Source organism: Taudactylus pleione, unplaced genomic scaffold (assembly GCF_031769625.1).
Source record: "Taudactylus pleione unplaced genomic scaffold, aTauple2 ptg001431l, whole genome shotgun sequence".
NCBI classification, from domain to species: Eukaryota; Metazoa; Chordata; class Amphibia; order Anura; family Myobatrachidae; genus Taudactylus; species Taudactylus pleione.
Genome location: NW_028285830.1, coordinates 834,192 through 1,122,549, shown reverse-complemented (window position 1 = coordinate 1,122,549; position 288,358 = coordinate 834,192). Strand labels below are relative to the sequence as shown.

The 288,358-nt window shown below is 51.7% G+C and overlaps 1 protein-coding gene across 1 annotated transcript; it reads left to right on the top strand.

Moving 5' to 3' along the window:
- Positions 1-63,157: 63,157 nt before the first annotated feature.
- On the top strand, positions 63,158-250,179 carry DDAH1 (dimethylarginine dimethylaminohydrolase 1). The gene is made up of 6 exons (XM_088463705.1): positions 63,158-63,753; positions 157,659-157,758; positions 179,197-179,270; positions 185,356-185,475; positions 246,788-246,931; positions 249,024-250,179. The coding sequence occupies exons 1-6, from the start codon at positions 63,448-63,450 to the stop codon at positions 249,138-249,140; spliced, it is 861 nt and encodes a 286-aa protein (XP_088319831.1). The 5' UTR covers positions 63,158-63,447; the 3' UTR covers positions 249,141-250,179.
- The last annotated feature ends 38,179 nt before the right edge of the window (positions 250,180-288,358 follow it).

Here is a 288,358-nt window from a genome sequence, read left to right as displayed (position 1 = left end):
GGGTGGATGTGAGTGGTTGCTGGGGGCACTGGGTGGATGTGGGTGGTTGCTGGGAGCACTGGGTGGTTGCTGGGAGGACTAGGTGGATGTGGGTGGTTGCTGGGAGCACTGGGTGGATGTGGGTGGTTGCTGGGAGCACTGGGTGAATGTGAATGGTTGCTGGGAGCACTGGGTGGATGTGAGTGGTTGCTGGGGGCAGTGGGTGGATGTGGGTGATTGCTGGGAGCACTGGGTGGTTGCTGGGAGGACTGGGTGGATGTGGGTGGTTGCTGGGAGCACTGGGTGGATGTGAGTGGTTGCTGGGGGCACTGGGTGGATGTGGGTGGTTGCTGGGAGCACTGGGTGGTTGCTGGGAGGACTGGGTGGATGTGGGTGGTTGCTGGGAGCACTGGGTGGATGTGGGTGGTTGCTGGGAGCACTGGGTGAATGTGGATGGTTGCTGGGAGCACTGGGTGGATGTGAGTGGTTGCTGGGGGCACTGGGTGGATGTGGGTGGTTGCTGGGAGCACTGGGTGGTTGCTGGGAGGACTAGGTGGATGTGGGTGGTTGCTGGGAGCACTGGGTGGATGTGGATGGTTGCTGGGAGCACTGGGTGTATGTGAGTGGTTGCTGGGGGCACTGGGTGGATGTGGGTGGTTTCTGGGAGCACTGGGTGGATGTGGATGGTTGCTGGGAGCACTGGGTGGATGTGGATGGTTGCTGGGAGCACTGGGTGGATGTGAGTGGTTGCTGGGGGCACTGGGTGGATGTGGGTGGTTGCTGGGAGCACTGGGTGGTTGCTGGGAGGACTGGGTGGATGTGGGGGGTTGCTGGGAGCACTGGGTGGATGTGGGTGGTTGCTGGGAGCACTGGGTGAATGTGAATGGTTGCTGGGAGCACTGGGTGGATGTGAGTGGTTGCTGGGGGCACTGGGTGGATGTGGGTGGTTGCTGGGAGCACTGGGTGGTTGCTGGGAGGACTAGGTGGATGTGGGTGGTTGCTGGGAGCACTGGGTGGATGTGGATGGTTGCTGGGAGCACTGGGTGTATGTGAGTGGTTGCTGGGGGCACTGGGTGGATGTGGGTGGTTTCTGGGAGCACTGGGTGGATGTGGATGGTTGCTGGGAGCACTGGGTGGATGTGGATGGTTGCTGGGAGCACAGGGTGGATGTGAGTGGTTGCTGGGGGCACTGGGTGGATGTGGGTGGTTGCTGGGAGCACTGGGTGGTTGCTGGGAGGACTGGGTGGATGTGGGTGGTTGCTGGGAGCACTGGTTGGATGTGGGTGGTTGCTGGGAGCACTGGGTGAATGTGGATGGTTGCTGGGAGCACTGGGTGGATGTGAGTGGTTGCTGGGGGCACTGGGTGGATGTGGGTGGTTGCTGGGAGCACTGGGAGGTTGCTGGGAGGACTAGGTGGATGTGGGTGGTTGCTGGGAGCACTGGGTGGATGTGGATGGTTGCTGGGAGCACTGGGTTGATGTGAGTGGTTGCTGGGGGCACTGGGTGGATGTGGGTGGTTTCTGGGAGCACTGGGTGGATGTGGATGGTTGCTGGGAGCACTGGGTGGATGTGAGTGGTTGCTGGGGGCACTGGGTGGATGTGGGTGATTGCTGGGAGCACTGGGTGGTTCCTGGGAGGACTGGGTGGATGTGGGTGGTTGCTGGGAGCACTGGGTGGATGTGAGTGGTTGCTGGGGGCACTGGGTGGATGTGGGTGGTTGCTGGGAGCACTGGGTGGTTGCTGGGAGGACTGGGTGGATGTGGGTGGTTGCTGGGAGCACTGGGTGGATGTGGGTGGTTGCTGGGAGCACTGGGTGAATGTGGATGGTTGCTGGGAGCACTGGGTGGATGTGAGTGGTTGCTGGGGGCACTGGGTGGATGTGGGAGGTTGCTGGGAGCACTTGGTGGTTGCTGGGAGGACTAGGTGGATGTGGGTGGTTGCTGGGAGCACAGGGTGGATGTGGATGGTTGCTGGGAGCAATGGGTGTATGTGAGTGGTTGCTGGGGGCACTGGGTGGATGTGGGTGGTTTCAGGGAGCACTGGGTGGATGTGGATGGTTGCTGGGAGCACTGGGTGGATGTGGATGGTTGCTGGGAGTACTGGGTGGATGTGAGTGGTTGCTGGGGGCACTGGGTGGATGTGGGTGGTTGCTGGGATAACTGGGTGGTTGCTGGGAGGACTGGGTGGATGTGGGTGGTTGCTGGTAGCACTGGGTGGATGTGGGTGGTTTCTGGGAGCACTGGGTGAATGTGGATGGTTGCTGGGAGCACTGGGTGGATGTGAGTCGTTGCTGGGGGCACTGGGTGGATGTGGGTGGTTGCTGGGAGCACTGGGTGGTTGCTGGGAGGACTAGGTGGATGTGGGTGGTTGCTGGGAGCACTGGGTGGATGTGGATGGTTGCTGGGAGCACTGGGTGGATGTGAGTGGTTGCTGGGGGCACTGGGTGGATGTGGGTGGTTTCTGGGAGCACTGGCTGGATGTGGATGGTTGCTGGGAGCACTGGGTGGATGTGAGTGGTTGCTGGGGGCACTGGGTGGATGTGGGTGATTGCTGGGAGCACTGGGTGGTTGCTGGGAGGACTGGGTGGATGTGGGTGGTTGCTGGGAGCACTGGGTGGATGTGAGTGGTTGCTGGGGGCACTGGGTGGATGTGGGTGGTTGCTGGGAGCACTTGGTGGTTGCTGGGAGGACTGGGTGGATGTGGGTGGTTGCTGGGAGCACTGGGTGGATGTGGGTGGTTGCTGGGAGCACTGGGTGAATGTGAATGGTTGCTGGGAGCACTGGGTGGATGTGAGTGGTTGCTGGGGGCACTGGGTGGATGTGGGTGGTTGCTGGGAGCACTGGGTGGTTGCTGGGAGGACTAGGTGGATGTGGGTGGTTGCTGGGAGCACTGGGTGGATGTGGATGGTTGCTGGGAGCACTGGGTGTATGTGAGTGGTTGCTGGGGGCACTGGGTGGATGTGGGTGGTTTCTGGGAGCACTGGGTGGATGTGGATGGTTGCTGGGAGCACTGGGTGGATGTGGATGGTTGCTGGGAGCACAGGGTGGATGTGAGTGGTTGCTGGGGGCACTGGGTGGATGTGGGTGGTTGCTGGGAGCACTGGGTGGCTGCTGGGAGGACTGGGTGGATGTGGGTGGTTGCTGGGAGCACTGGTTGGATGTGGGTGGTTGCTGGGAGCACTGGGTGAATGTGGATGGTTGCTGGGAGCACTGGGTGGATGTGAGTGGTTGCTGGGGGCACTGGGTGGATGTGGGTGGTTGCTGGGAGCACTGGGTGGTTGCTGGGAGGACTAGGTGGATGTGGGTGGTTGCTGGGAGCACTGGGTGGATGTGGATGGTTGCTGGGAGCACTGGGTTGATGTGAGTGGTTGCTGGGGGCACTGGGTGGATGTGGGTGGTTTCTGGGAGCACTGGGTGGATGTGGATGGTTGCTGGGAGCACTGGGTGGATGTGAGTGGTTGCTGGGGGCACTGGGTGGATGTGGGTGATTGCTGGGAGCACTGGGTGGTTGCTGGGAGGACTGGGTGGATGTGGGTGGTTGCTGGGAGCACTGGGTGGATGTGGGTGGTTGCTGGGAGCACTGGGTGAATGTGGATGGTTGCTGGGAGCACTGGGTGGATGTGAGTGGTTGCTGGGGGCACTGGGTGGATGTGGGTGGTTGCTGGGAGCACTTGGTGGTTGCTGGGAGGACTAGGTGGATGTGGGTGGTTGCTGGGAGCACAGGGTGGATGTGGATGGTTGCTGGGAGCAATGGGTGTATGTGAGTGGTTGCTGGGGGCACTGGGTGGATGTGGGTGGTTTCAGGGAGCACTGGGTGGATGTGGATGGTTGCTGGGAGCACTGGGTGGATGTGGATGGTTGCTGGGAGTACTGGGTGGATGTGAGTGGTTGCTGGGGGCACTGGGTGGATGTGGGTGGTTGCTGGGAGAACTGGGTGGTTGCTGGGAGGACTGGGTGGATGTGGGTGGTTGCTGGTAGCACTGGGTGGATGTGGGTGGTTTCTGGGAGCACTGGGTGAATGTGGATGGTTGCTGGGAGCACTGGGTGGATGTGAGTCGTTGCTGGGGGCACTGGGTGGATGTGGGTGGTTGCTGGGAGCACTGGGTGGTTGCTGGGAGGACTAGGTGGATGTGGGTGGTTGCTGGGAGCACTGGGTGGATGTGGATGGTTGCTGGGAGCACTGGGTGGATGTGAGTGGTTGCTGGGGGCACTGGGTGGATGTGGGTGGTTTCTGGGAGCACTGGGTGGATGTGGATGGTTGCTGGGAGCACTGGGTGGATGTGAGTGGTTGCTGGGGGCACTGGGTGGATGTGGGTGATTGCTGGGAGCACTGGGTGGTTGCTGGGAGGACTGGGTGGATGTGGGTGGTTGCTGGGAGCACTGGGTGGATGTGAGTGGTTGCTGGGGGCACTGGGTGGATGTGGGTGGTTGCTGGGAGCACTTGGTGGTTGCTGGGAGGACTGGGTGGATGTGGGTGGTTGCTGGGAGCACTGGGTGGATGTGGGTGGTTGCTGGGAGCACTGGGTAAATGTGAATGGTTGCTGGGAGCACTGGGTGGATGTGAGTGGTTGCTGGGGGCACTGGGTGGATGTGGGTGGTTGCTGGGAGCACTGGGTGGTTGCTGGGAGGACTAGGTGGATGTGGGTGGTTGCTGGGAGCACTGGGTGGATGTGGATGGTTGCTGGGAGCACTGGGTGTATGTGAGTGGTTGCTGGGGGCACTGGGTGGATGTGGGTGGTTTCTGGGAGCACTGGGTGGATGTGGATGGTTGCTGGGAGCACTGGGTGGATGTGGATGGTTGCTGGGAGCACAGGGTGGATGTGAGTGGTTGCTGGGGGCACTGGGTGGATGTGGGTGGTTGCTGGGAGCACTGGGTGGTTGCTGGGAGGACTGGGTGGATGTGGGTGGTTGCTGGGAGCACTGGTTGGATGTGGGTGGTTGCTGGGAGCACTGGGTGAATGTGGATGGTTGCTGGGAGCACTGGGTGGATGTGAGTGGTTGCTGGGGGCACTGGGTGGATGTGGGTGGTTGCTGGGAGCACTGGGTGGTTGCTGGGAGGACTAGGTGGATGTGGGTGGTTGCTGGGAGCACTGGGTGGATGTGGATGGTTGCTGGGAGCACTGGGTTGATGTGAGTGGTTGCTGGGGGCACTGGGTGGATGTGGGTGGTTTCTGGGAGCACTGGGTGGATGTGGATGGTTGCTGGGAGCACTGGGTGGATGTGAGTGGTTGCTGGGGGCACTGGGTGGATGTGGGTGATTGCTGGGAGCACTGGGTGGTTGCTGGGAGGACTGGGTGGATGTGGGTGGTTGCGGTGAGCACTGGGTGGATGTGAGTGGTTGCTGGGGGCACTGGGTGGATGTGGGTGGTTGCTGGGAGCACTGGGTGGTTGCTGGGAGGACTGGGTGGATGTGGGTGGTTGCTGGGAGCACTGGGTGGATGTGGGTGGTTGCTGGGAGCACTGGGTGAATGTGGATGGTTGCTGGGAGCACTGGGTGGATGTGAGTGGTTGCTGGGGGCACTGGGTGGATGTGGGTGGTTGCTGGGAGCACTGGGTGGTTGCTGAGAGGACTAGGTGGATGTGGGTGGTTGCTGGGAGCACTGGGTGGATGTGGATGGTTGCTGGGAGCACTGGGTGTATGTGAGTGGTTGCTGGGGGCACTGGGTGGATGTGGTGGTTTCTGGGAGCACTGGGTGGATGTGGATGGTTGCTGGGAGCACTGGGTGGATGTGGATGGTTGCTGGGAGCACTGGGTGGATGTGAGTGGTTGCTGGGGGCACTGAGGGGATGTGGGTGGTTGCTGGGAGCACTGGGTGGTTGCTGGGAGGACTGGGTGGATGTGGGTGGTTGCTGGGAGAACTGGGTGGATGTGGGTGGTTGCTTGGAGCACTGGGTGAATGTGGATGGTTGCTGGGAGCACTGGGTGGATGTGAGTGGTTGCTGGGGAAAGTGGGTGGATGTGGGTGGTTGCTGGGAGCACTGGGTGGTTGCTGGGAGGACTAGGTGGATGTGGGTGGTTGCTGGGAGCACTGGGTGGATGTGGATGGTTGCTGGGAGCACTGGGTGTATGTGAGTGGTTGCTGGGGGCACTGGGTGGATGTGGATGGTTGCTGGGAGCACTGGGTGGATGTGGATGGTTGCTGGGAGCACTGGGTGGATGTGGATGGTTGCTGGGAGCACTGGGTGGATGTGAGTGGTTGCTGGGGGCACTGGGTGGATGTGGGTGGTTGCTGGGAGCACTGGGTGGTTGCTGGGAGGACTGGGTGGATGTGGGTGGTTGCTGGGAGCACAGGGTGGATGTGGGTGGTTGCTGGGAGCACTGGGTGAATGTGGATGGTTGCTGGGAGCACTGGGTGGATGTGAGTGGTTGCTGGGGGCACTGGGTGGATGTGGGTGGTTGCTGGGAGCACTGGGTGGTTGCTGGTAGGACTAGGTGGATGTGGGTGGTTGCTGGGAGCACTGAGTGGATGTGGATGGTTGCTGGGAGCACTGGGTGTATGTGAGTGGTTGCTGGGGGCACTGGGTGGATGTGGGTGGTTTCTGGGAGCACTGGGTGGATGTGGATGGTTGCTGGGAGCACTGGGTGGATGTGAATGGTTGCTGGGAGCACTGGGTGGATGTGTGTGGTTGCTGGGGGCACTGGGTGGATGTGGGTGGTTGCTGGGAGCACTGGGTGGTTGCTGGGAGGACTGGGTGGATGTGGGTGGTTGCTGGGAGCACTGGGTGGATGTGGGTGGTTGCTGGGAGCACTGGTTGAATGTGGATGGTTGCTGGGAGCACTGGGTTGATGTGAGTGGTTGCTGGGGCACTGGGTGGATGTGGGTGGTTGCTGGGAGCACTGGGAGATTGCTGGGAGGACTAGGTGGATGTGGGTGGTTGCTGGGAGCACTGGGTGGATGTGGATGGTTGCTGGGAGCACTGGGTGTATGTGAGTGGTTGCTGGGGGCACTGGGTGGATGTGGGTGGTTGCTGGGAGCACTGGGTGGTTGCTGGGAGGACTGGGTGGATGTGTGTGGTTGCTGGGAGCACTGGGTGGATGTGGGTGGTTGCTGGGAGCACTGGGTGAATGTGGATGGTTGCTGGGAGCACTGGGTGGATGTGAGTGGTTGCTGGGGGCACTGGGTGGATGTGGGTGGTTGCTGGGAGCACTGGGTGGTTGCTGGGAGGACTAGGTGGATGTGGGTGGTTGCTGGGAGCACTGGGTGGATGTGGATGGTTGCTGGGAGCACTGGGTGTATGTGAGTGGTTGCTGGGGGCACTGGGTGGATGTGGGTGGTTTCTGGGAGCACTGGGTGGATGTGGATGGTTGCTGGGAGCACTGGGTGGATGTGGATGGTTGCTGGGAGCACTGGGTGGATGTGACTGGTTGCTGGGGGCACTGGGTGGATGTGGGTGGTTGCTGGGAGCACTGGGTGGATGCTGGGAGGACTGGGTGGATGTGGGTGGTTGCTGGGAGCACTGGGTGGATGTGGGTGGTTGCTGGGAGCACTGGGTGAATGTGGATGGTTGCTGGGAGCACTGGGTGGATGTGAGTGGTTGCTGGGGGCACTGGGTGGATGTGGGTGGTTGCTGGGAGCACTGGGTGGTTGCTGGGAGGACTAGGTGGATGTGGGTGGTTGCTGGGAGCACTGGGTGGATGTGGATGGTTGCTGGGAGCACTGGGTGGATGTGAGTGGTTGCTGGGGGCACTGGGTGGATGTGGGTGGTTTCTGGGAGCACTGGTTGGATGTGGATGGTTGCTGGGAGCACTGGGTGGATGTGAGTGGTTGCTGGGGGCACTGGGTGGATGTGGGTGATTGCTGGGAGCACTGGGTGGTTGCTGGGAGGACTGGGTGGATGTGGGTGGTTGCTGGGAGCACTGGGTGGATGTGAGTGGTTGCTGGGGGCACTGGGTGGATGTGGGTGGTTGCTGGGAGCACTGGGTGGTTGCTGGGAGGACTGGGTGGATGTGGGTGGTTGCTGGGAGCACTGGGTGGATGTGGGTGGTTGCTGGGAGCACTGGGTGAATGTGGATGGTTGCTGGGAGCACTGGGTGGATGTGAGTGGTTGCTGGGGGCACTGGGTGGATGTGGGTGGTTGCTGGGAGCACTGGGTGGTTGCTGGGAGGACTAGGTGGATGTGGGTGGTTGCTGGGAGCACTGGGTGGATGTGGATGGTTGCTGGGAGCACTGGGTGTATGTGAGTGGTTGCTGGGGGCACTGGGTGGATGTGGGTGGTTTCTGGGAGCACTGGGTGGATGTGGATGGTTGCTGGGAGCACTGGGTGGATGTGGATGGTTGCTGGGAGCACTGGGTGGATGTGAGTGGTTGCTGGGGGCACTGGGTGGATGTGGGTGGTTGCTGGGAGCACTGGGTGGTTGCTGGGAGGACTGGGTGGATGTGGGGGGTTGCTGGGAGCACTGGGTGGATGTGGGTGGTTGCTGGGAGCACTGGGTGAATGTGAATGGTTGCTGGGAGCACTGGGTGGATGTGAGTGGTTGCTGGGGGCACTGGGTGGATGTGGGTGGTTGCTGGGAGCACTGGGTGGTTGCTGGGAGGACTAGGTGGATGTGGGTGGTTGCTGGGAGCACTGGGTGGATGTGGATGGTTGCTGGGAGCACTGGGTGTATGTGAGTGGTTGCTGGGGGGACTGGGTGGATGTGGGTGGTTTCTGGGAGCACTGGGTGGATGTGGATGGTTGCTGGGAGCACTGGGTGGATGTGGATGGTTGCTGGGAGCACAGGGTGGATGTGAGTGGTTGCTGGGGGCACTGGGTGGATGTGGGTGGTTGCTGGGAGCACTGGGTGGTTGCTGGGAGGACTGGGTGGATGTGGGTGGTTGCTGGGAGCACTGGTTGGATGTGGGTGGTTGCTGGGAGCACTGGGTGAATGTGGATGGTTGCTGGGAGCACTGGGTGGATGTGAGTGGTTGCTGGGGGCACTGGGTGGATGTGGGTGGTTGCTGGGAGCACTGGGTGGTTGCTGGGAGGACTAGGTGGATGTGGGTGGTTGCTGGGAGCACTGGGTGGATGTGGATGGTTGCTGGGAGCACTGGGTTGATGTGAGTGGTTGCTGGGGGCACTGGGTGGATGTGGGTGGTTTCTGGGAGCACTGGGTGGATGTGGATGGTTGCTGGGAGCACTGGGTGGATGTGGGTGATTGCTGGGAGCACTGGGTGGTTGCTGGGAGGACTGGGTGGATGTGGGTGGTTGCTGGGAGCACTGGGTGGATGTGAGTGGTTGCTGGGGGCACTGGGTGGATGTGGGTGGTTGCTGGGAGCACTGGGTGGTTGCTGGGAGGACTGGGTGGATGTGGGTGGTTGCTGGGAGCACTGGGTGGATGTGGGTGGTTGCTGGGAGCACTGGGTGAATGTGGATGGTTGCTGGGAGCACTGGGTGGATGTGAGTGGTTGCTGGGGGCACTGGGTGGATGTGGGTGGTTGCTGGGAGCACTTGGTGGTTGCTGGGAGGACTAGGTGGATGTGGGTGGTTGCTGGGAGCACAGGGTGGATGTGGATGGTTGCTGGGAGCAATGGGTGTATGTGAGTGGTTGCTGGGGGCACTGGGTGGATGTGGGTGGTTTCAGGGAGCACTGGGTGGATGTGAATGGTTGCTGGGAGCACTGGGTGGATGTGGATGGTTGCTGGGAGTACTGGGTGGATGTGAGTGGTTGCTGGGGGCACTGGGTGGATGTGGGTGGTTGCTGGGAGCACTGGGTGGTTGCTGGGAGGACTGGGTGGATGTGGGTGGTTGCTGGTAGTACTGGGTGGATGTGGGTGGTTTCTGGGAGCACTGGGTGAATGTGGATGGTTGCTGGGAGCACTGGGTGGATGTGAGTCGTTGCTGGGGGCACTGGGTGGATGTGGGTGGTTGCTGGGAGCACTGGGTGGTTGCTGGGAGGACTAGGTGGATGTGGGTGGTTGCTGGGAGCACTGGGTGGATGTGGATGGTTGCTGGGAGCACTGGGTGGATGTGAGTGGTTGCTGGGGGCACTGGGTGGATGTGGGTGGTTTCTGGGAGCACTGGGTGGATGTGGATGGTTGCTGGGAGCACTGGGTGGATGTGAGTGGTTGCTGGGGGCACTGGGTGGATGTGGGTGATTGCTGGGAGCACTGGGTGGTTGCTGGGAGGACTGGGTGGATGTGGGTGGTTGCTGGGAGCACTGGGTGGATGTGAGTGGTTGCTGGGGGCACTGGGTGGATGTGGGTGGTTGCTGGGAGCACTTGGTGGTTGCTGGGAGGACTGGGTGGATGTGGGTGGTTGCTGGGAGCACTGGGTGGATGTGGGTGGTTGCTGGGAGCACTGGGTGAATGTGGATGGTTGCTGGGAGCACTGGGTGGATGTGAGTGGTTGCTGGGGGCACTGGGTGGATGTGGGTGGTTGCTGGGAGCACTGGGTGGTTGCTGGGAGGACTAGGTGGATGTGGGTGGTTGCTGGGAGCACTGGGTGGATGTGGATGGTTGCTGGGAGCACTGGGTGGATGTGAGTGGTTGCTGGGGGCACTGGGTGGATGTGGATGGTTGCTGGGAGCACTGGGTGGATGTGAGTGGTTGCTGGGGGCACTGGGTGGATGTGGGTGATTGCTGGGAGCACTGGGTGGTTGCTGGGAGGACTGGGTGGATGTGGGTGGTTGCTGGGAGCACTGGGTGGATGTGAGTGGTTGCTGGGGGCACTGGGTGGAGTCGGGTGGTTGCTGGGAGGACTTGGTGGTTGCTGGGAGGACTGGGTGGATGTGGGTGGTTGCTGGGAGCAATGGGAGGATGTGGGTGGTTGCTGGGAGCACTGGGTGAATGTGGATGGTTGCTGGGAGCACTGGGTGGATGTGAGTGGTTGCTGGGGGCACTGGGTGGATGTGGGTGGTTGCTGGGAGCACTGGGTGGTTGCTGGGAGGACTAGGTGGATGTGGGTGGTTGCTGGGAGCACTGGGTGATTGTGGATGGTTGCTGGGAGCACTGGGTGTATGTGAGTGGTTGCTGGGGGCACTGGGTGGATGTGGGTGGTTTCTGGGAGCACTGGGTGGATGTGGATGGTTGCTGGGAGCACTGGGAGGATGTGGATGGTTGCTGGGAGCACTGGGTGGATGTGAGTGGTTGCTGGGGGCACTGGGTGGATGTGGGTGGTTGCTGGGAGCACTGGGTGGTTGCTGGGAGGACTGGGTGGATGTGGGTGGTTGCTGGGAGCACTGGGTGGATGTGGGTGGTTGCTGGGAGCACTGGGTGAATGTGGATGGTTGCTGGGAGCACTGGGTGGATGTGAGTGGTTGCTGGGGGCACTGGGTGGATGTGGGTGGTTGCTGGGAGCACTGGGTGGTTGCTGGGAGGACTAGGTGGATGTGGGTGGTTGCTGGGAGCACTGGGTGGATGTGGATGGTTGCTGGGAGCACTGGGTGTATGTGAGTGGTTGCTGGGGGCAATGGGTGGATGTGGGTGGTTTCTGGGAGCACTGGGTGGATGTGGATGGTTGCTGGGAGCACTGGGTGGATGTGGATGGTTGCTGGGAGCACTGGGTGGATGTGAGTGGTTGCTGGGGGCACTGTGTGGATGTGGGTGGTTGCTGGGAGGACTGGGTGGATGTGGATGGTTGCTGGGAGCACTGGGTGGATGTGGGTGGTTGCTGGGAGCACTGGGTGAATGTGGATGGTTGCTGGGAGCACTGGGTGGATGTGAGTGGTTGCTGGGGGCACTGGGTGGATGTGGGTTGTTGCTGGGAGCACTGGGTGGTTGCTGGGAGGACTAGGTGGATGTGGGTGGTTGCTTGGAGCACTGGGTGGATGTGGATGGTTGCTGGGAGCACTGGGTGGATGTGAGTGGTTGCTGGGGGCACTGGGTTGATGTGGGTGGTTTCTGGGAGCACTGGGTGGATGTGGATGGTTGCTGGGAGCACTGGGTGGATGTGAGTGGTTGCTGGGGGCACTGGGTGGATGTGGTTGATTGCTGGGAGCACTGGGTGGTTGCTGGGAGGACTGGGTGGATGTGGGTGGTTGCTGGGAGCACTGGGTGGATGTGAGTGGTTGCTGGGGGCACTGGGTGGATGTGGGTGGTTGCTGGGAGCACTGGGTGGTTGCTGGGAGGACTGGGTGGATGTGGGTGGTTGCTGGGAGCACTGGGTGGATGTGGGTGGTTGCTGGTGGCACTGGGTGAATGTGGATGGTTGCTGGGAGCACTGGGTGGATGTGAGTGGTTGCTGGGGGCACTGGATGGATGTGGGTGGTTGCTGGGAGCACTGGGTGGTTGCTGGGAGGACTAGGTGGATGTGGGTGGTTGCTGGGAGCACTGGGTGGATGTGGATGGTTGCTGGGAGCACTGGGTGGATGTGAGTGGTTGCTGGGGGCACTGGGTGGATGTGGGTGGTTTCTGGGAGCACTGGGTGGATGTGGATGGTTGCTGGGAGTACTGGGTTAATGTGAGTGGTTGCTGGGGGCACTGGGTGGATGTGGGTGGTTGCTGGGAGCACTGGGTGGTTGCTGGGAGGACTGGTTGGATGTGGGTGGTTGCTGGGAGCACTGGGTGGATGTGGGTGGTTGCTGGGAGCACTGGGTGAATGTGGATGGTTGCTGGGAGCACTGGGTGGATGTGAGTGGTTGCTGGGGCACTGGGTGGATGTAGGTGGTTGCTGGGAGCACTGGGTGGTTGCTGGGAGGACTGGGTGGATGTGGGTGGTTGCTGGGAGCACTGGGTGGATGTGGGTGGTTGCTGGGAGCACTGGGTGAATGTGGATGGTTGCTGGGAGCACTGGGTGGATGTGAGTGGTTGCTGGGGGCACTGGGTGGATGTGGGTGGTTGCTGGGAGCACTGGGTGGTTGCTGGGAGGACTAGGTGGATGTGGGTGGTTGCTGGGAGCACTGGGTGGATGTGGATGGTTGCTGGGAGCACTGGGTGGATGTGAGTGGTTGCAGGGGGCACTGGGTGGATGTGGGTGGTTTCTGGGAGCACTGGGTGGATGTGGATGGTTGCTGGGAGCACTGGGTGGATGTGAGTGGTTGCTGGGGGCACTGGGTGGATGTGGGTGGTTGCTGGGAGCACTGGGTGGTTGCTGGGAGGACTAGGTGGATGTGGGTGGTTGCTTGGAGCACTGGGTGGATGTGGATGGTTGCTGGGAGCACTGGGTGGATGTGAGTGGTTGCTGGGGGCACTGGGTGGATGTGGGTGGTTTCTGGGAGCACTGGGTGGATGTGGATGGTTGCTGGGAGCACTAGGTGGATGTGAGTGGTTGCTGGGGGCACTGGGTGGATGTGGGTGATTGCTGGGAGCACTGGGTGGTTGCTGGGAGGACTGGGTGGATGTGGGTGGTTGCTGGGAGCACTGGGTGGATGTGAGTGGTTGCTGGGGGCACTGGGTGGATGTGGGTGGTTGCTGGGAGCACTGGGTGGTTGCTGGGAGGACTGGGTGGATGTGGGTGGTTGCTGGGAGCACTGGGTGAATGTGGATGGTTGCTGGGAGCACTGGGTGGATGTGAGTGGTTGCTGGGGGCACTGGGTGGATGTGGGTGGTTGCTGGGAGCACTGGGTGGTTGCTGGGAGGACTAGGTGGATGTGGGTGGTTGCTGGGAGCACTGGGTGGATGTGGATGGTTGCTGGGAGCACTGGGTGGATGTGGGTGGTTTCTGGGAGCACTGGGTGGATGTGGATGGTTGCTGGGAGCACTGGGTGGATGTGAGTGGTTTCTGGGGGCACTGGGTGGATGTGGGTGATTGCTGGGAGCACTGGGTGGTTGCTGGGAGGACTGGGTGGATGTGGGTGGTTGCTGGGAGCACTGGGTGGATGTGAGTGGTTGCTGGGGGCACTGGGTGGATGTGGGTGGTTGCTGGGAGCACTGGGTGGTTGCTGGGAGGACTGGGTGGATGTGGGTGGTTGCTGGGAGCACTGGGTGGATGTGGGTGGTTGCTGGGAGCACTGGGTGAATGTGGATGGTTGCTGGGAGCACTGGGTGGATGTGAGTGGTTGCTGGGGGCACTGGGTGGATGTGGGTGGTTGCTGGGAGCACTGGGTGAATGTGGATGGTTGCTGGGAGCACTGGGTGGATGTGAGTGGTTGCTGGGGGCACTGTGTGGATGTGGGTGGTTGCTGGGAGCACTGGGTGGTTGCTGGGAGGACTGGGTGGATGTGGATGGTTGCTGGGAGCACTGGGTGGATGTGGGTGGTTGCTGGGAGCACTGGGTGAATGTGGATGGTTGCTGGGAGCACTGGGTGGATGTGAGTGGTTGCTGGGGGCACTGGGTGGATGTGGGTTGTTGCTGGGAGCACTGGGTGGTTGCTGGGAGGACTAGGTGGATGTGGGTGGTTGCTTGGAGCACTGGGTGGATGTGGATGGTTGCTGGGAGCACTGGGTGGATGTGAGTGGTTGCTGGGGGCACTGGGTGGATGTGGGTGGTTTCTGGGAGCACTGGGTGGATGTGGATGGTTGCTGGGAGCACTGGGTGGATGTGAGTGGTTGCTGGGGGCACTGGGTGGATGTGGGTGATTGCTGGGAGCACTGGGTGGTTGCTGGGAGGACTGGGTGGATGTGGGTGGTTGCTGGGAGCACTGGGTGGATGTGAGTGGTTGCTGGGGGCACTGGGTGGATGTGGGTGGTTGCTGGGAGCACTGGGTGGTTGCTGGGAGGACTGGGTGGATGTGGGTGGTTGCTGGGAGCACTGGGTGGATGTGGGTGGTTGCTGGGAGCACTGGGTGAATGTGGATGGTTGCTGGGAGCACTGGGTGGATGTTAGTGGTTGCTGGGGGCACTGGGTGGATGTGGGTGGTTGCTGGGATCACTGGGTGGTTGCTGGGAGGACTAGGTGGATGTGGGTGGTTGCTGGGAGCACTGGGTGGATGTGGATGGTTGCTGGGAGCACTGGGTGGATGTGAGTGGTTGCTGGGGGCACTGGGTGGATGTGGGTGGTTTCTGGGAGCACTGGGTGGATGTGGATGGTTGCTGGGAGTACTGGGTTAATGTGAGTGGTTGCTGGGGGCACTGGGTGGATGTGGGTGGTTGCTGGGAGCACTGGGTGGTTGCTGGGAGGACTGGTTGGATGTGGGTGGTTGCTGGGAGCACTGGGTGGATGTGGGTGGTTGCTGGGAGCACTGGGTGAATGTTGATGGTTGCTGGGAGCACTGGGTGGATGTGAGTGGTTGCTGGGGCACTGGGTGGATGTGGGTGGTTGCTGGGAGCACTGGGTGGTTGCTGGGAGGACTAGGTGGATGTGGGTGGTTGCTGGGAGCACTGGGTGGATGTGGATGGTTGCTGGGAGCACTGGGTGGATGTGAGTGGTTGCTGGGGGCACTGGGTGGATGTGGGTGGTTTCTGGGAGCACTGGGTGGATGTGGATGGTTGCTGGGAGCACTGGGTGGATGTGAGTGGTCGCTGGGGGCACTGGGTGGATGTGGGTGATTGCTGGGAGCACTGGGTGGTTGCTGGGAGGACTGGGTGGATGTGGGTGGTTGCTGGGAGCACTGGGTGGATGTGAGTGGTTGCTGGGGGCACTGGGTGGATGTGGGTGGTTGCTGGGAGCACTGGGTGGTTGCTGGGAGGACTGGGTGGATGTGGGTGGTTGCTGGGAGCACTGGGTGGATGTGGGTGGTTGCTGGGAGCACTGGGTGAATGTGGATGGTTGCTGGGAGCACTGGGTGGATGTGAGTGGTTGCTGGGGCACTGGGTGGATGTGGGTGGTTGCTGGGAGCACTGGGTGGTTGCTGGGAGGACTAGGTGGATGTGGGTGGTTGCTGGGAGCACTGGGTGGATGTGGATGGTTGCTGGGAGCACTGGGTGGATGTGAGTGGTTGCTGGGGGCACTGGGTGGATGTGGGTGGTTTCTGGGAGCACTGGGTGGATGTGGATGGTTGCTGGGAGCACTGGGTGGATGTGAGTGGTCGCTGGGGGCACTGGGTGGATGTGGGTGATTGCTGGGAGCACTGGGTGGTTGCTGGGAGGACTGGGTGGATGTGGGTGGTTGCTGGGAGCACTGGGTGGATGTGAGTGGTTGCTGGGGGCACTGGGTGGATGTGGGTGGTTGCTGGGAGCACTGGGTGGTTGCTGGGAGGACTGGGTGGATGTGGGTGGTTGCTGGGAGCACTGGGTGGATGTGGGTGGTTGCTGGGAGCACTGGGTGAATGTGGATGGTTGCTGGGAGCACTGGGTGGATGTGAGTGGTTGCTGGGGGCACTGGGTGGATGTGGGTGGTTGCTGGGAGCACTGGGTGGTTGCTGGGAGGACTAGGTGGATGTGGGTGGTTGCTGGGAGCACTGGGTGGATGTGGATGGTTGCTGGGAGCACTGGGTGGATGTGAGTGGTTGCTGGGGGCACTGGGTGGATGTGGGTGGTTTCTGGGAGCACTTGGTGGATGTGGATGGTTGCTGAGAGCACTGGGTGGATGTGAGTGGTTGCTGGGGGCACTGGGTGGATGTGGGTGGTTGCTGGGAGCACTGGGTGGTTGCTGGGAGGACTAGGTGGATGTGGGTGGTTGCTGGGAGCACTGGGTGGATGTGGATGGTTGCTGGGAGCACTGGGTGGATGTGAGTGGTTGCTGGGGGCACTGGGTGGATGTGGGTGGTTTCTGGGAGCACTGGGTGGATGTGGATGGTTGCTGGGTGCACTGGGTGGATGTGAGTGGTTGCTGGGGGCACTGGGTGGATGTGGGTGATTGCTGGGAGCACTGGGTGGTTGCTGGGAGGACTGGGTGGATGTGGGTGGTTGCTGGGAGCACTGGGTGGATGTGAGTGGTTGCTGGGGGCACTGGGTGGATGTGGGTGGTTGCTGGGGGCACTGGGTGGATGTGGGTGGTTTCTGGGAGCACTTGGTGGATGTGGATGGTTGCTGAGAGCACTGGGTGGATGTGAGTGGTTGCTGGGGGCACTGGGTGGATGTGGGTGGTTGCTGGGAGCACTGGGTGGTTGCTGGGAGGACTAGGTGGATGTGGGTGGTTGCTGGGAGCACTGGGTGGATGTGGATGGTTGCTGGGAGCACTGGGTGGATGTGAGTGGTTGCTGGGGGCACTGGGTGGATGTGGGTGGTTTCTGGGAGCACTGGGTGGATGTGGATGGTTGCTGGGTGCACTGGGTGGATGTGAGTGGTTGCTGGGGGCACTGGGTGGATGTGGGTGATTGCTGGGAGCACTGGGTGGTTGCTGGGAGGACTGGGTGGATGTGGGTGGTTGCTGGGAGCACTGGGTGGATGTGAGTGGTTGCTGGGGGCACTGGGTGGATGTGGGTGGTTGCTGGGAGCACTGGGTGGTTGCTGGGAGGACTGGGTGGATGTGGGTGGTTGCTGGGAGCACTGGGTGAATGTGGGTGGTTGCTGGGAGCACTGGGTGGATGTGAGTGGTTGCTGGGGGCACTGGGTGGATGTGGGTGGTTGCTGGGAGCACTGGGTGGTTGCTGGGAGGACTAGGTGGATGTGGGTGGTTGCTGGGAGCACTGGGTGGATGTGGATGGTTGCTGGGAGCACTGGGTGGATGTGGGTGGTTTCTGGGAGCACTGGGTGGATGTGGATGGTTGCTGGGAGCACTGGGTGGATGTGAGTGGTTGCTGGGGGCACTGGGTGGATGTGGGTGATTGCTGGGAGCACTGGGTGGTTGCTGGGAGGACTGGGTGGATGTGGGTGGTTGCTGGGAGCACTGGGTGGATGTGAGTGGTTGCTGGGAGCACTGGGTGGATGTGAGTGGTTGCTGGGGGCACTGGGTGGATGTGGGTGGTTTCTGGGAGCACTGGGTGGATGTGGGTGGTTTCTGGGAGCACTGGGTGGATGTGGATGGTTGCTGGGAGCACTGGGTGGATGTGAGTGGTTGCTGGGGGCACTGGGTGGATGTGGGTGGTTGCTGGGAGCACTGGGTGGTTGCTGGGAGGACTAGGTGGATGTGGGTGGTTGCTGGGAGCACTGGGTGGATGTGGATGGTTGCTGGGAGCACTGGGTGGATGTGAGTGGTTGCTGGGGGAACTGGGTGGATGTGGGTGGTTTCTGGGAGCACTGGGTGGATGTGTATGGTTGCTGGTAGCACTGGGGTGATGTGAGTGGTTGCTGGGGGCACTGGGTGGATGTGGGTGATTGCTGGGAGCACTGGGTGGTTGCTGGGAGGACTGGGTGGATGTGGGTGGTTGCTGGGAGCACTGGGTGGATGTGAGTGGTTGCTGGGGGCACTGGGTGGATGTGGGTGGTTGCTGGGAGCACTGGGTGGTTGCTGGGAGGACTGGGTGGATGTGGGTGGTTGCTGGGAGCACTGGGTGAATGTGGATGGTTGCTGGGAGCACTGGGTGGATGTGAGTGGTTGCTGGGGGCACTGGGTGGATGTGGGTGGTTGCTGGGAGCACTGGGTGGTTGCTGGGAGGACTAGGTGGATGTGGGTGGTTGCTGGGAGCACTGGGTGGATGTGGATGGTTGCTGGGAGCACTGGGTGGATGTGGGTGGTTTCTGGGAGCACTGGGTGGATGTGGATGGTTGCTGGGAGCACTGGGTGGATGTGAGTGGTTGCTGGGGGCACTGGGTGGATGTGGGTGATTGCTGGGAGCACTGGGTGGTTGCTGGGAGGACTGGGTGGATGTGGGTGGTTGCTGGGAGCACTGGGTGGATGTGAGTGGTTGCTGGGGGCACTGGGTGGATGTGGGTGGTTGCTGGGAGCACTGGGTGGTTGCTGGGAGGACTGGGTGGATGTGGGTGGTTGCTGGGAGCACTGGGTGGATGTGGGTGGTTGCTGGGAGCACTGGGTGAATGTGGATGGTTGCTGGGAGCACTGGGTGGATGTGAGTGGTTGCTGGGGGCACTGGGTGGATGTGGGTGGTTGCTGGGAGCACTGGGTGGTTGCTGGGAGGACTAGGTGGATGTGGTGGTTGCTGGGAGCACTGGGTGGATGTGGATGGTTGCTGGGAGCACTGGGTGTATGTGAGTGGTTGCTGGGGGCACTGGGTGGATGTGGGTGGTTTCTGGGAGCACTGGGTGGATGTGAGAGGTTGCTGGGGGCACTGGGTGGATGTGGGTGATTGCTGGGAGCACTGGGTGGTTGCTGGGAGGACTTGGTGGATGTGGGTGGTTGCTGGGAGCACTGGGTGGATGTGAGTGGTTGCTGGGGGCACTGGGTGGATGTGGGTGGTTGCTGGGAGCACTGGGTGGTTGCTGGGAGGACTGGGTGGATGTGGGTGGTTGCTGGGAGCACTGGGTGGATGTGGGTGGTTGCTGGGAGCACTGGGTGAATGTGGATGGTTGCTGGGAGCACTGGGTGGATGTGAGTGGTTGCTGGGGGCACTGAGTGGATGTGGGTGGTTGCTGGGAGCACTGGGTGGTTGCTGGGAGGACTAGGTGGATGTTGGTGGTTGCTGGGAGCACTGGGTGGATGTGGATGGTTGCTGGGAGCACTGGGTGGATGTGAGTGGTTGCTGGGGGCACTGGGTGGATGTGGGTGGTTTCTGGGAGCACTGGGTGGATGTGGATGGTTGCTGGGAGCACTGGGTGGATGTGAGTGGTTGCTGGGGGCACTGGGTGGATGTGGGTGATTGCTGGGAGCACTGGGTGGTAGCTGGGAGGACTGGGTGGATGTGGGTGGTTGCTGGGAGCACTGGGTGGATGTGAGTGGTTGCTGGGGGCACTGGGTGGATGTGGGTGGTTGCTGGGAGCACTGGGTGGTTGCTGGGAGGACTGGGTGGATGTGGGTGGTTGCTGGGAGCACTGGGTGGATGTGGGTGGTTGCTGGGAGCACTGGGTGAATGTGGATGGTTGCTGGGAGCACTGGGTGGATGTGAGTGGTTGCTGGGGGCACTGGGTGGATGTGGGTGGTTGCTGGGAGCACTGGGTGGTTGCTGGGAGGACTAGGTGGATGTGGGTGGTTGCTGGGAGCACTGGGTGGATGTGGATGGTTGCTGGGAGCACTGGGTGGATGTGAGTGGTTGCTGGGGGCACTGGGTGGATGTGGGTGGTTTCTGTGAGCACTGGGTGGATGTGGATGGTTGCTGGGAGCACTGGGTGGATGTGAGTGGTTGCTGGGGGCACTGGGTATATGTGGGTGATTGCTGGGAGCACTGGGTGGTTGCTGGGAGGACTGGGTGGATGTGGGTGGTTGCTGGGAGCACTGGGTGGATGTGAGTGGTTGCTGGGGGCACTGGGTGGATGTGGGTGGTTGCTGGGAGCACTGGGTGGTTGCTGGGAGGACTGGGTGGATGTGGGTGGTTGCTGGGAGCACTGGGTGGATGTGGGTGGTTGCTGGGAGCACTGGGTGAATGTGGATGGTTGCTGGGAGCACTGGGTGGATGTGAGTGGTTGCTGGGGGCACTGGGTGGATGTGGGTGGTTGCTGGGAGCACTGGGTGGTTGCTGGGAGGACTAGGTGGATGTGGGTGGTTGCTGGGAGCACTGGGTGGATGTGGATGGTTGCTGGGAGCACTGGGTGTATGTGAGTGGTTGCTGGGGGCACTGGGTGGATGTGGGTGGTTTCTGGGAGCACTGGGTGGATGTGGATGGTTGCTGGGAGCACTGGGTGGATGTGGATGGTTGCTGGGAGTACTGGGTGGATGTGAGTGGTTGCTGGGGGCACTGGGTGGATGTGGGTGGTTGCTGGGAGCACTGGGTGGTTGCTGGGAGGACTGGGTGGATGTGGGTGGTTGCTGGGAGCACTGGGTGGATGTGGGTGGTTGCTGGGAGCACTGGGTGAATGTGGATGGTTGCTGGGAGCACTGGGTGAATGTGAGTGGTTGCTGGGGGCACTGGGTGGATGTGGGTGGTTGCTGGGAGCACTGGGTGGTTGCTGGGAGGACTAGGTGGATGTGGGTGGTTGCTGGGAGCACTGGGTGAATGTGGATGGTTGCTGGGAGCACTGGGTGGATGTGAGTGGTTGCTGGGGGCACTGGGTGGATGTGGGTGGTTTCTGGGAGCACTGGGTGGATGTGGATGGTTGCTGGGAGCACTGGGTGGATGTGAGTGGTTGCTGGGGCACTGGGTGGATGTGGGTGATTGCTGGGAGCACTGGGTGGTTGCTGGGAGGACTGGGTGGATGTGGGTGGTTGCTGGGAGCACTGGGTGGATGTGAGTGGTTGCTGGGGGCACTGGGTGGATGTGGGTGGTTGCTGGGAGCAGTGGGTGGTTGCTGGGAGGACTGGGTGGATGTGGGTGGTTGCTGGGAGCACTGGGTGGATGTGGGTGGTTGCTGGGAGCACTGGGTGATTGTGGATGGTTGCTGGGAGCACTGGGTGGATGTGAGTGGTTGCTGGGGGCACTGGGTGGATGTGGGTGGTTGCTGGGAGCACTGGGTGGTTGCTGGGAGGACTAGGTGGATGTGGGTGGTTGCTGGGAGCACTGGGTGGATGTGGATGGTTGCTGGGAGCACTGGGTGGATGTGAGTGGTTGCTGGGGGCACTGGGTGGATGTGGGTGGTTTCTGGGAGCACTGGGAGGATGTGGATGGTTGCTGGGAGTACTGGGTGGACGTGAGTGGTTGCTGGGGGCACTCGGTGGATGTGGGTGATTGCTGGGAGCACTGGGTGGTTGCTGGGAGGACTGGGTGGATGTGGGTGGTTGCTGGGAGCACTGGGTGGATGTGAGTGGTTGCTGGGGGCACTGGGTGGATGTGGGTGGTTGCTGGGAGCACTGGGTGGTTGCTGGGAGGACTGGGTGGATGTGGGTGGTTGCTGGGAGCACTGGGTGGATGTGGGTGGTTGCTGGGAGCACTGGGTGAATGTGGATGGTTGCTGGGAGCACTGGGTGGATGTGAGTGGTTGCTGGGGGCACTGGGTGGATGTGGGTGGTTGCTGGGAGCACTGGGTGGTTGCTGGGAGGACTAGGTGGATGTGGGTGGTTTCTGGGAGCACTGGGTGGATGTGGATGGTTGCTGGGAGCACTGGGTGGATGTGAGTGGTTGCTGGGGGCACTGGGTGGATGTGGGTGGTTTCTGGGAGCACTGGGTGGATGTGGATGGTTGCTGGGAGCACTGGGTGGATGTGAGTGGTCGCTGGGGGCACTGGGTGGATGTGGGTGATTGCTGGGAGCACTGGGTGGTTGCTGGGAGGACTGGGTGGATGTGGGTGGTTGCTGGGAGCACTGGGTGGATGTGAGTGGTTGCTGGGGGCACTGGGTGGATGTGGGTGGTTGCTGGGAGCACTGGGTGGTTGCTGGGAGGACTGGGTGGATGTGGGTGGTTGCTGGGAGCACTGGGTGGATGTGGGTGGTTGCTGGGAGCACTGGGTGAATGTGGATGGTTGCTGGGAGCACTGGGTGGATGTGAGTGGTTGCTGGGGGCACTGGGTGGATGTGGGTGGTTGCTGGGAGCACTGGGTGGTTGCTGGGAGGACTAGGTGGATGTGGGTGGTTGCTGGGAGCACTGGGTGGATGTGGATGGTTGCTGGGAGCACTGGGTGGATGTGAGTGGTTGCTGGGGGCACTGGGTGGATGTGGGTGGTTTCTGGGAGCACTTGGTGGATGTGGATGGTTGCTGAGAGCACTGGGTGGATGTGAGTGGTTGCTGGGGGCACTGGGTGGATGTGGGTGGTTGCTGGGAGCACTGGGTGGTTGCTGGGAGGACTAGGTGGATGTGGGTGGTTGCTGGGAGCACTGGGTGGATGTGGATGGTTGCTGGGAGCACTGGGTGGATGTGAGTGGTTGCTGGGGGCACTGGGTGGATGTGGGTGGTTTCTGGGAGCACTGGGTGGATGTGGATGGTTGCTGGGAGCACTGGGTGGATGTGAGTGGTTGCTGGGGGCACTGGGTGGATGTGGGTGATTGCTGGGAGCACTGGGTGGTTGCTGGGAGGACTGGGTGGATGTGGGTGGTTGCTGGGAGCACTGGGTGGATGTGAGTGGTTGCTGGGGGCACTGGGTGGATGTGGGTGGTTGCTGGGAGCACTGGGTGGTTGCTGGGAGGACTGGGTGGATGTGGGTGGTTGCTGGGAGCACTGGGTGAATGTGGATGGTTGCTGGGAGCACTGGGTGGATGTGAGTGGTTGCTGGGGGCACTGGGTGGATGTGGGTGGTTGCTGGGAGCACTGGGTGGTTGCTGGGAGGACTAGGTGGATGTGGGTGGTTGCTGGGAGCACTGGGTGGATGTGGATGGTTGCTGGGAGCACTGGGTGGATGTGGGTGGTTTCTGGGAGCACTGGGTGGATGTGGATGGTTGCTGGGAGCACTGGGTGGATGTGAGTGGTTGCTGGGGGCACTGGGTGGATGTGGGTGATTGCTGGGAGCACTGGGTGGTTGCTGGGAGGACTGGGTGGATGTGGGTGGTTGCTGGGAGCACTGGGTGGATGTGAGTGGTTGCTGGGAGCACTGGGTGGATGTGAGTGGTTGCTGGGGGCACTGGGTGGATGTGGGTGGTTTCTGGGAGCACTGGGTGGATGTGGGTGGTTTCTGGGAGCACTGGGTGGATGTGGATGGTTGCTGGGAGCACTGGGTGGATGTGAGTGGTTGCTGGGGGCACTGGGTGGATGTGGGTGGTTGCTGGGAGCACTGGGTGGTTGCTGGGAGGACTAGGTGGATGTGGGTGGTTGCTGGGAGCACTGGGTGGATGTGGATGGTTGCTGGGAGCACTGGGTGGATGTGAGTGGTTGCTGGGGGCACTGGGTGGATGTGGGTGGTTTCTGGGAGCACTGGGTGGATGTGGATGGTTGCTGGGAGCACTGGGGTGATGTGAGTGGTTGCTGGGGGCACTGGGTGGATGTGGGTGATTGCTGGGAGCACTGGGTGGTTGCTGGGAGGACTGGGTGGATGTGGGTGGTTGCTGGGAGCACTGGGTGGATGTGAGTGGTTGCTGGGGGCACTGGGTGGATGTGGGTGGTTGCTGGGAGCACTGGGTGGTTGCTGGGAGGACTGGGTGGATGTGGGTGGTTGCTGGGAGCACTGGGTGAATGTGGATGGTTGCTGGGAGCACTGGGTGGATGTGAGTGGTTGCTGGGGGCACTGGGTGGATGTGGGTGGTTGCTGGGAGCACTGGGTGGTTGCTGGGAGGACTAGGTGGATGTGGGTGGTTGCTGGGAGCACTGGGTGGATGTGGATGGTTGCTGGGAGAACTGGGTGGATGTGGGTGGTTTCTGGGAGCACTGGGTGGATGTGGATGGTTGCTGGGAGCACTGGGTGGATGTGAGTGGTTGCTGGGGGCACTGGGTGGATGTGGGTGATTGCTGGGAGCACTGGGTGGTTGCTGGGAGGACTGGGTGGATGTGGGTGGTTGCTGGGAGCACTGGGTGGATGTGAGTGGTTGCTGGGGGCACTGGGTGGATGTGGGTGGTTGCTGGGAGCACTGGGTGGTTGCTGGGAGGACTGGGTGGATGTGGGTGGTTGCTGGGAGCACTGGGTGGATGTGGGTGGTTGCTGGGAGCACTGGGTGAATGTGGATGGTTGCTGGGAGCACTGGGTGGATGTGAGTGGTTGCTGGGGGCACTGGGTGGATGTGGGTGGTTGCTGGGAGCACTGGGTGGTTGCTGGGAGGACTAGGTGGATGTGGGTGGTTGCTGGGAGCACTGGGTGGATGTGGATGGTTGCTGGGAGCACTGGGTGTATGTGAGTGGTTGCTGGGGGCACTGGGTGGATGTGGGTGGTTTCTGGGAGCACTGGGTGTATGTGAGAGGTTGCTGGGGGCACTGGGTGGATGTGGGTGATTGCTGGGAGCACTGGGTGGTTGCTGGGAGGACTTGGTGGATGTGGGTGGTTGCTGGGAGCACTGGGTGGATGTGAGTGGTTGCTGGGGGCACTGGGTGGATGTGGGTGGTTGCTGGGAGAACTGGGTGGTTGCTGGGAGGACTGGGTGGATGTGGGTGGTTGCTGGGAGCACTGGGTGGATGTGGGTGGTTGCTGGGAGCACTGGGTGAATGTGGATGGTTGCTGGGAGCACTGGGTGGATGTGAGTGGTTGCTGGGGGCACTGGGTGGATGTGGGTGGTTGCTGGGAGCACTGGGTGGTTGCTGGGAGGACTAGGTGGATGTTGGTGGTTGCTGGGAGCACTGGGTGGATGTGGATGGTTGCTGGGAGCACTGGGTGGATGTGAGTGGTTGCTGGGGGCACTGGGTGGATGTGGGTGGTTTCTGGGAGCACTGGGTGGATGTGGATGGTTGCTGGGAGCACTGGGTGGATGTGAGTGGTTGCTGGGGGCACTGGGTGGATGTGGGTGATTGCTGGGAGCACTGGGTGGTAGCTGGGAGGACTGGGTGGATGTGGGTGGTTGCTGGGAGCACTGGGTGGATGTGAGTGGTTGCTGGGGGCACTGGGTGGATGTGGGTGGTTGCTGGGAGCACTGGGTGGTTGCTGGGAGGACTGGGTGGATGTGGGTGGTTGCTGGGAGCACTGGGTGGATGTGGGTGGTTGCTGGGAGCACTGGGTGAATGTGGATGGTTGCTGGGAGCACTGGGTGGATGTGAGTGGTTGCTGGGGGCACTGGGTGGATGTGGGTGGTTGCTGGGAGCACTGGGTGGTTGCTGGGAGGACTAGGTGGATGTGGGTGGTTGCTGGGAGCACTGGGTGGATGTGGATGGTTGCTGGGAGCACTGGGTGGATGTGAGTGGTTGCTGGGGGCACTGGGTGGATGTGGGTGGTTTCTGCGAGCACTGGGTGGATGTGGATGGTTGCTGGGAGCACTGGGTGGATGTGAGTGGTTGCTGGGGGCACTGGGTATATGTGGGTGATTGCTGGGAGCACTGGGTGGTTGCTGGGAGGACTGGGTGGATGTGGGTGGTTGCTGGGAGCACTGGGTGGATGTGAGTGGTTGCTGGGGGCACTGGGTGGATGTGGGTGGTTGCTGGGAGCACTGGGTGGTTGCTGGGAGGACTGGGTGGATGTGGGTGGTTGCTGGGAGCACTGGGTGGATGTGGGTGGTTGCTGGGAGCACTGGGTGAATGTGGATGGTTGCTGGGAGCACTGGGTGGATGTGAGTGGTTGCTGGGGGCACTGGGTGGATGTGGGTGGTTGCTGGGAGCACTGGGTGGTTGCTGGGAGGACTAGGTGGATGTGGGTGGTTGCTGGGAGCACTGGGTGGATGTGGATGGTTGCTGGGAGCACTGGGTGTATGTGAGTGGTTGCTGGGGGCACTGGGTGGATGTGGGTGGTTTCTGGGAGCACTGGGTGGATGTGGATGGTTGCTGGGAGCACTGGGTGGATTTGGATGGTTGCTGGGAGTACTGGGTGGATGTGAGTGGTTGCTGGGGGCACTGGGTGGATGTGGGTGGTTGCTGGGAGCACTGGGTGGTTGCTGGGAGGACTGGGTGGATGTGGGTGGTTGCTGGGAGCACTGGGTGGATGTGGGTGGTTGCTGGGAGCACTGGGTGAATGTGGATGGTTGCTGGGAGCACTGGGTGAATGTGAGTGGTTGCTGGGGGCACTGGGTGGATGTGGGTGGTTGCTGGGAGCACTGGGTGGTTGCTGGGAGGACTAGGTGGATGTGGGTGGTTGCTGGGAGCACTGGGTGGATGTGGGTGGTTGCTGGGAGCACTGGGTGAATGTGGATGGTTGCTGGGAGCACTGGGTGGATGTGAGTGGTTGCTGGGGGCACTGGGTGGATGTGGGTGGTTGCTGGGAGCACTGGGTGGTTGCTGGGAGGACTAGGTGGATGTGGGTGGTTGCTGGGAGCACTGGGTGGATGTGGATGGTTGCTGGGAGCACTGGGTGTATGTGAGTGGTTGCTGGGGGCATGGGGTGGATGTGGGAGGTTTCTGGGAGCACTGGGTGGATGTGGATGGTTGCTGGGAGCACTGGGTGGATGTGGATGGTTGCTGGGAGTACTGGGTGGATGTGAGTGGTTGCTGGGGGCACTGGGTGGATGTGGGTGGTTGCTGGGAGCACTGGGTGGTTGCTGGGAGGACTGGGTGGATGTGGGTGGTTGCTGGGAGCACTGGGTGGATGTGGGTGGTTGCTGGGAGCACTGGGTGAATGCGGATGGTTGCTGGGAGCACTGGGTGGATGTGAGTGGTTGCTGGGGGCACTGGGTGGATGTGGGAGGTTGCTGGGAGCACTGGGTGGTTGCTGGGAGGACTAGGTGGATGTGGGTGGTTTCTGGGAGCACTGGGTGGATGTGGATGCTTGCTGGGAGCACTGGGTGGATGTGAGTGGTTGCTGGGGGCACTGGGTGGATGTGGGTGATTGCTGGGAGCACTGGGTGGTTGCTGGGAGGACTGGGTGGATCTGGGTGGTTGCTGGGAGCACTGGGTGGATGTGAGTGGTTGCTGGGGGCACTGGGTGGATGTGGGTGGTTGCTGGGAGCACTGGGTGGTTGCTGGGATGACTGGGTGGATGTGGGTGGTTGCTGGGGGCACTGGGTGGATGTGGGTGGTTGCTGGGAGCACTGGGTGGTTGCTGGGAGGACTGGGTGGATGTGGGTGGTTGCTGGGAGCACTGGGTGGATGTGGGTGGTTGCTGGGAGCACTGGGTGATTGTGGATGGTTGCTGGGAGCACTGGGTGGATGTGAGTGGTTGCTGGGGGCACTGGGTGGATGTGGGTGGTTGCTGGGAGCACTGGGTGGTTGCTGGGAGGACTAGGTGGATGTGGGTGGTTGCTGGGTGCACTGGGTGGATGTGGATGGTTGCTGGGAGCACTGGGTGGATGTGAGTGGTTGCTGGGGGCACTGGGTGGATGTGGGTGGTTTCTGGGAGCACTGGGTGGATGTGGAAGGTTGCTGGGAGCACTGGGTGGATGTGAGTGGTTGCTGGGGGCACTGGGTGGATGTGGGTGATTGCTGGGAGCACTGGGTGGTTGCTGGGAGGACTGGGTGGATGTGGGTGGTTGCTGGGAGCACTGGGTGGATGTGAGTGGTTGCTGGGGGCACTGGGTGGATGTGGGTGGTTGCTGGGAGCACTGGGTGGTTGCTGGGAGGACTGGGTGGATGTGGGTGGTTGCTGGGAGCACTGGGTGGTTGCTGGGAGGACTAGGTGGATGTGGGTGGTTGCTGGGAGCACTGGGTGGATGTGGGTGGTTGCTGGGAGCACTGGGTGAATGTGGATGGTTGCTGGGAGCACTGGGTGGATGTGAGTGGTTGCTGGGGGCACTGGGTGGATGTGGGTGGTTGCTGGGAGCACTGGGTGGTTGCTGGGAGGACTAGGTGGATGTGGGTGGTTGCTGGGAGCACTGGGTGGATGTGGATGGTTGCTGGGAGCACTGGGTGTATGTGAGTGGTTGCTGGGGGCATGGGGTGGATGTGGGAGGTTTCTGGGAGCACTGGGTGGATGTGGATGGTTGCTGGGAGCACTGGGTGGATGTGGATGGTTGCTGGGAGTACTGGGTGGATGTGAGTGGTTGCTGGGGGCACTGGGTGGATGTGGGTGGTTGCTGGGAGCACTGGGTGGTTGCTGGGAGGACTGGGTGGATGTGGGTGGTTGCTGGGAGCACTGGGTGGATGTGGGTGGTTGCTGGGAGCACTGGGTGAATGCGGATGGTTGCTGGGAGCACTGGGTGGATGTGAGTGGTTGCTGGGGGCACTGGGTGGATGTGGGAGGTTGCTGGGAGCACTGGGTGGTTGCTGGGAGGACTAGGTGGATGTGGGTGGTTTCTGGGAGCACTGGGTGGATGTGGATGCTTGCTGGGAGCACTGGGTGGATGTGAGTGGTTGCTGGGGGCACTGGGTGGATGTGGGTGATTGCTGGGAGCACTGGGTGGTTGCTGGGAGGACTGGGTGGATCTGGGTGGTTGCTGGGAGCACTGGGTGGATGTGAGTGGTTGCTGGGGGCACTGGGTGGATGTGGGTGGTTGCTGGGAGCACTGGGTGGTTGCTGGGATGACTGGGTGGATGTGGGTGGTTGCTGGGGGCACTGGGTGGATGTGGGTGGTTGCTGGGAGCACTGGGTGGTTGCTGGGAGGACTGGGTGGATGTGGGTGGTTGCTGGGAGCACTGGGTGGATGTGGGTGGTTGCTGGGAGCACTGGGTGATTGTGGATGGTTGCTGGGAGCACTGGGTGAATGTGAGTGGTTGCTGGGGGCACTGGGTGGATGTGGGTGGTTGCTGGGAGCACTGGGTGGTTGCTGGGAGGACTAGGTGGATGTGGGTGGTTGCTGGGAGCACTGGGTGGATGTGGATGGTTGCTGGGAGCACTGGGTGGATGTGAGTGGTTGCTGGGGGCACTGGGTGGATGTGGGTGGTTTCTGGGAGGACTGGGTGGATGTGGATGGTTGCTGGGAGCACTGGGTGGATGTGAGTGGTTGCTGGGGGCACTGGGTGGATGTGGGTGATTGCTGGGAGCACTGGGTGGTTGCTGGGAGGACTGGGTGGATGTGGGTGGTTGCTGGGAGCACTGGGTGGATGTGAGTGGTTTCTGGGGGCACTGGGTGGATGTGGGTGGTTGCTGGGAGCACTGGGTGGTTGCTGGGAGCACTGGGTGGATGTGAGTGGTTGCTGGGGGCACTGGGTGGATGTGGGTGGTTTCTGGGAGCACTGGGTTGATGTGGATGGTTGCTGGGAGCACTGGGTGGATGTGAGTGGTTGCTGGGGGCACTGGGTGGATGTGGGTGATTGCTGGGAGCACTGGGTGGTTGCTGGGAGGACTGGGTGGATGTGGGTGGTTGCTGGGAGCACTGGGTGGATGTGAGTGGTTGCTGGGGGCACTGGGTGGATGTGGGTGGTTGCTGGGAGCACTGGGTGGTTGCTGGGAGGACTGGGTGGATGTGGGTGGTTGCTGGGAGCACTGGGTGGATGTGAGTGGTTGCTGGGGGCACTGGGTGGATGTGGGTGGTTGCTGGGAGCACTGGGTGGTTGCTGGGAGGACTGGGTGGATGTGGGTGGTTGCTGGGAGCACTGGGTGGATGTGGGTGGTTGCTGGGAGCACTGGGTGATTGTGGATGGTTGCTGGGAGCACTGGGTGGATGTGAGTGGTTGCTGGGGGCACTGGGTGGATGTGGGTGGTTGCTGGGAGCACTGGGTGGTTGCTGGGAGGACTAGGTGGATGTGGGTGGTTGCTGGGAGCACTGGGTGGTTGCTGGGAGGACTGGGTGGATGTGGGTGGTTGCTGGGAGCACTGGGTGGATGTGGGTGGTTGCTGGGAGCACTGGGTGAATGTGGATGGTTGCTGGGAGCACTGGGTGAATGTGAGTGGTCGCTGGGGGCACTGGGTGGATGTGGGTGGTTGCTGGGAGCACTGGGTGGTTGCTGGGAGGACTGGGTGGATGTGGGTGGTTTCTGGGAGCACTGGGTGGATGTGGATGGTTGCTGTGAGCACTGGGTGGATGTGAGTGGTTGCTGGGGGCACTGGGTGGATGTGGGTGGTTTCTGGGAGGACTGGGTGGATGTGGATGGTTGCTGGGAGCACTGGGTGGATGTGAGTGGTTGCTGGGGGCACTGGGTGGATGTGGGTGATTGCTGGGAGCACTGGGTGGTTGCTGGGAGGACTGGGTGGATGTGGGTGGTTGCTGGGAGCACTGGGTGGATGTGAGTGGTTTCTGGGGGCACTGGGTGGATGTGGGTGGTTGCTGGGAGCACTGGGTGGTTGCTGGGAGCACTGGGTGGATGTGAGTGGTTGCTGGGGGCACTGGGTGGATGTGGGTGGTTTCTGGGAGCACTGGGTTGATGTGGATGGTTGCTGGGAGCACTGGGTGGATGTGAGTGGTTGCTGGGGGCACTGGGTGGATGTGGGTGATTGCTGGGAGCACTGGGTGGTTGCTGGGAGGACTGGGTGGATGTGGGTGGTTGCTGGGAGCACTGGGTGGATGTGAGTGGTTGCTGGGGGCACTGGGTGGATGTGGGTGGTTGCTGGGAGCACTGGGTGGTTGCTGGGAGGACTGGGTGGATGTGGGTGGTTGCTGGGAGCACTGGGTGGATGTGAGTGGTTGCTGGGGGCACTGGGTGGATGTGGGTGGTTGCTGGGAGCACTGGGTGGTTGCTGGGAGGACTGGGTGGATGTGGGTGGTTGCTGGGAGCACTGGGTGGATGTGGGTGGTTGCTGGGAGCACTGGGTGATTGTGGATGGTTGCTGGGAGCACTGGGTGGATGTGAGTGGTTGCTGGGGGCACTGGGTGGATGTGGGTGGTTGCTGGGAGCACTGGGTGGTTGCTGGGAGGACTAGGTGGATGTGGGTGGTTGCTGGGAGCACTGGGTGGTTGCTGGGAGGACTGGGTGGATGTGGGTGGTTGCTGGGAGCACTGGGTGGATGTGGGTGGTTGCTGGGAGCACTGGGTGAATGTGGATGGTTGCTGGGAGCACTGGGTGAATGTGAGTGGTCGCTGGGGGCACTGGGTGGATGTGGGTGGTTGCTGGGAGCACTGGGTGGTTGCTGGGAGGACTGGGTGGATGTGGGTGGTTTCTGGGAGCACTGGGTGGATGTGGATGGTTGCTGGGAGCACTGGGTGGATGTGAGTGGTTGCTGGGGGCACTGGGTGGATGTGGGTGGTTTCTGGGAGCACTGGGTGGATGTGGATGGTTGCTGGGAGCACTGGGTGGATGTGAGTGGTTGCTGGGGGCACTGGGTGGATGTGGGTGATTGCTGGGAGCACTGGGTGGTTGCTGGGAGGACTGGGTGGATGTGGGTGGTTGCTGGGAGCACTGGGTGGATGTGAGTGGTTTCTGGGGGCACTGGGTGGATGTGGGTGGTTGCTGGGAGCACTGGGTGGTTGCTGGGAGCACTGGGTGGATGTGAGTGGTTGCTGGGGGCACTGGGTGGATGTGGGTGGTTTCTGGGAGCACTGGGTTGATGTGGATGGTTGCTGGGAGCACTGGGTGGATGTGAGTGGTTGCTGGGGGCACTGGGTGGATGTGGGTGATTGCTGGGAGCACTGGGTGGTTGCTGGGAGGACTGGGTGGATGTGGGTGGTTGCTGGGAGCACTGGGTGGATGTGAGTGGTTGCTGGGGGCACTGGGTGGATGTGGGTGGTTGCTGGGAGCACTGGGTGGTTGCTGGGAGGACTGGGTGGATGTGGGTGGTTGCTGGGAGCACTGGGTGGATGTGAGTGGTTGCTGGGGGCACTGGGTGGATGTGGGTGGTTGCTGGGAGCACTGGGTGGTTGCTGGGAGGACTGGGTGGATGTGGGTGGTTGCTGGGAGCACTGGGTGGATGTGGGTGGTTGCTGGGAGCACTGGGTGATTGTGGATGGTTGCTGGGAGCACTGGGTGGATGTGAGTGGTTGCTGGGGGCACTGGGTGGATGTGGGTGGTTGCTGGGAGCACTGGGTGGTTGCTGGGAGGACTAGGTGGATGTGGGTGGTTGCTGGGAGCACTGGGTGGTTGCTGGGAGGACTGGGTGGATGTGGGTGGTTGCTGGGAGCACTGGGTGGATGTGGGTGGTTGCTGGGAGCACTGGGTGAATGTGGATGGTTGCTGGGAGCACTGGGTGAATGTGAGTGGTCGCTGGGGGCACTGGGTGGATGTGGGTGGTTGCTGGGAGCACTGGGTGGTTGCTGGGAGGACTGGGTGGATGTGGGTGGTTTCTGGGAGCACTGGGTGGATGTGGATGGTTGCTGGGAGCACTGGGTGGATGTGAGTGGTTGCTGGGGGCACTGGGTGGATGTGGGTGGTTTCTGGGAGCACTGGGTGGATGTGGATGGTTGCTGGGAGCACTGGGTGGATGTGAGTGGTTGCTGGGGGCACTGGGTGGATGTGGGTGATTGCTGGGAGCACTGGGTGGTTGCTGGGAGGACTGGGTGGATGTGGGTGGTTGCTGGGAGCACTGGGTGGATGTGAGTGGTTTCTGGGGGCACTGGGTGGATGTGGGTGGTTGCTGGGAGCACTGGGTGGTTGCTGGGAGGACTGGGTGGATGTGGTTGGTTGCTGGGAGCACTGGGTGGATGTGGGTGGTTGCTGGGAGCACTGGGTGAATGTGGATGGTTGCTGGGAGCACTGGGTGGATGTGAGTGGTTGCTGGGGGCACTGGGTGGATGTGGGTGGTTGCTGGGAGCACTGGGTGGTTGCTGGGAGGACTAGGTGGATGTGGGTGGTTGCTGGGAGCACTGGGTGGATGTGGATGGTTGCTGGGAGCACTGGGTGGATGTGAGTGGTTGCTGGGGGCACTGGGTGGATGTGGGTGGTTTCTGGGAGCACTGGGTTGATGTGGATGGTTGCTGGGAGCACTGGGTGGATGTGAGTGGTTGCTGGGGGCAGTGGGTGGATGTGGGTGATTGCTGGGAGCACTGGGTGGTTGCTGGGATGACTGGGTGGATGTGGGTGGTTGCTGGGAGCACTGGGTGGATGTGAGTGGTTGCTGGGGGCACTGGGTGGATGTGGGTGGTTGCTGGGAGCACTGGGTGGTTGCTGGGAGGACTGGGTGGATGTGGGTGGTTGCTGGGAGCACTGGGTGGATGTGGGTGGTTGCTGGGAGCACTGGGTGAATGTGGATGGTTGCTGGGAGCACTGGATGATTGTGAGTGGTTGCTGGGAGCACTGGGTGGATGTGGGTGGTTGCTGGGAGCACTGGGTGGATGTGGATGGTTGCTGGGAGCACTGGGTGGATGTGAGTGGTTGCTGGGGGCACTGGGTGGATGTGGGTGATTGCTGGGAGCACTGGGTGGTTGCTGGGAGGACTGTGTGGATGTGGGTGGTTGCTGGGAGCACTGGGTGGATGTGAGTGGTTGCTGGGGGCACTGGGTGGATGTGGGTGGTTGCTGGGAGCACTGGGTGGTTGCTGGGAGGACTGGGTGGATGTGGGTGGTTGCTGGGAGCCCTGGGTGGATGTGGGTGGTTGCTGGGAGCACTGGGTGAATGTGGATGGTTGCTGGGAGCACTGGGTGGATGTGAGTGGTTGCTGGGGGCACTGGGTGGATGTGGGTGGTTGCTGGGAGCACTGGGTGGTTGCTGGGAGGACTAGGTGGATGTGGGTGGTTGCTGGGAGCACTGGGTGGATGTGGATGGTTGCTGGGAGCACTGGGTGTATGTGAGTGGTTGCTGGGGGCACTGGGTGGATGTGGGTGGTTTCTGGGAGCACTGGGTGGATGTGGATGGTTGCTGGGAGCACTGGGTGGATGTGGATGGTTGCTGGGAGTACTGGGTGGATGTGAGTGGTTGCTGGGGGCACTGGGTGGATGTGGGTGATTGCTGGGAGCACTGGGTGGTTGCTGGGAGGACTGGGTGGATGTGGGTGGTTGCTGGGAGCACTGGGTGGATGTGAGTGGTTGCTGGGGGCACTGGGTGGATGTGGGTGGTTGCTGGGAGCACTGGGTGGTTGCTGGGAGGACTGGGTGGATGTGGGTGGTTGCTGGGAGCACTGGGTGGATGTGGGTGGTTGCTGGGAGCACTGGGTGAATGTGGATGGTTGCTGGGAGCACTGGATGATTGTGAGTGGTTGCTGGGAGCACTGGGTGGATGTGGGTGGTTGCTGGGAGCACTGGGTGGATGTGGATGGTTGCTGGGAGCACTGGGTGGATGTGAGTGGTTGCTGGGGGCACTGGGTGGATGTGGGTGATTGCTGGGAGCACTGGGTGGTTGCTGGGAGGACTGGGTGGATGTGGGTGGTTGCTGGGAGCACTGGGTGGATGTGAGTGGTTGCTGGGGGCACTGGGTGGATGTGGGTGGTTGCTGGGAGCACTGGGTGGTTGCTGGGAGGACTGGGTGGATGTGGGTGGTTGCTGGGAGCCCTGGGTGGATGTGGGTGGTTGCTGGGAGCACTGGGTGAATGTGGATGGTTGCTGGGAGCACTGGGTGGATGTGAGTGGTTGCTGGGGGCACTGGGTGGATGTGGGTGGTTGCTGGGAGCACTGGGTGGTTGCTGGGAGGACTAGGTGGATGTGGGTGGTTGCTGGGAGCACTGGGTGGATGTGGATGGTTGCTGGGAGCACTGGGTGTATGTGAGTGGTTGCTGGGGGCACTGGGTGGATGTGGGTGGTTTCTGGGAGCACTGGGTGGATGTGGATGGTTGCTGGGAGCACTGGGTGGATGTGGATGGTTGCTGGGAGTACTGGGTGGATGTGAGTGGTTGCTGGGGGCACTGGGTGGATGTGGGTGGTTGCTGGGAGCACTGGGTGGTTTCTGGGAGGATTGGGTGGATGTGGGTGGTTGCTGGGAGCACTGGGTGGATGTGGGTGGTTGCTGGGAGCACTGGGTGAATGTGGATGGTTTCTGGGAGCACTGGGTGGATGTGAGTGGTTGCTGGGGGCACTGGGTGGATGTGGGTGGTTGCTGGGAGCACTGGGTGGTTGCTGGGAGGACTAGGTGGATGTGGGTGGTTGCTGGTAGCACTGGGTGGATGTGGATGGTTGCTGGGAGCACTGGGTGGATGTGAGTGGTTGCTGGGGGCACTGGGTGGATGTGGGTGGTTTCTGGGAGCACTGGGTGGATGTGGATGGTTGCTGGGAGCACTGGGTGGATGTGAGTGGTTGCTGGGGGCACTGGGTGGATGTGGGTGATTGCTGGGAGCACTGGGTGGTTGCTGGGAGGACTGGGTGGATGTGGGTGGTTGCTGGGAGCACTGGGTGGATGTGAGTGGTTGCTGGGGGCACTGGGTGGATGTGGGTGGTTGCTGGGAGCACTGGGTGGTTGCTGGGAGGACTGGGTGGATGTGGGTGGTTGCTGGGAGCACTGGGTGGATGTGGGTGGTTGCTGGGAGCAGTGGGTGATTGTGGATGGTTTCTGGGAGCACTGGGTGGATGTGAGTGGTTGCTGGGAGCACTGGGTGGATGTGAGTGGTTGCTGGGGGCACTGGGTGGATGTGGGTGGTTGCTGGGAGCACTGGGTGGTTGCTGGGAGGACTAGGTGGATGTGGGTGGTTGCTGGGAGCACTGGGTGGATGTGGATGGTTGCTGGGAGCACTGGGTGGATGTGAGTGGTTGCTGGGGGCACTGGGTGGATGTGGGTGGTTGCTGGGAGCAATGGGTGGTTGCTGGGAGGACTGGGTGGATATGGGTGGTTGCTGGGAGCACTGGGTGGATGTGGGTGGTTGCTGGGAGCACTGGGTGAATGTGGATGGTTGCTGGGAGCACTGGGTGGATGTGAGTGGTTGCTGGAGGCACTGGGTGGATGTGGGTGGTTGCTGGGAGCACTGGGTGGTTGCTGGGAGGACTAGGTGGATGTGGGTGGTTGCTGGGAGCACTGGGTGGATGTGGATGGTTGCTGGGAGCACTGGGTGGATGTGAGTGGTTGCTGGGGGCACTGGGTGGATGTGGGTGGTTTCTGGGAGCACTGGGTGGATGTGGATGGTTGCTGGGAGCACTGGGTGGATGTGAGTGGTTGCTGGGGGCACTGGGTGGATGTGGGTGATTGCTGGGAGCACTGGGTGGTTGCTGGGAGGACTGGGTGGTTGTGGGTGGTTGCTGGGAGCACTGGGTGGATGTGAGTGGTTGCTGGGAGCACTGGGTGAATGTGGATGGTTGCTGGGAGCACAGGGTGGATGTGAGTGGTTGCTGGGGGCACTGGGTGGATGTGGGTGGTTGCTGGGAGCACTGGGTGGTTGCTGGGAGGACTAGGTGGATGTGGGTGGTTGCTGGGAGCACTGGGTGGATGTGGATGGTTGCTGGGAGCACTGGGTGGATGTGAGTGGTTGCTGGGGGCACTGGGTGGATGTGGGTGGTTTCTGGGAGCACTGGGTGGATGTGGATGGTTGCTGGGAGCACTGGGTGGATGTGAGTGGTTGCTGGGGGCACTGGGTGGATGTGGGTGATTGCTGGGAGCACTGGGTGGTTGCTGGAGGACTGGGTGGATGTGGGTGGTTGCTGGGAGCACTGGGTGGATGTGAGTGGTTGCTGGGGGCACTGGGTGGATGTGGGTGGTTGCTGGGAGCACTGGGTGGTTGCTGGGAGGACTGGGTGGATGTGGGTGGTTGCTGGGAGCACTGGGTGGATATGGGTGGTTGCTGGGAGCACTGGGTGAATGTGGATGGTTGCTGGGAGCACTGGGTGGATGTGAGTGGTTGCTGGGGGCACTGGGTGGATGTGGGTGGTTGCTGGGAGGACTAGGTGGATGTGGGTGGTTGCTGGGAGCACTGGGTGGATGTGGATGGTTGCTGGGAGCACTGGGTGGATGTGAGTGGTTGCTGGGGGCACTGGGTGGATGTGGGTGGATTCTGGGAGCACTCGGTTGATGTGGATGGTTGCTGGGAGCACTGGGTGGATGTGAGTGTTTGCTGGGGGCACTGGGTGGATGTGGGTGATTGCTGGGAGCACTGGGTGGTTGCTGGGAGGACTGGGTGGATGTGGGTGGTTGCTGGGAGCACTGGGTGGATGTGAGTGGTTGCTGGGGGCACTGGGTGGATGTGGGTGGTTGCTGGGAGCACTGGGTGGTTGCTGGGAGGACTGGGTGGATGTGGGTGGTTGCTGGGAGCACTGGGTGGATGTGGGTGGTTTCTGGGAGCACTGGGTGATTGTGGATGGTTGCTGGGAGCACTGGGTGGATGTGAGTGGTTGCTGGGGGCACTGGGTGGATGTGGGTGGTTGCTGGGAGCACTGGGTGGTTGCTGGGAGGACTAGGTGGATGTGGGTGGTTGCTGGGAGCACTGGGTGGTTGCTGGGAGGACTGGGTGGATGTGGGTGGTTGCTGGGAGCACTGGGTGGATGTGGGTGGTTGCTGGGAGCACTGGGTGAATGTGGATGGTTGCTGGGAGCACTGGGTGAATGTGAGTGGTCGCTGGGGGCACTGGGTGGATGTGGGTGGTTGCTGGGAGCACTGGGTGGTTGCTTGGAGGACTAGGTGGATGTGGGTGGTTGCTGGGAGCACTGGGTGGATGTGGATGGTTGCTGGGAGCACTGGGTGGATGTGAGTGGTTGCTGGGGGCACTGGGTGGATGTGGGTGGTTTCTGGGAGCACTGGGTGGATGTGGATGGTTGCTGGGAGCACTGGGTGGATGTGAGTGGTTGCTGGGGGCACTGGGTGGATGTGGGTGATTGCTGGGAGCACTGGGTGGTTGCTGGGAGGACTGGGCGGATGTGGGTGGTTGCTGGGAGCACTGGGTGGATGTGAGTGGTTTCTGGGGGCACTGGGTGGATGTGGGTGGTTGCTGGGAGCACTGGGTGGTTGCTGGGAGGACTGGGTGGATGTGGTTGGTTGCTGGGAGCACTGGGTGGATGTGGGTGGTTGCTGGGAGCACTGGGTGAATGTGGATGGTTGCTGGGAGCACTGGGTGGATGTGAGTGGTTGCTGGGGGCACTGGGTGGATGTGGGTGGTTGCTGGGAGCACTGGGTGGTTGCTGGGAGGACTAGGTGGATGTGGGTGGTTGCTGGGAGCACTGGGTGGATGTGGATGGTTGCTGGGAGCACTGGGTGGATGTGAGTGGTTGCTGGGGGCACTGGGTGGATGTGGGTGGTTTCTGGGAGCACTGGGTTGATGTGGATGGTTGCTGGGAGCACTGGGTGGATGTGAGTGGTTGCTGGGGGCACTGGGTGGATGTGGGTGATTGCTGGGAGCACTGGGTGGTTGCTGGGAGGACTGGGTGGATGTGGGTGGTTGCTGGGAGCACTGGGTGGATGTGAGTGGTTGCTGGGGGCACTGGGTGGATGTGGGTGGTTGCTGGGAGCACTGGGTGGGTGCTGGGAGGACTGGGTGGATGTGGGTGGTTGCTGGGAGCACTGGGTGGATGTGGGTTGTTGCTGGGAGCACTGGGTGAATGTGGATGGTTGCTGGGAGCACTGGATGATTGTGAGTGGTTGCTGGGAGCACTGGGTGGATGTGGGTGGTTGCTGGGAGCACTGGGTGGATGTGGATGGTTGCTGGGAGCACTGGGTGGATGTGAGTGGTTGCTGGGGGCACTGGGTGGATGTGGGTGATTGCTGGGAGCACTGGGTGGTTGCTGGGAGGACTAGGTGGATGTGGGTGGTTGCTGGGAGCACTGGGTGGATGTGAGTGGTTGCTGGGGGCACTGGGTGGATGTGGGTGGTTGCTGGGAGCACTGGGTGGTTGCTGGGAGGACTGGGTGGATGTGGGTGGTTGCTGGGAGCCCTGGGTGGATGTGGGTGGTTGCTGGGAGCACTGGGTGAATGTGGATGGTTGCTGGGAGCACTGGGTGGATGTGAGTGGTTGCTGGGGGCACTGGGTGGATGTGGGTGGTTGCTGGGAGCACTGGGTGGTTGCTGGGAGGACTAGGTGGATGTGGGTGGTTGCTGGGAGCACTGGGTGGATGTGGATGGTTGCTGGGAGCACTGGGTGTATGTGAGTGGTTGCTGGGGGCACTGGGTGGATGTGGGTGGTTTCTGGGAGCACTGGGTGGATGTGGATGGTTGCTGGGAGCACTGGGTGGATGTGGATGGTTGCTGGGAGTACTGGGTGGATGTGAGTGGTTGCTGGGGGCACTGGGTGGATGTGGGTGGTTGCTGGGAGCACTGGGTGGTTTCTGGGAGGATTGGGTGGATGTGGGTGGTTGCTGGGAGCACTGGGTGGATGTGGATGGTTGCTGGGAGCACTGGGTGGATGTGAGTGGTTGCTGGGGGCACTGGGTGGATGTGAGTGGTTGCTGGGGGCACTGGGTGGATGTGGGTGATTGCTGGGAGCACTGGGTGGTTGCTGGGAGGACTGGGTGGATGTGGGTGGTTGCTGGGAGCACTGGGTGGATGTGAGTGGTTGCTGGGGGCACTGGGTGGATGTGGGTGGTTGCTGGGAGCAATGGGTGGTTGCTGGGAGGACTGGGTGGATATGGGTGGTTGCTGGGAGCACTGGGTGGATGTGGGTGGTTGCTGGGAGCACTGGGTGAATGTGGATGGTTGCTGGGAGCACTGGGTGGATGTGAGTGGTTGCTGGGGGCACTGGGTGGATGTGGGTGGTTGCTGGGAGCACTGAGTGGTTGCTGGGAGGACTAGGTGGATGTGGGTGGTTGCTGGGAGCACTGGGTGGATGTGGATGGTTGCTGGGAGCACTGGGTGGATGTGAGTGGTTGCTGGGGGCACTGGGTGGATGTGGGTGGTTTCTGGGAGCACTGGGTGGATGTGGATGGTTGCTGGGAGCACTGGGTGGATGTGAGTGGTTGCTGGGGGCACTGGGTGGATGTGGGTGATTGCTGGGAGCACTGGGTGGTTGCTGGGAGGACTGGGTGGATGTGGGTGGTTGCTGGGAGCACTGGGTGGATGTGAGTGGTTGCTGGGGGCACTGGGTGGATGTGGGTGGTTGCTGGGAGCACTGGGTGGTTGCTGGGAGGACTGGGTGGATGTGGGTGGTTGCTTTGAGCACTGGGTGGATGTGGGTGGTTGCTGGGAGCACTGGGTGAATGTGGATGGTTGCTGGGAGCACTGGGTGGATGTGAGTGGTTGCTGGGGGCACTGGGTGGATGTGGGTGGTTGCTGGGAGCACTGGGTGGTTGCTGGGAGGACTAGGTGGATGTGGGTGGTTGCTGGGAGCACTGGGTGGATGTGGATGGTTGCTGGGAGCACTGGGTGGATGTGAGTGGTTGCTGGGGGCACTGGGTGGATGTGGGTGGTTTCTGGGAGCACTGGGTGGATGTGGATGGTTGCTGGGAGCACTGGGTGGATGTGAGTGGTTGCTGGGGGCACTGGGTGGATGTGGGTGATTGCTGGGAGCACTGGGTGGTTGCTGGGAGGACTGGGTGGATGTGGGTGGTTGCTGGGAGCACTGGGTGGATGTGAGTGGTTGCTGGGGGCACTGGGTGGATGTGGGTGGTTGCTGGGAGCACTGGGTGGTTGCTGGGAGGACTGGGTGGATGTGGGTGGTTGCTGGGAGCACTGGGTGGATATGGGTGGTTGCTGGGAGCACTGGGTGAATGTGGATGGTTGCTGGGAGCACTGGGTGGATGTGAGTGGTTGCTGGGGGCACTGGGTGGATGTGGGTGGTTGCTGGGAGGACTAGGTGGATGTGGGTGGTTGCTGGGAGCACTGGGTGGATGTGGATGGTTGCTGGGAGCACTGGGTGGATGTGAGTGGTTGCTGGGGGCACTGGGTGGATGTGGGTGGTTTCTGGGAGCACTCGGTTGATGTGGATGGTTGCTGGGAGCACTGGGTGGATGTGAGTGGTTGCTGGGGCCACTGGGTGGATGTGGGTGATTGCTGGGAGCACTGGGTGGTTGCTGGGAGGACTGGGTGGATGTGGGTGGTTGCTGGGAGCACTGGGTGGATGTGAGTGGTTGCTGGGGGCACTGGGTGGATGTGGGTGGTTGCTGGGAGCACTGGGTGGTTGCTGGGAGGACTGGGTGGATGTGGGTGGTTGCTGGGAGCACTGGGTGGATGTGGGTGGTTGCTGGGAGCACTGGGTGATTGTGGATGGTTGCTGGGAGCACTGGGTGGATGTGAGTGGTTGCTGGGGGCACTGGGTGGATGTGGGTGGTTGCTGGGAGCACTGGGTGGTTGCTGGGAGGACTAGGTGGATGTGGGTGGTTGCTGGGAGCACTGGGTGGATGTGGATGGTTGCTGGGAGCACTGGGTGGATGTGAGTGGTTGCTGGGGGCACTGGGTGGATGTGGGTGGTTTCTGGGAGCACTGGGTGGATGTGGATGGTTGCTGGGAGCACTGGGTGGATGTGAGTGGTTGCTGGGGGCACTGGGTGGATGTGGGTGATTGCTGGGAGCACTGGGTGGTTGCTGGGAGGACTGGGAGGATGTGGGTGGTTGCTGGGAGCACTGGGTGGATGTGAGTGGTTGCTGGGGGCACTGGGTGGATGTGGGTGGTTGCTGGGAGCACTGGGTGGTTGCTGGGAGGACTAGGTGGATGTGGGTGGTTGCTGGGAGCACTGGGTGGATGTGGATGGTTGCTGGGAGCACTGGGTGTATGTGAGTGGTTGCTGGGGGCACTGGGTGGATGTGGGTGGTTTCTGGGAGCACTGGGTGGATGTGGATGGTTGCTGGGAGCACTGGGTGGATGTGGATGGTTGCTGGGAGTACTGGGTGGATGTGAGTGGTTGCTGGGGGCACTGGGTGGATGTGGGTGGTTGCTGGGAGCACTGGGTGGATGTGAGTGGTTGCTGGGGGCACTGGGTGGATGTGGGTGGTTGCTGGGAGCACTGGGTGGTTGCTGGGAGGACTGGGTGGATGTGGGTGGTTGCTGGGAGCCCTGGGTGGATGTGGGTGGTTGCTGGGAGCACTGGGTGAATGTGGATGGTTGCTGGGAGCACTGGGTGGATGTGAGTGGTTGCTGGGGGCACTGGGTGGTTGCTGGGAGCACTGGGTGGTTGCTGGGAGGACTAGGAGGATGTGGGTGGTTGCTGGGAGCACTGGGTGGATGTGGATGGTTGCTGGGAGCACTGGGTGTATGTGAGTGGTTGCTGGGGGCACTGGGTGGATGTGGGTGGTTTATGGGAGCACTGGGTGGATGTGGATGGTTGCTGGGAGCACTGGGTGGATGTGGATGGTTGCTGGGAGTACTGGGTGGATGTGAGTGGTTGCTGGGGGCACTGGGTAGATGTGGGTGGTTGCTGGGAGCACTGGGTGGTTTCTGGGAGGATTGGGTGGATGTGGGTGGTTGCTGGGAGCACTGGGTGGATGTGGGTGGTTTCTGGGAGCACTGGGTGGATGTGGATGGTTGCTGGGAGCACTGGGTGGATGTGGATGGTTGCTGGGAGTACTGGGTGGATGTGAGTGGTTGCTGGGGGCACTGGGTGGATGTGGGTGGTTGCTGGGAGCACTGGGTGGTTTCTGGGAGGATTGGGTGGATGTGGGTGGTTGCTGGGAGCACTGGGTGGATGTGGGTGGTTGCTGGGAGCACTGGGTGAATGTGGATGGTTTCTGGGAGCACTGGGTGGATGTGAGTGGTTGCTGGGGGCACTGGGTGGATGTGGGTGGTTGCTGGGAGCACTGGGTGGTTGCTGGGAGGACTAGGTGGATGTGGGTGGTTGCTGGGAGCACTGGGTGGATGTGGGTGATTGCTGGGAGCACTGGGTGGATGTGAGTGGTTGCTGGGGGCACTGGGTGGATGTGGGTGTTTTCTGGGAGCACTGGGTGGATGTGGATGGTTGCTGGGAGCACTGGGTGGATGTGAGTGGTTGCTGGGGGCACTGGGTGGATGTGGGTGATTGCTGGGAGCACTGGGTGGTTGCTGGGAGGACTGGGTGGATGTGGGTGGTTGCTGGGAGCACTGGGTGGATGTGAGTGGTTGCTGGGGGCACTGGGTGGATGTGGGTGGTTGCTGGGAGCACTGGGTGGTTGCTGGGAGGACTGGGTGGATGTGGGTGGTTGCTGGGAGCACTGGGTGGATGTGGGTGGTTGCTGGGAGCACTGGGTGGTTGCTGGGAGGACTAGGTGGATGTGGGTGGTTGCTGGGAGCACTGGGTGGATGTGGATGGTTGCTGGGAGCACTGGGTGGATGTGAGTGGTTGCTGGGGGCACTGGGTGGATGTGAGTGGTTGCTGGGGGCACTGGGTGGATGTGGGTGATTGCTGGGAGCACTGGGTGGTTGCTGGGAGGACTGGGTGGATGTGGGTGGTTGCTGGGAGCACTGGGTGGATGTGAGTGGTTGCTGGGGGCACTGGGTGGATGTGGGTGGTTGCTGGGAGCAATGGGTGGTTGCTGGGAGGACTGGGTGGATATGGGTGGTTGCTGGGAGCACTGGGTGGATGTGGGTGGTTGCTGGGAGCACTGGGTGAATGTGGATGGTTGCTGGGAGCACTGGGTGGATGTGAGTGGTTGCTGGGGGCACTGGGTGGATGTGGGTGGTTGCTGGGAGCACTGGGTGGTTGCTGGGAGGACTAGGTGGATGTGGGTGGTTGCTGGGAGCACTGGGTGGATGTGGATGGTTGCTGGGAGCACTGGGTGGATGTGAGTGGTTGCTGGGGGCACTGGGTGGATGTGGGTGATTGCTGGGAGCACTGGGTGGTTGCTGGGAGGACTGGGTGGATGTGGGTGGTTGCTGGGAGCACTGGGTGGATGTGAGTGGTTGCTGGGGGCACTGGGTGGATGTGGGTGGTTGCTGGAACACTGGGTGGTTGCTAGGAGGACTGGGTGGATGTGGGTGGTTGCTGGGAGCACTGGGTGGATGTGGGTGGTTGCTGGGAGCACTGGGTGAATGTGGATGGTTGCTGGGAGCACTGGGTGGATGTGAGTGGTTGCTGGGGGCACTGGGTGGATGTGGGTGGTTGCTGGGAGCACTGGGTGGTTGCTGGGAGGACTAGGTGGATGTGGGTGGTTGCTGGGAGCACTGGGTGGATGTGGATGGTTGCTGGGAGCACTGGGTGGATGTGAATGGTTGCTGGGGGCACTGGGTGGATGTGGGTGGTTTCTGGGAGCACTGGGTGGATGTGGATGGTTGCTGGGAGCACTGGGTGGATGTGAGTGGTTGCTGGGGGCACTGGGTGGATGTGGGTGATTGCTGGGAGCACTGGGTGGTTGCTGGGAGGACTGGGTGGATGTGGGTGGTTGCTGGGAGCACTGGGTGGATGTGAGTGGTTGCTGGGGGCACTGGGTGGATGTGGGTGGTTGCTGGGAGCACTGGGTGGTTGCTGGGAGGACTGGGTGGATGTGGGTGGTTGCTGGGAGCACTGGGTGGATATGGGTGGTTGCTGGGAGCACTGGGTGAATGTGGATGGTTGCTGGGAGCACTGGGTGGATGTGAGTGGTTGCTGGGGGCACTGGGTGGATGTGGGTGGTTGCTGGGAGGACTAGGTGGATGTGGGTGGTTGCTGGGGGCACTGGGTGGATGTGGGTGGTTTCTGGGAGCACTCGGTTGATGTGGATGGTTGCTGGGAGCACTGGGTGGATGTGAGTGGTTGCTGGGGGCACTGGGTGGATGTGGGTGATTGCTGGGAGCACTGGGTGGTTGCTGGGAGGACTGGGTGGATGTGGGTTGTTGCTGGGAGCACTGGGTGGATGTGAGTGGTTGCTGGGGGCACTGGGTGGATGTGGGTGGTTGCTGGGAGCACTGGGTGGTTGCTGGGAGGACTGGGTGGATGTGGGTGGTTGCTGGGAGCACTGGGTGGATGTGGGTGGTTGCTGGGAGCACTGGGTGATTGTGGATGGTTGCTGGGAGCACTGGGTGGATGTGAGTGGTTGCTGGGGGCACTGGGTGGATGTGGGTGGTTGCTGGGAGCACTGGGTGGTTGCTGGGAGGACTAGGTGGATGTGGGTGGTTGCTGGGAGCACTGGGTGGATGTGGATGGTTGCTGGGAGCACTGGGTGGATGTGAGTGGTTGCTGGGGGCACTGGGTGGATGTGGGTGGTTTCTGGGAGCACTGGGTGGATGTGGATGGTTGCTGGGAGCACTGGGTGGATGTGAGTGGTTGCTGGGGGCACTGGGTGGATGTGGGTGATTGCTGGGAGCACTGGGTGGTTGCTGGGAGGACTGGGAGGATGTGGGTGGTTGCTGGGAGCACTGGGTGGATGTGAGTGGTTGCTGGGGGCACTGGGTGGATGTGGGTGGTTGCTGGGAGCACTGGGTGGTTGCTGGGAGGACTAGGTGGATGTGGGTGGTTGCTGGGAGCACTGGGTGGATGTGGATGGTTGCTGGGAGCACTGGGTGTATGTGAGTGGTTGCTGGGGGCACTGGGTGGATGTGGGTGGTTTCTGGGAGCACTGGGTGGATGTGGATGGTTGCTGGGAGCACTGGGTGGATGTGGATGGTTGCTGGGAGTACTGGGTGGATGTGAGTGGTTGCTGGGGGCACTGGGTGGATGTGGGTGGTTGCTGGGAGCACTGGGTGGATGTGAGTGGTTGCTGGGGGCACTGGGTGGATGTGGGTGGTTGCTGGGAGCACTGGGTGGTTGCTGGGAGGACTGGGTGGATGTGGGTGGTTGCTGGGAGCCCTGGGTGGATGTGGGTGGTTGCTGGGAGCACTGGGTGAATGTGGATGGTTGCTGGGAGCACTGGGTGGATGTGAGTGGTTGCTGGGGGCACTGGGTGGATGTGGGTGGTTGCTGGGAGCACTGGGTGGTTGCTGGGAGGACTAGGAGGATGTGGGTGGTTGCTGGGAGCACTGGGTGGATGTGGATGGTTGCTGGGAGCACTGGGTGTATGTGAGTGGTTGCTGGGGGCACTGGGTGGATGTGGGTGGTTTCTGGGAGCACTGGGTGGATGTGGATGGTTGCTGGGAGCACTGGGTGGATGTGGATGGTTGCTGGGAGTACTGGGTGGATGTGAGTGGTTGCTGGGGGCACTGGGTAGATGTGGGTGGTTGCTGGGAGCACTGGGTGGTTTCTGGGAGGATTGGGTGGATGTGGGTGGTTGCTGGGAGCACTGGGTGGATGTGGGTGGTTGCTGGGAGCACTGGGTGAATGTGGATGGTTTCTGGGAGCACTGGGTGGATGTGGGTGGTTGCTGGGAGGATTGGGTGGATGTGGGTGGTTGCTGGGGGCACTGGGTGGATGTGGGTGGTTGCTGGGAGCACTGGGTGGTTGCTGGGAGGACTAGGTGGATGTGGGTGGTTGCTGGGAGCACTGGGTGGATGTGGATGGTTGCTGGGAGCACTGGGTGGATGTGAGTGGTTGCTGGGGGCACTGGGTGGATGTGAGTGGTTGCTGGGGGCACTGGGTGGATGTGGGTGATTGCTGGGAGCACTGGGTGGTTGCTGGGAGGACTGGGTGGATGTGGGTGGTTGCTGGGAGAACTGGGTGGATGTGAGTGGTTGCTGGGGGCACTGGGTGGATGTGGGTGGTTGCTGGGAGCAATGGGTGGTTGCTGGGAGGACTGGGTGGATATGGGTGGTTGCTGGGAGCACTGGGTGAATGTGGGTGGTTGCTGGGAGCACTGGGTGAATGTGGATGGTTGCTGGGAGCACTGGGTGGATGTGAGTGGTTGCTGGGGGCACTGGGTGGATGTGGGTGGTTGCTGGGAGCACTGGGTGGTTGCTGGGAGGACTAGGTGGATGTGGGTGGTTGCTGGGAGCACTGGGTGGATGTGGATGGTTGCTGGGAGCACTGGGTGGATGTGAGTGGTTGCTGGGGGCACTGGGTGGATGTGGGTGGTTTCTGGGAGCACTGGGTGGATGTGGATGGTTGCTGGGAGCACTGGGTGGATGTGAGTGGTTGCTGGGGGCACTGGGTGGATGTGGGTGATTGCTGGGAGCACTGGGTGGTTGCTGGGAGGACTGGGTGGATGTGGGTGGTTGCTGGGAGCACTGGGTGGATGTGAGTGGTTGCTGGGGGCACTGGGTGGATGTGGGTGGTTGCTGGGAGCACTGGGTGGTTGCTGGGAGGACTGGGTGGATGTGGGTGGTTGCTGGGAGCACTGGGTGGATGTGGGTGGTTGCTGGGAGCACTGGGTGAATGTGGATGGTTGCTGGGAGCACTGGGTGGATGTGAGTGGTTGCTGGGGGCACTGGGTGGATGTGGGTGGTTGCTGGGAGCACTGGGTGGTTGCTGGGAGGACTAGGTGGATGTGGGTGGTTGCTGGGAGCACTGGGTGGATGTGGATGGTTGCTGGGAGCACTGGGTGGATGTGAGTGGTTGCTGGGGGCACTGGGTGGATGTGGGTGGTTTCTGGGAGCACTGGGTGGATGTGGATGGTTGCTGGGAGCACTGGGTGGATGTGAGTGGTTGCTGGGGGCACTGGGTGGATGTGGGTGATTGCTGGGAGCACTGGGTGGTTGCTGGGAGCACTGGGTGGATATGGGTGGTTGCTGGGAGCACTGGGTGAATGTGGATGGTTGCTGGGAGCACTGGGTGGATGTGAGTGGTTGCTGGGGGCACTGGGTGGATGTGGGTGGTTGCTGGGAGGACTAGGTGGATGTGGGTGGTTGCTGGGAGCACTGGGTGGATGTGGATGGTTGCTGGGAGCACTGGGTGGATGTGAGTGGTTGCTGGGGGCACTGGGTGGATGTGGGTGGTTTCTGGGAGCACTGGGTTGATGTGGATGGTTGCTGCGAGCACTGGGTGGATGTGAGTGGTTGCTGGGGGCACTGGGTGGATGTGGGTGATTGCTGGGAGCACTGGGTGGTTGCTGGGAGGACTGGGTGGATGTGGGTGGTTGCTGGGAGCACTGGGTGGATGTGAGTGGTTGCTGGGGGCACTGGGTGGATGTGGGTGGTTGCTGGGAGCACTGGGTGGTTGGTGGGAGGACTGGGTGGATGTGGGTGGTTGCTGGGAGCACTGGGTGGATGTGAGTGGTTGCTGGGGGCACTGGGTGGATGTGGGTGGTTGCTGGGAGCACTGGGTGGTTGCTGGGAGGACTGGGTGGATGTGGGTGGTTGCTGGGAGCACTGGGTGGATATGGGTGGTTGCTGGGAGCACTGGGTGAATGTGGATGGTTGCTGGGAGCACTGGGTGGATGTGAGTGGTTGCTGGGGGCACTGGGTGGATGTGGGTGGTTGCTGGGAGGACTAGGTGAATGTGGGTGGTTGCTGGGAGCACTGGGTGGATGTGGATGGTTGCTGGGAGCACTGGGTGGATGTGAGTGGTTGCTGGGGGCACTGGGTGGATGTGGGTGGTTTCTGTGAGCACTGGGTTGATGTGGATGGTTGCTGCGAGCACTGGGTGGATGTGAGTGGTTGCTGGGGGCACTGGGTGGATGTGGGTGATTGCTGGGAGCACTGGGTGGTTGCTGGGAGGACTGGGTGGATGTGGGTGGTTGCTGGGAGCACTGGGTGGATGTGAGTGGTTGCTGGGGGCACTGGGTGGATGTGGGTGGTTGCTGGGAGCACTGGGTGGTTGCTGGGAGGACTGGGTGGATGTGGGTGGTTGCTGGGAGCACTGGGTGGATGTGGGTGGTTGCTGGGAGCACTGGGTGATTGTGGATGGTTGCTGGGAGCACTGGGTGGATGTGAGTGGTTGCTGGGGGCACTGGGTGGATGTGGATGGTTGCTGGGAGCACTGGGTGGTTGCTGGGAGGACTAGGTGGATGTGGGTGGTTGCTGGGAGCACTGGGTGGATGTGGATGGTTGCTGGGAGCACTGGGTGGATGTGAGTGGTTGCTGGGGGCACTGGGTGGATGTGGGTGGTTTCTGGGAGCACTGGGTGGATGTGGATGGTTGCTGGGAGCACTGGGTGGATGTGAGTGGTTGCTGGGGGCACTGGGTGGATGTGGGTGATTGCTGGGAGCACTGGGTGGTTGCTGGGAGGACTGGGAGGATGTGGGTGGTTGCTGGGAGCACTGGGTGGATGTGAGTGGTTGCTGGGGGCACTGGGTGGATGTGGGTGGTTGCTGGGAGCACTGGGTGGTTGCTGGGAGGACTGGGTGGATGTGGGTGGTTGCTGGGAGCACTGGGTGGATGTGGGTGGTTGCTGGGAGCACTGGGTGAATGTGGATGGTTGCTGGGAGCACTGGGTGGATGTGAGTGGTCGCTGGGGGCACTGGGTGGATGTGGGTGGTTGCTGGGAACACTGGGTGGTTGCTGGGAGGACTAGGTGGATGTGGGTGGTTGCTGGGAGCACTGGGTGGATGTGGATGGTTGCTGGGAGCACTGGGTGGATCTGAGTGGTTGCTGGGGGCACTGGGTGGATGTGGGTGGTTTCTGGGAGCACTGGGTGGATGTGGATGGTTGCTGGGAGCACTGGGTGGATGTGAGTGGTTGCTGGGGGCACTGGGTGGATGTGGGTGATTGCTGGGAGCACTGGGTGGTTGCTGGGAGGACTGGGTGGATGTGGGTGGTTGCTGGGAGCACTGGATGGATGTGAGTGGTTTCTGGGGGCACTGGGTGGATGTGGGTGGTTGCTGGGAGCACTGGGTGGTTGCTGGGAGGACTGGGTGGATGTGGGTGGTTCCTGGGAGCACTGGGTGGATGTGGGTGGTTGCTGGGAGCACTGGGTGAATGTGGATGGTTGCTGGGAGCACTGGGTGGATGTGAGTGGTTGCTGGGGGCACTGGGAGGATGTGGGTGGTTGCTGGGAGCACTGGGTAGTTGCTGGGAGGACTAGGTGGATGTGGGTGGTTGCTGGGAGCACTGGGTGGATGTGGATGGTTGCTGGGAGCACTGGGTGGATGTGAGTGGTTGCTGGGGGCACTGGGTGGATGTGGGTGGTTTCTGGGAGCACTGGGTTGATGTGGATGGTTGCTGGGAGCACTGGGTGGATGTGAGTGGTTGCTGGGGGCACTGGGTGGATGTGGGTGATTGCTGGGAGCACTGGGTGGTTGCTGGGAGGAATGGGTGGATGTGGGTGGTTGCTGGGAGCACTGGGTGGATGTGAGTGGTTGCTGGGGGCACTGGGTGGATGTGGGTGGTTGCTGGGAGCACTGGGTGGTTGCTGGGAGGACTGGGTGGATGTGGGTGGTTGCTGGGAGCACTGGGTGGATGTGGGTGGTTGCTGGGAGCACTGGGTGAATGTGGATGGTTGCTGGGAGCACTGGATGGATGTGAGTGGTTGCTGGGAGCACTGGGTGGATGTGGGTGGTTGCTGGGAGCACTGGGTGGATGTGGATGGTTGCTGGGAGCACTGGGTGGATGTGAGTGGTTGCTGGGGGCACTGGGTGGATGTGGGTGATTGCTGGGAGCACTGGGTGGTTGCTGGGAGGACTGGGTGGATGTGGGTGGTTGCTGGGAGCACTGGGTGGATGTGAGTGGTTGCTGGGGGCACTGGGTGGATGTGGGTGGTTGCTGGGAGCACTGGGTGGTTGCTGGGAGGACTGGGTGGATGCGGGTGGTTGCTGGGAGCACTGGGTGGATGTGGGTGGTTGCTGGGAGCACTGGGTGAATGTGGATGGTTGCTGGGAGCACTGGGTGGATGTGAGTGGTTGCTGGGGGCACTGGGTGGATGTGGGTGGTTGCTGGGAGCACTGGGTGGTTGCTGGGAGGACTAGGTGGATGTGGGTGGTTGCTGGGAGCACTGGGTGGATGTGGATTGTTGCTGGGAACACTGGGTGTATGTGAGTGGTTGCTGGGGGCACTGGGTGGATGTGGGTGGTTTCTGGGAGCACTGGGTGGATGTGGATGGTTGCTGGGAGCACTGGGTGGATGTGGATGGTTGCTGGGAGTACTGGGTGGATGTGAGTGGTTGCTGGGGGCACTGGGTGGATGTGGGTGGTTGCTGGGAGCACTGGGTGGTTGCTGGGAGGATTGGGTGGATGTGGGTGGTTGCTGGGAGCACTGGGTGGTTGCTGGGAGCACTGGGTGAATGTGGATGGTTTCTGGGAGCACTGGGTGGATGTGAGTGGTTGCTGGGGGCACTGGGTGGATGTGGGTGGTTGCTGGGAGCACTGGGTGGTTGCTGGGAGGACTAGGTGGATGTGGGTGGTTGCTGGGAGCACTGGGTGGATGTGGATGGTTGCTGGGAGCACTGGGTGGATGTGAGTGGTTGCTGGGGGCACTGGGTGGATGTGGGTGGTTTCTGGGAGCACTGGGTGGATGTGGATGGTTGCTGGAGCACTGGGTGGATGTGAGTGGTTGCTGGGGGCACTGGGTGGATGTGGGTGATTGCTGGGAGCACTGGGTGGTTGCTGGGAGGACTGGGTGGATGTGGGTGGTTGCTGGGAGCACTGGGTGGATGTGAGTGGTTGCTGGGGGCACTGGGTGGATGTGGGTGGTTGCTGGGAGCAGTGGGTGGTTGCTGGGAGGACTGGGTTGATGTGGGTGGTTGCTGGGAGCACTGGGTGGATGTGGGTGGTTGCTGGGAGCACTGGGTGATTGTGGATGGTTGCTGGGAGCACTGGGTGGATGTGAGTGGTTGCTGGGGGCACTGGGTGGATGTGGGTGGTTGCTGGGAGCACTGGGTGGTTGCTGGGAGGACTAGGTGGATGTGGGTGGTTGCTGGGAGCACTGGGTGGATGTGGATGGTTGCTGGGAGCACTGGGTGGATGTGAGTGGTTGCTGGGGGCACTGGGTGGATGTGGGTGGTTTCTGGGAGCACTGGGTGGATGTGGATGGTTGCTGGGAGCACTGGGTGGATGTGAGTGGTTGCTGGGGGCACTGGGTGGATGTGGGTGATTGCTGGGAGCACTGGGTGGTTGCTGGGAGGACTGGGAGGATGTGGGTGGTTGCTGGGAGCACTGGGTGGATGTGAGTGGTTGCTGGGGGCACTGGGTGGATGTGGGTGGTTGCTGGGAGCACTGGGTGGTTGCTGGGAGGACTGGGTGGATGTGGGTGGTTGCTGGGAGCACTGGGTGGATGTGGGTGGTTGCTGGGAGCACTGGGTGAATGTGGATGGTTGCTGGGAGCACTGGGTGGATGTGAGTGGTCGCTGGGGGCACTGGGTGGATGTGGGTGGTTGCTGGGAACACTGGGTGGTTGCTGGGAGGACTAGGTGGATGTGGGTGGTTGCTGGGAGCACTGGGTGGATGTGGATGGTTGCTGGGAGCACTGGGTGGATCTGAGTGGTTGCTGGGGGCACTGGGTGGATATGGGTGGTTTCTGGGAGCACTGGGTGGATGTGGATGGTTGCTGGGAGCACTGGGTGGATGTGAGTGGTTGCTGGGGGCACTGGGTGGATGTGGGTGATTGCTGGGAGCACTGGGTGGTTGCTGGGAGGACTGGGTGGATGTGGGTGGTTGCTGGGAGCACTGGATGGATGTGAGTGGTTTCTGGGGGCACTGGGTGGATGTGGGTGGTTGCTGGGAGCACTGGGTGGTTGCTGGGAGGACTGGGTGGATGTGGGTGGTTCCTGGGAGCACTGGGTGGATGTGGGTGGTTGCTGGGAGCACTGGGTGAATGTGGATGGTTGCTGGGAGCACTGGGTGGATGTGAGTGGTTGCTGGGGGCACTGGGAGGATGTGGGTGGTTGCTGGGAGCACTGGGTAGTTGCTGGGAGGACTAGGTGGATGTGGGTGGTTGCTGGGAGCACTGGGTGGATGTGGATGGTTGCTGGGAGCACTGGGTGGATGTGAGTGGTTGCTGGGGGCACTGGGTGGATGTGGGTGGTTTCTGGGAGCACTGGGTTGATGTGGATGGTTGCTGGGAGCACTGGGTGGATGTGAGAGGTTGCTGGGGGCACTGGGTGGATGTGGGTGATTGCTGGGAGCACTGGGTGGTTGCTGGGAGGAATGGGTGGATGTGGGTGGTTGCTGGGAGCACTGGGTGGATGTGAGTGGTTGCTGGGGGCACTGGGTGGATGTGGGTGGTTGCTGGGAGCACTGGGTGGTTGCTGGGAGGACTGGGTGGATGTGGGTGGTTGCTGGGAGCACTGGGTGGATGTGGGTGGTTGCTGGGAGCACTGGGTGAATGTGGATGGTTGCTGGGAGCACTGGATGGATGTGAGTGGTTGCTGGGAGCACTGGGTGGATGTGGGTGGTTGCTGGGAGCACTGGGTGGATGTGGATGGTTGCTGGGAGCACTGGGTGGATGTGAGTGGTTGCTGGGGGCACTGGGTGGATGTGGGTGATTGCTGGGAGCACTGGGTGGTTGCTGGGAGGACTGGGTGGATGTGGCTGGTTGCTGGGAGCACCGGGTGGATGTGAGTGGTTGCTGGGGGCACTGGGTGGATGTGGGTGGTTGCTGGGAGCACTGGGTGGTTGCTGGGAGGACTGGGTGGATGCGGGTGGTTGCTGGGAGCACTGGGTGGATGTGGGTGGTTGCTGGGAGCACTGGGTGAATGTGGATGGTTGCTGGGAGCACTGGGTGGATGTGAGTGGTTGCTGGGGGCACTGGGTGGATGTGGGTGGTTGCTGGGAGCACTGGGTGGTTGCTGGGAGGACTAGGTGGATGTGGGTGGTTGCTGGGAGCACTGGGTGGATGTGGATTGTTGCTGGGAACACTGGGTGTATGTGAGTGGTTGCTGGGGGCACTGGGTGGATGTGGGTGGTTTCTGGGAGCACTGGGTGGATGTGGATGGTTGCTGGGAGCACTGGGTGGATGTGGATGGTTGCTGGGAGTACTGGGTGGATGTGAGTGGTTGCTGGGGGCACTGGGTGGATGTGGGTGGTTGCTGGGAGCACTGGGTGGTTGCTGGGAGGATTGGGTGGATGTGGGTGGTTGCTGGGAGCACTGGGTGGTTGCTGGGAGCACTGGGTGAATGTGGATGGTTTCTGGGAGCACTGGGTGGATGTGAGTGGTTGCTGGGGGCACTGGGTGGATGTGGGTGGATGCTGGGAGCACTGGGTGGTTGCTGGGAGGACTAGGTGGATGTGGGTGGTTGCTGGGAGCACTGGATGGATGTGGATGGTTGCTGGGAGCACTGGGTGGATGTGAGTGGTTGCTGGGGGCACTGGGTGGATGTGGGTGGTTTCTGGGAGCACTGGGTGGATGTGGATGGTTGCTGGGAGCACTGGGTGGATGTGAGTGGTTGCTGGGGGCACTGGGTGGATGTGGGTGATTGCTGGGAGCACTGGGTGGTTGCTGGGAGGACTGGGTGGATGTGGGTGGTTGCTGGGAGCACTGGGTGGATGTGAGTGGTTTCTGGGGGCACTGGGTGGATGTGGGTGGTTGCTGGGAGCACTGGGTGGTTGCTGGGAGGACTGGGTGGATGTGGGTGGTTGCTGGGAGCACTGGGTGGATATGGGTGGTTGCTGGGAGCACTGGGTGAATGTGGATGGTTGCTGGGAGCACTGGGTGGATGTGAGTGGTTGCTGGGGGCACTGGGTGGATGTGGGTGGTTGCTGGGTGGACTAGGTGGATGTGGGTGGTTGCTGGGAGCACTGGGTGGATGTGGATGGTTGCTGGGAGCACTGGGTGTATGTGAGTGGTTGCTGAGGGCACTGGGTGGATGTGGGTGGTTTCTGGGAGCACTGGGTGGATGTGGATGGTTGCTGGGAGCACTGGGTGGATGTGGATGGTTGCTGGGAGTACTGGGTGGATGTGAGTGGTTGCTGGGGGCACTGGGTGGATGTGGGTGGTTGCTGGGAGCACTGGGTGGTTGCTGGGAGGATTGGGTGGATGTGGGTGGTTGCTAGGAGCACTGGGTGGATGTGGGTGGTTGCTGGGAGCACTGGGTGATTGTGGATGGTTGCTGGGAGCACTGGGTGGACGTGAGTGGTTGCTGGGGGCACTGGGTGGATGTGGGTGGTTGCTGGGAGCACTGGGTGGTTGCTGGGAGGACTAGGTGGATGTGGGTGGTTGCTGGGAGCACTGGGTGGATGTGGATGGTTGCTGGGAGCACTGGGTGGATGTGAGTGGTTGCTGGGGGCACTGGGTGGATGTGGGTGGTTTCTGGGAGCACTGGGTGGATGTGGATGGTTGCTGGGAGCACTGGGTGGATGTGAGTGGTTGCTGGGGGCACTGGGTGGATGTGGGTGATTGCTGGGAGCACTGGGTGGTTGCTGGGAGGACTGGGAGGATGTGGGTGGTTGCTGGGAGCACTGGGTGGATGTGAGTGGTTGCTGGGGGCACTGGGTGGATGTGGGTGGTTGCTGGGAGCACTGGGTGGTTGCTGGGAGGACTGGGTGGATGTGGGTGGTTGCTGGGAGCACTGGGTGGATGTGGGTGGTTGCTGGGAGCACTGGGTGAATGTGGATGGTTGCTGGGAGCACTGGGTGGATGTGAGAGGTTGCTGGGGGCACTGGGCGGATGTGGGTGGTTGCTGGGAGCACTGGGTGGTTGCTGGGAGGACTAGGTGGATGTGGGTGGTTGCTGGGAGCACTGGGTGGATGTGGATTGTTGCTGGGAGCACTGGGTGTATGTGAGTGGTGGCTGGGGGCACTGGGTGGATGTAGGTGGTTTCTGGGAGCACTGGGTGGATGTGGATGGTTGCTGGGAGCACTGGGTGGATGTGGATGGTTGCTGGGAGTACTGGGTGGATGTGAGTGGTTGCTGGGGGCACTGGGTGGATGTGGGTGATTGCTGGGAGCACTGGGTGGTTGCTGGGAGGACTGGGTGGATGTGGGTGGTTGCTGGGAGCACTGGGTGGATGTGAGTGGTTGCTGGGGGCACTGGGTGGATGTGGGTGGTTGCTGGGAGCACTGGGTGGTTGCTGGGAGGACTGGGTGGATGTGGGTGGTTGCTGGGAGCACTGGGTGGATGTGGGTGGTTGCTGGGAGCACTTGGTGAATGTGGATGGTTGCTGGGAGCACTGGGTGGATGTGAGTGGTTGCTGGGGGCACTGGGTGGATGTGGGTGGTTGCTGGGAGCACTGGGTGGTTGCTGGGAGGACTAGGTGGATGTGGGTCGTTGCTGGGAGCACTGGGTGGATGTGGATGGTTGCTGGGAGCACTGGGTGGATGTGAGTGGTTGCTGGGGGCACTGGGTGGATGTGGGTGGTTTCTGGGAGCACTGGGTGGATGTGGATGGTTGCTGGGAGCACTGGGTGGATGTGAGTGGTTGCTGGGGGCACTGGATGGATGTGGGTGATTGCTGGGAGCACTGGGTGGTTGCTGGGAGGACTGGGTGGATGTGGGTGGTTGCTGGGAGCACTGGGTGGATGTGAGTGGTTGCTGGGGGCACTGGGTGGATGTGGGTGGTTGCTGGGAGCACTGGGTGGTTGCTGGGAGGACTGGGTGGATGTGGGTGGTTGCTGGGAGCACTGGGTGGATGTGGGTGGTTGCTGGGAGCACTGGGTGAATGTGGATGGTTGCTGGGAGCACTGGGTGGATGTGAGTGGTTGCTGGGGGCACTGGGTGGATGTGGGTGGTTGCTGGGAGCACTGGGTGGTTGCTGGGAGCACTGGGTGGATGTGAGTGGTTGCTGGGGGCACTGGGTGGATGTGGGTGGTTGCTGGGAGCACTGGGTGGTTGCTGGGAGGACTGGGTGGATGTGGGTGGTTGCTGGGAGCACTGGGTGGATGTGGGTGGTTGCTGGGAGCACTGGGTGAATGTGGATGGTTGCTGGGAGCACTGGGTGGATGTGAGAGGTTGCTGGGGGCACTGGGCGGATGTGGGTGGTTGCTGGGAGCACTGGGTGGTTGCTGGGAGGACTAGGTGGATGTGGGTGGTTGCTGGGAGCACTGGGTGGATGTGGATTGTTGCTGGGAGCACTGGGTGTATGTGAGTGGTTGCTGGGGGCACTGGGTGGATGTAGGTGGTTTCTGGGAGCACTGGGTGGATGTGGATGGTTGCTGGGAGCACTGGGTGGATGTGGATGGTTGCTGGGAGTACTGGGTGGATGTGAGTGGTTGCTGGGGGCACTGGGTGGATGTGGGTGATTGCTGGGAGCACTGGGTGGTTGCTGGGAGGACTGGGTGGATGTGGGTGGTTGCTGGGAGCACTGGGTGGATGTGAGTGGTTGCTGGGGGCACTGGGTGGATGTGGGTGGTTGCTGGGAGCACTGGGTGGTTGCTGGGAGGACTGGGTGGATGTGGGTGGTTGCTGGGAGCACTGGGTGGATGTGGGTGGTTGCTGGGAGCACTTGGTGAATGTGGATGGTTGCTGGGAGCACTGGGTGGATGTGAGTGGTTGCTGGGGGCACTGGGTGGATGTGGGTGGTTGCTGGGAGCACTGGGTGGTTGCTGGGAGGACTAGGTGGATGTGGGTGGTTGCTGGGAGCACTGGGTGGATATGGGTGGTTGCTGGGAGCACTGGGTGAATGTGGATGGTTGCTGGGAGCACTGGGTGGATGTGAGTGGTTGCTGGGGGCACTGGGTGGATGTGGGTGATTGCTGGGAGCACTGGGTGGTTGCTGGGAGGACTGGGTGGATGTGGGTGGTTGCTGGGAGCACTGGGTGGATGTGAGTGGTTGCTGGGGGCACTGGGTGGATGTGGGTGGTTGCTGGGAGCACTGGGTGGTTGCTGGGAGGACTGGGTGGATGTGGGTGGTTGCTGGGAGCACTGGGTGGATATGGGTGGTTGCTGGGAGCACTGGGTGAATGTGGATGGTTGCTGGGAGCACTGGGTGGATGTGAGTGGTTGCTGGGGGCACTGGGTGGATGTGGGTGGTTGCTGGGAGGACTAGGTGGATGTGGGTGGTTGCTGGGAGCACTGGGTGGATGAGGATGGTTGCTGGGAGCACTGGGTGTATGTGAGTGGTTGCTGGGGGCACTGGGTGGATGTGGGTGGTTTCTGGGAGCACTGGGTGGATGTGGATGGTTGCTGGGAGCACTGGGTGGATGTGCATGGTTGCTGGGAGTACTGGGTGGATGTGAGTGGTTGCTGGGGGCACTGGGTGGATGTGGGTGGTTGCTGGGAGCACTGGGTGGTTGCTGGGAGGACTGGGTGGATGTGGGTGGTTGCTGGGAGCACTGGGTGGATGTGGGTGGTTGCTGGGAGCACTGGGTGAATGTGGATGGTTGCTGGGAGCACTGGGTGGATGTGAGTGGTTGCTGGGGGCACTGGGTGGATGTGGGTGGTTGCTGGGAGCACTGGGTGGTTGCTGGGAGGACTAGGTGGATGTGGGTGGTTGCTGGGAGCACTGGGTGGATGTGGATTGTTGCTGGGAGCACTGGGTGTATGTGAGTGGTTGCTGGGGGCACTGGGTGGATGTGGGTGGTTTCTGGGAGCACTGGGTGGATGTGGATGGTTGCTGGGAGCACTGGGTGGATGTGGATGGTTGCTGGGAGTACTGGGTGGATGTGAGTGGTTGCTGGGGGCACTGGGTGGATGTGGGTGGTTGCTGGGAGCACTGGGTGGTTGCTGGGAGGATTGGGTGGATGTGGGTGGTTGCTGGGAGCACTGGGTGGATGTGGGTGGTTGCTGGGAGCACTGGGTGAATGTGGATGGTTTCTGGGAGCACTGGGTGGATGTGAGTGGTTGCTGGGGGCACTGGGTGGATGTGGGTGGTTGCTGGGAGCACTGGGTGGTTGCTGGGAGGACTAGGTGGATGTGGGTGGTTGCTGGGAGCACTGGGTGGATGTGGATGGTTGCTGGGAGCACTGGGTGGATGTGAGTGGTTGCTGGGGGCACTGGGTGGATGTGGGTGGTTTCTGGGAGCACTGGGTGGATGTGGATGGTTGCTGGGAGCACTGGGTGGATGTACGTGGTTGCTGGGGGCACTGGGTGGATGTGGGTGATTGCTGGGAGCACTGGGTGGTTGCTGGGAGGACTGGGTGGATGTGGGTGGTTGCTGGGAGCACTGGGTGGATGTGAGTGGTTGCTGGGGGCACTGGGTGGATGTGGGTGGTTGCTGGGAGGACTGGGTTGATGTGGGTGGTTGCTGGGAGCACTGGGTGATTGTGGATGGTTGCTGGGAGCACTGGGTGGATGTGAGTGGTTGCTGGGGGCACTGGGTGGATGTGGGTGGTTGCTGGGAGCACTGGGTGGTTGCTGGGAGGACTAGGTGGATGTGGGTGGTTGCTGGGAGCACTGGGTGGATGTGGATGGTTGCTGGGAGCACTGGGTGGATGTGAGTGGTTGCTGGGGGCACTGGGTGGATGTGGGTGGTTTCTGGGAGCACTGGGTGGATGTGGATGGTTGCTGGGAGCACTGGGTGGATGTGAGTGGTTGCTGGGGGCACTGGGTGGATGTGGGTGATTGCTGGGAGCACTGGGTGGTTGCTGGGAGGACTGGGTGGATGTGGGTGGTTGCTGGGAGCACTGGGTGGATGTGAGTGGTTGCTGGGGGCACTGGGTGGATGTGGGTGGTTGCTGGGAGCACTGGGTGGTTGCTGGGAGGACTGGGTGGATGTGGGTGGTTGCTGGGAGCACTGGGTGGATGTGGGTGGTTGCTGGGAGCACTTGGTGAATGTGGATGGTTGCTGGGAGCACTGGGTGGATGAGAGTGGTTGCTGGGGGCACTGGGTGGATGTGGGTGGTTGCTGGGAGCACTGGGTGGTTGCTGGGAGGACTAGGTGGATGTGGGTCGTTGCTGGGAGCACTGGGTGGATGTGGATGGTTGCTGGGAGCACTGGGTGGATGTGAATGGTTGCTGGGGGCACTGGGTGGATGTGGGTGGTTTCTGGGAGCACTGGGTGGATGTGGATGGTTGCTGGGAGCACTGGCTGGATGTGAGTGGTTGCTGGGGGCACTGGATGGATGTGGGTGATTGCTGGGAGCACTGGGTGGTTGCTGGGAGGACTGGGTGGATGTGGGTGGTTGCTGGGAGCACTGGGTGGATGTGAGTGGTTGCTGGGGGCACTGGGTGGATGTGGGTGGTTGCTGGGAGCACTGGGTGGTTGCTGGGAGGACTGGGTGGATGTGGGTGGTTGCTGGGAGCACTGGGTGGATGTGGGTGGTTGCTGGGAGCACTTGGTGAATGTGGATGGTTGCTGGGAGCACTGGGTGGATGTGAGTGGTTGCTGGGGGCACTGGGTGGATGTGGGTGGTTGCTGGGAGCACTGGGTGGTTGCTGGGAGGACTAGGTGGATGTGGGTCGTTGCTGGGAGCACTGGGTGGATGTGGATGGTTGCTGGGAGCACTGGGTGGATGTGAGTGGTTGCTGGGGGCACTGGGTGGATGTGGGTGGTTTCTGGGAGCACTGGGTGGATGTGGATGGTTGCTGGGAGCACTGGGTGGATGTGAGTGGTTGCTGGGGGCACTGGATGGATGTGGGTGATTGCTGGGAGCACTGGGTGGTTGCTGGGAGGACTGGGTGGATGTGGGTGGTTGCTGGGAGCACTGGGTGGATGTGAGTGGTTGCTGGGGGCACTGGGTGGATGTGGGTGGTTGCTGGGAGGACTGGGTGGATGTGGGTGGTTGCTGGGAGCACTGGGTGGATGTGGGTGGTTGCTGGGAGCACTGGGTGAATGTGGATGGTTGCTGGGAGCACTGGGTGGATGTGAGTGGTTGCTGGGGGCACTGGGTGGATGTGGGTGGTTGCTGGGAGCACTGGGTGGTTGCTGGGAGGACTAGGTGGATGTGGGTGGTTGCTGGGAGCACTGGGTGGATGTGGATGGTTGCTGGGAGCACTGGGTGGATGTGAGTGGTTGCTGGGGGCACTGGGTGGATGTGGGTGGTTTCTGGGAGCACTGGGTGGATGTGGATGGTTGCTGGGAGCACTGGGTGGATGTGAGTGGTTGCTGGGGGCACTGGGTGGATGTGGGTGATTGCTGGGAGCACTGGGTGGTTGCTGGGAGGACTGGGTGGATGTGGGTGGTTGCTGGGAGCACTGGGTGGATGTGAGTGGTTGCTGGGGGCACTGGGTGGATGTGGGTGGTTGCTGGGAGCACTGGGTGGTTGCTGGGAGGACTGGGTGGATGTGGGTGGTTGCTGGGAGCACTGGGTGGATATGGGTGGTTGCTGGGAGCACTGGGTGAATGTGGATGGTTGCTGGGAGCACTGGGTGGATGTGAGTGGTTGCTGGGGGCACTGGGTGGATGTGGGTGGTTGCTGGGAGGACTAGGTGGATGTGGGTGGTTGCTGGGAGCACTGGGTGGATGTGGATGGTTGCTGGGAGCACTGGGTGTATGTGAGTGGTTGCTGGGGGCACTGGGTGGATGTGGGTGGTTTCTGGGAGCACTGGGTGGATGTGGATGGTTGCTGGGAGCACTGGGTGGATGTGGATGGTTGCTGGGAGTACTGGGTGGATGTGAGTGGTTGCTGGGGGCACTGGGTGGATGTGGGTGGTTGCTGGGAGCACTGGGTGGTTGCTGGGAGGACTGGGTGGATGTGGGTGGTTGCTGGGAGCACTGGGTGGATGTGGGTGGTTGCTGGGAGCACTGGGTGAATGTGGATGGTTGCTGGGAGCACTGGGTGGATGTGAGTGGTTGCTGGGGGCACTGGGTGGATGTGGGTGGTTGCTGGGAGCACTGGGTGGTTGCTGGGAGGACTAGGTGGATGTGGGTGGTTGCTGGGAGCACTGGGTGGATGTGGATTGTTGCTGGGAGCACTGGGTGTATGTGAGTGGTTGCTGGGGGCACTGGGTGGATGTGGGTGGTTTCTGGGAGCACTGGGTGGATGTGGATGGTTGCTGGGAGCACTGGGTGGATGTGGATGGTTGCTGGGAGTACTGGGTGGATGTGAGTGGTTGCTGGGGGCACTGGGTGTATGTGGGTGGTTTCTGGGAGCACTGGGTGGATGTGGATGGTTGCTGGGAGCACTGGGTGGATGTGAGTGGTTGCTGGGGGCACTGGGTGGATGTGGGTGATTGCTGGGAGCACTGGGTGGTTGCTGGGAGGACTGGGTGGATGTGGGTGGTTGCTGGGAGCACTGGGTGTATGTGAGTGGTTGCTGGGGGCACTGGGTGGATGTGGGTGATTGCTGGGAGCACTGGGTGGTTGCTGGGAGGACTGGGTGGATGTGGGTGGTTGCTGGGAGCACTGGGTGTATGTGAGTGGTTGCTGGGGGCACTGGGTGGATGTGGGTGGTTGCTGGGAGCACTGGGTGGATGTGGGTGGTTGCTGGGGGCACTGGGTGGATGTGGGTGGTTTCTGGGAGCACTGGGTGGATGTGGATGGTTGCTGGGAGCACTGGGTGGTTGCTGGGAGGACTGGGTGGATGTGGGTGGTTGCTGGGAGCACTGGGTGGATGTGGGTGGTTGCTGGGAGCACTGGGTGAATGTGGATGGTTGCTGGGAGCACTGGGTGGATGTGAGTGGTTGCTGGGGGCACTGGGTGGATGTGGGTGGTTGCTGGGAGCACTGGGTGGTTGCTGGGAGGACTAGGTGGATGTGGGTGGTTGCTGGGAGCACTGGGTGGATGTGGATTGTTGCTGGGAGCACTGGGTGTATGTGAGTGGTTGCTGGGGGCACTGGGTGGATGTGGGTGGTTTCTGGGAGCACTGGGTGGATGTGGATGGTTGCTGGGAGCACTGGGTGGATGTGGATGGTTGCTGGGAGCACTGGGTGGATGTGAGTGGTTGCTGGGGGCACTGGGTGTATGTGGGTGGTTTCTGGGAGCACTGGGTGGATGTGGATGGTTGCTGGGAGCACTGGGTGTATGTGAGTGGTTGCTGGGGGCACTGGGTGGATGTGGGTGATTGCTGGGAGCACTGGGTGGTTGCTGGGAGGACTGGGTGGATGTGGGTGGTTGCTGGGAGCACTGGGTGTATGTGAGTGGTTGCTGGGGGCACTGGGTGGATGTGGGTGGTTGCTGGGAGCACTGGGTGGATGTGGGTGGTTGCTGGGGGCACTGGGTGGATGTGGGTGGTTTCTGGGAGCACTGGGTGGATGTGGATGGTTGCTGGGAGCACTGGGTGGTTGCTGGGAGGACTGGGTGGATGTGGGTGGTTGCTGGGAGCACTGGGTGGATGTGGGTGGTTGCTGGGAGCACTGGGTGAATGTGGATGGTTGCTGGGAGCACTGGGTGGATGTGAGTGGTTGCTGGGGGCACTGGGTGGATGTGGGTGGTTGCTGGGAGCACTGGGTGGTTGCTGGGAGGACTAGGTGGATGTGGGTGGTTGCTGGGAGCACTGGGTGGATGTGGATTGTTGCTGGGAGCACTGGGTGTATGTGAGTGGTTGCTGGGGGCACTGGGTGGATGTGGGTGGTTTCTGGGAGCACTGGGTGGATGTGGATGGTTGCTGGGAGCACTGGGTGGATGTGGATGGTTGCTGGGAGCACTGGGTGGATGTGAGTGGTTGCTGGGGGCACTGGGTGTATGTGGGTGGTTTCTGGGAGCACTGGGTGGATGTGGATGGTTGCTGGGAGCACTGGGTGGATGTGAGTGGTTGCTGGGGGCACTGGGTGGATGTGGGTGATTGCTGGGAGCACTGGGTGGTTGCTGGGAGGACTGGGTGGATGTGGGTGGTTGCTGGGAGCACTGGGTGTATGTGAGTGGTTGCTGGGGGCACTGGGTGGATGTGGGTGGTTGCTGGGAGCACTGGGTGGATGTGGGTGGTTGCTGGGGGCACTGGGTGGATGTGGGTGGTTTCTGGGAGCACTGGGTGGATGTGGATGGTTGCTGGGAGCACTGGGTGGGAAGCTGTACAATGCACCTGACTCAGCACCAGGCTGGGAGCATCTGTCATTACACAGCGCTGTGCAGGATCCATCCAATCAGCAGCCGGTGATAAATGACCAATTGCACCGAGTATTACATCCTCTGTCAGGCAGCGCTCTGCATCCAGCTCACCCCATCTCCCAGGCTCTGCATCCAGCTCTCCCCATCTCCCAGGCTCTGCATCCGGTGCACCCCATCTCCCAGGCTCTGCATCCAGCTCTCCCCATCTCCCAGGCTCTGCATCCGGTGCACCCCATCTCCCAGGCTCTGCATCCAGCTCTCCCCATCTCCCAGGCTCTGCATTCTCCCGTTGCCGCCGGCAGCGCTGTCGCCCCCATCATGTCGGCGGTGCCGGACCCCCCCAGCAGCCTGGGGCGCTGTACACACGCCATCGTGCGCTCCATCCCCGACTCCTTCAGCCAGCAGGCTCAGCGCACACAGGAGGCCGGGGAGGTGGACACTGCCCGGGCCAGGAGGGAGCTGGAGCTCTACACCCGGGTTCTGCGGGACAAGCTGGGGCTGCAGCTCATCGAGCTAGAGGCGGACAACAGTATCCCGGACGCCGCCTTTGTGGAGGACATCGCGGTGGTGCTGGATGAGACGGCTCTGGTGACCCGGCCGGGGGCTCCCAGCAGGAGGAAGGAGGCAAGTACTACTGCCCCTACCTACCCCCAGCACTGCTGCCCCTACCTACCCCCAGCACTGCTGCCCCTACCCTAACCTACCCCCAGCACTGCTGCCCCTACCTACCCCCAGCACTGCTGCCCCTACCTACCCCCAGCACTGCTGCCCCTACCTACCCCCAGCACTGCTGCCCCTTCCCCCAGCACTGCTGCCCCTACCTACCCCCAGCACTGCTGCCCCTACCCTAACCTACCCCCAGCACTGCTGCCCCTACCCTAACCTACCCCCAGCACTGCTGCCCCTACCTACCCCCAGCACTGCTGCCCCTACCTACCCCCAGCACTGCTGCCCCTACCTACCCCCAGCACTGCTGCCCCTACCTACCCCCAGCACTGCTGCCCCTTCCCCCTGCACTGCTGCCCCTACCTACCCCCAGCACTGCTGCCCCTACCTACCCCCAGCACTGCTGCCCCTTCCCCCAGCACTGCTGCCCCTACCTACCCCCAGCACTGCTGCCCCTACCTACCCCCAGCACTGCTGCCCCTACCTACCCCCAGCACTGCTGCCCTTACATACTCCCTACTCCCAGTACGGCCCCAACTCCTCCCTACCCCCAGCACTGCTGCCCCTACCCTAACCTACCCCCAGCACTGCTTTCCCTCCCCCAGCACTGCTGCCCCTACCTACCCCCAGCACTGCTGCCCATACCCTAACCTACCCCCAGCACTGCTGCCCCTACCCTAACCTACCCCCAGCACTGCTGTCCCTCCCCCCAGCACTGCTGTCCCTCCCCCAGCACTGCTGCCCCTACCTACCCCCAGCACTGCTGCCCATACCCTAACCTACCCCCAGCACTGCTGCCCCTACCTACCCCCAGCACTGCTGCCCCTAACCCCCAGTACTGCTGCCCTTACATCCTCCCTACCCCCCAGTACTGCCCCAACTCCTCCCTACCCCCCAGTACTGCCCCAACTCCTCCCTACCCCCCAGTACTGCCCCAACTCCTCCCTACCCCCCAGTACTGCCCCAACTCCTCCCTACCCCCAGTACGGCCCCAACTCCTCCCTACCCCCCAGTACTGCCCCAACTCCTCCCTACCCCCCCAGTACGGCCCCAACTCCTCCCTACCCCCCAGTACGGCCCCAACTCCTCCCTACCCCCCAGTACGGCCCCAACTCCTCCCTACCCCCCAGTACGGCCCCAACTGCTGCCTGCCCTTAACCCCTTTGCTCCCAGTGCTGCCCACCTGATATCTTACCTTACCCACGCCTTGTCCAAACTGCCGCATGCTCTTACCTCCCCCCCACTCCAACTACTGTCTGCCCCCAGCACTGCCCCAATCGCTGCCTGTCCTTACTCCCCCTCTCCCCACAGCACCCAGCACTGCACCTGTTGGCTCTGTGAGACCAAAGCAATGTGTTCATAAGTACTATCAGAGCTATGAGTGTAACTTGCCATAGTGCGTGTGTGTGTAATATATATATATACTTTCCCTCTGCACAAGGTGTGGCTGCATACAGAATGCCAGTGTACTCGGCGGCCATGCCCACAGCACCGTCTGCTCCCTGTTGCTGCTAATAGTTTGCTATGTCTGCGATTTGACCACCTTGTCTCTGTCACTTCTAGTGACGTCCTAGGATATGAATGACAATCTCTGGAGGGTCCTCGATCTCCGTCTCCTGACAATGTAATTGTTGCAATGTAATAACAAGCCTGGCAGGATTATTGTTACGCTGGTGTTTTGGAATATAAATGATTCATTGATTCATAAAACGCTCAGGTTGTATTCTGCTGCATAGAACATATTATAGAGAACATATTATAGAGAACATTATGTGCATGATGAGGGAGGTGATAGATGATCGATCTCATGAGCTTTCCAGGGTTCTGGGAATATAACTGAATCCTAAATAAGTATCATTCACTGCTCCCAAATACTAATGTTTTATATGTTGATACATAGCAGGGCGTAGGGTGTGGTGTATGAGAGAGACAGAAAAAAGGTTGACAGTGTCTAGATAGACACCAGATGTTAAGGTGCGTATCCCCTAGGCGACTGAAGATACGATTACAAGATTCTAATCGCACAGAGGGTCTCATTCAGACCCGCTCGCGAGCGCAGGACGCTCGCAAGCGGGTTGATGTTACCCAAATGCACATGCGCACGACGGAGGCTGCTCCGTCGTGCACATGCGCGAGACCCGGCGAGCGACAGGGAAGCCGTCGCTCGGGGTCTCGCACCAAAGGGGGGCGTACTGTCGATGGTGAGTGACAGCACGCCCCCTTTGGTGGACGTGCCAGGGCGGGGCTGCCCAGACAGGCGTTCCCATGGGAACGCCTACCGTCTGGGTCCGGGCCCCACTGACATCACTAGTTGATGTCAGTGGGAGTGATTTTGGATCTGATAGAGCCGAAAGCACTCCAGGGCTTGCGGCAGCGAGACCCTACCGCAGGGTCTCGTCGCAAGCCCATGGTCGCGATGGTCTTGACCATCGCAACCATCATTTTGGCCACTCCATTTTTAGGTAGGAGGCCCTGATTCAGAGCGAGCGCTCTGGTCAGAGCGTCCGGCTCTGAATCAGGCCCAGTGGTTCCTCATCCTGTATAGTGCCTACACTGAGCGATAGGTCATTCAGTGCAGACACCCTCCCTCATCCCCGAACATGCACAGTCTGTCGTTATCGGCAGATTGACCGGCATGTTCAGATTGATGTAGAAAACGTCCAGCGGGGAGGGCGCATCACTGGTCTTTTTCAACATTTTAATTCCCGATTTGTGAACGATTAATGAGCGATGGAACGACGTTATCGTTCAGTAGCTCATTTTAAACGCCTAGTGGATACGCCGGCATTAGATCGACAGGGAAAAAGGTCGACATGTAAGAAGGTCTACTGGGTCAAAAGGACAACACAAAATGGTCAACACAAAAAAAATGGTGCCTAACTCTAACCATCATGGTAGTTGTTGACTTTAACCCTCCGGTAAGTGCCTAACCCTACAAAAAAAATAAAAATGTGTTGTCCATGTTTGTGTCGACCTTTTGTCCCTGTCGACCTGTTGACTGTCTAAGATGTGGTGTCTATCTATACATTGTCTATAGTCTGGAAGCCCATGGTGTGAGAAGACACAACAGGTCAGGGTGTCACAACACAGTGTAACTAATTATCCTTACTCAGTGATTCGCGACCTCCGCATATAGTGGCGCCTCATTATGGCGCCAGCATGGCTGCGTCTCAGGTCTCGCCTATGGTATGTCAGAACGTTTTGGCGCATTTGGTAACATCAACAATTAGAAATGAATCTGCAATAATATTTTATTGTAATTGTACGCCTATCCTGAGGTGATTGAGGTTCCCCAGCATGTGGAATGATGGGACGCATTGTGCTGTGCTGGGTAAATTAGGACATCGGCTGTACGTTGTCCGGTACGGCCAGCTTGCCGCGCTCTGAGATGCCACACCCCTGCTCCATCTTTGTTCTGCTCACGTCATGCCTTGTGCTTGGCAGAGCTGCCCGACGCTATGTACTGACAGAGGGAGGGGGCAGCCAGCCGGGAACAGGTTCCAAGTGACAGGGAGGGGTCTGCAGACGGAGGTGGTCCTGATAAAGTCACACCGCGAGAAGTGGCATGGAATGTGGGATGGGTGACACACGGGCACAGTATGGAGCATGGAAACAAGACCTATTCGTAAAAAAATATTACACTGTAGAGCCAACAGCGCTGATATACCGCAACGTATACGAATCACTGCCATTACCGAAAGTGGCAAAACATCACCGCAATCGTAGCAGCCAATCGGATGTTGGTTTCATTGCTAATGTACTAATGCACACAGACGCTCTGCTCCATTACTTTTCTCTATAGCAGAATGTGATGTAATATTTAGTTATTACACACAAATGAATACAAAATGCACATAGATAGGGCCGTGGTGGGAGTCAAACCCAGGACCTCAGTGCTGTGAGGCAGTCACGTTAACCATTACACCATCCGTATTACCTATACATGACAGCTCGGTGCGAAAGTGGTGCCGACTGGCCTCTCCCACTGGCGGGTGCGTGGGGGATTTTGACGCATGGAGACGGGGTGAGTGTGGAGCCCACTCCGCATGGTAAGGATCCATTACGTTACCGCAGCTCCGATACGTCTTCTCCAGCCGTGAAGAGGGAAATACGGACAAAAGAGAGAACAATTATTATTATTATTAGTATTATAATTTACTTCTAATAATGTATATTTATCACTGCTGGGCACAGAGCAGGACCCTTCTTCCCCGTGTGTCACCAAGGAAGCTACAGAGACGGCAGCAGGAATGGGCCCAGCGCACGTCCTGAGAAGCCTGCGCACGCCCTGTTCTGCGTTGTCCTCCGTCATTTTCCTAATACGTACAGCAGACCCCCACATGCCAAGTACCTGCCTTCATTTTACTGCAGGTTTGCAGGTTGCACAATGTTAGTAAATAGCACTAATGGCCTGATTCAAAGTCGCTCGCTATGCGATATTCGCGTACGCTGATGATGCTTTCTCTTATGCGCCTGGGTCACACCGCGCATGCGTCCCAGTTTTGTTCATACAGAGTCGCTTCTCATATTTAGACGGTGACTGTGAGGTGATGGGGGTGGGTAACAAGACGCTCGGAGATGTTGCGTCTTATGGGAGTGTCGCGGTGTCTCGCTGAAAGCTGTCACATACCAAAAAGCCGAACCGACGGACAAACTACCTGCCGTAGCGCTGGTGCAAGTTTTGATGGTGTCTATAGACGCTGGTAGTGGGCGTCTCAGTCCTGGCACATTCGGATGTATGAATGTATACCAGGGAAGTATTTTGTAGTGGCATTAGCATAAAGACAGGACTGCGGCGAGGGACGTAGCAGCAATAGACGCGTCCCACTCACAATCAGCAATAAGTGTCGTTTTCATGGCAAAGTGCACGACCTGCCTCCTCCTCCTGTGTAGCGTTGCGCTGGGCGGGAACTGCAGTGCGCAAGACTTTAGTCATGTGATGGAATGACATCGGCTGCGCCAGTATTCCCCAAACCCAGGCCTCATGGCCCGCTCACAGTGCAGGCATTAGGGATATCCCAGGTGAGTGACTGAGGTTATAATTAGCCACCTGTGCTCATGCATGAATATCCTTACCAGAGCCGTAACAAGCCCCGCCCACCGAGCACGCAGCAAGGGCCGGGGGAGGTGGTGGTTCTGTGAGACGACACAGGTCGCCCATAGCGCCCATGTCTAGTAACGGGACTGCGAGGAGGCCATAAGGACAGAGGGCCTGATTCAGACCCGCTCGCTAGATGCGGCCGCTTGCTCCCAGCGTATGGAAATTCAGCTAAGTGATGTCAAGGCAGCCGCTCGCTCGGCAAGGCATAAGCACGCCCACTATGTCTTGGCGAGCGATCACTTTGTGTTTATAGACGCCCACCAGCCTGTCTTTAGCCGCCCACTTGCGTACGTCATCTCCAGGAAGTATATACAACCATCGGTACATCGGTAACCATCGGATCTGACCGCAGCGCTTGCGGTTGTCTGTACTCTACCGCAAGCACTTCAGTGTACAAATCAACCACGTGACGTGTACTTTGACGCTGCCGGTTAATTATACAAGCCCCAGAAACGGCGTGGAAACACTCAGGCACGCCTGCGTCCGCAACTCCAGTCCCCCGTTACTACAGCCCTGCCCCTGTTACCACCCACAAACGGCCTCTCCTGTCACTCACTCCACTGGGCTGTCTTTGCAGGGCAATCGAGCGCATTCCGACCGCTCGTACTAGTTTGCGCACGCGCGCTATGAACTACACGCATGCGCACATTGGCAAACATCGCCAGCAACAAGCAATCGCTTGCTAGCGAGCAGGTCTGAATCAGGTCCAGAGTTTGGGCTATATGACAGTGTGTCTGGCTGTATATTAGGTTCTCCTTTGTGGCTGGAGAATAATGACGTTACAATGCAAACCTACAGCAGCTTTCAGATAAGAGGCAATGCGCCACAAATACGTCCTACGCTGCTACGTGCCATTTATACACCTTTGTTTCTGTGCTGTTCGGAGCACTTATACGCCCAATTCCCATCCAACTCAGCATCTGACTGTTTACGCCCAATTTAGAGGGAGAATAAGCCCCATGCTTAAACTAAAGCAGATTTCTTAATATTTTATTTTTCCTGTAAAGAACAGTGAAATCTGTGGACACTGGGCCTGAATCAGACCCGGTCGCTGTGCGCTCACAACCAGGTCGATAGTGGGCCAGTGCGCATGCGCGAGACCCGGATAGCGATAGGCAATGCGTCAATCCGGGTCTCGCAACAAAGGGGGCTAGCTGTCGATGTTGAGTGTGGGGGTGGCAGCCCAGACGGAGGCGTCCCCATGAGAACGCCTCCGTCTGGGGCCGGCCCCACTGACATCATGAGTGATGTCTGCGGGAGAGATTTCGGCTCTGTTAGAGCCGAAATCTCTCTGGGGCTTGAGGCTACAAGACCCTACCACAAGGGTCTCGTCGCAAGCCCGATGGTCGCGATGGTCTTGACCATCACGACCATCATCCTGGCCGCTCGCATTAGCTGTGGGAGGCCACTCCATAAAAAAAAAAAAGACGCCCTGATTCAGAGCGAGCGCTAATGCAATGGCAGCTGCGATTTCTTTTTTCATGGAACGCAGCCGCGAAAATATGCTAATGCCTGCAAAAGTGCAGCCGCCATAATGACGCCCACTGCTGCCTTCTCACATGAGTACGACGTTACTTTACTGCGTAATCATCGTTACCATCGATGCACATCGGCCAGTCATGCAGCATGTACACCATGTCTCACCTGCCGCAGACACCGCGAGGTCTCCCCGCACACAGTGGGCTCAGCTGCATATGCAATCGCAGTGGCTAATTTATGCACAACCAAGCAACGGCGTTCAAACAGGCACTCCCCCTGTCACCACCCCCCAACGCTCATAGACTGTCACTCATAGTGCGATCGCAGCACATTCACGAAGTGCGGCTTATACGCATGCGCATTGACTAACAATCGCTTGATCTGCGTACGAAGCTGCATTAGCGATCGCCGCTGGATCAGGCCCTCGCTCTTCAGAGACCAACGTAAAATTCAGCATAGTTTATTTAGGAATGTTTTCCATAAAGACTGTTTAGGAAAAGGGATAATCGTTTACGTATCAAACGTATGACCCAAACTATCTGGCCTCCTGCGCCGGTGATCTGGTGGCCGGAGGGATTCTGGGCGTTCTTTTGCCACGGGGATGTGACTTGGCGGCACACTGTAAAATAACGTGGGATTGTGAAATAGAAGAGGAAGCCATGAACCTTCTCTGTCAGTGAATAGGTTTCCCGAGCTCGGCAGGTTATGCTGGAACGCGGAGGAAATCGCTTCAGCCAATATGTAATCAGTCACCATTGTGACTGTGTTCTTACAGTGCAGCTGTGTATCTACACCCAGTGACGTGGTCAATGACGCTGCTGTATTAATTATGCACACCCATAAAACGCCCGTTTTGACCTTTAAGCACGCCTGCGTTCGGATCTCCACTCCCCGTTTTCAAGCACCTTCCCCTGTTACCACCCACATACGCCTCATTCTGTCACTCAAAATAGCAGGCATTCGCTATTTAGCGAACAAACGATTTTCGGCCGCACTGACTGGTTCGCGCATGCGTATTACGATCCGTACACAGCGGAATCACTGAGAGACACATAATGATGTAATTAGTGGCAAAGTGCGCCGCGCTGCAGGAGAGGAGGTGCTAACGCGACATCTCCAGCCATCTTGTAGGGTCTAAGAATGTATACGCACTTACCGCTAAATAGTGTGATGCTCACAGTGTAATCTTCCCCATGTGTTATATATGAACTAGCACAAGATTACGGGGGGGCGGAGGCCCAGAAATGTAATGGCCATCTGCGGAAATAATAGAGGCCATCCTGGATCGCAATGTGATAGCAGCCACTTACCGAGGCCATTTCCGTGGCATTTCTGGGCCCCTCCCCCATACCTGTAATGTTCTGATGAATTCCTTGGTATTTCCGGGTTTCTCTTGTGGAGCGATGATATAATGAAGTCACTGGATTTAGGCCCTGATTCAGAGCCGGACGCAAGTGGCTGCTCGTTCGCTCCGAGCGATGTTTGCCCAACTGCGCATGCGTACGGATCGTTATACGCATGCGCAAACCACTCAGTGCGGCCAAAATTCATGTGTTCGCAAAATAGCGAATGCCTGATAATTTGAGTGACAGGAGGAGGCGTATGTGGGTGGTAACAGGGGAAGGTGCTTGAAAACAGGGAGTGGAGATCCGATCGCAGGCGTGCTTAAAGGTCAAAACGGGCGTTTTATGGGTGTGCATAATTAATACAGCAGCGTCATTGACCACGTCAGTGGTTTATTTTATAGTCAGAACTGCTCACAAGATTGTGGTAGCAAAAACCAACCACAAGAATAGCGAGCTGTTCATACGCTGGTCGATGTACTCGATTAATCTAATAAATAGCGGACATGACGTATGGTGCGAGCGGCCAGGGGGCGTATTTTTCCAAAAAACGAACGCAAGTTTTGTTCGCTCGTTCAGACCTAGAGGCGTGAACAGACCGCAAACAGCGAACGGTTCATTTGAATAGCCACCCCTTGTTTTAGAACGAACGACCGCAAATAGCGAGTGGCTCTGAATGAGGGCCTTAGTCTATGGTGTCTCAGGTGTGTGTGTGACTGTGGCAGGGACATAGGGGCTTATTGATTACGTTTCATGTTTTGCTCTGCGCATGCTGAGTACTGCGCGGTGTGCGCGCACTTATTTGCGACTTCTCACCAGTTACGATCATGTCTGGAGGCTTCTGTCCTAATGAGCGGCACGGGATGGGGGCGGTCTGTGGTACGCAATGTACAGTAAGAGTGTGCTCGCACAAATGCGCCCGGAACCGATGGACTTAGCAAGTTGCCTGCGATTGTCCTCGTGTGTACACACCCTGCGCACTGACTGGTGCTACCTTCGTCTCCCAGGCGCAGAATAACCTACTGCGAGCGTTTATTTTCTTCTTGCTATAGGAGAGGTTTTTAGCATTTAACACGTAGCCATGAATGTGAATCATTTGTTACAGATAAAGGAAATGATGTGAGATGTGAGCGCATGTCGGTTATAAGGGTCTGTGCCGTCTTCCTGTCATAAAGTCACGTTTATACCCCGGCAGGGAGGGTCGCACTCTGGTGGCGGCTGCAGTTCAGCACTTGGTGAAAATACGCTTTGCCTTTAGGTGTAACACTCGTCTGTTTTGCAGCTCACCCACCATCGGCTTTATATTATATAATCCTATTATATAAACTGCCCACCAGCCTCCTCACCGGTGTACAGGGCAATATTCCTAATCATTTATAACTGATCCATGCTGAAAAAATATTTAGGGAATAAATAGTTTTAGTAGTGATTTCCTCTGTTCACACCGTCCTGAGATTACCACGGTCAGGGGCGGCATTTCCATTACTTATACATAGATGGCGGCCTTTGGCATCAATGGTTATAGGGCACCTGGACTGCGTAAGTGGCATACTATAAGTCCTCCAGTGTTTATTGCCCCCACGTGGAGCAGCAGCCGCTGACATGAAGGATAAGCAGCCTGTCGCTTCCATGTGGTACTGCTGGGCCTCCATGTTACTCTGTGAGTCTGGCGCTTAGTTATGATGTCACAGCCAAGCCAGTGGTAACCCCCTTAATATACAGGACGAAGCGAAAAAGCCCCATCAGCAAAAATAAAAAATGAATTTTTAGAAGTAAGCGCCATCTTATTACAGGACTGTGGAATATATTGTCCCAGAGTAAAAAACTGTCTGATAATAATAATAATAATTGAACTGTTTGTACAACCAATAACCATATCATTTATTGGGAAGTGAGAAATGCTGGAGCCAGTGTCACATTAGCTCGGAGATCAGCTACCAGAGGTCGGGTGTAATAAATGGGGTTTTGGCAAATATACTCCGATACGGATTACCTGTGATTTTACCGTGAGATTTATAGCAATGATTTGGGGGTTTTGCCTGTAATAAGAATGTGCTCTTTAATTCCCTCTGCAAGATCAATGAAATTGTGACACCTTGGCCACATCGCACCCTGTTACATATGTCCGCAAGCGTCATCCATAGCCTGGAAATAAAAAGATGAGACAAAATGGAGTCTGGCGACCAGAACACCGTTGTGCTCATTGGAACCAAACATATTATTTTTTTTATTGCAATTTTTTTTACCTCAAATTGAGGGCACAACAAGGGTGGATATATGGCCGGGTTGGGGTATACAGGGCATGACCTTTGTGTGGGTCATGTTACATTACACGGCAGATGAGCTATACATTGGGATTATTGTAATGTACTAAATGTCATGGCAGGAGCTATGGGCCTCATTCACAGATGTACGCAAACACAATGGTCTTCATACATCTCCAATGGTGAAAGAACTGCGCAGGACTCATACTGCACATATCTCGTTCTGCGAGATCGCTCGCAGTGCCCCCCAAGCCGCAGCATGATTGACATGTTGGGGGGCATTTTATGAAATGAGGGCATCTTGCCCCCATTTTGTAGGCGTACTGTGGCCAGGGTCTGTGTCTTCTGACGGCGATTTCCTGGCCCCGGCAACTTGAAAACACCGCCCGTCCTGCGTTACCCAAGACTCAGATGTACGATGTTTCTGCAGATTATCCCATCCTACATCCTCTGTCGCAGCAGCGGATCACAGAAGCCGGCAGGAGGCGCCTATTTACACAAGACACCTCCTGCGGCATTAGCATACGTATGCACAGTCGCTGCGTTCAAAGGTGCACCTGCTGTGTGTACTGCGTCCATTTCTGAATGAGGCCCAATGTACGGTATTACTATTCCTAGAAGATAGAGGGGAGCATTTGTGGATTATAAGGGGTTACGTTTGGCAGGTGAGCGACGCGTACGGTACATTTCATCGCTGTTGTCATCGTTAGTAGCTGTTTTGTGGAGCTGCTGATGAACCTGTTGGGAGTGCATCGGCCGGGCTAATTATTTTACCATATTATGAAAGACGCAGCAGCCCCGGGTCTTGTGCCTATTGGTGATTATCGTCGTGCCTATTGGTGATTATCATCGTGCCTATTGGTGATTATCATCGTGCCTATTGGTGATTATCATCGTGCCTATTGGTGATTATCGTCGTGCTTTGCAAATAAGAATTTTATTGGTGTTGCATTTGTTCCAGCAATATTACAAGTGATACAAGTTTCTACCCCATCTGTGTCACCCCTGTTTGTTTGCCCATCCCCTTTAGAATGTAAGCTCTCACGAGCAGGGCCCTCTTTCCTCTTGTGCTTATCCTTTCTTTACTTATATTATCTGCTCTATACTCAAAAGCACCTAACCCGTGACTTTTGCCATCCTGCTTCTGTTGCAGCAGTGTTTATATACCATGTACTTGTCTTGTAGTGTCTTAAACTGTATGACACTGTTTTCTTGTTCTGCTCAACTGTTTATGTACTATGTTTGTGCACTATGTAAGGCGCTGCGGAACCCTTGTGGCGCCATATAAATAAAGGATAATAATAATACTAATAATACATTGGGAATGGATGATCCCTATCATTAAGCCATTTGCTGTAGTGACCACATATATATATATTGTGTTTTTTAGCTGTATTTTGTCACATGCAGCATTATCAGGCAGCTGTATTTTGTCACATGCAGCATTATCAGGTAGCTGTATTTTGTCACATGCAGCATTATCAGGCAGCTGTATTTTGTCACGTGCAGCATTATCAGGCAGCTGTATTTTGTCACGTGCAGCATTATCAGGCAGCTGTATTTTGTCACGTGCAGCATTATCAGGTAGCTGTATTTTGTCACGTGCAGCATTATCAGGTAGCTGTATTTTGTCACGTGCAGCATTATCAGGTAGCTGTGTTTTGTCACATGCAGCATTATCAGGTAGCTGTATTTTGTCACATGCAGCATTATAAGGTAGCTGTGTTTTGTCACATGCAGCATTATCAGGTAGCTGTGTGTAAATAAATTCCTTCCCCGCTATTTCCTCTTCATTATCTTCAATTTTTAAGAAGAACTCTTTATACACAGTATATACAGTAGATGTATCCTGCATTTGGCACCTGGAGAGGGGAGAAGGGCATTGTACCAGTGCCTTATAGAACATATAGTTATCTTTATGATATGATATAGATGTCTATAAGGCACCGTTAGAACGCCCTTCTCCAGGTGCCAGATTGCGTAAGAATTTGTGCCTATGAGATATTACATGCAGGATACACTACGTAGAATTGCAGTAATTCTACTATGCGCAAGGTACATGATAATAGGATTAAGATCTCCAAAATCTTCAATAATATTACAGGTGACTGTCAGAACGGGATGCAGTCAGGATACCGGCAGGCGCTATTACGCCCGCCGTTATCCCGACACTTACATCCCAACATGGGACTAAAGATAGGCGTCGAAATCCCCACGGAATCCCGACACCCGGCATACCGAACGAAGGTATGCCGGTATCTTAGCGTCTAGGGTGTAGGTTTAGGGACCCCCGGGGGGGACTTAGGAGCTCATTCAGACCCACTCGCAAGATGCGTTTGCTCGCAGGCAAAAAGGGGCCGAATTTTTTAATTAAGCGCTTGCACTGCATCGCGTAAGTACGCCCTCTATGTCTCAGCGAGTTACGGCAATGAGCGCTCGCTAGTTTTTAAAGACGCCCCTTTCCACTCGCAACACCCGTCATCTCCGGGAATTGTAGGATTAATCGGTAACATCGAGAGCCATCGGAGCTGCTCGCAGCCCTTGAGGTTGCCTTTCCCTGCCGCAAGCACTGCGATCAGTGCTGGCTGAAATACATGCAGGTGACGTGTACAATTACGCTACTTTGCTAATTATGCACGCCCTTTAAACTGCGTTTTGGCGGCCTGACACGCCTGCGTTCGCACATCCACTCCCCCATTCACAAGCACCTTCCCCTGTTACCACCCACAAACGGCGCTATGTGTCACTCAGAGCAGCGACCTGATAGTGGCTTACGAGCTACCAAATACAGATCGCAAAGACTGGCATGCGCACGCGCACTGCGAATTATACGCATGCGCAGGTGGGCGAAAAATGCTGAGAGCGAGCGTAACTTAGCGACCGGGTCTGAATCATGTCCTAAGAGTTAGGCATCCCCCAGGTGGGTTAGGGTAGGGGAAGGGGGGGTTAGGCTGAAGCCCCATTAGGGGGGGGTTAGGGTTAGGCACAGGTCAGCACATCCCTGTCCCCAACCACATAACTGACCCTAAGGGTGACAGGTCAGCACATCCACCACATAACAGACCCTAAGGATGACAGGTCAGCACATCCCTGTCCCCACCACATAACTGACCCTAAGGATGACAGGTCAGCACATCCCTGTCCCCACCACATAACTGACCCTAAGGATGACAGGTCAGCACATCCCTGTCCCCACCACATAACTGACCCTAAGGATGACAGGTCAGCACATCCCTGTCCCTCACCACATAACTGACCCTAAGGATGACAGGTCAGCACATCCCTGTCCCTATCACATAACTGACCCTAAGGGTGACAGGTCAGCACATCCACCACATAACAGACCCTAAGGGTGACAGGTCAGCACATCCCTGTCCTCACCACATAACTGACCCTAAGGATGACAGGTCAGCACATCCCTGTCCTCACCACATAACTGACCCTAAGGATGACAGGTCAGCACATCCCCGTCCTCCTCCATATAACTGACCCTAAGGGTGACAGGTCAGCACATCCCTGTCCTCACCACATAACTGACCCTAAGGATGACAGAAAAGCTGATACTGATTGAACAAAGTCGTTCCTCTCTATAATGTACATTATGCTGCTTCCTAGTCACAAAATGGCGCCGTGCGCTGGAGATGAAGGCAGCTTCCATCATTAGAATTCCCCATTTTGCGATGCACAGGTTACTAGGTCCGTCTCCAATGCATGTTCCATGTAACTGAATATAACTGAATACCCCGATGGCCGTCCGGGATATAGTATACGCCATGGCCCACAGTTAGGGGTCACGTGTCAGTTTAGTTGACATGTAATATGGGGAACAGCAGGTGGTCAGAGGTGCAGACAACATATCAGAAAACAAAGCGGTCCTGTGCGCGGTACATTGGGGGCATTGTTCCGTCTGCGCTGCCAGCATTCCTTTGTCAGTTCTATAACAAACTGTTAGTTCTGTGATAGTAAAAGTTAAGAACAATGTATCACATTCTGTCCCGCTGCCAGGGGGATGTCTGCATTGGGCATGTGCCATGGAAGTAGCAGCGTCCTCTGGCCTGGTTGCCTGTATACTGGCCTGTGCCACAATGTGCTCTTATGGTTCTGACGCTGGGATTGTGCCCATGTCCCTTGTCCCCCCGCTCTGCTCGCTGTCATTATATCAGCACCTTGCAGGCTACTATCACCTCTTACCCAATACTTTCCAGTCCTGTGATTACCCGACTTAGTGCAAACTCCAACTGTTTCTACACAACACTACCACCATGCAGTCCTTCAGCCGTGCCTAGCCGACCTGCGCAGAGTCCTTCAGCCGTGCCTAGCCGACCTGCGCAGAGTCCTTCAGCCGTGCCTAGCCGACCTGCGCAGAGTCCTTCAGCCGTGCCTAGCCGACCTGCGCAGAGTCCTTCAGCCGTGCCTAGCCGACCTGCGCAGAGTCCTTCAGCCGTGCCTAGCCGACCTGCGCAGAGTCCTTCAGCCGTGCCTAGCCGACCTGCGCAGAGTCCTTCAGCCGTGCCTAGCCGAACTGCGCAGAGTCCTTCAGCCGTGCCTAGCCGACCTGCGCAGAGTCCTTCAGCCGTGCCTAGCCGACCTGCGCAGAGTCCTTCAGCCGTGCCTAGCCGACCTGCGCAGAGTCCTTCAGCCGTGCCTAGCCGACCTGCGCAGAGTCCTTCAGCCGTGCCTAGCCGACCTGCGCAGAGTCCTTCAGCCGTGCCTAGCCGACCTGCGCAGAGTCCTTCAGCCGTGCCTAGCCGACCTGCGCAGAGTCCTTCAGCCGTGCCTAGCCGACCTGCGCAGAGTCCTTCAGCCGTGCCTAGCCGACCTGCGCAGAGTCCTTCAGCCGTGCCTAGCCGACCTGCGCAGAGTCCTTCAGCCGTGCCTAGCCGACCTGCGCAGAGTCCTTCAGCCGTGCCTAGCCGACCTGCGCAGAGTCCTTCAGCCGTGCCTAGCCGACCTGCGCAGAGTCCTTCAGCCGTGCCTAGCCGACCTGCGCAGAGTCCTTCAGCCGTGCCTAGCCGACCTGCGCAGAGTCCTTCAGCCGTGCCTAGCCGACCTGCGCAGAGTCCTTCAGCCGTGCCTAGCCGACCTGCGCAGAGTCCTTCAGCCGTGCCTAGCCGACCTGCGCAGAGTCCTTCAGCCGTGCCTAGCCGACCTGCGCAGAGTCCTTCAGCCGTGCCTAGCCGACCTGCGCAGAGTCCTTCAGCCGTGCCTAGCCGACCTGCGCAGAGTCCTTCAGCCGTGCCTAGCCGACCTGCGCAGAGTCCTTCAGCCGTGCCTAGCCGACCTGCGCAGAGTCCTTCAGCCGTGCCTAGCCGACCTGCGCAGAGTCCTTCAGCCGTGCCTAGCCGACCTGCGCAGAGTCCTTCAGCCGTGCCTAGCCGACCTGCGCAGAGTCCTTCAGCCGTGCCTAGCCGACCTGCGCAGAGTCCTTCAGCCGTGCCTAGCCGACCTGCGCAGAGTCCTTCAGCCGTGCCTAGCCGACCTGCGCAGAGTCCTTCAGCCGTGCCTAGCCGACCTGCGCAGAGTCCTTCAGCCGTGCCTAGCCGACCTGCGCAGAGTCCTTCAGCCGTGCCTAGCCGACCTGCGCAGAGTCCTTCAGCCGTGCCTAGCCGAGTTGCGCAGAGTCCTTCAGCCGTGCCTAGCCGACCTGCGCAGAGTCCTTCAGCCGTGCCTAGCCGACCTGCGCAGAGTCCTTCAGCCGTGCCTAGCCGACCTGCGCAGAGTCCTTCAGCCGTGCCTAGCCGACCTGCGCAGAGTCCTTCAGCCGTGCCTAGCCGACCTGCGCAGAGTCCTTCAGCCGTGCCTAGCCGACCTGCGCAGAGTCCTTCAGCCGTGCCTAGCCGACCTGCGCAGAGTCCTTCAGCCGTGCCTAGCCGACCTGCGCAGAGTCCTTCAGCCGTGCCTAGCCGACCTGCGCAGAGTCCTTCAGCCGTGCCTAGCCGACCTGCGCAGAGTCCTTCAGCCGTGCCTAGCCGACCTGCGCAGAGTCCTTCAGCCGTGCCTAGCCGACCTGCGCAGAGTCCTTCAGCCGTGCCTAGCCGACCTGCGCAGAGTCCTTCAGCCGTGCCTAGCCGACCTGCGCAGAGTCCTTCAGCCGTGCCTAGCCGACCTGCGCAGAGTCCTTCAGCCGTGCCTAGCCGACCTGCGCAGAGTCCTTCAGCCGTGCCTAGCCGACCTGCGCAGAGTCCTTCAGCCGTGCCTAGCCGACCTGCGCAGAGTCCTTCAGCCGTGCCTAGCCGACCTGCGCAGAGTCCTTCAGCCGTGCCTAGCCGACCTGCGCAGAGTCCTTCAGCCGTGCCTAGCCGACCTGCGCAGAGTCCTTCAGCCGTGCCTAGCCGACCTGCGCAGAGTCCTTCAGCCGTGCCTAGCCGACCTGCGCAGAGTCCTTCAGCCGTGCCTAGCCGACCTGCGCAGAGTCCTTCAGCCGTGCCTAGCCGACCTGCGCAGAGTCCTTCAGCCGTGCCTAGCCGACCTGCGCAGAGTCCTTCAGCCGTGCCTAGCCGACCTGCGCAGAGTCCTTCAGCCGTGCCTAGCCGACCTGCGCAGAGTCCTTCAGCCGTGCCTAGCCGACCTGCGCAGAGTCCTTCAGCCGTGCCTAGCCGACCTGCGCAGAGTCCTTCAGCCGTGCCTAGCCGACCTGCGCAGAGTCCTTCAGCCGTGCCTAGCCGACCTGCGCAGAGTCCTTCAGCCGTGCCTAGCCGACCTGCGCAGAGTCCTTCAGCCGTGCCTAGCCGACCTGCGCAGAGTCCTTCAGCCGTGCCTAGCCGACCTGCGCAGAGTCCTTCAGCCGTGCCTAGCCGACCTGCGCAGAGTCCTTCAGCCGTGCCTAGCCGACCTGCGCAGAGTCCGTCAGCCGTGCCTAGCCGACCTGCGCAGAGTCCGTCAGCCGTGCCTAGCCGACCTGCGCAGAGTCCGTCAGCCGTGCCTAGCCGACCTGCGCAGAGTCCGTCAGCCGTGCCTAGCCGACCTGCGCAGAGTCCGTCAGCCGTGCCTAGCCGGCCTGCGCAGAGTCCGTCAGCCGTGCCTAGCCGGCCTGCGCAGAGTCCTTCAGCCGTGCCTAGCCGGCCTGCGCAGAGTCCGTCAGCCGTGCCTAGCCGGCCTGCGCAGAGTCCTTCAGCCGTGCCTACCCGGCCTGCGCAGAGTCCTTCAGCCGTGCCTAGCCGACCTGCGCAGAGTCCTTCAGCCGTGCCTACCCGGCCTGCGCAGAGTCCGTCAGCCGTGCCTAGCCGGCCTGCGCAGAGTCCGTCAGCCGTGCCTAGCCGACCTGCGCAGAGTCCTTCAGCCGTGCCTAGCCGACCTGCGCAGAGTCCTTCAGCCGTGCCTAGCCGACCTGCGCAGAGTCCTTCAGCCGTGCCTAGCCGACCTGCGCAGAGTCCTTCAGCCGTGCCTAGCCGACCTGCGCAGAGTCCTTCAGCCGTGCCTAGCCGACCTGCGCAGAGTCCTTCAGCCGTGCCTAGCCGACCTGCGCAGAGTCCTTCAGCCGTGCCTAGCCGACCTGCGCAGAGTCCTTCAGCCGTGCCTAGCCGACCTGCGCAGAGTCCTTCAGCCGTGCCTAGCCGACCTGCGCAGAGTCCTTCAGCCGTGCCTAGCCGACCTGCGCAGAGTCCTTCAGCCGTGCCTAGCCGACCTGCGCAGAGTCCTTCAGCCGTGCCTAGCCGACCTGCGCAGAGTCCTTCAGCCGTGCCTAGCCGACCTGCGCAGAGTCCTTCAGCCGTGCCTAGCCGACCTGCGCAGAGTCCTTCAGCCGTGCCTAGCCGACCTGCGCAGAGTCCTTCAGCCGTGCCTAGCCGACCTGCGCAGAGTCCTTCAGCCGTGCCTAGCCGACCTGCGCAGAGTCCTTCAGCCGTGCCTAGCCGACCTGCGCAGAGTCCTTCAGCCGTGCCTAGCCGACCTGCGCAGAGTCCTTCAGCCGTGCCTAGCCGACCTGCGCAGAGTCCTTCAGCCGTGCCTAGCCGACCTGCGCAGAGTCCTTCAGCCGTGCCTACCTGACCTGCGCAGAGTCCTTCAGCTGTGCCTACCCGACCTCCGCACAGCGATTCATTTGTATCTACTTAATCGTTCCACAGTTCTTCAGCTGTATCCAACCAACCTCCACACAGCAAACTATTATCTCTTCGCTTTGGAAGGAGTTCTCTGTATAAGGAAGGACGGGCACTTATACCAATATGACAAGCTGTCTGCATGTTGCGCTATGTGTTCTTTTAAGCATTTTATGAATCAGGCCCAAAATGTGCGTCGCTGAACATAAACAAAACCCCCTGTAACAATAGAGATGATTGCTCATACACCTGTCTATGTGGCGCCACTTAGAAGTATTTAATTTACTAATAGTGCACTAAGGGCCTGATACAGAGATGGGGGCAATGCCGATGTGCCGATGTTTACACAGTTGAGCAATTATTGGTGATTCGCGATGCGTCAAGTTAAATTTTTCATTGACGCTGGCAGTGAGGACTTATTCGCAAAGTGATGAACTGTTTGTGGGCGGCAATGGGGGAGGTGACTCAAACGGAGGCGTGTCTCAACCTGCGACTCCCGTACACAGTAAAAATGGCTCCGACATGTCAGTTCTGGCGGCCATTCTGCACGACCATATGGTTACTCAGCCGCTGCGGTGGCATTCGCGCACATCTCTGACTCAGAAGCTAATAATACTGTGTTGCTAATACTGTGCCTCTAATACTAATACTGTGCCTCTAATACTGTGCTTCTAATACTAATACTGTGCCTCTAACACTGTGCCACTAATACTGTGCCACTAATACTAACACTGTGCCTCTAACACTGTGCCACTAATACTGTGCCACTAATACTGTGCCTCTAATACTAATATTGTGCCTCTAATACGAATACTGTGCCACTAATACTGTGCCTCTAATACTGTGCCTCTAATACTAATACTGTGCCTCTAATACTAATACTGTGCCACTAATACTGTGCCTCTAATACTAATACTGTGCCACTAATACTGTGCCTCTAATACTAATACTGTGCCACTAATACTAATACTGTGCCTCTAATACTGTGCCTCTAATACTAATACTGTGCCACTAATATTGTGCCTCTAATACTAATACTGTGCCTCTAATACTGTGCCTCTAATACTGTGCTGCTAATACTGTGCCACTAATATTGTGCCTCTAATACTAATACTGTGCCGCTAACACTGTGCTGCTAATACTATGCCTCTAATACTAATACTGTGCCTCTAATACCAATACTGTGCCTCTAATACTGTGCCACTAATACTGTGCCTCTAATACTAATACTGTGCCGCTAATACTGTGCCTCTAATACTAATACTGTGCCTCTAATACTGTGCCTCTAATACTAATATTGTGCTTCTAATACTGTGCCTCTAATACTAATACTGTGCCTCTAATACTAATACTGTGCCTCTAACACTGTGCCACTAATACTGTGCCACTAATACTAACACTGTGCCACTAATACTGTGCCACTAATACTGTGCCTCTAATACTAATACTGTGCCGCTAATACTGTGCCTCTAATACTAATACTGTGCCTCTAATGCTGTGCCTCTAATACTAAAACTGTGCCGCTAATACTGTGCTGCTAATACTGTGCCTCTAATACTAATACTGTGCCGCTAATACTAATACTGTGCTACTAATACTAATACTGTGCTCTAATACTGCTAATACTGTGCTGCTAATACTAATACTGTGCTACTAATACTAATACTGCGCCGCTAATACAGTGCCTCTAATACAAATACTGTGCCGCTAATACTAATACTGTGCTGCTAATACTGTGCCTCTAATACTAATACTGTGCCTGTAATACTGTGCCGCTAATACTGCGCCGCTGCTACAATGCTTCTAATACTGTGCCACTAATACTGTGCCACTAATACTAATGCTGTGCTGCTATTACTGTGCTGCTAATACTGTACTAATACTGTGCCTCTAATACTATACTAATAATATGCTTCTGATACTGTGCTTCTAATACTAATACTGTGCTGCTAATACTAATACTGTGTAATACTAATTGCCTGTAATACTGTGCTGCTAATACTGTGCCTCTAATACTAAGCCTCTAATACTTTGCCGCTAATACTGTGCCGCTACTACAATGCTTCTAATACTGTGCCACTAATACTAATACTGTGCCTGTAATACTGTGCTTCTAATACTGTGCCACTAATACTGTGCCTCTAATGCTAATTCTGTGCCTCTAATACTGTGCCGCAAATACTAATACTGTGCTGCTATTACTGTGCTGCTAATACTGTGCCTCTAATAATATGCTTCTAATACTGTGCCGCTAATACTATACTAATATGCTTTTAATACTGTGCCACTAATACTGTGCCGCTGCTCCTGTGCCTCTAATGCTAATACTGTGCCTCTAATACTGTGCCTCTAATACTATACTAATAATATGCTTCTAATACTGTGCCGCTAATACTGTGCTTCTAATAATGTGCTACTAATACTGTGCTTCTAATACTATGCCACTAATACTGTGCCTCTAATACTATACTAATACTGTGCTACTAATACTGTGCCGCTAATACTGTGCCACTAATACTAATACTGTGCTTCTAATACTGTGCCACTAATACTGCTAATACTGTGCTACTAATAGTAATACTGTGCTACTAATACTGCTAATACTGTGCTACTAATACTAATACTGTGCTACTAATACTGTGCTTCTAATACTGTGCCACTAATACTACTAATACTGTGCTGCAAATACTAATACTGTGCTACTAATAGTAATACTGTGCTACTAATACTGTGCTACTAATACTAATACTGTGCTTCTAATACTGTGCCACTAATACTGCTAATACTGTGCTGCAAATACTAATACTGTGCTACTAATAGTAATACTGTGCTTCTAATACTGTGCCACTAATACTGCTAATACTGTGCTGCAAATACTAATACTGTGCTACTAATACTAATACTGTGCTTCTAATACTGTGCTACTAATACTAATACTGTGCCGCTAATACTGTGCCACTAATACTAATACTGTGCTTCTAATACTGTGCTACTAATACTAATACTGTGCCGCTAATACTGTGCCACTAATACTAATACTGTGCTTCTAATACTGTGCCACTAATACTGCTAATACTGTGCTACTAATAGTAATACTGTGCTTCTAATACTAATACTGTGCTACTAATACTAATACTGTGCTTCTAATACTGTGCCACTAATACTGTGCCACTAATACCGCTAATACTGTGCTGCAAATACTAATACTGTGCTACTAATAGTAATGCTGTGCTACTAATACTGCTAATACTGTGCTACTAATACTGTGCTACTAATACTAATACTGTGCTTCTAATACTGTGCCACTAATACTGCTAATACTGTGCTGCATATACTAATACTGTGTTGCATATACTAATACTGTGCTACTAATACTGTGCTACTAATACTGTGCCGCTAATACTGTGCCACTAATACTAATACTGTGCTTCTAATACTGTGCCACTAATACTGCTAATACTGTGCTACTAATAGTAATACTGTGCTACTAATACTGCTAATACTGTGCTACTAATACTAATACTGTGCTACTTATACTAATACTGTATTTCTAATACTGTGCCACTAATACTTCTAATACTGTGCTGCAAATACTAATACTGTGCTACTAATAGTAATACTGTGTCACTAATACTGTGCCACTAATACTGTGCCACTAATACTACTAATACTGTGCTACTAATAGTAATACTGTGCTACTAATAGTAATACTGTGCTACTAATACTGCTAATACTGTGCTACTAATACTAATACTGTGCTTCTAATACTAATACTGTGCTTCTAATACTGTGCCACTAATACTGCTAATACTGTGCTACTAATACTAATACTGTGCTACTACTAATACTGTGCTACTAATACTAATACTGTGCTACTAATACTAATACTGTGCTACTAATACTGTGCTACTAATACTGTGCTTCTAATACTGTGCTACTAATACTAATACTGTGCTACTAATACTGTGCTACTAATACTAATACTGTGCCACTAATACTGTGCGTTTCACAAAACGGGGGCGTGTCGCCGGGGCAGATTTCCTGGCCTCGGCAGACGCATTTCGGCCTCCATTCTGAGTAAGCTTAGGCCAATGGTAATCCGATGCTACATCTTGGGACCGGTAATGCCAGCATTGATATGTGACCCTGATAGTGCATGGGAACTGTTATACGTCACACGTCTCACAGCTTATCCAGGATTCATCCCTCGCTGCCACCCAGTGGATCGTTTGTAAACTGCTCCAATGATGCAACAGTACAGCTGTGTGTCAGCTGTGTGTCAGCATAGAGCAGTGTGTCAGCATAGAGCTGTGTTTCAGCAGTGTGTCAGCATAGAGCAGTGTGTCAGCATAGAGCTGTGTTTCAGCTGTGTGTCAGCATAGAGCAGTGTGGCAGCATAGAGCTGTGTTTCAGCTGTGTGTCAGCATAGAGCTCTGTGTCAGTTGTGTCAGCATAGCCCTGTGTGTCAGCATAGAGCTGTGTGTTAGCCGTGTGTCAGCAATAGAGCTGTGTCAGCTGTGTGTCAGCATAGAGCTGTGTTTCAGCTGTGTGTCAGCATAGAGCTGTGTTTCAGCTGTGTGTCAGCATAGAGCTGTGTGTCAGGCTTTATACAGCTCAGCTTTGAGATTCTTGCGTAGTTTAACGCAAATCCATTTTCAGCGCATATTTTGGGTGTTTCCAGTCTTCTCATGCTCAGGAACAGAGGGCCTGATTCAGACCCGCTCGCGAGCGCTGAGCGCTCGCAAGCGGGTCGATGGTGCCCTAGTGCGCATGCGCACAACGGAGGGAGCTCCGTCGTGCGCATGCGCGAGACCCGGGGAGCGACGGGGAAGCCGTCGCTCCAGGTCTCGCACCAAAGGGGACCTTTGGTGCGATGGCAGTCTTGACCATCGCGACCATCATCATGGACGCTTGCATAAGCTGTGTGTGGTAACCCACAGCTATGCGAGCGTCCAAGAGGCCGCTCCAAGTTTAGGTAGGAGGGCCCTGATTCAGAGCGAGCGCTCTGGTCAGAGCGTCCGGCTCTGAATCAGGCCCAGAGCGTATACAGCTGAATTACACGCAAACCGAAGACGTCTATACTTGTGACTAAAGGGGCATACCTGGGCTGTACTGGGCCTTCTCTTGCAGGCAAAGGTCAGTGGGGGGGGGGCTTTGGATTGCGGGTGGTGCTGTAGAATTATACTGACGCATTGTTGGGCCTGTTTTTCAATGTATCTTTTGCACACAGTACGGTTGGTGTCAGTCTGGCCGCAGAGCCGCGCACAACACTACATACGGGCAAATACATGCATATAGGTGAATATAGGTCATTTGTTTTCCTGCGCAATTGTGGCCGACTTGCATTCTGCATCTTCTTATACTACAGCTCATGTTGCAGAGTAGGATGAGCCCCTGACCAAGCGCCTGCACCGCCGTCGTCTGCTGTAATTTGCTGCTGTTCTATGGAGTGTAAGCTCTTTGTAATTCGCTACATAAGATTGTCTCAGTAGTTAGGTGTCGCCTATTGACACTCCGCGGACGCATAAGTTAATTTGAGGTTTGGAACGTGGCATGACAGACCCCAGAGGCCACTCTTGCGCTCTAGTCCCAGCCAGGAGCGGAATTTACATTATTTCAAGACTTTATGTGGATTTTTGGGACATTATATTATATGTTTGCAGTACTAATCGGCTAAGGCCATGTGAACAGAGATGAAATAAGGGCATACAGAATATAATGGGAGCATAATAAATATATCTGACCTCTTTGGATTGTGTTACAGTAAGTTGTGTTACCCAGCGTAAAGCATGGACAGCATCAGACTGTCATTTATCAGCTGGGAGAGTAATTATATCCGTGCCTGCTCCGTGTCTCCTCCCCCTCATTTGCATAATATGCCAGTGGCATTCGATAACAATGGATGCAATATGTGACTCCCCAGAGGTTGCAGAAGATGCCTAACATGCTAATGATAGATTATTGCTATTCAGCATGCAGAACTACACCTCCCAGCATGCCCTGCCACTGATTTGGGCCACTTGTTGAATACCCCTGTGATAGATGATATAGATGGTAGGAGATTCCCCGTATATCATAGCTCTTATCTATATGACGCCACAAGGGCTCTGCAGCGCCTTATATAGTATCTACAGCCATGGCCAAAAGGTTTGAGAATGACACAAGTGTTGGTTGTCACAAAGTCTGCTGCTTCAGGTTTTATGATGGCAATTTGCAAATAATCCAGAATGTCATGAAGAGTAATCAGATGAATTGCAATTAATTACAAAGTCTCTCTTTGCCATGACAATGAACTTAGGGCCTGAGCGCTCACAACCGAGTCGATGGTGGCCCACAGCGCATGCGCACGACGGAGCTGGCTCCGTCGTGCATGCGTGAGACCCGGCTAGTGACGGGCAATCCGTCGCTCCGGGTCTTGCACCAAAGGGGGCGAGCTGTCGATGTTGAGTGACAGCTCGCCCCCTTTGGTGGGCGGGCAGGGGGGGTGGCTGCCCAAACGGAGGCGTTCCCATGAGAACGCCTGCCATTTGGGGGCGGCCCCACTGACATCACGAGTGATGTCAGTGGAGAGATTCCGGCTCTGTTAGAGCCGAAATCTCTCTGGGGCTTGCGGCCACGAGACCCTACCACAAGGGTCTCGTCACAAGCCCGATAGTCACGATGGTCTTGACCATCGCGACCATCATCATGGCCACTCGCAATAGCTGTGGATGGTCACCCACAGCTATGCGAGCGGCCAAGAGGCCGATCCAAAAAAAAGAAAAGCCCGGCCCTGATTCAGAGCGAGTGGCTCTGAATCAGGCCCATAATCCCATAAACAACATTTTCCACTGCATTTCAGCCCTGCCACAAAAGAACCAGCTGACATCATGTCAGTGATTCGAGAGTGTTGGCGAGGACAAGGCTGGCGATCACTCTGTCATGCTGATTGAATTAGAATAACAGACTAGAAGCTTTAAAAGGAGGATGGAGCTTGAAATCATTGTTCTTCCTCTGTTAACCATGGTTACCTGCAAGGAAACACGTGCAGTCATCAGTCATCATTGCTTTGCACAAAAAGGACTTCACAGGCAAGGATATTGCTGCTAGCAAGGTTGTATTTAAATCAACCATTTATTGGATCTTCAAGAACTTCAAGGAGAGAGGTTCAATAGTTGTGAAGAAGGCTTCAGGGCGCCCAAGAACGTCCAGCAAGCGCCAGGACCGTCTCCTAAAGTTGATTCAGCTTCTGGGAGGGCATGCATGGGCGTAGTTATTCCCCATCTGTGATACCAGCGTCCTGGCCTGTGGCTGGGAGGGCATGGGCGTAGTTATTCCTCATCTGTGATACCAGCGTCCTGGCCTGTGGCTGGGAGGGCATGCATGGGCGTAGTTATTCCCCATCTGTGATACCAGCGTCCTGGCCTGTGGCTGGGAGGGCATGCATGGGCGTAGTTATTCCCCATCTGTGATACCAGCGTCCTGGCCTGTGGCTGGGAGGGCATGCATGGGCGTAGTTATTCCCCATCTGTGATACCAGCGTCCTGGCCTGTGGCTGGGAGGGCATGCATGGGCGTAGTTATTCCCCATCTGTGATACCAGCATCCTGGCCTGTGGCTGGGAGGGCATGCATGGGCGTAGTTATTCCCTATCTGTGATACCAGCGTCCTGGCCTGTGGCTGGGAGGGCATGGGCGTAGTTATTCCCCATCTGTGATACCAGCGTCCTGGCCTGTGGCTGGGAGGGCATGCATGGGCGTAGTTATTCCCCATCTGTGATACCAGCGTCCTGGCCAGTGGCTGGGAGGGCATGCATGGGCGTAGTTATTCCCCATCTGTGATACCAGCGTCCTGGCCAGTGGCTGGGAGGGCATGGGCGTAGTTATTCCCCATCTGTGATACCAGCATCCTGGCCTGTGGCTGGGAGGGCATGCATGGGCGTAGTTATTCCCCATCTGTGATACCAGCGTCCTGGCCTGTGGCTGGGAGGGCATGCATGGGCGTAGTTATTCCCCATCTGTGATACCAGCGTCCTGACCTGTGGCTGGGAGGGCATGCATGGGCGTAGTTATTCCCCATCTGTGATACCAGCATCCTGGCCTGTGGCTGGGAGGGCATGCATGGGCGTAGTTATTCCCCATCTGTGATACCAGCGTCCTGGCCTGTGGCTGGGAGGGCATGCATGGGCGTAGTTATTCCCTATCTGTGATACCAGCGTCCTGGCCTGTGGCTGGGAGGGCATGCATGGGCGTAGTTATTCCCCATCTGTGATACCAGCATCCTGGCCTGTGGCTGGGAGGGCATGCATGGGCGTAGTTATTCCCCATCTGTGATACCAGCGTCCTGGCCTGTGGCTGGGAGGGCATGCATGGGCGTAGTTATTCCCCATCTGTGATAGCAGCGTCCTGGCCTGTGGCTGGGAGGGCATGCATGGGCGTAGTTATTCCCCATCTGTGATACCAGCGTCCTGGCCTGTGGCTGGGAGGGCATGCATGGGCGTAGTTATTCCCCATCTGTGATACCAGCGTCCTGGCCTGTGGCTGGGAGGGCATGCATGGGCGTAGTTATTCCCCATCTGTGATACCAGAGTCCTGGCCAGTGGCTGGGAGGGCATGCATGGGCGTAGTTATTCCCCATCTGTGATACCAGCGTCCTGGCCAGTGGCTGGGAGGGCATGCATGGGCGTAGTTATTCCCCTTCTGTGATACCAGCGTCCTGGCCTGTGGCTGGGAGGGCATGCATGGGCGTAGTTATTCCCCATCTGTGATACCAGCGTCCTGGCCTGTGGCTGGGAGGGCATGCATGGGCGTAGTTATTCCCCATCTGTGATACCAGAGTCCTGGCCAGTGGCTGGGAGGGCATGCATGGGCGTAGTTATTCCCCATCTGTGATGCCAGCGTCCTGACCTGTGGCTGGGAGGGCATGCATGGGCGTAGTTATTCCCCATCTGTGATACCAGCATCCTGGCCTGTGGCTGGGAGGGCATGCATGGGCGTAGTTATTCCCCATCTGTGATACCAGCGTCCTGGCCTGTGGCTGGGAGGGCATGCATGGGCGTAGTTATTCCCTATCTGTGATACCAGCGTCCTGGCCTGTGGCTGGGAGGGCATGCATGGGCGTAGTTATTCCCCATCTGTGATACCAGCATCCTGGCCTGTGGCTGGGAGGGCATGCATGGGCGTAGTTATTCCCCATCTGTGATACCAGCGTCCTGGCCTGTGGCTGGGAGGGCATGCATGGGCGTAGTTATTCCCCATCTGTGATAGCAGCGTCCTGGCCTGTGGCTGGGAGGGCATGCATGGGCGTAGTTATTCCCCATCTGTGATACCAGCGTCCTGGCCTGTGGCTGGGAGAGCATGCATGGGCGTAGTTATTCCCCATCTGTGATACCAGCGTCCTGGCCTGTGGCTGGGAGGGCATGCATGGGCGTAGTTATTCCCCATCTGTGATACCAGAGTCCTGGCCAGTGGCTGGGAGGGCATGCATGGGCGTAGTTATTCCCCATCTGTGATACCAGCGTCCTGGCCAGTGGCTGGGAGGGCATGCATGGGCGTAGTTATTCCCCTTCTGTGATACCAGCGTCCTGGCCTGTGGCTGGGAGGGCATGCATGGGCGTAGTTATTCCCCATCTGTGATACCAGCGTCCTGGCCTGTGGCTGGGAGGGCATGCATGGGCGTAGTTATTCCCCATCTGTGATACCAGAGTCCTGGCCAGTGGCTGGGAGGGCATGCATGGGCGTAGTTATTCCCCATCTGTGATGCCACAAGGCGTTAAACGAGCTGAGATTGTTGAGTTTTCCCCCATTTTTAAAAAAAAACAACCAAATTCCGATTTAAAGTAACGTTCTCTTGAAAACTGTCCAAAATAACCGTCTGGAAGGTATTTCTGTCCTGTCCTCTGACTGGAAATGAGTTCCTGCCAGATAGTTGTTCTGTGAGGCCGCACTTGTCCGGTAATTGGCTGTGTGAGACAAGCGACGGCCTTTTCCCATTTATTTTAATTTTTTTTACTTTAAAGAGCGAGTGGCAAACACGGGGAATCCAAGATAAATATTGGGAGGACAAATTGCCTTTCATTCCACCCCTTTCCCCCACCCCCTATCTGCTAAAGCAAAATGGCTGAGATGACTGGGCCTAGTGTACATCTGAGCTGCTCCTGTCTGTGGCTTCCTTGGCTAGGAGTGAGCAGAACGCACTGTGTAACAATCCTGACGGCCTCTGTGCTGCTCCCATGCCGGCCCGTACATTCCACGATGCTTCCCAGGTCACCGGCTACCTCCCTATAAAGCCCTTTCATGGCCCGTGCGTTTGTGCATCACACGGAGCGTTGATGGATGATTGAGCGCGACGTGTGGCAACTCTGTGTGGGCTGGAGACGCAGGGCGTTACAGGTGGGATGAGGATGATGTTTCAGGGGGGGCTCTGCTTACAATGCGGCCTTTTGTGTATGTGAATTCTTCCCATCGCGTCACAAAGGCCGTTGGTCCGGGCAGTACTAGATTTCACTTGTGATACGTTACGTAAAGTGCTGTTTTTATTTGACTGTGCAGATATCTAGCTGATCTATATCTGCTTATTATTAGGGCGTTACATAACGTGACTCTTCCACGCTGCCTCGCCTGGGCGGATTGTACAGATTATATGTAAATGTCAGCCGTAGTAAGCGATCTGTTACTATGGATGTTCCCGCGGTGTGTCACCCTGCCTTGTGCCACCCTGCCTTGTGCCCACGTTAAGGTGAAGTTAGCGCTGTGACCTGAGCTGTTAATGGTTTAGAGCAGGGGTTCCCAACCACCGTCCTCAAGGCACACTAACAGTCCAGGTTTTAAGGATAACCATCCTTGAGCATTAATTAGTACCTGTTATTTTGATTTAATCATCTGGATATCACGAAAACCTGGACTGTTAGTGTGCCTTGAGGACCGAGGTTGGGAAACACTGGTTTAGACAAACGCCGTAAACAAATCTTCTGTTCATGGTGCTGGGTAGGAGCGACCCGTTACTGTGTTAGTCTTACCGATCTGACTGACTGATCAGGAATGCCCGATAGTCCAGTCAGCAAATGGCATTGCGTGTGGTCAGTGCCCTCCAGATGCTCAGCTATTTGCACTGAGAAGTCGGATTGGGCCTTGCGTGAACGCCAAGCTGGTAAAGGAACCCGATGCCTGGGAAGAAGCTTCATCCAGCATGTGATATTCACATGTGGTATTAATGTGTCTCGTGATTCTGTGAGGAGAGGCCGCAACTACAGCACCCAGCATGCACTGCCAGACTGCATGGTTTATAATTAATCAAAATGTCTAAAGTCGCATGTAATTTATGTCTTTATATGTTAATGTTTCTATACCGCTGACACCACTATTAATATCGATGGCTTAGCCATTGTAAGAACTTGTAAATTCTCCAGGAACTCTGTATACACAATGGGTGATCTGGAAAATGAGGCGCGCTAGTGCGCCTACCTACCCTACCCAACACCTCCATCAGCCTGTGCGACCCCTGCTATCTCGCCATGTGAATCTAAAGCTGGGTACACACCTAAGCGATATATCTGCAAAAAATGGTCGTCCATACACACTGACCAACCATCATCTGCATGTTGCAGCCGGTGCGGGTCGGGGGCGTGTCTGTCCCCCTCCCCGCGACTGCCGCGGCGTGTGTGCGGGCGGACTGCAGACCGATATGTGCAGCACAGCCTATCCAATATGTCTGTGAACGACGTCGTTCACAGACATATCGCGGGTACACACTGGCCGATGTGTGCCTGATCAATTGATTGGCCAATATATCTGTCAGTGTGTACCCAGCATTCGTGTCAATGGCAGAACTGTTGGTGCACTTGTGCATAATGAGACGCACTGCGCGGTCCAAAGCTGAGTTTGCACTGCACAGCGGAAGTTTTGCGCTTGGTAAATGACCCCTTGTTCTCTTTCCGTCTGTCCTGTTTATTTCAATCCGACATCGTTATCGTTACTCTGTAGTTGTAGAATGGCAGAGTTATATTTGCAGAGATCTGGAACATTCTGTTCCCTAATGGCGTGCAGTTTATGATAGCAGTACCACAGCCGAAGTATGTGAACACAAGGAATGTACCACGCTGCCCAAATAACACGTAAAGGGTGATTTTTTTCCTTTTCTTCCTCTGCAGTGATTCTATAAAATAAAATACAAATCTAGCCCACAGCATTCTTGCTGTATGATTAATCTAAACAAAACTATCTTGACCCCCCAGAGAACATAATCCATATAAACCAAACGTTTGCACGAATCAGACACATCACTCGGCTCTTGTTCAGATAGAACCAAGATATAAATCTGTTGGTAGAGAGTTGTGACACCTACAGATGTGTCCTCATACACCCAACCTCGAGACGCCTGGCACAAGAAGGCCGCGCCGAGAATCTTTCAACCAAAAATGCGTCTAAAGGCCCCCATACGTCAGCAATCGATTGTGGCAATTCTGCAATTTGCAATCGATTGTGTATAAAAATCTGCAATGTACTATATGGGCTTTACAGATCGCAGATTGCAACCAAAAAGTGATTGGAATTGTTAAATCAGATTGTCCAACATATCAATTGGGGCTGTAGATTGCTAGTGTATGGACATGATCAGCAGATTTGCAGACCGTTACTAGTAAAGGCCCCATACATCAGAGATTGATTGCAGCAATCGTGCAATTTGCAATCAATTGTGTATAAAAGTCTTTCCCTTTTTCAATCGATAGTGGCAATTCTGCAATCTGCAATCGATTGAAAAAGATTAAGATTTTATACACAATCAATCTCTGATGTATGGGGGCCTTTAGTGATTTGCAGATCGATAGCAGCAAACACAGATCTGCCAATCTTGAACGGCCCCATCATTTCAAGGCTCCCATACATCAGAGATTGATTGCAGCAATCGTGCAATTTGCAAAAGATTGTGTATAAAAATGTTCCCTTTTTTAATCGATTGCAGAATTGCCACTATCGATTGAAAAAGGGAAAGATTTTTATACACAATCGATTGCAAATTGCACAATTGGTGCAATCAATCTCTGATGTATGGGGGCCTTTAGAAAGATCTGTAATGTATGGGCACAGATTGCTAGATTGGGAAATCTTAAGATCGAGCAATAAATCTTCAAATTGTTCAATTGTGGTTTTCATATTGCTGATGTATAGGGGCCTTTAAGGCCCCCATACAACAGAGATTGATTGCAGCAATCGTGCAATTTGCAATCGATTGTGTATAAAAATCTTTCCCTTTTTCAATCGATTGCAGAATTGCACAATCTCAATCAATCTCTGATGCATGGGGGCCTTACATCGCAATGTGAAATGACAAAAACATGTCATTAGACTGAACTGAGTAATGTAATATGTGACACCTGTATATCTGTGTGCTCCTGAGTCTGTATATAGGAGACTGCGCTGTGTAATGTGATATGTGACACCTGTATATCTGTGTGCTCCTGAGTCTATATATGGGAGACTGCGCTGAGTAATGTGATATGTGACACCTGTATATCTGTGTGCTCCTGAGTCTGTATATAGGAGACTGTGCTGAGTAATGTGATATGTGACACCTGTATATCTGTGTGCTCCTGAGTCTGTATATGGGAGACTGCGCTGAGTAATGTGATATGTGACACCTGTATATCTGTGTGCTCCTGAGTCTGTATATGGGAGACTGCGCAGAGTAATGAGATATGTGACACCTGTATATCTGTGCGCTCCTGAGTCTGTATATGGGAGACTGCGCAGAGTAATGTGATATGTGACACCTGTATATCTGTGTGCTCCTGAGTCTGTATATGGGAGACTGCGCAGAGTAATGTGATATGTGACACCTGTATATCTGTGTGCTCCTGAGTCTGTATATAGGAGACTGCGCTGAGTAATGTGATATGTGACACCTGTATATCTGTGTGCTCCTGAGTCTGTATATGGGAGACTGCGCTGAGTAATGTGATATGTGACACCTGTATGTCTGTGTGCTCCTGAGTCTGTATATAGGAGACTGCGCTGAGTAATGTGATATGTGACACCTGTATATCTGTGTGCTCCTGAGTCTGTATATGGGAGACTGCGCTGAGTAATGTGATATGTGACACCTGTATATCTGTGTGCTCCTGAGTCTGTATATGGGAGACTGCGCTGAGTAATGTGATATGTGACACCTGTATATCTGTGTGCTCCTGAGTCTGTATATGGGAGACTGCGCTGAGTAATGTGATATGTGACACCTGTATATCTGTGTGCTCCTGAGTCTGTATATGGAGACTGCGCTGAGTAATGTGATATGTGACACCTGTATATCTGTGTGCTCCTGAGTCTGTATATGGGAGACTGCGCTGAGTAATGTGATATGTGACACCTGTATATCTGTGTGCCCCTGAGTCTGTATATGGGAGACTGCGCTGAGTAATGTGATATGTGACACCTGTATATCTGTGTGCTCCTGAGTCTGTATATAGGAGACTGCGCTGAGTAATGTGATATGTGACACCTGTATATCTGTGTGCTCCTGAGTCTGTATATGGAGACTGCGCTGAGTAATGTGATATGTGACACCTGTATATCTGTGTGCTCCTGAGTCTGTATATAGGAGACTGCGCTGAGTAATGTGATATGTGACACCTGTATATCTGTGTGCTCCTGAGTCTGTATATAGGAGACTGCGCTGAGTAATGTGATATGTGACACCTGTATATCTGTGTGCTCCTGAGTCTGTATATAGGAGACTGCGCTGAGTAATGTGATATGTGACACCTGTATATCTGTGTGCTCCTGAGTCTGTATATAGGAGACTATGCTGAGTAATGTGATATGTGACCCCTGTATATCTGTGTGCTCCTGAGTCTGTATATATGGAGACTGCGCTGAGTAATGTGATATGTGACACCTGTATATCTGTGTGCTCCTGAGTCTGTATATAGGAGACTATGCTGAGTAATGTGATATGTGACCCCTGTATATCTGTGTGCTCCTGAGTCTGTATATGGAGACTGCGCTGAGTAATGTGATATGTGACCCCTGTATATCTGTGTGCTCCTGAGTCTGTATATGGGAGACTGCGCTGAGTAATGTGATATGTGACACCTGTATATCTGTGTGCTCCTGAGTCTGTATATGGGAGACTATGCTGAGTAATGTGATATGTGACACCTGTATATCTGTGTGCTCCTGAGTCTGTATATGGAGACTGCGCTGAGTAATGTGATATGTGACACCTGTATATCTGTGTGCTCCTGAGTCTGTATATGGGAGACTGCGCTGAGTAATGTGATATGTGACACCTGTATATCTGTGTGCTCCTGAGTCTGTATATGGGAGACTGCGCTGAGTAATGGGATATGTGACACCTGTATATCTGTGTGGTCCTGAGTCTGTAAGAAACTTGCCGTGGGACAAAGTTGCGGCCGCTGCAACGTAGCACGTTGTATACAGAATCAGACTTAGTCGCACACTGATATAAATTTGTTGCATATCATATTAATCAGCCCAGTCTTCTGGTACTTTTTCTAGCGATAAAAAAAGCAGACATAAGCCGAGTGGCATGGCACATAGAGAAGGGCTGTTTGGTGTGACTGCAGTAGTAGTGTATGAGGTCACATCTTTTTCCATGTTCTGTAACTAATGCAAATTTTCAGAGTATTTGTATAAATCTTGTTTTCGCTGTTGCCCTTTTTATCCTCCAATATCTCAGTTATTAATTTGAATTAATACTCTTACAATACAATGGTGTGGGGGTGTGGCTTATGGACAGAGGGTTCTAAGTACGTGATCTCCTGCCCTGCTGGATACTCCAGAATTTTGGGTGCTCTCTTGGACATCCTGGTGAAATGGGTGATCTGGGGCTTGATGACGCGTTTCACTGTGAATTGCGTCATTGTGGTCCCACCCCTGCTGCTCCCTGGCGCAAATTGGACTTCCCGTCTGAATACCCCCAGATTGGAAAATGATAATGTGGGCAAATATGCGTCTGACATAACTGTGCCATGGTCTTTGTGGATGGCGCAGGTCTGGAGGGTCTACAAATACATAATGGGCAAAATGGAAGTAGTCCTCGAGTTTCCAATTTGGCTAATAGGGATCAGAAACTCTACTCGTGGTCTCTCTGTTGTGGCTTCCCAAATTTCACTTTTACATCAGGTTTGTGTTTCTGACCACAGAGCTGAGACCTGGACTGCTGGCTGACCACACAGCTGAGACCTGTACTGCTGGCTGACCACACAGCTGAGACCTGGACGGCTGGCTGACCGCAAAGCTGAGACCTGGACGGCAGGCTGACCGCAAAGCTGAGACCTGGACGGCAGGCTCATCTCCAGAGACCAGGCTCATCTCCACGTGTGACAGATCTGCCGGTGTCTGTGTGTCCCAGAGACCAGGCTCCTCTCCACGTGTGACAGATCTGCCGGTGTCTGTGTGTCCCAGAGACCAGGCTCCTCTCCACGTGTGACAGATCTTCCGGTGTCTGTGTATATAGACAATATTAAAACAATTACTATTGAAAGTGACATACATATCTCTCTGCTCACTCCGTTTCACAGTATTGTGATTAAAAGTGGATACTGGCAATCTACACATTTTCTCTAGGGATTGTTACTATTTTACATCCATTGGTGAACTTCCTCTATATGATCCACTCAGCCGGACGCAGCTAATTGCATGAATATCCACAGTGTCTTAAATGTTCCTAGCCAGAGCATTTTTTAAATCTATCCCAAGGGAATTTTTTCTGCAATTTCAATACAAAGAATGTTTAGCAATCAGCTGATATCACATAATTGGATGGGGATTTAATTGTAACATTTTTGTTTGTGATACTGTATTAGTATATGTTTTCTATGTTTATATTTTTATTAAACCTAATTTTTTATATTCATAGTCACACGGTGCTGCTGTTTTATACCAGTAAGAGCGCGGTTATCAGTTTTTCTTTTTTTCTTAAAACTCGGGAGAGAGATCTCCTTTGCTACAGGAAAATACTGGAGAGTGAGCAAACTCTCTTCACTTCACCATCGGCAAAACTCCAGAACCTTTTCACTGGTGAAGATAGGATTCTGGAATTACCAAGCAGAGAATTTCTAAACTCTGAGATGGGAAAACTCTCCTGTAAAAACTCGTGAGATAAATACATCTGCCTGTGATCTGAGAGTTTGGCAGAAACATACACAGATTGCTGTGATCCATGTATGTTTCTGCCTGTAAGTATAGAAAAAAAATTGTAAATATCCGAAAACAAAATGACATAGGATCCCCCTCCCTAAAGCTTAACCAGCCCCAGGCTTGCTGTCCTGTTACCTGTCCTGGTTTCTAAAATTACGGGGAACAAAATGTGTAGGGTTCCCCCGTAATTTAGAAACCAACACCAGGCTGCAGGGCCAGTCCTGGTTTTAAATATAACCAGCCGACGTCGTTCACAGACATATCGCAGGTACATCTTCCCGATGGCCAATACAGTCAGGTGCATAAATGTTGGGACACTGAAAGAATTTTCATATTTTGGCCTCTATTCACCACCACAATGGCTTTAAATGAAACAAACAAGATGAGCTTTACCTGCAGACTTTCAGATTTAATTTGAGGGTAATTACATCCAAATCAGATGAACGGTGTAGGAATTACAACGGTTTCTAGATGTGCCTCCCACTTTTTAAGGGGCCAAAAGTAATGGGACAAACTAAACAATCCTAAATCTAACTTTCACTTTTTAATACTTTGTTGCAAATCCTTTGCAGGCAATTACAGCCTGAAGTCTGGAACGCATAGACATCACCAGACGCTGGGTTTCATCCCTGGTGATGTTCTGCCAGGCCTCTACTGCAAATGTCTTCAGTTCCTGCTTGTTCTTGGGGCATTTTCCCTTCAGTTTTGTCTTCATCAAGTGAAATGCATGCTCAATCGGATTCAGGTCAGGGGATTGACTTGGCTTGTGCATAACATTCCACTTTTTAGCCTTAAAAAACTCTTTGGTTGCTTTTGCAGTATACTTTGGGTCATTGTCCATCTGCACTGTGAAGCACCGTCCAATGAGTTTTGGAGCATTTGACTGAATATGAGCATATAATATTGCCCGAAACACTTCAGAATTCATTCTGTTGTTTTTGTCAGCAGTCACATTATCAATAAATACAAAGGAACCAGTTCCATTGGCAGCCATACATGCCCAAACCATGACACTACCACCTCCATGCTTCACTGATGAGGTGGCATGTTTTGGATCATGAGCAGTTCCTTTCCTTCTCCGTACTCTTCTCTTCCCATCACTCTGGTACAAGTTGATCTTTGTCTCATCTGTCCATAGGATGTTGTTCCAGAACTGTAATGGCTTTTTTAGATGATGTTTGGCAAACTCTAATCTGGTCTTCCTGTTTTTGTGGCTCACCAATGGTTTACATCTTGTGGTGAACCCTCTATATCCACTCTTGTGAAGTCTTCTCTTGATTGTTGACTTTGGCACATATACATCTACCTCCTGGAGAGTGTTCTTGATTTGGCCAACTGTTGTGAAGGGGTTTTTCTTCACCAGGGAAATAATTCTTCTGTCATCCACCACAGTTGTTTTCCGTGGTCTTCCGGGTCTTTTGGTGTTGCTGAGCTCTCCGGTGCGTTCTTTCTTTTTAAGAATGTTCCAAACAGTTGATTTGGCCACACCTAATGTATTTGCTATCTCTCTGGGTTTGTTTTGATTTTTCAGCCTAATGATGGCTTGCTCCACTGATAGTGACAGCTCTTTGGATCTCATATTGAGAGTTGACAGCAACTGATTCCAAATGCAAATGTCACACCTAGAATCAACTTCAGAACTTTTACCTGCTTAATTGATAATGAAATAATGAGGGAATAGCCCACACCTGTCCATGAAAGAGCTTTTGAGTTGATAGTCCCATTACTTTTGGCCCCTTAAAAAGTGGGAGGCACATATAGAAACCGTTGTAATTCCTACACCGTTCACCTGATTTGGATGTAATTACCCTCAAATTAAATCTGAAAGTCTGCAGGTAAATCACATCTTGTTTGTTTCATTTCAAAACCATTGTGGTGGTGACTAGAGGCCAAAATATGAGAATTCTGTCAATGTCCCAATATTTATGCACCTGACTGTATGTCTGTCAGTGTGTACCCAGCTTCAGTCAGGCGGATGTGATGGAGGCGGGTTACCCTCGCCATGAGCCAGACTCTGATACAACTCTGTAACTTACATGATCATTTTTCGCCTCTTGCCTGATAACCACCATTTTATGTAGCAGCGTCTGTCCGGCAAGATGGGAGCTGCCGAAGAACCACTGCGCTCCTTCTGTCATGTTAGAATCGGGTGTAAAAATGCAAATGATAAAAATCTAAGTGACCTTTCTAGTACGATTGGGCTTTTGGTCTTTACGAAGTGGGAGGAATCCGGAATCGCCAGCGCATTTCACCCTGTCCTCCCATATTTAATTTCTGATTGGCCCTGATGAAAGGACCAAGTTTTCATTTTTACTTTTAAAAAGAGAAAAGAATTTCTGTTTTTCGGAGCCCTCCATCCCCGCAGATATTTTATTTCCAGATGTTGGCGTGCTGTTTTTTCGGAAGCCTTGTTAGGCAGCCAGCAGTGCAGATTATTAAAGGGTTTTCCAAGCCCAGCTGATTATCACAACACTCAGGAATCTGAAGTTTCAAAGCCACTTTCTGGCGGCTGATCACTGTAACAGCTGCACAAAATCTGTGCGGAGAAAGGCTTTTTCCGATCCCCAGCGTTTGCCCTTATACGGTAATAGTGAGAGTACATTCTTCTGGCCTTGGTGTCATTGGGACACTCGGCTCAGCCAGTCTCACACGTACCAATACCGATACCAGATCATTCAAGCCAAAAACGCGCGATAAGTTTTTTTTTTTTTTATAACCTATTCCTCTGGCGTCCTCGCTGGTAACATCCCAACGGTTGGGTGGTGCCAGCTTCTGCTTCTGTTGTCACATGTAATAGGTTGTTTGCTCAATTCATAAGTTCCGTGGGTGCCTGAGACCGTAAAACATTCATAGGAATCTTATTACAAGTTACCAAGTTACTACATGAGTATGATGAATCTTTTTCCTAGGAAATGTTGATGAACTGAGCAATTCTGTAGCCATTGGTTGGTGTTAGAACTGTGGGCCTGATTCAGACCCGATCGCAAAGCTTGTGCGAGCGGCCTGGAGTCCGTCGCGATTATCGCGACCATCGGGCTTGCGACGAGACCCCCCCCTCCCCGCCTACAAAACAGGGCGAGCTGTCACTCACCATCGACAGCCGGCCCGTCTTGTAACGAGACCCGTAGCGACGGAGCTGCCGTCGCTGGACGGGTCTCGCGCATGCACACGCCGGAGGTGGCGCATGCGCAGTGGGGGACCATCGACCCGCTTGCGAGCGGGTCTGAATTAGGCCCTGTGTTAGACAGGGATGCAGTCAGGAAGCCGACGGTCGAAATGCCGACCGCCGGCTTCCCGACTGTGCAATCCCGACAGGGGATTAATGACAGGCATCGAAATCCCGACGCCTGTCATTATATCTACGCCGGGAGCCCGACGCCTGGCATACCGAACGAGGGTAAGCCGGGCGCCGGATGCGGACAGCCGCAGAGGGGGGGAGGGTTAGGTTAAGGACTCCTGGGGGGTGACTTAGGGTTAGGCACCCCCCAGGGAGACTTGGGTTTAGGCTGCGTGGAAGGGGAGTTAGGTTTAGGCACTTACAGGGGGGGTTAGGTACTTGGGGAGGAGGTTAGGGTTAGGCACCCCTAATGGAAGGTTAAGGTTAGGGGGGACAATAGGGTTATTAATACTTAAACTCTCTTCCTGAGGTGTCACTCTCTGCTCTGGTGCATCTAGCACACTCAGGTCTGTATCTCAGTAGTTTGTCGCATCATCTGATTGTGCTAGAAGCACCAGAGCAGAGAGTGACACCACAAAAGAGGAAGTGCATGGGGTGTGACAGGTGCTAGAATGAAGGGCTGCCATCAGAAATTGTGGGGTCCAGGACTGACAAAGCAGGCAGCCCCCCCCCCTATATGTCTCTGTCGGTATGCAGTTATGAGACTGGCGGACGCATCCCCGCCGGTCTCAATACCGACAACATAATCCCGGCAAGAAATCTAAATTAGGCGTCGAAAAACCGAGGCATATGTTAATCCCGACGCCGGGACCCCAACAGGACGCCAGACCAATCGTCCAACGCCAGGGAAAAGTATGTATGTAGCCGGGGATGGGGGGGTTAGGTTTAGGGCACCCCGGGGGGGACTTAGGGTTAGGCACCCCCCGGGGAGGGTTAGGCTAGAGGAAGGGGGGTTAGGGTTAGGCACTTGGGGAGGTTAGGGTTAGGCACCCCTAAAGGAGAGTTGGGGGGGGGGGGGAGAGGGTTAGGGATACTTAACTTACCTCCGCCGTCGGGATCTTGTGCTGCCGGACTTCTGGGTGTTCAACCGGGAAGTCCCTCTGCCCGGCAGCATCGCAGAGGGCAGCTCTTATCAGGAGGGATCTTATTGGGAGAGCTGTCCTTTGCGAAATCCTTAGTACGTACCGCGGTAATGAACCGCGGTATGTACGTGAAGTCAGGGATGGATGTACTGCATCGCGAAAGCGATGCTTAGTACATCTCCCCCATAGATTTTTTTTTAAATAAATACATTTTATTTATTTTTAAGCTTTTTGTTGTCTGTACACTATTAAAAATGTGGAACCGCAATACCAAGATTGGTATATATTGACATATACAGCTCCAGCGCGCGTATGCGGCAAAGCTGTCATATTTTTAAATCTTTTTAAATTGCGGCAATAACGGGGTAAGGACAACAAGTAATAGACTTACCGCTGTGATTGGGGTTCTAATGATAAATCGAACCCTAAATCTGCTATTGTAATTGACAGTCTGCCAGCTGGTGCGAGCCCTCATTTCTTGCATTCCTCATCGTCATAGATTATTTTTCCATGTACTCAGTCCTGCGGCCGCCTGAGGCCTCTTAGTGCTGAGCTATTTATGTTGCAGGACGAGGTCTGGACCCCTTGCAGTAGTTTCTCTTAAAAGAAAAGACATTTTAATGTATAGCGAGCATGGGACGTGGTTTAGGCATTACAGAATGGAAAAACTATTACAGCAAGGGAGAGGGCGCAACATGGAAGGTTGTGAGCGCATGGTGTAAGGCATTCCGCACTCCCCGGTGGCTCTGCGAATGTTCTCATGCGTTCTGTCTGGTTTTGCCATCAGCCCCGTATGATTTGGACCAGTGCAGAAGGAATGTGCGGAGACGGATTCTGCTGTCAGACAGGTGGATCGTTTTCCTGGAAAATCACTGGGAAGGAATATGGCGGAAATGTCTCTGTGTAACGGCGGTGACTCTGGGGAGACACGCGGGGTGTCCAGGTCTGTACTTTCCCCAAATCTCCCTCACAGTCTGAGAAAGAAATCAAAACCTAGCCACAATGTTGTAAGTAGGACGCTAATATACTTCTGTATCTGGATAAACAGTGACTTCTGATGTCATTGCTTACAGTCGCTGACTTCTGATGTCATTGCTTACAGTCGCTGACTTCTGATGTCATCGCTTACAGTCGCTGAGTTCTGATGTCATCATTTACAGTCGCTGAGTTCTGATGTCATCTCTTACAGTCGCTGAGTTCTGATGTCATTGCTTACAGTCTGTGAGTTGTGATGTCATCTCTTACAGTCCCTGAGTTCTGATGTCATCGTTTACAGTTGCTGAGTTCTGATGTCATCTATTTAGGCTTAGTGACTGCGCTAACTTCATTCGGCCAGTCAGAGAATGCAGTTTACCACGAATAAACACCCGGCTTAAGGCGCGGTAACCTGCATCTCACGATTTAAGCGCAGAGCATGATGGGGACAATTGAATAGCTCCAGGAACTCGTGTGTGTGTGTGTGTATATATATATATATATATATATATATATATATATATATATATATGACAAAAAGGTGGAGAGAGAGCGCCTCCTAGTGCAATATTGTTATATAATGGTAACCTCCACCAGATATGGTCACCCTTAATGTGAATGGGGGTGTACCTTATAGAGTGGAATACACCACTTTCAAGTTCACAATAATCGGCCCCAGTACTTCTGGTTCTAGTTCCTGGTCACGGCTCTGTGTACAATTATTTTCTCATAGCCCTGGGTTATTCCTGACCTGATATATATATTTATATCTCGCACTGGATTGAATCGCCCCCTAAGTTTGTACATGTCTGACCTGGCGTCACTGGAGGGTTCCAGACTATAGATAGACAGTACTTAGACAATGTCTAGATAGACACCAGATGTCAGACAGTCAATAGTTAGGGAGAAAAGTCATACACACTAAAGCTTGACATGTAAGAAGGTCGACCGGTACAGTAGAAAACATGACAATGGTCGACACAAAAATGGTCGACAAATTTCTTTTTTTTTTTTGTTAGGCACTTACTGGAGGGTTAGGTTTAAGCACTTAGCTCCAGGGTTAGGGTTAGGCACTTACCCAGACGATTAGGGTTAGGCACCAGCAGGAGGGAGGGTTAGGCACCAGCAGGAGGGAGGGTTAGGCACCAAGGGTTAGGGCTATAAATTAACAAAAAAAATTGTCGACCATTTTTGTGTTGACCATTTTCATGTCTCGCACCAAAGGCGGCGTGCTGTCGATGGTGAGTGACGGCACGCCCCCTTTGGTGGGCGTGCTGGGGGCGTGGCTGCCCAGACGGAGGCGTTCCCATTGGAACGCCTACCGTCTGGGTCCGGCCCCACTGACATCACTAGTGATGTCAGTGGGAGTGATTTTGGCTCTGATAGAGCCAAAATCACTCCAGGGCTTGCGGCAGCAAGACCCTACCGCAGGGTCTCGTCGCAAGCCGATGGTCGCGATGGTATTGAGCATCGCAACCATCTTTTTGGCCGCTTGCATAAGCTGTGGGTGATCATCCACAGCTATGCGAGCGGCCAGGATCTGAATCAGGCCCTCAGTCGCTCACAAATATACAAGTGACGCCTACTAATGATCAGCGCGCAAGTTCATCAGGTGCGCCAGGTCCTGCACGACTCTATCGGTAAGAGCTGTCCTTTGCACTCTCGGTAAGAGCTGTCCTTTGCTCTCTCGGTGAGAGCTGTCCTCTGCTCTCTCGGTGAGAGCTGTCCTCTGCTCTCTCGGTGAGAGCTGTCCTCTGCTCTCTCGGTGAGAGCTGTCCTCTGCTCTCTCGGTAAGAGCTGTCCTCTGCTCTCTCGGTAAGAGCTGTCCTTTGCACTCTCGGTAAGAGCTGTCCTTTGCACTCTCGGTAAGAGCTGTCCTTTGCACTCTCGGTAAGAGCTGTCCTTTGCACTCTCTGTGAGAGCTGTCCTTTGCACTCTCGGTGAGAGCTGTCCTTTGCACTCTCGGTAAGAGCTGTCCTTTGCTCTCTCGGTGAGAGCTGTCCTTTGCTCTCTCGGTGAGAGCTGTCCTTTGCTCTCTCGGTGAGAGCTGTCCTTTGCACTCTCGTAAGAGCTGTCCTTTGCACTCTCGTAAGAGCTGTCCTTTGCACTCTCGGTAAGAGCTGTCCTTTGCACTGTCGGTGAGAGCTGTCCTTTGTTCTCTCGTGTCCTTTGCACTCTCGGTAAGAGCTGTCCTTTGCACTCTCGGTAAGAGCTGTCCTTTGCACTCTCGGTGAGAGCTGTCCTTTGCACTCTCGTAAGAGCTGTCCTTTGCACTCTCGGTAAGAGCTGTCCTTTGCACTGTCGGTGAGAGCTGTCCTTTGTTCTCTCGTGTCCTTTGCACTCTCGGTAAGAGCTGTCCTTTGCACTCTCGGTAAGAGCTGTCCTTTGCACTGTCGGTGAGAGCTGTCCTTTGCTCTCTCGTGTCCTTTGCACTCTCGGTAAGAGCTCTCCTTTGACGCACACGGGCTGGATCCGATGGGATCCCTCACAGCACTCTCCTGATAGAAGCCCATTGTCTTCTATAGGGCAATGCCATCAGGAAGATGGTGTTACCCAATGCATCCAAGCCCCTCAGTGCATGGCATTCCGGCACTTGGTGCATATGAGAAATGCTGTCACACCCACATTTTGGGGGTCTGACGGCATTTCCCCTGTGCTGTATCCCACCCATAGACATTTGTGTTGGCTGTAGTGGAGGCCTTGTGGCTCCTAAGACATGATTTGTCATACAGTGACGGATAGTAAGAAGTGACGCTGCGATGATGTCTCGTGTCTGTCAGGAGGAGAGATGAGCCCTGACAGGAGAATCTGCGGAACCACCCTGGGGATGAGCTCAATGTGGGCAATGATTAATCTCTGTGATTGCTGGGAGTTGGGGAAGTAACCCGCAATGACTGGGGGCTGGTGCTGCTGCCAGGACTGGTTATATAACTGTGTCTGAGGAGATATAATGTTCCGTCCGTACCACAGTCCACACTGCGACGGCAGCGGCATAATGCAGGACCAGTCATCACTGACGTTCTTTGCTCATTCCTCATAAAGGTATATTAGTAATTTGCTTACGCTGTGAGGTTTATTTATTAAGTTATTTACACAGCGCACACACATTACACAGCGCTTTACAGAGAGTATTTGGTCAGTCACATCAATCTTTGCCCCAGAGGAGCTTACAATCTATATTCCCTATCACATGCACGCACGCACACTAGGGTTATGTTTTTGTGTTGGGAACCAGTGAACCTATCAGTATATTTTTAGAGTGTGGGAGGAAGTACCTGGAGGAAACCCGCACTAGCCATAGAACATACAAACTCCACACAGATAGGATCTTGGTGGGAATCGAGTGCAACTCCTCAGTGCTGTGAGGCAGTAATGCTAACCACTACACCAACCGGTCTGCCCAATTAAATATTACTAAATATAAAACCAGCACACACTTGTGACCTAACGATTGCTCACGACGTATAAGCCACCTCTTTTTGGTGACAGATAATGTAAAACAGGTATAGAAGCCTATTCAAGATTGTCCTTTATATTTGGATTTATCTGTAATTTAAATTATGGCCAAATAAGTACTGAATACTTTGAACATTTTGGTTGGGACAAGTGGGTGCACAAATGTCTTAAATCCCACAGCACAGGGTAATATGACATCAAAATATGATTCCAAAGTTGGGGTTTCTGCATAAAGTCTATACCTGTAAGTGGAATGACTTTGGGGTACGCACCATGACATGTTGGCTGAAGAGTCTGATGTTAAAAACACCTTACACTGCTCCACAACACTGGCATATTTTGCTAATGTCCTCTGGTTGCCATCAGGAGATTTGGGGGTCCTGATAACTGTAGTGACCCATTCCAGCATGAAGGGTAATGGCTGACAAAATGGCCGATTGCATCGCAGGCCTATGTCCTTCTGAGTCTACCTCCGCTGCTCTGAGCTTTGTCCCTTCCGGTGTGAAGTAAAACTGTTCTATTTTAGTATTATATTTAGTCATTCAGCATAAACAGACCGTCCGTAAATAGGTGAGAGCTGGCGTGCTGAGGGAATATCCCCGTTGATAAATAACCAGCTATCTCGGTGGCATGCAGGAATGGCCCTATGCAAATAATGAATCTGGTAAATAAATCAGACGCTATTCTATATTAGACAGGCCGGGCATTATCCGTGGCGGAGTTGTGTCTGCTGTAGTTTATGGAAACCCTGTGCATCTTTTCCCCTCGCAGCGTTTGTCCCTTTGCCAATTCTCCCGTGCAGGACAGCTGGGGGAACACTGAATGTTTTGTTTGCAAGGACCTGATCTTGCCAAGATCTCCACTCCGTAGGAGAAATGTTCAGATTTCATTCACAATGTACTAAGCTCCTCTCCCTCTGCAGGGTCCTTACAGCAGGCCCCTCTCCGCACAGGTTTCTTTGCAGTACATTGTTGTAGCATTTGGTCATCCCGGAAGTAGACCCCTTGTCCATTTTTGGACCTTGCATCCTGTTGCTCTTTTCCTCTCATTTCCATGTAAAGACATCTCTAGCAAATTCGCCTATGTCATCTTGTTCCACGCGAAACATGACTGGGGCGTAAGAGTGAGGAAGGGTCCACTGAGATCATACATGTAAGTGTGACTCAGCGGCCAAGGTTACCAAACAAATGTGTGCAGTAGGCTACAGCTCCTTCATACCGTGCAGACTATTTGCTTTTACCCATGTATAACTACCTCAGTGCTCCAGCAGCTTCCATCTTGTCCTCAGATGTCCCCTCACCATCGTTACCGGTGTTTGGTTCTTGTTATAGCCGTGCTGGGATTCAAACCCACAGCTCCGACATATGAGGCAGCAGTTTGGATTGACCATGGCTTCTCTTTACACAGCTGCGTCATACAATGCACAAAACCCCTTCTAGCTGCCTGAATAACGGGTACAGGTGTATTCCCCCATGTCTGACATCACTATTATACCTGTGCCGTGAAATGTGCCACAGTCATTGTCAAATGCAGGCAATGGTGGGTGACCCGTGGGAACTGCAATAAAGGGCTGAATGGGGGGCACTAGTTTTTCGATGTGGGCCTAACCTTGAACATGTAAAATAAAGTATAGACTGCATCATATATCTTTTTGAACAATCCTGATCCTTAAATATATTTTTGGTAACTGATCTGTCTGGTGATAGGTATAGTGACTGGTGGCAGGTGCTGTGCCTGGTGATGGGTATAGTGACTGGTGGCAGATGCTGTGCCTGGTGATGGGAATAGTGACTGGTGGCAGGTGCTGTGACTGGTGATGGGTATAGTGACTGGTGGCAGGTGCTGTGCCTGGTGATGGGTATAGTGTCTGGTGGCAGGTGCTGTGCCTGGTGATGGGTATAGTGTCTGGTGGCAGGTGCTGTGCCTGGTGATGGGTATAGTGACTGGTGGCAGGTGCTGTGACTGGTGATGGGTATAGTGACTGGTGGCAGGTGCTGTGCCTGGTGATGGGTATAGTGACTAGTGGCAGGTGCTGTGCCTGGTGATGGGAATAGTGACTGGTGGCAGGTGCTGTGACTGGTGATGGGTATAGTGACTGGTGGCAGGTGCTGTGCCTGGTGATGGGTATAGTGTCTGGTGGCAGGTGCTGTGCCTGGTGATGGGTATAGTGTCTGGTGGCAGGTGCTGTGCCTGGTGATGGGTATAGTGACTGGTGGCAGGTGCTGTGACTGGTGATGGGTATAGTGACTGGTGACAGGTGCCGTGCCTGGTGATGGGTATAGTGTCTGGTGGCAGGTGCCATGACTGGTGATGGGTATAGTGTCTGGTGGCAGATGCTGTGCCTGGTGATGGGTATAGTGACTGGTGGCAGGTGCTGTGCCTGGTGATGGGTATAGTGACTGGTGACAGTTGCTGTGCCTGGTGATGGGTATAGTGACTGGTGGCAGGTGCTGTGCCTGGTGATAGGTATAGTGTCTGGTGGCAGGTGCTGTGCCTGGTGATGGGTATAGTGACTGGTGGCAGGTGCTGTGACTGGTGATAGGTATAGTGTGTGGTGGCAGGTGCTGTGCCTGGTGATGGGTATAGTGACTAGTGGCAGGTGCTGTGCCTGGTGATGGGAATAGTGACTGGTGGCAGGTGCTGTGACTGGTGATGGGTATAGTGACTGGTGGCAGGTGCTGTGCCTGGTGATGGGTATAGTGTCTGGTGGCAGGTGCTGTGCCTGGTGATGGGTATAGTGTCTGGTGGCAGGTGCTGTGCCTGGTGATGGGTATAGTGACTGGTGGCAGGTGCTGTGCCTGGTGATGGGTATAGTGACTGGTGGCAGGTGCTGTGCCTGGTGATGGGTATAGTGACTGGTGGCAGGTGCTGTGCCTGGTGATGGGTATAGTGACTGGTGGCAGGTGCTGTGCCTGGTGATGGGTATAGTGACTGGTGGCAGGTGCTGTGCCTGGTGATGGGTTTAGTGACTGGTGGCAGGTGCTGTGCCTGGTGATGGTATAGTGACTGGTGGCAGGTGCTGTGCCTGGTGATGGGTATAGTGACTGGTGGCAGGTGCTGTGCCTGGTGATGGGTATAGTGACTGGTGGCAGGTGCTGTGCCTGGTGATGGGTATAGTGACTGGTGGCAGGTGCTGTGCCTGGTGATGGGTTTAGTGACTGGTGGCAGGTGCTGTGCCTGGTGATGGTATAGTGACTGGTGGCAGGTGCTGTGCCTGGTGATGGGTATACCATACCTCTCAACATAACCCTCTCCAGGAGGGACACAATACTCTGGTCCAGGACTTCCCTGGTAAGAGGTGGGGCTGCAGTACAGTCCAAAATGCAAATAGGGGAGTCACACCAACTGACAGTGAGTCCCAGCCAGTGATGTTTGGCAGTGTGTGAAATGACAGTTGGTGTGACTCCCCTATTTGAATTATGAACTGTACTGCAGCCCAACCTCTTACCAGGGAAGTCCAGGACCAGAGCATTGTGTCCCTCCTGGAGAGGGTTATGTTGGGAGGTATGGTATAGTGACTGGTGGCAGGTGCTGTGACTGGTGATAGGTATAGTGACAGGTGCTGTGACTGGTGATGGGTATAGTGACTGGTGGCAGGTGCTGTGACTGGTGATAGGTATAGTGACTAGTGGCAGGTGCTGTGCCTGGTGATGGGTATAGTGACTGGTGGCAGGTGCTGTGACTGGTGATGGGTATAGTGACTGGTGGCAGGTGCTGTGCCTGGTGATGGGTATAGTGACTGGTGGCATGTGCTGTGACTGATGATAGGTATAGTGTGTGGTGGCAGGTGCTGTGCCTGGTGATGGGTATAGTGACTAGTGGCAGGTGCTGTGCCTGGTGATGGGTATAGTGACTGGTGGCAGGTGCTGTGCCTGGTGATGGGTATAGTGACTGGTGGCAGGTGCTGTGACTGGTGATGGGTATAGTGACTGGTGGCAGGTGCTGTGCCTGGTGATGGGTATAGTGTCTGGTGGCAGGTGCTGTGCCTGGTGATGGGTATAGTGTCTGGTGGCAGGTGCTGTGCCTGGTGATGGGTATAGTGACTGGTGGCAGGTGCTGTGCCTGGTGATGGGTATAGTGACTGGTGGCAGGTGCTGTGCCTGGTGATGGGTATAGTGACTGGTGGCAGGTGCTGTGACTGGTGATGGGTATAGTGACTGGTGGCAGGTGCTGTGCCTGGTGATGGGTATAGAGTCTGGTGGCAGGTGCTGTGCCTGGTGATGGGTATAGTGGCTGGTGCTGTGCCTGGTGATGGGTATAGTGTCTGGGGGCTGGTGCTGTGTCTGGTGATGGGTATAGTGACTGGTGGCTGGTGCTGTGCCTGGTGATGGGTATAGTGACTGGTGGCAGGTGCTGTGCCTGGTGGCAGGTGCTGTGACTGGTGATGGGTATAGTGGCTGGTGCTGTGCCTGGTGATGGGTATAGTGTCTGGGGGCTGGTGCTGTGTCTGGTGATGGGTATAGTGACTGGTGGCTGGTGCTGTGCCTGGTGATGGGTATAGTGACTGGTGGCAGGTGCTGTGCCTGGTGGCAGGTGCTGTGACTGGTGATGGGTATACTGACTGGTGGCAGGTGCTGTGCCTGGTGATGGGTATAGTGACTGCTGGCAGGTGCTGTGCCTGGTGATGGGTATAGTGACTGGTGGCAGGTGCTGTGACTGGTGATGGGTATAGTAACTGGTGGCAGGTGCTGTGCCTGGTGATGGGTTTAGTGACTGGTGGCAGGCGCTGTGCCTGGTGATGGGTATAGTGACTGGTGGCTGGTGCTGTGCCTGGTGATGGGTATAGTGACTGGTGGCAGGTGCTGTGCCTGGTGGCAGGTGCTGTGACTGGTGATGGGTATACTGACTGGTGGCAGGTGCTGTGCCTGGTGATGGATATAGTGACTGGTGGCAGGTGCTGTGCCTGGTGATGGGTATAGTGACTGGTGGCAGGTGCTGTGACTGGTGATGGGTATAGTAACTGGTGGCAGGTGCTGTGCCTGGTGATGGGTTTAGTGACTGGTGGCAGGTGCTGTGCCTTGTGATGGGTATAGTGACTGGTGATGGGTATAGTGACTGGTGGCAGGTGCTGTGACTGGTGATGGGTATAGTAACTGGTGGCAGGTGCTGTGCCTGGTGATGGGTTTAGTGACTGGTGGCAGGTGCTGTGCCTTGTGATGGGTATAGTGACTGGTGATGGGTATAGTGACTGGTGGCAGGTGCTGTGCCTGGTGATGGGTATAGTGACTGGTGGCAGGTGCTGTGACTGGTGATGGGTATAGTGACTGGTGGCAGGTGCTGTGCCTGGTGAAGGGTATAGAGTCTGGTGGCAGGTGCTGTGCCTGGTGATGGGTATAGTGGCTGGTGCTGTGCCTGGTGATGGGTATAGTGTCTGGGGACTGGTGCTGTGACTGGTGATGGGTATAGTGACTGGTGGCAGGTGCTGTGACTGGTGATAGGTATAGTGTGTGGTGGCAGGTGCTGTGCCTGGTGATGGGTATAGTGACTAGTGGCAGGTGCTGTGCCTGGTGATGGGTATAGTGACTGGTGGCAGGTGCTGTGACTGGTGATAGGTATAGTGTGTGGTGGCAGGTGCTGTGCCTGGTGATGGGTATAGTGACTAGTGGCAGGTGCTGTGCCTGGTGATGGGTATAGTGACTGGTGGCAGGTGCTGTGACTGGTGATGGGTATAGTGACTGGTGGCAGGTGCTGTGCCTGGTGATGGGTATAGTGACTGGTGGCAGGTGCTGTGACTGGTGATAGGTATAGTGTGTGGTGGCAGGTGCTGTGCCTGGTGATGGGTATAGTGACTAGTGGCAGGTGCTGTGCCTGGTGATGGGAATAGTGACTGGTGGCAGGTGCTGTGACTGGTGATGGGTATAGTGACTGGTGGCAGGTGCTGTGCCTGGTGATGGGTATAGTGTCTGGTGGCAGGTGCTGTGCCTGGTGATGGGTATAGTGTCTGGTGGCAGGTGCTGTGCCTGGTGATGGGTATAGTGACTGGTGGCAGGTGCTGTGCCTGGTGATGGGTATAGTGACTGGTGGCAGGTGCTGTGCCTGGTGATGGGTATAGTGACTGGTGGCAGGTGCTGTGACTGGTGATGGGTATAGTGACTGGTGGCAGGTGCTGTGCCTGGTGATGGGTATAGAGTCTAGTGGCAGGTGCTGTGCCTGGTGATGGGTATAGTGGCTGGTGCTGTGCCTGGTGATGGGTATAGTGTCTGGGGGCTGGTGCTGTGTCTGGTGATGGGTATAGTGTGTGGTGGCAGGTGCTGTGCCTGGTGATGGGTATAGTGACTGGTGACAGGTGCTGTGCCTGGTGATGGGTATAGTGACTGGTGGCAGGTGCCGTGCCTGGTGATGGGTATAGTGACTGGTGGCAGGTGCCATGACTTGTGATGGGTATAGTGTCTGGTGGCAGATGCTGTGCCTGGTGATGGGTATAGTGACTGGTGGCAGGTGCTGTGCCTGGTGATGGGTATAGTGACTGGTGACAGTTGCTGTGCCTGGTGATGGGTATAGTGACTGGTGGCAGGTGCTGTGCCTGGTGATAGGTATAGTGTCTGGTGGCAGGTGCTGTGCCTGGTGATGGGTATACTGTGTTGCTGCAGGTGCTGTGCCTGGTGATGGGTATAGTGTGTGGTGGCAGGTGCTGTGCCTGGTGATGGGTATAGTGACTGGTGGCAGGTGCTGTGCCTGGTGATAGGTATAGTGTCTGGTGGTAGGTGCTGTGCCTGGTGATGGGTATAGTGACTGGTGGCAGGTGCTGTGCCTGGTGATGGGTATAGTGACTGGTGGCAGGTTCTGTGCCTGGTGATGGGTATAGTGACTGGTGGCAGGTGCTGTGACTGGTGATGGGTGTAGTGACTGGTGGCTGGTGCTGTGCTTGGTGATGGGTATAGTGACTGGTGGCTGGTGCTGTGCCTGGTGATGGGTATAGTGACTGGTGGCAGGTGCTGTGCCTGGTGGCAGGTGCTGTGACTGGTGATGGGTATACTGACTGGTGGCAGGTGCTGTGCCTGGTGATGGGTATAGTGACTGGTGGCAGGTGCTGTGCCTGGTGATGGGTATAGTGACTGGTGGCAGGTGCTGTGCCTGGTGGCAGGTGCTGTGACTGGTGATGGGTATAGTAACTGGTGGCAGGTGCTGTGCCTGGTGATGGGTTTAGTGACTGGTGGCAGGTGCTGTGCCTGGTGATGGGTATAGTGACTGGTGGCTGGTGCTGTGCCTGGTGATGGGTATAGTGACTGGTGGCAGGTGCTGTGCCTGGTGGCAGGTGCTGTGACTGGTGATGGGTATACTGACTGGTGGCAGGTGCTGTGCCTGGTGATGGATATAGTGACTGGTGGCAGGTGCTGTGCCTGGTGATGGGTATAGTGACTGGTGGCAGGTGCTGTGCCTGGTGGCAGGTGCTGTGACTGATGATGGGTATAGTAACTGGTGGCAGGTGCTGTGCCTGGTGATGGGTTTAGTGACTGGTGGCAGGTGCTGTGCCTTGTGATGGGTATAGTGACTGGTGGCAGGTGCTGTGCCTGGTGATGGGTATAGTGACTGGTGGCAGGTGCTGTGCCTGGTGATGGGTATAGTGACTGGTGGCAGGTGCTGTGCCTGGTGATGGGTATAGTGACTGGTGGCAGGTGCTGTGCCTGGTGATGGGTATAGTGACTGGTGGCAGGTGCTGTGCCTGGTGATGGGTTTAGTGACTGGTGGCAGGTGCTGTGCCTGGTGATGGTATAGTGACTGGTGGCAGGTGCTGTGCCTGGTGATGGGTATAGTGACTGGTGGCAGGTGCTGTGCCTGGTGATGGGTATAGTGACTGGTGGCAGGTGCTGTGCCTGGTGATGGGTATAGTGACTGGTGGCAGGTGCTGTGCCTGGTGATGGGTTTAGTGACTGGTGGCAGGTGCTGTGCCTGGTGATGGTATAGTGACTGGTGGCAGGTGCTGTGCCTGGTGATGGGTATACCATACCTCTCAACATAACCCTCTCCAGGAGGGACACAATACTCTGGTCCAGGACTTCCCTGGTAAGAGGTGGGGCTGCAGTACAGTCCAAAATGCAAATAGGGGAGTCACACCAACTGACAGTGAGTCCCAGCCAGTGATGTTTGGCAGTGTGTGAAATGACAGTTGGTGTGACTCCCCTATTTGAATTATGAACTGTACTGCAGCCCAACCTCTTACCAGGGAAGTCCAGGACCAGAGCATTGTGTCCCTCCTGGAGAGGGTTATGTTGGGAGGTATGGTATAGTGACTGGTGGCAGGTGCTGTGACTGGTGATAGGTATAGTGACAGGTGCTGTGACTGGTGATGGGTATAGTGACTGGTGGCAGGTGCTGTGACTGGTGATAGGTATAGTGACTAGTGGCAGGTGCTGTGCCTGGTGATGGGTATAGTGACTGGTGGCAGGTGCTGTGACTGGTGATGGGTATAGTGACTGGTGGCTGGTGCTGTGCCTGGTGATGGGTATAGTGACTGGTGGCAGGTGCTGTGCCTGGTGATGGGTATAGTGACTGGTGGCAGGTGCTGTGCCTGGTGATGGGTATAGTGTGTGGTGGCAGGTGCTGTGCCTTGTGATGGGTATAGTGACAGGTGGCAGGTGCTGTGCCTGGTGATGGTATAGTGACTGGTGGCAGGTGCTGTGCCTGGTGATGGGTATAGTGTGTGGTGGCAGGTGCTGTGCCTGGTGATGGGTATAGTGTCTGGTGGCAGGTGCTGTGCCTGGTGATGGGTATAGTGCCTGGTGATGGGTATAGTGTGTGGTGGCAGGTGCTGTGCCTGGTGATGGGTATAGTGACTGGTGGCAGGTGCTGTGCCTGGTGATGGGTATAGTGACTGGTGGCAGGTGCTGTGCCTGGTGATGGGTATAGTGACTAGTGGCAGGTGCTGTGCCTGGTGATGGGTATAGTGACTGGTGGCAGGTGCTGTGCCTGGTGATGGGTATAGTGACTGGTGGCAGGTGCTGTGCCTGGTGATGGGTATAGTGACTGGTGGCAGGTGCTGTGACTGGTGATGGGTATAGTGACTGGTGGCAGGTGCTGTGCCTGGTGATGGGTATAGTGTCTGGTGGCAGGTGCTGTGCCTGGTGATGGGTATAGTGACTGGTGATGGGTATAGTGTCTGGTGGCTGGTGCTGTGCCTGGTGATGGGTATAGTTACTGGTGGCAGGTGCTGTGCCTGGTGATGGGTATAGTGTGTGGTGGCAGGTGCTGTGCCTGGTGATGGGTATAGTGTCTGGTGGCAGGTGCTGTGCCTGGTGATGGTATAGTGACTGGTGGCAGGTGCTGTGCCTGGTGATGGGTATAGTGCCTGGTGATGGGTATAGTGTGTGGTGGCAGGTGCTGTGCCTGGTGATGGGTATAGTGACTGGTGGCAGGTGCTGTGCCTGGTGATAGGTATAGTGACTTGTGGCAGGTGCTGTGCCTGGTGATGGGTATAGTGACTGGTGGCTGGTGCTGTGCCTGGTGATGGGTATAGTGACTGGTGGCAGGTGCTGTGCCTGGTGATGGGTATAGTGACTGGTGACAGGTGCTGTGCCTGGTGATGGGTATAGTGACTGGTGACAGGTGCTGTGCCTGGTGATGGGTATAGTGACTGGTGACAGGTGCTTTGCCTGGTGATGGGTATAGTGACTGGTGGCAGGTGCTGTGACTGGTGATTGGTATAGTGACTGGTGGCAGGTGCTGTGCCTGGTGGCAGGTGCTGTGACTGGTGATGGGTATAGTGACTGGTGGCAGGTGCTGTGCCTGGTGATGGTATAGTGACTGGTGGCAGGTGCTGTGCCTGGTGATGGGTATAGTGGCATGTGCTGTGCCTGGAGATGGGTATAGTGACAGGTGGCAGGTGCTGTGCCTGGTGATGGGTATAGTGACTGGTGGCAGGTGCTTTGACTGGTGATGGGTATAGTGGCTGGTGCTGTGCCTGGTGATGGGTATAGTGACTGGTGGCAGGTGCTGTGCCTGGTGATGGGTATAGTGACTGGTGGCAGGTGCTGTGCCTGGTGATGGGTATAGTGTGTGGTGGCAGGTGCTGTGCCTGGTGATGGGTATAGTGAGTGGTTGCAGGTGCTGTGCCTGGTGATAGGTATAGTGACTGGTGGCAGGTGCTGTGCCTGGTGATGGGTATAGTGTGTGGTGGCAGGTGCTGTGCCTGGTGATGGATATACTGACTGGTGGCAGGTGCTGTGCCTGGTGGCAGGTGCTGTGACTGGTGATGGGTATAGTAACTGGTGGCAGGTGCTGTGCCTGGTGATGGGTATAGTGACTGGTGACAGTTGCTGTGCCTGGTGATGGGTATAGTGACTGGTGGCAGGTGCTGTGCCTGGTGATGGGTATACTGTGTGGCTGCAGGTGCTGTGCCTGGTGATGGGTATAGTGTGTGGTGGCAGGTGCTGTGCCTGGTGATGGGTATAGTGACTGGTGGCAGGTGCTGTGCCTGGTGATAGGTATAGTGTCTGGTGGCAGGTGCTGTGCCTGGTGATGGGTATAGTGACTGGTGGCAGGTGCTGTGCCTGGTGATGGGTTTAGTGACTGGTGGCAGGTGCTGTGCCTGGTGATGGGTATAGTGACTGGTGGCTGGTGCTGTGCCTGGTGATGGGTATAGTGACTGGTGGCAGGTGCTGTGCCTGGTGGCAGGTGCTGTGACTGGTGATGGGTATACTGACTGGTGGCAGGTGCTGTGCCTGGTGATGGGTATAGTGACTGGTGGCAGGTGCTGTGCCTGGTGATGGGTATAGTGACTGGTGGCAGGTGCTGTGCCTGGTGGCAGGTGCTGTGACTGGTGATGGGTATAGTAACTGGTGGCAGGTGCTGTGCCTGGTGATGGGTTTAGTGACTGGTGGCAGGTGCTGTGCCTGGTGATGGGTATAGTGACTGGTGGCAGGTTCTGTGCCTGGTGATGGGTATAGTGACTGGTGGCAGGTGCTGTGACTGGTGATGGGTGTAGTGACTGGTGGCAGGTGCTGTGCCTGGTGATGGGTATAGTGACTGGTGGCTGGTGCTGTGCCTGGTGATGGGTATAGTGACTGGTGGCAGGTGCTGTGACTGGTGATGGGTATACTGACTGGTGGCAGGTGCTGTGCCTGGTGATGGGTATAGTGACTGGTGGCAGGTGCTGTGCCTGGTGATGGGTATAGTGACTGGTGGCAGGTGCTGTGACTGGTGATGGGTATAGTAACTGGTGGCAGGTGCTGTGCCTGGTGATGGGTTTAGTGACTGGTGGCAGGTGCTGTGCCTGGTGATGGGTATAGTGACTGGTGGCTGGTGCTGTGCCTGGTGATGGGTATAGTGACTGGTGGCAGGTGCTGTGCCTGGTGGCAGGTGCTGTGACTGGTGATGGGTATAGTGCCTGGTGATGGGTATAGTGTGTGGTGGCAGGTGCTGTGCCTGGTGATGGGTATAGTGACTGGTGGCAGGTGCTGTGACTGGTGATGGGTATAGTAACTGGTGGCAGGTGCTGTGCCTGGTGATGGGTTTAGTGACTGGTGGCAGGTGCTGTGCCTGGTGATGGGTATAGTGACTGGTGGCAGGTGCTGTGACTGGTGATGGGTGTAGTGACTGGTGGCAGGTGCTGTGCCTGGTGATGGGTATAGTGACTGGTGGCTGGTGCTGTGCCTGGTGATGGGTATAGTGACTGGTGGCAGGTGCTGTGCCTGGTGGCAGGTGCTGTGACTGGTGATGGGTATACTGACTGGTGGCAGGTGCTGTGCCTGGTGATGGGTATAGTGACTGGTGGCAGGTGCTGTGCCTGGTGATGGGTATAGTGACTGGTGGCAGGTGCTGTGACTGGTGATGGGTATAGTAACTGGTGGCAGGTGCTGTGCCTGGTGATGGGTTTAGTGACTGGTGGCAGGTGCTGTGCCTGGTGATGGGTATAGTGACTGGTGGCTGGTGCTGTGCCTGGTGATGGGTATAGTGACTGGTGGCAGGTGCTGTGCCTGGTGGCAGGTGCTGTGACTGGTGATGGGTATACTGACTGGTGGCAGGTGCTGTGCCTGGTGATGGGTATAGTGACTGGTGGCAGGTGCTGTGCCTGGTGATGGGTATAGTGACTGGTGGCAGGTGCTGTGCCTGGTGGCAGGTGCTGTGACTGGTGATGGGTATAGTAACTGGTGGCAGGTGCTGTGCCTGGTGATGGGTTTAGTGACTGGTGGCAGGTGCTGTGCCTTGTGATGGGTATAGTGACTGGTGGCAGGTGCTGTGACTGGTGATGGGTATAGTGACTGGTGGCAGGTGCTGTGCCTGGTGATGGGTATAGTGACTGGTGGCAGGTGCTGTGCCTGGTGATGGGTATAGTGACTGGTGACAGGTGCTGTGCCTGGTGATGGGTATAGTGACTGGTGATGGGTATAGTGACTGGTGGCAGGTGCTGTGACTGGTGATGGGTGTAGTGACTGGTGGCAGGTGCTGTGCCTGGTGATGGGTATAGTGACTGGTGGCTGGTGCTGTGCCTGGTGATGGGTATAGTGACTGGTGGCAGGTGCTGTGCCTGGTGGCAGGTGCTGTGACTGGTGATGGGTATACTGACTGGTGGCAGGTGCTGTGCCTGGTGATGGGTATAGTGACTGGTGGCAGGTGCTGTGCCTGGTGATGGGTATAGTGACTGGTGGCAGGTGCTGTGACTGGTGATGGGTATAGTAACTGGTGGCAGGTGCTGTGCCTGGTGATGGGTTTAGTGACTGGTGGCAGGTGCTGTGCCTGGTGATGGGTATAGTGACTGGTGGCTGGTGCTGTGCCTGGTGATGGGTATAGTGACTGGTGGCAGGTGCTGTGCCTGGTGGCAGGTGCTGTGACTGGTGATGGGTATACTGACTGGTGGCAGGTGCTGTGCCTGGTGGCAGGTGCTGTGACTGGTGATGGGTATAGTAACTGGTGGCAGGTGCTGTGCCTGGTGATGGGTATAGTGACTGGTGACAGTTGCTGTGCCTGGTGATGGGTATAGTGACTGGTGGCAGGTGCTGTGCCTGGTGATGGGTATACTGTGTGGCTGCAGGTGCTGTGCCTGGTGATGGGTATAGTGTGTGGTGGCAGGTGCTGTGCCTGGTGATGGGTATAGTGACTGGTGGCAGGTGCTGTGCCTGGTGATGGGTATAGTGACTGGTGACAGTTGCTGTGCCTGGTGATGGGTATAGTGACTGGTGGCAGGTGCTGTGCCTGGTGATGGGTATACTGTGTGGCTGCAGGTGCTGTGCCTGGTGATGGGTATAGTGTGTGGTGGCAGGTGCTGTGCCTGGTGATGGGTATAGTGACTGGTGGCAGGTGCTGTGCCTGGTGATAGGTATAGTGTCTGGTGGCAGGTGCTGTGCCTGGTGATGGGTATAGTGACTGGTGGCAGGTGCTGTGCCTGGTGATGGGTATAGTGACTGGTGGCAGGTTCTGTGCCTGGTGATGGGTATAGTGACTGGTGGCAGGTGCTGTGACTGGTGATGGGTGTAGTGACTGGTGGCAGGTGCTGTGCCTGGTGATGGGTATAGTGACTGGTGGCTGGTGCTGTGCCTGGTGATCGGTATAGTGACTGGTGGCAGGTGCTGTGCCTGGTGGCAGGTGCTGTGACTGGTGATGGGTATACTGACTGGTGGCAGGTGCTGTGCCTGGTGATGGGTATAGTGACTGGTGGCAGGTGCTGTGCCTGGTGATGGGTATAGTGACTGGTGGCAGGTGCTGTGACTGGTGATGGGTATAGTAACTGGTGGCAGGTGCTGTGCCTGGTGATGGGTTTAGTGACTGGTGGCAGGTGCTGTGCCTGGTGATGGGTATAGTGACTGGTGGCTGGTGCTGTGCCTGGTGATGGGTATAGTGACTGGTGGCAGGTGCTGTGACTGGTGATGGATATACTGACTGGTGGCAGGTGCTGTGCCTGGTGGCAGGTGCTGTGACTGGTGATGGGTATAGTAACTGGTGGCAGGTGCTGTGCCTGGTGATGGGTATAGTGACTGGTGACAGTTGCTGTGCCTGGTGATGGGTATAGTGACTGGTGGCAGGTGCTGTGCCTGGTGATGGGTATACTGTGTGGCTGCAGGTGCTGTGCCTGGTGATGGGTATAGTGTGTGGTGGCAGGTGCTGTGCCTGGTGATGGGTATAGTGACTGGTGGCAGGTGCTGTGCCTGGTGATAGGTATAGTGTCTGGTGGCAGGTGCTGTGCCTGGTGATGGGTATAGTGACTGGTGGCAGGTGCTGTGCCTGGTGATGGGTATAGTGACTGGTGGCAGGTTCTGTGCCTGGTGATGGGTATAGTGACTGGTGGCAGGTGCTGTGACTGGTGATGGGTGTAGTGACTGGTGGCAGGTGCTGTGCCTGGTGATGGGTATAGTGACTGGTGGCTGGTGCTGTGCCTGGTGATGGGTATAGTGACTGGTGGCAGGTGCTGTGACTGGTGATGGGTATACTGACTGGTGGCAGGTGCTGTGCCTGGTGATGGGTATAGTGACTGGTGGCAGGTGCTGTGCCTGGTGATGGGTATAGTGACTGGTGGCAGGTGCTGTGACTGGTGATGGGTATAGTAACTGGTGGCAGGTGCTGTGCCTGGTGATGGGTTTAGTGACTGGTGGCAGGTGCTGTGCCTGGTGATGGGTATAGTGACTGGTGGCTGGTGCTGTGCCTGGTGATGGGTATAGTGACTGGTGGCAGGTGCTGTGCCTGGTGGCAGGTGCTGTGACTGGTGATGGGTATAGTGCCTGGTGATGGGTATAGTGTGTGGTGGCAGGTGCTGTGCCTGGTGATGGGTATAGTGACTGGTGGCAGGTGCTGTGCCTGGTGGCAGGTGCTGTGACTGGTGATGGGTATAGTAACTGGTGGCAGGTGCTGTGCCTGGTGATGGGTTTAGTGACTGGTGGCAGGTGCTGTGCCTGGTGATGGGTATAGTGACTGGTGGCAGGTGCTGTGACTGGTGATGGGTGTAGTGACTGGTGGCAGGTGCTGTTCCTGGTGATGGGTATAGTAACTGGTGGCAGGTGCTGTGCCTGGTGATGGGTATAGTGACTGGTGGCAGGTGCTGTGCCTGGTGATGGGTTTAGTGACTGGTGGCAGGTGCTGTGCCTGGTGATGGTATAGTGACTGGTGGCAGGTGCTGTGCCTGGTGATGGGTATACCATACCTCTCAACATAACCCTCTCCAGGAGGGACACAATACTCTGGTCCAGGACTTCCCTGGTAAGAGGTGGGGCTGCAGTACAGTCCAAAATGCAAATAGGGGAGTCACACCAACTGACAGTGAGTCCCAGCCAGTGATGTTTGGCAGTGTGTGAAATGACAGTTGGTGTGACTCCCCTATTTGAATTATGAACTGTACTGCAGCCCAACCTCTTACCAGGGAAGTCCAGGACCAGAGCATTGTGTCCCTCCTGGAGAGGGTTATGTTGGGAGGTATGGTATAGTGACTGGTGGCAGGTGCTGTGACTGGTGATAGGTATAGTGACAGGTGCTGTGACTGGTGATGGGTATAGTGACTGGTGGCAGGTGCTGTGACTGGTGATAGGTATAGTGACTAGTGGCAGGTGCTGTGCCTGGTGATGGGTATAGTGACTGGTGGCAGGTGCTGTGACTGGTGATGGGTATAGTGACTGGTGGCTGGTGCTGTGCCTGGTGATGGGTATAGTGACTGGTGGCAGGTGCTGTGCCTGGTGATGGGTATAGTGACTGGTGGCAGGTGCTGTGCCTGGTGATGGGTATAGTGTGTGGTGGCAGGTGCTGTGCCTTGTGATGGGTATAGTGACTGGTGGCAGGTGCTGTGCCTGGTGATGGTATAGTGACTGGTGGCAGGTGCTGTGCCTGGTGATGGGTATAGTGTGTGGTGGCAGGTGCTGTGCCTGGTGATGGGTATAGTGTCTGGTGGCAGGTGCTGTGCCTGGTGATGGGTATAGTGCCTGGTGATGGGTATAGTGTGTGGTGGCAGGTGCTGTGCCTGGTGATGGGTATAGTGACTGGTGGCAGGTGCTGTGCCTGGTGATGGGTATAGTGACTGGTGGCAGGTGCTGTGCCTGGTGATGGGTATAGTGACTAGTGGCAGGTGCTGTGCCTGGTGATGGGTATAGTGACTGGTGGCAGGTGCTGTGCCTGGTGATGGGTATAGTGACTGGTGGCAGGTGCTGTGCCTGGTGATGGGTATAGTGACTGGTGGCAGGTGCTGTGACTGGTGATGGGTATAGTGACTGGTGGCAGGTGCTGTGCCTGGTGATGGGTATAGTGTCTGGTGGCAGGTGCTGTGCCTGGTGATGGGTATAGTGACTGGTGATGGGTATAGTGTCTGGTGGCTGGTGCTGTGCCTGGTGATGGGTATAGTTACTGGTGGCAGGTGCTGTGCCTGGTGATGGGTATAGTGTGTGGTGGCAGGTGCTGTGCCTGGTGATGGGTATAGTGTCTGGTGGCAGGTGCTGTGCCTGGTGATGGTATAGTGACTGGTGGCAGGTGCTGTGCCTGGTGATGGGTATAGTGCCTGGTGATGGGTATAGTGTGTGGTGGCAGGTGCTGTGCCTGGTGATGGGTATAGTGACTGGTGGCAGGTGCTGTGCCTGGTGATAGGTATAGTGACTTGTGGCAGGTGCTGTGCCTGGTGATGGGTATAGTGACTGGTGGCTGGTGCTGTGCCTGGTGATGGGTATAGTGACTGGTGGCAGGTGCTGTGCCTGGTGATGGGTATAGTGACTGGTGACAGGTGCTGTGCCTGGTGATGGGTATAGTGACTGGTGACAGGTGCTGTGCCTGGTGATGGGTATAGTGACTGGTGACAGGTGCTTTGCCTGGTGATGGGTATAGTGACTGGTGGCAGGTGCTGTGACTGGTGATTGGTATAGTGACTGGTGGCAGGTGCTGTGCCTGGTGGCAGGTGCTGTGACTGGTGATGGGTATAGTGACTGGTGGCAGGTGCTGTGCCTGGTGATGGTATAGTGACTGGTGGCAGGTGCTGTGCCTGGTGATGGGTATAGTGGCATGTGCTGTGCCTGGAGATGGGTATAGTGACAGGTGGCAGGTGCTGTGCCTGGTGATGGGTATAGTGACTGGTGGCAGGTGCTTTGACTGGTGATGGGTATAGTGGCTGGTGCTGTGCCTGGTGATGGGTATAGTGACTGGTGGCAGGTGCTGTGCCTGGTGATGGGTATAGTGACTGGTGGCAGGTGCTGTGCCTGGTGATGGGTATAGTGTGTGGTGGCAGGTGCTGTGCCTGGTGATGGGTATAGTGAGTGGTTGCAGGTGCTGTGCCTGGTGATAGGTATAGTGACTGGTGGCAGGTGCTGTGCCTGGTGATGGGTATAGTGTGTGGTGGCAGGTGCTGTGCCTGGTGATGGATATACTGACTGGTGGCAGGTGCTGTGCCTGGTGGCAGGTGCTGTGACTGGTGATGGGTATAGTAACTGGTGGCAGGTGCTGTGCCTGGTGATGGGTATAGTGACTGGTGACAGTTGCTGTGCCTGGTGATGGGTATAGTGACTGGTGGCAGGTGCTGTGCCTGGTGATGGGTATACTGTGTGGCTGCAGGTGCTGTGCCTGGTGATGGGTATAGTGTGTGGTGGCAGGTGCTGTGCCTGGTGATGGGTATAGTGACTGGTGGCAGGTGCTGTGCCTGGTGATAGGTATAGTGTCTGGTGGCAGGTGCTGTGCCTGGTGATGGGTATAGTGACTGGTGGCAGGTGCTGTGCCTGGTGATGGGTTTAGTGACTGGTGGCAGGTGCTGTGCCTGGTGATGGGTATAGTGACTGGTGGCAGGTGCTGTGCCTGGTGATGGGTATAGTGACTGGTGGCAGGTGCTGTGCCTGGTGATGGGTTTAGTGACTGGTGGCAGGTGCTGTGCCTGGTGATGGTATAGTGACTGGTGGCAGGTGCTGTGCCTGGTGATGGGTATACCATACCTCTCAACATAACCCTCTCCAGGAGGGACACAATACTCTGGTCCAGGACTTCCCTGGTAAGAGGTGGGGCTGCAGTACAGTCCAAAATGCAAATAGGGGAGTCACACCAACTGACAGTGAGTCCCAGCCAGTGATGTTTGGCAGTGTGTGAAATGACAGTTGGTGTGACTCCCCTATTTGAATTATGAACTGTACTGCAGCCCAACCTCTTACCAGGGAAGTCCAGGACCAGAGCATTGTGTCCCTCCTGGAGAGGGTTATGTTGGGAGGTATGGTATAGTGACTGGTGGCAGGTGCTGTGACTGGTGATAGGTATAGTGACAGGTGCTGTGACTGGTGATGGGTATAGTGACTGGTGGCAGGTGCTGTGACTGGTGATAGGTATAGTGACTAGTGGCAGGTGCTGTGCCTGGTGATGGGTATAGTGACTGGTGGCAGGTGCTGTGACTGGTGATGGGTATAGTGACTGGTGGCTGGTGCTGTGCCTGGTGATGGGTATAGTGACTGGTGGCAGGTGCTGTGCCTGGTGATGGGTATAGTGACTGGTGGCAGGTGCTGTGCCTGGTGATGGGTATAGTGTGTGGTGGCAGGTGCTGTGCCTTGTGATGGGTATAGTGACTGGTGGCAGGTGCTGTGCCTGGTGATGGTATAGTGACTGGTGGCAGGTGCTGTGCCTGGTGATGGGTATAGTGTGTGGTGGCAGGTGCTGTGCCTGGTGATGGGTATAGTGTCTGGTGGCAGGTGCTGTGCCTGGTGATGGGTATAGTGCCTGGTGATGGGTATAGTGTGTGGTGGCAGGTGCTGTGCCTGGTGATGGGTATAGTGACTGGTGGCAGGTGCTGTGCCTGGTGATGGGTATAGTGACTGGTGGCAGGTGCTGTGCCTGGTGATGGGTATAGTGACTAGTGGCAGGTGCTGTGCCTGGTGATGGGTATAGTGACTGGTGGCAGGTGCTGTGCCTGGTGATGGGTATAGTGACTGGTGGCAGGTGCTGTGCCTGGTGATGGGTATAGTGACTGGTGGCAGGTGCTGTGACTGGTGATGGGTATAGTGACTGGTGGCAGGTGCTGTGCCTGGTGATGGGTATAGTGTCTGGTGGCAGGTGCTGTGCCTGGTGATGGGTATAGTGACTGGTGATGGGTATAGTGTCTGGTGGCTGGTGCTGTGCCTGGTGATGGGTATAGTTACTGGTGGCAGGTGCTGTGCCTGGTGATGGGTATAGTGTGTGGTGGCAGGTGCTGTGCCTGGTGATGGGTATAGTGTCTGGTGGCAGGTGCTGTGCCTGGTGATGGTATAGTGACTGGTGGCAGGTGCTGTGCCTGGTGATGGGTATAGTGCCTGGTGATGGGTATAGTGTGTGGTGGCAGGTGCTGTGCCTGGTGATGGGTATAGTGACTGGTGGCAGGTGCTGTGCCTGGTGATAGGTATAGTGACTTGTGGCAGGTGCTGTGCCTGGTGATGGGTATAGTGACTGGTGGCTGGTGCTGTGCCTGGTGATGGGTATAGTGACTGGTGGCAGGTGCTGTGCCTGGTGATGGGTATAGTGACTGGTGACAGGTGCTGTGCCTGGTGATGGGTATAGTGACTGGTGACAGGTGCTGTGCCTGGTGATGGGTATAGTGACTGGTGACAGGTGCTTTGCCTGGTGATGGGTATAGTGACTGGTGGCAGGTGCTGTGACTGGTGATTGGTATAGTGACTGGTGGCAGGTGCTGTGCCTGGTGGCAGGTGCTGTGACTGGTGATGGGTATAGTGACTGGTGGCAGGTGCTGTGCCTGGTGATGGTATAGTGACTGGTGGCAGGTGCTGTGCCTGGTGATGGGTATAGTGGCATGTGCTGTGCCTGGAGATGGGTATAGTGACAGGTGGCAGGTGCTGTGCCTGGTGATGGGTATAGTGACTGGTGGCAGGTGCTTTGACTGGTGATGGGTATAGTGGCTGGTGCTGTGCCTGGTGATGGGTATAGTGACTGGTGGCAGGTGCTGTGCCTGGTGATGGGTATAGTGACTGGTGGCAGGTGCTGTGCCTGGTGATGGGTATAGTGTGTGGTGGCAGGTGCTGTGCCTGGTGATGGGTATAGTGAGTGGTTGCAGGTGCTGTGCCTGGTGATAGGTATAGTGACTGGTGGCAGGTGCTGTGCCTGGTGATGGGTATAGTGTGTGGTGGCAGGTGCTGTGCCTGGTGATGGATATACTGACTGGTGGCAGGTGCTGTGCCTGGTGGCAGGTGCTGTGACTGGTGATGGGTATAGTAACTGGTGGCAGGTGCTGTGCCTGGTGATGGGTATAGTGACTGGTGACAGTTGCTGTGCCTGGTGATGGGTATAGTGACTGGTGGCAGGTGCTGTGCCTGGTGATGGGTATACTGTGTGGCTGCAGGTGCTGTGCCTGGTGATGGGTATAGTGTGTGGTGGCAGGTGCTGTGCCTGGTGATGGGTATAGTGACTGGTGGCAGGTGCTGTGCCTGGTGATAGGTATAGTGTCTGGTGGCAGGTGCTGTGCCTGGTGATGGGTATAGTGACTGGTGGCAGGTGCTGTGCCTGGTGATGGGTTTAGTGACTGGTGGCAGGTGCTGTGCCTGGTGATGGGTATAGTGTGTGGTGGCAGGTGCTGTGCCTGGTGATGGATATACTGACTGGTGGCAGGTGCTGTGCCTGGTGGCAGGTGCTGTGACTGGTGATGGGTATAGTAACTGGTGGCAGGTGCTGTGCCTGGTGATGGGTATAGTGACTGGTGACAGTTGCTGTGCCTGGTGATGGGTATAGTGACTGGTGGCAGGTGCTGTGCCTGGTGATGGGTATACTGTGTGGCTGCAGGTGCTGTGCCTGGTGATGGGTATAGTGTGTGGTGGCAGGTGCTGTGCCTGGTGATGGGTATAGTGACTGGTGGCAGGTGCTGTGCCTGGTGATAGGTATAGTGTCTGGTGGCAGGTGCTGTGCCTGGTGATGGGTATAGTGACTGGTGGCAGGTGCTGTGCCTGGTGATGGGTTTAGTGACTGGTGGCAGGTGCTGTGCCTGGTGATGGGTATAGTGACTGGTGGCAGGTGCTGTGCCTGGTGATGGGTTTAGTGACTGGTGGCAGGTGCTGTGCCTGGTGATGGTATAGTGACTGGTGGCAGGTGCTGTGCCTGGTGATGGGTATACCATACCTCTCAACATAACCCTCTCCAGGAGGGACACAATACTCTGGTCCAGGACTTCCCTGGTAAGAGGTGGGGCTGCAGTACAGTCCAAAATGCAAATAGGGGAGTCACACCAACTGACAGTGAGTCCCAGCCAGTGATGTTTGGCAGTGTGTGAAATGACAGTTGGTGTGACTCCCCTATTTGAATTATGAACTGTACTGCAGCCCAACCTCTTACCAGGGAAGTCCAGGACCAGAGCATTGTGTCCCTCCTGGAGAGGGTTATGTTGGGAGGTATGGTATAGTGACTGGTGGCAGGTGCTGTGACTGGTGATAGGTATAGTGACAGGTGCTGTGACTGGTGATGGGTATAGTGACTGGTGGCAGGTGCTGTGACTGGTGATAGGTATAGTGACTAGTGGCAGGTGCTGTGCCTGGTGATGGGTATAGTGACTGGTGGCAGGTGCTGTGACTGGTGATGGGTATAGTAACTGGTGGCTGGTGCTGTGCCTGGTGATGGGTATAGTGACTGGTGGCAGGTGCTGTGCCTGGTGATGGGTATAGTGACTGGTGGCAGGTGCTGTGCCTGGTGATGGGTATAGTGTGTGGTGGCAGGTGCTGTGCCTTGTGATGGGTATAGTGACTGGTGGCAGGTGCTGTGCCTGGTGATGGTATAGTGACTGGTGGCAGGTGCTGTGCCTGGTGATGGGTATAGTGTGTGGTGGCAGGTGCTGTGCCTGGTGATGGGTATAGTGTCTGGTGGCAGGTGCTGTGCCTGGTGATGGGTATAGTGCCTGGTGATGGGTATAGTGTGTGGTGGCAGGTGCTGTGCCTGGTGATGGGTATAGTGACTGGTGGCAGGTGCTGTGCCTGGTGATGGGTATAGTGACTGGTGGCAGGTGCTGTGCCTGGTGATGGGTATAGTGTCTGGTGGCAGGTGCTGTGCCTGGTGATGGGTATAGTGCCTGGTGATGGGTATAGTGTGTGGTGGCAGGTGCTGTGCCTGGTGATGGGTATAGTGACTGGTGGCAGGTGCTGTGCCTGGTGATGGGTATAGTGACTGGTGGCAGGTGCTGTGCCTGGTGATGGTATAGTGACTGGTGGCAGGTGCTGTGCCTGGTGATGGGTATAGTGTGTGGTGGCAGGTGCTGTGCCTGGTGATGGGTATAGTGTCTGGTGGCAGGTGCTGTGCCTGGTGATGGGTATAGTGCCTGGTGATGGGTATAGTGTGTGGTGGCAGGTGCTGTGCCTGGTGATGGGTATAGTGACTGGTGGCAGGTGCTGTGCCTGGTGATGGGTATAGTGACTGGTGGCAGGTGCTGTGCCTGGTGATGGGTATAGTGACTAGTGGCAGGTGCTGTGCCTGGTGATGGGTATAGTGACTGGTGGCAGGTGCTGTGCCTGGTGATGGGTATAGTGACTGGTGGCAGGTGCTGTGCCTGGTGATGGGTATAGTGACTGGTGGCAGGTGCTGTGACTGGTGATGGGTATAGTGACTGGTGGCAGGTGCTGTGCCTGGTGATGGGTATAGTGTCTGGTGGCAGGTGCTGTGCCTGGTGATGGGTATAGTGACTGGTGATGGGTATAGTGTCTGGTGGCTGGTGCTGTGCCTGGTGATGGGTATAGTGACTGGTGGCAGGTGCTGTGCCTGGTGATGGGTATAGTGACTGGTGGCAGGTGCTGTGCCTGGTGATGGGTATAGTGACTGGTGGCAGGTGCTGTGCCTGGTGATGGGTATAGTGACTGGTGGCAGGTGCTGTGCCTGGTGATGGGTTTAGTGACTGGTGGCAGGTGCTGTGCCTGGTGATGGTATAGTGACTGGTGGCAGGTGCTGTGCCTGGTGATGGGTATAGTGACTGGTGGCAGGTGCTGTGCCTGGTGATGGGTATAGTGACTGGTGGCAGGTGCTGTGCCTGGTGATGGGTATAGTGACTGGTGGCAGGTGCTGTGCCTGGTGATGGGTTTAGTGACTGGTGGCAGGTGCTGTGCCTGGTGATGGTATAGTGACTGGTGGCAGGTGCTGTGCCTGGTGATGGGTATACCATACCTCTCAACATAACCCTCTCCAGGAGGGACACAATACTCTGGTCCAGGACTTCCCTGGTAAGAGGTGGGGCTGCAGTACAGTCCAAAATGCAAATAGGGGAGTCACACCAACTGACAGTGAGTCCCAGCCAGTGATGTTTGGCAGTGTGTGAAATGACAGTTGGTGTGACTCCCCTATTTGAATTATGAACTGTACTGCAGCCCAACCTCTTACCAGGGAAGTCCAGGACCAGAGCATTGTGTCCCTCCTGGAGAGGGTTATGTTGGGAGGTATGGTATAGTGACTGGTGGCAGGTGCTGTGACTGGTGATAGGTATAGTGACAGGTGCTGTGACTGGTGATGGGTATAGTGACTGGTGGCAGGTGCTGTGCCTGGTGATGGGTATAGTGACTGGTGGCAGGTGCTGTGCCTGGTGATGGGTATAGTGTGTGGTGGCAGGTGCTGTGCCTTGTGATGGGTATAGTGACTGGTGGCAGGTGCTGTGCCTGGTGATGGTATAGTGACTGGTGGCAGGTGCTGTGCCTGGTGATGGGTATAGTGACTGGTGGCAGGTGCTGTGCCTGGTGATGGGTATAGTGACTGGTGGCAGGTGCTGTGCCTGGTGATGGGTTTAGTGACTGGTGGCAGGTGCTGTGCCTGGTGGCAGGTGCTGTGACTGGTGATGGGTATACTGACTGGTGGCAGGTGCTGTGCCTGGTGATGGATATAGTGACTGGTGGCAGGTGCTGTGCCTGGTGATGGGTATAGTGACTGGTGGCAGGTGCTGTGCCTGGTGGCAGGTGCTGTGACTGATGATGGGTATAGTAACTGGTGGCAGGTGCTGTGCCTGGTGATGGGTTTAGTGACTGGTGGCAGGTGCTGTGCCTTGTGATGGGTATAGTGACTGGTGGCAGGTGCTGTGCCTGGTGATGGGTATAGTGACTGGTGGCAGGTGCTGTGCCTGGTGATGGGTATAGTGACTGGTGGCAGGTGCTGTGCCTGGTGATGGGTATAGTGACTGGTGGCAGGTGCTGTGCCTGGTGATGGGTATAGTGACTGGTGGCAGGTGCTGTGCCTGGTGATGGGTTTAGTGACTGGTGGCAGGTGCTGTGCCTGGTGATGGTATAGTGACTGGTGGCAGGTGCTGTGCCTGGTGATGGGTATAGTGACTGGTGGCAGGTGCTGTGCCTGGTGATGGGTATAGTGACTGGTGGCAGGTGCTGTGCCTGGTGATGGGTATAGTGACTGGTGGCAGGTGCTGTGCCTGGTGATGGGTTTAGTGACTGGTGGCAGGTGCTGTGCCTGGTGATGGTATAGTGACTGGTGGCAGGTGCTGTGCCTGGTGATGGGTATACCATACCTCTCAACATAACCCTCTCCAGGAGGGACACAATACTCTGGTCCAGGACTTCCCTGGTAAGAGGTGGGGCTGCAGTACAGTCCAAAATGCAAATAGGGGAGTCACACCAACTGACAGTGAGTCCCAGCCAGTGATGTTTGGCAGTGTGTGAAATGACAGTTGGTGTGACTCCCCTATTTGAATTATGAACTGTACTGCAGCCCAACCTCTTACCAGGGAAGTCCAGGACCAGAGCATTGTGTCCCTCCTGGAGAGGGTTATGTTGGGAGGTATGGTATAGTGACTGGTGGCAGGTGCTGTGACTGGTGATAGGTATAGTGACAGGTGCTGTGACTGGTGATGGGTATAGTGACTGGTGGCAGGTGCTGTGACTGGTGATAGGTATAGTGACTAGTGGCAGGTGCTGTGCCTGGTGATGGGTATAGTGACTGGTGGCAGGTGCTGTGACTGGTGATGGGTATAGTGACTGGTGGCTGGTGCTGTGCCTGGTGATGGGTATAGTGACTGGTGGCAGGTGCTGTGCCTGGTGATGGGTATAGTGACTGGTGGCAGGTGCTGTGCCTGGTGATGGGTATAGTGTGTGGTGGCAGGTGCTGTGCCTTGTGATGGGTATAGTGACTGGTGGCAGGTGCTGTGCCTGGTGATGGTATAGTGACTGGTGGCAGGTGCTGTGCCTGGTGATGGGTATAGTGTGTGGTGGCAGGTGCTGTGCCTGGTGATGGGTATAGTGTCTGGTGGCAGGTGCTGTGCCTGGTGATGGGTATAGTGCCTGGTGATGGGTATAGTGTGTGGTGGCAGGTGCTGTGCCTGGTGATGGGTATAGTGACTGGTGGCAGGTGCTGTGCCTGGTGATGGGTATAGTGACTGGTGGCAGGTGCTGTGCCTGGTGATGGGTATAGTGACTAGTGGCAGGTGCTGTGCCTGGTGATGGGTATAGTGACTGGTGGCAGGTGCTGTGCCTGGTGATGGGTATAGTGACTGGTGGCAGGTGCTGTGCCTGGTGATGGGTATAGTGACTGGTGGCAGGTGCTGTGACTGGTGATGGGTATAGTGACTGGTGGCAGGTGCTGTGCCTGGTGATGGGTATAGTGTCTGGTGGCAGGTGCTGTGCCTGGTGATGGGTATAGTGACTGGTGATGGGTATAGTGTCTGGTGGCTGGTGCTGTGCCTGGTGATGGGTATAGTTACTGGTGGCAGGTGCTGTGCCTGGTGATGGGTATAGTGTGTGGTGGCAGGTGCTGTGCCTGGTGATGGGTATAGTGTCTGGTGGCAGGTGCTGTGCCTGGTGATGGTATAGTGACTGGTGGCAGGTGCTGTGCCTGGTGATGGGTATAGTGCCTGGTGATGGGTATAGTGTGTGGTGGCAGGTGCTGTGCCTGGTGATGGGTATAGTGACTGGTGGCAGGTGCTGTGCCTGGTGATAGGTATAGTGACTTGTGGCAGGTGCTGTGCCTGGTGATGGGTATAGTGACTGGTGGCTGGTGCTGTGCCTGGTGATGGGTATAGTGACTGGTGGCAGGTGCTGTGCCTGGTGATGGGTATAGTGACTGGTGACAGGTGCTGTGCCTGGTGATGGGTATAGTGACTGGTGACAGGTGCTGTGCCTGGTGATGGGTATAGTGACTGGTGACAGGTGCTTTGCCTGGTGATGGGTATAGTGACTGGTGGCAGGTGCTGTGACTGGTGATTGGTATAGTGACTGGTGGCAGGTGCTGTGCCTGGTGGCAGGTGCTGTGACTGGTGATGGGTATAGTGACTGGTGGCAGGTGCTGTGCCTGGTGATGGTATAGTGACTGGTGGCAGGTGCTGTGCCTGGTGATGGGTATAGTGGCATGTGCTGTGCCTGGAGATGGGTATAGTGACAGGTGGCAGGTGCTGTGCCTGGTGATGGGTATAGTGACTGGTGGCAGGTGCTTTGACTGGTGATGGGTATAGTGGCTGGTGCTGTGCCTGGTGATGGGTATAGTGACTGGTGGCAGGTGCTGTGCCTGGTGATGGGTATAGTGACTGGTGGCAGGTGCTGTGCCTGGTGATGGGTATAGTGTGTGGTGGCAGGTGCTGTGCCTGGTGATGGGTATAGTGAGTGGTTGCAGGTGCTGTGCCTGGTGATAGGTATAGTGACTGGTGGCAGGTGCTGTGCCTGGTGATGGGTATAGTGTGTGGTGGCAGGTGCTGTGCCTGGTGATGGATATACTGACTGGTGGCAGGTGCTGTGCCTGGTGGCAGGTGCTGTGACTGGTGATGGGTATAGTAACTGGTGGCAGGTGCTGTGCCTGGTGATGGGTATAGTGACTGGTGACAGTTGCTGTGCCTGGTGATGGGTATAGTGACTGGTGGCAGGTGCTGTGCCTGGTGATGGGTATACTGTGTGGCTGCAGGTGCTGTGCCTGGTGATGGGTATAGTGTGTGGTGGCAGGTGCTGTGCCTGGTGATGGGTATAGTGACTGGTGGCAGGTGCTGTGCCTGGTGATAGGTATAGTGTCTGGTGGCAGGTGCTGTGCCTGGTGATGGGTATAGTGACTGGTGGCAGGTGCTGTGCCTGGTGATGGGTTTAGTGACTGGTGGCAGGTGCTGTGCCTGGTGATGGGTATAGTGACTGGTGGCTGGTGCTGTGCCTGGTGATGGGTATAGTGACTGGTGGCAGGTGCTGTGCCTGGTGGCAGGTGCTGTGACTGGTGATGGGTATACTGACTGGTGGCAGGTGCTGTGCCTGGTGATGGGTATAGTGACTGGTGGCAGGTGCTGTGCCTGGTGATGGGTATAGTGACTGGTGGCAGGTGCTGTGCCTGGTGGCAGGTGCTGTGACTGGTGATGGGTATAGTAACTGGTGGCAGGTGCTGTGCCTGGTGATGGGTTTAGTGACTGGTGGCAGGTGCTGTGCCTGGTGATGGGTATAGTGACTGGTGGCAGGTTCTGTGCCTGGTGATGGGTATAGTGACTGGTGGCAGGTGCTGTGACTGGTGATGGGTGTAGTGACTGGTGGCAGGTGCTGTGCCTGGTGATGGGTATAGTGACTGGTGGCTGGTGCTGTGCCTGGTGATGGGTATAGTGACTGGTGGCAGGTGCTGTGACTGGTGATGGGTATACTGACTGGTGGCAGGTGCTGTGCCTGGTGATGGGTATAGTGACTGGTGGCAGGTGCTGTGCCTGGTGATGGGTATAGTGACTGGTGGCAGGTGCTGTGACTGGTGATGGGTATAGTAACTGGTGGCAGGTGCTGTGCCTGGTGATGGGTTTAGTGACTGGTGGCAGGTGCTGTGCCTGGTGATGGGTATAGTGACTGGTGGCTGGTGCTGTGCCTGGTGATGGGTATAGTGACTGGTGGCAGGTGCTGTGCCTGGTGGCAGGTGCTGTGACTGGTGATGGGTATAGTGCCTGGTGATGGGTATAGTGTGTGGTGGCAGGTGCTGTGCCTGGTGATGGGTATAGTGACTGGTGGCAGGTGCTGTGACTGGTGATGGGTATAGTAACTGGTGGCAGGTGCTGTGCCTGGTGATGGGTTTAGTGACTGGTGGCAGGTGCTGTGCCTGGTGATGGGTATAGTGACTGGTGGCAGGTGCTGTGACTGGTGATGGGTGTAGTGACTGGTGGCAGGTGCTGTGCCTGGTGATGGGTATAGTGACTGGTGGCTGGTGCTGTGCCTGGTGATGGGTATAGTGACTGGTGGCAGGTGCTGTGCCTGGTGGCAGGTGCTGTGACTGGTGATGGGTATACTGACTGGTGGCAGGTGCTGTGCCTGGTGATGGGTATAGTGACTGGTGGCAGGTGCTGTGCCTGGTGATGGGTATAGTGACTGGTGGCAGGTGCTGTGACTGGTGATGGGTATAGTAACTGGTGGCAGGTGCTGTGCCTGGTGATGGGTTTAGTGACTGGTGGCAGGTGCTGTGCCTGGTGATGGGTATAGTGACTGGTGGCTGGTGCTGTGCCTGGTGATGGGTATAGTGACTGGTGGCAGGTGCTGTGCCTGGTGGCAGGTGCTGTGACTGGTGATGGGTATACTGACTGGTGGCAGGTGCTGTGCCTGGTGATGGGTATAGTGACTGGTGGCAGGTGCTGTGCCTGGTGATGGGTATAGTGACTGGTGGCAGGTGCTGTGCCTGGTGGCAGGTGCTGTGACTGGTGATGGGTATAGTAACTGGTGGCAGGTGCTGTGCCTGGTGATGGGTTTAGTGACTGGTGGCAGGTGCTGTGCCTTGTGATGGGTATAGTGACTGGTGGCAGGTGCTGTGACTGGTGATGGGTATAGTGACTGGTGGCAGGTGCTGTGCCTGGTGATGGGTATAGTGACTGGTGGCAGGTGCTGTGCCTGGTGATGGGTATAGTGACTGGTGACAGGTGCTGTGCCTGGTGATGGGTATAGTGACTGGTGATGGGTATAGTGACTGGTGATGGGTATAGTGACTGGTGGCAGGTGCTGTGACTGGTGATGGGTGTAGTGACTGGTGGCAGGTGCTGTGCCTGGTGATGGGTATAGTGACTGGTGGCTGGTGCTGTGCCTGGTGATGGGTATAGTGACTGGTGGCAGGTGCTGTGCCTGGTGGCAGGTGCTGTGACTGGTGATGGGTATACTGACTGGTGGCAGGTGCTGTGCCTGGTGATGGGTATAGTGACTGGTGGCAGGTGCTGTGCCTGGTGATGGGTATAGTGACTGGTGGCAGGTGCTGTGACTGGTGATGGGTATAGTAACTGGTGGCAGGTGCTGTGCCTGGTGATGGGTTTAGTGACTGGTGGCAGGTGCTGTGCCTGGTGATGGGTATAGTGACTGGTGGCTGGTGCTGTGCCTGGTGATGGGTATAGTGACTGGTGGCAGGTGCTGTGCCTGGTGGCAGGTGCTGTGACTGGTGATGGGTATACTGACTGGTGGCAGGTGCTGTGCCTGGTGGCAGGTGCTGTGACTGGTGATGGGTATAGTAACTGGTGGCAGGTGCTGTGCCTGGTGATGGGTATAGTGACTGGTGACAGTTGCTGTGCCTGGTGATGGGTATAGTGACTGGTGGCAGGTGCTGTGCCTGGTGATGGGTATACTGTGTGGCTGCAGGTGCTGTGCCTGGTGATGGGTATAGTGTGTGGTGGCAGGTGCTGTGCCTGGTGATGGGTATAGTGACTGGTGGCAGGTGCTGTGCCTGGTGATGGGTATAGTGACTGGTGACAGTTGCTGTGCCTGGTGATGGGTATAGTGACTGGTGGCAGGTGCTGTGCCTGGTGATGGGTATACTGTGTGGCTGCAGGTGCTGTGCCTGGTGATGGGTATAGTGTGTGGTGGCAGGTGCTGTGCCTGGTGATGGGTATAGTGACTGGTGGCAGGTGCTGTGCCTGGTGATAGGTATAGTGTCTGGTGGCAGGTGCTGTGCCTGGTGATGGGTATAGTGACTGGTGGCAGGTGCTGTGCCTGGTGATGGGTATAGTGACTGGTGGCAGGTTCTGTGCCTGGTGATGGGTATAGTGACTGGTGGCAGGTGCTGTGACTGGTGATGGGTGTAGTGACTGGTGGCAGGTGCTGTGCCTGGTGATGGGTATAGTGACTGGTGGCTGGTGCTGTGCCTGGTGATCGGTATAGTGACTGGTGGCAGGTGCTGTGCCTGGTGGCAGGTGCTGTGACTGGTGATGGGTATACTGACTGGTGGCAGGTGCTGTGCCTGGTGATGGGTATAGTGACTGGTGGCAGGTGCTGTGCCTGGTGATGGGTATAGTGACTGGTGGCAGGTGCTGTGACTGGTGATGGGTATAGTAACTGGTGGCAGGTGCTGTGCCTGGTGATGGGTTTAGTGACTGGTGGCAGGTGCTGTGCCTGGTGATGGGTATAGTGACTGGTGGCTGGTGCTGTGCCTGGTGATGGGTATAGTGACTGGTGGCAGGTGCTGTGACTGGTGATGGATATACTGACTGGTGGCAGGTGCTGTGCCTGGTGGCAGGTGCTGTGACTGGTGATGGGTATAGTAACTGGTGGCAGGTGCTGTGCCTGGTGATGGGTATAGTGACTGGTGACAGTTGCTGTGCCTGGTGATGGGTATAGTGACTGGTGGCAGGTGCTGTGCCTGGTGATGGGTATACTGTGTGGCTGCAGGTGCTGTGCCTGGTGATGGGTATAGTGTGTGGTGGCAGGTGCTGTGCCTGGTGATGGGTATAGTGACTGGTGGCAGGTGCTGTGCCTGGTGATAGGTATAGTGTCTGGTGGCAGGTGCTGTGCCTGGTGATGGGTATAGTGACTGGTGGCAGGTGCTGTGCCTGGTGATGGGTATAGTGACTGGTGGCAGGTTCTGTGCCTGGTGATGGGTATAGTGACTGGTGGCAGGTGCTGTGACTGGTGATGGGTGTAGTGACTGGTGGCAGGTGCTGTGCCTGGTGATGGGTATAGTGACTGGTGGCTGGTGCTGTGCCTGGTGATGGGTATAGTGACTGGTGGCAGGTGCTGTGACTGGTGATGGGTATACTGACTGGTGGCAGGTGCTGTGCCTGGTGATGGGTATAGTGACTGGTGGCAGGTGCTGTGCCTGGTGATGGGTATAGTGACTGGTGGCAGGTGCTGTGACTGGTGATGGGTATAGTAACTGGTGGCAGGTGCTGTGCCTGGTGATGGGTTTAGTGACTGGTGGCAGGTGCTGTGCCTGGTGATGGGTATAGTGACTGGTGGCTGGTGCTGTGCCTGGTGATGGGTATAGTGACTGGTGGCAGGTGCTGTGCCTGGTGGCAGGTGCTGTGACTGGTGATGGGTATAGTGCCTGGTGATGGGTATAGTGTGTGGTGGCAGGTGCTGTGCCTGGTGATGGGTATAGTGACTGGTGGCAGGTGCTGTGCCTGGTGGCAGGTGCTGTGACTGGTGATGGGTATAGTAACTGGTGGCAGGTGCTGTGCCTGGTGATGGGTTTAGTGACTGGTGGCAGGTGCTGTGCCTGGTGATGGGTATAGTGACTGGTGGCAGGTGCTGTGACTGGTGATGGGTGTAGTGACTGGTGGCAGGTGCTGTTCCTGGTGATGGGTATAGTGACTGGTGGCTGGTGCTGTGCCTGGTGATGGGTATAGTGACTGGTGGCAGGTGCTGTGCCTGGTGGCAGGTGCTGTGACTGGTGATGGGTATACTGACTGGTGGCAGGTGCTGTGCCTGGTGATGGGTATAGTGACTGGTGGCAGGTGCTGTGCCTGGTGATGGGTATAGTGACTGGTGGCAGGTGCTGTGACTGGTGATGGGTATAGTAACTGGTGGCAGGTGCTGTGCCTGGTGATGGGTTTAGTGACTGGTGGCAGGTGCTGTGCCTGGTGATGGGTATAGTGACTGGTGGCTGGTGCTGTGCCTGGTGATGGGTATAGTGACTGGTGGCAGGTGCTGTGCCTGGTGGCAGGTGCTGTGACTGGTGATGGGTATACTGACTGGTGGCAGGTGCTGTGCCTGGTGATGGGTATAGTGACTGGTGGCAGGTGCTGTGCCTGGTGATGGGTATAGTGACTGGTGGCAGGTGCTGTGCCTGGTGGCAGGTGCTGTGACTGGTGATGGGTATAGTAACTGGTGGCAGGTGCTGTGCCTGGTGATGGGTTTAGTGACTGGTGGCAGGTGCTGTGCCTTGTGATGGGTATAGTGACTGGTGGCAGGTGCTGTGACTGGTGATGGGTATAGTGACTGGTGGCAGGTGCTGTGCCTGGTGATGGGTATAGTGACTGGTGGCAGGTGCTGTGCCTGGTGATGGGTATAGTGACTGGTGACAGGTGCTGTGCCTGGTGATGGGTATAGTGACTGGTGATGGGTATAGTGACTGGTGATGGGTATAGTGACTGGTGGCAGGTGCTGTGACTGGTGATGGGTGTAGTGACTGGTGGCAGGTGCTGTGCCTGGTGATGGGTATAGTGACTGGTGGCTGGTGCTGTGCCTGGTGATCGGTATAGTGACTGGTGGCAGGTGCTGTGCCTGGTGGCAGGTGCTGTGACTGGTGATGGGTATACTGACTGGTGGCAGGTGCTGTGCCTGGTGATGGGTATAGTGACTGGTGGCAGGTGCTGTGCCTGGTGATGGGTATAGTGACTGGTGGCAGGTGCTGTGACTGGTGATGGGTATAGTAACTGGTGGCAGGTGCTGTGCCTGGTGATGGGTTTAGTGACTGGTGGCAGGTGCTGTGCCTGGTGATGGGTATAGTGACTGGTGGCTGGTGCTGTGCCTGGTGATGGGTATAGTGACTGGTGGCAGGTGCTGTGCCTGGTGGCAGGTGCTGTGACTGGTGATGGGTATACTGACTGGTGGCAGGTGCTGTGCCTGGTGGCAGGTGCTGTGACTGGTGATGGGTATAGTAACTGGTGGCAGGTGCTGTGCCTGGTGATGGGTATAGTGACTGGTGACAGTTGCTGTGCCTGGTGATGGGTATAGTGACTGGTGGCAGGTGCTGTGCCTGGTGATGGGTATACTGTGTGGCTGCAGGTGCTGTGCCTGGTGATGGGTATAGTGTGTGGTGGCAGGTGCTGTGCCTGGTCATGGGTATAGTGACTGGTGGCAGGTGCTGTGCCTGGTGATAGGTATAGTGTCTGGTGGCAGGTGCTGTGCCTGGTGATGGGTATAGTGACTGGTGGCAGGTGCTGTGCCTGGTGATGGGTATAGTGACTGGTGGCAGGTTCTGTGCCTGGTGATGGGTATATTGACTGGTGGCAGGTGCTGTGACTGTTGATGGGTGTAGTGACTGGTGGCAGGTGCTGTGCCTGGTGATGGGTATAGTGACTGGTGGCTGGTGCTGTGCCTGGTGATGGGTATAGTGACTGGTGGCAGGTGCTGTGACTGGTGATGGGTATACTGACTGGTGGCAGGTGCTGTGCCTGGTGATGGGTATAGTGACTGGTGGCAGGTGCTGTGCCTGGTGATGGGTATAGTGACTGGTGGCAGGTGCTGTGCCTGGTGTCAGGTGCTGTGACTGGTGATGGGTATAGTAACTGGTGGCAGGTGCTGTGCCTGGTGATGGGTTTAGTGACTGGTGGCAGGTGCTGTGCCTGGTGATGGGTATAGTGACTGGTGGCTGGTGCTGTGCCTAGTGATGGGTATAGTGACTGGTGGCAGGTGCTGTGCCTGGTGGCAGGTGCTGTGACTGGTGATGGGTATAGTGCCTGGTGATGGGTATAGTGTGTGGTGGCAGGTGCTGTGCCTGGTGATGGGTATAGTGACTGGTGGCAGGTGCTGTGACTGGTGATGGGTATAGTAACTGGTGGCAGGTGCTGTGCCTGGTGATGGGTTTAGTGACTGGTGGCAGGTGCTGTGCCTGGTGATGGGTATAGTGACTGGTGGCAGGTGCTGTGACTGGTGATGGGTGTAGTGACTGGTGGCAGGTGCTGTGCCTGGTGATGGGTATAGTGACTGGTGGCTGGTGCTGTGCCTGGTGATGGGTATAGTGACTGGTGGCAGGTGCTGTGCCTGGTGGCAGGTGCTGTGACTGGTGATGGGTATACTGACTGGTGGCAGGTGCTGTGCCTGGTGATGGGTATAGTGACTGGTGGCAGGTGCTGTGCCTGGTGATGGGTATAGTGACTGGTGGCAGGTGCTGTGCCTGGTGGCAGGTGCTGTGACTGGTGATGGGTATAGTAACTGGTGGCAGGTGCTGTGCCTGGTGATGGGTTTAGTGACTGGTGGCAGGTGCTGTGCCTGGTGATGGGTATAGTGACTGGTGGCTGGTGCTGTGCCTGGTGATGGGTATAGTGACTGGTGGCAGGTGCTGTGCCTGGTGGCAGGTGCTGTGACTGGTGATGGGTATACTGACTGGTGGCAGGTGCTGTGCCTGGTGATGGGTATAGTGACTGGTGGCAGGTGCTGTGCCTGGTGATGGGTATAGTGACTGGTGGCAGGTGCTGTGCCTGGTGGCAGGTGCTGTGACTGGTGATGGGTATAGTAACTGGTGGCAGGTGCTGTGCCTGGTGATGGGTTTAGTGACTGGTGGCAGGTGCTGTGCCTTGTGATGGGTATAGTGACTGGTGGCAGGTGCTGTGACTGGTGATGGGTATAGTGACTGGTGGCAGGTGCTGTGCCTGGTGATGGGTATAGTGACTGGTGGCAGGTGCTGTGCCTGGTGGCAGGTGCTGTGACTGGTGATGGGTATACTGACTGGTGGCAGGTGCTGTGCCTGGTGATGGGTATAGTGACTGGTGATGGGTATAGTGACTGGTGGCTGGTGCTGTGACTGGTGATGGGTATAGTGACTGGTGGCAGGTGCTGTGCCTGGTGATGGGTATAGTGACTGGTGGCAGGTGCTGTGCCTGGTGATAGGTATAGTGACTGGTGGCAGGTGCTGTGCCTGGTGATAGGTATAGTGACTGGTGGCAGGTGCTGTGCCTGGTGATGGGTATAGTGTGTGGTGGCAGGTGCTGTGCCTGGTGATGGGTATAGTGTATGGTGGCAGGAGACTACACCTCTTCAGGATATACAGGTGGATTATACGTACGCTTCAAATTAGCGTGAAGTCCATGTTTCCTAAATAACATTATACTGTTTACATCTTTGGAAATCATTTCAGCGTTACCCCTTGTTTAAAACCCGGAGGTAGAATCAAGGGGATATTAGGACTCTCACTAGTGGACTTTGATCGGGTGAGAACTGTCAGGTCAAGATTGGTCACATTATATATGAAATATACAATTTTTATATATATATTTTTTATGTTTTTTGCTTCCTTTAGTAAACTTGCCAGTTATGCAGGTTTTTATTTGGAACTAAGAAGTTCCATGGTAATGCATGATAGTCTGTATAGACTGTTACAATATTAAGGTGATAGTTATATGTCATTTGTATACCACTATTGACATGCTTATTGTGTGTTTATTAAATATATGTTAGATTTATTTGGTGTCTTGATTTAATTCCTGCCACGTTAAGTATTTATTTGTAATTACAAGTACAATTAGCGCAACACCACCAGTGTAATATTTCTATTAGCTGGTGACATATTACCTAATCCAGGCTCCACTCCCATACAGCTGATTCACAACTGCATATAAATACAGCTAACTGCCTAAACATCACGCTCTAAATCACATAAATGTGCCTTATGGAATGCACGTTCTGTCTGTAACAAATTAACATCCATCCATGACCATTTATCTCAAACAACCTCAACCCTCTGGTAATAACAGAAACATGGGGCCTCATTCAGAGCCGCTCGTAAGCGGCCGCTCGTTCGTTCTGAGCAATGTTTGCACAACTGCGCATGCGTACGGATCGTAATACGCATGCGCGAACCAGTCAGTGCGACTGAAAATCGTTTGTTCGCTAAATAGCGAATGCCTGCTATTTTGAGTGACAGGAGGAGGCGTATGTGGGTGGTAACAGGGGAAGGTGCTTGAAAACGGGGAATTGAGATCCGAACGCAGGCGTGCTTCAAGGTCAAAACGGGCGTTTTATGGGTGTGCATAATTAATACAGCAGCGTCATTGACCACGTCACTGGGTTATTTTATAGTCAGAACTGCTCGCAAGATTGCGGTAGGAAAAACCAACCACAAGAATAGCGAGCAGTTCATACGCTGGTCGATGTACTCGATTAATCTAATAAATAGCGGACATGACGTAGGATGCGAGCGGCCAGGGGGTGTAGTTTTCCAAAAAACGACCGCATGTTTTGTACGCTCGTTCAGACCTAGAGGCGTAAACTGACCGCAAAGAGCGAACGGTTCATTTGAATAGCCACCCCTTTTTTCTGAACGAGCGAGCGCAAATAGCGTCTGGCTCCGAATCAGGCCCATGGCTCACACAATGAGACATTGACTCCTCTGTAGCACTTTCACATGCTGGTCTCCACTTCACACACTCCTCCAGGTCTGGAAACAGTAAAGGAGATGGGGTTGGAATATTACTGTCCCAATATTGTACACTTCTACTAACATCGCCCACCTGGGCCACACCAACAATTTTTTGAACATTTTGCTGCTCCTTCACTTGTTATCCTCTGACACCTCCACCAAAACCAATGGGTGATTTTTATATCTTTGATAGTAGTTTTTCTTCTTGTGCCTCCAAACTACTCTGTTTGACCTCTCTCTGCCTCTCCCAGTGAACTGACTTTTCTACTCATCAGGATGGCCACTGCCTTGATCTTGTATTCACCAGACTATGCTCAGTTTATGATTGCACTAACACTCCTTTCCCTCTCTCAGATTACAACCTTATCATTTGCACCCTCTCCTCCATCACTTCATGCTCCGTGTCACTGAAGGCTACAAAGCCTCTTCTAACCCACAGAAATATTAACGCTATTAATTTCCAACAACTGTACACCTCTCTGCAACAACTGATCTCTCCGATGTCTACATTCACCACTTATGTATCACACCTCATACAAACTCTAGAAATAGCCCTCGATGAAGTGGCTCCTGCTCCCCATCTCACCTCACGTAGACCTAGATGTCAACCATGGTAATTCTAAAGTAACAAGACACTTACAAAAAATCTCGAGTAGAAGGTCAGTGGCGTAAATCTCGTACTCCAGTTGCCTTCCTCACATATTACTCTTACCGTAAGGCTCTGGACACTGCCAAACAAACATATTTCCAATCTCTCATTGCTGCCAAGTTTCTAACTCTAAACAAATTTTTTATATATTTCAATCACTTCTTACCCCTCCGTCACCCAACCCACCCGCTACTATCAGTGCACAAGATCTTGCTTCCTATTTCAAGGACAAGATTTATAATATCCTAAATGAAATGGGTACGCTCTTCCTTAGCCAGGGACCTGCTCAATTTCCCTGCCTGAACCTGGTGGTACGTTCTCTTCATTTGACCCCACAAATGAAGAAGTATCTACACTCTTCTCATCCTCCTACTCTATTACCTCTCCTCTTCATCCTATACCCTCACAAATCAGTAAAGCTCTGTCTCTTGTGCTCATCCCAACCCTAACTAAAATCTGTAATGTCGCTCTCTCTACTGATATCTTTCCATCACTGTTCAAGCATGCAGTAATTACACCTATTCTGCAAAAACAGAATTCTGACCCTAACTCTCTCTAATTACCGTCCTATCTCCCAGCTCCCTTGCCCCTCCAAGCTACCTGAGAGACTTGCCTACACCCGCCTCACACACTTTCTTCACTCCCACAAATTGTTGGACCCACGTCAGTCCAGCTTTCGTTCCCAACACTCCAAAGAGACAGCACTGACTAGAGGTGCCTACACACTTAGCGATTTTTTACACGATCTGCCTGATTCCGACGCATCGGAACGACAGATCGTGTAAAACATGTCCTGATTGTGAGTCACCACTCACGATGCCGATGCGCGTCCCCGCTGGTCGTACATTGCATCTTAAGATCTGCCGTGCTGTAGGGCAGATTTGCCATCCTGGGACACGATGCGCTGGAGAAAGAAGGAGGCACGATAGATCGTTTGTCACATTGGACACATTTTTACACCAAGTCGTGTGCAGGACTGCCGAGTTGCTGCCAGGTAGAAGATCAAGGGAAATCGTACACGATGTCTGATCATGAGCACATCGCCAAGTGTGTAGGCACCTTAAGGTAGTAAATGATCTGGTCACTGCCAAGGCTAAAGGCCATTACTCACTCCTAATTCTTCTAGATCTCTCTGCTGCTTTTGAAACTGTTGACCACTCTCTTCTCATACAGACATTACAATCCCCAGGTCTTCAGGACACGGCCCTTTCTTGGTTCCCATCCTACCTATCTAATCGCTCTTTCACTGTTTGCTTTTCTGATTCTGCTTCCTCTTCGCTACCTCTATCAGTTGTCACTGAATGTCTCTCTGCTATTTCATTTTGGATGTCAACCCAAATGTAACATTTCCAAAACAGAATTAATTATATTTCCACCGGCCAATAGTAGTTACCAGCCTGATATCTCTATCACTGTTGATAACTCAACAATCCACCCCACCCCACAAGCTCGCTGCCTAGGTGTCATCCTTGACTCTGAACTGTCCTTTGTTCCCCATATTCAATCTGTTTCCAACTCATGTTACATACAGTACATCTTAAAATCATATCCGGAATACGCTTATACGAGACACTACAAATACTCTAATCCATGCACTCATTATCTCCTGCATTAATTATTGCTATAGGCTCCTTACTGCTCTTCCCCTAATTACACTGTCACCACTTGTTTCAAATTGCGTCACTGTGGTGTTCCTAGAAGTCGCTCCCCGCGGCACCAGCCGGCGCACTGGCATATACCTACAACCTCTACAGTTAACTTTTAGGAACACACTATCACACATATTATAGCACGTCTCTAGCTGCCCCCACAATTAGTCATGGTCAGGGCCAAGAGCCTGGTGTCCTTTCTTGAGTCTGACTTTGGGCCTCACCCATTCTCAGTCCCTCAAATCTGTTGTTGTCCCTCACGCACGGCTGTGGTATTCAGCATTGTCAAAGCCAAGCCAGGGGTCTTCGCCATTGTTTGGAAACAAAGCAAGCCTTGGATACCGTCTTCTGGGCGTTGTGCTATGGACACTTTAACTTTATCCCAAGTGTAACATTTGTCTAAGGCTTATAAATGGTGGCGTCTAGTTTGATATATATATTTTTTTTTAACACAAACAACACAGCTGGAAAACAGCCCTAATGGTGACATCCAACCTGGGAATTCCTGGTGATTGACACAGACTTTATCTCCAAGTGGCTTTTATTTGCTGTTTAATGACCTATCTCGTATTCAGGAGCAATAATGGCCTCCGCCAAAGCTCCTGTTCCCCCCTCTTTCCCATACACTCTGGAATGATCACAATGCGACAGTTCAGCTTTCAACAAGACTCATGAATTTTTAAAACTTTTCAGCTAGAAAATAGGGCGCATGGCGTGTGGTCAGGGGCGGACAGGCAGCTGGCAGGCACTCGGGTAGTTTTGGATATATTTGGTGCCTAAAAGATAAAGAATTCTTGGCCCACGGAGCATGTCCAGACAGAGCGGGGTATGTTCCTCTGCCCAGTGCTTAACAATTGATCATTTTGTAATTGTGAAGAGAAGTATTCAGAAATGTACTTTCTCAGCAAGCTTGTACAAGATTCACATTTCATGTCATCATCGTTATCGGAGGGAATCTGCGCTGGTATTTCTGAGCCGACTCTGCGCACCAGTAAAGCTCTTATATAACTTTGCTTCCCCCGACCTAAATACATTCCTGGGCTTTCAAAACAAAGTCTGTGCGCGGCCGGCCGCATTGCTCTGGGAAATCCACACATACTTCTGCACTGTCTGTGCACATTGCCAGGCGGAGGGACTCCTTAAGGCAATATAGAGGGAGGGGAGGGGGGGTAAAGGGGTAGATATTGTCCATTTTACTCCAGTCCTGACCCGATCTCTCCGTATAGCGGGATGCAATCAGATTGTCAGCAGTTATGATGTTGACGCATCTGAAATGCCGACATTCTGCAGGATGCTGACATTAGGGTTAGGCTGTAGGGGAAGGGTGAGGGATAGGGGTTAATTTACCGGAACTCTGCGTCACCTGACACTGTTGGACCCTTTAGGACACCGCTGGAGCTGAACGTAGGTAAATGATCACCACACTCCCAGGACCCAGTGTTTCGTCGATGTTCTGTGCACGTGGACTTTTGTGATGCTAAATACACTACGTGCTGCACTTCAACATTAGGACTTTGGGCCTGATTCAGAGCCGCTCGTAAGTGGCCGCTCGTTCGCTCTGAGCGATGTTCGCACAACTGCGCATGCGTATGGGTCATAATGTGCATGCGCAAAACAGTCATTACGGTCGGAAATCGTGCGCTCGTAAAACAGCGAGGGGATGCTAATTAGAGTGACAGGATGAGGCGTTTGTGGGTGGTAACAGGGGAAGGTGCTTGAAAACGAGGGAGTGGAGATCCGAACGCAGGCGTGCCTAACGGAAAAAAGGGTGTGTATAATTAGTAAAGGTGCGTCATCGACCACGTCACTTGGTTGTCTTTTAGCCTGAACTGCTCGCAGTGATAGCGGGAAGAAAAACCTACCACAAGCACTGCGAGCAGTTCAGATGCCTTTCGATGTTCCCGATTAATCTAATAAATACCGGAGATGACGTGTGATGCGAACGGCAAAGGGGCGTCTTTACAAAATAGCGAGCGCATTTTTCGTTCGCTCGCTCAGACATAGAGGCGTCAACAAACCGCAAAGAGCGAGCGCTCAATTTAAATAGCCGGCCCCTTTTTTAGAACGATCGTCCGCAAATAGCGTCCGGCTCTGAATCAGGCCCTTTGTCCGTACTATGAATGCTGACAGAACATACCGAGCCCCTGTATAACACCCCCTCCCCATGTACCAGCGGCACAGGATGTCACAGAGTACATACATATGGCGCACATGGCGCATACACCCTCCTTGCTGCATGAAGCTATAGGTGGTGGGACTGTGGGTCTGCATCTATCTTCAGCTCCCAGTATTTGTAACGACCATGGAAATCTTGTGGTAAATCTGCTCGGGAAGGTGCGTCAGATAACTCAGAGGTCTTTTAGAGGAGGGCTCGGGGAAGCAGGCTAGTGCTTCATAAGCCCCCTTTGGTAGGGACTCGAGTCCGCCCACTGCCACACTCTGTAATGTGGTGTCTAAGGGGTCTATTTACTAAGCTGTGTTAGGAGATAAAGTGAACGGCGATAAGGTACCAGCCAATCCGCTCCTAACTGCCATGTCACAGGCTGTGTTTGAAAAATGGCAGTTAGGAGCTGATTGGCTGGTACCTTATCACCATTGACTTTATCTCCTAACACAGCTTAGTAAATAGACCCCTAAATCTGCAAAATACAATATGATGGAGGAGACGTTTATGAAAGAGATTAAAGACAAGCGCAGGTTACATGTAACTCACAGAATCCCACATCGGGCTGTACCGGGGGCATAGTTATCATATCTGATGGGGCACATATTATATCTATCTACTGTATATAACCCAAAGGAGTTACCCTGCCAGTAATATGGGTTGTCAGGCTTTCACTGACATAGCTTCCGCTTGTAATGAGCAGGATGGCTGCAACAGAAGAAAATGTCATTATTCATCGCTAAACATATATTTCAACAAATATTATTATTTATTTTTATTAGTATACGTCTGGCGCCTCAGTACCACTGCGCAAGTGCACACAGCCTGGCCGCTCTCGCACGCACATATCATACACTGCTCCAGCCAAGCAGTAAGGTAACCCTTACCTCTCCGTTACTCACTGAGCTGCCTCCGTGAGATTTTATTCATACATTTTATTAAGAATGACGAAACGAGGCACGAGCACGGATGGTGGATATCGACAATTGCCCGTAAATGCAGGCTGACCTGGTGGATATCGTTGATCGAGGGTCGTTATAGTAGTTGGGGGTTGGTGCATGTGCTGGATGTTCAATATCTGATCGCAGTCTGATCTGACCGTGTGTACGGTCCATTACCCGCCATTTGTACCCGCCATTGTAACAGTTCCAGCATCTCTGACCAGCCAGAGATAAGATGAAACATAACAACGTGACTGGTTGATGATTTTTATCACATTCACAAAGTTGCTGGAAAGACTCTTTATTAATTTGTTATGCCCCTGCCGCCATCTTCCTCTGTGCCCCTGCCGCCATCTTCCTCTGTGCCCCTGCCGCCATCTTTCTCTGTGCCCCTGCCGCCATCTTTCTCTGTGCCCCTGCCGCCATCTTCCTCTGTGCCCCAGCCACCATCTTTCTCTGTACCCCTGCCGTCATCTTTCTCTGTGCCCCTGCCGCCATCTTTCTCTGTGCCCCTGCCGCCATCTTTCTCTGTGCCCCTGCCGCCATCTTTCTCTGTGCCCCTGCCGCCATCTATCTCTGTGCCCCTGCCGCCATCTTTCTCTGTGCCCCTGCCGCCATCTTTCTCTGTGCCCCTGCCGTCATCTTTCTCTGTGCCCCTGCCGTCATCTTTCTCTGTGCCCCTGCCGCCATCTTTCTCTGTGCCCCTGCCGCCATCTTTCTCTGTGCCCCTGCCGCCATCTTTCTCTGTGCCCCTGCCGCCATCTTCCTCTGTGCCCCTGCCGCCATCTTTCTCTGTGCCCCTGCCGCCATCTTTCTCTGTGCCCCTGCCGCCATCTTTCTCTGTGCCCCTGCCGCCATCTTTCTCTGTGTCCCTGCCGCCATCTTTCTCTGTGTCCCTGCCGCCATCTTTCTCTGTGCCCCTGCCGCCATCTTTCTCTATGTCCTGCACATCTTTCTCTGTGCCCCTGCCACCTTCTTTCTCTGTGCCCCTGCCACCATCTTTCTCTGTGCCCCTGCCGCCATCTTTCTCTGTGCCCCTACCGCCATCTTCCTCTGTGCCCCTGCCGCCATCTTCCTCTGTGCCCCTGCCGCCATCTTCCTCTGTGCCCCTGCCGCCATCTTTCTCTGTGCCCCTGCCACCATCTTTCTCTGTGCCCCTACCACCATCTTTCTCTATGTCCTGCACATCTTTCTCTGTGCCCCTGCCACCATCTTTCTCTGTGCCCCTGCCACCATCTTTCTCTGTGCCCCTGCCACCATCTTTCTCTATGTCCTGCACATCTTTCTCTGTGCCCCTGCCACCATCTTTCTCTGTGCCCCTGCCGCCATCTTTCTCTGTGCCCCTGCCGCCATCTTTCTCTGTGCCCCTGCCGCCATCTTTCTCTATGCCCCTGCCGTCATCTTTCTCTGTGCCCCTACCGCCATCTTTCTCTGTGCCCCTGCCGCCATCTTTCTCTGTGCCCCTGCCGCCATCTTTCTCTATGCCCAGCACATCTTTCTCTATGCCCGCACATCTTTCTCTGTGCCCCCTCCGCCATCTTTCTCTGTGCCCCTGCCGCCGTCTTTCTCTGTGCCCCTGTCTGTAAGATAATAACATTGCACAATGAATAAACAGGGGATATCCTTTAGCCCTGGCCAGTGGTGACTGCTGTGTGTTGCCGCCTGTACAATGGGCTGTGTGAGGTATGTACAGCGGCAGGACCTCATACCTTCCTCAGTGACAGCTGTCTGCCGTGTGGAAACTATTTGCCCGGGGTCAGAGCGTGTGATGTAATCATGTAAAGCCGCGCTGACTGATGCTACATAATTGTTACATTTGTACAGGAGCAGATCTCACGTGCGTGTAAGTCCTGGATTTCTTGTCCTCCCCTCACCTTTTGTTTAGAGAAGCGGCAGACAGTGCGTGCAACACTCTCTCCTGGGGTACGTGCGCACTCGCGTTCTGGCAATGCCCTTTAAACGCACAGTAAAACATAACAACAACTTCTAGGAAACCAAATTGCTGTTGTATGCGCCCGAAGTGCATTTACAATCGCTAATAATTAAAAACAAACGCACCACAACCCAAATTAGACACGCAATGTGCGCTGGGTCGTTTGGTGCAGAGGCGTTTTTTCTGTTTGCGTGCACAGAACTTGCATTGGAATGAATGGTAAATGCAGAATTGTATCTGGTTTGTACATAGCCTGAGTGACAGGATAATGTCAGTGCGACAGGGAACGATCAACTGCGCGGGAAATATTGTGACGCTCTGAGGACCTCATTCAGAGGCGATCGCAAGAAGCGAACGCTCTCTCTGAATGAGGACGGGCGCTTCTTGTTTTTTGGTGCGGCCTCCTGGTCGCAAGCTAAGCTGTGGGTTACCACCCACAGCTTAGGTAGCGACCAGGGTGATGGTCGCGATGGTGATCACCATCATGACCATCGGGGCTTGTGACCAGACCCTAAGGTTGGGTCTGGGCACTCGCAAGCCCCAGGGAGCTTCCTGCTCTGATGGAGCAGGAAGATCCCCACTGACATCACTGATGATGTCAGTGCGGCCACCCACAAAATGGTAGGCATTCCTTAACGAACGCCTCCGTTTTGGAAACCACCCCTCCGGCCCGCCTACAAAAAGGGGCGAGCTGTCGATCAACATCGACAGCCGCCCCTTTTGTAGAGAGCTCCGGAGCGAGAGAGTTTCTCTCTCACTCCGGGGCTTGCGCACACACAGTGCGGCCGCTGCACGTGTGCAGGGCTAACTATCGACACGGTTGCGAGCACATCGGTGCTTGCGATCGGGTCTGAATGACCCCCTGAGTCCGGTGCTCGATGTGATCAGCTGGCCGGGTGAATGAACCCCTGAGTCCGGTGCTCGATGTGATCAGCTGGCCGGGTGAATGACCCCCTATGTCCGGTGCTCGATGTTATCAGCTGGCCGGGTGAATGACCCCCTATGTCCGGTGCTCGATGTGATCAGCTGGCCGGGTGAATGACCCCCTGAGTCCGGTGCTCAATGTGATCAGCTGGCTGGGTGAATGACCCCCTGAGTCCGGTGCTCGATTGATCAGCTGGCCGGGTGAATGACCCCCTGAGTCCGGTGCTCGATGTGATCAGCTGGCTGGGTGAATGACCCCCTGAGTCCGGTGCTCGATGTGATCAGCTGGCCGGGTGAATGACCCCCTGAGTCCGGTGCTCGATGTGATCAGCTGGCCGGGTGAATGACCCCCTGAGTCCGGTGCTCGAGGAGATCAGCTGGCCGGGTGAATGACCCCCTGAGTCCGGTGCTCGATGTGATCAGCTGGCCGGGTGAATGACGTCACCCACTAATGCTCAGACTGCGGCTTTCATTTTGCAAATATTAGTTGTTCTTCTCCAGCTCTCACCAACGCGTTTCATACCCTGCTGGTTACAATTGCAGTTATGTGTTGGAAGCAGGAAAATGGAGAAGTGTAAGGATCTGAGCAACTTTCACAAGGGCCAAATTGTTATGGCTAGGGGACTGGGTTTGGGCATCTCCAAAATGGTAGGTCTTTTGGGGTGTTCCCGCTATGCAGTGGTTAATACCTACTAAAAATGGTCCAAGGAAGGACAACCGGTGAACTAGCGAGAGTGTCATGGATGCCCAAGGCTCACTGATGCGCGTGGGGAGTGTAGACTAGCCCGTCTGGTCCTATCCCACAGAAGAGCTACTGTAGCACAAATTACTGACAAAGCTAATGCTGGCTGTGATAGAAAGATGTCAGGAGACACAGAGCATCGCAGATTGCTGCGTATGGGCCTGCATAGCCGCAGACTGGTCTGAGTGCCCATGCTGACATTTGTCCACTGCCGAAAACGCCTACAATGGGCATGTGAGCGTCAGCACTGGACCATGGAGCAATGGAAGAATGCGGCCTGGTCTGATGAATCACATACTCATTTACATCATGGGGACGGCTGGGTGCGTGCGTCATTTACCTGGGGAAGAGATGGCGCCAGGATGCACTATGGGAAGAAGGCAGCCAGCTCTGGGCAATGTTCTGCTGGGAAACCTTGGGTTCATATGGATGTTACTGTGACACGTACCACCTACCTAACCATTGCTGCAGACCAAGTACATCCCATCATGGCAACAGTATATCTCCCTGATGGCAGTGCCCTCTCTCAGCGGCATAATGCACCCGGCTGCCACACTGCAAATATTGCTCAGGAATTGTTTGAGGAACATGATGGAGATCAAGGTGATGGCTTGGCTTCCAAATACCCCAGATCTCATTCTGATCCAGCATCTGTGGGATGTGCTGGAAAATTAAGCCTGAGCCATGGAGGCAGCACCTCACACCTTACAGGACTTACAGGTCTTGGTGCCAGATACGACAGGACACCTTCAGAGGTCTTGAGGAGTCCGACGGGTTAGAGCTGTTTTGGCGGCACCTTTCCTAATTGATCTCTCTGTGTAACTACCCATTATATTCCTCCCACCTTAAGGCAAGAAGGCCTTACATAAAATGAAGGTCCACCTAAGACAGTTGTAGCCAACCTCGGTCCTCGAGAGCTACTAACAGTTCACGTTTTCCAGACCACCTAGCTGGTGCACATGTGTATTCATTACTCACTAAAAGATCCACAGGTGGAGCTAATTTCACTGGTGATTCTGTGAGGAGACCTGGAAAACATGCACTGTTGGCAGCTCTCGAGAACCAGGGTTGGCTACCCCTGACCTAAGAGTTGCCTTGCTACTGATCTAGACGAAGTCCTGACCATTAGAAATAGGTGGGGTGGTAGCGGACTCCAGATAAGTGCGTTGTGGCACTACCCGGTGCGTTGTCCCTGAGACCGTTACCCTGCCTGCACCTCCCTAAAAATGGATCCATTAAATGTGTCTCAGTGGAGTTTTCCTGTGCAGTCTGATAGACGCATGAAAAGCGTTCTGGAGGGCTGAAGCGCTGGATACACGTGGAACCGCTTTCATATGCAACAGGCTGGATATTACTGCGAGCTGGATAACAGGAAATTCTTAGAAATGTCATTAACACACATTTATTGCTTCTTTCCCAGAAATAGCGGAGCACTGGCAGACTGTCCACGCCGCTCATCTACATTCATAGACATTTTATAACTCAGGAATGTGTCTGCTTCCAAACCTCAGGATCTCTCTCTATTCTGTTGGTTACAAGCTGCAAATAAGCATTAAACCCTTTTCATTCTTAGTATTAAAGCTTGAACCATGGACAGGAATGTGGATATAGGCTGCACTAACTCTTTATGAGATGAGCAGAGACATACGTAGCAAGCTTATACGGGGCCCCTGGGCAATGCAATATATTTGTGCCCCCCTCATGTAAATGATCTTATGCAACACTCCCAGTTATCCTGCACAGTTGCAATTCTAAGATATCTGCTGGAGATGGGTGTGACCGAGAAAAGCCAATCAGGAGCTGCAAGTACCCAGGGGTCATACACTGCTTACCATCAGCTACTTCCTCTGTTATTATTATCCCAGATCATCAGCCACCAGTCCTAAGAGCCCCCCCCCTCTCTCTCTCACCCCCACCTGCCATAGGAGAACTTGCGGCCTTGGTCGGTGTAGCTATATACCCATTCACAGCAGTGTCATGCAGAAGATGTATCTACTATATACCCAGTCACAGCAGTGTCATGCAGAAGATGTATCTACTATATACCCAGTCACAGCAGTGTCATGCAGAAGATGTATCTATATACCAAGTCACAGCAGTGTCATGCATAAGGTGTATCTATATACCCAGTCACAGCAGTGTCATGCAGAGGATGTATCTATATACTCAGTCACAGCAGTGTCATGCAGAAGATGTATCTATATACCCAGTCACAGCAGTGTCATGCAGAAGATGTATCTATATATCCAGTCACAGCAGTGTCATGCAGAAGATGTATCTATATACCCAGTCACATCTTCTGCATGACACTGCTGTGACTGGGTATATAGATACATCTTCTGCATGACACTGCTGTGACTGAGTATATAGATACATCCTCTGCATGACACTGCTGTGACTGGGTATATAGATACATCTTCTGCATGACACTGCTGTATCTATATACCCAGTCACAGCAGTGTCATGCAGAAGATGTATCTATATACCTAGTCACAGCAGTGTCATGCAGAAGATGTATCTATATACCAAGCCACAGCAGTGTCATGCAGAAGATGTATCTATATACCCAGTCACAGCAGTGTCATGCAGAAGATGTATCTATATACCCAGTCACAGCAGTGTCATGCAGAAGATGTATCTACATAGCTCAGGTTTTCAGGATTTCTTTAATCGTGACTTAGGCCCTATTTATTTCAATCCGCATTTGAAAAGCGGGTTGTGCATTGCGAATTTAGGCAATATCACAGGGATTTTTGAAATACACCCCTGCAGGGATAGAGCTTACGATAAAGCAAAAAATACAGTGAGAGGGTGCCCGCGCATGCGCCGACCGGCTCGCCATACAAACCACCGCCTTTTTCACTGTAGTTTAGTAAAAATAATGTTAATAAATAGGCCCCTTAGTCTTTTTGGCCGGGTCAGTCATTATCCTACCTGTTTCCACAGACCATAATCCTGAAAACCTGAGCTGTTAGAGGTGCAGATTTGAGAAACGCTGGGTTAGGCATACACGTACCTGTATCACCCGTTAATCTGGCATGTTAGAAGACTGTGTTCTCGCATGAAGCTGTATATAATACTACATCCGGTGAGGATCTCTCAGATGCCAGACATTGTAAATCGGCAGGGCTACAGTCAGATGAGATGTTATTGGTGGGGAGGGGTTGAGGGGTACTTTGTGGGGCAGGAAGGTACCAGAAATGGGATGACTAGCATTTGTCAGACCTTGCAATGAACCTATGAGGCCCTGACAGTTCCCAGGTAATCTCTGCCTCCTCTCCAGCAAAACCTCGTTACTCGCTGCATCTTTCTGCTTTCAGAGTCCTGTAAAACCTTTTGCGTTCCGGATTATGGTAAGTGATGTAACACAATCGCTTGGCCAGAATTCTTCTACAAATATTCTGCAAGGTTTCAATATCTATCAAATGTCAGCCTCATATTTCTGTCACAATTGAAAGGTGCAGAGGAGATATACTGCGGTGTTTACAGCATTACATATTTCATTATACTATGTGACATTTGCCATCCACTGCCCGGGGGAAGAGGAACAGACATTACACAGTCTCATATTTCTCTACAATTGTGGGATAGCCACGATATTAATTGTCTGTAGAAATAAACAGCCACGGACGTCATTACCTGTTCTAATTGTAGAAGTATGAGGAAGCCAGCGAGTGCCAGCTCCTGGTCCCAGCGCTCGGAGACATTGTGTAATGACAATTTAAAGTACTCAAATATTTTATTATTAATCCTATTAAGAGGAAAACATATTTCAGTGTCCTCTGAGCAGTTGAGGCAACAAAGGAAATATTTTATAATAACATTGCACCAGCGAAGTGGAGAAAAAACATTTTCAAAAAATGTGTCAATGTGAAGTGGTTTCAGGTTAGTAATTGTACCAGGTTGTTACAGTAGCTTTGTTCTAGGTATGTTCCAGGGCACTGGATGCTGGCGCACTACTTAGGTAACTGTTTGCAGACTCCGTCTGCTCTGCGTTAGACGGACACCGGTATTAGTGATATTTCTGATCACATCACCGGCTGTGGAGGGGCTGTGAGTGGGAGGGCCAATAGGCAGCCACCATCTCTGTGATGGCAGTTTCTTACTGGTCCATGTAGTCACATGCACTCTCTGCATCGTCACGCGGCATCCAAAGAAATCCGCCATAGGATCACGGAGGAAGCAGCCCTCTAAGAATGTGTCAGAGGAACCCCAAAATCAAATTTTGGGCCCCGAGATTGCTGTGGAGAAGTCTTATCGATTCAAATATCACAACTGAAACTGTTCGGCTGCCATTTCTGGCATTTTTTTTCCCATATCAGGATACGCATATTGTGTACTAGTTGTACTGTATGGTATATGTGTATAGCGTACAGCGAGCGTTGTAAATCCTCTGACTAATTCAGCCCTTGTCCCTGTGGTGGGTAATCCTCAGCCCTGTGTGTGTGTGAGGTCATTCTCTCATTCCATTAATAGGTTCAGGTGACGTCACATGTACCCTGGCTGTTCCGCCACAGGGACCCTAATGGCTGCGTAAGGCCCAGTGTGGACACGTACTGTGAGACCACGGGGCATGATCACGTGTGTGTGTGTGTATGTGTCTGTACGCTGTGTATGTTCATTGCAGGTAAAACACACAAGCCAGAACACACGTAGAAGGAGCAGATGTTAGATAGATTATGTTTCTGTAGAATAAAATGTCCTTTATTAATGCTGCTCTCTGTCCCGGCTGCAGGTGGACGCTGTGAGGAAAGCATTGCAGGACCTGCAGCTGAATGTGGTGGACATGACGGATGAAACTGCCACTCTAGATGGCGGAGATGTTTTGTTTACAGGTAATATATAAAGTTACGGGTTTTTTTACATATCTGCCTTGTAACATATGATATATTTACTGTGTTATCACCTGAGGTGACATCTGTGTTACTTCCACTTAGAAACTGCAGGGGGTGTGCAAAACGTCCTATTTAAAGCTGCTCGCTTGATACAGATGTGTTCTCATACATCATTGCTGCAGTCACGCCAAACAGCCGCTCTCAGTGCGAAAGCTCCCGTGCAACTCTGCTAGTGCTGGGCGTCTTTTTCCCCAAAAACATGATATAGTCACGATGCAAATAGGATTCACCAAGAGACTGCACTGTGACCCCTGTATATCTGTGTGCTCCTGAGTCTGTATATAGGAGACTGCGCTGAGTAATGTGACACCTGTATATCTGTGTGCTCCTGAATCTGTATATGGGAAACTGTGCTGAGTAATGTGATATGTGACACCTGTATATCTGTGTGCTCCTGAGTCTGTATATAGGAGACTGCGATGAGTAATGTGATATGTGACACTTGTATATCTGTGTGCTCCTGAGTCTGTATATAGGAGACTGCGCTGAGTAATGTGATATGTGACACCTGTATTTCTGTGTGCTCCTGAGTCTGTATATAGGAGACTGCGCTGAGTAATGTGATATGTGACACCTGTATATCTGTGTGCTCCTGAGTCTGTATATGGAGACTGCGCTGAGTAATGTGATATGTGACACCTGTATATCTGTGTGCTCCTGAGTCTGTATATGGGAGACTGTGCTGAGTAATGTCATATGTGACACCTGTATATATGTGTGCTCCTGAGTCTGTATATAGGAGACTGCGCTGAGTAATGTGATACCTGTATATCTGTGTGCTCCTGAATCTGTATATGGGAAACTGTGCTGAGTAATGTGATATGTGACACCTGTATATCTGTGTGCTCCTGAGTCTGTATATGGGAGACTGCGCTGAGTAATGCGATATGTGACACCTGTATATCTGTGTGCTCCTGAGTCTGTATATGGGAGACTGCGCTGAGTAATGTGATATGTGACACCTGTATATCTGTGTGCTCCTGAGTCTGTATATGGGAGACTGCGCTGAGTAATGAGATATGTGACACCTGTATATCTGTGTGCTCCTGAGTCTGTATATAGGAGACTGCGATGAGTAATGTGATATGTGACACTTGTATATCTGTGTGCTCCTGAGTCTGTATATAGGAGACTGCGCTGAGTAATGTGATATGTGACACTTGTATATCTGTGTGCTCCTGAGTCTGTATATGGAGACTGCGCTGAGTAATGTGATAGGAGCACACAGATATACAGGTGTCACATATCACATTACTCAGCGCAGTCTCCTATATACAGACTCAGGAGCACACAGATATACAGGTGTCACATATCACATTACTCAGCACAGTCTCCTATATACAGACTCAGGAGCACACATATATACAGGTGTCACATATCACATTACTCAGCACAGTCTCCCATATACAGACTCAGGAGCACACAGATATACAGGTGTCACATATCACATTACTCAGCGCAGTCTCCCATATACAGACTCAGGAGCACACAGATATACAGGTGTCACATGAGTCTGTATATGGGAGACTGTGCTGAGTAATGTCATATGTGACACCTGTATATCTGTGTGCTCCTGAGTCTGTATATAGGAGACTGCGCTGAGTAATGTGATATGTGACACCTGTATATCTGTGTGCTCCTGAGTCTGTATATGGGAGACTGCGCTGAGTAATGTGATATGTGACACCTGTATATCTGTGTGCTCCTGAGTCTGTATATAGGAGACTGCGCTGAGTAATGTGATACCTGTATATCTGTGTGCTCCTGAATCTGTATATGGGAGACTGTGCTGAGTAATGTGATATGTGACACCTGTATATCTGTGTGCTCCTGAGTCTGTATATAGGAGACTGCGCTGAGTAATGTGATATGTGACACCTGTATATCTGTGTGCTCCTGAGTCTGTATATGGGAGACTGCGCTGAGTAATGTGATATGTGACACCTGTATATCTGTGTGCTCCTGAGTCTGTATATGGGAGACTGCGCTGAGTAATGTGATATGTGACACCTGTATATCTGTGTGCTCCTGAGTCTGTATATGGGAGACTGTGCTGAGTAATGTGACACCTGTATATCTGTGTGCTCCTGAGTGTGTATATGGGAGACTGCGCTGAGTAATGTGATATGTGACACCTGTATATCTGTGTGCTCCTGAGTCTGTATATGAGAGACTGCGCTGAGTAATGTGATATGTGACACCTGTATATCTGTGTGCTCCTGAGTCTGTATATAGGAGACTGCACTGAGTAATGTGATATGTGACACCTGTATATCTGTGTGCTCCTGAGTCTGTATATGGGAGACTGCGCTGAGTAATGTGATATGTGACACCTGTATATCTGTGTGCTCCTGAGTCTGTATATGAGAGACTGCACTGAGTAATGTGATGTGTGACACCTGTATATCTGTGTGCTCCTGAGTCTGTATATAGGAAACTGCGCTGAGTAATGTGATATGTAACACCTGTATATCTGTGTGCTCCTGAGTCTGTATATAGGAGACTGCGCTGAGTAATGTGATAAGTGACACCTGTATATCTGTGTGCTCCTGAGTCTGTATATAGGAGACTGTGCTGAGTAATGTGACACCTGTATATCTGTGTGCTCCTGAGTCTGTATATGGGAGACTGCGCTGAGTAATGTGATATGTGACACCTGTATATCTGTGTGCTCCTGAGTCTGTATATAGGAGACTGCTCTGAGTAATGTGATATGTGACCCCTTTATATCCGTGTGCTCCTGAGTCTGTATATGGGAGACTGCGCTGAGTAATGTGATATGTGACACCTGTATATCTGTGTGCTCCTGAGTCTGTATATGGAGACTGCGCTGAGTAATGTGATAAGTGACACCTGTATATCTGTGTGCTCCTGAGTCTGTATATGGGAGACTGCGCTGAGTAATGTGATATGTGACACCTGTATATCTGTGTGCTCCTGAGTCTGTATATGGGAGACTGTGCTGAGTAATGTGATATGTGACACCTGTATATATGTGTGCTCCTGAGTCTGTATATAGGAGACTGCGCTGAGTAATGTGATACCTGTATATCTGTGTGCTCCTGAATCTGTATATGGGAGACTGTGCTGAGTAATGTGATATGTGACACCTGTATATATGTGTGCTCCTGAGTCTGTATATAGGAGACTGCGCTGAGTAATGTAATACCTGTATATCTGTGTGCTCCTTAATCTGTATATGGGAGACTGTGCTGAGTAATGTGATATTTGACACCTGTATATCTGTGTGCTCCTGAGTCTGTATATAGGAGACTGCGCTGAGTAATGTGATATGTGACACCTGTATATCTGTGTGCTCCTGAGTCTGTATATGGGAGACTGCGCTGAGTAATGTGATATGTGACACCTGTATATCTGTGTGCTCCTGAGTCTGTATATAGGAGACTGCGCTGAGTAATGTGATATGTGACACCTGTATATCTGTGTGCTCCTGAGTCTGTATATGGGAGACTGCGCTGTGTAATGTGATATGTGACACCTGTATATCTGTGTGCTCCTGAGTCTGTATATGGGAGACTGTGCTGAGTAATGTGATACCTGTATATCTGTGTGTTCCTGAGTCTGTATATGAGAGACTGCGCTGAGTAATGTGATATGTGACACCAGTATATCTGTGTGCTCCTGAATCTGTTGATAGGAGACTGCGCTGAGTAATGTGATATGTGACACCTGTATATCTGTGTGCTCCTGAGTCTGTATATAGGAGACTGCGCTGAGTAATGTGATAAGTGACACCTGTATATCTGTGTGCTCCTGAGTCTGTATATGGGAGACTGCGCTGAGTAATGTGATATGTGACCCCTGTATATCTGTGTGCTCCTGAGTCTGTATATGGGAGACTGCGCTGAGTAATGTGCTATGTGACACCTGTATATCTGTGTGCTCCTGAGTCTGTATATAGGAGACTGTGCTGAGTAATGTCATATGTGACACCTGTATATATGTGTGCTCCTGAGTCTGTATATAGGAGACTGCGCTGAGTAATGTGATACCTGTATATCTGTGTGCTCCTGAATCTGTATATGGGAGACTGTGCTGAGTAATGTGATATGTGACACCTGTATATCTGTGTGCTCCTGAGTCTGTATATGGGAGACTGCGCTGAGTAATGCGATATGTGACACTTGTATATCTGTGTGCTCCTGAGTCTGTATATGGGAGACTGCGCTGAGTAATGCGATATGTAACACCTGTATATCTGTGTGCTCCTGAGTCTGTATATAGGAGACTGCGCTGAGTAATGTGATATGTGACATCTGTATATCTGTGTACTCCTGAGTCTGTATATGGGAGACTGCTCTGAGTAATGTGATATGTGACACCTGTATATCTGTGTGCTCCTGAGTCTGTATATGGGAGACTGCGCTGAGTAATGAGATATGTGACACCTGTATATCTGTGTGCTCCTGAGTCTGTATATAGGAGACTGCGATGAGTAATGTGATATGTGACACTTGTATATCTGTGTGCTCCTGAGTCTGTATATAGGAGACTGCGCTGAGTAATGTGATATGTGACACTTGTATATCTGTGTGCTCCTGAGTCTGTATATGGAGACTGCGCTGAGTAATGTGATAGGAGCACACAGATATACAGGTGTCACATATCACATTACTCAGCACAGTCTCCTATATACAGACTCAGGAGCACACATATATACAGGTGTCACATATCACATTACTCAGCACAGTCTCCCATATACAGACTCAGGAGCACACAGATATACAGGTGTCACATATCACATTACTCAGCACAGTCTCCTATATACAGACTCAGGAGCACACAGATATACAGGTGTCACATGAGTCTGTATATGGGAGACTGTGCTGAGTAATGTCATATGTGACACCTGTATATCTGTGTGCTCCTGAGTCTGTATATGGGAGACTGCGCTGAGTAATGTGATATGTGACACCTGTATATCTGTGTGCTCCTGAGTCTGTATATGGGAGACTGCGCTGAGTAATGTGATATGTGACACCTGTATATCTGTGTGCTCCTGAGTCTGTATATAGGAGACTGCGCTGAGTAATGTGATACCTGTATATCTGTGTGCTCCTGAATCTGTATATGGGAGACTGTGCTGAGTAATGTGATATGTGACACCTGTATATCTGTGTGCTCCTGAGTCTGTATATAGGAGACTGCGCTGAGTAATGTGATATGTGACACCTGTATATCTGTGTGCTCCTGAGTCTGTATATGGGAGACTGCGCTGAGTAATGTGATATGTGACACCTGTATATCTGTGTGCTCCTGAGTCTGTATATGGGAGACTGTGCTGAGTAATGTGATACCTGTATATCTGTGTGCTCCTGAGTCTGTATATGGGAGACTGCGCTGAGTAATGTGATATGTGACACCTGTATATCTGTGTGCTCCTGAGTCTGTATATATCAGACTGTGCTGAGTAATGTGACACCTGTATATCTGTGTGCTCCTGAGTGTGTATATGGGAGACTGCGCTGAGTAATGTGATATGTGACACCTGTATATCTGTGTGCTCCTGAGTCTGTATATGAGAGACTGCGCTGAGTAATGTGATATGTGACACCTGTATATCTGTGTGCTCCTGAGTCTGTATATAGGAGACTGCACTGAGTAATGTGATATGTGACACCTGTATATCTGTGTGCTCCTGAGTCTGTATATGGGAGACTGCGCTGAGTAATGTGATATGTGACACCTGTATATCTGTGTGCTCCTGAGTCTGTATATGAGAGACTGCACTGAGTAATGTGATGTGTGACACCTGTATATCTGTGTGCTCCTGAGTCTGTATATAGGAAACTGCGCTGAGTAATGTGATATGTAACACCTGTATATCTGTGTGCTCCTGAGTCTGTATATAGGAGACTGCGCTGAGTAATGTGATAAGTGACACCTGTATATCTGTGTGCTCCTGAGTCTGTATATAGGAGACTGTGCTGAGTAATGTGACACCTGTATATCTGTGTGCTCCTGAGTCTGTATATGGGAGACTGCGCTGAGTAATGTGATATGTGACACCTGTATATCTGTGTGCTCCTGAGTCTGTATATAGGAGACTGCTCTGAGTAATGTGATATGTGACCCCTTTATATCCGTGTGCTCCTGAGTCTGTATATGGGAGACTGCGCTGAGTAATGTGATATGTGACACCTGTATATCTGTGTGCTCCTGAGTCTGTATATGGAGACTGCGCTGAGTAATGTGATAAGTGACACCTGTATATCTGTGTGCTCCTGAGTCTGTATATGGGAGACTGCGCTGAGTAATGTGATATGTGACACCTGTATATCTGTGTGCTCCTGAGTCTGTATATGGGAGACTGTGCTGAGTAATGTGATATGTGACACCTGTATATATGTGTGCTCCTGAGTCTGTATATAGGAGACTGCGCTGAGTAATGTGATACCTGTATATCTGTGTGCTCCTGAATCTGTATATGGGAGACTGTGCTGAGTAATGTGATATGTGACACCTGTATATATGTGTGCTCCTGAGTCTGTATATAGGAGACTGCGCTGAGTAATGTAATACCTGTATATCTGTGTGCTCCTTAATCTGTATATGGGAGACTGTGCTGAGTAATGTGATATGTGACACCTGTATATCTGTGTGCTCCTGAGTCTGTATATAGGAGACTGCGCTGAGTAATGTGATATGTGACACCTGTATATCTGTGTGCTCCTGAGTCTGTATATGGGAGACTGCGCTGAGTAATGTGATATGTGACACCTGTATATCTGTGTGCTCCTGAGTCTGTATATAGGAGACTGCGCTGAGTAATGTGATATGTGACACCTGTATATCTGTGTGCTCCTGAGTCTGTATATGGGAGACTGCGCTGTGTAATGTGATATGTGACACCTGTATATCTGTGTGCTCCTGAGTCTGTATATGGGAGACTGTGCTGAGTAATGTGATACCTGTATATCTGTGTGTTCCTGAGTCTGTATATGAGAGACTGCGCTGAGTAATGTGATATGTGACACCAGTATATCTGTGTGCTCCTGAATCTGTTGATAGGAGACTGCGCTGAGTAATGTGATATGTGACACCTGTATATCTGTGTGCTCCTGAGTCTGTATATAGGAGACTGCGCTGAGTAATGTGATAAGTGACACCTGTATATCTGTGTGCTCCTGAGTCTGTATATGGGAGACTGCGCTGAGTAATGTGATATGTGACCCCTGTATATCTGTGTGCTCCTGAGTCTGTATATGGGAGACTGCGCTGAGTAATGTGCTATGTGACACCTGTATATCTGTGTGCTCCTGAGTCTGTATATGGGAGACTGCGCTGAGTAATGTGATATGTGACACCTGTATATCTGTGTGCTCCTCAGTCTGTATATAGGAGACTGCGCTGAGTAATGTGACACCTGTATATCTGTGTGCTCCTGAGTCTGTATATGGGAGACTGCGCTGAGTAATGTGATATGTGACCCCTGTATATCTGTGTGCTCCTGAGTCTGTATATGGGAGACTGCGCTGAGTAATGTGCTATGTGACACCTGTATATCTGTGTGCTCCTGAGTCTGTATATGGGAGACTGCGCTGAGTAATGTGATATGTGACACCTGTATATCTGTGTGCTCCTCAGTCTGTATATAGGAGACTGCGCTGAGTAATGTGATATGTGACACCTGTATATCTGTGTGCTCCTGAGTCTGTATATGGAGACTGCGCTGAGTAATGTGATAAGTGACACCTGTATATCTGTGTGCTCCTGAGTCTGTATATGGAGACTGCGCTGAGTAATGTGATATGTGACACCTGTATATCTGTGTGCTCCTGAGTCTGTATATGGAGACTGCGCTGAGTAATGTGATATGTGACACCTGTATATCTGTGTGCTCCTGAGTCTGTATATGGGAGACTGCCCTGAGTAATGTGATATGTGACACCTGTATATCTGTGTGCTCCTGAGTCTGTATATAGGAGACTGCGCTGAGTAATGTGATATGTGACACCTGTATATCTGTGTGCTCCTGGGTCTGTATATGGGAGACTGCGCTGAGTAATGTGATATGTGACACCTGTATATATGTGTGCTCCTGAGTCTGTATATGGGAGACTGCGCTGAGTAATGTGATATGTGACACCTGTATATCGGTGTGCTCCTGAGTCTGTATATAGGAGACTGTGCTGAGTAATGTGATAAGTGACACCTGTATATATGTGTGCTCCTGAGTCTGTATATAGGAGACTGCGCTGAGTAATGTGATACCTGTATATCTGTGTACTCCTGAGTCTGTATATAGGAGACTGCGCTGAGTAATGTGATGTGTGACACCTGTATATCTGTGTGCTCCTGAGTCTGTATATAGGAGACTGCGCTGAGTAATGTGATATGTGACACCTGTATATCTGTGTGCTCCTGAGTCTGTATATGGGAGACTGCGCTGAGTAATGTGATATGTGACACCTGTATATCGGTGTCACATGAGTCTGTATATAGGAGACTGTGCTGAGTAATGTGATAAGTGACACCTGTATATATGTGTGCTCCTGAGTCTGTATATAGGAGACTGTGCTGAGTAATTTGACACCTGTATATATGTGTGCTCCTGAGTCTGTATATAGGAGACTGTGCTGAGTAATGTGATATGTGACACCTGTATATCTGTGTGCTCCTGAATCTGTTTATAGGAGACTGCGCTGAGTAATGTGACACCTGTATATATGTGTGCTCCTGAGTCTGTATATGGGAGACTGTGCTGAGTAATGTGATATGTGACACCTGTATATCTGTGTGCTCCTGAGTCTGTATATGGGAGACTGCGCTGAGTAATGTGATATGTGACACCTGTATATCTGTGTGCTCCTGAGTCTGTATATAGGAGACTGCGCTGAGTAATGTGATATGTGACACCTGTATATCTGTGTGCTCCTGAGTCTGTATATGGGAGACTGCGCTGAGTAATGTGATATGTGACACCTGTATATCTGTGTGCTCCTGAGTCTGTATATAGGAGACTGCTCTGATTAATGTGATATGTGACCCCTTTATATCTGTGTGCTCCTGAGTCTGTATATGGGAGACTGCGCTGAGTAATGTGATATGTGACCCCTGTATATCTGTGTGCTCCTGAGTCTGTATATGGGAGACTGCGCTGAGTAATGTGCTATGTGACACCTGTATATCTGTGTGCTCCTGAGTCTGTATATGGGAGACTGCGCTGAGTAATGTGATATGTGACACCTGTATATCTGTGTGCTCCTCAGTCTGTATATGGGAGACTGCGCTGAGTAATGTGATATGTGACACCTGTATATCTGTGTGCTCCTGATTCTGTATATAGGAGACTGCGCTGAGTAATGTGATATGTGACACCTGTATATCTGTGTGCTCCTCAGTCTGTATATAGGAGACTGCGCTGAGTAATGTGATATGTGACACCTGTATATCTGTGTGCTCCTGAGTCTGTATATGGAGACTGCGCTGAGTAATGTGATAAGTGACACCTGTATATCTGTGTGCTCCTCAGTCTGTATATAGGAGACTGCGCTGAGTAATGTGATATGTGACACCTGTATATCTGTGTGCTCCTGAATCTGTATATGGGAGACTGTGCTGAGTAATGTGATATGTGACACCTGTATATCTGTGTGCTCCTGAGTCTGTATATGGGAGACTGCGCTGAGTAATGTGATATGTGACACCTGTATATCTGTGTGCTCCTGAGTCTGTATATGGGAGACTGCGCTGAGTAATGTGATATGTGAAAACCTGTATATCTGTGTGCTCCTGAGTCTGTATATGGGAGACTGCGCTGAGTAATGTGATATGTGACACCTGTATATCTGTGTGCTCCTGAGTCTGTATATAGGAGACAGCGCTGAGTAATGTGATATGTGACACCTGTATATCTGTGTGCTCCTGAGTCTGTATATAGGAGACTGTGCTGAGTAATGTGATAAGTGACACCTGTATATATGTGTGCTCCTGAGTCTGTATATAGGAGACTGTGCTGAGTAATGTGACACCTGTATATCTGTGTGCTCCTGAGTCTGTATATAGGAGACTGTGCTGAGTAATGTGATATGTGACACCTGTATATCTGTGTGCTCCTGAGTCTGTATATAGGAGACTGCGCTGAGTAATGTGATAAGTGACACCTGTATATCTGTGTGCTCCTGAGTCTGTATATAGGAGACTGCGCTGAGTAATGTGATATGTGACACCTGTATATCTGTGTGCTCCTGAGTCTGTATATAGGAGACTGCGCTGAGTAATGTGATGTGTGACACCTGTATATCTGTGTGCTCCTGAGTCTGTATATTGGAGACTGCGCTGAGTAATGTGATATGTGACAACCTGTATATCTGTGTGTTCCTGAGTCTGTATATGAGAGACTGCGCTGAGTAATGTGATATGTGACACCAGTATATCTGTGTGCTCCTGAATCTGTTGATAGGAGACTGCGCTGAGTAATGTGATATGTGACCCCTGTATATCTGTGTGCTCCTGAGTCTGTATATGGGAGACTGGCTGAGTAATGTGATATGTGACACCTGTATATCTGTGTGCTCCTGAGTCTGTATATGGGAGACTGCGCTGAGTAATGTGATATGTGACACCTGTATATCTGTGTGCTCCTGAGTCTGTATATTGGAGACTGCGCTGAGTAATGTGACACCTGTATATCTGTGTGCTCCTGAGTCTGTATATAGGAGACTGCGCTGAGTAATGTGATATGTGACACCTGTATATCTGTGTGCTCCTGAGTCTGTATATAGGAGACTGCGCTGAGTAATGTGATATGTGACACCTGTATATCTGTGTGCTCCTGAGTCTGTATATGGGAGACTGCGCTGAGTAATGTGATATGTGACACCTGTATATCTGTGTGCTCCTGAGTCTGTATATGAGAGACTGCACTGAGTAATGTGATGTGTGACACCTGTATATCTGTGTGCTCCTGAGTCTGTATATAGGAAACTGCGCTGAGTAATGTGATATGTGACACCTGTATATATGTGCGCTCCTGAGTCTGTATATGGGAGACTGCGCTGAGTAATGTGATATGTGACACCTGTATATCTGTGTGCTCCTGAGTCTGTATATGGGAGACTGTGCTGAGTAATGTGATACCTGTATATCTGTGTGCTCCTGAGTCTGTATATGGGAGACTGCGCTGAGTAATGTGATATGTGACACCTGTATATCTGTGTGCTCCTGAGTCTGTATATGGGAGACTGTGCTGAGTAATGTGACACCTGTATATCTGTGTGCTCCTGAGTGTGTATATGGGAGACTGCGCTGAGTAATGTGATATGTGACACCTGTATATCTGTGTGCTCCTGAGTCTGTATATGAGAGACTGCGCTGAGTAATGTGATATGTGACACCTGTATATCTGTGTGTTCCTGAGTCTGTATATGAGAGACTGCGCTGAGTAATGTGATATGTGACACCAGTATATCTGTGTGCTCCTGAATCTGTTGATAGGAGACTGCGCTGAGTAATGTGATATGTGACACCTGTATATCTGTGTGCTCCTGAGTTTGTATATGGGAGATTGCGCTGAGTAATGTGATATGTGAAAACCTGTATATCTGTGTGCTCCTGAGTCTGTATATGGGAGACTGCGCTGAGTAATGTGATATGTGACACCTGTATATCTGTGTACTCCTGAGTCTGTATATGGGAGACTGCGCTGAGTAATGTGATGTGTGACACCTGTATATCTGTGTGCTCCTGAGTCTGTATATGGGAGACTGCGCTGAGTAATGTGATATGTGACACCTGTATATCTGTGTACTCCTGAGTCTGTATATGGGAGACTGCGCTGAGCAATGTGATATGTGACACCTGTATATCTGTGTGCTCCTGAGTCTGTATATAGGAGACTGCGCTGAGTAATGTGATAAGTGACACCTGTATATCTGTGTGCTCCTGAGTCTGTATATAGGAGACTGTGCTGAGTAATGTGACACCTGTATATATGTGTGCTCCTGAGTCTGTATATAGGAGACTGTGCTGAGTAATGTGATATGTGACACCTGTATATCTGTGTGCTCCTGGGTCTGTATATGTGAGACTGCGCTGAGTAATGTGATATGTGACACCTGTATATCTGTGTGCTCCTGAGTCTGTATATGGGAGACTGCGCTGAGTAATGTAATATGTGACACCTGTATATCTGTGTGCTCCTGAGTCTGTATATAGGAGACTGCTCTGAGTAATGTGATATGTGACCCCTTTATATCCGTGTGCTCCTGAGTCTGTATATGGGAGACTGCGCTGAGTAATGTGATATGTGACCCCTGTATATCTGTGTGCTCCTGAGTCTGTATATAGGAGACTGCGCTGAGTAATGTGCTATGTGACACCTGTATATCTGTGTGCTCCTGAGTCTGTATATGGGAGACTGCGCTGAGTAATGTGATATGTGATACCTGTATATCTGTGTACTCCTGAGTCTGTATATAGGAGACTGCGCTGAGTAATGTGATATGTGACACCTGTATATCTGTGTGCTCCTGAGTCTGTATATGGAGACTGCGCTGAGTAATGTGATAAGTGACACCTGTATATCTGTGTGCTCCTGAGTCTGTATATAGGAGACTGCGCTGAGTAATGTGATACCTGTATATCGGTGTGCTCCTGAATCTGTATATGGGAGACTGTGCTGAGTAATGTGATATGTGACACCTGTATATATGTGTGCTCCTGAGTCTGTATATAGGAGACTGCGCTGAGTAATGTAATACCTGTATATCTGTGTGCTCCTTAATCTGTATATGGGAGACTGTGCTGAGTAATGTGATATGTGACACCTGTATATCTGTGTGCTCCTGAGTCTGTATATAGGAGACTGCGCTGAGTAATGTGATATGTGACACCTGTATATCTGTGTGCTCCTGAGTCTGTATATGGGAGACTGCGCTGAGTAATGTGATATGTGACACCTGTATATCTGTGTGCTCCTGAGTCTGTATATGGGAGACTGCGCTGTGTAATGTGATATGTGACACCTGTATATCTGTGTGCTCCTGGGTCTGTATATGGGAGACTGCGCTGAGTAATGTGATATGTGAAAACCTGTATATCTGTGTGCTCCTGAGTCTGTATATAGGAGACTGCTCTGATTAATGTGATATGTGACCCCTTTATATCTGTGTGCTCCTGAGTCTGTATATGGGAGACTGCGCTGAGTAATGTGATATGTGACCCCTGTATATCTGTGTGCTCCTGAGTCTGTATATGGGAGACTGCGCTGAGTAATGTGCTATGTGACACCTGTATATCTGTGTGCTCCTGAGTCTGTATATGGGAGACTGCGCTGAGTAATGTGATATGTGACACCTGTATATCTGTGTGCTCCTCAGTCTGTATATAGGAGACTGCGCTGAGTAATGTGATATGTGACACCTGTATATCTGTGTGCTCCTGAGTCTGTATATAGGAGACTGCGCTGAGTAATGTGATATGTGACACCTGTATAACTGTGTGCTCCTGAGTCTGTATATGGGAGACTGCGCTGAGTAATGTGATATGTGACACCTGTATATCTGTGTGCTCCTGAGTCTGTATATGGGAGACTGCGCTGAGTAATGTGATATGTGAAAACCTGTATATCTGTGTGCTCCTGAGTCTGTATATGGGAGACTGCGCTGAGTAATGTGATATGTGACACCTGTATATCTGTGTGCTCCTGAGTCTGTATATAGGAGACAGCGCTGAGTAATGTGATATGTGACACCTGTATATCTGTGTGCTCCTGAGTCTGTATATAGGAGACTGTGCTGAGTAATGTGATAAGTGACACCTGTATATATGTGTGCTCCTGAGTCTGTATATAGGAGACTGTGCTGAGTAATGTGACACCTGTATATATGTGTGCTCCTGAGTCTGTATATAGGAGACTGTGCTGAGTAATGTGATATGTGACACCTGTATATCTGTGTGCTCCTGAATCTGTTTATAGGAGACTGCGCTGAGTAATGTGACACCTGTATATATGTGTGCTCCTGAGTCTGTATATAGGAGACTGCGTTGAGTAATGTGATAAGTGACACCTGTATATCTGTGTGCTCCTGAGTCTGTATATAGGAGACTGCGCTGAGTAATGTGATAAGTGACACCTGTATATCTGTGTGCTCCTGAGTCTGTATATAGGAGACTGCGCTGAGTAATGTGATATGTGACACCTGTATATCTTTGTGCTCCTGAGTCTGTATATAAGAGACTGCGCTGAGTAATGTGATATGTGACACCTGTATATCTGTGTGCTCCTGAGTCTGTATATAGGAAACTGCGCTGAGTAATGTGATATGTGACACCTGTATATATGTGCGCTCCTGAGTCTGTATATGGGAGACTGCGCTGAGTAATGTGATATGTGACACCTGTATATCTGTGTGCTCCTGAGTCTGTATATGGGAGACTGTGCTGAGTAATGTGATACCTGTATATCTGTGTGCTCCTGAGTCTGTATATGGGAGACTGCGCTGAGTAATGTGATATGTGACACCTGTATATCTGTGTGCTCCTGAGTCTGTATATGGGAGACTGTGCTGAGTAATGTGACACCTGTATATCTGTGTGCTCCTGAGTGTGTATATGGGAGACTGCGCTGAGTAATGTGATATGTGACACCTGTATATCTGTGTGCTCCTGAGTCTGTATATGAGAGACTGCGCTGAGTAATGTGATATGTGACACCTGTATATCTGTGTGCTCCTGAGTCTGTATATAGGAGACTGCACTGAGTAATGTGATATGTGACACCTGTATATCTGTGTGCTCCTGAGTCTGTATATGGGAGACTGCGCTGAGTAATGTGATATGTGACACCTGTATATCTGTGTGCTCCTGAGTCTGTATATAGGAGACTGCGCTGAGTAATGTGATAAGTGACACCTGTATATCTGTGTGCTCCTGAGTCTGTATATAGGAGACTGCGCTGAGTAATGTGATATGTGACACCTGTATATCTGTGTGCTCCTGAGTCTGTATATGGAGACTGCGCTGAGTAATGTGATAAGTGACACCTGTATATCTGTGTGCTCCTGAGTCTGTATATGGGAGACTGCGCTGAGTAATGTGATATGTGACACCTGTATATCTGTGTGCTCCTGAGTCTGTATATGGGAGACTGTGCTGAGTAATGTGATATGTGACACCTGTATATATGTGTGCTCCTGAGTCTGTATATAGGAGACTGCGCTGAGTAATGTAATACCTGTATATCTGTGTGCTCCTGAATCTGTATATGGGAGACTGTGCTGAGTAATGTGATATGTGACACCTGTATATATGTGTGCTCCTGAGTCTGTATATAGGAGACTGTGCTGAGTAATGTGATAAGTGACACCTGTATATATGTGTGCTCCTGAGTCTGTATATAGGAGACTGTGCTGAGTAATGTGACACCTGTATATATGTGTGCTCCTGAGTCTGTATATAGGAGACTGTGCTGAGTAATGTGATATGTGACACCTGTATATCTGTGTGCTCCTGAATCTGTTTATAGGAGACTGCGCTGAGTAATGTGACACCTGTATATATGTGTGCTCCTGAGTCTGTATATAGGAGACTGCGCTGAGTAATGTGATATGTGACACCTGTATATCTGTGTGTTCCTGAGTCTGTATATGAGAGACTGCGCTGAGTAATGTGATATGTGACACCAGTATATCTGTGTGCTCCTGAATCTGTTGATAGGAGACTGCGCTGAGTAATGTGATATGTGACCCCTGTATATCTGTGTGCTCCTGAGTCTGTATATGGGAGACTGGCTGAGTAATGTGATATGTGACACCTGTATATCTGTGTGCTCCTGAGTCTGTATATTGGAGACTGCGCTGAGTAATGTGACACCTGTATATCTGTGTGCTCCTGAGTCTGTATATAGGAGACTGCGCTGAGTAATGTGATATGTGACACCTGTATATCTGTGTGCTCCTGAGCCTGTATATAGGAGACTGTGCTGAGTAATGTGACACCTGTATATATGTGTGCTCCTGAGCCTGTATATAGGAGACTGTGCTGAGTAATGTGACACTTGTATATCTGTGTGCTCCTGAGTCTGTATATAGGAGACTGCGCTGAGTAATGTGATAAGTGACACCTGTATATCTGTGTGCTCCTGAGTCTGTATATAGGAGACTGCGCTGAGTAATGTGATAGGTGACACCTGTATATCTGTGTGCTCCTGAGTCTGTATATAGGAGACTGCGCTGAGTAATGTGATATGTGACACCTGTATATCTGTGTGCTCCTCAGTCTCTATATGGGAGACTGCGCTGAGTAATGTGCTATGTGACACCTGTATATCTGTGTGCTCCTGAGTCTGTATATAGGAGACTGCGCTGAGTAATGTGATGTGTGACACCTGTATATCTGTGTGCTCCTGAGTCTGTATATTGGAGACTGCGCTGAGTAATGTGATATGTGACACCTGTATATCTGTGTGTTCCTGAGTCTGTATATGAGAGACTGCGCTGAGTAATGTGATATGTGACACCAGTATATCTGTGTGCTCCTGAATCTGTTGATAGGAGACTGCGCTGAGTAATGTGATATGTGACCCCTGTATATCTGTGTGCTCCTGAGTCTGTATATGGGAGACTGGCTGAGTAATGTGATGTGTGACACCTGTATATCTGTGTGCTCCTGAGTCTGTATATAGGAGACTGCGCTGAGTAATGTGATATGTGACACCTGTATATCTGTGTGCTCTTGAGCCTGTATATAGGAGACTGTGCTGAGTAATGTGACACCTGTATATATGTGTGCTCCTGAGCCTGTATATAGGAGACTGTGCTGAGTAATGTGACACCTGTATATGTGTGTGCTCCTGAGTCTGTATATAGGAGACTGCGCTGAGTAATGTGATAAGTGACACCTGTATATCTGTGTGCTCCTGAGTCTGTATATAGGAGACTGCGCTGAGTAATGTGAAAAGTGACACCTGTATATCTGTGTGCTCCTGAGTCTGTATATGGGAGACTGCGCTGAGTAATGTGATATGTGACACCTGTATATCTGTGTGCTCCTGAGTCTGTATATGGGAGACTGCGCTGAGTAATGTGATATGTGACACCTGTATATCTGTGTGCTCCTGAGTCTGTATATGGGAGACTGCGCTGAGTAATGTGATATGTGACACCTGTATATCTGTGTGCTCCTGAGTCTGTATATAGGAGACTGCGCTGAGTAATGTGATATGTGACACCTGTATATCTGTGTGCTCCTGAGTCTGTATATGGGAGACAGCGCTGAGTAATGTGATATGTGACACCTGTATATCTGTGTGCTCCTGAGTCTGTATATAGGAGACTGCGCTGAGTAATGTGATATGTGACACCTGTATATCTGTGTGCTCCTGAGTCTGTATATAGGAGACTGCGCTGAGTAATGTGATATGTGACACCTGTATATCTGTGTGCTCCTGAGACTGTATATTGGAGACTGTGCTGAGTAATGTGATATGTGACACCTGTATATCTGTGTGCTCCTGAGTCTGTATATGGGAGACTGCGCTGAGCAATGTGATATTTGACACCTGTATATCTGTGTGCTCCTGAGTCTGTATATGGGAGACTGTGCTGAGTAATGTGATATGTGACACCTGTATTTCTGTGTGCTCCTGAGTCTGTATATGGGAGACTGTGCTGAGTAATGTGATATGTGACACCTGTATATCTGTGTGCTCCTGAGTCTGTATATAGGAGACTGTGCTGAGTAATGTGATATGTGACACCTGTATATCTGTGTGCTCCTGAGTCTGTATATAGGAGACTGCGCTGAGTAATGTGAAAAGTGACACCTGTATATCTGTGTGCTCCTGAGTCTGTATATGGGAGACTGTGCTGAGTAATGTGATATGTGACCCCTGTATATCTGTGTGCTCCTGAGTCTGTATATGGGAGACTGTGCTGAGTAATGTGATATGTGACACCTTTCTATCTGTGTGCTCCTGAGTCTGTATATAGGAGACTGTGCTGAGTAATGTGATATGTGACACCTGTATATCTGTGTGCTCCTGAGTCTGTATATAGGAGACTGCGCTGAGTAATGTGATATGTGACACCTGTATATCTGTGTGCTCCTGAGTCTGTATATAGGAGACTGTGCTGAGTAATGTGATATGTGACACCTGTATATCTGTGTGCTCCTGAGTCTGTATATAGGAGACTGCGCTGAGTAATGTGATATGTGACACCTGTATATCTGTGTGCTCCTGAGTCTGTATATGGGAGACTGCGCTGAGTAATGTGATATGTGACACCTTTCTATCTGTGTGCTCCTGAGTCTGTATATAGGAGACTGCGCTGAGTAATGTGATATGTGACACCTGTATATCTGTGTGCTCCTGAGTCTGTATATGGGAGACTGTGCTGAGTAATGTGATATGTGACACCTTTCTATCTGTGTGCTCCTGAGTCTGTATATAGGAGACTGCGCTGAGTAATGTGATAAGTGACACCTGTATATCTGTGTGCTCCTGAGTCTGTATATAGGAGACTGCGCTGAGTAATGTGAAAAGTGACACCTGTATATCTGTGTGCTCCTGAGTCTGTATATAGGAGACTGTGCTGAGTAATGTGATATGTGACACATGTATATCTGTGTGCTCCTGATTCTGTAAGTGGGAGACTGTATACAGTTAATATACAGTATTGCAGTATACAGTCCTACATTACCTGGTAACAGTGTGTGTGCAGTACACACTCCTACATTACCTGGTAACAGTGTGTGTGCAGTACACACTCCTACATTACCTGGTAACAGTGTGTGTGTGCAGTATACAGTCCTACATTTCCTGGTAACAGTGTGTGCAGTATACAGTCCTACATTACCTGGTAACAGTGTGTGCAGTATACAGTCCTACATTACCTGGTAACAGTGTGTGCAGTATACAGTCCTACATTACCTGGTAACAGTATGTGCAGTATACAGTCCTACATTACCTGGTAACAGTGTGTGCAGTATACAGTCCTACATTACCTGGTAACAGTGTGTGCAGTATACAGTCCTACATTACCTGGTAACAGTGTGTGCAGTATACAGTCCTACATTACCTGGTAACAGTATGTGCAGTATACAGTCCTACATTACCTGGTAACAGTGTGTGCAGTATACAGTCCTACATTACCTGGTAACAGTGTGTGCAGTACACAGTCCTACATTACCTGGTAACAATGTTTGCAGTATACAGTCCTACATTACCTGGTAACAGTGTGTGCAGTATACAGTCCTACATTACCTGGTAACAGTGTGTGCAGTATACAGTCCTACATTACCTGGTAACAGTGTGTGCAGTACACAGTCCTACATTACCTGGTAACAGTGTGTGCAGTACACAGTCCTACATTACCTGGTAACAGTGTGTGCAGTACACAGTCCTACATTACCTGGTAACAGTGTGTGCTTTACCTGGTAACAGTGTGTGCAGTATGCAGTCCTACATTACCTGGTAACAGTGTGTGCAGTATGCAGTCCTACATTACCTGGTAGCAGTGTGTGCAGTATACAGTCCTACATTACCTGGTAACAGTGTGTGCAGTATACAGTCCTACATTACCTGGTAACAGTGTGTGCAGTATACAGTCCTACATTACCTGGTAACAGTGTGTGCAGTATACAGTCCTACATTACCTGGTAGCAGTGTGTGCAGTATACAGTCCTACATTACCTGGTAACAGTCTGTGCAGTATACAGTGCTTCATTACCTGGTAAGTGTGTGTGCAGTATACAGTCCTACATTACCTGGTAACAGTGTGTGCAGTATACAGTCCTACATTACCTGGTAACAGTGTGTGCAGTATACAGTCCTACATTCCCCTTTAACAGTGTGTGCAGTATGCAGTCCTACATTACCTGGTAACAGTGTGTGCAGTATGCAGTCCTACATTACCTGGTAACAGTGTGTGCAGTATACAGTCCTACATTACCTGGTAACAGTGTGTGCAGTACACAGTCCTACATTACCTGGTAACAGTGTGTGCTTTACCTGGTAACAGTGTGTGCAGTATGCAGTCCTACATTACCTGGTAACAGTGTGTGCAGTATGCAGTCCTACATTACCTGGTAGCAGTGTGTGCAGTATACAGTCCTACATTACCTGGTAACAGTGTGTGCAGTATGCAGTCCTACATTACCTGGTAACAGTGTGTGCAGTATGCAGTCCTACATTACCTGGTAACAGTGTGTGCAGTATACAGTCCTACATTACCTGGTAACAGTGTGTGCAGTACACAGTCCTACATTACCTGGTAACAGTGTGTGCTTTACCTGGTAACAGTGTGTGCAGTATACAGTCCTACATTACCTGGTAACAGTGTGTGCAGTATACAGTCCTACATTACCTGGTAACAGTGTGTGCAGTATACAGTCCTACATTACCTGGTAACAGTGTGTGCAGTATACAGTGCTTCATTACCTGGTAAGTGTGTGTGCAGTATACAGTCCTACATTACCTGGTAACAGTGTGTGCAGTATACAGTCCTACATTACCTGGTAACAGTGTGTGCAGTATACAGTCCTACATTACCTGGTAACAGTGTGTGCAGTATGCAGTCCTACATTACCTGGTAACAGTGTGTGCAGTATACAGTCCTACATTACCTGGTAACAGTGTGTGCAGTATACAGTCCTACATTACCTGGTAACAGTGTGTGCAGTATACAGTCCTACATTACCTGGTAACAGTGTGTGCAGTATACAGTCCTACATTACCTGGTAACAGTGTGTGCATTATACAGTCCTACATTACCTGGTAACAGTGTGTGTGTGCAGTATACAGTCCTACATTACCTGGTAACAGTGTGTGCAGTATGCAGTCCTACATTACCTGGTAACAGTGTGTGCAGTATGCAGTCCTACATTACCTGGTAACAGTGTGTGCATTATACAGTCCTACATTACCTGGTAACAGTGTGTGCAGTACACAGTCCTACATTACCTAGCAGCAGTTTCTCAATAGTTTAAACATAAAATAACTTTGGGAATCAGTGCTGCTGAAAATCTTGTGCAAACGAATGAGTTTGCATCCATCCTCTGTACTGGCCTTAGCGCTCACTTTTTGCACAAGCGCTGATGGCTCTGACAAACAGGCGATACCACTGAAATAGGTGAAACTTTGACGTGATAAGTGGTATTTTAGTCTTCAAAAAGGTCATTTTTCTCATTATATTGATTATGCCCCATTGGTCCAAGAGAAGCTTTTTTTTATTTAAGACATCAATGCATGATAAACATATAATCTTCCACCAGGTGGCGCCACCGAGTGTATAGGACTCTAACAGAGCGAGCGCTATAAATGAATGTAAGCATGAAGAGTGTTATCTGGACATTATCATGCAGTGAGAATATTTGTTAATAATACAGTGAATTTTCTCTTTGCTCATTTTTCAGGACGAGAGTTCTTTGTGGGTTTATCAAAAAGAACTAACCAGCGGGGTGCAGAGATTTTAGCTGACACTTTTAAGGTTTGTAATATGAGACATTTTTTATTTTGGATGTGGAAAGATACAATACAGGACGTTTTCTAGAGGGCTGACTTCCTGTGCTGCGGAGGGCTGACTTCCTGTGCTGCAGAGGGCTGACTTCCTGTGCTGCGGAGGGCTGACTTCCTGTGCTGCGGAGGGCAGTATGACTTCCTGTGCTGCGGAGGGCAGTATGACTTCCTGTGCTGCGGAGGGCAGTATGACTTCCTGTGCTGCGGAGGGCAGTATGACTCCCTGTGCTGCGGAGGGCAGTATGACTCCCTGTGCTGCAGAGGGCAGTATGACTCCCTGTGCTGCAGAGGGCAGTATGACTCCCTGTGCTGCAGAGGGCTGACTCCCTGTGCTGCGGAGGGCTGACTTCCTGTGCTGCGGAGGGCTGACTTCCTGTGCTGCGGAGGGCTGACTTCCTGTGCTGCGGAGGGCTGACTTCCTGTGCTGCGGAGGGCTGACTTCCTGTGCTGCGGAGGGCTGACTTCCTGTGCTATGGATGTCAGTCTGACTTCCTGGGCTGTGGAGGGCTGACTTCCTGTGCTGTGGAGGGCTGACTTCCTGTGCTGTGGAGGGCTGACTTCCTGTGCTGCGGAGGGCTGACTTCCTGTGCTGCGGAGGGCTGACTTCCTGTGGTATGGATGTCAGTCTGACTTCCTGTGTTGTGCAGGGCTGACTTCCTGTGCTGCGGAGGGCTGACTTCCTGTGCTGCGGAGGGCTGACTTCCTGTGCTGCGGAGGGCTGACTTCCTGTGCTGCGGAGGGCTGACTTCCTGTGCTGCGGAGGGCAGTATGACTTCCTGTGCTGCGGAGGGCAGTATGACTCCCTGTGCTGCAGAGGGCAGTATGACTCCCTGTGCTGCGGAGGGCTGACTCCCTGTGCTGCGGAGGGCTGACTCCCTGTGCTGCGGAGGGCTGACTTCCTGTGCTGCGGAGGGCTGACTTCCTGTGGTATGGATGTCAGTCTGACTTCCTGTGTTGTGCAGGGCTGACTTCCTGTGCTGCGGAGGGCTGACTTCCTGTGCTGCGGAGGGCTGACTTCCTGTGCTGCGGAGGGCTGACTTCCTGTGCTGCGGAGGGCAGTATGACTTCCTGTGCTGCGGAGGGCAGTATGACTTCCTGTGCTGCGGAGGGCAGTATGACTCCCTGTGCTGCGGAGGGCAGTATGACTCCCTGTGCTGCAGAGGGCAGTATGACTCCCTGTGCTGCGGAGGGCTGACTTCCTGTGCTGCGGAGGGCTGACTTCCTGTGCTGCGGAGGGCTGACTTCCTGTGCTGCGGAGGGCTGACTTCCTGTGCTGCGGAGGGCTGACTTCCTGTGCTGCGGAGGGCTGACTTCCTGTGCTGCGGAGGGCTGACTTCCTGTGCTGCGGAGGGCTGACTTCCTGTGCTATGGATGTCAGTCTGACTTCCTGGGCTGTGGAGGGCTGACTTCCTGTGCTGTGGAGGGCTGACTTCCTGTGCTGTGGAGGGCTGACTTCCTGTGCTGCGGAGGGCTGACTTCCTGTGGTATGGATGTCAGTCTGACTTCCTGTGTTGTGCAGGGCTGACTTCCTGTGCTGCGGAGGGCTGACTTCCTGTGCTGCGGAGGGCTGACTTCCTGTGCTGCGGAGGGCTGACTTCCTGTGCTGCGGAGGGCTGACTTCCTGTGCTGCGGAGGGCTGACTTCCTGTGCTGCGGAGGGCAGTATGACTTCCTGTGCTGCGGAGGGCAGTATGACTTCCTGTGCTGCGGAGGGCAGTATGACTTCCTGTGCTGCGGAGGGCAGTATGACTCCCTGTGCTGCAGAGGGCAGTATGACTCCCTGTGCTGCAGAGGGCAGTATGACTCCCTGTGCTGCAGAGGGCAGTATGACTCCCTGTGCTGCAGAGGGCAGTATGACTCCCTGTGCTGCAGAGGGCAGTATGACTCCCTGTGCTGCAGAGGGCAGTATGACTCCCTGTGCTGCAGAGGGCAGTATGACTCCCTGTGCTGCAGAGGGCAGTATGACTCCCTGTTCTGCAGAGGGCAGTATGACTCCCTGTGCTGCGGAGGGCTGACTTCCTGTGGTATGGATGTCAGTCTGACTTCCTGTGTTGTGCAGGGCTGACTTCCTGTGCTGCGGAGGGCTGACTTCCTGTGCTGCGGAGGGCTGACTTCCTGTGCTGCGGAGGGCAGTATGACTTCCTGTGCTGCGGAGGGCAGTATGACTCCCTGTGCTGCAGAGGGCAGTATGACTCCCTGTGCTGCGGAGGGCTGACTCCCTGTGCTGCGGAGGGCTGACTTCCTGTGCTGCGGAGGGCTGACTTCCTGTGGTATGGATGTCAGTCTGACTTCCTGTGTTGTGCAGGGCTGACTTCCTGTGCTGCGGAGGGCTGACTTCCTGTGCTGCGGAGGGCTGACTTCCTGTGCTGCGGAGGGCTGACTTCCTGTGCTGCGGAGGGCTGACTTCCTGTGCTGCGGAGGGCTGACTTCCTGTGCTGCGGAGGGCAGTATGACTTCCTGTGCTGCGGAGGGCAGTATGACTCCCTGTGCTGCAGAGGGCAGTATGACTCCCTGTGCTGCGGAGGGCTGACTCCCTGTGCTGCGGAGGGCTGACTTCCTGTGCTGCGGAGGGCAGTATGACTCCCTGTGCTGCAGAGGGCAGTATGACTCCCTGTGCTGCAGAGGGCAGTATGACTCCCTGTGCTGCAGAGGGCAGTATGACTCCCTGTGCTGCAGAGGGCAGTATGACTCCCTGTGCTGCAGAGGGCAGTATGACTCCCTGTGCTGCAGAGGGCAGTATGACTCCCTGTGCTGCAGAGGGCAGTATGACTCCCTGTGCTGCAGAGGGCAGTATGACTCCCTGTGCTGCAGAGGGCAGTATGACTCCCTGTGCTGCGGAGGGCTGACTTCCTGTGGTATGGATGTCAGTCTGACTTCCTGTGTTGTGCAGGGCTGACTTCCTGTGCTGCGGAGGGCTGACTTCCTGTGCTGCGGAGGGCTGACTTCCTGTGCTGCGGAGGGCTGACTTCCTGTGCTGCGGAGGGCAGTATGACTTCCTGTGCTGCGGAGGGCAGTATGACTCCTTGTGCTGCAGAGGGCAGTATGACTCCCTGTGCTGCGGAGGGCTGACTCCCTGTGCTGCGGAGGGCTGACTTCCTGTGCTGCGGAGGGCTGACTTCCTGTGGTATGGATGTCAGTCTGACTTCCTGTGTTGTGCAGGGCTGACTTCCTGTGCTGCAGAGGGCTGACTTCCTGTGCTGCGGAGGGCTGACTTCCTGTGCTGCGGAGGGCTGACTTCCTGTGCTGCGGAGGGCTGACTTCCTGTGCTGCGGAGGGCAGTATGACTTCCTGTGCTGCGGAGGGCAGTATGACTCCCTGTGCTGCAGAGGGCAGTATGACTCCCTGTGCTGCGGAGGGCTGACTCCCTGTGCTGCGGAGGGCTGACTTCCTGTGCTGCGGAGGGCTGACTTCCTGTGCTGCGGAGGGCTGACTTCCTGTGCTGCGGAGGGCTGACTTCCTGTGCTGCGGAGGGCTGACTTCCTGTGCTGCGGAGGGCTGACTTCCTGTGCTGCGGAGGGCTGACTTCCTGTGCTATGGATGTCAGTCTGACTTCCTGGGCTGTGGAGGGCTGACTTCCTGTGCTGTGGAGGGCTGACTTCCTGTGCTGTGGAGGGCTGACTTCCTGTGCTGCGGAGGGCTGACTTCCTGTGGTATGGATGTCAGTCTGACTTCCTGTGTTGTGCAGGGCTGATTTCCTGTGCTGCGGAGGGCTGACTTCCTGTGCTGCGGAGGGCTGACTTCCTGTGCTGCGGAGGGCTGACTTCCTGTGCTGCGGAGGGCTGACTTCCTGTGCTGCGGAGGGCAGTATGACTCCCTGTGCTGCGGAGGGCAGTATGACTCCCTGTGCTGCAGAGGGCAGTATGACTCCCTGTGCTGCAGAGGGCAGTATGACTCCCTGTGCTGCAGAGGGCAGTATGACTCCCTGTGCTGCAGAGGGCAGTATGACTCCCTGTGCTGCAGAGGGCAGTATGACTCCCTGTGCTGCAGAGGGCAGTATGACTCCCTGTGCTGCAGAGGGCAGTATGACTCCCTGTGCTGCAGAGGGCAGTATGACTCCCTGTGCTGCAGAGGGCTGACTTCCTGTGGTATGGATGTCAGTCTGACTTCCTGTGTTGTGCAGGGCTGACTTCCTGTGCTGCGGAGGGCTGACTTCCTGTGCTGCGGAGGGCTGACTTCCTGTGCTGCGGAGGGCTGACTTCCTGTGCTGCGGAGGGCAGTATGACTTCCTGTGCTGCGGAGGGCAGTATGACTCCCTGTGCTGCAGAGGGCTGACTTCCTGTGCTGCGGAGGGCTGACTTCCTGTGGTATGGATGTCAGTCTGACTTCCTGTGTTGTGCAGGGCTGACTTCCTGTGCTGCAGAGGGCTGACTTCCTGTGCTGCGGAGGGCTGACTTCCTGTGCTGCGGAGGGCTGACTTCCTGTGCTGCGGAGGGCTGACTTCCTGTGCTGCGGAGGGCAGTATGACTTCCTGTGCTGCGGAGGGCAGTATGACTCCCTGTGCTGCAGAGGGCAGTATGACTCCCTGTGCTGCGGAGGGCTGACTCCCTGTGCTGCGGAGGGCTGACTTCCTGTGCTGCGGAGGGCTGACTTCCTGTGCTGCGGAGGGCTGACTTCCTGTGCTGCGGAGGGCTGACTTCCTGTGCTGCGGAGGGCTGACTTCCTGTGCTGCGGAGGGCTGACTTCCTGTGCTATGGATGTCAGTCTGACTTCCTGGGCTGTGGAGGGCTGACTTCCTGTGCTGTGGAGGGCTGACTTCCTGTGCTGTGGAGGGCTGACTTCCTGTGCTGCGGAGGGCTGACTTCCTGTGGTATGGATGTCAGTCTGACTTCCTGTGTTGTGCAGGGCTGACTTCCTGTGCTGCGGAGGGCTGACTTCCTGTGCTGCGGAGGGCTGACTTCCTGTGCTGCGGAGGGCTGACTTCCTGTGCTGCGGAGGGCTGACTTCCTGTGCTGCGGAGGGCAGTATGACTCCCTGTGCTGCGGAGGGCAGTATGACTCCCTGTGCTGCAGAGGGCAGTATGACTCCCTGTGCTGCAGAGGGCAGTATGACTCCCTGTGCTGCAGAGGGCAGTATGACTCCCTGTGCTGCAGAGGGCAGTATGACTCCCTGTGCTGCAGAGGGCAGTATGACTCCCTGTGCTGCAGAGGGCAGTATGACTCCCTGTGCTGCAGAGGGCAGTATGACTCCCTGTGCTGCAGAGGGCAGTATGACTCCCTGTGCTGCAGAGGGCTGACTTCCTGTGCTGCGGAGGGCTGACTTCCTGTGCTGCGGAGGGCTGACTTCCTGTGCTGCGGAGGGCTGACTTCCTGTGCTGCGGAGGGCTGACTTCCTGTGCTGCGGAGGGCTGACTTCCTGTGCTATGGATATCAGTATGACTTCCTGTGCTGCGGAGGGCTGACTTCCTGTGCTATGGATGCCAGTCTGAGACAGCTCTCCCTTTCCCCACTCATGCCATCTGCCTCCCCCCTCCCATCAGCAGCACTTTATATCTTATGTCTGTATTGTTAAGGTGATTTTTACACGATTTGCCCGATTCCGACGCATCGTGTCGACAAATCATGTAAAATATACCCAAATCGTGAGTGTCCACTCACGATGCCAATGCGCGTCCCCACAGGTCGTACATCGCATCTTCAGATCTGCTGTGCTGTAGGGCAGATCTGACAATCTCAGTCACGATGCACTGCAATAGTTAGGAGGCACGATGCACTACAATAGTTAGGAGGCACGATGCACTGCAATAGTTAGGAGGCACGAGGCACTGGAATAGTTAGGAGGCACGAGGCACTGGAATAGTTAGGAGGCACGAGGCACTGGAATAGTTAGGAGCCACGATAGATCGTTTGTCACATTGGACAGTTTTTACACAAAATCGTGCCCACGACTGCCGGGGAGCTGCTGGGGAGAGTTCAAGGGGAAATCGGACACAATGTCGGATGGTGAGCACATCGCCCAGTGTGTAGGCACCTTTAGTGTCATATAAATATAGGAAATAATAATAAAGGGCTACAAAGTGACAACTGAATAGTAAGTGCTGTTTTGTTGCTTTACCTGCAGGATTACGCCGTTTCCACTGTCCCTGTATATGACTATTTACATCTGAAGAGTTTCTGCAGTATGGCCGGACCGAACCTCATTGTCATTGGCTCAAGTGAGGCAGCTCAGAAAGCCCTGAAGGTATTGATGGGTTTCACTACAATCAAGGGCGCCGAGAGGGGTGGGGGTGGGTACTAATTGCCCGGGCTTGCTGGAGGGTGGGGGCCTGGGTCCGGCACCGCTCCCCCCTCCCTCTTATATCACAGCTGCTCCTATGCCTGTTGGGGGAGCGATCACACTGATCACGCCACCCACTGGTTATTTTTATTATTGTTTTTACCTAAGGGGGCGTGGCCACGCTTCCTGCGATTAGGCCACGGCTTATTTTACCTGGGTCCCAGGTCTTAACGGGCCTGACTACAATACCCGAAAATCTGACCAAATATTCAATCAACTGGGGACTATTATGAGTATGTATCGGCTAGTGGATTGTTAGGATAAATGTAGGGACTAGTGGATTGTTAGGATAAATGTAGGGACTAGTGGATTGTTAGGATAAATGTAGGGACTAGTGGATTGTTAGGATAAATGTAGGGACTAGTGGATTGTTAGGATAAATGTAGGGACTAGTGGATTGTTAGGATAAATGTAGGGACTAGTGGATTGTTAGGATAAATGTAGGGACTAGTGGATTGTTAGGATAAATGTAGGGCCTAGTGGATTGTTAGGATAAATGTAGGGCCTAGTGCAGTGGTTCTCAAACTCTGTCCTCAGGACCCCAAACAGTGCATGTTTTCCAGGTCTCCTCACAGAATCACAAGTGAAATAATTAGCTCCACCTGTGGAACTTTTAAAATGTGTCAGTGAGTAATGAATACACCTGTGCATCTGCTGGGTGACCTGCAGAACGTGACCTGTGTGGGGTCCTGAGGACCGAGTTTGAGATCCTATGGCCTAGTGGATTGTTAGGATAAATGTAGGGCCTAGTGGATTGTTAGGATGAATGTAGGGCCAAGGGAATTTATGGGATAAATATAGGGACTAGTGGATTGTTAGGATAAATGTAGGACCTAGTGGATTGTTAGGATAAATGTAGGGACTAGTGGATTGTTAGGATAAATGTAGGGCCTAGGGGATTTATAGGATAAATGTAGGGCCTAGGGGATTTATAGGATAAATGTAGGGCCTAGGGGATTGTTAGGATAAATGTAGGGCCTAGTGGATTGTTAGGATAAATGTAGGGCCAAGGGAATTTATGGGATAAATGTAGGGGCTAGTGGATTGCTAGGATAAATGTAGGGCCTAGGGGATTTATGGGATAAATGTAGGGACTAGTGGATTGTTAGGATAAATGTAGGACCTAGTGGATTGTTAGTATAAATGTAGCGACTAGTGGATTGTTAGGATAAATGTAGGGCCTAGGGGATTTATGGGGTGAATGTAGGGCCTAGTGGATTGTTAGGATAAATGTAGGGCCTAGGGGATTTATGGTGTGAATGTAGGGCCTAGTGGATTGTTAGGATAAATGTAGGGACTAGTGGATTGTTAGGATAAATGTAGGGCCTAGGGGATTTATGGGGTGAATGTAGGGCCTAGTGGATTGTTAGGATAAATGTAGGGCCTAGGGGATTTATGGGATAAATGTAGGGCCTAGTGGATTGTTAGGATAAATGTAGGGCCTAGTGGATTGTTAGGATCAATGTAGGGACTAGTGGATTGTTAGGATCAATGTAGGGACTAGTGGATTGTTAGGATCAATGTAGGGCCTAGTGGATTTTTAGGATAAATGTAGGTCATAGTGGATTTTTAGGATAAATGAAGGGCCAATGGAATTTATGGGATAAATGTAGGGGCTAGTGGATTGTTAGGATAAATGTAGGGCCTAGGGGATTTATGGGATAAATGTAGGGCCTAGTGGATTGTTAGGATAAATGTAGGGCCTAGTGGATTGTTAGGATAAATGTAGGGCCTAGTGGATTGTTAGGATAAATGTAGGGACTAGTGGATTGTTAGGATAAATGTATTGCCTAGGGGATTTATGGGGTGAATGTAGGGCCTAGGGAATTGTTAGGATAAATGTAGGGCCTAGGGTATTGTTAGGATAAATGTAGGGCCTAGGGGATTTATGGGGTGAATGTAGGGCCTAGTGGATTGTTAGGATAAATTTAGGGCCTAGGGGATTGTTAGGATAAATGTAGGGCCTAGATATTTTATGGGGTGAATATAGGGCCTAGTTGATTCATGGGGTGAATATAGGGCCTACTGAACTGATATATACTCAATACTGATGAAAAAGGCTCACTTTAATACTTTTAATAATGCAACAATAATAAAAGATTGTTTCTCCACACATTTGTTTATTGTTCTGTATCTGGAATTACATACTATCGGATTCGGTTACACTATGCCAGGTTTTATATTTACCGTGTAATGATTCCCTTGGCTCACTAAGTAATTATAGGTGGGTCACAGGCGGCTGCAGCATAAAATTCATAGACTAAACCACTTAGCATTATTATATTCGGGTGTCTTACGCCAAAACAAGTATTATGTCATCGTCACATTCCTGAGAATCCACTGTAATGTGCGCATCCTGCATCATAAATCCAAGCCGGATGTCAACCAGTTTAACCAGCGTCAGCAGCAAAGTAGCCGGTCCCCAAATAATCTTTGTTATTCTCTGCATACTTAGTAAGACAAAGGATACAATAATGATACATAGTGTACAGTAGTCAGATAGATGTAGGTGGTAGTATAGGAAGGACGCAGGGCATGAATCCAAGTGCTCAGCTGAAACCTCCCCATGGTAATAGCACTAAGGGCATGATGTATGTAATCGCCATGGTGATAGCACTAAGGGCCTTATGTATGTAATCCCCATGGTGATAGCACTAAGGGCCAGATGTATGTAATCCCCATGGTGATAGCACTAAGGGCCTGATGTATGTAATCCCCAGTGTGATAGCACTAAGGGCCTGATGTACGTAATCCCCATGGTGATAGCACTAAGGGCCTGATGTACGTAATCCCCATGGTGATAGCACTAAGGGCCTGATGTACGTAATCCCCATGGTGATAGCACTAAGGCCCTGATGTACGTAATCCCCATGGTTATAGCACTAAGGACCTGATGTATGTAATCCCCATGGTGATAGCACTAAGGCCCTGATGTATGTAATCCCCATGGTGATAGCACTAAGGGCCTGATGTACATAATCCCCATGGTGATAGCACTAAGGCCCTGATGTATGTAATCCCCATGGTGATAGCACTAAGGCCCTGATGTATGTAATCCCCATGGTGATAGCACTAAGGGCCTGATGTATGTAATCTCCATGGTGATAGCAGTAAGGCCTGATGTATGTAATCCCCATGGTGATAGCACTAAGGGCCTGATGTATGTAATCCCCATGGTGATAGCACTAAGGGCCTGATGTATGTAATCCCCATGGTGATAGCAGTAAGGGCCTGATGTATGTAGTCCCCATGGTTATAGCACTAAGGACCTGATGTATGGAATCCCCATGGTGATAGCAGTAAGGCCTGATGTATGTAATCCCCATGGTGATAGCACTAAGAGCCTGATGTATGTAATCCCCATGGTGATGGCACTAAAGCTGGCCACACACTAGACCAACTTACATCCAACCAGCCAACTTGTTGATTGGTTGGAATGAAAATCTGGTAAGGAATGAAAGCAAATGACAATCACCAATTTGCTCCCAAATGCCGGAAAATGAATAAAAACTGTTGTTTGAATAAATTGTTTAGATCAAACATTTAACAAACTTGTCTGACGCCATTTTCATCTGTTTTCTAGCATTTAGGAGCAAATTGCTGATCATCATTCACTCCCATTCCTTACCAGATTTTCATTCCAACTAATCAACAAGTTGGCTGGTTGGATGTAAGTTGGTCTAGTGTATGGCCATCTTACGGGCCTGATGTATGTAATCCCCATGGCGATGGCACTAAGGGCCTGATGTACGTAGTCCCCATGGTGATGGCACTAAGGGCCTGATGTACGTAGTCCCCATGGTGATGGCACTAAGGGCCTGATGTACGTAATCCCTATGGTGATGGCACTAAGGGCCTGATGTACGTAATCCCCATGGTGATGGCACTAAGGGCCTGATGTACGTATTCCCCATGGTGATAGCACTAAGGGCCTGATGTACGTAATCCCCATGGTGATAGCACTAAGGGCCTGATGTATGGAATCCCCATGGTGATAGCACTAAGGGCCTGATGTATGGAATCCCCATGGTGATAGCACTAAGGGCCTGATGTATGGAATCCCCATGGTGATAGCACTAAGGGCCTGATGTACAGTCAGGTGCATAAATATTGGGACATTGACAGAATTTTCATATTTTGGCCTCTATTCACCACCACAATGGCTTTGAAATGAAACAAACAAGATGTGCTATAACTGCAGACTTTCAGATTTAATTTGAGGGTAATTATATCCAAATCAGATGAACGGTGTAGGAATTACAAAGGTTTCTATATGTGCCTCCCACTTTTTAAGGGGCCAAAAGTAATGGGACTATCAACTCAAAAGCTATTTCATGGACAGGTGTGGGCTATTCCCTCGTTATTTCATTATCAATTAAGCAGGCAGGGCCACCAGTAGGGGGGAGACTGCCGGGCCTCCTGTCCCGGGCCCGGAGAGAGAGGGGGCCCGGGTGGCAGCGGCGACTCGGCTTGGAAAAGCATCGGTGGTGCTACGGCATTTGAACAACTATGGAGTCACCCGCAATCCAATAACAGCTCGTGGAACGGCTGCCAATCAGGAGCAGCCGCCGCTGATTGGCTGCTGTTCCGCGAGCTATGATTGGCTTGCGGCCAGCTCAATAGTAGTATTAAGCTGGCCGCGAGCCAATCATAAGTCACGAAACAGCAGCCAATCAGGAGCAGCTGCTCCTGATTGGCTCACGACCGGCTCCATAGTTCAAAGGCCGCAACGCAGATGCTCCGCCTGCCGCCCGATGCACTAGTCGCCACTGCCACCTGGTCCCTTTCTCAGGTATTTCTGTTGACCCTGTCCTCTGCCCCCACTCGAGTCCAGATAGCCTTCCCTGCACTGCCCCCCCAGTCCAGTCAGCCTGCCCTCCCCCCAGTTTAGCCAGCCATGCTGCCTTCCCTGCCCTTCCCCAAGTCCAGCCAGCTTTCCCTAAGCCATCTCCATCCCAGCCAGCCTTCCTTGCCTGCCCACCTCCCCACCAGTGCAGCCAGCCTTCCTTCCTTGGCCACCCTCCCCCAGTGCAGACAGAATTCCTTCCCTGCCCCCCCCCAGTCTAGCAAGCCATCCTTTCCTGCATACCCCACCAGTTCAGCCTTCCCTGCCTACCCCACCAGTTCAGCCAGTCTTCCCTGCGGCACCCCTATGTCTAGCCAGCCTAACTGCCTGCCTTCTCTGCCCTGCTTCTCCCCTAGTCCGGCCAGCCTTCCCTGCCCTTTGACCCCCCCCCCCCCCTCAGACCAAGCCGGCCTTCCCTGCCCTTTTCCATCCCAATCCACTCTTCCCAGCCCAGTGCCCCTGCTTTTTTAGCCTTCCCTGCCCTGTGCCCCCCATTAATATCCGGTGTTCTCTACCCTGTGCCCCCCCCATCCACCATGTCTAGCCATCCCTGACTTACATATCATTTGATGCACCACCCCCGAATTAGCTCCACCCACATTATCCACAACTCCACCCAAGTCTGCCCGATACCCCGGGGGGCCCTACCTATTTTGTCAGTACCGGGCCCCAAAATATCTGATGGCAGCCCTGTAAGCAGGTAAAAGGTCTGGAGTTGATTCTAGGTGTGACATTTGCATTTGGAATCAGTTGCTGTCGACTCTCAATATGAGATCCAAAGAGCTGGCACTATCAGTGAAGCAAGCCATCATTAGGCTGAAAAATGAAAACAAACCCATCAGAGAGATAGCAAAAACATTAGGTGTGGCCAAATCAACTGTTTGGAACATTCTTAAAAAGAAAGAACGCACCTGAGAGCTCAGCAACACCAAAAGACCCGGAATACCACGGAAAACAACTGTGGTAGATGACAGAAGAATTATTTCCCTGGTGAAGAAAAACCCCTTCACAACAGATGGCCAAATCAAGAACACTCTCCAGGAGGTAGGTGTATATGTGTCAAAGTCAACAATCAAGAGAAGACTTCACAAGAGTGAATATAGAGTATTCACCACAAGATGTAAACCATTGGTGAGCCTCAAAAACAGGAAGACCAGATTAGAGTTTGCCAAAAAACATCTAAAAAACCCATTACAGTTCTGGAACAACATCCTATGGACAGATGAGACAAAGATCAACTAGTACCAGAGTGATGGGAAGAGAAGAGTATGGAGAAGGAAAGGAACTGCTCATGATCCAAAACATACCTACTCATCAGTGAAGCATGGTGGTAGTAGTGTCATGGCGTGGGCAAGTATAGCTGCCAATGGAACTGGTTCCCTTGTATTTATTGATGATGTGACTGCTGACAAAAGCAGCAGAATGAATTCTGAAGTGTTTCGGGCAATATTATATGCTCATATTCAATCAAATGCTTCAGAACTCATTGGACGGCGCTTCACAGTGCAGATGGACAATGACTCGAAGCATACTGCAAAAGCAACCAAAGAGTTTTTTAAGGCTAAAAAGTGTAAAGTTATGCAATGGCCAAGTCAATCCCCTGACCTGAATCCGATTGAGCATGCATTTCACTTGATGAAGACAAAACTGAAGGGAAAATGCCCCAAGAACAAGCAGAAACTGAAGACATTTGCAGTAGAGGCCTGGCAGAGCATCACCAGGGATGAAACCCAGCGTCTGGTGATGTCTATGCGTTCCAGACTTCAGGCTGTAATTGCCTGCAAAGGATTTGCAACAAAGTATTAAAAAGTGAAAGTTAGATTTAGGATTGTTTAGTTTGTCCCATTACTTTTGGCCCCTTAAAAAGTGGGAGGCACATATAGAAACCATTGTAATTCCTACACCGTTCACCTGATTTGGATGTAATTACCCTCAAATTAAATCTGAAGGTCTGCAGTTAAAGCACAACTTGTTTGTTTCATTTCAAAGCCATTGTGGTGGTGAATAGAGGCCAAAATATGAAAATTCTCTCAATGTCCCAATATTTATGCATCTGACTGTATGTAGTCCCCATGGTGATAGCACTAAGGGCCTGATGTATGTAATCCCCATGGTGATAGCACTAAGGGCCTGATGTATGTAATCCCCATGGTTATAGCACTAAGGACCTGATGTATGTAATCCCCATGGTGATAGCACTAAGGGCCTGATGTATGTAATGCCCATGGTGATAGCAGTAAGTGCCTGATGTATGTAATCCCCATGGTTATAGCACTAAGAGCCTGATGTATGTAATCCCCATGGTGATGGCACTAAGGGCCTGATGTATGTAATCCCCATGGTGATAGCAGTAAGGACCTGATGTATGTAATCCCCATGGTGATAGCACTAAGGGCCTGATGTATGTAATCCCCATGGTGATAGCACTAAGGGCCTGATGTATGTAATCCCCATGGTGATAGCACTAAGGCCCTGATGTATGTAATCCCCATGGCGATAACACTAAGGGCCTGATGTATGGAATCCCCATGGTGATAGCACTAAGGGCCTGATGTATGTAATTCCCATGGTGATAGCACTAAGGCCCTGATGTATGTAATCCCCATGGTGATAGCACTAAGGCCCTGATGTATGTAATCCCCAGGGTGATAGCACTAAGGGCCTGATGTATGTAATCCCCATGGTGACAGCACTAAGGCCCTGATGTATGTAATCCCCATGGTGATAGCACTAAGGCCTGATGTATGGAATCCCCATGGTGATAGCACTAAGGGCCTGATGTATGTAATCCCCATGGTGATAGCACTAAGGCCCTGATGTATGTAATCCCCATGGCGACAGCACTAAGGGCCTGATGTACGTAATCCCCATGGTGATAGCACTAAGGGCCTGATGTATGTAATCCCCATGGTGATAGCACTAAGGCCATGATGTATGTATTCCCCATGGTGATAGCACTAAGGGCCTGATGTATGTAATCCCCATGGTGATAGCACTAAGGGCCTGATGTATGTAATCCCCATGGCGACAGCACTAAGGGCATGATGTATGTATTCCGCATTGTGATAGCACTAAGGGCCTGATGTATGTAATCCCCATGGTGATAGCACTAAGGGCATGATGTATGTATTCCCCATGGTGATAGCACTAAGGGCATGATGTATGTAATCCCCATGGTGATAGCACTAAGGGCCTGATGTATGTAATCCCCATGGTTATAGCACTAAGGACCTGATGTATGTAATCCCCATGGTGATAGCACTAAGGGCCTGATGTATGTAATGCCCATGGTGATAGCAGTAAGTGCCTGATGTATGTAATCCCCATGGTTATAGCACTAAGAGCCTGATGTATGTAATCCCCATGGTGATGGCACTAAGGGCCTGATGTATGTAATCCCCATGGTGATAGCAGTAAGGACCTGATGTATGTAATCCCCATGGTGATAGCACTAAGGGCCTGATGTATGTAATCCCCATGGTGATAGCACTAAGGGCCTGATGTATGTAATCCCCATGGTGATAGCACTAAGGCCCTGATGTATGTAATCCCCATGGCGATAACACTAAGGGCCTGATGTATGGAATCCCCATGGTGATAGCACTAAGGGCCTGATGTATGTAATTCCCATGGTGATAGCACTAAGGCCCTGATGTATGTAATCCCCATGGTGATAGCACTAAGGCCCTGATGTATGTAATCCCCATGGTGATAGCACTAAGGGCCTGATGTATGTAATCCCCATGGTGATAGCACTAAGGCCCTGATGTATGTAATCCCCATGGTGATAGCACTAAGGCCTGATGTATGGAATCCCCATGGTGATAGCACTAAGGGCCTGATGTATGTAATCCCCATGGTGATAGCACTAAGGCCCTGATGTATGTAATCCCCATGGCGACAGCACTAAGGGCCTGATGTACGTAATCCCCATGGTGATAGCACTAAGGGCCTGATGTATGTAATCCCCATGGTGATAGCACTAAGGGCCTGATGTATGTAATCCCCATGGCGACAGCACTAAGGGCATGATGTATGTATTCCGCATTGTGATAGCACTAAGGGCCTGATGTATGTAATCCCCATGGTGATAGCACTAAGGCCATGATGTATGTATTCCCCATGGTGATAGCACTAAGGGCCTGATGTATGTAATCCCCATGGTGATAGCACTAAGGGCCTGATGTATGTAATCCCCATGGCGACAGCACTAAGGGCATGATGTATGTATTCCGCATTGTGATAGCACTAAGGGCCTGATGTATGTAATCCCCATGGTGATAGCACTAAGGGCATGATGTATGTATTCCCCATGGTGATAGCACTAAGGGCATGATGTATGTAATCCCCATGGCGATAGCACTAAGGGCCTGATGTATGTAATCCCCATGGTGATAGCACTAAGGGCCTGATGTATGTAATCCCCATGGTGATGGCACTAAGGGCATGACGTATGTATTCCCCATGGTGATAGCACTAAGGGCCTGATGTATGTAATCCCCATTGTGATAGCACTAAGGGCCTGATGTATGTATTCCCCATTGTGATAGCACTAAGGGCCTGATGTATGTAATCCCCATGGTGATAGCACTAAGGGCCAATCTAGTAGGGGTGCCTGAGACACTTTCCTCTCAGACTAGCACCCTGATTACATTGGTTACAGCATGGAGTCTGGCATAGTAATATACACACCAGTCAGACTAGCACCCTGATTACATTGGTTACAGCATGGAGTCTGGCATAGTAATATACACACCAGTCAGACTAGCACCCTGATTACATTGGTTACAGCATGGAGTCTGGCATAGTAATATACACACCACTCAGACTAGCACCCTGATTACATTGGTTACATCATGGAGTCTGGCATAGTAATATACACACCAGTCAGACTAGCACCCTGATTACATTGGTTACATCATGGAGTCTGGCATAGTAATATACACACCAGTCAGACTAGCACCCTGATTACATTGGTTACAGCATGGAGTCTGGCATAGTAATATACACACCAGTCAGACTAGCACCCTGATTACATTGGTTACAGCATGGAGTCTGGCATAGTAATATACACACACCACTCAGACTAGCACCCTTATTACATTGGTTACAGCATGGAGTCTGGCATAGTAATATACACACCAGTCAGACTAGCACCCTGATTACATTGGTTACAGCATGGAGTCTGGCATAGTAATATACACACCAGTCAGACTAGCACCCTGATTACATTGGTTACAGCATGGAGTCTGGCATAGTAATATACACACCAGTCAGACTAGCGCCCTGATTACATTGGTTACAGCATGGAGTCTGGCATAGTAATATACACACCAGTCAGACTAGCACCCTGATTACATTGGTTACAGCATGGAGTCTGGCATAGTAATATACACACCACTCCGACTAGCACCCTGATTACATTGGTTACAGCGTGGAGACTGGCATAGTAATATACACACCAGTCAGACTAGCACCCTGATTACATTGGTTACAGCATGGAGTCTGGCATAGTAATATACACACCACTCATACTAGCACCCTGATTACATTGGTTAGAGCATGGAGCCTGGCATAGTAATATACACACCACTCAGACTAGCACCCTTATTACATTGGTTACAGCATGGAGTCTGGCATAGTAATATACACACCACTCAGACTAGCACCCTGATTACATTGGTTACAGCATGGAGTCTGGCATAGTAATATACACACCAGTCAGACTAGCACCCTGATTACATTGGTTACAGCATGGAGTCTGGCATAGTAATATACACACCACTCAGACTAGCACCCTGATTACATTGGTTACAGCATGGAGTCTGGCATAGTAATATACACACCAGTCAGACTAGCACCCTTATTACATTGGTTACAGCATGGAGTCTGGCATAGTAATATACACACCACTCAGACTAGCACCCTGATTACATTGGTTAGAGCATGGAGTCTGGCATAGTAATATACACACCAGTCAGACTAGCACCCTTATTACATTGTTTACAGCATGGAGTCTGGCATAGTAATATGCACACCACTCAGACTAGCACCCTTATTACATTGGTTAGAGCATGGAGTCTGGCATAGTAATATACACACCACTCAGACTAGCACCCTGATTACATTGGTTACAGCACGGAGTCTGGCATAGTAATATACACACCAGTCAGACTAGCACCCTTATTACATTGGTTACAGCACGGAGTCTGGCATAGTAATATACACACCAGTCAGACTAGCGCCCTGATTACATTGGTTACAGCATGGAGTCTGGCATAGTAATATACACACCACTCAGATTAGCACCCTGATTACATTGGTTACAGCATGGAGTCTGGCATAGTAATATACACACCACTCAGATTAGCACCCTGATTACATGGGTTACAGCATGGAGTCTGGCATAGTAATATGCACAACAGTCAGACTACCACCCTTATTACATTGGTTAGAGCATGGAGTCTGGCATAGTAATATACACACCACTCAGACTAGCACCCTGATTACATTGGTTACAGCATGGAGTCTGGCATAGTAATATACACACCACTCAGATTAGCACCCTGATTACATGGGTTACAGCATGGAGTCTGGCATAGTAATATGCACAACAGTCAGACTACCACCCTTATTACATTGGTTAGAGCATGGAGTCTGGCATAGTAATATACACAACAGTCAGACTAGCACCCTGATTACATTGGTTACAGCATGGAGTCTGGCATAGTAATATACACACCACTCAGACTAGCACCCTGATTACATTGGTTACAGCATGGAGTCTGGCATAGTAATATACACACCACTCAGACTAGCACCCTTATTACATTGGTTACAGCATGGAGTCTGGCATAGTAATATACACACCACTCAGACTAGCACCCTTATTACATTGGTTACAGCATGGAGTCTGGCATAGTAATATACACACCACTCAGACTAGCACCCTGATTACATTGGTTACAGCATGGAGTCTGGCATAGTAATATACACACCACTCAGACTAGCACCCTGATTACATTGGTTACAGCGTGGAGTCTGGCATAGTAATATACACACCAGTCAGACTAGCACCCTGATTACATTGGTTACAGCATGGAGTCTGGCATAGTAATATACACACCACTCAGACTAGCACCCTGATTACATTGGTTACAGCATGGAGTCTGGCATAGTAATATACACACCACTCAGACTAGCACCCTGATTACATTGGTTACAGCATGGAGTCTGGCATAGTAATATACACACCACTCAGACTAGCACCCTGATTACATTGGTTACAGCATGGAGTCTGGCATAGTAATATACACACCACTCCGACTAGCACCCTGATTACATTGGTTACAGCGTGGAGTCTGGCATAGTAATATACACACCACTCAGACTAGCACCCTTATTACATTGGTTACAGCATGGAGTCTGGCATAGTAATATACACACCACTCAGACTAGCACCCTGATTACATTGGTTACAGCGTGGAGTCTGGCATAGTAATATACACACCACTCAGCCTAGCACCCTTATTACATTGGTTAGAGCATGGAGTCTGGCCTAGTAATATACACACCAGTCAGACTAGCACCCTGATTACATTGGTTACAGCATGGAGTCTGGCATAGTAATACACACACCAGTCAGACTAGCACCCTGATTACATTGGTTACAGCATGGAGTCTGGCATAGTAATATACACACCAGTCAGACTAGCACCCTGATTACATTGGTTACAGCATGGAGTCTGGCATAGTAATATACACACCAGTCAGACTAGCACCCTTATTACATTGGTTACAGCATGGAGTCTGGCATAGTAATATACACACCACTCAGACTAGCACCCTGATTACATTGGTTACAGCATGGAGTCTGGCATAGTAATATACACACCAGTCAGACTAGCACCCTGATTACATTGGTTACAGCATGGAGTCTGGCATAGTAATATACACACCACTCCGACTAGCACCCTTATTACATTGGTTACAGCGTGGAGTCTGGCATAGTAATATACACACCACTCAGACTAGCACCCTGATTACATTGGTTACAGCATGGAGTCTGGCATAGTAATATACACAACAGTCAGACTAGCACCCTGATTACATTGGTTACAGCATGGAGTCTGGCATAGTAATATACACACCACTCAGACTAGCACCCTTATTACATTGGTTAGAGCATGGAGTCTGGCATAGTAATATACACACCAGTCAGACTAGCACCCTGATTACATTGGTTACAGCATGGAGTCTGGCATAGTAATATACACACCACTCAGACTAGCACCCTGATTACATTGGTTACAGCATGGAGTCTGGCCTAGTAATATACACACCAGTCAGACTAGCACCCTGATTACATTGGTTACAGCATGGAGTCTGGCATAGTAATATACACACCAGTCAGACTAGCACCCTGATTACATTGGTTACAGCATGGAGTCTGGCATAGTAATATACACACCACTCAGATTAGCACCCTGATTACATTGGTTACAGCATGGAGTCTGGCATAGTAATATACACACCAGTCAGACTAGCACCCTTATTACATTGGTTACAGCATGGAGTCTGGCATAGTAATATACACACCACTCAGACTAGCACCCTGATTACATTGGTTACAGCATGGAGTCTGGCATAGTAATATACACACCACTCAGATTAGCACCCTGATTACATTGGTTACAGCATGGAGTCTGGCATAGTAATATACACACCAGTCAGACTAGCACCCTTATTACATTGGTTACAGCATGGAGTCTGGCATAGTAATATACACACCAGTCAGACTAGCACCCTGATTACATTGGTTACAGCATGGAGTCTGGCATAGTAATATACACACCAGTCAGACTAGCACCCTTATTACATTGGTTACAGCGTGGAGTCTGGCATAGTAATATACACACCACTCAGACTAGCACCCTGATTACATTGGTTACAGCGTGGAGTCTGGCATAGTAATATACACACCACTCAGACTAGCACCCTTATTACATTGGTTACAGCACAGAGTCTGGCATAGTAATATACACACCACTCAGACTAGCACCCTGATTACATTGGTTACAGCATGGAGTCTGGCATAGTAATATACACACCAGTCAGACTAGCACCCTGATTACATTGGTTACAGCATGGAGTCTGGCATAGTAATATACACACCACTCAGACTAGCACCCTGATTACATTGGTTACAGCGTGGAGTCTGGCATAGTAATATACACACCACTCAGACTAGCACCCTTATTACATTGGTTACAGCACAGAGTCTGGCATAGTAATATACACACACCAGTCAGACTAGCACCCTTATTACATTGGTTACAGCATGGAGTCTGGCATAGTAATATACACACCACTCAGACTAGCACCCTGATTACATTGGTTACAGCATGGAGTCTGGCATAGTAATATACACACCAGTCAGACTAGCACCCTGATTACATTGGTTACAGCATGGAGTCTGGCATAGTAATATACACACCACTCCGACTAGCACCCTTATTACATTGGTTACAGCGTGGAGTCTGGCATAGTAATATACACACCACTCAGACTAGCACCCTGATTACATTGGTTACAGCATGGAGTCTGGCATAGTAATATACACAACAGTCAGACTAGCACCCTGATTACATTGGTTACAGCATGGAGTCTGGCATAGTAATATACACACCACTCAGACTAGCACCCTTATTACATTGGTTAGAGCATGGAGTCTGGCATAGTAATATACACACCAGTCAGACTAGCACCCTGATTACATTGGTTACAGCATGGAGTCTGGCATAGTAATATACACACCACTCAGACTAGCACCCTGATTACATTGGTTACAGCATGGAGTCTGGCCTAGTAATATACACACCAGTCAGACTAGCACCCTGATTACATTGGTTACAGCATGGAGTCTGGCATAGTAATATACACACCAGTCAGACTAGCACCCTGATTACATTGGTTACAGCATGGAGTCTGGCATAGTAATATACACACCACTCAGATTAGCACCCTGATTACATTGGTTACAGCATGGAGTCTGGCATAGTAATATACACACCAGTCAGACTAGCACCCTTATTACATTGGTTACAGCATGGAGTCTGGCATAGTAATATACACACCACTCAGACTAGCACCCTGATTACATTGGTTACAGCATGGAGTCTGGCATAGTAATATACACACCACTCAGATTAGCACCCTGATTACATTGGTTACAGCATGGAGTCTGGCATAGTAATATACACACCAGTCAGACTAGCACCCTTATTACATTGGTTACAGCATGGAGTCTGGCATAGTAATATACACACCAGTCAGACTAGCACCCTGATTACATTGGTTACAGCATGGAGTCTGGCATAGTAATATACACACCAGTCAGACTAGCACCCTTATTACATTGGTTACAGCGTGGAGTCTGGCATAGTAATATACACACCACTCAGACTAGCACCCTGATTACATTGGTTACAGCGTGGAGTCTGGCATAGTAATATACACACCACTCAGACTAGCACCCTTATTACATTGGTTACAGCACAGAGTCTGGCATAGTAATATACACACCACTCAGACTAGCACCCTGATTACATTGGTTACAGCATGGAGTCTGGCATAGTAATATACACACCAGTCAGACTAGCACCCTGATTACATTGGTTACAGCATGGAGTCTGGCATAGTAATATACACACCACTCAGACTAGCACCCTGATTACATTGGTTACAGCGTGGAGTCTGGCATAGTAATATACACACCACTCAGACTAGCACCCTTATTACATTGGTTACAGCACAGAGTCTGGCATAGTAATATACACACACCAGTCAGACTAGCACCCTTATTACATTGGTTACAGCATGGAGTCTGGCATAGTAATACACACACCAGTCAGACTAGCACCCTGATTACATTGGTTACAGCATGGAGTCTGGCATAGTAATATACACAACAGTCAGACTAGCACCCTTATTACATTGGTTACAGCATGGAGTCTGGCATAGTAATATACACACCACTCAGACTAGCACCCTTATTACATTGGTTAGTGCATGGAGTCTGGCATAGTAATATACACACCACTCAGACTAGCACCCTGATTACATTGGTTACAGCATGGAGTCTGGCATAGTAATATACACACCAGTCAGACTAGCACCCTGATTACATTGGTTACAGCATGGAGTCTGGCATAGTAATATACACACCACTCAGACTAGCACCCTGATTACATTGGTTACAGCATGGAGTCTGGCATAGTAATACACACACCAGTCAGACTAGCACCCTGATTACATTGGTTACAGCATGGAGTCTGGCATAGTAATATACACACCACTCAGACTAGCACCCTTATTACATTGGTTACAGCATGGAGCCTGGCATAGTAATATACACACCACTCAGACTAGCACCCTGATTACATTGGTTACAGCATGGAGTCTGGCATAGTAATATACACACCACTCAGACTAGCACCCTGATTACATTGGTTACAGCATGGAGTCTGGCATAGTAATATACACACCACTCAGACTAGCACCCTGATTACATTGGTTACAGCATGGAGTCTGGCATAGTAATATACACACCAGTCAGACTAGCACCCTGATTACATTGGTTACAGCATGGAGTCTGGCATAGTAATATACACACCACTCCGACTAGCACCCTTATTACATTGGTTACAGCGTGGAGTCTGGCATAGTAATATACACACCACTCAGACTAGCACCCTGATTACATTGGTTACAGCATGGAGTCTGGCATAGTAATATACACAACAGTCAGACTAGCACCCTGATTACATTGGTTACAGCATGGAGTCTGGCATAGTAATATACACACCACTCAGACTAGCACCCTGATTACATTGGTTACAGCATGGAGTCTGGCATAGTAATATACACACCACTCAGACTAGCACCCTTATTACATTGGTTACAGCATGGAGTCTGGCATAGTAATATACACACCACTCAGACTAGCACCCTTATTACATTGGTTACATCATGGAGTCTGGCATAGTAATATACACACCAGTCAGACTAGCACCCTTATTACATTGGTTACAGCATGGAGTCTGGCATAGTAATATACACACCACTCAGACTAGCACCCTGATTACATTGGTTACAGCATGGAGTCTGGCATAGTAATATACACACCACTCAGACTAGCACCCTGATTACATTGGTTACAGCATGGAGTCTGGCATAGTAATATACACACCAGTCAGACTAGCCCCCTGATTACATTGGTTACAGCATGGAGTCTGGCATAGTAATATACACACCACTCAGACTAGCACCCTGATTACATTGGTTACAGCATGGAGTCTGGCATAGTAATATACACACCACTCAGACTAGCACCCTGATTACATTGGTTACAGCATGGAGTCTGGCATAGTAATATACACACCACTCAGACTAGCACCCTGATTACATTGGTTACAGCATGGAGTCTGGCATAGTAATATACACACCAGTCAGACTAGCACCCTGATTACATTGGTTACAGCATGGAGTCTGGCATAGTAATATACACACCACTCCGACTAGCACCCTTATTACATTGGTTACAGCGTGGAGTCTGGCATAGTAATATACACACCACTCAGACTAGCACCCTGATTACATTGGTTACAGCATGGAGTCTGGCATAGTAATATACACAACAGTCAGACTAGCACCCTGATTACATTGGTTACAGCATGGAGTCTGGCATAGTAATATACACACCACTCAGACTAGCACCCTGATTACATTGGTTACAGCATGGAGTCTGGCATAGTAATATACACACCACTCAGACTAGCACCCTTATTACATTGGTTACAGCATGGAGTCTGGCATAGTAATATACACACCACTCAGACTAGCACCCTTATTACATTGGTTACATCATGGAGTCTGGCATAGTAATATACACACCAGTCAGACTAGCACCCTTATTACATTGGTTACAGCATGGAGTCTGGCATAGTAATATACACACCACTCAGACTAGCACCCTGATTACATTGGTTACAGCATGGAGTCTGGCATAGTAATATACACACCACTCAGACTAGCACCCTGATTACATTGGTTACAGCATGGAGTCTGGCATAGTAATATACACACCAGTCAGACTAGCCCCCTGATTACATTGGTTACAGCATGGAGTCTGGCATAGTAATATACACACCACTCAGACTAGCACCTGATTACATTGGTTACAGCATGGAGTCTGGCATAGTAATATACACACCACTCAGACTAGCACCCTTATTACATTGGTTACATCATGGAGTCTGGCATAGTAATATACACACCACTCAGACTAGCACCCTTATTACATTGGTTACATCATGGAGTCTGGCATAGTAATATACACACCACTCAGACTAGCACCCTTATTACATTGGTTACATCATGGAGTCTGGCATAGTAATACACACACCAGTCAGACTAGCACCCTTATTACATTGGTTACAGCATGGAGTCTGGCATAGTAATACACACACCAGTCAGACTAGCACCCTGATTACATTGGTTACAGCATGGAGTCTGGCATAGTAATATACACACCAGTCAGACTAGCACCCTTATTACATTGGTTACAGCATGGAGTCTGGCATAGTAATATACACACCAGTCAGACTAGCACCCTGATTACATTGGTTACAGCATGGAGTCTGGCATAGTAATATACACACCACTCAGACTAGCACCCTGATTACATTGGTTACAGCGTGGAGTCTGGCATAGTAATATACACACCACTCAGACTAGCACCCTGATTACATTGGTTACAGCGTGGAGTCTGGCATAGTAATATACACACCACTCAGACTAGCACCCTTATTACATTGGTTACAGCACAGAGTCTGGCATAGTAATATACACACACCAGTCAGACTAGCACTCTTATTACATTGGTTACAGCATGGAGTCTGGCATAGTAATACACACACCAGTCAGACTAGCACCCTGATTACATTGGTTACAGCATGGAGTCTGGCATAGTAATATACACACCAGTCAGACTAGCACCCTGATTACATTGGTTACAGCATGGAGTCTGGCATAGTAATATACACACCACTCAGACTAGCACCCTGATTACATTGGTTACAGCATGGAGTCTGGCATAGTAATATACACACCACTCAGACTAGCACCCTGATTACATTGGTTACAGCATGGAGTCTGGCATAGTAATATACACACCACTCCGACTAGCACCCTGATTACATTGGTTACAGCGTGGAGTCTGGCATAGTAATATACACACCACTCAGACTAGCACCCTGATTACATTGGTTACAGCATGGAGTCTGGCATAGTAATATACACACCACTCAGACTAGCACCCTTATTACATTGGTTACAGCACAGAGTCTGGCATAGTAATATACACACACCAGTTAGACTAGCACCCTTATTACATTGGTTACAGCATGGAGTCTGGCATAGTAATACACACACCAGTCAGACTAGCACCCTTATTACATTGGTTACAGCATGGAGTCTGGCATAGTAATATACACAACAGTCAGACTAGCACCCTTATTACATTGGTTACAGCATGGAGTCTGGCATAGTAATATACACACCACTCAGACTAGCACCCTGATTACATTGGTTACATCATGGAGTCTGGCATAGTAATATACACACCACTCAGACTAGCACCCTGATTACATTGGTTACAGCATGGAGTCTGGCATAGTAATATACACAACAGTCAGACTAGCACCCTTATTACATTGGTTACAGCATGGAGTCTGGCATAGTAATATACACACCACTCAGACTAGCACCCTGATTACATTGGTTACATCATGGAGTCTGGCATAGTAATACACACACCAGTCAGACTAGCACCCTTATTACATTGGTTACAGCATGGAGTCTGGCATAGTAATACACACACCAGTCAGACTAGCACCCTGATTACATTGGTTACAGCATGGAGTCTGGCATAGTAATATACACACCACTCCGACTAGCACCCTGATTACATTGGTTACAGCATGGAGTCTGGCATAGTAATATACACACCAGTCAGACTAGCACCCTTATTACATTGGTTACAGCATGGAGTCTGGCATAGTAATATACACACCAGTCAGACTAGCACCCTGATTACATTGGTTACAGCATGGAGTCTGGCATAGTAATATACACACCAGTCAGACTAGCACCCTTATTACATTGGTTACAGCGTGGAGTCTGGCATAGTAATATACACACCACTCAGACTAGCACCCTGATTACATTGGTTACAGCGTGGAGTCTGGCATAGTAATATACACACCACTCAGACTAGCACCCTTATTACATTGGTTACATCATGGAGTCTGGCATAGTAATATACACACCACTCAGACTAGCACCCTTATTACATTGGTTACATCATGGAGCCTGGCATAGTAATATACACACCACTCAGACTAGCACCCTTATTACATTGGTTACAGCATGGAGCCTGGCATAGTAATATACACACCACTCAGACTAGCACCCTGATTACATTGGTTACAGCATGGAGTCTGGCATAGTAATATACACACCACTCAGACTAGCACCCTGATTACATTGGTTACAGCATGGAGTCTGGCATAGTAATATACACACCACTCAGACTAGCACCCTGATTACATTGGTTACAGCATGGAGTCTGGCATAGTAATATACACACCAGTCAGACTAGCACCCTGATTACATTGGTTACAGCATGGAGTCTGGCATAGTAATATACACACCACTCCGACTAGCACCCTTATTACATTGGTTACAGCGTGGAGTCTGGCATAGTAATATACACACCACTCAGACTAGCACCCTGATTACATTGGTTACAGCATGGAGTCTGGCATAGTAATATACACAACAGTCAGACTAGCACCCTGATTACATTGGTTACAGCATGGAGTCTGGCATAGTAATATACACACCACTCAGACTAGCACCCTGATTACATTGGTTACAGCATGGAGTCTGGCATAGTAATATACACACCACTCAGACTAGCACCCTTATTACATTGGTTACAGCATGGAGTCTGGCATAGTAATATACACACCACTCAGACTAGCACCCTTATTACATTGGTTACATCATGGAGTCTGGCATAGTAATATACACACCAGTCAGACTAGCACCCTTATTACATTGGTTACAGCATGGAGTCTGGCATAGTAATATACACACCACTCAGACTAGCACCCTGATTACATTGGTTACAGCATGGAGTCTGGCATAGTAATATACACACCACTCAGACTAGCACCCTGATTACATTGGTTACAGCATGGAGTCTGGCATAGTAATATACACACCAGTCAGACTAGCCCCCTGATTACATTGGTTACAGCATGGAGTCTGGCATAGTAATATACACACCACTCAGACTAGCACCTGATTACATTGGTTACAGCATGGAGTCTGGCATAGTAATATACACACCACTCAGACTAGCACCCTTATTACATTGGTTACATCATGGAGTCTGGCATAGTAATATACACACCACTCAGACTAGCACCCTTATTACATTGGTTACATCATGGAGTCTGGCATAGTAATATACACACCACTCAGACTAGCACCCTTATTACATTGGTTACATCATGGAGTCTGGCATAGTAATACACACACCAGTCAGACTAGCACCCTTATTACATTGGTTACAGCATGGAGTCTGGCATAGTAATACACACACCAGTCAGACTAGCACCCTGATTACATTGGTTACAGCATGGAGTCTGGCATAGTAATATACACACCAGTCAGACTAGCACCCTTATTACATTGGTTACAGCATGGAGTCTGGCATAGTAATATACACACCAGTCAGACTAGCACCCTGATTACATTGGTTACAGCATGGAGTCTGGCATAGTAATATACACACCACTCAGACTAGCACCCTGATTACATTGGTTACAGCGTGGAGTCTGGCATAGTAATATACACACCACTCAGACTAGCACCCTGATTACATTGGTTACAGCGTGGAGTCTGGCATAGTAATATACACACCACTCAGACTAGCACCCTTATTACATTGGTTACAGCACAGAGTCTGGCATAGTAATATACACACACCAGTCAGACTAGCACTCTTATTACATTGGTTACAGCATGGAGTCTGGCATAGTAATACACACACCAGTCAGACTAGCACCCTGATTACATTGGTTACAGCATGGAGTCTGGCATAGTAATATACACACCAGTCAGACTAGCACCCTGATTACATTGGTTACAGCATGGAGTCTGGCATAGTAATATACACACCACTCAGACTAGCACCCTGATTACATTGGTTACAGCATGGAGTCTGGCATAGTAATATACACACCACTCAGACTAGCACCCTGATTACATTGGTTACAGCATGGAGTCTGGCATAGTAATATACACACCACTCCGACTAGCACCCTGATTACATTGGTTACAGCGTGGAGTCTGGCATAGTAATATACACACCACTCAGACTAGCACCCTGATTACATTGGTTACAGCATGGAGTCTGGCATAGTAATATACACACCACTCAGACTAGCACCCTTATTACATTGGTTACAGCACAGAGTCTGGCATAGTAATATACACACACCAGTTAGACTAGCACCCTTATTACATTGGTTACAGCATGGAGTCTGGCATAGTAATACACACACCAGTCAGACTAGCACCCTTATTACATTGGTTACAGCATGGAGTCTGGCATAGTAATATACACAACAGTCAGACTAGCACCCTTATTACATTGGTTACAGCATGGAGTCTGGCATAGTAATATACACACCACTCAGACTAGCACCCTGATTACATTGGTTACATCATGGAGTCTGGCATAGTAATATACACACCACTCAGACTAGCACCCTGATTACATTGGTTACAGCATGGAGTCTGGCATAGTAATATACACAACAGTCAGACTAGCACCCTTATTACATTGGTTACAGCATGGAGTCTGGCATAGTAATATACACACCACTCAGACTAGCACCCTGATTACATTGGTTACATCATGGAGTCTGGCATAGTAATACACACACCAGTCAGACTAGCACCCTTATTACATTGGTTACAGCATGGAGTCTGGCATAGTAATACACACACCAGTCAGACTAGCACCCTGATTACATTGGTTACAGCATGGAGTCTGGCATAGTAATATACACACCACTCCGACTAGCACCCTGATTACATTGGTTACAGCATGGAGTCTGGCATAGTAATATACACACCAGTCAGACTAGCACCCTTATTACATTGGTTACAGCATGGAGTCTGGCATAGTAATATACACACCAGTCAGACTAGCACCCTGATTACATTGGTTACAGCATGGAGTCTGGCATAGTAATATACACACCAGTCAGACTAGCACCCTTATTACATTGGTTACAGCGTGGAGTCTGGCATAGTAATATACACACCACTCAGACTAGCACCCTGATTACATTGGTTACAGCGTGGAGTCTGGCATAGTAATATACACACCACTCAGACTAGCACCCTTATTACATTGGTTACAGCACAGAGTCTGGCATAGTAATATACACACACCAGTCAGACTAGCACTCTTATTACATTGGTTACAGCATGGAGTCTGGCATAGTAATACACACACCAGTCAGACTAGCACCCTGATTACATTGGTTACAGCATGGAGTCTGGCATAGTAATATACACACCAGTCAGACTAGCACCCTGATTACATTGGTTACAGCATGGAGTCTGGCATAGTAATATACACACCACTCAGACTAGCACCCTGATTACATTGGTTACAGCATGGAGTCTGGCATAGTAATATACACACCACTCAGACTAGCACCCTGATTACATTGGTTACAGCATGGAGTCTGGCATAGTAATATACACACCACTCCGACTAGCACCCTGATTACATTGGTTACAGCGTGGAGTCTGGCATAGTAATATACACACCACTCAGACTAGCACCCTGATTACATTGGTTACAGCGTGGAGTCTGGCATAGTAATATACACACCACTCAGACTAGCACCCTTATTACATTGGTTACAGCATGGAGTCTGGCATAGTAATATACACACCAGTCAGACTAGCACCCTGATTACATTGGTTACAGCATGGAGTCTGGCATAGTAATATACACACCAGTCAGACTAGCACCCTTATTACATTGGTTACAGCACAGAGTCTGGCATAGTAATATACACACACCAGTTAGACTAGCACCCTTATTACATTGGTTACAGCATGGAGTCTGGCATAGTAATATACACACCACTCAGACTAGCACCCTGATTACATTGGTTACAGCATGGAGTCTGGCATAGTAATATACACACCAGTCAGACTAGCACCCTGATTACATTGGTTACAGCATGGAGTCTGGCATAGTAATATACACACCACTCAGACTAGCCCCCTGATTACATTGGTTAGAACATGGAGTCTGGCATAGTAATATACACACCACTCAGACTAGCACCCTGATTACATTGGTTACAGCATGGAGTCTGCCATAGTAATATACACACCACTCAGACTAGCACCCTGATTACATTGGTTACAGCATGGAGTCTGGCATAGTAATACACACACCAGTCAGACTAGCACCCTGATTACATTGGTTACAGCGTGGAGTCTGGCATAGTAATATACACACCACTCAGACTAGCACCCTGATTACATTGGTTACAGCGTGGAGTCTGGCATAGTAATATACACACCACTCAGACTAGCACCCTTATTACATTGGTTACAGCACAGAGTCTGGCATAGTAATATACACACACCAGTTAGACTAGCACCCTTATTACATTGGTTACAGCATGGAGTCTGGCATAGTAATACACACACCAGTCAGACTAGCACCCTGATTACATTGGTTACAGCATGGAGTCTGGCATAGTAATATACACAACAGTCAGACTAGCACCCTTATTACATTGGTTACAGCATGGAGTCTGGCATAGTAATATACACACCACTCAGACTAGCACCCTTATTACATTGGTTACATCATGGAGTCTGGCATAGTAATACACACACCAGTCAGACTAGCACCCTTATTACATTGGTTACAGCATGGAGTCTGGCATAGTAATATACACACCAGTCAGACTAGCACCCTTATTACATTGGTTACAGCATGGAGTCTGGCATAGTAATATACACACCACTCAGACTAGCACCCTGATTACATTGGTTACAGCATGGAGTCTGGCATAGTAATATACACACCACTCAGATTAGCACCCTGATTACATTGGTTACAGCATGGAGTCTGGCATAGTAATATACACACCACTCAGATTAGCACCCTGATTACATTGGTTACAGCATGGAGTCTGGCATAGTAATATACACACCAGTCAGATTAGCACCCTGATTACATTGGTTACAGCATGGAGTCTGGCATAGTAATATACACCACTCAGACTAGCACCCTGATTACATTGGTTACAGCATGGAGTCTGGCATAGTAATATACACACCACTCCGACTAGCACCCTTATTACATTGGTTACAGCGTGGAGTCTGGCATAGTAATATACACACCACTCAGACTAGCACCCTGATTACATTGGTTACAGCGTGGAGTCTGGCATAGTAATATACACACCACTCAGACTAGCACCCTTATTACATTGGTTACAGCACAGAGTCTGGCATAGTAATATACACACACCAGTCAGACTAGCACTCTTATTACATTGGTTACAGCATGGAGTCTGGCATAGTAATACACACACCAGTCAGACTAGCACCCTGATTACATTGGTTACAGCATGGAGTCTGGCATAGTAATATACACACCAGTCAGACTAGCACCCTGATTACATTGGTTACAGCATGGAGTCTGGCATAGTAATATACACACCACTCAGACTAGCACCCTGATTACATTGGTTACAGCATGGAGTCTGGCATAGTAATATACACACCAGTCAGACTAGCACCCTGATTACATTGGGTACAGCATGGAGTCTGGCATAGTAATATACACACCAATCAGACTAGCACCCTGATTACATTGGTTACAGCATGGAGTCTGGCATAGTAATACACACACCAGTCAGACTAGCACCCTTATTACATTGGTTACAGCATGGAGTCTGGCATAGTAATATACACACCAGTCAGACTAGCACCCTTATTACATTGGTTACAGCATGGAGTCTGGCATAGTAATATACACACCACTCAGACTAGCACCCTGATTACATTGGTTACAGCACGGAGTCTGGCATAGTAATATACACACCACTCAGACTAGCACCCTGATTACATAGGTTACAGCACGGAGTCTGGCATAGTAATATACACACCACTCAGACTAGCACCCTGATTACATTGGTTACAGCATGGAGTCTGGCATAGTAATATACACAACAGTCAGACTAGCACCCTGATTACATTGGTTACAGCACGGAGTCTGGCATAGTAATATACACACCACTCAGACTAGCACCCTGATTACAGCATGGAGTCTGGCATAGTAATATACACACCAGTCAGACTAGCACCCTGATTACATTGGTTACAGCATGGAGTCTGGCATAGTAATATACACACCAGTCAGACTAGCGCCCTGATTACGTTGGTTACAGCATGGAGTCTGGCATAGTAATATACACACAACTCAGACTAGCACCCTGATTACATTGGTTACAGCATGGAGTCTGGCATAGTAATACACACCAGTCAGACTAGCACCCTGATTACATTGGTTACAGCATGGAGTCTGGCATAGTAATATACACACCACTCAGACTAGCACCCTGATTACATTGGTTACAGCATGGAGTCTGGCATAGTAATATACACACCACTCAGACTAGCACCCTGATTACATTGGTTACAGCATGGAGTCTGGCATAGTAATATACACACCACTCAGACTAGTACCCTGATTACATTGGTTACAGCATGGAGACTGGCATAGTAATATACACACACCAGTCAGACTAGCACCCTTATTACATTGGTTACAGCATGGAGTCTGGCATAGTAATATACACACCAGTCAGACTAGCACCCTTATTACATTGGTTACAGCATGGAGTCTGGCATAGTAATATACACACCAGTCAGACTAGCACCCTGATTACATTGGTTACAGCATGGAGTCTGGCATAGTAATATACACACCACTCAGACTAGCACCCTGATTACATTGGTTACAGCATGGAGTCTGGCATAGTAATATACACACCACTCAGACTAGCACCCTTATTACATTGGTTACAGCATGGAGACTGGCATAGTAATATACACACCAATCAGACTAGCACCCTGATTACATTGGTTACAGCATGGAGTCTGGCATAGTAATATATACACCAGTCAGACTAGCACCCTGATTACATTGGTTACAGCATGGAGTCTGGCATAGTAATATACACACCACTCAGACTAGCACCCTGATTACATTGGTTACAGCATGGAGTCTGGCATAGTAATATACACACCAGTCAGACTAGCACCCTTATTACATTGGTTACAGCATGGAGTCTGGCATAGTAATACACACCAGTCAGACTAGCACCCTTATTACATTGGTTACAGCATGGAGTCTGGCATAGTAATATACACACCAGTCAGACTAGCACCCTGATTACATTGGTTACAGCGTGGAGTCTGGCATAGTAATATACACACCAGTCAGACTAGCACCCTGATTACATTGGTTACAGCATGGAGTCTGGCATAGTAATACACACCAGTCACACTAGCACCCTGATTACATTGGTTACAGCATGGAGTCTGGCATAGTAATACACACACCAGTCAGACTAGCACCCTTATTACATTGGTTACAGCATGGAGTCTGGCATAGTAATATACACACCAATCAGACTAGCACCCTGATTACATTGGTTACAGCATGGAGTCTGGCATAGTAATATACACACCAGTCAGACTAGCACCCTTATTACATTGGTTACAGCATGGAGTCTGGTATAGTAATATACACACCAGTCAGACTAGCACCCTGATTACATTGGTTACAGCATGGAGTCTGGCATAGTAATATACACAACAGTCAGACTAGCACCCTGATTACATTGGTTACAGCACGGAGTCTGGCATAGTAATATACACACCACTCAGACTAGCGCCCTGATTACATTGGTTACAGCATGGAGTCTGGCATAGTAATATACACACCAGTCAGACTAGCGCCCTGATTACATTGGTTACAGCATGGAGTCTGGCATAGTAATACACACCAGTCAGACTAGCACCCTGATTACATTGGTTACAGCATGGAGTCTGGCATAGTAATACACACCAGTCAGACTAGCACCCTGATTACATTGGTTACAGCATGGAGTCTGGCATAGTAATATACACACCAGTCAGACTAGCACCCTGATTACATTGGTTACAGCATGGAGTCTGGCATAGTAATATACACACCACTCAGACTAGCACCCTGATTACATTGGTTACAGCATGGAGTCTGGCATAGTAATATACACACCACTCAGACTAGCACCTTATTACATTGGTTACAGCATGGAGTCTGGCATAGTAATATACACACCACTCAGACTAGCACCCTGATTACATTGGTTACAGCATGGAGCCTGGCATAGTAATATACACACCACTCAGACTAGCACCCTTATTACATTGGTTACAGCATGGAGTCTGGCATAGTAATATATATACACACCAGTCAGACTAGCACCCTGATTACATTGGTTACAGCATGGAGTCTGGCATAGTAATATACACACCAGTCAGACTAGCACCTTATTACATTGGTTACAGCATGGAGTCTGGCATAGTAATATACACACCACTCAGACTAGCACCCTGATTACATTGGTTACAGCATGGAGTCTGGCATATTAATATACACACCACTCAGACTAGCACCCTGATTACATTGGTTACAGCATGGAGTCTGGCATAGTAATATACACACCAGTCAGACTAGCACCCTTATTACATTGGTTACAGCATGGAGTCTGGCATAGTAATATACACACCACTCAGACTAGCACCCTGATTACATTGGTTACAGCATGGAGTCTGGCATAGTAATATACACACCACTCAGACTAGCACCCTGATTACATTGGTTACAGCATGGAGTCTGGCATAGTAATATACACACCACTCAGACTAGCACCCTTATTACATTGGTTACAGCATGGAGTCTGGCATAGTAATATACACACCACTCAGATTAGCACCCTTATTACATTGGTTACAGCATGGAGTCTGGCATAGTAATATACACACCACTCCGACTAGCACCCTGATTACATTGGTTACAGCGTGGAGTCTGGCATAGTAATATACACACCACTCCGACTAGCACCCTGATTACATTGGTTACAGCGTGGAGTCTGGCATAGTAATACACACACCACTCAGACTAGCGCCCTGATTACATTGGTAACAGCGTGGAGTCTGGCATAGTAATACATACACCACTCAGACTAGCACCCTTATTACATTGGTTACAGCATGGAGTCTGGCATAGTAATATATACACCACTCAGACTAGCACCCTTATTACATTGGTTACAGCATGGAGTCTGGCATAGTAATATACACACCACTCAGACTAGCACCCTTATTACATTGGTTACAGCATGGAGACTGGCATAGTAATATACACACCAGTCAGACTAGCACCCTGATTACATTGGTTACAGCATGGAGACTGGCATAGTAATATACACACCAGTCAGACTAGCACCCTGATTACATTGGTTACAGCATGGAGTCTGGCATAGTAATATACACACCACTCAGACTAGCACCCTGATTACATTGTTTACAGCATGGAGTCTGGCATAGTAATATACACACCAGTCAGACTAGCACCATGATTACATTGGTTACAGCATGGAGTCTGGCATAGTAATATACACACCAATCAGACTAGCACCCTGATTACATTGGTTACAGCATGGAGTCTGGCATAGTAATACACACACCACTCAGACTAGCACCCTGATTACATTGGTTACAGCATGGAGTCTGGCATAGTAATATACACACCAGTCATACTAGCACCCTTATTACATTGGTTACAGCATGGAGTCTGGCATAGTAATATACACACCAGTCAGACTAGCACCCTTATTACATTGGTTACAGCATGGAGTCTGGCATAGTAATATACACACCACTCAGACTAGCACCCTGATTACATTGGTTACAGCATGGAGTCTGGCATAGTAATATACACACCAGTCAGACTAGCACCCTTATTACATTGGGTACAGCATGGAGACTGGCATAGTAATATACACACCAGTCAGACTAGCCCCCTGATTACATTGGTTACATCATGGAGTCTGGCATAGTAATATACACACCAATCAGACTAGCACCCTGATTACATTGGTTACAGCATGGAGTCTGGCATAGTAATATACACACCAGTCAGACTAGCACCCTGATTACATTGGTTACAGCATGGAGTCTGGCATAGTAATATACACACCAGTCAGACTAGCACCCTTATTACATTGGGTACAGCATGGAGACTGGCATAGTAATATACACACCAGTCAGACTAGCACCCTGATTACATTGGTTACAGCATGGAGTCTGGCATAGTAATATACACACCAATCAGACTAGCACCCTGATTACATTGGGTACAGCATGGAGTCTGGCATAGTAATATACACACCAGTCAGACTAGCACCCTGATTACATTGGGTACAGCATGGAGTCTGGCATAGTAATATACACACCAATCAGACTAGCACCCTGATTACATTGGTTACAGCATGGAGTCTGGCATAGTAATATACACACCAATCAGACTAGCACCCTGATTACATTGGTTACAGCATGGAGTCTGGCATAGTAATACACACACCAGTCAGACTAGCACCCTTATTACATTGGTTACAGCATGGAGTCTGGCATAGTAATATACACACCAGTCAGACTAGCACCCTTATTACATTGGTTACAGCATGGAGTCTGGCATAGTAATATACACACCACTCAGACTAGCACCCTGATTACATTGGTTACAGCACGGAGTCTGGCATAGTAATATACACACCACTCAGACTAGCACCCTGATTACATAGGTTACAGCACGGAGTCTGGCATAGTAATATACACACCACTCAGACTAGCACCCTGATTACATTGGTTACAGCATGGAGTCTGGCATAGTAATATACACAACAGTCAGACTAGCACCCTGATTACATTGGTTACAGCACGGAGTCTGGCATAGTAATATACACACCACTCAGACTAGCACCCTGATTACAGCATGGAGTCTGGCATAGTAATATACACACCAGTCAGACTAGCACCCTGATTACATTGGTTACAGCATGGAGTCTGGCATAGTAATATACACACCAGTCAGACTAGCGCCCTGATTACATTGGTTACAGCATGGAGTCTGGCATAGTAATATACACACAACTCAGACTAGCACCCTGATTACATTGGTTACAGCATGGAGTCTGGCATAGTAATACACACCAGTCAGACTAGCACCCTGATTACATTGGTTACAGCATGGAGTCTGGCATAGTAATATACACACCACTCAGACTAGCACCCTGATTACATTGGTTACAGCATGGAGTCTGGCATAGTAATATACACACCACTCAGACTAGCACCCTGATTACATTGGTTACAGCATGGAGTCTGGCATAGTAATATACACACCACTCAGACTAGTACCCTGATTACATTGGTTACAGCATGGAGACTGGCATAGTAATATACACACACCAGTCAGACTAGCACCCTTATTACATTGGTTACAGCATGGAGTCTGGCATAGTAATATACACACCAGTCAGACTAGCACCCTTATTACATTGGTTACAGCATGGAGTCTGGCATAGTAATATACACACCAGTCAGACTAGCACCCTGATTACATTGGTTACAGCGTGGAGTCTGGCATAGTAATATACACACCACTCAGACTAGCACCCTGATTACATTGGTTACAGCATGGAGTCTGGCATAGTAATATACACACCACTCAGACTAGCACCCTTATTACATTGGTTACAGCATGGAGACTGGCATAGTAATATACACACCAATCAGACTAGCACCCTGATTACATTGGTTACAGCATGGAGTCTGGCATAGTAATATATACACCAGTCAGACTAGCACCCTGATTACATTGGTTACAGCATGGAGTCTGGCATAGTAATATACACACCACTCAGACTAGCACCCTGATTACATTGGTTACAGCATGGAGCCTGGCATAGTAATATACACACCACTCAGACTAGCACCCTTATTACATTGGTTACAGCATGGAGTCTGGCATAGTAATATACACACCAGTCAGACTAGCACCCTGATTACATTGGTTACAGCATGGAGTCTGGCATAGTAATATACACACCAGTCAGACTAGCACCTTATTACATTGGTTACAGCATGGAGTCTGGCATAGTAATATACACACCAGTCAGACTAGCACCCTGATTACATTGGTTACAGCATGGAGTCTGGCATAGTAATATACACACCACTCAGACTAGCACCCTGATTACATTGGTTACAGCATGGAGTCTGGCATAGTAATATACACACCACTCAGACTAGCACCCTGATTACATTGGTTACAGCATGGAGTCTGGCATAGTAATATACACACCACTCAGATTAGCACCCTGATTACATTGGTTACAGCATGGAGTCTGGCATAGTAATATACACACCACTCAGACTAGCACCCTGATTACATTGGTTACAGCGTGGAGTCTGGCATAGTAATATACACACCAGTCAGACTAGCCCCCTTATTACATTGGTTACAGCATGGAGTCTGGCATAGTAATATACACACCAGTCAGACTAGCACCCTGATTACATTGGTTACAGCATGGAGTCTGGCATAGTAATATACACACCACTCAGACTAGCACCTTATTACATTGGTTACAGCATGGAGTCTGGCATAGTAATATACACACCAGTCAGACTAGCACCCTGATTACATTGGTTACAGCATGGAGTCTGGCATAGTAATATACACACCAGTCAGACTAGCACCCTGATTACATTGGTTACAGCATGGAGTCTGGCATAGTAATATACACACCAGTCAGACTAGCACCCTGATTACATTGGTTACAGCATGGAGTCTGGCATAGTAATATACACACCAGTCAGACTAGCACCCTTATTACATTGGTTACAGCATGGAGTCTGGCATAGTAATATACACACCACTCAGACTAGCACCCTGATTACATTGGTTACAGCATGGAGTCTGGCATAGTAATATACACACCAGTCAGACTAGCACCCTTATTACATTGGTTACAGCATGGAGTCTGGCATAGTAATATACACACCACTCAGACTAGCACCCTGATTACATTGGTTACAGCATGGAGTCTGGCATAGTAATATACACACCACTCAGACTAGCACCCTGATTACATTGGTTACAGCATGGAGTCTGGCATAGTAATATACACACCACTCAGACTAGCACCCTTATTACATTGGTTACAGCATGGAGTCTGGCATAGTAATATACACACCACTCAGACTAGCACCCTGATTACATTGGTTACAGCATGGAGTCTGGCATAGTAATATACACACCACTCAGACTAGCACCCTGATTACATTGGTTACAGCATGGAGTCTGGCATAGTAATATACACACCACTCAGACTAGCACCCTGATTACATTGGTTACAGCATGGAGTCTGGCATAGTAATATACACACCACTCAGACTAGCACCCTTATTACATTGGTTACAGCATGGAGTCTGGCATAGTAATATACACACCACTCAGACTAGCACCCTGATTACATTGGTTACAGCATGGAGTCTGGCATAGTAATATACACACCACTCAGACTAGCACCCTGATTACATTGGTTACAGCATGGAGTCTGGCATAGTAATATACACACCACTCAGACTAGCACCCTGATTACATTGGTTACAGCATGGAGTCTGGCATAGTAATATACACACCACTCAGACTAGCACCCTGATTACATTGGTTACAGCATGGAGTCTGGCATAGTAATATACACACCACTCAGACTAGCACCCTTATTACATTGGTTACAGCATGGAGTCTGGCATAGTAATATACACACCAGTCAGACTAGCACCCTTATTACATTGGTTACAGCATGGAGTCTGGCATAGTAATATACACACCACTCAGACTAGCACCCTGATTACATTGGTTACAGCATGGAGTCTGGCATAGTAATATACACACCACTCAGACTAGCACCCTGATTACATTGGTTACAGCATGGAGTCTGGCATAGTAATATACACACCACTCAGACTAGCACCCTTATTACATTGGTTACAGCATGGAGTCTGGCATAGTAATATACACACCACTCAGATTAGCACCCTTATTACATTGGTTACAGCATGGAGTCTGGCATAGTAATATACACACCAGTCAGACTAGCACCCTGATTACATTGGTTACAGCATGGAGTCTGGCATAGTAATATACACACCACTCAGACTAGCACCCTTATTACATTGGTTACAGCGTGGAGTCTGGCATAGTAATACACACACCACTCAGACTAGCACCCTGATTACATTGGTAACAGCGTGGAGTCTGGCATAGTAATATATACACCACTCAGACTAGCACCCTTATTACATTGGTTACAGCATGGAGTCTGGCATAGTAATATACACACCACTCAGACTAGCACCCTGATTACATTGGTTACAGCATGGAGTCTGGCATAGTAATATACACACCACTCAGACTAGCACCCTTATTACATTGGTTACAGCATGGAGTCTGGCATAGTAATATACACACCACTCAGACTAGCACCCTTATTACATTGGTTACAGCATGGAGACTGGCATAGTAATATACACACCAGTCAGACTAGCACCCTGATTACATTGGTTACAGCATGGAGACTGGCATAGTAATATACACACCAGTCAGACTAGCACCCTGATTACATTGGTTACAGCATGGAGTCTGGCATAGTAATATACACACCACTCAGACTAGCACCCTGATTACATTGGTTACAGCATGGAGTCTGGCATAGTAATATACACACCAGTCAGACTAGCACCATGATTACATTGGTTACAGCATGGAGTCTGGCATAGTAATATACACACCAATCAGACTAGCACCCTGATTACATTGGTTACAGCATGGAGTCTGGCATAGTAATACACACACCACTCAGACTAGCACCCTGATTACATTGGTTACAGCATGGAGTCTGGCATAGTAATATACACACCACTCAGACTAGCACCCTGATTACATTGGTTACAGCATGGAGTCTGGCATAGTAATACACACACCACTCAGACTAGCACCCTGATTACATTGGTTACAGCATGGAGTCTGGCATAGTAATATACACACCAGTCAGACTAGCACCCTTATTACATTGGGTACAGCATGGAGACTGGCATAGTAATATACACACCAGTCAGACTAGCCCCCTGATTACATTGGTTACATCATGGAGTCTGGCATAGTAATATACACACCAATCAGACTAGCACCCTGATTACATTGGTTACAGCATGGAGTCTGGCATAGTAATATACACACCAGTCAGACTAGCACCCTGATTACATTGGTTACAGCATGGAGTCTGGCATAGTAATATACACACCACTCAGACTAGCACCCTGATTACATTGGTTACAGCATGGAGTCTGGCATAGTAATATACACACCAGTCAGACTAGCACCCTGATTACATTGGTTACAGCATGGAGTCTGGCATAGTAATATACACACCAGTCAGACTAGCACCCTTATTACATTGGGTACAGCATGGAGACTGGCATAGTAATATACACACCACTCAGATTAGCACCCTTATTACATTGGTTACAGCATGGAGTCTGGCATAGTAATATACACACCACTCCGACTAGCACCCTGATTACATTGGTTACAGCGTGGAGTCTGGCATAGTAATATACACACCACTCCGACTAGCACCCTGATTACATTGGTTACAGCGTGGAGTCTGGCATAGTAATACACACACCACTCAGACTAGCGCCCTGATTACATTGGTAACAGCGTGGAGTCTGGCATAGTAATACATACACCACTCAGACTAGCACCCTTATTACATTGGTTACAGCATGGAGTCTGGCATAGTAATATATACACCACTCAGACTAGCACCCTTATTACATTGGTTACAGCATGGAGTCTGGCATAGTAATATACACACCACTCAGACTAGCACCCTTATTACATTGGTTACAGCATGGAGACTGGCATAGTAATATACACACCAGTCAGACTAGCACCCTGATTACATTGGTTACAGCATGGAGACTGGCATAGTAATATACACACCAGTCAGACTAGCACCCTGATTACATTGGTTACAGCATGGAGTCTGGCATAGTAATATACACACCACTCAGACTAGCACCCTGATTACATTGTTTACAGCATGGAGTCTGGCATAGTAATATACACACCAGTCAGACTAGCACCATGATTACATTGGTTACAGCATGGAGTCTGGCATAGTAATATACACACCAATCAGACTAGCACCCTGATTACATTGGTTACAGCATGGAGTCTGGCATAGTAATACACACACCACTCAGACTAGCACCCTGATTACATTGGTTACAGCATGGAGTCTGGCATAGTAATATACACACCAGTCATACTAGCACCCTTATTACATTGGTTACAGCATGGAGTCTGGCATAGTAATATACACACCAGTCAGACTAGCACCCTTATTACATTGGTTACAGCATGGAGTCTGGCATAGTAATATACACACCACTCAGACTAGCACCCTGATTACATTGGTTACAGCATGGAGTCTGGCATAGTAATATACACACCAGTCAGACTAGCACCCTTATTACATTGGGTACAGCATGGAGACTGGCATAGTAATATACACACCAGTCAGACTAGCACCCTGATTACATTGGTTACAGCATGGAGTCTGGCATAGTAATATACACACCAATCAGACTAGCACCCTGATTACATTGGTTACAGCATGGAGTCTGGCATAGTAATATACACACCAGTCAGACTAGCACCCTGATTACATTGGTTACAGCATGGAGTCTGGCATAGTAATATACACACCAGTCAGACTAGCACCCTTATTACATTGGGTACAGCATGGAGACTGGCATAGTAATATACACACCAGTCAGACTAGCACCCTGATTACATTGGTTACAGCATGGAGTCTGGCATAGTAATATACACACCAATCAGACTAGCACCCTGATTACATTGGGTACAGCATGGAGTCTGGCATAGTAATATACACACCAGTCAGACTAGCACCCTGATTACATTGGGTACAGCATGGAGTCTGGCATAGTAATATACACACCAATCAGACTAGCACCCTGATTACATTGGTTACAGCATGGAGTCTGGCATAGTAATATACACACCAATCAGACTAGCACCCTGATTACATTGGTTACAGCATGGAGTCTGGCATAGTAATACACACACCAGTCAGACTAGCACCCTTATTACATTGGTTACAGCATGGAGTCTGGCATAGTAATATACACACCAGTCAGACTAGCACCCTTATTACATTGGTTACAGCATGGAGTCTGGCATAGTAATATACACACCACTCAGACTAGCACCCTGATTACATTGGTTACAGCACGGAGTCTGGCATAGTAATATACACACCACTCAGACTAGCACCCTGATTACATAGGTTACAGCACGGAGTCTGGCATAGTAATATACACACCACTCAGACTAGCACCCTGATTACATTGGTTACAGCATGGAGTCTGGCATAGTAATATACACAACAGTCAGACTAGCACCCTGATTACATTGGTTACAGCACGGAGTCTGGCATAGTAATATACACACCACTCAGACTAGCACCCTGATTACAGCATGGAGTCTGGCATAGTAATATACACACCAGTCAGACTAGCACCCTGATTACATTGGTTACAGCATGGAGTCTGGCATAGTAATATACACACCAGTCAGACTAGCGCCCTGATTACATTGGTTACAGCATGGAGTCTGGCATAGTAATATACACACAACTCAGACTAGCACCCTGATTACATTGGTTACAGCATGGAGTCTGGCATAGTAATACACACCAGTCAGACTAGCACCCTGATTACATTGGTTACAGCATGGAGTCTGGCATAGTAATATACACACCACTCAGACTAGCACCCTGATTACATTGGTTACAGCATGGAGTCTGGCATAGTAATATACACACCACTCAGACTAGCACCCTGATTACATTGGTTACAGCATGGAGTCTGGCATAGTAATATACACACCACTCAGACTAGTACCCTGATTACATTGGTTACAGCATGGAGACTGGCATAGTAATATACACACACCAGTCAGACTAGCACCCTTATTACATTGGTTACAGCATGGAGTCTGGCATAGTAATATACACACCAGTCAGACTAGCACCCTTATTACATTGGTTACAGCATGGAGTCTGGCATAGTAATATACACACCAGTCAGACTAGCACCCTGATTACATTGGTTACAGCGTGGAGTCTGGCATAGTAATATACACACCACTCAGACTAGCACCCTGATTACATTGGTTACAGCATGGAGTCTGGCATAGTAATATACACACCACTCAGACTAGCACCCTTATTACATTGGTTACAGCATGGAGACTGGCATAGTAATATACACACCAATCAGACTAGCACCCTGATTACATTGGTTACAGCATGGAGTCTGGCATAGTAATATATACACCAGTCAGACTAGCACCCTGATTACATTGGTTACAGCATGGAGTCTGGCATAGTAATATACACACCACTCAGACTAGCACCCTGATTACATTGGTTACAGCATGGAGCCTGGCATAGTAATATACACACCACTCAGACTAGCACCCTTATTACATTGGTTACAGCATGGAGTCTGGCATAGTAATATACACACCAGTCAGACTAGCACCCTGATTACATTGGTTACAGCATGGAGTCTGGCATAGTAATATACACACCAGTCAGACTAGCACCTTATTACATTGGTTACAGCATGGAGTCTGGCATAGTAATATACACACCAGTCAGACTAGCACCCTGATTACATTGGTTACAGCATGGAGTCTGGCATAGTAATATACACACCACTCAGACTAGCACCCTGATTACATTGGTTACAGCATGGAGTCTGGCATAGTAATATACACACCACTCAGACTAGCACCCTGATTACATTGGTTACAGCATGGAGTCTGGCATAGTAATATACACACCACTCAGATTAGCACCCTGATTACATTGGTTACAGCATGGAGTCTGGCATAGTAATACACACACCACTCAGACTAGCACCCTGATTACATTGGTTACAGCGTGGAGTCTGGCATAGTAATATACACACCAGTCAGACTAGCCCCCTTATTACATTGGTTACAGCATGGAGTCTGGCATAGTAATATACACACCAGTCAGACTAGCACCCTGATTACATTGGTTACAGCATGGAGTCTGGCATAGTAATATACACACCACTCAGACTAGCACCTTATTACATTGGTTACAGCATGGAGTCTGGCATAGTAATATACACACCACTCAGACTAGCACCCTGATTACATTGGTTACAGCATGGAGCCTGGCATAGTAATATACACACCACTCAGACTAGCACCCTGATTACATTGGTTACAGCATGGAGTCTGGCATAGTAATATACACACCAGTCAGACTAGCACCCTGATTACATTGGTTACAGCATGGAGTCTGGCATAGTAATATACACACCAGTCAGACTAGCACCCTGATTACATTGGTTACAGCATGGAGTCTGGCATAGTAATATACACACCAGTCAGACTAGCACCCTGATTACATTGGTTACAGCATGGAGTCTGGCATAGTAATATACACACCAGTCAGACTAGCACCCTTATTACATTGGTTACAGCATGGAGTCTGGCATAGTAATATACACACCACTCAGACTAGCACCCTGATTACATTGGTTACAGCATGGAGTCTGGCATAGTAATATACACACCAGTCAGACTAGCACCCTTATTACATTGGTTACAGCATGGAGTCTGGCATAGTAATATACACACCACTCAGACTAGCACCCTGATTACATTGGTTACAGCATGGAGTCTGGCATAGTAATATACACACCACTCAGACTAGCACCCTGATTACATTGGTTACAGCATGGAGTCTGGCATAGTAATATACACACCACTCAGACTAGCACCCTTATTACATTGGTTACAGCATGGAGTCTGGCATAGTAATATACACACCAGTCAGACTAGCACCCTTATTACATTGGTTACAGCATGGAGTCTGGCATAGTAATATACACACCAGTCAGACTAGCACCCTGATTACATTGGTTACAGCATGGAGTCTGGCATAGTAATATACACACCACTCAGACTAGCACCCTGATTACATTGGTTACAGCATGGAGTCTGGCATAGTAATATACACACCACTCAGACTAGCACCCTGATTACATTGGTTACAGCATGGAGTCTGGCATAGTAATATACACACCAGTCAGACTAGCACCCTTATTACATTGGTTACAGCATGGAGTCTGGCATAGTAATATACACACCAGTCAGACTAGCACCCTGATTACATTGGTTACAGCATGGAGTCTGGCATAGTAATATACACACCAGTCAGACTAGCACCCTGATTACATTGGTTACAGCATGGAGTCTGGCATAGTAATATACACACCAGTCAGACTAGCACCCTGATTACATTGGTTACAGCATGGAGTCTGGCATAGTAATATACACACCACTCAGACTAGCACCCTGATTACATTGGTTACAGCATGGAGTCTGGCATAGTAATATACACACCAGTCAGACTAGCACCCTTATTACATTGGTTACAGCACGGAGTCTGGCATAGTAATATACACACCACTCAGACTAGCACCCTGATTACATTGGTTACAGCATGGAGTCTGGCATAGTAATATACACAACAGTCAGACTAGCACCCTGATTACATTGGTTACAGCACGGAGTCTGGCATAGTAATATACACACCACTCAGACTAGCACCCTGATTACAGCATGGAGTCTGGCATAGTAATATACACACCAGTCAGACTAGCACCCTGATTACATTGGTTACAGCATGGAGTCTGGCATAGTAATATACACACCAGTCAGACTAGCGCCCTGATTACATTGGTTACAGCATGGAGTCTGGCATAGTAATATACACACAACTCAGACTAGCACCCTGATTACATTGGTTACAGCATGGAGTCTGGCATAGTAATACACACCAGTCAGACTAGCACCCTGATTACATTGGTTACAGCATGGAGTCTGGCATAGTAATATACACACCACTCAGACTAGCACCCTGATTACATTGGTTACAGCATGGAGTCTGGCATAGTAATATACACACCACTCAGACTAGCACCCTGATTACATTGGTTACAGCATGGAGTCTGGCATAGTAATATACACACCACTCAGACTAGTACCCTGATTACATTGGTTACAGCATGGAGACTGGCATAGTAATATACACACACCAGTCAGACTAGCACCCTTATTACATTGGTTACAGCATGGAGTCTGGCATAGTAATATACACACCAGTCAGACTAGCACCCTTATTACATTGGTTACAGCATGGAGTCTGGCATAGTAATATACACACCAGTCAGACTAGCACCCTGATTACATTGGTTACAGCGTGGAGTCTGGCATAGTAATATACACACCACTCAGACTAGCACCCTGATTACATTGGTTACAGCATGGAGTCTGGCATAGTAATATACACACCACTCAGACTAGCACCCTTATTACATTGGTTACAGCATGGAGACTGGCATAGTAATATACACACCAATCAGACTAGCACCCTGATTACATTGGTTACAGCATGGAGTCTGGCATAGTAATATATACACCAGTCAGACTAGCACCCTGATTACATTGGTTACAGCATGGAGTCTGGCATAGTAATATACACACCACTCAGACTAGCACCCTGATTACATTGGTTACAGCATGGAGCCTGGCATAGTAATATACACACCACTCAGACTAGCACCCTTATTACATTGGTTACAGCATGGAGTCTGGCATAGTAATATACACACCAGTCAGACTAGCACCCTGATTACATTGGTTACAGCATGGAGTCTGGCATAGTAATATACACACCAGTCAGACTAGCACCTTATTACATTGGTTACAGCATGGAGTCTGGCATAGTAATATACACACCAGTCAGACTAGCACCCTGATTACATTGGTTACAGCATGGAGTCTGGCATAGTAATATACACACCACTCAGACTAGCACCCTGATTACATTGGTTACAGCATGGAGTCTGGCATAGTAATATACACACCACTCAGACTAGCACCCTGATTACATTGGTTACAGCATGGAGTCTGGCATAGTAATATACACACCACTCAGATTAGCACCCTGATTACATTGGTTACAGCATGGAGTCTGGCATAGTAATACACACACCACTCAGACTAGCACCCTGATTACATTGGTTACAGCGTGGAGTCTGGCATAGTAATATACACACCAGTCAGACTAGCCCCCTTATTACATTGGTTACAGCATGGAGTCTGGCATAGTAATATACACACCAGTCAGACTAGCACCCTGATTACATTGGTTACAGCATGGAGTCTGGCATAGTAATATACACACCACTCAGACTAGCACCTTATTACATTGGTTACAGCATGGAGTCTGGCATAGTAATATACACACCACTCAGACTAGCACCCTGATTACATTGGTTACAGCATGGAGCCTGGCATAGTAATATACACACCACTCAGACTAGCACCCTGATTACATTGGTTACAGCATGGAGTCTGGCATAGTAATATACACACCAGTCAGACTAGCACCCTGATTACATTGGTTACAGCATGGAGTCTGGCATAGTAATATACACACCAGTCAGACTAGCACCCTGATTACATTGGTTACAGCATGGAGTCTGGCATAGTAATATACACACCAGTCAGACTAGCACCCTGATTACATTGGTTACAGCATGGAGTCTGGCATAGTAATATACACACCAGTCAGACTAGCACCCTTATTACATTGGTTACAGCATGGAGTCTGGCATAGTAATATACACACCACTCAGACTAGCACCCTGATTACATTGGTTACAGCATGGAGTCTGGCATAGTAATATACACACCAGTCAGACTAGCACCCTTATTACATTGGTTACAGCATGGAGTCTGGCATAGTAATATACACACCACTCAGACTAGCACCCTGATTACATTGGTTACAGCATGGAGTCTGGCATAGTAATATACACACCACTCAGACTAGCACCCTGATTACATTGGTTACAGCATGGAGTCTGGCATAGTAATATACACACCACTCAGACTAGCACCCTTATTACATTGGTTACAGCATGGAGTCTGGCATAGTAATATACACACCAGTCAGACTAGCACCCTTATTACATTGGTTACAGCATGGAGTCTGGCATAGTAATATACACACCAGTCAGACTAGCACCCTGATTACATTGGTTACAGCATGGAGTCTGGCATAGTAATATACACACCACTCAGACTAGCACCCTGATTACATTGGTTACAGCATGGAGTCTGGCATAGTAATATACACACCACTCAGACTAGCACCCTGATTACATTGGTTACAGCATGGAGTCTGGCATAGTAATATACACACCAGTCAGACTAGCACCCTTATTACATTGGTTACAGCATGGAGTCTGGCATAGTAATATACACACCAGTCAGACTAGCACCCTGATTACATTGGTTACAGCATGGAGTCTGGCATAGTAATATACACACCAGTCAGACTAGCACCCTGATTACATTGGTTACAGCATGGAGTCTGGCATAGTAATATACACACCAGTCAGACTAGCACCCTGATTACATTGGTTACAGCATGGAGTCTGGCATAGTAATATACACACCACTCAGACTAGCACCCTGATTACATTGGTTACAGCATGGAGTCTGGCATAGTAATATACACACCACTCAGACTAGCACCCTTATTACATTGGTTACAGCATGGAGTCTGGCATAGTAATATACACACCACTCAGATTAGCACCCTTATTACATTGGTTACAGCATGGAGTCTGGCATAGTAATATACACACCAGTCAGACTAGCACCCTGATTACATTGGTTACAGCATGGAGTCTGGCATAGTAATATACACACCACTCAGACTAGCACCCTTATTACATTGGTTACAGCGTGGAGTCTGGCATAGTAATACACACACCACTCAGACTAGCGCCCTGATTACATTGGTAACAGCGTGGAGTCTGGCATAGTAATATATACACCACTCAGACTAGCACCCTTATTACATTGGTTACAGCATGGAGTCTGGCATAGTAATATACACACCACTCAGACTAGCACCCTGATTACATTGGTTACAGCATGGAGTCTGGCATAGTAATATACACACCACTCAGACTAGCACCCTTATTACATTGGTTACAGCATGGAGTCTGGCATAGTAATATACACACCACTCAGACTAGCACCCTTATTACATTGGTTACAGCATGGAGACTGGCATAGTAATATACACACCAGTCAGACTAGCACCCTGATTACATTGGTTACAGCATGGAGACTGGCATAGTAATATACACACCAGTCAGACTAGCACCCTGATTACATTGGTTACAGCATGGAGTCTGGCATAGTAATATACACACCACTCAGACTAGCACCCTGATTACATTGGTTACAGCATGGAGTCTGGCATAGTAATATACACACCAGTCAGACTAGCACCATGATTACATTGGTTACAGCATGGAGTCTGGCATAGTAATATACACACCAATCAGACTAGCACCCTGATTACATTGGTTACAGCATGGAGTCTGGCATAGTAATACACACACCACTCAGACTAGCACCCTGATTACATTGGTTACAGCATGGAGTCTGGCATAGTAATACACACACCAGTCAGACTAGCACCCTGATTACATTGGTTACAGCATGGAGTCTGGCATAGTAATATACACACCACTCAGACTAGCACCCTGATTACATTGGTTACAGCATGGAGTCTGGCATAGTAATATACACACCACTCAGACTAGCACCCTGATTACATTGGTTACAGCATGGAGTCTGGCATAGTAATATACACACCAGTCAGACTAGCACCCTTATTACATTGGGTACAGCATGGAGACTGGCATAGTAATATACACACCAGTCAGACTAGCCCCCTGATTACATTGGTTACATCATGGAGTCTGGCATAGTAATATACACACCAATCAGACTAGCACCCTGATTACATTGGTTACAGCATGGAGTCTGGCATAGTAATATACACACCAGTCAGACTAGCACCCTGATTACATTGGTTACAGCATGGAGTCTGGCATAGTAATATACACACCACTCAGACTAGCACCCTGATTACATTGGTTACAGCATGGAGTCTGGCATAGTAATATACACACCAGTCAGACTAGCACCCTTATTACATTGGGTACAGCATGGAGACTGGCATAGTAATATACACACCAGTCAGACTAGCACCCTGATTACATTGGTTACAGCATGGAGTCTGGCATAGTAATATACACACCAATCAGACTAGCACCCTGATTACATTGGTTACAGCATGGAGTCTGGCATAGTAATATACACACCAATCAGACTAGCACCCTGATTACATTGGGTACAGCATGGAGTCTGGCATAGTAATATACACACCAGTCAGACTAGCACCCTGATTACATTGGGTACAGCATGGAGTCTGGCATAGTAATATACACACCAATCAGACTAGCACCCTGATTACATTGGTTACAGCATGGAGTCTGGCATAGTAATATACACACCAATCAGACTAGCACCCTGATTACATTGGTTACAGCATGGAGTCTGGCATAGTAATACACACACCAGTCAGACTAGCACCCTTATTACATTGGTTACAGCATGGAGTCTGGCATAGTAATATACACACCAGTCAGACTAGCACCCTTATTACATTGGTTACAGCATGGAGTCTGGCATAGTAATATACACACCACTCAGACTAGCACCCTGATTACATTGGTTACAGCACGGAGTCTGGCATAGTAATATACACACCACTCAGACTAGCACCCTGATTACATAGGTTACAGCACGGAGTCTGGCATAGTAATATACACACCACTCAGACTAGCACCCTGATTACATTGGTTACAGCATGGAGTCTGGCATAGTAATATACACAACAGTCAGACTAGCACCCTGATTACATTGGTTACAGCACGGAGTCTGGCATAGTAATATACACACCACTCAGACTAGCACCCTGATTACAGCATGGAGTCTGGCATAGTAATATACACACCAGTCAGACTAGCACCCTGATTACATTGGTTACAGCATGGAGTCTGGCATAGTAATATACACACCAGTCAGACTAGCGCCCTGATTACGTTGGTTACAGCATGGAGTCTGGCATAGTAATATACACACCACTCAGACTAGCACCCTGATTACATTGGTTACAGCATGGAGTCTGGCATAGTAATATACACACCAGTCAGACTAGCACCCTTATTACATTGGTTACAGCATGGAGTCTGGCATAGTAATACACACCAGTCAGACTAGCACCCTTATTACATTGGTTACAGCATGGAGTCTGGCATAGTAATATACACACCAGTCAGACTAGCACCCTGATTACATTGGTTACAGCGTGGAGTCTGGCATAGTAATATACACACCAGTCAGACTAGCACCCTGATTACATTGGTTACAGCATGGAGTCTGGCATAGTAATACACACCAGTCACACTAGCACCCTGATTACATTGGTTACAGCATGGAGTCTGGCATAGTAATATACACAACAGTCAGACTAGCACCCTGATTACATTGGTTACAGCATGGAGTCTGGCATAGTAATATACACACCAGTCAGACTAGCACCCTTATTACATTGGTTACAGCATGGAGTCTGGCATAGTAATATACACACCAATCAGACTAGCACCCTGATTACATTGGTTACAGCATGGAGTCTGGCATAGTAATATACACACCAGTCAGACTAGCACCCTTATTACATTGGTTACAGCATGGAGTCTGGTATAGTAATATACACACCAGTCAGACTAGCACCCTGATTACATTGGTTACAGCATGGAGTCTGGCATAGTAATATACACAACAGTCAGACTAGCACCCTGATTACATTGGTTACAGCACGGAGTCTGGCATAGTAATATACACACCACTCAGACTAGCGCCCTGATTACATTGGTTACAGCATGGAGTCTGGCATAGTAATATACACACCAGTCAGACTAGCGCCCTGATTACATTGGTTACAGCATGGAGTCTGGCATAGTAATACACACCAGTCAGACTAGCACCCTGATTACATTGGTTACAGCATGGAGTCTGGCATAGTAATACACACCAGTCAGACTAGCACCCTGATTACATTGGTTACAGCATGGAGTCTGGCATAGTAATATACACACCAGTCAGACTAGCACCCTGATTACATTGGTTACAGCGTGGAGACTGGCATAGTAATATACACACCACTCAGACTAGCACCCTTATTACATTGGTTACAGCATGGAGTCTGGCATAGTAATATACACACCACTCAGACTAGCACCCTGATTACATTGGTTACAGCATGGAGTCTGGCATAGTAATATACACACCAGTCAGACTAGCACCCTGATTACATTGGTTACAGCATGGAGTCTGGCATAGTAATATACACACCAGTCAGACTAGCACCCTGATTACATTGGTTACAGCATGGAGTCTGGCATAGTAATATACACACCACTCAGACTAGCACCCTGATTACATTGGTTACAGTATGGAGTCTGGCATAGTAATATACACACCACTCAGACTAGCCCCCTGATTACATTGGTTACAGCATGGAGTCTGGCATAGTAATATACACACCACTCAGACTAGCACCTTATTACATTGGTTACAGCATGGAGTCTGGCATAGTAATATACACACCACTCAGACTAGCACCCTGATTACATTGGTTACAGCATGGAGCCTGGCATAGTAATATACACACCACTCAGACTAGCACCCTTATTACATTGGTTACAGCATGGAGTCTGGCATAGTAATATACACACCAGTCAGACTAGCACCCTGATTACATTGGTTACAGCATGGAGTCTGGCATAGTAATATACACACCAGTCAGACTAGCACCTTATTACATTGGTTACAGCATGGAGTCTGGCATAGTAATATACACACCACTCAGACTAGCACCCTGATTACATTGGTTACAGCATGGAGTCTGGCATAGTAATATACACACCACTCAGACTAGCACCCTGATTACATTGGTTACAGCATGGAGTCTGGCATAGTAATATACACACCAGTCAGACTAGCACCCTGATTACATTGGTTACAGCATGGAGTCTGGCATAGTAATATACACACCACTCAGACTAGCACCCTGATTACATTGGTTACAGCATGGAGCCTGGCATAGTAATATACACACCACTCAGACTAGCACCCTTATTACATTGGTTACAGCATGGAGTCTGGCATAGTAATATACACACCAGTCAGACTAGCACCCTGATTACATTGGTTACAGCATGGAGTCTGGCATAGTAATATACACACCAGTCAGACTAGCACCCTGATTACATTGGTTACAGCATGGAGTCTGGCATAGTAATATACACACCAGTCAGACTAGCACCCTGATTACATTGGTTACAGCATGGAGTCTGGCATAGTAATATACACACCAGTCAGACTAGCACCCTGATTACATTGGTTACAGCATGGAGTCTGGCATAGTAATATACACACCACTCAGACTAGCACCCTGATTACATTGGTTACAGCATGGAGTCTGGCATAGTAATATACACACCACTCAGACTAGCACCCTGATTACATTGGTTACAGCATGGAGTCTGGCATAGTAATATACACACCAGTCAGACTAGCACCCTTATTACATTGGTTACAGCATGGAGTCTGGCATAGTAATATACACACCACTCAGACTAGCACCCTGATTACATTGGTTACAGCATGGAGTCTGGCATAGTAATATACACACCACTCAGACTAGCACCCTGATTACATTGGTTACAGCATGGAGTCTGGCATAGTAATATACACACCAGTCAGACTAGCACCCTGATTACATTGGTTACAGCATGGAGTCTGGCATAGTAATATACACACCACTCAGACTAGCACCCTTATTACATTGGTTACAGCATGGAGTCTGGCATAGTAATATACACACCACTCAGATTAGCACCCTTATTACATTGGTTACAGCATGGAGTCTGGCATAGTAATATACACACCACTCCGACTAGCACCCTGATTACATTGGTTACAGCGTGGAGTCTGGCATAGTAATACACACACCACTCAGACTAGCGCCCTGATTACATTGGTAACAGCGTGGAGTCTGGCATAGTAATATATACACCACTCAGACTAGCACCCTGATTACATTGGTTACAGCATGGAGTCTGGCATAGTAATATACACACCAGTCAGACTAGCCCCCTGATTACATTGGTTACAGCATGGAGTCTGGCATAGTAATATACACACCAGTCAGACTAGCACCCTGATTACATTGGTTAGAGCATGGAGTCTGGCATAGTAATATACACACCACTCAGACTAGCCCCCTGATTACATTGGTTACAGCATGGAGTCTGGCATAGTAATACACACACCAGTCAGACTAGCACCCTTATTACATTGGTTAGAGCATGGAGTCTGGCATAGTAATATACACACCACTCAGACTAGCCCCCTGATTACATTGGTTACAGCATGGAGTCTGGCATAGTAATATACACACCAGTCAGACTAGCACCCTTATTACATTGGTTACAGCATGGAGTCTGGCATAGTAATATACACACCACTCAGACTAGCACCCTGATTACATTGGTTACAGCATGTAGTCTGGCATAGTAATATACACACCACTCAGACTAGCACCCTGATTACATTGGTTACAGCATGGAGTCTGGCATAGTAATATACACACCAGTCAGACTAGCACCCTGATTACATTGGTTACAGCATGGAGTCTGGCATAGTAATATACACACCACTCAGACTAGCACCCTTATTACATTGGTTACAGCATGGAGTCTGGCATAGTAATATACACACCAGTCAGACTAGCACCCTGATTACATTGGTTACAGCACGGAGTCTGGCATAGTAATATACACACCACTCAGACTAGCACCCTGATTACATTGGTTACAGCATGGAGTCTGGCATAGTAATATACACACCACTCAGACTAGCACCCTGATTACATTGGTTACAGCATGGAGTCTGGCATAGTAATATACACACCAGTCAGACTAGCACCCTTATTACATTGGTTACAGCATGGAGTCTGGCATAGTAATATACACACCAATCAGACTAGCACCCTGATTACATTGGTTACATCATGGAGTCTGGCATAGTAATATACACACCACTCAGACTAGCACCCTGATTACATTGGTTACAGCATGGAGTCTGGCATAGTAATATACACACCACTCAGACTAGCACCCTGATTACATTGGTTACAGCATGGAGTCTGGCATAGTAATATACACACCACTCAGACTAGCACCCTTATTACATTGGTTACAGCATGGAGTCTGGCATAGTAATATACACACCACTCAGATTAGCACCCTGATTACATTGGTTACAGCGTGGAGTCTGGCATAGTAATATACACATCACTCAGACTAGCACCCTTATTACATTGGTTAGAGCATGGAGCCTGGCATAGTAATATACACACCAGTCAGACTAGCACCCTTATTACATTGGTTACAGCACGGAGTCTGGCATAGTAATATACACACCAGTCAGACTAGCGCCCTGATTACATTGGTTACAGCATGGAGTCTGGCATAGTAATATACACACCACTCAGACTAGCACCCTTATTACATTGGTTACAGCATGGAGTCTGGCATAGTAATATACACACCAGTCAGACTAGCACCCTTATTACATTGGTTACAGCATGGAGTCTGGCATAGTAATATACACACCAGTCAGACTAGCACCCTGATTACATTGGTTACAGCATGGAGTCTGGCATAGTAATATACACACCAGTCAGACTAGCCCCCTGATTACATTGGTTACAGCATGGAGTCTGGCATAGTAATATACACACCACTCAGACTAGCACCCTTATTACATTGGTTACAGCATGGAGTCTGGCATAGTAATATACACACCAGTCAGACTAGCACCCTGATTACATTGGTTACAGCATGGAGTCTGGCATAGTAATATACACACCACTCAGACTAGCACCCTTATTACATTGGTTACAGCATGGAGTCTGGCATAGTAATATACACACCACTCAGATTAGCACCCTTATTACATTGGTTACAGCATGGAGTCTGGCATAGTAATATACACACCACTCAGATTAGCACCCTTATTACATTGGTTACAGCATGGAGTCTGGCATAGTAATATACACACCAGTCAGACTAGCACCCTGATTACATTGGTTACAGCATGGAGTCTGGCATAGTAATATACACACCAGTCAGACTAGCACCCTGATTACATTGGTTACAGCACGGAGTCTGGCATAGTAATATACACACCACTCAGACTAGCACCCTGATTACATTGGTTACAGCATGGAGTCTGGCATAGTAATATACACACCAGTCAGACTAGCACCCTTATTACATTGGTTACAGCATGGAGTCTGGCATAGTAATATACACACCAGTCAGACTAGCACCCTTATTACATTGGTTACAGCATGGAGTCTGGCATAGTAATATACACACCACTCAGACTAGCACCCTGATTACATTGGTTACAGCATGGAGTCTGGCATAGTAATATACACACCACTCAGACTAGCACCCTTATTACATTGGTTACAGCATGGAGTCTGGCATAGTAATATACACACCACTCAGACTAGCACCCTTATTACATTGGTTACAGCATGGAGTCTGGCATAGTAATATACACACCACTCAGATTAGCACCCTGATTACATTGGTTACAGCATGGAGCCTGGCATAGTAATATACACATCACTCAGACTAGCACCCTTATTACATTGGTTAGAGCATGGAGTCTGGCATAGTAATATACACACCAGTCAGACTAGCACCCTTATTACATTGGTTACAGCATGGAGTCTGGCATAGTAATATACACACCAGTCAGACTAGCACCCTTATTACATTGGTTACAGCATGGAGTCTGGCATAGTAATATACACACCAGTCAGACTAGCACCCTTATTACATTGGTTACAGCATGGAGTCTGGCATAGTAATATACACACCAGTCAGACTAGCACCCTGATTACATTGGTTACAGCATGGAGTCTGGCATAGTAATATACACACCAGTCAGACTAGCACCCTTATTACATTGGTTACAGCATGGAGTCTGGCATAGTAATATACACACCACTCAGACTAGCACCCTGATTACATTGGTTACAGCATGGAGTCTGGCATAGTAATATACACACCACTCAGACTAGCACCCTTATTACATTGGTTACAGCATGGAGTCTGGCATAGTAATATACACACCACTCAGATTAGCACCCTGATTACATTGGTTACAGCGTGGAGTCTGGCATAGTAATATACACATCACTCAGACTAGCACCCTTATTACATTGGTTAGAGCATGGAGCCTGGCATAGTAATATACACACCAGTCAGACTAGCACCCTTATTACATTGGTTACAGCACGGAGTCTGGCATAGTAATATACACACCAGTCAGACTAGCACCCTTATTACATTGGTTACAGCATGGAGTCTGGCATAGTAATATACACACCAGTCAGACTAGCACCCTTATTACATTGGTTACAGCATGGAGTCTGGCATAGTAATATACACACCAGTCAGACTAGCACCCTGATTACATTGGTTACAGCATGGAGTCTGGCATAGTAATATACACACCAGTCAGACTAGCACCCTGATTACATTGGTTACAGCATGGAGTCTGGCATAGTAATATACACACCACTCAGACTAGCACCCTGATTACATTGGTTACAGCATGGAGTCTGGCATAGTAATATACACACCACTCAGACTAGCACCCTGATTACATTGGTTACAGCATGGAGTCTGGCATAGTAATATACACACCACTCAGACTAGCCCCCTGATTACATTGGTTACAGCATGGAGACTGGCATAGTAATATACACACCACTCAGACTAGCACCCTGATTACATTGGTTACAGCATGGAGTCTGGCATAGTAATATACACACCAATCAGACTAGCACCCTGATTACATTGGTTACATCATGGAGTCTGGCATAGTAATATACACACCACTCAGACTAGCACCCTGATTACATTGGTTACAGCATGGAGTCTGGCATAGTAATATACACACCACTCAGACTAGCACCCTGATTACATTGGTTACAGCATGGAGTCTGGCATAGTAATATACACACCACTCAGACTAGCACCCTTATTACATTGGTTACAGCGTGGAGTCTGGCATAGTAATATACACACCACTCAGATTAGCACCCTGATTACATTGGTTACAGCGTGGAGTCTGGCATAGTAATATACACATCACTCAGACTAGCACCCTTATTACATTGGTTAGAGCATGGAGCCTGGCATAGTAATATACACACCAGTCAGACTAGCACCCTTATTACATTGGTTACAGCACGGAGTCTGGCATAGTAATATACACACCACTCAGACTAGCCCCCTGATTACATTGGTTACAGCATGGAGTCTGGCATAGTAATATACACACCAGTCAGACTAGCACCCTGATTACATTGGTTACAGCATGGAGTCTGGCATAGTAATATACACACCAGTCAGACTAGCACCCTGATTACATTGGTTACAGCATGGAGTCTGGCATAGTAATATACACACCACTCAGACTAGCCCCCTGATTACATTGGTTACAGCATGGAGTCTGGCATAGTAATATATACACCACTCAGAGGCACAATATAGGGAAGTCCTGCAAATATTTAGATTGTGTATTGCAGCTTTGGTTTATTTTTGGGGCGTGGGACCTCTGGGTTATTTTGGTTGATCTGCTTCAGGGCACCGCATTATAACACATTTTAACGTTTCACTGTCTGTTTTTTATATATGTATTTCACTTTTTTTATTTTTATTGTTTATATGCAGCAATGGCTGCTCTTAGCTATTTCTTTTACACTGCACTTTTCTTACTATGGCGGTGCCCTGGGGTGGCTTAGCTGGGGTAGTTTGGGGGTGTCCTGCGCTCTGGGTTTGAACCCTAGTATGTTAGGGACCTACCCGAACAGAAGTTACGAGGATGCGGTGGGTAGGTCCATAATATTGGCCAAGAGTGTACCAAAAACCTCTATTCAGTGCAAAAATGTATTTATTTATACACAATCAGTTAGTTTGGAGTTGAGCACCTGTATTTCTTTTTGTGTATATATCAATTGTCTCCACAGGTAGCATTTATTAGGGGTTAGCGGGTTCGGATTTACTCGGTTCTCAGCATGGCATTTTATTGGTTATCGGCTATCACGTGTTTTGGATAGCCAATAAAATAAATCCGAACTAATCCGAACTTGCGGTAAAGTGGCGATAAGAACCGAGTAAATCCGAACCCACTCACCCCTAATATATATATATATATATATATATATATATATATAGTGACACAGTTAGGTTAGGGGGTCCCTCTCCTGGGTAGAGGACTCCTTCCTTACACACACACACAGCTGCAGGGAAGCAGCACACCAGTCTGGATGCGAGTACAAGCTGGTCGGTGCCAGTCTTTATTGTACAATACCAGAAACAACATAAAGAAAACATAAACATAAATCCTAGCCCTGTCGGGGCACTAACTTCACAGGTGGTTCCCTCACTACCAGAACCTGGCAGGGCCTAATACCCTCACCAGCAACAAAAGCACAGCACAGTACTCACAGATAGGTTTTCAAGTGTCTTTGAGCAAACTCCCTGCCTGCTCTCCCAGGTGAGACAATCAGCCCTCAACACACTAGGCTTATATTGGCCACTCTCAGGTGGAAACCCTAACACGCCTGTTACCAGGCTGCGAGAACCAAAACCTGGAGTGGCCGTGGGTGGAGCCCTCCCTCTCCTCTCACCCACAACCCCCAGGTCCCAAATCGGCTTTTCAAAAAGCCGAAACTCAAGCCTGCTATACTGCATACTTTCTCCTGTGGGTTTAAAACACAAAAGACAGGAATCTGGGACAAATGTACCTGCCACAGACCACTTTACCAGTGATCCTTTCACATATCCCCCCCCCCTTTGTTTCGACCTGTGGGGCGGAACAACTGAAGCCCCCAAACAATGAACGCGTGACAACGCGTCAGCATTGGCCTGCTGGCTTCCTGGCCTGTGTTCCACTGAAAATTTAAAAGTTTGTAACGCCAAGAACCATCTTGTAATTCTCGCATTACTGTCCTTATTTTCAGACATCCACTTCAGAGGGGCATGGTCAGTGATCAATTTGAACTTTCTTCCGACCAAGTAGTACCTGAGAGCCTCTAACGCCCACTTTATGGCCAACGCCTCCTTCTCCACTGTGGCATAGTTTCTCTCATGTACATTCAACTTTCTGCTAAGATAGAAAATAGGGTGTTCCTCACCCTCCTTGTTCTGGGACAGGACCGCTCCTATACCTACTTCTGATGCATCGGTTTGTACTATGAATTCCCTTTCAAAATTAGGAGTCATCAGGACTGGTTGGGAACACAACGCTACTTTCAACTCCTGAAAAGCTTTCTCTGCCTCAGGACTCCATTCTACCATGACTTTTTGTTTGCCTTTGGTCAGGTCAGTCAGTGGTACTGCCATGGTGGCAAAGTTGGGTATAAACCTCCTGTAGTACCCCGTAATTCCCAAGAAGGCTCTCACCAGCTTCTTATTCAGAGGCCGTGGCCAGTTTTGTATGGCATCAACCTTATTGAGCTGAGGCTTTATCAGGCCTCTGCCAATGGTGTATCCCAGATATTTTACTTCCTCCATGCCTAGACAACACTTTTTTGGGTTGGCTGTCAAACCTGCCTTATAGATGGAGTCCAACACTGCTTGTACCCTGGGTAAGTGAGTATCTCCTTAGGTATACCCAGCCTGCTAAAGACATGAACTAGCTCTCTGGCAATGGTCTTGGTTGACGTATTGCGCAACGGGATCGCTTCCGGGTACCTGGTAGCGTAATCCATTATGACCAGAATATACTGCTGTCCCCTGGCAGACTTCATTAAGGGTCCAACCAAATCCATCGCTATTCTTTCAAACGGCACCTCTATGATAGGCAATGGAACTAGTGGACCCTTAAAATGTGGCCTGGGAGCATGATACTGACACTCAGGGCAGGATGCGCAAAAGTCAGATACCTCTTTATGAAGCCCGGGCCAGAAAAACATATGTATTATTCGCTCAGTGGTTTTCTCTACCCCTAGATGGCCTGCCGTTATATGACCATGGGCCAGATCCAACACTGTTCTTCTGTAGGCTTTGGGAACTATTAGTTGTTCCACAACATCTTCCCCCTTCTTAGTCACCTGATATAACAAATCCTGCCACATTGCCATGTGGGGATAGGACAAAGGACTATCAGGGTCTACGGGTTTACCATCAACTACTTTTACATTCTCCCTGGCTTTTACCAAAGTAGGGTCATTCAACTGCTCCACGGCAAAGACCTCTCTTCTGACCTCTAAATCAGGCAGACGATCACCTGGCCCAACAACACTTCCCACCTCAATGGGAGGCACATCAGTTGGCGGGCCACTGTCACGCTCCGCATTCTCTAGTTCGCCAATCATAGTAGAAAAAGGGAATAACTCTGCCTCAGAAGAAACTCCCTCCTCCACTACATAGACAACCTTCTCAAATGGATCGGGGTTGTTCACCTCTGGAACTAAACGGCTTTCCCACAACTTCCAGAAGTGAGCAAAGTCTCTCCCCAATATTGCATCGTACATCAGACCATGTACCAAACCTACAGAAACTATGGCCCTCATTCAGAGCCGCTCGTTAGCGGCAGTACGCTCGTTCCGAGCGATGTTTGCACATCTGCGCATGCGTACGGTTTTTAGTACGCATGCGCGAACCAGTCAGTGCGGCCGAAAATCGTTTGTACGCTATATAGCGAGTGCCTGCTATTTTGAGTGACAGAATGAGGCGTATGTGGGTGGTAACAGGGGATGGTGCTTGAAAATGGGGAGTGGAGATCCGAACGCAGGCGTGCTTAAAGGTCAAAACGGGCGTTTTATGGGTGTGTATATTTAAAACAGCAGCGTCATTGACCACGTCACTGGGTTATTTTAGAGCCAGAACTGCTCGCAAATTTGTGGTAGCAAACACCAACCACAAGAATAGCGAGCAGTTCATACGCTGGTCGATGTACTCGATTAATCTAATAAATAGCGGACATGACGTAGGATGCGAGCGGCCAGGGGGCGTTTTTAACAAATAAACGAGCGTATGTTTTGCACGCTCGTTCAGACTTAGAGGTGTGAACAGACTGCAATGTGCGTACGGAACATTTGAATAGCCACCCCTTGTTTTTAAACGAACGACCGCAAATAGCGAACGGCTCTGAATCAGGCCCTTTAGCAGAACCACATGGTGTCTCGATGTTCACCTCGGCAGTAACATAATATCGAGTATCCCCATGTATGCAGGTCACACCAACAGTTTTCCCCTCACGCCGCAAGGGGTTCACCACCTCAGCTTTTATAAGTGTCACCAAGCTACCAGAGTCTAACAGTGCCTCTACTCGGTTGCCATCTACAGTGAGTACACACATGTGCTTATCAGTCACAGCCTGCCGGTCAGCCGTACAGGCTATCTGTGCAAAGAAAGACCCCCTGCGGTAGACATGAGCAGTATCACATTGCATAGGTTCAGTTGTAAGTGCACAATTAGCGGAAATATGGCCGAAGTCACCACACCGGAAACACTGAATCATATTAATGTCTAGTCATTTACAGGGCAAGAACCTTCCCGGCCTGGCAGGCCTGTCTCCAGGTTCTACACCCTCAGTCTTAGGTACATTCCACCGCCCAACACCCTTCTCCCCTGGAACAGTCTTACCAGTGTCTGTGGGAGTTCGCCGGTGCGCCATCGGGGCTCGGTGGGGCATACTCATCAGCTCCTCAGCCGCCACGTACCTCTCCACCAGCTCGACCAACTGGTCCGCGGACTTAGGGTCTGCATGGCTCACCCACTTGCGCAGAGTCACAGGTAATGATCGCAGGTACCGGTCCATCACGACCCTTTCCACGATCTGTGGTCCCGTCAGCGTCTCGGGCTGTAGCCATTTTGAGGACAGATGGACGAGGTCATGCATCTGTGAACGTGGAGGCTTGTCCTTATGGATCTCCCAGCGGTGGACCCGTTGGGCACGAACAAAGGTGGTGACTCCCAAGCGAGTTAGGATCTCCTGTTTTAGTTTTTTATAGTCCTTGGCATCAGCCAGGCATTAGTCGAAATATGCTTTTTGTGGCTCCCCAGACAAAAAAGGTGCCACCAGACTTGCCCACTGCTCCTTGGGCCAACTCTCCCTTTCGGCCGTTCTTTCAAATGCGGCGAGATAGGCCTCCACATCATCGCCCGAAGTCATCTTTTGGAGGAAGTGACTGGCTCGTATGGAGTGAGTGGTGGTGGGAGGACCAGTAGTAACATCTCTGGGCCGGGCGACCAGGTGCTGTAACACCTCTTTTATGGCCTGGCTGTTTTCCGCTAAGGCCTGGCGGGTTTCCTCAATGGCGACCTGTTGAAGTCTGTTAGTCTCCTGCTGAGCTGCTGTAGCTTGGAGCAAGGCCTTAATAATGTCCTCCATTTTGTCCCGGGGTGTAGGTTGGAAGCTGAACCTTGCCTCTCTGAGCATTAGCTGACGCCTCCTCTATGGGACTCCAAGGACACAGTGTTATTTCCACACTCACAAATTGGGTGTCTGTCCCTTTAATTTTTAAATGGAAAGTTTTCCTCTTGCTGCAACTTCAGTGTGTGTGGGTGCCCGCATTCTCCACCATATTGTGACACAGTTAGGTTAGGGGGTCCCTCTCCTGGGTAGAGGACTCCTTCCTTACACACACACACAGCAGCAGGGAAGCAGCACACCAGTCTGGATGCAAGTACAAGCTGGTCAGCGCCAGTCTTTATTGTACAATACCAGAAACAACATAAAAAAACATAAACATAAATAATAGCCCTGTCGGGGCACTAACTTCACAAGTAGTTCCCTCACTACCAGAACCTGGCAGGGCCTAATACCCTCACCAGCAACAAAAGCACAGCACAACACTTACAGTTTAGGTTTTCCAAGTGTCTCTGAGCAAACTCCCTGTCTGTTCTCCCAGGTGAGACAATCAGCCCTAAACACACTAGGCTTATATTGGCCACTCTCAGGTGTTACCAGGCTGCGAGAACCAAAACCTGGAGTGGCCGTGGGTGGAGCCCTCCCTCTCCTCTCACCCACAACCCCCAGGTCCCAAACCGGCTTTTCAAAAAGCCGAAACTCAAGCCTGCTACACTGCAGACTTTCTCCTGGGGGTTTAAAACACAAAAGACAGGAATCTGGGACAAATGTACCTGCCACAGACCACTTTACCAGTAATCCTATCACAATATATATATATATGTATATATATATGTATGTATATATGTATGTGTGTTCAGTCCTAGACATCTCAATGTTGTCAGTATTGCCCTGTGCAGACTTCTGTCATGCAAAGTCCTCATTGCAGTTATCTAACGTGCACCAGTCGCTCTCTGCTTCTAAGGCATGAGGCACGAGTGAGGTGATAGCTTGCATTGACATTAATATCGGTTCAGCAGCTACACCTGTGCCTGGGTCATGTACACCTGTGCCTGGGTCATGTACACCTGTGCCTGGGCGATGTACACCTGTGCCTGGGCGATGTACACCTGTGCCTGGGCGATGTACACCTGTGCCTGGGTCATGTACACCTGTGCCTGGGTCATGTACACCTGTGCCTGGGTGATGTACACCTGTGCCTGGGTGATGTACACCTGTGCCTGGGTGCTGTACACCTGTGCCTGGGTCACGTACACCTGTGCCTGGGTCACGTACACCTGTGCCTGGGTCACGTACACCTGTGCCTGGGTCACGTACACCTGTGCCTGGGTCACGTACACCTGTGCCTGGGTCACGTACACCTGTGCCTTGGTCAGGTACACCTGTGCCTGGGTCATGTACACCTGTGCCTGGGCGATGTACACCTGTGCCTGGGTCATGTACACCTGTGCCTGGGTGATGTACACCTGTGCCTAGGTCACGTACACCTATGCCTGGGTCATGTACACCTGTGCCTGGGCGATGTACACCTGTGCCTGGGTCATGTACACCTGTGCCTGGGTCATGTACACCTGTGCCTGGGTCATGTACACCTGTGCCTGGGAGATGTACACCTGTGCCTGGGCGATGTACACCTGTGCCTGGGCGATGTACACCTGTGCCTGGGCGATGTACACCTGTGCCTGGGTCATGTACACCTGTGCCTGGGTGCGGTACACCTGTGCCTGGGTGCCGTACAGCTGTGCCTGGGTGCCGTACACCTGTGCCTGGGTGCTGTACACCTGTGCCTGGGTCACGTACACCTGTGCCTGGGTCACGTACACCTGTGCCTGGGTCACGTACACCTGTGCCTGGGTCACGTACACCTGTGCCTGGGTCACGTACCCCTGTGCCTGGGTCATGTACCCCTGTGCCTGGGTCATGTACCCCTGTGCCTGGGAGCTGTACACCTGTGCCTGGGCGATGTACACCTGTGCCTGGGTCATGTACACCTGTGCCTGGGTCATGTACACCTGTGCCTGGGCCATGTACACCTGTGCCTGGGCCATGTACACCTGTGCCTGGGTCATGTACACCTGTGCCTGGGTCATGTACATCTGTGCCTGGGTGCTGTACACCTGTGCCTGGGCCATGTACACCTGTGCCTGGGTCATGTACACCTGTGCCTGGGTGCTGTACACCTGTGCCTGGGTGCTGTACACCTGTGCCTGGGCCATGTACACCTGTGCCTGGGCGATGTACACCTGTGCCTGGGTCATGTACACCTGTGCCTGGGTGCTGTACACCTGTGCCTGGCTGATGTACTCCTTTACATTTTGGTTTCAGTGCAGACCATAGATACCCTTCTGTTGTCGCCCTGTAGTAACTAAGGACAATTGTTCCTGTGTGATATCTTACAGACCATGCAGCAGATGAGCGACCACCGCTACGACAAGCTGACCGTCCCCGATGACGCGGCTGCGAATTGCATCTACTTAAACATTCCTGGCAAAGGAAACGTACTTCTGCACCGAGCCCCCGAGGAGTTTCCAGAAAGCGGGAAGGTTGGTTATACAGTCATGATTCTGCCTAATAATACAGCCAGGCATAATGCTTTATAATATATGTCTGTATATAAGATATAGGGCGCGTGGTGCAACGTGACATGGCTATGTCCATCTGTGCTCTATGCTCTGCCTATCTGTGCTCTATGCTCTGCCCATCTGTGCTCTATGCACTGCCCATCTGTGCTCTATGCTCTGCCCATCTGTGCTCTATGCTCTGCTCATCTGCGCTCTTTGCTCTGCCCATCTGCGCTCTATGCTCTGCCCATCTGTGCTCTATGCTTTGTCCATCTGTGCTCTATGCTCTGCCCATCTGTGTTCTATGCTCTGCTCATCTGTGCTCTATGCTCTGCTCATCTGTGCTCTATGCTCTGTCCATCTGTGCTCTATGCTCTGCTCATCTGTCCTCTATGCTCTGCTAATCTGTGCTCTATGCTCTGCTCACCTGTGCTCTATGCTCTGCTCACCTGTGCTCTATGCTGTGCCCATCTGCGCTCTATGCTCTGCCCATCTGTGCTCTATGCTCTGCTCATCTGTGCTCTATGCTGTGCCCATCTGCGCTCTATGCTCTGCCCATCTGCGCTCTATGCTCTGCTCATCTGCGCTCTATGCTGTGCCCATCTGCGCTCTATGCTCTGCCCATCTGTGCTCTATGCTCTGCTCATCTGTGCTCTATGCTCTGCCCATCTGTGTTCTATGCTCTGCTCATCTGTGCTCTATGCTCTGTCCATCTGTATTCTATGCTCTGCCCATCTGCGCTCTATGCTCTGCCCATCTGTGCTCTATGCTCTGTCCATCTGTGCTCTATGCTCTGCTCATCTGTCCTCTATGCTCTGCTAATCTGTGCTCTATGCTCTGCTCATCTGTGCTCTATGCTCTGCTCATCTGTGCTCTATGCTCTGCCCATCTGCGCACTATGCTCTGCTCATCTGTCCTCTATGCTCTGCTAATCTGTGCTCTATGCTCTGCTCACCTGTGCTCTATGCTCTGCTCATCTGTGCTCTATGCTCCTCCCATCTGTCCTCTATGCTCTGTCCATCTGTGCTCTATGCTCTGCCCATCTGCGCTCTCTGCTCTGCCCATCTGCGCTCTATGCTTTGTCCATCTGTGCTCTATGCTCTGCCCATCTGCACTCTCTGCTCTGCCCATCTGCTCTCTATGCTCTGCCCATCTGTGCTCTATGCTCTGCCCATCTGTGCTCTATGCTTTGTCCATCTGTGCTCTATGCTCTGCCCATCTGTGCTCTATGCTCTGCCCATCTGTGCTCTATGCTTTGTCCATCTGTGCTCTATGCTATGTCCATCTGTGCTCTATGCTCTGCCCATCTGTGCTCTATGCTTTGTCCATCTGTGCTCTATGCTCTGCCCATCTGTGCTCTATGCTCTGCTCATCTGTGCTCTATGCTCTGCTCATCTGTGCTCTATGCTCTGTCCATCTGTGCTCTATGCTCTGCTCATCTGTCCTCTATACTCTGCTAATCTGTGCTCTTTGCTCTGCTCACCTGTGCTCTATGCTCTGCTCATCTGTGCTCTATGCTCTGCTCACCTGTGCTCTATGCTGTGCTCTATGCTCTGCCCATCTGCGCTCTATGCTGTGCCCATCTGTGCTCTATGCTCCTCCCATCTGTCCTCTATGCTCTGCTAATCTGTGCTCTTTGCTCTGCTCACCTGTGCTCTATGCTGTGCTCTATGCTCTGCTCATCTGTCCTCTATACTCTGCTAATCTGTGCTCTTTGCTCTGCTCACCTGTGCTCTATGCTCTGCTCATCTGTGCTCTATGCTGTGCTCTATGCTCTGCCCATCTGCGCTCTATGCTGTTCCCATCTGTGCTCTGTGCTCTGCTCACCTGTGCTCTGTGCTCTGCCCATCTGTGCTCTGTGCTCTGCCCATCTGCGCTCTATGCTCTGCCCATCTGTGCTCTATGCTCTGCCCATCTGTGCTCTATGCTCTGCCCATCTGTGCCCTACGCTCTGTTGACTGATCACCCAAATTGGGAAAGGGGCTAAAAGTGAAATATACTGGAAACCTGAGATGTGTGTTATACACTAATACCTGTTACTGATTGTTCTGCATTTATGTTACTCTTCTTGTAGGTGTTTGAGAAGCTGAAGGAGCACATGCTGATCCCTGTGGCAAATTCGGAGTTGGCCAAAGTTGACGGTTGCCTGACCTGCTGCTCCCTACTGATCAATAAGTCATCTGAGCTCTGAGTGTACAGACTTAGCCCCGTGTAAGTGGCCATGGCACAAGCTGCAGCCACACAGATCGCCCTATAACCCGACAATCTACCACTGAGCTACTAACACTGGGTGTCAGTGATACTCCCTAACCAATGGTAACTCACCTAATTACTAATCATCATAAACAACGCCTTAAATTCTCACTCACAAAAAGCCTAATTTATCACCTACATCCAGTGGTCCTAGTATCACACAGACAATATGAGCGATCACTCAGTCTGTCTTAGGAAGTGGAAAGCCAACTTGTTGCTGACATTTCTAAATCACTTGCAACGTTTTCTTGTAGTCACATGAATATATATTTTATCATGAAGAAAGTGACTTTACAGTGTTCCCGTCACACCCGCAGTAATGGCGGCCTAGCCAGTCACTGGAGCCGATGACACAAGCCGGCTTTATAGGCTGGAACGGCTCCCTCCCCTGGGTGTACGCAAAGGGGTCACTTTAATGTGGAAATCAAACGGCTCGATTCAATTGCCCGCGATGTAAATAGCGCCAGGAGCTATTCAATTCTACGCAGGTTTTAGTCAGAGAATGCCCGTTGTCGCGACTAAACACCCTGTTTAAGGCACGAGAGCGGCCATTCCCCGACCTAACTTCCCGGCGCGATACTGTTTTCCAGGCGCGAATGGCAGAAAACGGCCTCATGCCTGGACTTTTCTCGGATTTCTGCTCGCATCCCCGGAGGGGTCCGAGAAGAAATCCTTAGTCGGGCATAGCAGCGCGCTGAATTGAATAGCTCCGGGAGCCGATTCCCGGCGTTATTCACTTCGCGCAGAATAGAATCGAGCCCAAAGAGTGTAACGTTGATATTTTATTTAATTCTCCTGTTTAGTCTTATTAAACATATGTTAGAATTCTAACAAAATTGTTTTAAACTGAAACTAGGATTTTCGAGTGTTTGAAAAATGTGATTATTGTAGTGTTAATGGAGATTGTGATTACACTTGTTTAAATATGACCCTATCTGTGAGAATAAAGAGATTACGATAAGGGACTTGCTAAGAGATTTCTGAAATGTTACCTTTTTTATTCTACGTGTTAAAGAGGAAGTTTTCAGTTTTCCTGGAACGCAATATGACATGGTGTTACCATTTAGTGTTTATAAATCTACAGTATCCAGCAGGAAGCCCCCAGTGTAGTGTAAGGGAAGGTGATACACATACAGTATGGAATTATCTCTGTACTGAAGCAGGAAGCCCCCAGTGTAGTGTAAGGGAAGGGAATACACCTACAGTATGGAATTAGCTCTGTACTGAAGCAGGAAGCCCCCAGTGTAGTGTAAGGGAAGGGAATACACCTACAGTATGGAATTAGCTCTGTACTGAAGCAGGAAGCCCCCAGTGTAGTGTAAGGGAAGGTAATACACCTACAGTATGGAATTAGCTCTGTACTGAAGCAGGAAGCCCCCAGTGTAGAGTGAGGGAAGGGAATACACCTACAGTATGGAATTAGCTCTGTACTGAAGCAGGAAGCCCCCAGTGTGGAGTAAGGGAAGGGAATACATCTACAGTATGAAATTAGCTCTGTACTGAAGCTGGAAGCCCCCAGTGTGGAGTAAGGGAAGGGAATACACCTACAGTATGGAATTAGCTCTGTACTGAAGCAGGAAGCCCCCAGTGCAGTGTAAGGGAAGGGAATACACTTACAGTATGGAATTATTTCTGTACTGAGGCAGAAGCCCCCAGTGTAGAGTAAGGGAAGGGAATACACCTACAGTATGGAATTAGCTCTGTACTGAAGCAGGAAGCCCCCAGTGTAGAGTAAGGGAAGGGAATACACATACAGTATGGAATTAGCGCTGTACTGAAGCAGGATGCCCCAGTGTAGAGTAAGGGAAGGGAATACACCTACAGTATGGAATTAGCTCTGTACTGAAGCAGGAAGCCCCCAGTGCGGAGTAAGGGAAGGGAATACACATACAGTATGGAATTATTTCTGTACTGAGGCAGGAAGCCCCCAGTGTAGAGTAAGGGAAGGGAATACACCTACAGTATGGAATTAGCTCTGTACTGAAGCAGGAAGCCCCCAGTGTAGAGTAAGGGAAGGGAATACACCTACAGTAGGGAATTAGCGCTGTACTGAAGCAGGATGCCCCAGTGTAGAGTAAGGGAAGGGAATACACCTACAGTATGGAATTAGCTCTGTACTGAAGCAGGAAGCCCCCAGTGCGGAGTAAGGGAAGGGAATACACCTACAGTATGGAATTAGCTCTGTACTGAAGCAGTAAGTCCCCAGTGCTGAGTAAGGGAAGGGAATACACATACAGTATGGAATTAGCTCTGTACTGAAGCAGGAAGTCCCCAGTGCGGAGGAAGGGAATCCACCTAAAATATGGAATTAGCTCTGTACTGAAGCAGGTAGCCCCCAATGCGGTGTAAGGGAAGGGAATACACCTACAGTATAGAATTATTTCTGTACTGAGGCAGGAAGCCCCCAGTGTAGAGTAAGGGAAGGGAATACACATACAGTATGGAATTAGCTCTGTATTGAAGCAGGAAGCCCCCAGTGTAGAGTAAGGGAAGGGAATACACCTACAGTATGGAATTAGCTCTGTACTGAAGCAGGAAGCCCCCAGTGTAGTGTAAGGGAAGGGAATACACCTACAGTATGGAATTAGCTCTGGACTGAAGAAGGAAGCCACCAGTGCTGAGTAAGGGAAGGGAATACACCTACAGCATGGAATTAGCTCTGGACTGAAGAAGGAAGCCACCAGTGCTGAGTAAGGAAAGGAAATACACCTACAGTGTGGCATTAGCTCTGTACTGAAGCAGGAAGCCCCCAGTGTGGAGTAAGGGAAGGGAATACACACACAGTATGGAATTAGCTCTGTACTGAAGCAGGAAGCCCCCAGTGCAGAGTAAGGGAAGGGAATACACCTACAGTATGGAATTAGCTCTGTACTGAAGCAGAAAGCCCCCAGTGTAGAGTAAGGGAAGGGAATACACCTACAGTATGGAATTAGCTCTGTACTGAAGCAGGAAGCCCTCAGTGTAGTGTAAGGGAAGGGAATACACCTACAGTATGGAATTATTTCTGTACTGAGGCAGGAAGCCCCCAGTGTAGAGTAAGGGAAGGGAATACACATACAGTATGGAATTAGCTCTGTATTGAAGCAGGAAGCCCCCAGTGTAGAGTAAGGGAAGGGAATACACCTACAGTATGGAATTAGCTCTGTACTGATGCAGGAAGCCCCCAGTGTAGTGTAAGGGAAGGGAATACACCTACAGTATGGAATTAGCTCTGTACTGAAGCAGGAAGTCCCCAGTGCGGAGGAAGGGAAGGGAATCCACCTAAAATATGGAATTAGCTCTGTACTGAAGCAGGAAGCCCCCAGTGTAGTGTAAGGGAATGGAATACACCTACAATATGGAATTATCTCTGTACTGGAGCAGGAAGCCCCCAATGCGGTGTAAGGGAAGGGAATACACCTACAGTATAGAGTAAGTTCTGTACTGAAGCAGGAAGCCCCCAGTGTAGAGTAAGGGAAGGGAATACACCTACAGTATGGAATTAGCTCTGTAGTGAAGCAGGAAGCCCACAGTGTAGTGTAAGGGAAGGGAATACACCTACAGTATGGAATTAGATCTGTACTGAAGCAGGAAGCCCCCAGTGTAGAGTAAGGGAAGGGAATACACCTACAGTATGGAATTAGCTCTGTACTGAAGCAGGAAGCCCTCAGTGTAGAGTAAGGGAAGGGAATCCACCTACAGTATGGAATTAGCTCTGGACTGAAGAAGGAAGCCACCAGTCCTGAGTAAGGGAAAGGAATACACCTACAGCATGGACTTAGCTCTGTACTGAAGCAGGAAGCCCCCAGTGTAGTGTAAGGGAAGGGAATACACCTACAGTATGGAATTAGCTCTGTACTGCTTCACCTCTCAGACAATTGCCAACTTCTTTAATTTGGAATAGTTTGGCACATGTGTACGGATAATAAACACCTCTGACATATAATATAGTGTTTATTATGTAGTCCATGTGTATTTAGAACATCAGGCTAATACTTATTTTAAAGCTATAGCTCATACATATGGAGGGGGAATGATTTGATAACTGCGTTAACATGGCTGGCTAGGCATCATGTCACCTGTAGTTCCTGCGCGTGGACAATCAGACTGTGGGCGTGATTCAGCAGTGCACGCAAGTGTGCAGAATGGTTCCTGCTAAGACGTACGCAATCCCTTGAATGCCTCTGTCTGATTGAGAGGCAGAGGCATTTAAGGGGCAGGGGTGGGTCGTTTTCTGGAAGTGGCCTGTACAGGGACTGCGTGGACGTACGCACCCTGCTGGGCTCGCAAGCCGGCCAGTCTGAGCACATGCACCGATGGTCCCCATGGCGATCCCAGCCTGTGATCTCCTGCTGCATTTGCATTATTGCTAGGATCGCTGCCTGCGTGCTGCTTTGTGATTGCGATCCATTCTGACTCAGGGCCTGTGTCCCATGAGTAACGGGCTTCTGGGGTATTTTATATTTGTGTCACTGTGATACTGACTCTTCCTAATACCCACTGTGCAGTTCTTACAGAGCGTACAGCACAGATGGACCCGTAATTGTCAGTGAGTGTCATTTCCACTCTTGATTCTAATAATGTGTCATCACGTGATCCCGCTCTAATAATGTGTCATCACGTGATCCCGCTCTAATAATGTGTCATCACGTGATCCCGCTCTAATAATTTGTCATCACGTGATCCCGCTCTAATAATGTGTCATCACGTGATCCTGTATTATTAATGTGTCATCACGTGATCCTGCTCTAATAATGTGTCATCACGTGATCCCGCTCTAATAATGTGTCATCACGTGATCCTGTATTATTAATGTGTCATCACGTGATCCTGCTCTAATAATGTGTCATCACGTGATCCTGTATTATTAATGTGTCATCACGTGATCCTCTATTATTAATGTGTCATCACGTGATCCCGCTCTAATAATGTGTCATCACGTGATCCTGCTCTAATAATGTGTCATCACGTGATCCTGCTCTAATAATGTGTCATCACGTGATCCCGCTCTAATAATGTGTCATCACGTGATCCTGTATTATTAATGTGTCATCACGTGATCCTGCTCTAATAATGTGTCATCACGTGATCCTGTATTATTAATGTGTCATCACGTGATCCTGTATTAATGTGTCATCACGTGATCCCGCTCTAATAATGTGTCATCACGTGATCCTGTATTATTAATGTGTCATCACATGATCCTGTATTATTAATGTCATCACGTGATCCTCTATTATTAATGTGTCATCACGTGATCCCGCTCTAATAATGTGTCATCACGTGATCCTGTATTATTAATGTGTCATCACGTGATCCCGCTGTAATAATGTGTCATCACGTGATCCTGCTCTAATAATGTGTCATCACGTGATCCCGCTCTAATAATGTGTCATCACGTGATCCCGCTCTAATAATGTGTCATCACGTGATCCTGTATTATTAATGTGTCATCACGTGATCCTGTATTATTAATGCGTCATCACGTGATCCTGCTCTAATAATGTGTCATCACGTGATCCTGTATTATTAATGTGTCATCACGTGATCCTGTATTAATGTGTCATCACGTGATCCCGCTCTAACAATGTGTCATCACGTGATCCTCTATTATTAATGTGTCATCACGTGATCCTGTATTATTAATGTGTCATCACGTGATCCTGTATTATTAATGTGTCATCACGTGATCCCGCTCTAACAATGTGTCATCGCGTGTTTTCGCTCTAATTATGTCATCACGTGATCCTCTATTATTAATGTGTCATCACGTGATCCCGCTCTAATAATGTGTCATCACGTGATCCCGCTCTAATAATGTGTCATCACGTGATCCTGTATTATTAATGTGTCATCACGTGATCCTGCTCTAATAATGTGTCATCACGTGATCCTGTATTATTAATGTGTCATCACGTGATCCTGTATTAATGTGTCATCACGTGATCCTGCTCTAATAATGTGTCATCACGTGATCCTGTATTATTAATGTGTCATCACGTGATCCTGTATTATTAATGTGTCATCTCGTGATCCTCTATTAATGTGTCATCACGTGATCCTGTATTATTAATGTGTCATCACGTGATCCTCTGTTATTAATGTGTCATCACGTGATCCCGCTCTAATAATGTGTCATCACGTGATCCTGTATTATTAATGTGTCATCACGTGATCCTGCTCTAATAATGTGTCATCACGTGATCCTGTATTATTAATGTGTCATCACGTGATCCTGCTCTAATAATGTGTCATCACGTGATCCTGTATTATTAATGTGTCATCACGTGATCCTGTATTACTGTGTCATCACGTGATCCCGCTCTAATAATGTGTCATCACGTGATCCTGTATTATTAATGTGTCATCACATGATCCTGTATTATTAATGTCATCACGTGATCCTCTATTATTAATGTGTCATCACGTGTTCCTGTATTATTAATGTGTCATCACGTGATCCTCTATTATTAATGTGTCATCACGTGATCCCGCTCTAATAATGTGTCATCACGTGATCCTGTATTATTAATGTGTCATCACGTGATCCCGCTCTAATAATGTGTCATCACGTGATCCTGCTCTAATAATGTGTCATCACGTGATCCCGCTCTAATAATGTGTCATCACGTGATCCCGCTCTAATAATGTGTCATCACGTGATCCTGTATTATTAATGTGTCATCACGTGATCCTGTATTATTAATGCGTCATCACGTGATCCTGCTCTAATAATGTGTCATCACGTGATCCTGTATTATTAATGTGTCATCACGTGATCCTGTATTAATGTGTCATCACGTGATCCCGCTCTAACAATGTGTCATCACGTGATCCTGTATTATTAATGTGTCATCACGTGATCCTGTATTATTAATGTGTCATCACGTGATCCTGTATTATTAATGTGTCATCACGTGATCCTCTATTATTAATGTGTCATCACGTGATCCCGCTCTAACAATGTGTCATCACGTGATCCTGTATTATTAATGTGTCATCACGTGATCCTGTATTATTAATGCGTCATCACGTGATCCTGCTCTAATAATGTGTCATCACGTGATCCTGTATTATTAATGTGTCATCACGTGATCCTGTATTAATGTGTCATCACGTGATCCCGCTCTAACAATGTGTCATCACGTGATCCTCTATTATTAATGTGTCATCACGTGATCCTGTATTATTAATGTGTCATCACGTGATCCTCTATTATTAATGTGTCATCACGTGATCCCGCTCTAACAATATGTCATCGCGTGTTTTCGCTCTAATAATGTCATCACGTGATCCTCTATTATTAATGTGTCATCACGTGATCCTGTATTATTAATGTGTCATCACGTGATCCCGCTCTAATAATGTGTCATCACGTGATCCTCTATTATTAATGTGTCATCACGTGATCCTGTATTATTAATGTGTCATCACGTGATCCCGCTCTAATAATGTGTCATCACGTGATCTTGCACTATTAATGTCACATGATCCCACACTATTAATGTATCATCATGTAATACTGCTCTAATAATGTGTCATCACGTCATCATAGCCTCCCATACCTCCTCCCCCACTCCTCCCACACACCCCTACACACCTCTCATAGCCTCCCATACCTCCTCCCCGCACCCCTCATAGCCTCCCATACCTCCTCCCCGCACACCTCATATCCCCCTCCCCCATACCTCCCCACACCTCTCATAGCCACCCATACCCTACTCCTCCCATACCCCCCCACTCCTCCTATAGCACCCACACACCTTATAGCCTCCCAAACCCTCCTCCCATACCCCCCCACACACCTCTTATAGCCCCCCACCCCTCAATGCATCCCCCACATCGAGCGCCGGCCGCTGACATGCAGGAGACTCTGCCAGCAGCTCTTACATGTGATGCTGCTACTCCTGTGTCTGTGTTACACTGGGAGTAGGGGGCTTAGTTATGATGTGACAGCCAAGTGCCCCCCTCCCAGTATCAGGAGCCGAGGATGAATCCCACAGTAAGAAGCAGCAGGGGTGGGGGCACAGTGCCATGGAGTAGGAGGGGATGGGGGGTAATTCCGATTGGGGAATGCAATTCTTAGGATGCCCCCAGTGCCTGCTCAGCTCTGCCTATGCAGAATACTATGTATTATTATATACTATATATATATTACTGCCCTGTGTATAACAATCACATTATACTACCCAGAAGTCTGATGATAATGACAGTAATCCGTCACGTTTCCTTACTGGTATGTGTAGAATAATGGAATCCTGTGCATTTACATTGATTTAACCAAATTAAACTTGTGATATTAAAACTGTATATTTCGTAGTACCGGTAGGTGAATTATTTTCATGGTAACCGATTAAACTCTTTCCTTGCCAGGTGTATATTGTGGTAACTGCTGCCATTTTCTATGCTGTGAATTATGTATACTCAGGTACTTCACCAGAAATTACCATAACAGGATTCCAAGTCGACCATAATCAGATATACACTGTTCACTGCACATCCAGGTATTGTAACTATGGGACTAGTGCCTGGAAGTAACTATTTCAGGGCGCCAGAAAATGTGACATTGAGTGAAAATTGCTTTGCAGAAAATACATCCAGTATGTAACAGTCAGTGTGTGATACTGCTGTCCTCGTACAGCGACACTAATAATCCACCTCTCTGGGGACCAGTCAGTGTGTGATACTGCTGTCCTCATACAGCGACACTAATAATCCACCTCTCTGGGGACCAGTCAGTGTGTGATACTGCTGTCCTTGTACAGCGACACTAATAATACACCTCTCTGGGGACCAGTCAGTGTGTGATACTGCTGTCCTTGTACAGCGTCACTAATAATCCACCTCTCTGGGGACCAGTCACTTGTCAGTCGTGTGTGATACTGCTGTCCTCGTACAGCGTCACTAATAATCCACCTCTCTGGGGACCATTCACTAAGTCAGTCAGTGTGTGATACTGCTGTCCTCGTACAGCGCCCCTAATAATCCACCTCTCTGGGGACCAGTCACTAGTCAGTGTGTGATACTGCTATCCTCGTACAGCGTCACTAATAATCCACCTCGCTGGGGACCAGTCACTAGTCAGTCGTGTGTGATACTGCTGTCGTCGTACAGCGTCACTAATAATCCACCTCTCTGGGACCAGTCACTAGTCAGTGTGTGATACTGCTGTTCTCATACAGTGACACTAATCCACCTCTCTGGGACCATTCACTAAGTCAGTCAGTGTGTGATACTGCTGTCCTCGTACAGCGTCACTAATAATCCACCTCTCTGGGGACCATTCACTAAGTCAGTCAGTGTGTGATACTGCTGTCCTCGTACAGCGTCCCTAATAATCCACCTCTCTGGGGACCAGTCACTAGTCAGTGTGTGATACTGCTGTCGTCGTACAGCGTCACTAATAATCCACCTCTCTGGGACCAGTCACTAGTCAGTGTGTGATACTGCTGTTCTCATACAGTGACACTAATCCACCTCTCTGGGACCATTCACTAAGTCAGTCAGTGTGTGATACTGCTGTCCTCGTACAGCGGCACTAATAATCCACCTCTCTGGGGACCATTCACTAAGTCAGTCAGTGTGTGATACTGCTGTCCTCGTACAGCGTCACTAATAATCCACCTCTCTGGGACCAGTCACTAGTCAGTCAGTGTGTGACACTGCTGTCCTCGTACAGCGCCCCTAATAATCCACCTCTCTGGGGACCAGTCACTAGTCAGTGTGTAATACTGCTGTCGTCGTACAGCGTCACTAATAATCCACCTCTCTGGGACCAGTCACTAGTCAGTGTGTGATACTGCTGTTCTCATACAGTGACACTAATCCACCTCTCTGGGACCAGTCACTAGTCAGTCAGTGTGTGATACTGCTGTCCTCGTACAGCGTCACTAATAATCCACCTCTCTGGGGACCATTCACTAAGTCAGTCAGTGTGTGATACTGCTGTCCTCGTACAGCGTCACTTATAATCCACCTCTCTGGGGACCAGTCACTAGTCAGTCAGTGTGTGACACTGCTGTCCTCTTACAGCGCCCCTAATAATCCACCTCTCTGGGGACCAGTCACTAGTCAGTGTGTGATACTGCTGTCGTCTTACAGCGTCACTAATAATCCACCTCTCTGGGACCAGTCACTAGTCAGTGTGTGATACTGCTGTTCTCATACAGTGACACTAATCCACCTCTCTGGGACCATTCACTAAATCAGTCAGTGTGTGATACTGCTGTCCTCGTACAGCGTCACTAATAATCCACCTCTCTGGGGACCATTCACTAAGTCAGTCAGTGTGTGATACTGCTGTCCTCGTACAGCGTCACTAATAATCCACCTCTCTGGGGACCATTCACTAAGTCAGTTAGTGTGTGATACTGCTGTCCTCGTACAGCGTCACTAATAATCCACCTCTCTGGGGACCAGTCACTAGTCAGTCAGTGTGTGACACTGCTGTCCTCGTACAGCGCCCCTAATAATCCACCTCTCTGGGGACCAGTCACTAGTCAGTGTGTGATACTGCTGTCGTCGTACAGCGTCACTAATAATCCACCTCTCTGGGACCAGTCACTAGTCAGTGTGTGATACTGCTGTTCTCATACAGTGACACTAATCCACCTCTCTGGGACCATTCACTAAGTCAGTCAGTGTGTGATACTGCTGTTCTCATACAGTGACACTAATCCACCTCTCTGGGACCATTCACTAAGTCAGTCAGTGTGTGATACTGCTGTCCTCGTACAGCGTCACTAATAATCCACCTCTCTGGGGACCAGTCACTAGTCAGTGTGTGATACTGCTGTCCTCGTACAGCATCACTAATAATACACCTCTCTGGGGACCATTCACTAGTCAGTCACCAAAATTGTTAATGTCGGCATCACCATCCCATGTTACTGGTTATCTCGTATAACGATATTACACTGTGACATTATGGTACAGTCTTGTTTCATGTTTGGTTTCTTCCTGTTGAATAATAAATATCACCCTGAGTTTATTGTAACGTGTGAGATCGTGTTTTTTCTTTTTGCTTAACTCCGTTTTATTCTGGATATTACACATTATGCCATTGATTGCTGGATGGGGCAGGTTACTGCCAGCCTAGACCCTACGTGCTGTACTGCGACCATTACACTACCAGACTGGGGGACCTATGTACCTAGTAAGCTCTGTGTGCGGTACTAAAGCTTATTATTATTATTATTATAGCTGCTGCTTATTGTGGCTGTACATACAGTGCATCCAGAAAGTATTCACAACGCTTCACTTTTTCCACATTTTGTTATGTTACAGACTTTTTCCAAATTGGATTAACTTAATTTTTGTCCTCAAAATTCCACACACAATAACCTATAATGACGTGTAAAAAGTTTTTGTTGCAATTTTTGCAAATTTAATTAAAAAAAAACTAATAATCAAGTGTACATAAGTAGTCACAACCTTTGCTCAATACTTTGTTGATGCACTTTTGGCAGCAATTACAGCCTCAAGTCTTTTTGAATATGATGCCACAAGCTTGGCACACCTATCTTTGGGCAGTTTCGCCCATTCCTCTTTGAAGCACCTCTCAAGTGCCATCAGGTTGGATGGGAAGCGTCGGTGCACAGCCATTTTCAGATCTCTCCAGAGATGTTCAATCGGATTCAAGTCTGGGCTCTGGCTGGGCCACTCAAGGACATTCACAGAGTTGTCCTGAAGCCACTCATTTGATATCTTGGCTGTGTGCTTAGGGTCGTTGTCCTGCTGAAAGATGAACCGTCGCCCCAGTCTGAGGTCAAGAGCGCTCTGGAGCAGGTTTTCATCCAGGATGTCTCTGTACATTGCTGCATTCATCTTTCCTCTATCCTGACTAGGCTCCCTGTTCCTGCCGCTGAAAAACATCCCCACAGCATGATGCTGCCACCACCATGCTTCACTTTAGAGATGATATTGGCCTGGTGATGAGCGGTGCCTGGTTTCCTCCAAACATAACGCTTGGCATTCACTCCAAAGAGTTCAATCTTTGTTTCTCATGGTCTGCAAGTCCGTCAGGTGCATTTAGGCAAAATCCAAGCGGGCTGCCATGTGCTTTTTACTAAGGAGTGGCTTCCGTCTGGCCACTCTACCATACTGGCTTGATTGGTGGATTGCTGCAGAGATGGTTGTCCTTCTGGAAGGTTCTCTCTCCATGGAGGAATGCTGTAGCTCTGACAGGGTGACCATCAGGTTCTTGGTCACCTCCCTGACTAGGGCCCTTCTCCCATGATCGCTCAGTTTAGACAGCTGGCCAACTCTAGGAAGAATCCTGGTGGTTCCAAACTTCTTCCATTTACGGATGATGGAGGCCACTGTGCTCATTGGGACCTTCAAAGCAGCAGATATATTTTTCTGTACCCTTCCCCAGATTTGTGCCTCAAGACAATCCTGTCTCGGAGACCTGCAGACACTTCCTTGGACTTCATGCTTGGTTTGTGCTCTGACATGCACTGTCAAGTGTGGGACCTTATATAGACAGGTGTATGCCTTTCAAAATCATGTCCAGTCAACGGAATTTACCACAGGTGGACTCCAATTAAGCTGTAGGAACATCTCAAGGATGATCAGTGGAAACAGGATGCATCTGAGGTCAATTTTGAGCTTCATGACAAAGGCTGTGAATACTTATGTACATGTGATTTCTTAGTGTTTTTTTTTAATAAAATTTGCAAAAATCTCAAATAGACTTAAAAAAAAATTCTGCACAGTTTTTGGAAAAAAAACATTTAGGTAAAGCAGCTGGATGTTGCACCTGTGTTACCTATATTATCCGCTCCCAGCACATGAAGGAGCTCGCCTACCTCCCATGTCAGGCGCTGCCTCTGCAAACTACGGGCCTGATTCAGACCACTCACGAGCGCCGAGCGTTCGCAAGCGGGTCGATGTTGCCCAAGAGGCGGCTCCGTCGTGCGCATGCGCGGGACCCGAATAGCCGTCGTTATGGGTCTCGCACCAAAGGGGGCGTGCTGTCGATGGTGATTGACAGCGCGCCCCCTTTGGTGGGCATGCCGGGGGCGTGGCTGCCCAGACGGAGTAGTTCCCATGGGAATGCCTACCGTCTGGGGCCGGCCCCACTGACATCACTAGTGATGTCAGTGGGAGTGCTTTTGGCTCTGATAGAGCCAAAAGCACTCCAGGGCTTGCGGCAGCGAGACCCTACCGCAAGGGTCTCGTCGCAAGCCCAATGGTCGCGATGGTCTTGACCATCGCGACCATCATTTTGGCCGCTCGCTATAGCTGTGGGTGGTCAGGAGGCCGCTCCAAAAAGGAGGAGGGACGGCCCTGATTCAGAGCGAGCGCTCTGCCAGAGCGTCTAGCTCTGAATCAGGGCCTACATGTGCAACACATGAAGATTGCACTTTGTAAACATCATGTTAAAACCCTAAACTCCTACCTCTTTAGAATCACTCCTTTTAATGGCGAATACCCAGAGCTGGCCCTAGGCACAGGCGTTATAGGCAAATGTCTAGAGGCATCTCAATTCTCAATCCAAAGGCCAGCGGTGGAGTGAGATGGCAGTGGCTACCGGCTACCACTTCTGTGCAAGTAAAATGACCATGAAGGGCTACTATGCATGCCCAGCAACAGCCACTCTTCCCATGGGCCTTTGCAGTGCTCGTAAGTCACACCTCAGGGCTCTGCCTCCAGGAGGCGCCCACCATTTCCAGCAAGGATCCGGAAAATGGAGGGATGCTGTGCTGGATGAGGGATGCTGGGCTGAGAGAGAAATACTGTGCTGGATGAGGGATGCTGTGCTGAGAGAGGAATGCTGTGCTGAGAGGGGTGCTGTGCTGGATCCGGAAAAAGGGGGGGATGCTGTGCTGGATGAGGGATGCTGTGCTGAGAGAGGGGTGCTGTGCTGGATGAGGGATGCTGGGCTGAGAGAGGGGTGCTGTGCTGAGAGAGGTGCTGTGCTGAGAGGAATACTGTGCTGAGAGGAATGCTGTGCTGGATGAGGGATGCTGTGCTGAGAGAGGGGTGCTGTGCTGGATGAGAGATGCTGTGCTGAGAGAGATGCTGTGCTGGATGAGGGATGCTGTGCTGAGAGGAATGCTGTGCTGGATGAGGGGTGCTTTGCTGGATGAGGGATGCTGTGCTGGATGAGAGATACTGTGCTGGATGAGGGATGCTGTGCTGAAAGAGATGCTGTGCTTGATGAGAGATGTGCTGTGCTGAGAGAGGGGTGCTGGATGAGGGATGCTGTGCTGGATGAGAGATACTGTGCTGGATGAGGGATGCTGTGCTGAAAGAGATGCTGTGCTGGATGAGAGATGTGCTGTGCTGGATGAGAGATGTGCTGTGCTGAGAGAGGGGTGCTGGATGAGGGATACTGTGCTGGATGAGGGATGCTGTGTTGAGAGATGTGCTGTGCTGGATGGGGGATGCTGTGCTGAGAGAGGGATGCTGTGCTGAGAGGGGTGCTGTGCTGAGAGAGGGATGCTGTGTTGAGAGATGTGCTGTGCTGGATGAGGGATGCTGTGCTGGATAACTGATGCTGTGCTGGATGAGGGATGCTGGATGAGGGATGCTGTGCTGAGAGAGGGGTGCTGTGCTGAGAGAGGGATGCTGTGCTGAGAGAGGGGTGCTGGATGAGGGGTGCTGTGCTGATGTGTTTTCTAATTCAGGGTCCATAGGGTATCCACAGGATACCTTGGGGTATAGGTGTGACGTCAGTCGCAGGGCACCAAAGAGTTAAGCTTTCAGCCTCCCAGGATGCACTAGGTCCCCCTCCTATACCCCGTCCCCGGGCCAAGGCACCTCAGTTTAGTTTGGTGCCCGGCCGGCGTCGGGTGCACCTGTCGGAGTGGGGGCTAGAAGAGCCCCTGAAGCTTTCTTCAGTGCAGCTGTGGCTGCACATCTGGATGTACAGCATGGACAGTCAGTCCTGATGTCCATGCTGTCTTCCCTACACCCCCGCCGATACCAGAACGCCGGTACCGATCCGGGGATGCTGGTGAGCATCTGGGGTCACAGCTAGCGGTGACCCCAGATGTTCCGGACCATGGCCGGATCCAAGGGGGACAAAGGTAAGCAGCGGGGTCCCGCGGTGGGTCCCCGCTGGTCACATGGTCCTAAGTCCCCAGGCAGGGGGCTCCTTGGGGACTGGCTGCAGCGTGGAGCCAGGTACTGAACCTGCGCTTTCCACTACCCCCTGGGACAGCGGACCGCAGCAGAGCGGTAGCGCTGCGGCGTCCCAGGGGTTAAATGCATGCCAGGGGAGCGCGCCTTCCCTGTCTCACAGCCGGCGCCTCCCCCGCTGCACACAGCCCTCTCTGCACTGTGCTGACTGGTCCTGTGTCAGCGCTCCTCCCCCAGGCCAGCTTCTCTCTGCTCCTCGGCGGCCATCTTCTCTGCAACGCATGGTGAATGCTGCTGGAAGCCTGGAAGGAAGCATCGTGGTCTGGGTCCCCCCGCATACCTCTCCTCCGCTGTGGCTCAGGTCTGTGTATGCAGCGCTGTGTCCTACCAGGCCCTGTGTCTGTGTAGTTGAGTGATCAGCGCTGTTAGTGCAGGAATTGTTATTTCTCTGCATTGTATGTGACTGTGCTAGCGCTGCTGTCTGTAACTGTATCTTCTCAAAACTGTCAGCTTTATTACTGTCCCTGTTCTTTCTGCTAAAGCCCTTGCAGTGCTTTGCTGCAGGGTGGTCTCTCGCCTATTTAATACTTAATTGGTGAGAGAGGTCACATACGTGGTGCCATCATGTCTGAAAGTGATTTTCCCCTCCGGCTACAGTGTACCACGTGCAAAGTACCGTTAGCGGAGGGGGAGGGTAGCGCGGAGGGCCTTTGCCGGCAGTGTTTGTCCATGGCGCGGCCTATTACGGTTACAGCACCGGTACAGGAGCCGCCCTGGGCTTGTTTCGCTCAGGCGTTAACAGCTTTAGTGGGCCAGTTAGCTCCGCAGCCCGCGTTTACTCCGATGGGTTTGTCCCAGCAGTCTGTGGTGTCGTCACCCATGCAGGGGTTCCCACGACAATTGGTGGTACCCCACAGTCTCCCTATTTCCCCGCTCCCGGGTTCTCAGGAGCCAGCGTGGGTTAACTCCCTGACGAGTTCTGTACAGCACTTGTCGGATGTGTTGCAAGGGGAGTCTGTGATGCGGCCTCATAAAAGGCCGGTGGCGTCTCTGTCCGCTCCTTATGAGGATGACGAAGGGACGTCTGATGATGGGGAGATTCTGGATCCTTACGATCAGGAACCTCTCCATACTAAGGACGCTGATGCTAAGTCCAAAGTATATATTCCTGGACTTATTCGGGCGGTCCGCACAGCCTTGGTGATTGAGGACGAAGTTCCCCCAGCGGCTAAATCTAAGTATGCCTTTTTCAAAGATGTGAAGGGCGATGCCACAGTCTTTCCTCTTTCGGGTCAGTTGGTGGACCATTTAGAGGAGGCGTGGAAACAACCTGGCAAAAGATACCAGCCGCAGAGACGCCTGGCGGTGGCTTATCCGTTCGCGGATAATTATTTTGCTAAGTGGGAATCCCCTCCACAGGTGGATTTTCACGTGACCCGTCTTGTCCGTAGTGCCACATTGCCGATGCCATCCATGTCCTCCCTTAAGGATGCTACGGACCGCAAGGTAGAAATCTGCCTGAAGTCCGCTTATTCCCTTGCAGGGGGGGCAGCACGGCCGGCTATGGCCATTTGCTGGGTTGCCAGAGCGATGGAGCGCTGGGCGGATTCATTAGAGGCTTCTTTTGAATCCGACTGTCCGGCCGAACAGGCGGAGTTGATTGGCAATCTCCGTGATTCGGCCACCTACATCAACGAGGCGGCTCTAGACATTAGTACTCTGGTGTCTAGAATTTCTTCAGCAGCGGTAGCTGCTCCTCGCACCTTGTGGCTGCGATCCTGGAAGGCGGACGCAGATTCCAAGAAAGGTCTGGAAGCGTTGCCGTTTAACGGAGAAGTTCTCTTCGGTCCCGATCTGGATAAGATTGTGGCCACGCTGGCGGCAGCCAAATCTGCTTGTCTCCCGTCGGCCGCTGCTCCTTCTGGTTCAGGACCATCGTCCTTTCGGTCATCTAGGGCCCAGGGCAGGCCCAAACCACAGTCGTTTCCTCGACAGGCTGGCCCTAAGAAATCGGTCAAGCCCCGGAAACAGGCATGGAGTACCAGACGTCCGGCCCCCAAGCCAGATGACAAGCCTGCGGCCTGACGGTCCGGGCCTCCCTTTGGGGGATCCCAGGGTGGGAGGACGCCTGCTGCAGTTCTCCCGGTGTTGGTCGTTCACTACGACAGACACTTGGGTTCTGGAGGTGGTCTCCCACGGGTACGCCCTCTCCTTCCGGCACAGACCCCCGGCTCGATTCTTCACCACGGGTCTACGATCAGACCGGAACAAGGCTACGGAGCTGCGGAAGGTATTGCACACTATGCTCCAGGCTGGAGTTATAGTGCCTGTTCCATTCTCCCAGAGGGGCCAGGGTTTCTATTCAAATCTATTTTTGGTACAGAAACCCAATGGGTCCTATCGTCCGATTCTCAACCTCAAAGCACTCAACAAGTCTTTGCGGGTCCTGAAGTTTCGGATGGAGACCCTACGGTCCATCATTCTGGCGCTGGAACCTGGGGACTACATGGTGTCATTGGACATACAGGACGCTTACCTGCATGTCCCTATTCTTTTGCGCCATCAAGAGTTCCTTCGGTTTGCAATCCGCAGCGACCACTTCCAGTTTTGGGCGTTACCTTTTGGCCTGGTGACAGCACCACGTGTTTTCACCAAGGTGATGGCGGTCATGGCGGCTTCTCTGCGGCTGCAAGGAGTCCGCATGTTGCCGTACTTGGACGACCTGTTATTGGTGGCAGGATCTCCAGAGCTCCTGTTACACCACTTGGACCTGACCATTGCACTGCTGCAACGGCACGGCTGGCTAATCAACTGGCAGAAGTCCACTCTAATCCCGTCTCGGAGGATTCTGCATCTTGGAGCCTTATTGGACTCGGGACAGCAAAGGATCTTCGTGACGGAGGACAAGATCTCTGCTTTACAGTCAAGGGTGCGCAGTTGTCTACACAGCCGCCGGGTGTCCTTACACTCGGCGATGAGGTTACTGGGCTCCATGGTGTCGGTGTTCGACATGGTGGAATACGCCCAGTTTCACTCCAGACCTCTGCAGCACCTGATCCTGTCCAAGTGGAACGGGCTGCCTCAGTCTCTGAAGTTCCAGACGATTGTGCTCACCCCGGAGGTTCGCCTGTCCCTTGCGTGGTGGTTAAAGACGACCCACCTCAACAAGGGACGTCCGTTCTGGGTTCCAAATTGGGTCCTGTTGACAACGGACGCCAGTCTTCGGGGCTGGGGAGCAGTTTTGGGTCCACACTTGTTCCAGGGCAGGTGGACGCCGACAGAAGCGGAGCTTCCAAGAAATATCTTGGAACTCCGTGCGGTCTTCAATGCTCTCCTGCAGGCACAGCGGTTTCTCCAGGGTCACCCGGTGCAGGTCCAGTCAGACAACGCTACCACCGTGGCCTACATAAACAGGCAAGGAGGAACTCGCAGTCGGGCGGCTCTCGTAGAGGTCTCTCGGATCCTGGTTTGGGCGGAGCGCAATCTTCCGGCCATATCAGCGGTCTTCATCCCGGGAGTGCTAAATTGGGTGGCGGACTTTCTAAGTCGCCAGGACGTTCATCCAGGGGAATGGTCCCTGCACCCGGACGTTTTTCAACTACTGGTGGACAGGTGGGGTCTTCCAGAAATCGACCTCATGGCGTCCCGGCACAACAACAAGTTGCCGGTGTACGGGTCTCGCACAAGAGACGAAGGGGCGTCTCTGGTGGATGCTCTGTCCGTCCGGTGGACGTTCCGGTTCGCATACCTGTTCCCTCCGGTCTCCCTTCTTCCACGGGTAATCCGGAAATTCAAACAGGAAGGAGGGGCGCTCCTGTTGATAGCTCCCGCGTGGCCCAGACGGCACTGGTTCTCAGACCTTCAGGGTCTGTCCGTGGACAGTCCTCTGCGGTTGCCGCTATGACCGGACCTTCTGTCTCAGGGTCCTTGCCTTCACCCGGACCTGACTCGGCTGTCTTTGACGGCGTGGCTGTTGAGACGGCCATGCTGAGGTCCCGGGGGTTTTCCAGCTCTGTGGTGCGTACCATGTTACGAGCTCGGAAACCGTCTTCCGCGAGGATATACCATCGCGTGTGGCATACGTTCTTCCAGTGGTGTCGACCGAGAGGTTATGCACCGCGGGAGTTTCGTCTGTCTCGGATTCTCGCCTTCCTGCAAGCGGGACTAGATCATGGGCTTCGCCTTGCTTCTTTGAAGGTACAGGTTTCGGCCCTATCTGTCTGGTTTCACCGTAGGATTGCTACAATCCCGGATGTGCGCACCTTTATGTAAGGTGTTCTCCGTATTCAGCCACCCTTTGTTCCACCTGTGGCGCCTTGGGATTTGGCTGTGGTCCTGAGGGCTCTCCAAGGACCGCCGTTTGAACCACTGGGCTCAGTGGATATTAAATGGCTAACAGCTAAGACTGTTTTCCTTCTGGCCATTGCTTCAGCCAGACGTGTTTCTGAGTTAGGGGCTCTTTCTTGTAGACCCCCTTTCTTGGTTTTTCATGGGAACAGGGCAGTGCTGCGCACTCGGCCCGAGTTTCTTCCCAAAGTTGTTTCCCAGTTTCATGTTAACGAGGAAATAGTTGTTCCGGCCTTTAACTCACCGGGTCTTTCCGTGGGTGAGGCCTCTTTGGATGTTGTGCGGGCCTTAAGGACTTATGTTGACCGCACTTCTTCGTTTAGGAAGTCGGACGCTTTGTTTGTCCTCTATGGCTTCCGTAAAAAGGGTTGGCCTGCTTCAAAGCAAACTTTGGCAGCCTGGATCCGTATGGCTATTTCTGAAGCTTATCTTCATGAAGGCCTACCGGTCCCTCCTTCTCTGAAGGCTCATTCCACTAGGTCTGTGGGTCCTTCGTGGGCAGCTCGATGTGGTGCCTCGGCAGTTCAGATCTGCAAGGCTGCTACGTGGTCTTCTGTCCATACCTTCGTGAGGTATTACAGGTTTGACACCTTCGCCTCTCAGGATGCTTCCTTCGGGCGGCGGATTCTCCTTTCTGCACAGGAGCGTCCCCACCCTTAAAGGATACTGCTTTGGGACATCCCCAAGGTATCCTGTGGATACCCTATGGACCCTGAAGTAGAAAATATGAGATATGGTAAGAACTTACCCTTGTTATCTCTATTTCTACGAAGTCCATAGGGTTCCACAGGACTCCCGCCCTGTCGCACCTGTGCTGCAGATGGGCTTTGCTCTGGTCACCGGTTTTCCGTCTCCCTCTGGTGAGAATGTGATTCTTGTATGTGTCCAGATCTTTCTTCTCTCTCTTCCTTCTCCTCCTCCGGCCTAGGGCTTGGTAACTAACTGAGGTGCCTTGGCCCGGGGGCGGGGTATAGGAGGGGGACCTAGTGCATCCTGGGAGGCTGAAAGCTTAACTCTTTGGTGCCCTGCGACTGACGTCACACCTATACCCCAAGGTATCCTGTGGAACCCTATGGACTTCGTAGAAATAGAGATAACAAGGGTAATTTCTTACCATATCTCATATTATTTCTGCCATGAATCTGGGTCTCATGAGTCTCGGTTTTGTTCACCAGAGTATATTTAGAAGCTCGGTAGCAGAAATACGAGGTGCTCCTGTTGCTTACTGTGAGGTAAGAAAGGGCGGTTAAAAAGATGGACACAGATCAGTGTTGCTGAAGGCGTGCAGCGACTGGTGCATTTGCAGACGCACAAGATGGAGATGCGCCTTAGGACGCTGCAAGTGGGTGTCTCATTAGCAAGGCATTAGCATAAAGACACAGCTGCATCACCTGAGCTTCCACCTGTAGCATCTAATGGTACTGTTACCTGCGCACAGGTGTTTATACCAGCCTCTGACACATTGTGATGTCATACCTGTACATTATAACCATGATACAGCAATGCACCCCCCCCCCCCCCCACTCACAACGCAGATACACAAGTTTTCTTTTTTCTGGCTTTTAAAAAAAAAAAAAAAGTGGGGGGAGGGTTACATTGATTTGTCGACTTGTTATATGAGCAGATGGACATGTGCGACCTCTGCTGGGCTTTGCTTTAAAATAAACGTCCATTTAGATGCAACATTTACAGTAAACCAAAGCAAACATTCAGGGGTTAATTACGAGCGTTGCCTACAATCTAGTGCGCACTTCTGGTAACCCCAGGATCGTATATTTTAATACACACTTTAGGTTTTATAGAGCTGCGGACAAAACTACGCAATTTTGGGGTGAAATTGGGCTATTTCGTGTACCATCGCTAGCGATCCAATGCTGCTGAAATGGCACATGGCGCTCATCGCCCGCAATTCACCCCTAAATGAGTTGATACATCCCCCAGATTTTATCTGTCTAGAACATTTTAGACAAAATACTGGACCCTGTTTGGTCACAATTATATCGCTTTTCCACCAAAAGCCCAAGTCTGACCCGGATTTGGAACGCAGGGCCTGATCCAGCACGCACCCCCTCGCTGCAAAAATATGCAAATGAATGTGATTGTAGTGCAATCGCAGCACTACACCAAGACGCTCCCAGCTCATAAAACCGCCCACTTCCCGTTACATACATCCACAAGTCAGCAAAAACATCGGTAACATCGAGTAACAACAGACCCATACGCACAGTTGTGGTTGAGCTGACCGACTGTCAGACTGCGAAACTTACTGTCGCCATCTAGACCTCTGGCTGCGTATGCCCTCACGGGCTTAATTATGCACGCCCCTGTAATGGCGTTCAACCGCACAGGCCTGTCTGCATTCCTTAGACCACCCCCAAAGGGTGCTTCCTTACAATCATTTCTTTGCGCTGTTGCGTTTGCAAACCCGATCGCAGTGGCCGGCTTATGCACGCGTACTGCGATGCATGCGCAGAAAGCAAACATTGACCGGTTGCGTGTGTCCACAGCCTTGCGTTACAACCTGAATCAGGCCCACAGTTCCAAACTGGGACAGACCCCTTTTATTATTATTATCCTTTATTTATATGGCGCCACAAGTGTTCCGCAGCGCCTTACATAGTACATGAACAAATAAGTAACCAGTGACATACAATACATCACAAAGCAGGACCTGGACATGTATAATAAACATTGCTATATTAGCGACCTTTACGCCCACATAAGCAGCCGAGTGTTGGTTGCCCTAGTGGGGAGTAAGAGATAAATGACAGTAGGGAGAAGCACAAGACTTTTCCACGACAGCGCCAATCCAAGTTATACCCTTACCAGCACCGGTGCTTGGAGATTCCGTCATGTCCTTGCGCTGGAATGCGGTTCTCCCTGTGTTGTAAACACACAACCCGGGTTACTTGTTTCCACTGCAGCTCAACTGGGTCTTCCCAGGACAATCCCTGACAGATACCTGGGAAGGATTCCGGGTGCCTGGAGCTTTGTCAAATGATAAAAATCCCAGGTAGTTACATGTTCAGGGGAGTGGAAAAGGGGAATTAGACCATGAAACGGAAACAAAACCGTAAAATGTTTCTGGCAGATGCTGAATATTTCGGGATTTTTCATACCTGGAGACAGGTGCGGTTGTTTACGAAAGTAACCAAAAGTCTGGACCGGTTAGGACCTGGTAACCTAGAATTTCTGATGATAGTGCTATAATTGTGGATCGAAACAGGGTAATTAGGGGGCAATCCCACTATATATGTATCAAAGTACCACTATCTTTGTCACTTTCCAGCACATAGGGGACACTGAAGGGAAAATGACGCATAAGCGGACAATCACCTCGCCAAAAACTTATACTGAGTTCAAGTACTTCTAGAAGAACAGACAGAGATATTTTTAAAGGATTTCTCCCAATTTATATGAACATAACAATGTAGAAGGTCCCTGTCTTATGCGTCGGAAAATGGCGAGTTATCAGGTAATTGGCCAGACAGAAGGATTTGATCAATACCAGAAATTACATGGATGGGGTCCGAGGAGTATGAACACACGGTCTGAAACAACGTAAGATCCCTACCAAAATGGTCGATCCCCCTGAGAGGAGGCGAAATGGCGTACCGGAGAGTAAAACCTGTCATCTCGCTCAGGGATAGCAGAAGACGCACATAGATTTGAAAAGGATCTAATCGCCCGATTAGAGACCAGGGGGTAAATTTACTAAAGGTCGATTTGGCATTTTGAGTGATTTCAGGTGCGATTTTCATTCGATTTGTATTCGATTTTGCTTTTGGGTATTTACTAAAGGTTAAATCGAACTTCAAATCTAATTTTTAGTCAAATCGACCTCAAATCGACCATCGGAAAAACATTGATACTTTTACACCCAAAACCTTTATTTACTATCATTCGATTTGAAATCGACCTCAGAATCGGACTTCAAATCACCAATAGAATAGATCTGCTTCAGGCTTTCGATTTGAGCATGAGCAGGTCGGAATGACACAGGGCCTGATTCAGAGCTGGACGCTATTTGCGCTCGTTCAGAAAAAGGGGCTGGCTATGTAAATGAACTGTTCGCTCTTTGCGGTCTGTTCACGCCTCTATGTCTGAAAGAGCGAACAAAACATGCAAACGTAATTTTGAAAAAAACGCCCCCTGGCCGCTCGCATCATACGTCATATCCGCTATTTATTAGATTAATCGAGTACATCGGACGGCGTATGAACTGCTCACTATTCTTGTGGTTGGTTTTTCCTACCGCAATCATGCGAGCAGTTCTGACTATAAAATAACCCAGTGACGTGGTCGATGACGCTGCTTTATTAATTATGCACACCCTTAAAACGCCCGTTTTGACCTCTAGGCACGCCTGCGTTCTGATCTCCACTCCCCCACATACGCCTCCTCCTGTCACAAAAAATAGCAGGCATTTGCTATTTAGCGAGCACACGATTTTCGGCTGCACTGTCTGGTTCGCGCATGCGTATTACAATCCGTACGCATGCACAGATGTGCAAACATCGCTAGGAACGAACGAGCGACCGCTTACGAGCGGCTCTGAATCAGGCCCAAAGATACATGCAGACATCAGTGAGATGCCTGCATGTATCTGACTAAAAAGTAATTAAACAGTTAAAAGTTTTTAAAAAATTGACGTGACGTCTCCCCCCCCCCCCAAATCAGAACCAGCCCCGGACTGTTCAAACCCAGGTCTGGTTGACACAACCTGCACTGGGCTATGGGAACCAGGGCTGGTTCTGGATTTACAGGGAAAAATTTGTGTAGGGTCTCCCTGTAATTCACAGAACCAGTCCTGGACCTTTTCTAACGGGGAACTGATGCCACAGCCAGGGGAGCCCTATCACCGGACCCCCAGCCGCAGCATCAGCCCTGACTGCTAGTCAGCCCAGGCCAGGGATCCCTGGGGAGTTGGAGATCCCTCCAAAAAAAGGGGTCTCCCTCTCCAAGGTACCCCTAGCCTAAGTTGATAGCCCGGGGCTATCCCCGCCACCACTGGGCGGGGGGTGGCGGGTTGATTGTGTGAGTGTTGTGTAAAAATAGAAGTATAAAAACATTGTCTTTCCAGTAGAACTGCAGGTCCCAGCAAGCCTCCCCCGCATGCTGGTACTTGAGTGTGTGTATGTATGTATGTATGTATTCAATTTATACTGTGTAAGGTGTGTGTGTTTCTTTCAAAATTTCTTTACAGGTGAACTACAGGTCCCAGTGGGCCCTTAGTGCCCTGCATGCTGGTACTTGTGGATTTGCAGTTCGTTTTGAAGTGCGATTTGTACATGAACATGCCAAAGTGAACGGCAAATCACGGTTCAAAACCGATTCAAATCGAATTTGTTTTGCAAATTGTAAAACAAATCGAGTAATAGTAAATGCAGTGAAATAACGTTTTTCACTGCATTCGATTTGAGAAGAGCTAAATCACTCCTCAAATCGACCTGCAAATCGACCTTTAGTAAATTTACCCCCAGAGGTCTCAGTCTGGTAACAATTGCCTCCCTCCACAAGGACGCCGTCCGGCCAGATGTCCCAGGAAGAAAGAGAGGGTTATCGATAATAGGCGTAAGTGGAGATATTACTGAGGAAATTCCTACCCTATGGCGCAGCTTTTTCCATAGCAATAGAGTGCGGACAACCGTCGGGTGATCCAAGATTATAACTCTATAGAGAACCACAGTATGTTATTCAAGCCAAGATTGAAGACTCCACTTCAACCCAGTGCTTCCTCCCCTCACCCCTGGACCAATCTAAAATCCTACATAACCGCGTGTGCCTCTGATAAGACGCGGATGGGGGGGGGGGAGAATCAGGGGAATTGTTTGGAAGAGATATAGGAGCCTAGGGAGTATATTCATTTGAACTATGGGCCTGATTCAGACCCACTCGCGAGCGGCTGTCCGCTCGCAAGTGGGTCGATGGTCTGCACTGAGCATGCGCACGACGGAGGGAGCTCCGTCGTGCGCATGCGCCAGACACGACGAGCGAAGGAATTTCCTTCGCTCGTTGTGTCCGATCAAAGGGGGCGTGCTGTCAATGTTGATTGACAGCACGCCCCCTTTGGTGGGCGTGCCAGGGGCGTGCCTCCCTGACGGGGCGTTCCCACGGGAACGCCTCCCGTCAGAAGCCGGCCCACTGACATCACTAGTGATGTCAGTGGGAGTGATTTTGGCTCTGATAGAGCCAAAATCACTCCGGAGTTTGCGGTTGAAAACCTCAACCACAGGCTCCGGCTCGCAATTTCGATGGTCGCGATGGTCACGACCATCGCGGCCATCAAAATGCACGCTCGTATAGCCTGTGGGTGGTGACCCACAGCTATACGAGCGCCCTGGAGGACGCTCCATGAAAATGGAGCCCGGCCCTCATTCAGAGCGTGCGCTCTGCTCAGAGCGTACGGCTCTGAATGAGGGCCTATGTTTATGCGTCCCAACCAAGAAAATGTTTGAGTGAGCCATTGCGTTACGCCGTATTTTAATACGGAGCGGGAGATGGTTTAGGGCCACAGTTTTGTGCAGACATTTTGGGATGAGCATACCTAGATACTTGCTGTGTGAGGGGTGCCTGGCTAACGCGAAGGAAGCAGCCAGCGCAGAGACAATCTCCGCTGAGCCCATAGCATTTAGTGTTGTAGATTTCGTATAATTGCTTTTAAAATTGGTAATTTGACCAAATCCGTTCTAATTCCTCCATGAGGTTAGGTAGAGAAGTCACCGGGTTGGTAATAAATTGCCCTCAGGTCATCAGCAGAAAGAGCCAATCGGTGATCTGCAGGACCCACTCTCAGCCCAGTAATGTTAGGGCTGCCTCTAATTGCTCTCGCCAAGGCCTCCATATACCACACATAAACCAATGGCGAGACGGGGAGGGCGGCCTTGTGCGCCATTAGAAATTTGAATCTCTTTGGATAATATCCCGTTTGCTCCGGCCTGTGCCGAAGGAGCCTGATATAGAGAATGAATCTTCTACAATAACTCTTCTCCCAGGCCTAAGCTATCAAGTCAATCACATTAGTAGTGTTGTCCCTCGTCTGTCTACCTGGTACATTGACATTTAATAGTGAAATAGGCCTATAGCTGGCTGGATCCTTATCCTGTATGTGAAGGAGTTGCCAACCATCGGCTGTGCCATCAGTCTATACCTCTAGACATACCAACTGTTCTGACACCCCTGGACTGTGCCTCCTTTTGACATGGTGTGAAGTTGGGGAGGTTTGTTGCAGGTCACAATATCTAGACCCCCCCCCCCAGCCTCCATTTTCTCGGGTGGTGATTGCCGGAGACTTTAGCATGGCCTCTGCTCTCGAGCTTCTCATCCTACCGGTCAGACCCTTGTCCTTTTATTAACGCTCTGACATCCTTGCTCCATCGTTTCCCTCTTTTGCCCCCGGCCCTCCTTGTGTATAACCCTTATATACCTATTCTCCATCCCCAGACTGTAACCAGCCCTTGCATTAGCCTCGGATACTGACTCTGTGGGTGATGCAGAGATGGACGCTAGTAGCAGTGCTGCTGTGATGCTGCAACATTGCTGATGCAGCAGGAGGCGTCTGAGGACGCGAGACGCCTCCTCCCAGCCTCGCAGATCCTCAGTGCTGCATATGAAGACTCAGCATTACCATCGCTCACAATAGTCGCAGCCATCGGCCAGCTGAGTAAGCCGAAAGTCAGGCGTGGCCAGGAAATCTGCTTCAGAAGACGCAGACCCTGGGCTTGGCACACCTGCAATCGGGGGCAACACCCCACCCCCCCCTGTTTAGTAAAATGGATCCCATGGCTGCACCCTTACCACCCCAAATGGCCACAGCCTGTCAATCAGGCTACGGCTTAGCGGGCTCTGTGAGGCATGCAGACACAAAGCCGGCGGTCGAAATGCCAACCGCCGGCTTCCCGACTGTGTAATCCCGACAGGGGACTAATGATAGACGTCCAAATCCCAACGCCTGTCATTTTCCCTATACCGGGAGCCCGACGCCCCGCATACTGAAAGAAGGTAAGCCGGGTGGCGGGGGGGGAGAGGGTTAGGTTAGGGGCTCCCAGGGGGGACTTAGGGTTAGGCACCACCCTGGGAGGGTTAGGCATTAGGGGGGGGAGGTTAGGGTTAGGCACCCCTAAGGGCAGGGCCGGATTAATGTCTGTGGGGACCCCTGGGCAACAAACTTGTGGGGGCCCCTATATACCACAGTTTCTTGTCACCCTAGGAACATTTTTTTTTCCTTTGTATTCACCTCAGTAGTAATGCCCCTCTTGCAATGCCCACTGTAGTAGTGCCCCTTTATGCAATGTCCCCAGTAGCAGTGCCCCTTATACAGTGCCCCCAGTAATGGTCCCCACTCTGCAGTGCCCACTGTAGTAGTCCCCCCCTTTGCAGTGCCCCCAGTAGTGGTCCCCCTATGCAGTGCCCCTTATATAATGCCCCCCAGTATTGGTCTCCCTATAAAGTTCCCCCAGTAGTGCCCCTTATATAGTGCCCCCAGACCCAGTAGTGGTCCCCCCCTATGCAGTGCCCTTTATATAGTGCCCCCAGTAGTATTCCCCATCCTATACATTGCCTCCAGTAGTAGTCCCCCCTATACAGTGCCCCCAGTAGTAGTAGTCCCCGCTATGCACTGACCCTAGTAGTGCCCCCATGAAGCAGCCCCCCTATGCAGTGCCCTGTGTAGCAGCCCCCCAATGCAGTGCCCTCTGTAGCGCCCCCCCTTATGCAATGCACCCTGTAGCGCCCCCCCTCTGTAGCGGCCCCCCTATGCAGTGCCCTCTGTAGTGCCCCCCCTTATGCAGTGCCCTCTGTAGCGGTCCCCCCTATGCAGTGCCCTCTGTAGCGGCCCCCCTATGCAGTGCCCTCTGTAGCAGTCCAACCTATGCAGTGCCCTCTGTAGCGGTCCCCCCCTATGCAGTGCCCTCTGTAGCGGTCCCCCCCTATGCAGTGCCCTCTGTAGCGGTCCCCCCTATGCAGTGCCCTCTGTAGCGGTCCCCCCCTATGCAGTGCCCTCTGTAGCGGTCCCCCCCTATGCAGTGCCCTCTGTAGCGGTCCCCCCCCTATGCAGTGCCCTCTGTAGCGGTCCCCCCCTATGCAGTGCCCTCTGTAGCGGTCCCCCCTATGCAGTGCCCTCTGTAGCGGTCCCCCCCCTATGCAGTGCCCTCTGTAGCGGTCCCCCCCTATGCAGTGCCCTCTGTAGCGCCCCCCCCCCCTATGCAGTGCCCTCTGTAGCGGTCCCCCCCTATGCAGTGCCCTCTGTAGCAGTCCCCCTCTATGCAGTGCCCTCTGTAGCGGCCCCCCTATGCAGTGCCCTCTGTAGCGGTCCCCCCCTATGCAGTGCCCTCTGTAGCGGCCCCCCTATGCAGTGCCCCTTACTCACACACACACTGTAAAAAGAAAAATCACAACTTACCTGAATCCCTGCTCCTGACGTGACCTTCGCAGTCCGCCCCGAGTTCCGTCTCTTCTCCTGCACTATGGGAGAGACGTCAGCGTCATGACGTCTCTCCCATCATCACACGCTGTGGGGGGAGCCGGAAGACGGAGCCCATGAGTGAGCTTCAGCCGGCTCCCTCAGTTGTGCAGCAGCCAATGAGAGTCTGTCTGACTCTCATTGGCTGCTGCCTGTAACATACACAGCTCCCGCAGCCGGCTATGTGTTTGTCAGTGTGTAGTGTGGACCACGCTCTCTGCGGTCTACACTACGCTAGCGCCTGGGACAATAGCGGCGAGTGCAGACTGTGCACCGCTGCTAGTGGGGCCCCTCCATGTGTGGGGGCCCAGGGAAGACCACCCTTGAGGGTTAGTACTACTTGCCTAAATCGCCCGTCGGGATCTTCACTGCTGTCGAGATTTCATAGCGATCCCCTCTGTGAGCGGTCTGGCAGGACCCATTCTGCACATGTACAGTCCCCCCGCCCCCTTGGGTTTGCAGACCCCTCTGAACCCAGCCCTCCGTGTGGAGAAGACAGCGTCTGAACAGCGTTTCCGCTCATCTCATATGTACCTGTCCAGCGGCGTCTATTTCATCCTGGTGGACGGTCCTCACCCCCTGGATAGTTTTCCCTCTCCGCACCGTCTGCGGCTACAGACTCTTCCCTTACCCTGCGGATACTATGGACGTTAGTTGCCCAGCTCTCTGGACTACTGTGCTGGCATCTTTAGTTCTACAGTCCATGGACCTTCCTGCTGTGTTTTCCTTTTTTCTATGACTGAGCATATTTAATGGGACACTTTGCCTTTTCTCTTCTGCCTGAATATCGTATATAACTAGTGTCACGGACCTTTTTATGTGTTTTATTAGGTATATTGTTCTCTGTATATGAAAGTGCTTCAAGTACTACAACTTCTCTCATCTGGGTCAGAGCGTATCGGCTCCCCCTTGTGGTAAACAGTGGGACGTCTTTTCCAGGCAATGCAAGACAAAATTCCCGACTTACGCTGGCCATACACTAGTACGCCATACACTAGTACGCCATACACTAGTACGCCATACACTAGTACGCCACACACTAGTACGCCACACACTAGTACGCCACACACTAGAACGCCACACACTAGTACGCCCAGCATAAGATCAGATTCATCACACGATTTCCCTTGAATTCCCCGGAGCGCCCCGGCAGTCCTGACCACACGATTTTGTGCTTTTTTCACACACGATTTACATGCGATCTGTCGTGCGATCACGCGTCACTATGCGACGGATAGTGATAGGGTTGATCGTGTGCCTCTCCCAAAATCATGTGATCATGCGATAGATTGGCCCCAAATTTAAATACAGGGCTGTGCTTCACTGGGGGTATATAAAATGGCTGCCTCTTCATCTCTGCGCACTCCTGTTTGCTCTGTGATTAGTGAGGGCTTGGTTGTTACCCTGCTGAATGCTCCACATTGCTACTGTGCATTGCCTTGTATTGCCTGGCTTTACAAAGTGCTTCTTGCTCTATTTCCTGTGGTCGGTCTGTTTTCTGCCCTTTTGTGGTGATGGATCCCTGGCTGCCGTTATAGAGCTCTGCTGTCCTATGCTGTGGTCAAAGCTGAATGAGGAGAGGGAGAGGGCCCAGCGTAGGAGGAGGAGGTCCTGCTGGACCAAGGATTGGCTGCTGGAAAGGGAGAGTCGATCCTACATGCCGGCTCCCTCTGTTGTGCAGCAGAACAATCCGGACGACTACCGCAACTTCCTGCGGATGGATGACCCCACCTTCCAGGAATTGCTGCGTCTGGTGACCCCCTATATCCGGAAGCAGGACACCAGGTTTCGGATGGCGATCACGGCCGAGGAGAGGCTCTCGTGGCTACACTGAGGTACCTGGCTATGGAACGCTCCTTGGGAGGACATAAAGTTTGGTACCCGCATCTCGGCTCAAGCTTTGGGACACATTATCCCGGAGACGTGAAAGGCTATTGTGAGGGTGCTGCAGTTCCGTTATTGTAAGGTAAGATAACGCACATACCACACTTTATTTATTGTCAAACCAGAGAAATGTTTTATTTAAACTTTCTATAGTTTGTTAGTTATGTGAAATATTAAATACAAAAATAAGATTGTTTTTTTGGGTTTTGTGCAATTATGCTGCCAACATGGCCTATAAAATGTTTAAAACATAAACACTTGTGTGAAACTTTGTAACATTATATATATATCTAAAATGCTAAATGTATCACCAAATTACCCAATCCCTGGTAAGTCCCTGGTGCGGCATGAGTTTTGGTGTTTACGGCCCAGATTTGAGGGGCTCAAACAAGTGCAGAAAGTGCAAAGTCTGTGGTCCCGGCCCCTCTGACATACACTCCCAGCACGTGTTCCTAGCCGCCTGAGAGTCTCAGTCACAAACACCATGCAGCACTCAGCACCATACTTACCAGGGAGGGTGCAACTTCATTACCAAACAAGTGTGTAACATTGCTTGACAAACACATAACAATTATGATAAATCATCATTGTCCTCACTTGCTTTGCGTAATAGTGTGAACAAATTGGGTGGTGAGGGTGTAGAAGTAGTTTGGTAGGAGGCGGCGGATGGAGTAATACTTTGGTAGGAGGCGGTGGCTAGGGAGTTGTTTGGAAAGAGGAGGTGGTTGGTGGAGGTGGTTGGGGGAGCAGGATGGTAGGTGGAGGTGGGTGGGGGATGAGGTTGGTAGGAGGAGGTGGGGGGCTGAGTTGTTTGGACGGAGGTTGGTGGTTGGGGGACAGGATGGTAGCTGGAGGTCGGTGGAGGATGAGGTTGGTAGGAGGAGTTGGGTGAGGGCTGAGTTGTTTGGAAGGAGGTTGGTGGTTGGGGGAGCAGGATGGTAGGTGGAGGATGAGGTTGTAGGAGGAGTTGGGTGGGGGTTGAGTTGTTTGGAAGGAGGAGGTGTTTGGGGGAGCAGGAAGGTAGGAGGAGGTTGGTGGCGGCTGAGTTTGGAAGGTGGAGGTGGGTGGGGTATCAGGAACGTAGGGTTGGTAGTTTGTAGTTGAAGGATGGTATGTTTGGGATGAATAGTAGGTGGGTGTTGCCGTGTTGAGTGTAGGGGGGGTTGGAACTACTGGCGGGGTAATAATGGTAGTGTCCGATGTCAGTAGACATTGCCTTGCTTTAAATATGAGGTCGGACGTCAGTCTTTCAAATTGTATTCTTTGGTCCTGGACCATTCTTCGCACCGCTGCACTGATAGGCCGCAAAGTTGTCATACTCATCCGATGGTTTCAATAAAGGTCAGAGAGGAATATATGGCCTATTTTAATGGGGACTTAGCAGTGCCGTGGCAAAGGGATTTTCTCTGAAAATGTTGGAACTTACCACTGATATATCTGATGATTCCAGTAAATCCTCTTCCAGCAGGCTGCACTCCTCTGACTCCGCCACCACCTGTACAGAAGGTCTCACAGGATCCTGCTGCACCAGGAACATCATCATCATCAGGTCATATTACCATAGCGTGGGTTTGGATATGATCTCGGTCCCGGCTCCCGAACGTTTTGAATCCTCCACCTCTTATGCTGTTTCATGAAGGTTGTCCGCAGATTCTGTATCTTATTGCGCACCCACACTAGGGACAATGCATCATCGTGATATGGCATACTATACTCTGACAACTGCAGTAAGGCCTGGTTACGCTTCTGTCTGTTGCTGAACATTTTGGACTTGGTACGCCAAAGACAGTCATGGTGTCTGTATAGCTCGATAAATCCAGTTATGAATTCTGGTTCCCGATCCTGAGACATTCCTATGGGGAAAACAAAAAGTCATAATAAAGTAAAAAGGACATATTCATTTGGTGGTTTTTAATATGGCTGCTGCCAACACTGGGGGTGGCCATTGAACTGTGTGAATGGGGCCCCCAAGTGGACTTATATTCTGGTCACCCTCAGCAGTGGGGGAGGCCATTGAACTATGTAAATGGGGCCCCCCAAATGGTCTATTGAACAGTTTTGGTGGAATTGTTGTTTTGTTATTAATGATGTTTGAGTGTAATTTCTTTGAGATGCATATAATGGTCTATGGAGTGGGGGATAAATCCAATTCAGTATCACTATGTGCTTTCCATGATTACATTGATAAAACATGGCCGGTGGAGGGTGGGGTGGCCGATGGGCATTGGTTCAAAAACATAGGTGGACGGTGGGCACATTAGGTGGCCAATGAGCATTGCTGGGCAAACAGAGGTGGTCAGTGTGTGCAGGGCCTCAAAGCAGCGGGCGCTATGCATATGACAAACATTGGTGGCCAGTGGGCTTTGTATGAGAAACAAGTGGCCAGCACATACTATACATACCTGCACTATCGTGTCTACTGCTCCCATGCTGCTCCTCTCCGCTCGGGCGCTGTCAGCATTGGGCGTAAACAGGAACTTGTCACGCAAGTGACGGGGCTCGGACGCACGATGCATCGCATGCTGAAAAACACGGTACGATCAGCATAGGATTACGATGGAGAATATGGGCTGCGCATCTGATCATAAGATCCAATTTAGGCGCTGGGGAGCGCGCATCGGATCGTATCGGGAAACAAAATGCACGATTTGTACAGGATTGATCGTGTGGCGAGTCGAAAATCGTGGAATTGGGCAGAAATCGTGTAGGTGTATGGCCAGCATTAGAGAATCTTCATGGATGGAATAACTTCTGTTTAATTGGGATATCGGAGTCCTTCATTGGTTCTCAAATAATCCATTTTCTTAGTGTGGATCTTCCTGCTGCGCTGGGGATAAGTGGGGAATTTTCTACTCCTCATATTGAACGGGCGCACTATTTGGGACCGGATAATCGCTCAGACCAGGGTAGGCCAAGGCCAGAAATTGCAATATTTCTGGCTTATAGAGCGAAAAAGAGAATTTCCACTACGGAAGGTCACACTGTATCCACGCGGATCGCAGAATTTCCACTACGGAAGGTCACACTGTATCCACCCGGATCGCAGAATTTCCACTACGGAAGGTCACACTGTATCCACGCGGATCGCAGAATTTCCACTACGGAAGGTCACACTGTATCCACGCGGATTGCAGAATTTCCACCACGGAAGGTCACACTGTATCCACGCGGATCGCAGAATTTCCACTACGGAAGGTCACACTGTATCCACGCGGATCGCAGAATTTCCACTACGGAAGGTCACACTGTATCCACGCGGATCGCAGAATTTCCACTACAGAAGGTCACACTGTATCCACGCGGATCGCAGAATTTCCACTACGGAAGGTCACACTGTATCCACGCGGATCGCAGAATTTCCACTACGGAAGGTCACACTGTATCCACGCGGATCGCAGAATTTCCACTACAGAAGGTCCCACTGTATCCACCCGGATCGCAGAATTTCCACTACGGAAGGTCACACTGTATCCACCCGGATCGCAGAATTTCCACTACGGAAGGTCACACTGTATCCACCCGGATCGCAGAATTTCCACTACGGAAGGTCACACTGTATCCACGCATATCGCAGAATTTCCACTACGGAAGGTCACACTGTATCCATGCGGATCGCAGAATTTCCACTACGGAAGGTCACACTGTATCCATGCAGATCGCAGAATTTCCACTACGGAAGGTCACACTGTATCCACCCGGATCGCAGAATTTCCACTACGGAAGGTCACACTGTATCCACCCGGATCGCAGAATTTCCACTACGGAAGGTCACACTGTATCCACGTGGATCGCAGAATTTCCACTACGGAAGGTCACACTGTATCCACGCGGATCGCAGAATTTCCACTACGGAAGGTCACACTGTATCCACGCGGATTGCAGAATTTCCACTACGGAAGGTCACAATGTATCCACGCGGATCGCAGAATTTCCACTATATATTTCTGGCTTATAGAGCGAAAAAGAGAATTTCCACTACGGAAGGTCACACTGTATCCACGCGGATCGCAGAATTTCCACTACGGAAGGTCACACTATCCACGCGGATCGCAGAATTTCCACTACAGAAGGTCACAATGTATCCACGCGGATCGCAGAATTTCCACTATATATTTCTGGCTTATAGAGCGAAAAAGAGAATTTCCACTACGGAAGGTCACACTATCCACGCGGATCGCAGAATTTCCACTACGGAAGGTCACACTATCCATGCGGATCGCAGAATTTCCGTTTCTCAGGATTTTTCTGCAGCAGTATCCTGGGCCCTGTGTGATGTTACCGTTAGTTACAGCCCCATATATCACCCCATTACGTTCCTTAACACTAACATCAAGCCAAGATTATGGCAGATAGGTTGCTTTGTAAAGAATCGTCGTTCGGTTTGGGGAGTTGGAACGGCCATAGCGCCGGTTTTGGCATCACCCTTCAGAGATTTTTTTGCAAAGCCGATATTTTCGCAGATGGAGTGATTGTTTGCTATTGTGCATGAGCGGAAGCCGCACTGTGCAGGCGCAGCGATAGCATTTCGATTACGCTCGTACAGAAGAACCACTCACAAAGTGAGTGACAGGTAGTCAGCGTTTGTAGGAGGTAACGGGGGTGTTTAGAAAAACGTAAGCGTGTCTGACAGTTTAAACGCTGTTACGTGGGCGTGCATAAATGAGTCACTGCGTTCTCCTGCGCAGCATGAGTGCGCTCTGCGTGTCAGGAGAGCCGTGGTCAGACCTGCCTTACATGCTCCATGATTGGCCGATGTGAGTCGATGGTACCAATGTTTGCGGCGTTGCGATCAGTGAGAGCATTCAGGTGCGTCCATCTCTGACTCTCTTGGGGCTCTATTTATTAACATTATTTTTACTACAATAAAGTGATAAAGGCTGTTTTGTGTTGTCACACCCTTATCACATTATGTTAGTATCACCTATAGTTATTACAGGGCAATTGGAGTAGAATTCGTAAAATTCTACTCCAACCCCTAAGTATCACTTATTTTTAGTAATCAGATCACATTTCCCATAACTGTAATAAGAAATGTGATCCGACCAAAGTTACTAAAAATAAATTGTAATAAAATATCGGGGAAAGCCCTGTGATAATAACGTCACCTGGAGGTGGCGTTATCCAGGGTCTCCCCCGGATACCGGAATCCTGCCCTACGGGGAGAGCAGAGCCGGGAGTCGGTCCCTGTAATCAGCTGTGTGGTCTAAACAGCTCACACGCTGATCACTGTTACACAGACCACACGCTGATCACTGCTACACACACCACACGCTGATCACTGCTACACACACCACAAGCTGATCACTGCTACACACACCACACGCTGATCACTGCTACACACACCACACGCTGATCACTGCTACACACACCACACGCTGATCACTGCTACACACACACCACACGCCGATCACTGCTACACAGACCACACACTGATCACTGCTACACACACCACACGCTGATCACTGCAACACACACCACACGCTGATCACTGCAACACACACACCACACACTGATCACTGCTACACACACCACACGCTGATCACTGCAACACACACACCACACGCTGATCACTGCTACACACACCACACACTGATCACTGCTACACACACCACACACTGATCACTGCTACACACACCACACGCTGATCACTGCAACACACACACCACACGCTGATCACTGCTACACACACCACACACTGATCACTGCTACACACACCACACACTGATCACTGCTACACACACCACACGCTGATCACTGCTACACACACCACACGCTGATCACTGCTACACAGACCACACACTGATCACTGCTACACACACCACACGCTGATCACTGCTACACACACCACACGCCGATCACTGCTACACACACACCACACGCCGATCACTGCTACACAGACCACACACTGATCACTGCTACACACACCACACGCTGATCACTGCAACACACACACCACACGCTGATCACTGCTACACACACCACACACTGATCACTGCTACACACACCACACACTGATCACTGCTACACACACCACACGCTGATCACTGCTACACACACCACACGCTGATCACTGCTACACAGACCACACGCTGATCACTGCTACACACACACCACACGCTGATCTCTGCTACACACACCACACACTGATCACTGCTACACACACCACACGCTGATCACTGCTACACACACCACACGCTGATCACTGCTACACACACCACACGCTGATCACTGCTACACACACCACACGCTGATCTCTGCTACACACACCACACGCTGATCGCTGCTACACACACCACACGCTGATCACTGCTACACAGACCACACGCTGATCACTGCTACACACCACACGCTGATCACTGCTACACAGACCACACACTGATCACTGCTACACACACCACACGCTGATCACTGCTACACACACCACACGCTGATCACTGCTACACACACCACACGCTGATCACTGCTACACACACCACACGCTGATCACTGCTACACACACCACACGCTGATCTCTGCTACACACACCACACGCTGATCGCTGCTACACACACCACACGCTGATCACTGCTACACAGACCACACGCTGATCACTCCTACACACACCACACGCTGATCACTGCTACACACCACACGCTGATCACTGCTACACAGACCACACACTGATCACTGCTACACACACCACACGCTGATCACTGCTACACACACCACACGCTGATCACTGCTACACACACCACACGCGGATCACTGCTACACACCACACGCTGATCACTGCTACACACACCACACGCTGATCACTGCTACACACACCCCACACTGATCACTGCTACACACACCACACGCTGATCACTGCTACACACACCACACGCTGATCACTGCTACACACACACCACACGCTGATCACTGCTACACAGACCACACGCTGATCACTGCTACACACACCACACGCTGATCTCTGCTACACACACCACACACTGATCACTGCTACACACACCACACGCTGATCACTGCTACACACACCACACGCTGATCACTGCTACACACACCACACGCTGATCACTGCTACACACACCACGCTGATCACTGCTACACACACCACACGCTGATCACTGCTACACAGACCACACGCTGATCACTCCTACACACACCACACGCTGATCACTGCTACACACCACACGCTGATCACTGCTACACACACCACACGCTGATCACTGCTACACACACCACACGCTGATCACTGCTACACACACCACACGCTGATCACTAATACACACACCACACGCTGATCACTGCTACACACACCACACGCTGATCACTGCTACACTCACCACACGCTGATCACTGCTACACACACACCACACTGATCACTGCTACACACACCACACGCTGATCACTGCTACACACACCCCACACTGATCACTGCTACACACACCACACGCTGATCACTGCTACACACACCACACGCTGATCACTGCTACACACACCACACGCTGATCACTACTACACACACCACACGCTGATCACTGCTACACACACCACACGCTGATCACTGCTACACACACCCCACACTGATCACTGCTACACACACCACACGCTGATCACTGCTAGACACACCGCACGCTGATCACTGCCACACACACACCACACGCTGATCACTGCTACACACACCACACGCTGATCACTGCTACACACACCACACACTGATCACTACTACACACACCACACGCTGATCACTGCTACACACACCCCACACTGATCACTGCTACACACACCACACGCTGATCACTGCTACACACACCACACGCTGATCACTGCTACACACACCACACGCTGATCACTGCTACACACACCACACACTGATCACTACTACACACACCACACGCTGATCACTGCTACACACACCCCACACTGATCACTGCTACACACACCACACGCTGATCACTGCTACACACACCCCACACTGATCACTGCTACACACACCACACGCTGATCACTGCTACACACACCACACGCTGATCACTGCTACACACACCACACACTGATCACTACTACACACACCACACGCTGATCACTGCTACACACACCCCACACTGATCACTGCTACACACACCACACGCTGATCACTGCTACACACACCACACGCTGATCACTGCTACACACACCACACGCTGATCACTGCTACACACACCACACGCTGATCACTGTTACACACACACCACACGCTGATCACTGTTACACACACCACACGCTGATCACTGCTACACACACACACCACACGCTGATCACTGCTACACACACCACACGCTGATCACTGCTACACACACCACACGCTGATCACTGCTAGACACACCACACGCTGATCACTGCTACACACACCACACGCTGATCACTGCTACACTCAC

Coding starts and splice junctions, on each gene's coding strand:
- DDAH1 (XM_088463705.1), top strand. CDS start 63,448: ATGTCGGCGGTGCCGGACCCCCCCAGCAGCCTGGGGCGCTGTACACAC. Junction 63,754..157,658: donor CTCCCAGCAGGAGGAAGGAG/GCAAGTACTACT, acceptor TCCCGGCTGCAG/GTGGACGCTGTGAGGAAAGC. Junction 157,759..179,196: donor CGGAGATGTTTTGTTTACAG/GTAATATATAAA, acceptor CTCATTTTTCAG/GACGAGAGTTCTTTGTGGGT.